This window comes from Epinephelus fuscoguttatus, linkage group LG23 (genome assembly GCF_011397635.1).
Source record: "Epinephelus fuscoguttatus linkage group LG23, E.fuscoguttatus.final_Chr_v1".
Classification (NCBI taxonomy): domain Eukaryota; kingdom Metazoa; phylum Chordata; class Actinopteri; order Perciformes; family Serranidae; genus Epinephelus; species Epinephelus fuscoguttatus.
The window spans coordinates 15,525,691-15,812,278 of NC_064774.1; the positions used below are offsets into that span (position 1 = coordinate 15,525,691).

The 286,588-nt window shown below is 40.9% G+C and overlaps 18 protein-coding genes, 1 long non-coding RNA gene and 1 pseudogene across 41 annotated transcripts in view; 17 read left to right on the plus strand and 3 right to left on the minus strand.

The window, feature by feature from the left end:
* Positions 1 to 1,311: 1,311 nt before the first annotated feature.
* On the minus strand, positions 1,312 to 41,619 carry arhgef11 (Rho guanine nucleotide exchange factor (GEF) 11). 5 transcript variants are annotated; one of them, XM_049567953.1, is made up of 41 exons: positions 39,896 to 41,619; positions 33,905 to 33,996; positions 33,687 to 33,791; positions 32,375 to 32,424; positions 32,210 to 32,267; positions 31,897 to 32,096; positions 31,662 to 31,733; positions 30,633 to 30,740; positions 29,294 to 29,342; positions 28,455 to 28,492; positions 28,227 to 28,319; positions 27,570 to 27,638; positions 26,572 to 26,676; positions 26,197 to 26,295; positions 25,938 to 25,980; positions 24,314 to 24,410; positions 24,078 to 24,200; positions 23,553 to 23,576; positions 23,238 to 23,364; positions 20,572 to 20,665; positions 20,053 to 20,082; positions 19,728 to 19,857; positions 18,720 to 18,926; positions 18,433 to 18,480; positions 18,033 to 18,181; positions 17,154 to 17,294; positions 16,442 to 16,518; positions 16,200 to 16,325; positions 14,589 to 14,706; positions 14,352 to 14,500; positions 14,167 to 14,242; positions 13,909 to 14,082; positions 13,748 to 13,829; positions 13,579 to 13,659; positions 12,152 to 12,207; positions 11,888 to 12,040; positions 10,249 to 10,482; positions 9,739 to 9,849; positions 9,264 to 9,571; positions 6,814 to 6,946; positions 1,312 to 6,703 (listed from the first exon to the last, which is right to left on the minus strand). In XM_049567953.1, the coding sequence occupies exons 1-41, from the start codon at positions 39,928 to 39,930 to the stop codon at positions 6,654 to 6,656; spliced, it is 4,314 nt and encodes a 1,437-aa protein (XP_049423910.1). In that variant the 5' UTR covers positions 39,931 to 41,619; the 3' UTR covers positions 1,312 to 6,653. The 5 variants fall into 5 exon arrangements, with proteins under 5 accessions (XP_049423910.1, XP_049423909.1, XP_049423911.1 ...); XM_049567952.1 differs by having other exon boundaries at positions 12,152 to 12,210; XM_049567954.1 differs by lacking the exon at positions 20,053 to 20,082 and having other exon boundaries at positions 12,152 to 12,210.
* Positions 36,789 to 52,655, plus strand: myadma (myeloid associated differentiation marker a). 3 transcript variants are annotated; one of them, XM_049567993.1, is made up of 2 exons: positions 36,789 to 36,884; positions 50,121 to 52,655. In XM_049567993.1, exon 2 carries the CDS (start codon positions 50,237 to 50,239, stop codon positions 51,080 to 51,082), a length of 846 nt encoding a protein of 281 aa, XP_049423950.1. In that variant the 5' UTR covers positions 36,789 to 36,884; positions 50,121 to 50,236; the 3' UTR covers positions 51,083 to 52,655. The 3 variants fall into 3 exon arrangements, with proteins under 3 accessions (XP_049423950.1, XP_049423947.1, XP_049423949.1); XM_049567990.1 differs by lacking the exon at positions 36,789 to 36,884 and adding an exon at positions 44,662 to 44,800; XM_049567992.1 differs by lacking the exon at positions 36,789 to 36,884 and adding an exon at positions 44,817 to 44,994.
* Positions 52,656 to 56,638: 3,983 nt separating this feature from the next.
* LOC125884321 (uncharacterized) lies at positions 56,639 to 83,148 on the plus strand. Its single transcript, XM_049569219.1, has 4 exons — positions 56,639 to 56,758; positions 62,118 to 63,521; positions 74,308 to 75,045; positions 81,476 to 83,148. The coding sequence occupies exons 1-4, from the start codon at positions 56,752 to 56,754 to the stop codon at positions 82,654 to 82,656; spliced, it is 3,330 nt and encodes a 1,109-aa protein (XP_049425176.1). The 5' UTR covers positions 56,639 to 56,751; the 3' UTR covers positions 82,657 to 83,148.
* Positions 83,149 to 84,262: 1,114 nt separating this feature from the next.
* On the plus strand, positions 84,263 to 88,496 carry LOC125884322 (uncharacterized; annotated as a pseudogene).
* Positions 88,497 to 88,818: 322 nt separating this feature from the next.
* On the plus strand, positions 88,819 to 101,177 carry LOC125883579 (GTPase IMAP family member 7-like). 3 transcript variants are annotated; one of them, XM_049567979.1, is made up of 2 exons: positions 88,819 to 88,889; positions 99,879 to 101,177. In XM_049567979.1, the coding sequence occupies exons 1-2, from the start codon at positions 88,886 to 88,888 to the stop codon at positions 101,048 to 101,050; spliced, it is 1,176 nt and encodes a 391-aa protein (XP_049423936.1). In that variant the 5' UTR covers positions 88,819 to 88,885; the 3' UTR covers positions 101,051 to 101,177. The 3 variants fall into 3 exon arrangements, with proteins under 3 accessions (XP_049423936.1, XP_049423937.1, XP_049423935.1); XM_049567980.1 differs by lacking the exon at positions 88,819 to 88,889 and adding an exon at positions 96,806 to 96,880; XM_049567978.1 differs by lacking the exon at positions 88,819 to 88,889 and adding an exon at positions 97,522 to 97,593.
* Positions 101,178 to 103,377: 2,200 nt separating this feature from the next.
* LOC125883585 (GTPase IMAP family member 7-like) lies at positions 103,378 to 105,785 on the plus strand. Its single transcript, XM_049567989.1, has 2 exons — positions 103,378 to 103,516; positions 104,316 to 105,785. Exons 1-2 carry the CDS (start codon positions 103,510 to 103,512, stop codon positions 105,161 to 105,163), a joined length of 855 nt encoding a protein of 284 aa, XP_049423946.1. The 5' UTR covers positions 103,378 to 103,509; the 3' UTR covers positions 105,164 to 105,785.
* A 4,381-nt stretch (positions 105,786 to 110,166) lies between these two features.
* On the plus strand, positions 110,167 to 113,934 carry LOC125883582 (GTPase IMAP family member 7-like). Its single transcript, XM_049567986.1, has 2 exons — positions 110,167 to 110,251; positions 112,254 to 113,934. The coding sequence occupies exons 1-2, from the start codon at positions 110,245 to 110,247 to the stop codon at positions 113,243 to 113,245; spliced, it is 999 nt and encodes a 332-aa protein (XP_049423943.1). The 5' UTR covers positions 110,167 to 110,244; the 3' UTR covers positions 113,246 to 113,934.
* A 4,949-nt stretch (positions 113,935 to 118,883) lies between these two features.
* Positions 118,884 to 124,114, plus strand: LOC125884323 (GTPase IMAP family member 7-like). Its single transcript, XM_049569221.1, has 3 exons — positions 118,884 to 119,016; positions 120,511 to 120,582; positions 121,491 to 124,114. The coding sequence occupies exons 1-3, from the start codon at positions 119,010 to 119,012 to the stop codon at positions 122,729 to 122,731; spliced, it is 1,320 nt and encodes a 439-aa protein (XP_049425178.1). The 5' UTR covers positions 118,884 to 119,009; the 3' UTR covers positions 122,732 to 124,114.
* A 397-nt stretch (positions 124,115 to 124,511) lies between these two features.
* Positions 124,512 to 135,736, plus strand: LOC125883573 (uncharacterized). 2 transcript variants are annotated; one of them, XM_049567962.1, is made up of 4 exons: positions 124,512 to 124,631; positions 130,148 to 130,411; positions 131,386 to 131,442; positions 131,798 to 135,736. In XM_049567962.1, the coding sequence occupies exons 1-4, from the start codon at positions 124,625 to 124,627 to the stop codon at positions 133,585 to 133,587; spliced, it is 2,118 nt and encodes a 705-aa protein (XP_049423919.1). In that variant the 5' UTR covers positions 124,512 to 124,624; the 3' UTR covers positions 133,588 to 135,736. The 2 variants fall into 2 exon arrangements, with proteins under 2 accessions (XP_049423919.1, XP_049423920.1); XM_049567963.1 differs by lacking the exon at positions 124,512 to 124,631 and adding an exon at positions 128,178 to 128,239.
* Positions 135,737 to 138,638: 2,902 nt separating this feature from the next.
* LOC125883583 (GTPase IMAP family member 7-like) lies at positions 138,639 to 143,365 on the plus strand. Its single transcript, XM_049567987.1, has 2 exons — positions 138,639 to 138,767; positions 141,576 to 143,365. Exons 1-2 carry the CDS (start codon positions 138,761 to 138,763, stop codon positions 142,436 to 142,438), a joined length of 870 nt encoding a protein of 289 aa, XP_049423944.1. The 5' UTR covers positions 138,639 to 138,760; the 3' UTR covers positions 142,439 to 143,365.
* Positions 143,366 to 144,103: 738 nt separating this feature from the next.
* On the plus strand, positions 144,104 to 160,779 carry LOC125883576 (GTPase IMAP family member 7-like). 3 transcript variants are annotated; one of them, XM_049567967.1, is made up of 3 exons: positions 144,251 to 144,336; positions 155,971 to 156,154; positions 159,142 to 160,779. In XM_049567967.1, the coding sequence occupies exons 2-3, from the start codon at positions 156,148 to 156,150 to the stop codon at positions 160,131 to 160,133; spliced, it is 999 nt and encodes a 332-aa protein (XP_049423924.1). In that variant the 5' UTR covers positions 144,251 to 144,336; positions 155,971 to 156,147; the 3' UTR covers positions 160,134 to 160,779. The 3 variants fall into 3 exon arrangements, with proteins under 3 accessions (XP_049423925.1, XP_049423924.1, XP_049423923.1); XM_049567966.1 differs by lacking the exon at positions 144,251 to 144,336 and adding an exon at positions 155,662 to 155,767; XM_049567968.1 differs by lacking the exons at positions 155,971 to 156,154; positions 159,142 to 160,779 and adding an exon at positions 150,181 to 152,653 and having other exon boundaries at positions 144,104 to 144,336.
* Positions 160,780 to 168,449: 7,670 nt separating this feature from the next.
* LOC125883575 (E3 ubiquitin-protein ligase TRIM47-like) lies at positions 168,450 to 177,555 on the plus strand. The gene is made up of 7 exons (XM_049567965.1): positions 168,450 to 168,707; positions 169,830 to 170,198; positions 170,394 to 170,489; positions 172,171 to 172,404; positions 175,368 to 175,533; positions 175,617 to 175,670; positions 176,136 to 177,555. Exons 1-7 carry the CDS (start codon positions 168,471 to 168,473, stop codon positions 176,666 to 176,668), a joined length of 1,689 nt encoding a protein of 562 aa, XP_049423922.1. The 5' UTR covers positions 168,450 to 168,470; the 3' UTR covers positions 176,669 to 177,555.
* LOC125883592 (uncharacterized) lies at positions 172,236 to 180,168 on the minus strand. Its single transcript, XR_007448575.1, has 4 exons — positions 180,032 to 180,168; positions 177,845 to 177,930; positions 175,345 to 175,537; positions 172,236 to 172,338 (listed from the first exon to the last, which is right to left on the minus strand). It is a non-coding gene; the product is annotated as an uncharacterized LOC125883592 (long non-coding RNA).
* An 89-nt stretch (positions 180,169 to 180,257) lies between these two features.
* Positions 180,258 to 187,047, plus strand: LOC125883574 (E3 ubiquitin/ISG15 ligase TRIM25-like). Its single transcript, XM_049567964.1, has 7 exons — positions 180,258 to 180,603; positions 181,808 to 182,182; positions 182,382 to 182,477; positions 182,680 to 182,913; positions 184,610 to 184,772; positions 184,857 to 184,916; positions 185,026 to 187,047. The coding sequence occupies exons 1-7, from the start codon at positions 180,349 to 180,351 to the stop codon at positions 185,547 to 185,549; spliced, it is 1,707 nt and encodes a 568-aa protein (XP_049423921.1). The 5' UTR covers positions 180,258 to 180,348; the 3' UTR covers positions 185,550 to 187,047.
* A 4,410-nt stretch (positions 187,048 to 191,457) lies between these two features.
* On the plus strand, positions 191,458 to 206,031 carry LOC125883570 (protein mono-ADP-ribosyltransferase PARP14-like). 2 transcript variants are annotated; one of them, XM_049567958.1, is made up of 8 exons: positions 191,458 to 191,720; positions 194,321 to 194,439; positions 194,680 to 196,746; positions 197,413 to 197,649; positions 197,980 to 198,204; positions 201,524 to 201,593; positions 201,749 to 202,374; positions 203,750 to 206,031. In XM_049567958.1, the coding sequence occupies exons 1-8, from the start codon at positions 191,546 to 191,548 to the stop codon at positions 203,765 to 203,767; spliced, it is 3,537 nt and encodes a 1,178-aa protein (XP_049423915.1). In that variant the 5' UTR covers positions 191,458 to 191,545; the 3' UTR covers positions 203,768 to 206,031. The 2 variants fall into 2 exon arrangements, with proteins under 2 accessions (XP_049423915.1, XP_049423914.1); XM_049567957.1 differs by having other exon boundaries at positions 201,749 to 206,031.
* An 8,308-nt stretch (positions 206,032 to 214,339) lies between these two features.
* On the plus strand, positions 214,340 to 226,670 carry LOC125883581 (leukotriene B4 receptor 1-like). Of its 3 annotated transcripts, XM_049567984.1 has the most exons (6): positions 214,340 to 214,399; positions 214,718 to 214,765; positions 220,612 to 221,175; positions 221,935 to 222,135; positions 222,608 to 222,648; positions 224,684 to 226,670. In XM_049567984.1, the coding sequence occupies exons 2-6, from the start codon at positions 214,757 to 214,759 to the stop codon at positions 224,985 to 224,987; spliced, it is 1,119 nt and encodes a 372-aa protein (XP_049423941.1). In that variant the 5' UTR covers positions 214,340 to 214,399; positions 214,718 to 214,756; the 3' UTR covers positions 224,988 to 226,670. The 3 variants fall into 3 exon arrangements, with proteins under 3 accessions (XP_049423941.1, XP_049423940.1, XP_049423942.1); XM_049567983.1 differs by lacking the exon at positions 214,340 to 214,399 and having other exon boundaries at positions 214,626 to 214,765; XM_049567985.1 differs by lacking the exons at positions 214,340 to 214,399; positions 222,608 to 222,648 and having other exon boundaries at positions 214,626 to 214,765.
* A 2,428-nt stretch (positions 226,671 to 229,098) lies between these two features.
* On the plus strand, positions 229,099 to 236,978 carry ltb4r (leukotriene B4 receptor). Its single transcript, XM_049567981.1, has 4 exons — positions 229,099 to 229,376; positions 230,370 to 230,910; positions 233,523 to 233,799; positions 235,229 to 236,978. The coding sequence occupies exons 2-4, from the start codon at positions 230,429 to 230,431 to the stop codon at positions 235,637 to 235,639; spliced, it is 1,170 nt and encodes a 389-aa protein (XP_049423938.1). The 5' UTR covers positions 229,099 to 229,376; positions 230,370 to 230,428; the 3' UTR covers positions 235,640 to 236,978.
* A 4,131-nt stretch (positions 236,979 to 241,109) lies between these two features.
* Positions 241,110 to 253,949, minus strand: LOC125883572 (kelch-like protein 33). Its single transcript, XM_049567961.1, has 6 exons — positions 253,234 to 253,949; positions 248,887 to 249,329; positions 246,611 to 246,853; positions 246,242 to 246,492; positions 243,275 to 243,445; positions 241,110 to 241,632 (listed from the first exon to the last, which is right to left on the minus strand). The coding sequence occupies exons 1-6, from the start codon at positions 253,865 to 253,867 to the stop codon at positions 241,113 to 241,115; spliced, it is 2,262 nt and encodes a 753-aa protein (XP_049423918.1). The 5' UTR covers positions 253,868 to 253,949; the 3' UTR covers positions 241,110 to 241,112.
* Positions 253,950 to 257,600: 3,651 nt separating this feature from the next.
* On the plus strand, positions 257,601 to 278,955 carry slc12a10.1 (solute carrier family 12 member 10, tandem duplicate 1). Its single transcript, XM_049567959.1, has 28 exons — positions 257,601 to 257,645; positions 260,246 to 260,434; positions 261,089 to 261,245; positions 262,267 to 262,395; positions 262,550 to 262,625; positions 262,942 to 263,037; positions 263,139 to 263,278; positions 264,740 to 264,850; positions 264,986 to 265,097; positions 265,237 to 265,367; positions 265,463 to 265,547; positions 266,766 to 266,923; positions 268,449 to 268,556; positions 269,116 to 269,239; positions 269,434 to 269,535; positions 270,349 to 270,504; positions 270,600 to 270,699; positions 270,851 to 270,962; positions 271,152 to 271,286; positions 272,559 to 272,665; positions 272,749 to 272,831; positions 272,945 to 273,013; positions 273,384 to 273,488; positions 273,701 to 273,812; positions 274,659 to 274,745; positions 275,728 to 275,863; positions 276,002 to 276,069; positions 278,451 to 278,955. The coding sequence occupies exons 2-28, from the start codon at positions 260,265 to 260,267 to the stop codon at positions 278,587 to 278,589; spliced, it is 3,108 nt and encodes a 1,035-aa protein (XP_049423916.1). The 5' UTR covers positions 257,601 to 257,645; positions 260,246 to 260,264; the 3' UTR covers positions 278,590 to 278,955.
* Positions 278,956 to 285,656: 6,701 nt separating this feature from the next.
* The window catches only part of LOC125883578 (C-type mannose receptor 2-like), a 92,207-nt gene continuing 91,275 nt past the window's right edge, over positions 285,657 to 286,588 (plus strand). For all 9 annotated transcript variants that reach the window (XR_007448572.1, XM_049567969.1, XM_049567977.1 and 6 more), the window contains exon 1: positions 285,657 to 285,698. The gene's annotated coding sequence lies outside the window, so the exon portion shown is untranslated. The remainder of the gene's footprint in view (positions 285,699 to 286,588) is intronic.

The following is a 286,588-nucleotide window of genomic DNA, read 5'->3' on the forward strand; positions in this document are numbered from 1 at the left end:
GTATAAGACAGTTGTTTTGTCAGTGAACCCTGTGAGCTGTAATGGAGCTGAATTTTGTAACGTTACCTTTGTTAAATGTTGCTGTTGTCCCTGCATATGAGTAGAGGAAAAGTTCACTAGCTGCTAGGCTACTTAATACAATGTAAAATGCCATAGGCTTGTGCTAAAAACATTAGCATGTTGTATTTGTGGGGAAAATGTGTCCAGATAAAGACAAGTGTTTGTCTGTGAATGCTGCGAGTTATAGTGAAGCTGATTTGTGTACTTGTGTTTGAAATTGTCTCTATTAAGCCATGTTTAATGTTTTAGTGTGTTTAATGTGTGTTTAGAATCAACTAAACTTTACAGCACTTCAGATATCTCTACTGCCAACTAGTGCTGTGGAGGTGTAACTGCAGAGTGACACAGACACACCACCGCACAATTATAAATGCTCAAAACGGTGTAGGCCACGCCTGTGGGCTACGACATAGGCTCTGCATAGATTTTCTTTAATGTCTAAATAAATACATTGATGGAAACCCTATATTATTTTGGTGGCATTTTCTGTCTATGTTGCCTGTAAGAAGATGCACTTCTGAATTTTTGACAAACATTAAATGCTGACATTAATTCATTTCCATAACCACTTACCCTGTTAGGGGTCGCAGGGTTGCTGGAGTCTATCCCCGCTGACATTGGGCGAGAGGCAGGGTTCACCCTGGACAGGTCACCAGACTGTCACAGGGCTGACACATAGAGACAGACAACCATTCACACTCACATTCACACCTACGGACAATTTAGAGTCACCAGTTAACCTGCATGTCTTTGGACTCTGGGAGGAAGCTGGAGCACCTGGAGAAAACCCACGCTGACACGGGGAGAACATACAAAACCAGAAACCATCTAGATGTGAGGCAACAGCAAGAGGGCGCCAACCACTGCATCACCGTGCTGCCCTAGATTTATGACAATTTCCTAAATTCAAAGATCAAAAACTCACAAACGACATTTTCATTTCCTTTATCCAGTTTCTTTTTAATCTCACAAAACACATGAATCTGAGACATGAGCTCTCTTTTCCTTCTGTGCAGCTAAACAATCTCACCAATTTTAAAAACAAGGGAGAAGAAAATAATTTATACATCCTTTTTTTTAATCATATCTACAAAAATAAAATCAAATACGAGGACTAAGGCTTTACAGAAAAAAATTAACATATATAAAACAAGTGGGTCTGATCTCTCTATATTACATGAGTGAACAAGATTTGTTTTTCCTTAAAAAAAAGACACAAAATAAAAAGACAATGAGATGATAGTTAAAGACGTGTGTATGCATACAGTAGTTTGCACCGTGCAGGGAAGTTTGTTTGTGCAACATTTTATTTTAAAAAAAGAAAGGAATCAGTTATAGCTTTTTTTTTTTTTTTTTAAATTATACAGCTGGTTAGGGCCACAACGCTGATGTCAATGTACAAGATAATGTATGAAAAGAGGAAATTATGGAAGAAAGAAACTGAAGTGTAGAGGTAGAAATTGGAGATGAAAAATGCTGTAGTTAGAGATGGGAGGAAAGAAGAGGAAAGAGATGTCGAGGAGAGGAGGAGATCCTGATTCAACCAGCTCAGACCGGCATTTTTCTGTGCCAAATTCTGGACAGCACATATGTTATGTATGTGATGACTGCATGTCCATAGCTTGGCACGGAAAAGCATTAAAATGACAAAACGTCTGGTCTGAGGTGCTTGAAAATCAGCAACCGAAATGTGGAGGAAAAAACAAGCTTCCCTTCAAAACCTCTGAGGAGATATTTCACTTTGGTAGAACATTTTTACATTTTAGCACAAATTTCTCAAGTTCATACGGAGTCAGCTGCTTGTAACAGCCACCCTGGCAATCAGTAGCTCTCATTTTACGTTGCATCTCATTATTTTGTTCGTATGTGACGGCCAAATACACTTCCCATCGACGACTCCTTCGATGTGTGCCGGCTAAAGAGTGAAAACCTTCCACCAGGCAGTGAAATATCCTTTTAATGGTAATATCAGCGGCTGGTAGTGTGTAAATATACTTGGCTCCTGGTTTGGTAGAGTATTGTCAGTTTTGCTGGCTAACTCACTAAAGCGCTCCTCAGTTAGTATTTGAAACCAGCTCAAATAAAATCCAGTCCCGTGTGATTCTGCCCAGCTTTATAGGAGAAAGAAAGAACAAATGTTTAAACTGGTACAGACATAAAACTTCTCCAGAAGAAGTTCTCTCCTTTTAACAGTTCTGTCTAGCATGTATTAGAGTAAGCTCAAAAAGCACTTGGCTTTAGTGTCAGTCTTTGCTGGTTACTCATGCCTCAACGAAGGTGTACAAAAACCAATCTGCACTTCAAGGACTTAAAATAAGTCCTACACAGGATCCAAAAATAGTTGAAGGAATAGTTTGACATTTTGGGAAATACTCATTCACTTTTTTGCTGAGTTTTAGATAAAAGACTGATACCACTCCACATGTCAGGTGCGGAGCTGTAGCTAGTGATGGCCAAATGAAGCCTCATGAACCACTGTCTTTATTTTCTGACCCCACCAGATGGCGTTCTTGGTTTAAAGATAAAGGCTGAAGGACTGGCAATGAAGTGTGCTTTCAAACCTTTGTTGAACACACAGCACCATCTAGTGGCTTCAGAAAATAAAGACAGTGGTGCATGAGGCCTCATTTGGCCATCACTAGCTGTAGCCAGCAGCTGGCTAGCTTAGCTTGGTGTATTGACTGGAAACAAGGGGGAAACAGCTAGCTTGGCTCTGTCTAAAGATTATAAAATCCACCTGTCACACACATTTAAAGCTCACTACTTAACACCTTATATCTCATTTGTTTAATACTTACAAATACTCACAATTTAGTGTTACAGTGGAGTTATGTGCCAGACGCAGTAACCTTCTTAAGTCCTTTCATCACTGAGCAAGGCAACCCCCAGAGACTCCAAGAGCAAATGAGGTGTAGCGTGTTCATTAGTGAGCTTTACAGGTGCTGGGAGGTGAAGGTTGTAATTGTTGGACAGAGCCAAGCTAGCTGTTTCCCCTGTTTTCATTATTTTCTCTAAGCTAAGACAAGCTAAGCTAAGCAGCCACTGGCGTTAACTTCACATTTCAGGGTTCCCACAATTTTTACCAATTAAACTTTTTCATAATATTCTACCCCATTTCCATGACTTCGTTTAAGTAGTTTAAAACAAGTAGATCTATTAAACATGCACACTTGAGGCATTTGTGGACAAGCAAGGTCCTAGCGTAGGGCTGGGCGATATGCCAACTATGTATGATATATCGTTTTTCGAGCGAGATAGATATTTAAAACCCTGAGCTGTAATGGAGCCGAATTTTGTTAAGTTACCTTTGTTAAATGTTGCTGTTGTCCCTGGCTTCATATGAGTAGACGAGAAGTCCGCTAGCTGCTAGGCTACTTTATACAATGTAAAATGCCATAGGCTTGTGCTAACAACATTAGCATGTTGTATTTGAGGGGAAAATATGTCCAGATTAAAACAAGTGTTTGTCTGTGAATGCTGGGAGTTATAGTGAAGCTGATTTGTGTAATTGTGTTTGAAAGTGTTGCTATTAAGCCATGTTTAATGTGCGTTCTGAATCAACTAAACTTTGCAGAAACCCCACCACTGACTAGTGTTTTGGAGGTGTAACTGTTGTGCAGCTGCATATTTATATTAAAGTGCTTGTGACATCTGAAATGTGGCTTTGACTTGAAACTGACAACATGTAGCCCATTTCGTACAAAATATCGTGTATCGCCGCTCAGCTTGTAAATACCAAGATATGAATTTTTGTCCATATCGCCCAGCTCTATCCTAGCACTTGCTAACTTTACTAGCTCGTTAGATATTTCTCCTTCCAACCACCTGCATATGCCAACAGATCAGATCAGCACATACAGGTAGTGATGGCCAAATGAAGCCTCATAAACCAATCTGTTTATTTTCTCACCCCACCAGATGGCACTCTTGGTTTAAAGATAAAGGCTGAAAGACTTGCAATGAAATGTGTTTTCAAACCTTTGTTGAACAGACAGTGCCATCTAGTGGCTACGGAAAACAAAGACAGTGGTTCATAAGGCCTCATTTGGCCATCACTACACACAGGTACAAAGCAAGCGCCCCTTTTTTATGGATATAAAACCAAAGATCATATGGATGTGAATGCAATTTGATATGTGTGGATTATAATTTTGACAATTTAGTTTGTGACCTTGCCTAAATCTGAGCGTACATGATACCTTAATTAATTAAGGCTGACGGCCATCATATCCCTTCAGTTTTCCCCCGTCCAAGTGGATCAGTGATCCAACACACTGGCTGGAATTTGCTTATCTGGACATCTATACATATATCTGTTTGATTGAATCATGAAGAATCGTTAGTCTATGTGTTGTGTGTAAATAACCAACCTGTTAACAGCCAACTGTTTGATCGACAGCTGAGATTTAGTTGGGGACCACAGTCGGATGCGGCTATACTGTATGACTGTACTGCAGCAGCCTCCCGCTCAAGCTAACATTAGCTATCCGTCAGTAGTGACTGTCACCAGCATCATTTACAGATTTACCACACTGGCAGTGAATATTCAGCTACCTTATGCGGCTCAAATCTCAGTGTGAACGCTTTGGTTAACCCGGTAAAGAAAAGCTTTTCAGCATCTTCCTGTTTCCCTCCTGATGTGACAGTGTGTTTCCATTCCCCAATGTTGGGCACCACCACAGCAATGACATGATGCCGATGCGATCTATGTGTATCACGTGACACTTGACCTTTTAAGGATCACGCAGTGCAGCACTAGATTTTAAATAAGTATTGAAAGGAGCATAATGTTATACGTTTTGGGATTTTTATGAACATATGTTAAACAATAGCTAAAAAAAATGTATATTCAAAATTTTTCAAAAAAGTTTTTCTAATTTTATAACTTTTCCAGAAATTTAATGAACATGGGAACTCTGACATTTACCAAACAGATATAAAAGTGGTTTCCAAAAATGTCAAACTCTTCCTTTAAATTAATATTTCCTTAATCTAGTTGCATATACAGTACTGTTTTTTGTTTTTTGTCTTGGACCATGTGCTTGAGTTTGTAAAGTGTAATTTTACAAAGCTTTTTATTCCTCCCAATAAATACAAGTTGTTCTCTGTGGTGGATCTCTCACTGTAAAGCTACTTGGTGAAGAGCGCAGTCCTTTCATGGCTTTGGATGTGGGCTACATATGAACACTATGTGTGGTATAACTGCTGGAAGGGAGAAGTTGCTGGTTCACAGTATTCACCGCGATACTAACACACACACTATATACTGGAGAGAAAGCTAGAGAGTCGTATCTTGAAGTGTCGACAGGCAATGTCAGCGGCGATATTTGGCAGCAGTTTCATTGAGTGACAAACAGGTTTGCAGTGAAAGTTCAAGTTTCTCAGTTTGAATCTGTATTTGTCCTCTTTCCTCACACTCGTCGTCAACATTGCCTGTCTTGAACCTCGCCCCCAAAATATCCTAAATCTCCCAAACTTAAACCTAAACAACTTTACATGATACGAACAGCTGTGTGAATCCACTGAGCTTTGTTTTTTTTTTTTTTTTTTTTTTTAAATCGCTGAGATCCCTGTATGCCTCTGAAGCAGCGCTGAAAATAAAACCTGCCAGCATTTCAGTAGTAAACAGCGCAGTAGTGTTTCCAGAACGTAAAAATGAACAATCAATATGAACCATGTAATGATCAGTAAGTCGCACTAATGGTTCCAAACAGCCGCTTAAAGGAGAACTTAAGGATATGTCAGTGTGGCTGCAACTGTTCCCAATGACAATAGTGTTTCTCCCGGTTTGAAAGGGATATGAAGGTCTGAGATGAATGATGCAGTTAAATGGTGTGTGTGTGATATTGGTTTCCTTACCCAGTGCAAATAACCTGAATTATATAGACACAGTCCTTCGGCCGTGGTGGCAGGTGAACTCAGTGTAAAGCAACCAGTGGAGGTGGGGCGGGGACCCCCGGAGGCCATCTTGGCTCATAACGTCGGCCCCTAAATAAAGCCAGTGGCATCTCCAGTCCCTGATCTGTCCACAGCAGAGTGGACGTACACGACAGAGGGATGCATTGTGGGTAAAGTGCAGGGGTGATGGGTCCCTCGGATTATTCCTTAAATTAACATTTCAACACTTTTCTGCTCCGTCTTTTCAACCAGCTCTTTAAAGCAACTCGACGTACGACTCCTTTTCCTTCACAAATATCCAACTTGGTGATTTTCTTTCCAACTTTCAGTTCTTCCATCTTTTTCCTTTTCTCTTCGTCAGCCAACTTGTCTTCTGCCTTTTTCTTCCTTCATAGTTTTTCCTCACTCTGTCCTGGACTCCCTCGTACTCTGGTAGAAGTCAGAAGTTGCTCTGACCTCAGAAATCCTGGTGAATCCAGCCAGCTTACTGGTATCCCAGGGCAACAGGAAGCAAACAAACAAAAAAAAAAAAAAACAGCTACGGTCCGTCCTGGGTTCTGTTCTACTGGCCAGTGCATGCAGGGACGAGGGGCGACGGGAGGCAGGGCTGAGGTGCCCGAGTCTGACTGTGGGTACATATATGTGCGTCCGTAAGCCAACAATCAAGATTGAGTGACTGCGAGTAAATCCAGAGGTCAGAATCCAGTCGACTGAATCTTGGGTTCTGCTGGACTTCCCTCTTTGCCTGGTTGGGTTCAAGAAAAAAGGGAGATATTATTTGGTGTAAAAAGCAACTCAAACTGATCGTCAGCCATTGTTTTAAGGTTTGAGATGCAATTTCAGGGTCCCCCTCACCGTCTCCTGAGCCACGATCCAAAGATGGTGTTCTAGAGACGGTTGCCGAGTGACACTGTTGGTCCTCTGACTCCTGATTGACAAAAGGCTCTCTGAGGGTTTTCAAAAGCTTGTGATGGGACTTTTCTATTTCCTGTAAAGGGGTGAAGATGCAGAAAATTACACAGGTAGAACAATGAGTGTAATTATACTAAAAGGTGAGAGGAGAAAGGGGGACTTTAAACTTAGACTAGTCGGAACTAGTCGAAAAATTAAAAATAAAAGACGCTAAAATAGTCGAAATTGAGCACAATTGTGACAAAATGTGACACTTTCTAATGTCACAATGGAGGGACAACTACGCAGGTTGATAACAGCGCTGCTCATCGTGGACTATATTGCTGTCATTGTTCATTTTAGTCAAACCATACAGTTTGAAAACGAGGCGCGGCTCCAACTAGAGAACAATGTTTTGATGCATTGGATGTGCTGAAGCCCCTCTCTCGTTTAACCTAGTAAGAAAACATGGAGTGGGCGTGAGCGTGTGTGAGGCTCAGACATACTTCCTGGAACAATGTCCGTTTGTACCAGTCACTCACACGCGGTTCCATATATTGATTCAGAGAGCCGCATGTGAGTTTGTGCATGTGTGTAAAAGAGAAAGAGACTGCCAGGGAGAGCAGCTGATGATCAGAACCGCCGGTTAGTTTTGCATACTGAGCCAATCTCACCCGTTTCCCTCTTGATATCTTAATAATAAGCTTACCAACTAGTAATTCTGTTAACGACTAGCGAGGGTGGAAACGTTTAATCAACTAATCAAGTAATCACGCACATCCCTCGTCCTCTTCCTGTTGTAAACGTAGTGGGTTAAATACGATAATATCCTGCTGCTTAGAAATGTTTGAGCCAGTCTGTTGCTTGTTGTCGTTGTTGTTGTTTTAATAGAATGGACAAAACCTCTTCACCATGAAGGCATTAGTGGTGTCACAACAGAAAAAAAGACATATACCCTGTAGTATAATCCATTTGAAAAAAAAAGTAACATTCAAGTGTTATTCTACACTCACACTCATTTATTTATGACTCGATGATAAATGCTGCATTAGTTACAGTCCACTCTAAGGCTGCAGTGTTAGCTTCCCTTCCATGAAAGCTGATCCTAGTGATGGCTGAATGAGGCCTCATGAACCACTGTCTTTATTTTCTGAAGCCACCAGATGGCGCTGTCTGCTCAACAAAGGTTTGAAAGCACACTTCATTGCCAGTCCTTCAGCCTTTATCTTTAAACCAAGAGCACCATCTGGTGGGGTCAGAAAATAAAGAAAGTCGTTCATGAAGCTTCATTTGGCCATCACTACTGATCCCTGCTGTTAGCTTCATTTTTTAAAAATTTAACACATACAGCGCAGAAGGAAGGGTACTGCTAGCTGATCTAGCACTACTGAACTAGCTTAAGTAACAGCTCATCAGATAAGGACGCCATTTATGTTTTTGTGTGCTGACAGGAGCACGAGTATCTTGGTTTCTGAGCAGTATCACAGTTTTGGTAGAAAGTAGACCTGTGCTGGTTTGGAAATTTTCCAACGGGTTTGATTTAAAGCCAAATATCTAACCGAACCGATATATCAAATTATATTCCTAATTTTACCACTAGGGGTCGCATTTGAACTACTTTTCCCAATAAAAGCCCATTATAGGTGTAACACGCTTCCAATCCACTAGGTGGCAGTAATGCTGTATTAACCGCCAATACACACAAGGTTACACAAGAAGAAGACGACGCAGAAGGACACCAAGGAACTTTCCTCCGACTCCGCTCTCTCAGTGGAGACACGGCGGTTGAGAGGGCCGAGTGAGAGGACGTTCCTGTCGTAGTTCCAGCCCCCCAAATAGTACCAGGAACTTCTTCAGTGGAAATGGGTTACTATGGCAACAAACTGAATGACTGCTGACTCCCTCGCACTTTCCCCCGCCCCCAGTGAAATTTGATCTCTTGCAGCAGCAGCAGACAGCTGAGCGGAGCAGAGCTGTGGAGTCCCTCCGAAGCCTCTGAGACAAACTAAACAAAACACTTGTAGGCTCCTCCACTTCATTTATAAACAAACTTAAACCTTATTAAGTTGTCATAATGCATGTTACAATGCAAGATAAGTTGAATATAGTCCCTTGACACGCCGCCGATGTGAAAAGCTTTTTTTTTCCTCCTCCGGTTTATCCGGTTGGCACAAGCCTATTAGAAAGAAAATAGTTCCGACATGAAACTGCTCACAACAAGGTCTGCGGACTATCTTGAGTAACAGGGTCCTGATTTCAACATTGGAGAGAAGTCAGACATCTCTGCGGCCGATGTCTCTAACATTCGGCAACTCACACCAAAACAATCTAGCTTGATAAAAAGCACTACAGGCAAGTGGACAAACATGCATTTTTGATTTTGGGGTGAACTTGTCCCTTTAACACAAACTCACCTTCAGCTGCCGCAACTTGCTCGTTAACCCCTCAATCGTGAGGAAAATCTCATCTACATTTTTGATCACGTGGCTCTGGTGCCCAGCCTGTGACTGGCCGGTTTCCTCTTCCTGTTCCGGTTGCATAGCCTCTGATTGACTGGATTCTGGACCACAGGTGGGCGTTTCCTCCTCTGGCTGCGTCTGTGGTGATATCACTTCCTCCAGAGGTTGTGGGAAGTGGCTGGCGGTGGGGGTAGGAGGGTCATTGAGGTCATCAGTGGTGGTCTCTCCCTGCTCTGTAGGCATTACCAAGTAGAAAGTGTTCCCTAGAGTGCAGAAAGTGTGGGGGTGAGTCATTTCAGGGCAAAATCAACACTAGCTCTAAGATTGCAGATTATGTTCTTTATCTATTACCTTGATGAATATTATACATGGAAAAATACACATGTAGATGAAAGGATGCACAGCACTTCACCAGTTTATTCATCATTACCCTGCGTAGTGGCCTCGCCTCTCGGCTTGGACGACTGGTCGGAGGGGAGGGTGACATCAGCAGTGATGTCGTCAGGGACAGAGGAAGAAGAAGAAGGACCCGCAACCACAGCTATAGCACAGAGGATAGACGTGTGGAGGTGTTTGTGTGTGAAGGAAAGAAGAGTGAAAAGGAGTGAGGATAGATGTCGATGTAGGAGCCAAGTGTAAGATCAGTGTGTTGTGAAAAGCAGGCAGACAAAAAGAAAATGAGAAGATAAAGTGTGTGAGAAACAAAATAATGAATCACAGAGTGCAGAGAAAACATGCAGAGGAAGGCTGCCACCAAGATTTTATCCAAACAACAGACGGAAAGCAGTCAGCTGAATTCACTTTTGGTTCAGTCAACGCCAAATTAGGTCTTTTAATTTGTAATTATCTGAGAATTGAATGAACTCAGAGTGCTCAGCCAGCACTGCCGAAGAATTTAAGATGATCATCTCAGAAAAGTTTCCTTCCTCTGATCCGTTACCTTTCCGTACGACCTGAATGCTGGGTTGCTCTGCTTCTGGGGGCGGGACCTCTTCAGGGTCTGCCTCCCATTCGTTGGTGCTGAAGTTGAGGACGGTCTCCAGAGACTCTGGCCGCTGTCTCTCAGTGAACGAGCTCCTTTCGTTTGCCGTCTCGTTGGTGGGCGTGTCGTCTGAGTCGTGGCTCCAACCGTCCTCTTCCAAATCTCGTAGTATGAGCTGCCTTAGTGTTTCAACTGTAGAGGCAAGAAAACAACAACAAAAATAAATAAACAAAAAAAGGACAAACTACAATTATCGCCTTGTGGTTGTATGCCTCCGCGCACCAGTCAAGCTGCACTTGCAGTTACATTCATGTCTGTAAAAACATGGATGCTTCACACACAGAAGACACAAAGAAGATCAATACACAGTTTAAATGTGGACACCCAAGATTAGTGTCAACAATCCAGTATCTGATCAACTGTCCCTGAGATATGACGTTGAGTAATGGGCAGAAAAGTGTTTTTGCAGTTCATGACGTCACAGTAAAGATGACCTTTCACTTTTTGGATATATAAAATGTCATTACTTGATATTTTCGTGGTATAAGACACATTTGTCATAATAATGTATGAATTCTTGAGATTTTTAAACAAAACAAGAATTCATACACTAATTACAACATTTCCAAACAATGGCCAAAACATATTTTTTTAGTGGTCACAGTGACCTTGACATTTGGCCACCAAATTCTAACCAGTTCCTCGTTTCGTCCGAATGGACATTTGTGCCAAAGTCGAAAAAATTCTCTCAAGGCGTTCATGAGATATCGTGTTCACAAGAATGGTATGGACAGAGATATGTACGAACGGACAACTAGGGCTGCCCCGACAGTTGACCAAATGTTAGTCGACCAGAAAGGTCATTAGTCAGCGAGATTTCATTGGTTGCTTAGTCGCAGAAAAAAAGACAAAAATGTGAAATTCTATTAGGAGCTGCGCCTTGTCAAAATTGATCAAAACCTGCGGTTATTCCACAGGCTAGTTAATAACACGTCAGGCAGGAAATCCAAAGTGTGGGATCATTTTGAGAAGGTGAAGGACGAACCCAAGGTGATATGTAAACTCATCTTCATTGGTCGACTACAAACATGACGTATCATCTGAAACATGGAAGTAGCTACATGCCCATTAGCCCACAGCGTCATTAACAGGCGGCTCGCTCAGTGTGTGACGTGCACTTGTAGATAAAATATAGGCCTATATTAATGAAGGTTCATTAGTACGGTTTTGTATTTCTCTGTAATGTAGCACAGTGTTAACAGTGTTACTGATACTATTCTTTCTCACACCTTCAACTCAAACCATTGTGTTGCCCCGCCCAAAATATATGATCTAATAATATGGTAAACATGCAGGCGCCTAGTCGACTAATGACTCTAAATGACGACTAGTGGTCGACTAGAAAAATTCTTAAGTAAGGGGCAGCCCTATGGGCAACCCAAAAAAAATATGGATTAAATTACACCTGTTACACTACAGGTTATTAACCCATGAAGACCAATATGACATTTACATGTTAACCATCAAATTCAAAACACTAAATAAGTTTAACCTCCAACACTTTGCAGAAGTGACACAAATGTGTTTGATATCTCACCGTCTTGTAAAGCGGCCTCTGCCACACCAACTGGTTTTCTGTCCCCACAGAGGAAAGCTCCTGATTGGTCCGTAGGTGTGTTTGCTGAGAGCTCTATGTCGTCGTTGGAAGAATGAGGCTCCATGGAATCTGACTGCTCCGTCATGGAGTTGTCTGGAATCAGAGGTTTTGTTTAATGACTTAGCCAAAAAGATCTATTTTGTATCAGAAATATTGGCAGACAGTTTACATATTAAGAGCTGATGTTTATAATGTGGTTATTACCTGCATAGACATTGCTGCCAGTTGACACTGGGGATGCACTGCGCAGACTGGGGGAACTACTGAAAAAATACGCACGGTGGTGAGAATAAATGCATAGAGAGAAGTACATGAGAAAATGAAAACATCTAATTAAGGCTCGGGTATATTTTAAAAAATTAAAATACCAGTACCCTAAAAGTTACCCATAATGTTAATGGACTGTAGTAAAGCCATACTTTAGAACGTTTTAGTGGCATCTCAGCACGCTTAAGTGCTCACTCTGTCAACTACTCCGCACTCGACTTCACCACAACACCGATTATATGGGTTATAACTGCTGCTGCGGGAGTGTAAGCTCTTTGCCAGGGACAGTTAAGAGTCCACTGTAACTATAAAATGAAAGGATGTTTTGCTGCCTCTCACAGCAGCTGTAGTCTGAGAAAAAATAACTTGATTCCTTGGGCCGACTGCCGGCGACTTTTAAGGTGGAATGTTTACTTGTAAAGTTACTCAGTGCATGAGTTAAAGGCGTGAATCCATCAGCACACCTGAAATTTCACTGTGACAAGTTTGACCATCACTTTAGTTTTTATATGACATACACTTTTAGTAATGAGTGGATCTTCAAGCATTTAAAAATATGTATTAATTTCGATGGGATTATATCCCAATCCTCACTTGGAGGAAAAAAAAAGCATTGTGGAGCGTCGTTCCTGTGGGCTCCGGCAACACTAAAACCCTGAGCTTGCCTGAGAAGGACTAAATGCACAAACCTGCTATTTTTAAATATCCTATGGAGAGAGACTCTCACTGCAGCCTGTTTTATTTTGTTCTGAAAATGTCACCGTGCAGCCTCATTCTGTGGACGATAAATGAGGTGTAGACTGATAAAGGAGGAAATACAGTGAGTGCTGGACGGAGCAGTGAGTGACAACAACCCCACCCACATTTAAGGGTACTGTTTGTGGTGGAAACCCTAGGGTCTAGGTACCATGTCTGAAGGGTTACTTCTGGTTCCAAAGGTACCATACTGAAAGTGTTTGGAAGCAGGGCTAAAGTGAGAAGGCTGACTGTTAGCATCACACAGCTAACATCACCTAATGGTTATTAACAGGTTTGATGTTAGCCACTGCTGCTATGTAAGCTTGTGCTAACTGACTGATCACTGAGAGGAGAGCAGCTCTTGGGACAGCAGCAACAGAAATTTTGCTGATCCAGCAAAGAGTCGGGATGGTCCCAGATAAAGCCCTGGCGCAAAGAGGATGTAATGCAGGTATTGTTTGACTGGAGACATTTTGATACTACTTGGGTTATTGTGGTGAATACCTTACAGGATTCCAGAGCCAATAACCAACCCTACATCCACAAGTGTCTTAACAGTAACCTTCTGCCAAAGGATTCCTAACATGTCGCTGTGTTTATTATTCATAGACACAAGATTTACTCACGATAAAGGCATGGATCCATGATTGATCAGGGGTGACGAACCACCAGCCGATGAGATGGTCTTTTCAAGTGAATCTTTCCAGCTGAAAAACAAAAACACAAGTTTCTGGAGGCTGAAGAAGAGCATGGATGTTGGGTGAGTCTTCCTACCAGTTACAGAAAAGACCTTACGTGTTTTTCTCTGATGACGTCCCAGCCACCAGCTCATAGATCTGCCTCTCTGTGGTGCTGATGATGTAGAGGGCTCTGTTGTCTGGAGAGAAATCACAACATTAGATGCACATTTGATCACCAGACAAGCAGGAGAGAAATTAAGTGCTGCACAGTCCTACCTGTAGCCACCGAGCGGACCAGCAGAGAGTCCAGCTTCACAAGAGGGCTGAAGGAGGTCTTGCTGTCTCCGCTGCCTCCACCCAGCCAGCGGGATGGATACTTAAGCTGTAGCCGGTCGTCTGGGCCCCTCTGTAGAAGGACCAGGCAGTCTGACAGCAGCAGCGCTTGAATCTCTGATGGAGGGATACGGAGACATGCGATTAAGAGGTATGAAACCAAACCGATGAGACTGTATGTATTTACACAAAGGTACTGACCGATCTGCTTGTCTTTGCTGACTTTCCACGTAAGAGGACCTTCATGAATCATTCTCTTGGTGGTGAGGTCCAGACTCTGTGAGAGACAAAAGTAAGCATACAAATTTTGGTCATCGCAATATGAACAATCTAAACCAGAAGAAAAGGACACAAAAAAGCTTAGCCAGCATAAACGATTCAACTACCTTGAATACAGGGGCAGCGTCCAGCCTGCGTTGGTATTGGCTGAGGCGTTGCCGTTGTTCTGTTTCACCGACAACCTCGTTAACGACCTGCAGTATCCCTCGGCAACAAGCCTGGGCGCGCTGAAGTGAGGGGAGGTCCGACGAACCAGCTAAACGAAAAAACAAGAATATTAAAAATCGCACTTTCTTGGCATTTGGTTTTCCTGTTCTTTTACAACACGTCTCTTGATTTCTCACCCTCTGTGTGTTTAATGATGTTGTCCAGCAGCAGGGGGTACTTAGTAAGTCTCTGCATCTCTGACACCAGCAGGTCTTTGAGCTGCAGCCTCCGACAGTGAGGACTCGCTTCGCACTCCTGGACAAATGTCAAACACGCATTAGAGCACGTGTGTGAATTCTGCAGATCCTTCATTGTCTTTTAATCTACATGGTGAATCATAGACACGGTGACATAAAAACCAATACCAACTACAGTCTAAAAAGTCACTCTTACATATTTATGAAACAATCTTTTTTTAAAAATTATTTTTTGGGTTTTAATGACAGGACAGTTCACACAGCGTCAAGGGGGAAGAGAGGGGGGATGACATGCAGCAAAGAGCCACAAGCTGGAATTGAACTTGCAGCCTCTGTGCATGGGGCACCCGCTCTCAGAGTATTTTAATCTCCTATGACACCGCTTGCAAATCACATGTGTTATATCCAAGTCCTTCTTTTCTTTCCTTCTATATTAAAAAAAAATCCCAAATAAGTCCAGACGTTTGATTCAAACACAGATGGCACATTTCTGATTTCTTTCTCCGGTGCCTCCATGTTTGTTTTGATAAACTTCCTGTCAAATGCTGCTGACTGGGTCCTCTGCTGACCTCACCAGGTATAACAAAAACATCAGCACCATCTAGTGGACTGAAAAAGCAACTGATTTTATTATTGTAGTACCAAAAGTTACATCAAAATACGTATTTGCAAAAATGACTTACGTTAAAAACATTGATACTTGTCGTCCATGTATTGATACAGTAACATGATACTATGCTGTACTGATTTTGCCCCCATGAATTTAAGTTTTCACATAAAAAAACAAACATCTTTAAAAAAAACCACCACATCTAAAGCCATTCACAACACATGTATAATTCCCTCTCCAATACCTATTGTACATTGCTGGGAAGACATCAACAAACTTCTCCTTCAACCAGCTGCATTTATTCAAGTTTATCTCCAAAATTACATTTGAACACACCATTAGGACATTATAATATACCTTCAACCCAATAGTCATATTTGAAGAATAGAGCTTGAACGCATCATGATATAACTCAATGCAACTCTGTTAGCTATTAGTTTCGGCCACTGGCTGCTACCTGCTAACGTTAACTAGCTCTCCTCAAGCCAATTCCAACCAAGTGGCAACCTCCTGGGCTGGAAAATGAAGCGAACACGTAAGTACGGAAAACTGTATTTCTTTGAATGGCCACTTGGCCATTGCGTCGTTTTATCCTGAATGTGTCCTGGGGAAGATATATGTTCATCCCAAGCAAAACTGTTGTGACATTGGAAAGACATCGACCACTGCCATCGGTGGATGTCATCCATTTGTCGATAGCCTGATATCAGTCGATACCGATGTTCAGCCAATGAATCAGTGCATCCCTAATTCAAGCAAGAAACTTGCGTATGCCTGCTGTGATGATGACAAAAATAGACCTATAATAACTACTTACATAAAACTATAAAGTCCTCACTCCTACGCTGACTACAGAAATTACTGGTGTAAGCGATGTCTCCTGGAGCACGCTTGTGTTGAGCAGACGTTTGTGTGTTAGGAACAGAAGTGTGTGCGCATACCTGGATAATGTGAGCGAAGCGAGGGTCTTTACGCTTTTTGTTCTTAATCAGCTCCACGGCCTGAGACTGCTGGCTGCACAGCTGCGACGCGTGTTCCTGAAACTCGTCTCCGGCTGCACCTTCGAACTGCAAACACACACACCGCTGTTAACATACCAAATATACACGTATGCACATGAACACCTCATTCCTCTTGTAATGTGAAAGAACATGGAAGTGATGGCAGTGATTAGTTCACTCACCCTGGCCAGCATAACGTCCCCGATGTCCTGAACGATGGGAGTTTCTCTTCGCTTCTTCATCGCTTCGCACAGACTTGCTGCAAAGGAGTGACATAAACGCAACATTAAGACTGACATTAAAAGAACCTCAACATCTGTGGTCATCAGTTACATTATTTCAAATAGTACCAGTAAAAAAAAATCATACCTTAAAGACATAAAAACACAAAAAATTGTCCTAGTCTAGTAAAGCAATAATAACATACCATATATTCTCATGTTGGCTCTTTATTAAAGCCCAGAATACATACTGACTCAGTAAAGCTGCAGGCTCATATTGCACATAACAGTCACGACCTTCTCTTAGTATTTGCTTCACTTATTATTATTTACCTAGCGACATACAGCCCTGAATACATGTTGACTCACATTACAACTCACTTTATTGTGCAAACAGAAAGAGCAGAAAGCAGTGACACTGTTACAAGAGGACAAAGTCACACACAGGAAAGGTCCCTAATTTCCAAAAAAAGCTCACTCTTTAAGTTCCTTTTGAAAATAACCTAAAATGGTCTTGACCATGGAAACAATTTCACATGAATCCACAGCCAAAAAAATTATACTTTTATCTGTAATTACAGCAAATACAAATACTGTATGTGCAGTCTAAAAGAGACCTGGAAATGATCATGATCACACACACACACACACACACACACACACACAGACTGACCGTGGAGTTCATAGACTTGGGGCAGGTTGGGGAAGATGCAGGCCAGCTCATCGGAGTTCAGCACAGACCTCATCTTCTGGAAAAATACCTGGTCTAGGACCCTCAAGGTCCGCAGGTGGGACACCTCAGTGGTGAATAGCTCTGATGATGAAGAGAAGAGAGGAGGAAACAGGGAGTGGTAATCAACACCAGTGTACTGCAAGCTGTCCTCTTAAAACATGTATGACACATATCAAAAGTGATGCCTAAATTTCTTGTTGTAGATTTCACATTAGTTGCCAGAGGACCAATAAAGGTTCAGGGCCAAAAGATAATTACTTCTGTCTAAATTTTAGCTGCAGAAATTTACAAGTCATCCATTTCTTAATAGCAGTGAAGCTCTCAATCAGAGTGCTCACACAGTTAACATTATCTGGCTGAAAGGACAGGTAGATTTGGGTGTCATCAGCGTAAAAGTGTAACGACACTCTCACTTGAAATGACTGATAAATAGTCATGCAGAAATGTTCATACACTTGGGCCTAGCAGGAATCATTAAGTCCATCACTCGTTTTTTCTTCAAAAACTGTAGAAATAACTAAACATAACTCGTCCCTCATTTTTTGCTCCGTGAAGCCGATCTATAGTTTCTCACTTGGCAGGTGGCTCAAGAAGATCATGACCTTTGGTGTCTAAAGTTATGAGTCTGAGCTTGGATAATGACACCTACTCAGGCATTGTGCTGTGTGGATTAGAGACACATGATTTCTAAAATAAAGTTGTCTTACTCCTCTTCGTCCTTCTTCTTCTCCCCCCAAGATGCCCAGCCCCAATTCACCACTGCTGAAGCTATATTTTCCGCTGTTTGCTGTTAACGCGTGTGCAGAATTTGACTCCTACCATATATGACGGCCTGTCTGTCCACCTCCCTCGGACTGAGTGTGGCAAGGAGCTGCGGGGAAACGGTGTCCTGCCAGTTCTGACCATCGCACACCTCTTCCTCCAGCGCCGCAGCATCGGGCAGCAGGGCCAGCGGTGAGTCCACACTCCTACAGAGTCACGCGCACACATTAACATGGGAGGTGGGCCAACATGTGTATGGACAGACAAAGAGGAAAACAAACACTTTTCTTAGTAACATGGCTGCTACAGAACAAATCTAACACTACAGGGAGACTTGAAACTAAAAGATGCTGAGAGTTTTGTATGTTGGAAAGAAGTCAGCCATCTTTATTTCTTATTCCCTGCCAGACAGTAACTTAAATCACTGATCATCTATGGGGATGACATTGAAACTCACCTGCGTCTAGACCGAGGGGTGTATGGGGGTGTAGGGTTCTCTAGAGACCTGAGTTTGAGAGAGAGTGGAGACAGAGATGCCATGAGGTGAAAAGCTGCACTTCCAGGAGTAGAGTCCCGGGTGTTTGAGATAAAGGGGTGACTTTTGATTCTCTGAAGCTTATGTGATTATTTTATCCCTGCCTAAAGTATCTCAGTATCATCTCTAAGAAATTCCAGACGACACCAAAAGTAATAAAAGCATCTGTGTGAGAACACCCAAAGGAGTCCGGATTTGTGAATCTTTACCGTGCAGAGCTGCTGGATGCAGATGATGACGTGCTGTGCTGCAGTGGCCTGAGGCCTGGCCCCTCCCTCTCCTCCCCACAGTCCTCCATGTCCACATCGCTACGAGAGCGAGGGACAGAATCCGTCCCTGAGACCACGCCCCGCCGGCGGCCTTCTCCCTGAGCCTTCAACGACTCGCTGCGTGCCAGACGCACGGAGATCGTGGGGCTGCAAGACAGAGCGTAGAGAAAACAGACTATCAAACACTTTCAATATGTTGCTGTGCTATAGGCTGATGCTGAATATTGCCGCAATATATTGCATAGGTCTCAATATTTTCCCATTTTCTCTACAATAACATGTTTGATTTAATTCTCTGACATAACAAAAATTCTCTACATAACAATACCAGTCTAATCACACCAGTAAACTTACCTGAATTTAGAGGTAACACAGCTCGTACATGACAATTTAGAAGGCTTTAATTTCTAACTCCCACATCAAAAAGTCCTGATATTATCTGAGAAACACTCGTCAGACTGGTCTTTGTAAATATATTCTTTATCATTACGTCTGACTAATTATTTACACATTTAAAATTCACATTTCCAGTAAAAGGTACTGGCAAATACTTAATGGGTATATTGCTGGCAGCAGGGAAAAGGGCCCTGACCAGAAAATGGATGATGCACGCTGGTCCTACAATAAATGACTGGACAGATGTGAAAATGGAGATTTGAATGATGGAAAATGGTCACACGTTTTCATACAACTTTGGGAATAACGGGTGCAATATGTTAAACCTTTGAGACCTGAATGTCGTGTAGTGTGAACCAGAATTAATGTGATGTCAATGACGTCAAATTGGTGGGTTACTTACTACTGGTTACTAAAATTTGCAAGGAGTATCTCAATATGACGATACAGTCATCTGCCATGCTGCATTTAAAATAAAATGTGAGTATATTTGTCACATTTGATACATTTCCCACCTCTACCACAGGTGATGATGTAGTTTAAGAGACCTACCTGTCCATGCTGTCTTCTCCCAGGCTGCTGGTGGAGAGCCTCTGGGGGTCGGCAGCATCCCCTCCCTCCTCTCCTGTCTCTGTGTGATTCTCAAACTGCTGAATGATGTTCCTCACACTGCCAGGGCGGACTGCACACACAGATATCGCACAGTGTGATAAAACAGTCCACATGACAGGGTCGAAGTGTATAAAATGAGGTGGAACATGAGAAATCTTTAAACTTAATACATTCTATAAAGAAAAAATAAACTCTACTGGGTATGTTTGTTAAAAAAGCAAAACTGAACCAAAGAATAAAAAGTGATATGACATAAAATATATACCTTCAGTGGGGGACAACGGGACATGGAATGCTACAAAACCAAAATGAACCAAAAAGAAATGATGAAATCACAACAGCATGACACAATGAAAATTCTATAAATCAATAAATAAACCTGCAGAAACAATAAAAGGACAAACAGAGGGCGGAACTAAATCAATATTGTCTGACAAATACAATGAGAGAGAGCATCACATGTTTGTGTTGGCGTGCCTCTAATGTGGTGTGCCAGTGTATCAATACTGTCAGCCGATAACAGGCTCATATTTGCATTGTAAATACTGATGATGTACTCATGACACCAGCGTGAAGATTACAGGAATAAACAATTCTTAAAAATCTCACATTCAATCAATCTGACAATGAATGTTTAGATGTGGGGTTACGATAATGATTTCCAGAGCTATAAGATTATCCTTTAATGAAGCCACTGGCTTGTGGTATCATTTACTTTTCATTTAATGTCCTTATTTCCTTTCCCAGTTCTGTGTATGTTATGTGTGAGTGTGTTTGTATTTACTGGACTGGGATGTGGTTCGGGGTTTGCCGATGTACTTCAGGATGGGATTTCTCTTTTTATCCTCTCCATCTTTCTCTTTCTTGGTACCACTCAGCTGCGGAGAGAGGAACAAGTCTATATAATCAATGTATATTAGGGCTGTAACGGTTTCTGTATTCGTGCCGAAATATCACGGTACAGGGGTCACGGTCCAATGCATGCAGCCTCACACAAAATATATGGTATGCAGACTGATGCATGCACTGTGAATCCAGAGGGATGGGCAGCGAACTCCAGAGAAGCCAAATAGAGTGTGCCAGTAAACCCGGAACTCCATTAGCGCTTTTAGCACTTCCGGTTCTCTCGTCTAAAAGTCAATACGTTTTTTGAATGGGATTTTGGTAAAATGCGTCAAATAAGGTCTGTGGTTAACAAAACCTTATGCGAGTTTCAGGTTTTGTTCTACAACATGAAACACGTCAGTAAATACCCTACTTGTGAATTTTGAAGCTTTTACGTGTCGTAAAAAAGGCAGTTGCTAACAAGCTGTTCAATACAACTACAAAACCTGTCGGGGACATTAAACGTCATCACCCCTGAACAGGCGAGAGTGCTGGCAGTCTGCCATTACAGCTTCTTGTTTAGCTTAAACAGTCCGATTTCCCCATTATACAATGTTTTAAAATAAAGCGGCCGAAATCAGTTGAAAGCTTAGTGGTGGTGACGTCAAGAGTCATGCGACCGTGGAGTAGTCATGTAGACGGACTACATGACTACTCCACGGTCGCATGACTCTTAAAGCCCAACGTTAATTTTTACTTCTGGCGATCGCATTTAAGCTTCAAATGCGGTATGAAAGGTGTTCATATGTGAAGATTATCTCGCTGAACAAATCCTGTAAGTATCATAAACTTGTGTTAGCCATAGAGCTTATTTTCTGACAAAACGCAATGCAAAAATCACATTCACTTTCTCTTTCGAGAACCAGTGCGATGCTAAACTTCCGGGTTTTGACGTCAGCCCTGGCACACTCTATACCGTTTATCTGCACACACCGCAATGGCACACAGCTGGTTGAATATCGTTAAGTCTCCGTGTTTCCTTTCCTTGTTCCTGTAAAGCAGGGCTGGTCTTTATTTAGTGTTCTAATTATTAAAAAGCAAAAGTAGCATGTGGATACATTCAGTAAGCTATACTTTCAGAAGCTAGCTAACTACTGGTGAGCTATACTTAGGGTAGCTAGCCAGTAGCTAGCTAGCTAACTACTGGCTAACTACTGAAAATGAAGCTTACTGAATGTATGCACATGCTGTTTTTGCCAGTAGCTAGCTAGCTATCTAGCTACTGAAAGTATAGCTTACTGAATGTACGCACATGCTGCTCTCGCCAGTAGTTAGCTGGCTAGCTACTGGCTAGTTGGTCTTTCCAACCTCTCCAGGTAACGAGTATCACTATTACATGTGCTCCAGACACAACGTTTAGCTCAAAATTTACAAACCAGTTGTAAAATGAAGAAAATCTGAAATCACTGCATCAGTGTCTATGGAGCACGACCATGTAGTTGTCAGACCCTTGTCGAAGCTGGCGAATGCCACACTATGGTTGGCCATTCTGCATTTGAGGGGTGAGACTTAGCTAAGGGTCAATTTCCGACAAAAAACATGAACTTGATGTGCAAAGGCCTTTGTACTGTTTCTTTTGCTTATAATGTAATTGACCCTTCGCTAAGTCCCACCCAAGGAGGCAGACTGTCCAATCATAATGCAGCACCGAGCCGGCTCAGACCAGGGCCCGACAACAACACAGCTGTGCTCCATTGACTCTTTGGAGCTAAATGTTGTGCCTGGGGCACGTCGTGTATTAATGATACTCGTTACCTGGAGAGGTTGGAAAAACATATACGTTTCTTCCCTGTTCCAAAACCAAAATCAAACCCTGAAAAGTGTAGGGTTAGCTAGCTAGCTACTGAAGATATAGCCTACTGAATGTATACACATGCTGCTTTTGGTTCTTAATGGACCGACCCTGCTGTAAGGAACCAGTGAAGGGAAGCAGGGAAACTCTGCTGATATTCAACCAGCTGTGTGTCATCGCAGTGTGTGCAGATGAACATTGTTTGACTTCCACCAGAGATCCCTGCCCATCCGGCGGCGGAGGTGCTGGTAGCAGCAAACACCGTTCATCTGCACAGTGATGTCACACAGCTGGTTGAATATCAGCAATATTCCCCTTTATATTCATTGTCTTCTGTGGCGATCAGCAGTGATGTGGTGGTTCACTTCAAACACACACTGTAGACCCCTCTGTCTGCTTCTCTCTGGAATCACTCTTTCATTTTTCCAAAAAAAAAATGATAATATTTCTCCAGCGAGTGCAGTTAGTTACAGTGAGGGCTCTACGCTTATTCCAGACCATCACAAGGGGGCGTGGCTTAGCGAAGGATCAATTACAGTACAGAGTTAAAACACAAATCATACTGCAGATTATGTTCTTGCAAATTTTAAAAAGAAAACAGATGTCATTGTTTACATGTGCAAGTACATTCACAACTTGCCTTGTACATTTACCACAACTTCATTTGTAGAAGTGTTGTTTCAGCATAACATGACAATATTTCTTAGATTATCACTTGCGACATCTTTCCCTTCCCTCCCATCCCTGCTTTGTTCCCCCTGGAGGGCACTTACCTTTTTCGTCTTTAGGAAAGCAAGCCACTTCTCCTTCTCTGTGCTCAGACCAGGGAAGACCTTGGAGTCCCTTAGCTTGATTCCAGAATGACGCAGGTATAGATGTACGGCTGACGCCAGAGGAGAACTGAGGGAGACGAGCAAGGGGGCGGAGAGAGACAGAGAAAGAGACAGGACAAACATGGAGGGGAGGGGGAAACGTGATGAGAATAGACCACAGGGGAACACAAAGAAAAGGTGTCAAGAAAGAGGCAAATCGCTCAGACAGACTGCTGTTAAATTACATTTCACTGACAGACAAGACACTTCTTTTACCTTCTGTCCTCTTCGTGCTTCGATCTGGAACGGGAACAGAAAGAGAGACATAAAAAGGCTGTTAACTCGCCACACAACAAATACGAGGCTTTCAAAGAGATATCCAGTTTAATTCCTCAGAGCTGAATTCAGTCCATTCAGGTGCAAACACAAGTGTAAGAAACAGACTGTAGTGCAGCAGTCATGTGACGGGAATTGGCCCGTGTGTGTATAAAGTCAAAAGCAGAACTGTCATGTGGTTTCCAGGTTTTGTGGCTGTGGTAATGACCTTTGTTATGATAGCCTGGGTGAGCTCCTTCTGTCGCTTTGTAATAACAATTTTATTGGGCCCCGAACATCTGACCCTGTTGCTAGGCAAACCTGATACAACAGTCTGAGTGTAGGTTAATATTCACTTCATGCCTACAGCCACATGTTGAAGTAAACCACTGTATAATTACAGAGTTTGAAGTAAAATCCTGAGATGAATTTTGTTTAAAACTGATTGATTTTTGTCAGATGACGCAACAGCAGTCACAGACTCACAGTATTTCCCAGAGGGCGGTGACCTGTCTGTCCACCACCTGTCTCTCTTTCACCGGGTCTCCATCCAACTGCTGTAGGTCTCCTTCTCCAAACAGAGAGCCCAGGCCCATCATCTGCTTGTTCCTATGAAACACAAGCTTAACAGGTTAATATGAGCTCTTGAAAATGGTATTTATGTCACAACTGGTCATTATTCTGCCTTAACAGACATCTTGAGTCAGTCTTGAGTAATGTACCTGTAGTCCTGTATCTGGTATTGGATGTCTGGCAACACTTGCTGCTGCAGCTCAGACAGAGGTCCTCTGATGTCCTCCTGGGCGTGAAGTCGACTTTCTGAAGGGATGATGGATACAACATCATGTCAGCTAGCGTACTTAATCACAAACTAATGTAATCATTAATTTTTATTTATATACTTTATTAATCCCCATGGAGGAAACTCAATCAGTTACAGCCTTTGCTTTGAGCATTTTTTTCTGTCTCATGTGAGACATTAAGATCTAGTCTGGGAACCAGACGAATCTGCAAGCTCAGTTTTGATTTGCTCTGGCAGATGCGTTTGGTCTGCTTCCAGTGCAAACAGATTTCCAGCCAAGCCAATAGTTTATCTGACTTGCGGAGCCGTCGCGCTTTCTGCAAAGTATGTGATGACGTCATTTTTGGCTCAAGCATCCAGGAGCCTGGTGTCACTCCCGATGTGCCACTTGGGCAGCGTCCCTGGCGTTCTTATAATGACACCAGAGGCAACCTTTAGAGTCTGTAACATACATACAGGACTTTCAACCAACTCTAATGGAAACCCATCTGCTTCATTATCAGACGCTGTATAAAGAGTAGTATAAAGAGTGCAAAAGTCCGCTTAGGGCAGGTGGGGGTGGAAGTGGATAGGTCAAACAGGCACAGGACTGTGATCCAGGAAACCAGTGTTTATGTGCCATGTGAAACTCATTGTCAACATTTAGTTATTTTGTCACATCAGTTGCTAATCACGCGAGTCAGACGTTGGTCACGTCAACCATGATCTTTCCCTAACCCTAACCAAGTAGTTTTGTTGCCTAAACCTAACTCCGAACTCTTCTTTGTCATGTGAGTCGACTTAGGAGACTCACTGCCGGCCCCTTCTGCATCAAGATACAACGCAAAAGGCTGCCACTGATGCCTAGTGATGGCCAAATGAAGCCTTATGAAACACTTTATTTATTTTCTGACCACACCAGATGGCGCTCTTGGTTTAAATATAAAGGCTGAAGAACTTGCAATGAAGTGTGTTTTCAAACCTTTGTTGAACAGACAGCGCCATCTGGTGGCTTCAGAAAATAAAGACAGTGGTTCATGAGGCCTCATTTTGCCATCACTGCTGACGCCTTTAAAGTGACGCCAGAGGCTTCTGCCCAAGCGTCAAAACATGACGAGTAGGGATGAGATCACGATGCACATGGAGACACAACGGTGAGTATTAACCTAGCTTAGCAAAGAGGAATGCCACTGAGACATTTCCAAGAACGACCGAGGCGGCAGCAGCTTAAGTGGGACTTTATGTAGAAGCACTATTTTCAAATTCTTATGGCAAAAACAGCAATACTCGTTAAAAAAAATATTGATGCAACACCATCGCAGCTCACAGCTGTCCGTTGCTCAACACTGCGTCATGCGTTGTTGCTCTGATTGGGATTGTAGGTTGATCCAGTTGCATCCAGAGACATTTTGGTCTACGGCCACTGATAACAGCCTCTTGGAAATCGATGGTTAACTGAGTGGAATTTGCAATTTGGCCTACCAATGTCAGGCTAAGAAAAGTTCTGTAAAAATGCAAAACAAATTGAGTAAGCCAACAACTCAGCTAGCTTTTACTTTTCTTACCTATATCTGTGAGATACTCCTCTCGTACTTTGATTTTCAGGGGCTACAGACAAAAGACAAAAAAGAAACTTTATTTTCAAGACGAGCTGATGCAGGACTCATAAAGGCTTCATTTTTTTGTACATATTTAATATGATGTATGATAAAAGTGGTTATCTGCATCAACATCAGTGTCAACAAAGTGCACATTTGCAGCCAATGCTGGGATATAACAGATACAATAAAATGTATACAATCATTAACACTCGTTGATACATACAGCATCTGGGTCCAGGTAATGGGAGCAGATCTGAGGTGCAAGTGCGCGGGCGTCTTTAGGGCTGGAGCCCAGGTAGGCCTCCACTGACAGGTAAAACAGCTGTAGACACACATACCCATAGATGTAAGCAAGAAAACCCAGATGTACACATAGCAATGCCAAAAATAAGAGCTGGGCAATATGAAGACAATCAAATATTACTATATGTTTGACCAAATACCTCGTTACTAACGATGTGGCAATGACATTGTGGGGTTGACTACTAATGCTACTAATGTCTAATATCACAATATTGACATAACATCGATATGTCTCCCAGCCCTCCTTTGTTCCATGAAATTTGTTCAAATTTAACAAAGTCTTATGTAGACTGACCAGAGGGTTGGGGTCCAGAAGCTGGGTGAAGACATATCTCATGAAGACCGCCATGTGTGCCGGTCGGGTCTTCAGCAACTCAATGTCCTGAAATGGACCGTCCATCTGAAAGAAAGATGGATAAAAATATGAGTGATTGTGTAAATGAAGGAAACAGCAAGGGAAAAGCACGAAAATGTAGGTGTGGTAAAAGAAAAACTGTAAATCACATCCACAAAGATCAACTAAAGCAGGGATCACCAACTTTTGTGAGACCGCCTGAAGAGTAGAGAGTAATGTGGGGGGCCAGATGTTTGATTTCATCTTCCCAATAATTCAAATTTGCTCTGGTTACCATTAAATAATGAAGGTTCTGTATTTTAAAGGCTACATATATTAGGGAACGGTTGTCTGTGTTCATCGATTACTGTTAGAAATTCCTCATGATCATCATTATCAATGTTTAAATAAGTATTCATAGTTAACAACTCATATTTAAATGCGCATGTTCAAGATTTCTCTGTTCATCTCAATAATTCGTTTGTTTCAACATTTGAAAGTCAGACGATATCACATTTGTCACATTTTTGTTCTATATTACATAAGGTTGGAATACACAAGAATCTGATGTTAAAGTCTCTAAACTCCTTTCTTGATGTTTTAAACGGAAACATCTGGAAGCTCCTGATTGGTTTTTACAGATGTCAATCATCCAGAAATGTATGGGATTTCGAATTTGGAACGCCCAGGGTCTCCCACCCTGGTGGGGTGGGAGTTCATGGACCCATGAAAAACCTCGCTAGCGCTACCCTAAGCTCCATCTGTGATCAGTGCCACTAGAATGCATGAAGTATAAATGTCAGTACATGGGTGCACGATAGCATCAGCTGATGTGCGAGTGACTGCTGGCGTGACCACAGTTAGTTTTACAACGTGCCCTGTGGGCGCCTCATTGGCTCCCTGCTGGCGCACCACGTTGGCAACCCCTGGATTAGAGTCACACCAAATATCCTCCTCACCTCATTAAATGCATAGCCGTCATCTTCTTCATCTTCTTCCTCGGGGCCAATGATCTGGGCCTTTCCGCCCTTTGAACACAGACGCACACACGCAGATTTCAAGAAATGGAAAGCACTCAGTCACACACTGGAGGACAATGACAGCGGTATCAAGCACACTATTTCATTGATAGACTGTGCATGCGGTGCTCAGTGCAAAAAGAGTCGGATGATGTGAAATGTGAACTGAAGGTTGAGGTGATCATTTATCCTCTCAGTCTCGCCACTCGTCTCATACATTTTTAACAGCTACGTAAGTCACAGTGACAGAAATGGAGAGGAGCAGGTGAAAAGGAAAGAACAGAGCCACGTCTCAAAGTAGGAGATTAATCTTTGTCCTGGAGGTTCAGAAAGGCACCGTGAAGGGTGCAACACAAATATGCAGCTGGTGATGCAGGCTGTGTCTCACAATGGACTTTAAAATGAAGGCAACATGTGGACAGTTGTCACATCCGCAGTTACTGACTCCGCAGCACAACAACATCTAGGAAGTACTTTGTGTATTTTATGTGTATAACCCTAACAGAAGGGAGCTTGTGCTGCATGTCAGGATCTTGAAGTGTTGACGTCTCAGAGTGAATGCAGGTGTGTGTGCGTGTGTGTGTGTGTCCATCTCACCGAATCAGACAGGGTGTGTGTGTCGGAGTTCTGCCGTCGGTGGTGTGGTGTCCTGAAGGAGGATGAGGGGGAGGAGTGGGGACTTTCAAAGGCCTGGTGAGGAGGAGGAGGAGGAGGAGGAAGAGGAGGAGGAGGAGGAGGACGAGGGGGACGGGATGAGTGGGACCATCACATACACAAACGCACACGTACAATCTCACCATTTGATGAAAAGACTGAGCGGCCTACCTCATTGTCTCCTTCGCTTGAATCCATTGATAGTCGACCTGTCAAAGCACAGAGCAGTTTGAAACCACTTAGGAAACCACTTAGGCCCTGTGTACACCTGGTATTAACATGTGTCTTTGGTAATCCGATCGCAGATGGACGGCTCTAAAGCCCTGTTTCCACCAAACACTTTCCGTATGGTACCTTTGGAACCAGAAGTAACCCTTCAGACATGGTACCTAGACCCTAGTGTTCCACCTGCCAACAGCATTGAGTCTCTCCTCATCTATCAGGGCAGGCAGGACGAGAGGAGACGTTGCATTTAAATGTTTGTAGAGTTTTTTGTATCGAATGTAATTCAACAAAGTTGTAAAATGCTTCCAAATGCATGAACAATGATATAACCAATATGCAAATAAGCACATGACATCATTTGGCGACTTCTGGAGCTAGTATTAGCTACTTTCATTGGATAAGTGGCGTCACGGTGATGCAGTGGTTAGCATTGTTGCCTCACAGCAAGAGGGTTTCTGGTTTGAACCCAGGGTGTGGGAGCCCTTCTGCGGAGCTCACATGCTCTCCCCATTTTAGCGTGGGTTTTCTCCGGGTACTCCAGCTTCCTCCCACAGTCCAAAGACATGCAGGTTAATTGGTGACTCTAAATTGTCCGTAGGTGTGAATGTGAGTGTGAATGGTTGTCTGTCTCTATGTGTCAGCCCTGTGATAGTCTGGTGACCTGTCCAGGGTGCACCCCGCCTCTCACCCAGTGTCAGCTGGGATAGGCTCCAGAACCCATTTCCAATCTGGCAACGCTGACCAAGATATTTAATTAAATGGGTAACAGATAAAGAGATACAAACCTTCTCCTGCTATGACGTAGCTCGTGGCACATTCTGATCGTGTTCCCTCCTGGAAAAGCACAACCAAGCATAATTTCATTGATTCATGTTAAATTAAGCTGTTGTGGATTATTTAAATGGGCCAATCAGGGGCTGCAGAACAGGCAGTAAACACAACACTGACATATAGATTCCATTTTAAAACCCTCTGGCAACATCTACACTCAAATTTGACATTGGTTGCAGTTACAGTGAACAAATACATCGAAGGAGCTATGTGCGACATTCGGTGCCCTGCATGTTAGTGCATGTGTGTATCCCACCAGCTAGCTCATCGCTGCCGCTTTTCATTGCGCTCAAATGGCTGTTACCACTGATATCGGGACAGCACCATCACAGAGGCATAGTGCCCATCCTCCAGTTCTCGCCGGTTAACACCATTAGCTCTGTCAGCACTGTTACTGTTGTTTAGCGCTGTTTCTGGAGTTAGTACAGTTGCTTGCTGCCTGCTAGTGATGGCCAAATGAGGCCTCATGAACCAGTCTTTATTTTCTGGAGCCAGCAGATGGCGCTGTCTGTTCAACAAAGGTTTGAAAGCACACTTCATTGCAAGGTTCAGAAGAAGAAGGTTCATCTATGCTCAATGCAGAGATGCAGAGATGGAAACAGTCGGGGCCCCTGTCCGTACTCTGCATTCATTTCATCTGTATTTGTGCACGTTTTCTGAAAGCTTACAGATACAGACGAATTGGAGCAATAAAACCAGAGATCATGAAACCAGTGTAGCGTAGTTCAAGTGAGATTCGACTGTAGGAGACGACAAAGACATGTAAATAATGTCAGAACAGAGCGAATCTGTAATAACAGTGAAACGAATTCTTCGTCCACATGTCTGGATGTATTTAATGACCTCAGAGACCACTACGGTCTACAACGCTGCCTCCACTGTTGCCTTGTTTGTTGTTGTCTGAAACTTTTGAGAGGACACTTTTGTGCTTTCTAGCTCCATCTATTGGCTGTATCTATGCCATCACGAAGGCCAAGGAAGTATAAGGGCAGTGACATTTACAATGTTTGGAACGGACGTATCTACTTTCGTACGAATTTCGTACATTTCTATCAATGAGCCTTAACACCACGTTGTCTTAAATTTAACGTGCTTTTTATGGTGACATGATTTGACCAGTGAATTTGAATGTGCTTTTTTTGTAAGTATTTCATCATCAAGTGGCCAGGTACGTAATTCTCTAAAACATTTCTGTAAATCAAAATTCCTATGCCAGTATGAGAAAAGGTTAACTATGTAACAGTGAATATAGAGAGACCGTTAAAAAAGGATAGAGGAATGACGTCTCCTCACCAGATCTTGCTGAATCTTGACTCTGACTTGGTGAGCTCTCCTCTTGGCACTTTCTATCCGTTCCCCCAGTGACGACGACGGGTTCCTCAACTGCTCCTCCATCAACTCCTGTAAATTGATTATCAACAGCAGGTCGTCATTCAGGGTTCGCACAGACAGGACCAAGTCAAATTCAAGGACTTTGAAGTACTTTTTCAAGCACTTCACTTTCAAGGATGAAACTGTTTTTTCCTCAGCTGCCGATCTCACTGTCAAATAGCAGAGAAATATCTTTATTTCAGCCTGAATTCTTTCTAAACCTGCAACATTAGTCTGGAGGTTTAAACTCACGTCCTCTCACCTCCTCTTCCAGCCCCGTCAGAGGAAACTCAGCTGAGTTAAGACTGTTTACTTACATCACAGCTACCTTCACAGATAACTGAGCCTCGAACCTGCCTGTCAAACAGCAGACAAATCCTAAACCTTCTCTAGACAGTCAAGATCTGGATGGAGTCCTGCAGGGACAGCTGTTAGGTCTGCTGCACAACTCGTGCTATCGGCTAATTCTGCTCCAGTGGCAATGTCTTGCAGGCTTGCAAAACATCCTAGCGCTGACTGTTTACTGATGTTTACCAGCTCGTTGGTGCTCCAATCTCACGCCACAGCATCAGAAAATAACTGCAAGCACGTACATTCTCAGCTTCTTAGTTTAAAACATTTTTCTAATAGATTTCATAAAATAATTAATGTGTTCTCTTAATTTTATTCACTTACTTTTTTCAAGGACCAAGCTAATAAATTAATGATTTAAATACTCAGTACTTAAACTTTTGAGCCAAATTCAAGTACTTCAAGCACCTTGTAAAAACCCTTGTGTTTGTATCTGATTGTGCACATAGCACGATGCAACAAGGGGTTACAAAGAACACTCCAGTATAAAATAATGTGAGACATTATTGATCATGGAAATTCTCTACTTTATTTGCATTTACAGGAGGGTGTAGTCAGGGATCAGAACTGAAACGGGACAGCTTATTTGTCTGTGTGTACCTGCAGTTCCGCCTCTTCCTGCTCCAGCATTTTCCTGAGTATCTGAGTGGCATGTTTCTGCACTTCTGGGTCCTAAAAATCACATTAACAGCAGAATTTGTAAATCATTTTGATGACATATATCAGTATTTCTTTGCTACATACTGTAAATGTTAAAGCTTGACATTTGTTTGATTTAGCAGATGCAAGATGATAGCAGCTAGGAAACGTCATCCACCCTTAATATGTCGTTCACCTGTAGTGGTTTGGGTCCAGTGATTCTTTGGGATGGGGTGCTGCTCAGTCCAGAGGGCAGGGGTGGAGGTGGAGGGGGTGGGGCCTCTCCACCCAGCGACGTTCTTTGATTGGGTGTGAGGTCAGTGGGGAGGGGCTCTAGGGGCAGGGAGGCGGCTGAAGGAGGCGGCCCTTGTAGTGTCAGAGCTACATATGTTCCAGCTGTGGCGCAGTAAATAAATAAATCAGATCCACACAAACAAAAGAACAGAAACATACCAACACACATTTTTCGCAGCACACGTGCATGACAATTACACTTATTCTAAACTCACATTTGATAAGCTTTACCACCTCCTGATGGGACATGGAGGACACCAGCGAGCCGTTCACCTGAGAGAAGGAGACAGACGGGAAATGAGGAAAATCAGCAACACTAAAACCAAAAAGAAACCATTAACTGTCAGATCTAGCGTACTGTGGTGGAAAGTAGTAAAAACCTTTATGATTCGGTCCCCTTCTTGGACCCCGGCCTTGACTGCTGCACCACCTGTAAAGATGAGTCCAGGCATACAGTTAAGCTCACGTAGAAGCTCATGCTACTACAAATAACAAATTCATCACCGTCCTTGTCATCTAGGTCATATTACATTTTCAAAAATACTCTCTGTGGACTGCTGTATATTACTCTTCTACCCTGGCCTGCAGCCGCAACATTCAGGAAAGTTTTTCAATGGTTGTCGCTGTAGTGTGCATGTTCAGCAGCATTATGGCTGCCATGGCTGTTAGTTTAGGAAGCACTTGATTCAATAGGCAGCAGTATTTTCTATGAGCGGAGTACCATTTTTAAACGTCAACACTGTAGTTGATCATGTTCATTTAGCTGTGGGAAGCTGAAATTGTGATTGAGAATGAGGGTGTGCCATATCATCTTGTTCACGGTAATACCGGTATAACTTTTTATATCATGTGAAAACTTCATATTGTGATACTCACGATATTTCGACTTGTTGACATTGATGTCATACCGTTACCCACAGCAACAACAAGCATAGCTGAAAGCTAAATTATTACAAAAAGAGGAGCAGCTTCAGTAGTGTGGCATAACCTGCGGCGTCCTAAATGTTTTATGAACAGCCCCGGACTTCTCAGACTCTTTTAGTGAGTTACCGCTCAGAGGGAACTCATTCAGCGGCTCCTCTGGCAGCAGCACAGTCTCTCTCCCTCTCCTCTCTTGCCATGCGCACACGGGATTTGGTGTCGTCAAGTGATTTTGTTATAAACCTTTGGTTACGTAAACCTACGTGACGCTCACAGCTCGACAAAAAACTACATATATGTGAATGTGCGATAGTTCTGGTCTCATAACAGCCTGTCACTAGTAATGGCCAACTATATTGTATACAGAATCTGAATCTCACAGAGTTACTGTTGTTGTTCACAAACTAAATAAACAAGAGATCATTTTTGTTTAGTTTTTATTGAATATCTGAAGGCACTGTAAAACGTTTTTGTTGCAATTGTATGTTCTGAAATGAATAACTTTTTTTTTACTAATTTGTGACATCATCAAGAATATCATTATCACAAACATACCCTGAAGTACCCTGAATATCATTTTAGGGCCATATCGCCCACCCTTTATTGAGATTAACATTTTAATAATTGTGCAGCCCCAGTTTCAGTACATGATCTCATAAAAGGAAAGGAGGAAAAACATCCTTTTATGGCAGCTGGCTGGAGCATCCATGTGTCAAATAACAGAAGAGACACTGTAATAACATAAACACATACACTGTGCACGCGTCTTACCTGGTCGGACATTCTGCACTAGCTTGACTCTCTCTCCACATACTGTGAAGCCGAAGCCGAGCTGGTCCTTCTGCACGACCACACATCTCTGGACAAGACCAGTGCCTTGAGGAGGATGACAGAGCGATGTTAAGGGTGTCTGGCAGACATGAACTTCAGTGAATTTCTAAACTGATCCCGAAACTAAAGCATAAATCAGCGTGGGAAATTGTAATTACCCGTACTCTCAGCAGGGAAGTCGACTGTTGGCTCCCTCTGCTGGGTAGCAGAGGATTTGCGCTCCGAGTCCCCGATGGTCAGACTGCTGAGCCTGGGTTTGGTGAGAGATGAGAGAAAAAGACGCTTAGCGTGAAACAATACCAAACAGGGTGATTTAGAAAATGCTCTGGTGGGGCTGGTTGGACTGGGAGAGGGGAGAGGGATAAATGACGAGAGAAAGAATCCAGATGAACAAGAAGTGACGAACCAAACCAAAGAGAAAGACAGGAGCACAGAGCAACGAGAGGGGAGAGGATTCAAGGGATGCGCATGGTCAGATATATGGGGTAAAGAGGGCGAGAATATGAATAGCATTAGAGGCAACAAGAGAGCGGTCGAAGGGAAAACTCACCAAGCAGCAAAAGGGCTGAAAGCGAAGCATGACAGAAAAGAAGGAAACGACAGATAGAGGGGAAAAGAGACAGAGAAAAGAGAAATTCAACATGAAGACCAATCCTGAAGTAAACGGACACAGAGAAACTGACCAAGAGTTCAAATCATCCCAACGCCCTTTATACTCTTACAGATTGTAAATACTGAGAGCAGCCTCGACTTCCAGGAATATATTTATTTAAGGGTGTATGATGCAAGGACACGCCGAGCGTCAACACTGAAGTGATGTGGTGTGATTTACTAAGGTCTAGAGGTACTGAGCCAACAAATGCTTGCCTAACCTCTGATGTCAATGGTCAAACGCTCACTGCTTCTAGCTTCTCGAATGTGAGGAGTTATACTTCTTTTGGGGTGTGGACTTTATGGACAGGAAAACAGGTAATATGAAAGACTTTGCCCCAGATTCTGGGAAACTAAGATTAAAGGGCAACACCAAATAAATTAAGAATTCCAATATGTCAGTTCATGGCCTGGTAAAGTTCAGTCAATATTTGTGAACATGAGCTACACTCTCTCAAAGCCAGACGTGAAGGCATATTCATAGTTTCCACACAAATTTCATTATTGGGGTTGCAGCAGTATACTGTGGTATGAAAACTGGCGGTTATCATACTGTGTGCATTTGCTTATCTACGGTATTGGGCAAAAGATGCAACCAGGTGAGGAACCCCACCTTTATAGTTATTTTCTTTATATTTACTTTATACAAGTTATTAAAAAATAGTTTAAAAATTCAATTATAGTAATAAAATGCTTGTTTAACCAAAACAGCTTCTGTTAGTGTCAATATCGTGAAATACTCTCCAAGATGTTTATCGTACTCCTACTGTTTCAACTCTAGTCATCATCAGTTCATGTCCGTAAGGGCCCGCACAGACCCCTATGCTTATGTCTGCATGCAGCCAATTCTTTGTGACTGCGTGAACTGCAAGCGCTCCAATCTCTCTAAGTCAAGTCCAAAATACTACGTTCAAGCCAGCTGAAGCTGCCGCACCATAATGAATTTAGTTTTAGGTTGGATATTTGACAAATGCTCCCTCCAGACCCAGGGGTGTCTTCTTAGCTTCAGCTTCACCCGATTTTGGCCGGAGGAGGACGGTAAGCGCACCTCCATGGCCCCTGGGGACTAACGCAGACCCTCACTTAAACTCCAGCCCCTTTTACACTGCCAGTTTTTCCGCGAATGTTGGGCCGTTTTGCCGGCAAGCTGCAAGCGTTTAGACACACAGAGCTGGATTGGCGAGTTGATCCGAGGTGCCCAATTTTACGCCTCGTAGGGTAGACATATTGGCGGAACCCTTTTAATTTAAAAAGACCGAGGCGCCCTTCCACCATGGGAGGGGGCGTTGATGACTTGTGGGAGGGGCTGTTGATGACGCGGCACGTGCGAGCCACTGGCGGTGGATAAACAGGAAACAGCTGATAGCAGGAATTAGCGAGCAGCTAGTAGCAAGAAGGAAACGCAAACCTGACAGACACTGTAAAGATGAGCAACTGAGGAGACAAGGAACTGAGCGCTCTCCTTGTCCTCACAAACGAAGAGGCCATTAACCATCAGATGACGGGGACGGTGAAGAACGGGCCGACTTACGAGAGAATTGCCGAAGGACTGACCAGCTGCAGCTTCCCTCCCACGTCACTGTTTACGTCACACGCTAGTTCAATACGCACTACATTAAAAAGGACACGGCGCTGCCTATCAGAGTCAGACGTACTTGGTCAGCAATTTGATCATCTCTTCTGCATGTATACTCAGACAAGACAATAAGTTCGACTTGACTGATGAGCCGAGCTATGAGCTTAGCTCGACTACTGTGTGCATGTAAACGCACTGAGTGTCATCTAGCACATCGATCCCTCTCCATCGTCTGTAGAGCAGCTCCAGATTTTGTACCTTGTGACATCACAAATTTGAATTTTGGCACTCTAGTTTTTGGATATGGGAGAAAGTTGTTTGTGTTTAGTAATATTTTTGGACAGTCTTAGACCATGGGAATAACATGTATGAATTCTGAAAATGGGCTTAGATCCCCTTTAATCTACATATTAATGTAGGTATTATTGATCATGAAAAGGATCATTAGATGTAGCCAGTTATCAAATCTCAATACATCAAACCAACAATTGCCAAAAACTGCAACAACAATCATTGAACTATGATACATTTTAAATGCATGACATGCCTTGTATACATATATTTTCTTCCTTCTGTAAGTACCTGTTGCCTACATTGCTACGTCAAGCCCAAGAGCCCTGAAATAACAAGCCACTGAGAAATCTGCTGCCACAGTTGTACAATCTGTAGGTGTCACTGACCCCAAACCCTGACATGAGCTCTCACTGGACAGCTGTCCTACCTGAAAGGGTGGGCGTTTTTCTTATTGGCTGCCCTGCTGTCACGTGACACACACAGACACAGTGGTGGGCACGTGCACAAGAACACACACAGGGAAGAGAAGTCGACAGCAGGAGAGACAGGAAAGACACATGATCAAGACAAAGATGCATCTACCGGACGATCATAGCAACACAGTGCGAGGCTACATGGTGAGTGGTGATGACTGACTGTAACAAACAGGATGAAGTTACACAGAGGTAGAAAAAAAATGCTCCGAACCTTCAAGCACCCATGCTCTACTTTCAGAGCAGTTAAAACAAAATCAACACGTGCACTGGCACAACGAGCGATGATTGAAAACCCAGGAAGATGTCAACTGCTCCATCCCCAAAATGCAGCGCATTTAAAAGTAGCTTCAAGATTCATGACCCTACATGTTCAATCCCACCGTCACAACATTTTGTTTCATGCCCAGCATTATTCAAACATATCAGATTCAAACTCTATTCTAATGTGATTCCAACTAGCTGGCTACGCAGAGGAATAGACGGCGCCGGGGGGAAAATAAGTAAACATACGTGATGGTGAGCAAAACTTTACACCCTGACGCATTTTAGAGCTACGTTACGTCGACGGCTACAGAAAATAAATGCTGCTTTTCCATGACTGTGAATTGCAATGTGAAACATAACTCTGAGTTAAGCTAACTAGTAGGGCTGCACTTGTCAATTATTTTCACTGTCCATTGTTTTCTTGATTAGCTCAGTGATTATTCTGTCAATTATTTTCTCAATCATCAATCAGCTGTTTGATCTATAAAATGTCAGAAAATGCCAATCAGTGTTTCCTAAAGCCCAAGACGACGTCCTCAAATGTCTTGTTTTGTCCACAACACAAAGATTTTCTGTTCATTGTCATAGAGAAGTAGAGAAACCAAGGAAAATATAAAAGAAGGAAAGGTCAGTGACAGTGTTTGAGGAGCTGCACACAATAGGTGATGTTAACTGATGTTTTTTAACTAACCACGTACATTATTTTTCCTTATTATTGTCTCCAAACAGGTCATGTCTCTGTCCCGCAGCTGCATCTCAATCGCTGTTTGCTCAAACATAGCAAACATTACATCATAATACATAAACAAACAGGTCCAACCTGTTATTGCTGACCAGACTGCAATTATAACCAGATCAACTTATTAATGGCTCTGATTATTATTCCGGCTGGATTTAATGATATGATCTGTCAGCTAAGTAAATATTTGCCAAACTAGAACTTGTGATGAGTGATTTACATTTGTATATATAATATTAGCCATCTAACGTTAATTAGCTAGCACACATATAAGTCATTATAACAGTTAAGTTTGAGAGGCTGTAACATTTGCTATCACTCACTAACACTGCGGCTCCCTGTCTGTTAATTTCACACCTTGACCAGGATTATGGCTTACGATCATTTATGGTCCAGATAAGTGTAGGGTGACTCAATAGAGACGTTGCTGCTGGCTAACGTTAGCTAAACAAAGTGCAAATGCAGCTTTATTTCAGTGATAAACAAGAAAGATTAGCTTCACCTCCTGACAGTAATGGGAAACATCATCTGACGTTAGCTTTCCTTAATATTATGAACTATCATTAACAGTTTGAAGTTTGGTTAGTTATTGATAATCAAATGCATTAGGGCTGCCACGATTAGTCGACTAATCGACTATTAAAATAATCGGTGACTATTTTAGTAGTCGACTAATCTGTTTGAGTCATTTTTCATAGAAAAGTACTATGAAAGTGCCTCAAAATACTCTCATTGCAGCTTGTTAGCTTACACACTCTCCCATGACGGTGAACTAACACTTTGGCGTGAGTACAAAACAAGAAATTAGATATCATCATTTTGGGGTTTGGGAGAGACAGACCGACATTTTTCAACATTGTGACACATTTTTTGATAAAATGATTAGTCGACTAATTGAAGAAATAACCGACAGATTAGCCGACAATGAAAATAATCGTTAGTTGCAGCCCTACAATACATATAGCTGACAGTACTACCCGCTAACAGCAGGTAGGCTAGCGATCTTGGACCCAACAGGGGCTCGAATTGAGTTATATGCAGCTGATGGACAGTTTGGAGACCAATAACAAGAGACACAAATGCACATATTTCGATACAAAATGTCAACTGACTTCATGTAATGTGTGAATTTTAATCTGGTGGAAGGATTTTTCAGTCAAAGGTGAAACAGTACAGATATGACGGGTTACAGTGTGATTTGCAGCGCCCGCTTCATTGGCTTCGATAGACGTGACACCAAAGTCTGGCACTGTGAATGCTGTCACTGTCGTCATGACCTTTCTTTCTTTTACATTTTCTTTGAAAGAAACCAGGAAATACTCACATTTAAGAAGCTGGGCTCAGAGAATATTTTGTTGTTTCATTTTGAATGACTTCAAATGATTAATCGATTATCAAATTAGCTGGCGGTTAATGGTTGACAACAAACTGATTGATCTTTGCAGCTCGACTAACTGGTCGTGATGAAGGTCACTTTCTGACCTGACAGGAAAATAGTGACAGAAAAAAAAGTGTGAGCATGCAACTTATTTAATTGGAAATATGTGAATTAATGAGGAAGGATGTTACAGTCATCTGTATCTGATTCACTGAATAAATGCTGTTGTTTCTATGTGCACTTTGAGTTTAGTAAAGCTAACAAACAAGCACATTTTCCTCGTTTGTGCCACGCAACATTATTAAGCTATAAAACCCCAAAAAACGCCTAAACTCTTGCTTTTCTTAGAGCTGAACTACAAGATAATTCAAGCGTGTGCGCGCTGTATGTCGTCCGGTCGCTGCACTGTGCTCTTGTTATTGAGTTCCGCTGTTATGGTTCCGTCAACAAACTCTATTAACAGCATACAAAAAAATAAAATGTTGGCATTTGCGAATTGATTCAGGATCTAATGCTGTTTGTTTTAGCATGAATTCCAAGGCTTCTACTATTGTCATGCATTCAGTAATTTCTTTGTTCCTAGGAGTAGTTTTATCACCTCCCCGCAAACAGCCTGTCCAACTAGTTTTTCCAGAGGCCAGACTGGACCTCAGTCACATAAAGACGTGTCAATAGGCTGATCTGGGAGCACTACATTTCTAAGCAAGGCGTTGAGATGCATCTTTAAACAGACAGAAACAGTCTGGGTGCAGCGGGTGTCATGTCTCGTACCTGTCCAGCGTTGAGGTGGGTTGGCGGAGACTCATGTCTGCAGCCTTTGAGACACTCCTCTGCTTCCTGGTGCGGGGAGATCAACGCTGTCACTGGGCCTCTTTTATCATCATCCCCATCATCGTCTCTTTCCTCTTCAGCTCTCAGTCCACACAATGGGGCTCTCTGTTGTGCTTTGATCAGACCTTCAAGCTACTGGGAAGCTGGTTCAGATCAGACAGGGAGCTCCTCATGTTCCCATCCACGCCAGTGAGACCTTAAACTGCTAAAACTAACACTAAAAAAAAAAATCCCTCCTCGCTGCTACATTAGTGGTTAAAAATAAATACTACGAGACAGGCTGTTAGTGGTTCGGTGCAGTGTTCAGCAGCAGTAGTGGAAAATGGATAAAGGACAGTCTGCTTCCTCAAAGGTCATCAATCATGAATGAATGGCTGATATGTCTCGCTATGCTCCAGGAGGTCAAAGACTCCCATGCCCTTTAGTGTCTGTGTGAAGATAATTGGTGGCACATATGTTCAAAGTAGCAGCTTTAAAACGCACAACTGACGTCCAGATAACAGCACATACTCTTGATTGACACGTAGCGACACCTTGCAATGAAATAACTAACCAAAACCGTGCACGCAGTCAGACTTGTTTACATGTGTGGCTGTGCCAACCTAAATAATCCCATCCAAGCTAACCTTTAATGTCGCGCATCTCTCAGTCATATGGTAGCCTGGATAATGCTAAAATCAAACATGAATGCCCACAGTGAATTTGACATTAGCTGTACTGACGTGTATATGGCTAGTTAATTCAAATTACTCCACACACACAACAAACGTACCTTAGTTTAATAAGCGGGAATAAAGTTAATTACCGCACCAGCACCACTCCAACTTAGCTTCCAAGCTAACTGTAGCTTGTAATTTGCATGCTAGCACACTGTAAACAACAACTAACCGATAAGCTACCGTTGGCTTTACATTGCTCGCTAACCAACTAGCTAGCTAATTAGCAGATTACCCGGCATTAGCTACGTGTGCCGCTGGGCGTATAAAAAATGAAAGCACCGTGCAGAATGAAAGGTAAAGGTGCTTCAAGAGTCTGAGTTTTGACTTATCTAATTAGCCGACTTGGGAATGATAACGACCATCTGAAGCGGCCTGCTGTACCCAGCTAGCGTTAGCTTCCTGAAGTTAGCTCTAGGGATGGGCCGGTTTCAACCCGCGGCATGGCGTTGGTCCTCAAGCCGACCAAAAGCGCCGTGGGTTCGGCTTGCAGCTGCGCCAACGAGTCGGTCCTTTGGAGGTAGCTAGCTAACCGGCTATGTCTGTAGGGTGAAACGCCAGCATGACTTTAACTGCATGCGAGTAATTGGATGTTAAAGTGGTCGAGATAGTGGCAGTCCACGCAAATTCCAGCTCGATATATCCCAGAGTCTTGTTTTCGTGCAAATTCAAACACTAAAGCTGCATGTTAGCCAGCTGGCTAACGTTAGAAGGCAATGCGATTCCAGTGCAGCTCCACCTCAGGTCTTTTTTCTTCTTCTCCAAAACAAGTCACAGTGGTAAAATCCGGATCTCTCTCTCGTGGTATGCCTGAGAACTCAGGAGTTGTCGTTGCAGATATGTATTGCCTTCAAAAAAGATCCCAGTTGTTGAAATAGAGATCTCTGCTGTGTTGTTATCCTGCTGCCTTGACTGGCTGCTGATCCACCACCATGTCCTCAAAGATCATACGTGCAAACAGAGTGCAGCAGCGCCCCCGTGTGGATGGCCCGTGGTACTGCAGGCAGGTTACTCCACCGCAATCTCGGTTTTGGTGACGTGCTCGGATCCATGGAGGCTACATCAACCTCCTGAAACCCAAACTTTTCTTTAGTATGCATTTTTAATTTCTTCTAGCTATATGGGATCAGTAGGACCTGATAAGTATATAAAAAAAATGTCACCGACAATAAAGGGCCGATGTCTTCAAACGAGACAATAATAAAGTCTCAGTATCCCCACATGAGATCAGAAGTCCCGGTGTCCTCAAACGAGATGAGAATAAAGTTATAATGTCCCCAAATGAGATGATAATAAGGTCTCAGTGTCCTCAAACAAGATGATAATAAAGTCCTAATGTCCTCAGACGATAGTAAAGTCCCAGTGTCCTCAAATGAGATGATAATAATGTCCTAATGTCCTCAGACGATAGTAAAGTCCCAGTGTCCTCAAATGAGATGATAATAATGTCCTAATGTCCTCAGACGATAGTAAAGTCCCAGTGTCCTAAAACAAGATGATAATAAAGTCTCAGCGTCCTAAAACAAGATGATAATAAAGTCCAAATGCCCTGAAAATAGACAATAGTAAAGTCTTTATGTCTTCAAATGAGATGGTAATTAAGTCCCAGTGTCGTCAAACGAGAACATAATAAAGTCCCAATTTCCTCAAAAGAGACAACAAAGTCTCAATGTCCTCATATGAGATGATAATAAAGTCCAAATGCCCTGAAATGAGACAATAGTAAAGTCTCTATGTCTTCGAACAAGAAGATAATAAAGTCTCAATGTCCTAAAGTGAGACGATAATTAAGTCCCAGTTACCCCAAACCAGACAAAAATAAAGTCTCATTGTCCTAGAACAAGATGATAATAGAGTCCCCATGTCCTCAAACCAAATGATAAAACAGTCTCAGTGTACTCAAACAAGACAATAATAAAGCCACAATGTCCTCAGACAATAGTAAAGTCCCAGTGTCCTCAAGTGAGATGATAATTAAGTCCAAACGTCCTGAAATGAGATGATAGTTAAGTCTCAGTGTCTTCAAATGAGATGATAATAATGTCTCAGTGTCCCCAAACGAGAAGATAAAAAAGTCCCAATTACCTGAAAAGAGACAATAATAAAGTCTCAATGTTCTCAAACGAGATGACAATAAAGTCTCAGTGTCCTAAAGTGAGACGATAATTAAGTCCCAGTTACCTCAAACGAGACAATAAAAAAGTCTTACTGTCCTAGAACGAGATGGTAATAGAGTCCCCATGTCCTCAAACCAGACGATTAAAAAAAAATGTCTCAGTGTACTCAAACAAGACAATAATAAAGCCTCAATGTCCTCAGGCGATAGTAAAGACCCAGTGTCCTCAAATGAGATAATAAAGTCCCAATATCCCCAAATTGACAAGGTCCAAAACCTGATCACATTTTATGGTTCAAAATTGTTTATTCATGATCAATAATGTTTGTAGATGATACAACAACAAATTTGACCAATTTTAGCAACAGTAACAAGCTAAGACGATGTTAATTAGAAAATACTTGTTTAAAGACTTTTGGAATACATCATCAGCTTGTAGAAAGACATCAAGACTTTATTACTGTCTGTTTGAGGACACTGAGACTTTTTTATCGTCTTGTTTTAGGACACTAAGCCATTATTATCGTCTCATTTGAGGACATTGGGACTTTGTTATCATCTCATTTATGTGTCGGGATCAGCTGCAGACTGACTTGGCAGAGATGGTTGCCATCTTGTTTTTACATGGATTAGTGTATTGTGCTCTTACTACCACTAGATGGCACAAAAAAGCGTCCACGATCGAGGACAACAGGTCTAAATTAAGCAGAATGAAGTAGAAGGTCCAGAAAACCCCAAATGTTAAGTCCTTATATGAGGACACAGGGTCTCAGGAGGATAAACTGGCATAGGGAGGAGAATATCTTATAACTACATGCAATATACAAAGTAAACACATCTGTCTTGTAAAATTATTTTAAGAAAGGCTGCATGCTGTATGAAGAGGAAAGGAAAACATTCAACTTTATTTTATTTGTGTTTTTAAATGTTACCAGATATGGCAATAATGTCCAATATATAAACTATATGAAGGCTAACTACTAGTGATGGCCAAATGAAGCCTCATGAACCACTGTCTTTATTTTCTGAAACCACCAGATGGCGCTGTCTGTTCAACAAAGGTTTGAAAGCACACTTCACTGCAAGTCCCTCAGCCTTTATCTGTAAACCAAGAGCGCCATGTGGTGGGGTCAGAAAATAAAAAAACTGGCTCATGATGCTTCATTTGGCCATCACTAGCAATGAGGCGTGCTTTCAAACCTTTGTTGAACAGACAGTGCCATCTGGTGGCTTCAGAAAATAAAGACAATGGTTCACGAGGCCTCATTTGGCCATCACTGGTTATTCCTATGATCTAAGACAGTCCAAAAATATTTTAGTGACATGAGCAACTCTCTCTTAAAAACCAAAAACTGAAGTGCTAAAACTCAAATTTGTGACGTCATAGTGTATAAAATCTGGCCCTCCATTGACAGTCAACTGGAAAAAGGTGTTCTAGATGACACTGAGAGCACCCAGGGGAGTGTTCTGAGTATATGGGTGCATTTTCTGTTACAGCACTGAGGACATCACAATAAAATAAAACTCAAACAGGGTCAGGGTGCAAAAGAAAAAACAGTTAGTATCCATGGCTACAACCTTGTCCTAAGAAAAAAGATGTGAGATTTTTACTGCAATTATTAACACATCTTGTGAACTCATTTAGTAACTGAGGCACACGCACAAGCAGATGTGTGGGGACGCCAAATCACAGATCTTTCAATGATACAGTTTGTATTCGTGCGTCCAGAGTGATGGGAGTTTGACAGTCTCAAGGGTATATGTAGCTGTATATATATGCTACCCAATCCAAAACACTTGGGAAGAGGAATTGCGATGACCTTATTGAGGCTTGCAGAGGGTTTCAACACTTTACCAAATATGGCCAGCGCGGGGCGTGGGATACACTGTGCTGTGAGGCATTGGTGGATGAGAGCAGGGGATGCGTCTCCAAGTACGCACGCTGTAACAGGAACTTTAAGCTTAAGACAAAAAAACAACAACAAAAACATGAAACTCCGAGCCAAGAAATCGGTAAGATCCATTTCAGACTTGTGTTTTTCCTTTTGTCAGAGTTTGTATAGAAGTTAGCAGCGTTTTTTTTGTTATCGTGGTCTATTTTTGGAACAGTGAGAAAGAGCGGATTGCAATGGCACAGCGCTGGGCGCGGTATGTCCGCTATTTGGGACGGAAAACCTCCTCATCACTCACTTAATGTCTCAGTTAAAGTAAGCCGATTTTACCCTTAAAACTAAGTGTATCTCATCTGGTTTTACTGTAAGGCTGCTGTGTCTGCTTGGAGCATGGATTCTCCTTAAAGACGATATGACAATGCATTTCAGTGTTAGTGTTAAGAAGCTGGTCACATCCCTTTATCTCAAAGCAGTGGTAATTATTAACGAACATTTAATCTCTACAGTGATATACAGTAGCTCTCAGGATGGTTGAGGCTATGTGGAGAACTCAAGCATGCATGATACTATTTTACTAAAAAAGCAAACCAAGGTCTGGTTTCCTGTCAGCAGCGGGGCATGAGGCCACACACACCACACACAGTAACCACGTTTCTCAGAATGTTATGTTTCTCGTTTAGCCCAGTTAATAACCAACATCTTTCTCAGTAATGAAACTAGGTAACCAAGTACGTTTGAACTCACAGTTCTCATTAGATATGGATTGAAGCTTGTGTTAAAGAGGAGCTTTTTTTGCATTAACAACTGAGATCTGAAAGAGCTGTATGTCTAACTCTAACTCCAGGCTGGATTGCTAAAGAGATTAAATGCTCATTTGGCTTGTGTTGCCTGTGTGGGTTCCTGCAGACGTGCTATTAGCTCATCAGAGCTGCTTCCTTTGTATGAGAGTCATTACACAAAACAGGAAGTGCGGCTCTGGAGTTAATGGCTTAAAGACAGTATTTAAGGTTTGCATTAGCAGAATGACGAAGCATGCTTTCCTCCATAACCTGTAGAGTGGCACGTGTGGCTTTTCGAGGCTGTGTTAAAAGTTGAATGATCTGTAGTCATAGCATTTGCATCGAAAGCACACCAGAGTATTATCAGTTTGTCAAGCACCAGACATGCTCTTCATAATTCTGCATGTTTGGACAACATCTGGCATTGCTGTGCAGCCTCTGTGACAAAACATGCATTGCCTCCTTTCAATATATTCTGTGAATGCAAACATAATTGGTGCCATGTGTAAGAATACATGGAGGTCAAAAGCTGCCAAAGTAAATAAATACATAAACATGTGTATTTAAAAATGAATTAAAAAAAATTAGACAAATAAATTTGAAAATGAATACACATAAACTAATAAAATGGAAAACTAAATAGGAAAGTAAATAAATTAATGCAAAGGTAAATAAATAAAGCAAATTAAATTATGTTTTATGTCACATTTGATCAATTAATTGATACCTACATTCATTTTTAAAATTATTTTTGCTATATTTAATGGCATAGTAGCCTTTTAAAAACAGATGTCCCATGCTGGAGCCTGGTCTCACTCTGAAGTCGCCAAAATCCGGCGTTTGGGTTTTACAACACCTAGTGGTAGTGATGGCCAGATGAAGCCTCATGAAACAGTTTCTTTATTTTCTGACCCCACCAGATGGCGCTCTTGGTTTAAAGATAAAGGCTGAAGGACCTGCAATGAAGTGTGCTTTCAAACCTTTGTTGAACGGACAGCACCATCTGGTGGTTTCAGAAAATAAAGACAGTGGTTCATGAGGCCTCATTTGGCCATCACTACCTGGCGGCGTCAGAAGGAGACGTGGTGGGACAAGGACGAAAGTTAAGGCTGACTAGGGCGGACAAACACTGACTTTCACCTGACAGAGCGGTGTTCGTGTCCTGTAAGATTCTAAAGCCAATCCCTCTTCTTATTTCCAAAATCTAACCACGTGTTTTTGTTGCCTAAATCCAACCACGTTTGTTTGTTGTTGAAGGTGTGTTTATTTTGAAAGAGACTGTATTTAAGTGTTACATTTCCTGTGAAAACGAAAGTGTATTTCGAAAGAAGACAATGCATGTGACAGGCAGAACTTGACACTGTGTCCGAAAACGTCAACAACCAACGCACCCAGGGTACCTTTCATGTCGTATCTGGACGTGGACAGTCCATGACCAAACGTCGATGTGTGACGAGGTCAGAGTGACAATGTGTTGCGTGGACAGCTGGGGGACATAGCTGTTTGCATGACACTTTAATTCAATCTAAATTAAGAGCCATAATAGATAGAGCATTCATTCATTTTGCATTAGAAAGCTCAGGCTTCTGTCTTTCCCATCATCATGCCATTACCTTACCTTACCTTACCTTAAATGTGGTGCAAACGTGGTACATTCCAGTAATTCTGCTGGTATTTCCCTGTAATGGCCACAGGAGATTCTTGTTTGCATAATCCTGTATATATTAATCCAAAATAAGAACCATAATGGCCAAAATATGTATTGTTTTTGCAGCAGAAAGCTAAGGCCTCTTTCTTCCATTTCACCATCTTGAACGCCCTTGATGACATCATTACGCTACTTGTGGGTGGTGCAAAACCGTGAGAAAATGTGCGGTGGCGCCAGAGGAATAAATGATTAATCTATTACAACAACCCTTTGGAATCTGCTCATGAAAATGAGCGTATCTCAAAAACACTTCAAACATCAATTAAAAGTCTAGTCCCAATTTAACGCCCAGTCCCTTTTACTAGCCTGGTGTGGCTACACATTTTGACGAATACAGGCCTGTCTCAATTGGAGGCCGGGTCTGGTTGCCAAGCAGTTCATTTTTATTTCTTTGGACATATAAAACCAGGTTGTTGGCTACCTCAAGTTATGTTTCCATACCTTGATTACCCTGTGAGTTATTCATATTCCTTAGTCCGTAAGGGTCCTCAGATGAAATAATCAAAAGGGTTTTTCATAAAAATTAATCCAAGTTGTGAGTGTTGTTTTAACAGGATAGAGTGGTGTTGTGTCAACATGCCGGCAGCCATAATCCTCAGGTGCCGTAACTCGCTCTATCTGTCTGTCAGAGCTAGATCAAGGTTGTGCAGATTTTAGAGGCAGTTCAAGATACTCCAGGACATGACATCAGAATAAGCAAAAAATACCAGTGTATGCACTGATAAACAATTTCTGTTGAAGAGTTGAAAGGGTTAATTTATTTATTTTTGATTCTGGCAGCTTCCTGGCTCCATAAGAAAAAAACGGTTCCTCCTCCTCCCAAAGTTAAGCGCATTAAACTCTGGAAATGGAGGAAGGACTCCTCCCTTGTTGCTCCTCGTGAGGTTTCAACACTTTTTTTTTTTTTTTTTTTTTTTTACCCAGGCAAAGTTTTTCCTTATCTCACCTTATCTTATAAATACTTGGGAATTCATGTTTAAGTAACACGTGGAGCAACTGGCACAGAAACTAAAGACAGAAATGGGTTTCTTATGTCGGAACAAATCATGTTTCCATTGTGACGATGGGAAAATAATTACACAGTCAACCATCATGTCTGTGCATGACTATGATGACATTCTTTATCCTCATGCTGCTCACTCTACCTTTCACTCTACCTTAAAGCAACCTGATGCAGTTTATTGGTGCAGGAGAATATCATCCTCATCACTGTGCATTATATGAAAAAGCCAACTGGTCCTTATTGGAAACAAAAAGAGAACTGAATTCTGTACTGTCTCCTGCTAAGGCTGCTACAGCATATGGATCCTTGAATTTTAAGCCACTGCTCAGCAAAAACAGAACATGGGTCTTCTTAAATCTAACACTGAACTTGGGAAGACTGCCTTCTATTACTTTGCATCTACAAATAGCATGAATTACAGATCACTTTAAAAATATCTCATCTCTTGTTACATCCGGTACATCATTTATTTTGTGCATCCTTTTCTAATTGGCTGTTATTTTCTAAAGCTGATGTTCTCTCCTGCAAAAGAGATCTTGATTGCATTGATTAAATTATATCTGTTCCAGGGATGTAGATGGGGTTGCACTAGAGGACACTAGAGGGCACCAACATCACACTTTTTAGTGTGCACTTCCGTTTTGGACTGAGGGACTTTCCAACTCCTTCACGTTTAAGCACACAAACTTCCGCTTCCTGCCCTGCACAGGTCACAGCTTGAGCAGGTTCCTCAAACATTAGTCAGTCTTTTACACAACTTAAGTGTGAGCCTGGACACGTCAGTCAGGGATGATCAGGTTATTGCTAATGAAATTAGCAGCTCAGATGTTGCAGTTTCTCACCATTTGACATCATTATTTTTTATAGTCATTAAGAAACCACTTCCCCAATACATTAGGCTCTGATTAGCCAAAAGACAAACGTGCCTGTTGCTTGTGGTGGCTAATGAGGCCTCATAAACCACTGTCTTTATTTTCTGAAGCCACCAGATGGCGCTGTCTGTTCAACAAAGGTTTGAAAGCACACTTCATTGCAAGTCCTTCAGCCTTTATCTTTAAACCAACCAATCTGGTGGGGTCATAAAATAAAGACAGTGGTTCATGAGGCTTCATTTGGCCATCATTATCTGTTGCTAACATTAAAGGGACAGTTCACCTCAAAATCAAAAACATATTTTTCCTCTTATCTGTAGTGCTATTTATCGATCAAGATTGTTTTGGTGTGAGTTGCCAAGTGTTGACAATATCGTGACAATATATGTCTGCCTTCTCTCCAGAATAATGGAACTAGATGGCACTCAGCTTGTGGTGCTCGACACATTAAAAATATACATTTGAAAAACTCAACATCAGTGTCCAGAAATTATGACCCGGTTACTCAAAATAATCCAAAGACCTTGTTGTAAGGCAGTTTCATGTAGAACTGTCTTCTTCCTATCGAACTATACCCGCCAACCGTATCAATGCACAGAAAGAATCTGCTACTCACCGAGCACCACTGAGCTTTCTAACGTTTCAGCTCAGCCAAGCAGGACTCCACTAACTATTGCTCACAACAAGGTTTTTGGATTATCTTGAGTAACTGGGTCATGATTTCTGTAAAGAGACATTGCTGTTGAGTTTTTACGTTGTATTTTTTTGGGCGCTTTGAGCACCACAAACAGAGTTCCATCTAGTTCCATTATATTTGAGAGAAGGCGGACATCCCCAAGGCAGACTTCTCAAACACTCTGCACCTCACACCAAAACAGTCTAGATTAATAAGTACCAATAGATGTAAGAGGCAAAAGTATGTATTTTTAATTTGGGGGTGAACTGTCCCTTTAAGCAAAATATGTGATACCAATAAAGAATGTTTTTTTCTACATCTACATTTTTCAAAATCACATCATCTTTTCACCAAACTTTTGCTTTAATTTATTCTGATTACTCTCTTTTTTATTGTCTTTCAGAATATGTGAAAAACATCGACAGAGTGTGTGACAAGCAGCCAATACAACATCTCACATTTACCCTCACTGGACTACAGAGGCCACTTTCAACACCTGAGTGATTGTGATATCCCATCATGCCACTGATTGTGTTTCCCACCTCCCAGCTTCTATGGGTGCGTGTAGCCGCCCTGGTGTTCACCTGCGTGGCGTTCAGTGTCGCAGCACATGGAGCCTCTAATGGAGGTATGGCTGACTGGTGCATCTTCTGCTGGGCGTTCAGCTTCGCCTGCACCCTGCTGGTCCTGCTGGTGGAGCAGTGTGGCCTCCAGGCCCGAGCCCCAGTGTCTTGGTCCAATTTCCCCATCACAGTTGCCTGCTACGCTGCCCTGCTCTGCCTCTCTGCCTCTGTCATCTTCCCACTTTTTTTCCTTAAGGACCAGCAGCGGATCTCCAGGGATGCTCGCGACTATAACATCGCCGCCACTGTCTTCTCCTGCCTGGCAGCGGTGACCTACATGGTGGAGGTGAGCCTGACAAAAGCGAGGCCAGGAGAAGTGGCGGGTTACATGGCTACAGCTCCAGGCCTGATGAAGGTGTGCCAGACCTTTGTGGCCTGTATTATCTTCATCCTGGTCAGCAACCCTGTGTCGTATGATCACCATCCAGCTCTGAAGTGGTGCATGGCCGTGTACTGCATCTGCTTCATCCTCTCCATGGCTGTGGTAGTGCTGTGTGTGGGCGAGTGCACCGGCTATCTCCCCATCCCCTTCTCCAAGTTCCTGTCAGCTTACGGGCTCCTGGCGGTTATCATGTACCTTACAGCTACCATCATCTGGCCCATATTCCAGTTTGACAGAAAGTACCAGTATGGAGGCGATCAGTCAAAACTGATCGCTGTGGCAGTGCTCACTGCCCTCAACTTCCTGCTTTACCTCGCTGACCTGGCCTACACTGCCAGACTGGTGTTTGTCAGTGCCTGAGAGGAACAGAGAAGAAGGAGGGAGACACACTGAGTGACAAAGGACAGAAATAAAGATGCTAAGAGCTTGAGTAGCTTTGCAGTAAATTGTAGCTGCTGTTGAATTTCTGACAAAAAATACACATCTCTTCCCTTTTTTGTGTTTAATTGTAAAATGTTATGTTGATACAAGGAAAAAAATCCCAAACTCACTAAGAGTGTGTCTATATGTACACGTTTGCAGCAGTGGCGCCTCCACTCATCACAAAAACATTTGGAGGCCTCTGCGTGGTATTTTTAAACTTCAGAAGGTTTGTTACATGTCAATATTTTGTTCTTTACAATCAATGGACTCCTTTGAATTAAAGCTGTGTATTTTTTTCTTTTAAAAGAAAAGACAACCAGCCTCTTTGAAGAAACACCTATTGCTCAGGCCACACTGCCCGCGTGAGCAGTGATGACAGCTACCTTGCTTGTAGTGTTTACACAGACAGCGTTGCTGCTGCGGGGCAGTACTTAATTTTCACAATTAAAAGCCAGTATTCCACAAATTTATAGAGCTGTGGAAGCTACTGCTTTGTCAACAACACAGCCCTGCAAATGTTTCACAGTAAAAAGATTTGGATTCTGTCCACAGACACATTGTCAGAGGGCTTTTATTTTGAAACGGTAAGAGGAAAGGTTTAGTTAAAAAAAAATAAAGCAATTTTTCATGATTATGACTGATATATAAACTGAAACTGTAGTGAAGGGTGGCTATCTGTTTTTGCTAAAAACCGCGCACGTCATGCAGAAAAAAGTAGGGAAAACTCCAAATCTCTAAGTGTTCCACAGCAGACCAGCACTGCTCATGCGGGCAGTGTGGCCCAGACACGTTAAAACAGAATGGTTACAGAACTCAAAATGTTTACTGTGTCAGTATTAGTCTGTGCACATCAGATAACAGTAATATTAACTGTAAAATGAGAAAGCAAAGTATTTGTAAGCGATTCTTTAACTCACCACATTGACAGATCTTTCAACAAGCCCTTAAACTTCACCAGTATAACCGAATTCCTTAAATTCAGTCATGGATTTGGGTTTTGGTGTGCCACCCAAAGATTTTCAGTGGCCCCATCTGGCCACCCCTGTGAAATATTTCTGGGGGCACCACTGGTTTGCAGATATCTGCAATGAAAGTATTTTACCTCTAATGTGAATGGGCCTGTGTTAAATGTGCAACACAAGTATTACATTAACAAAAGTGGGGTTTTTCACAATGATACGACAAAACCTAAGTCGGCTGTTAATGCTGTTAAAATCCAAACAAGTCAACACACTGGAACAGCAGAAGGGAGAAGAAATGTATTTACTGTATCTGAGACACACCGGCACTTTGGCTACTGATGAGGAAGAATCTTGTGCAAGAAAATGGGCACTCTCACCACAACCTGTCAAAGATTTGTTCCGTATCTGTCTCATAATCTTTTGTTAATGTGGGTTTGAAAAAGCTATCATTTTGTCCTGATAACAAAGCATCAGTATTGAAACATCAAAGAATGTAACTTGAGCAAATACAGTTTTTGTGAAACCAATAAATATTGTATTTTAAAGCATGTGATGGCATGCAGTATGTGCTGTGATTATTATCATTTTACTACCTGTTGTGCCTAGCTTTGACCCTTTATACATAATTTTTGGTATACCATTTTTGGTCCCCCCTCTGTTGGGGTACCTAGCACACAGATCTGGTACTAAAAGGTGGAGCTGTGAACACTGCAGTCTGATTGGTCAATAGAGGACGGTCACTCTGCTCAGGACTGAGCTGTGGCTGGTTTTGAGGCTCATGTAACCACTGTTCATACTGTGGAGAGTTTTATTAGTAAACTGTAACTATAAAATCAAAGGATGTTTTGCTTGTAGCAGCTGGAGTCGGAGAAAAAAATAACTTAATTCACTGGGCCGACTGCTGATGACTTTTAAGGTGGAACATGTAATGTTACTCAATGTATGAGCTGACGATGTGAATCAATCAGCACACCTTGAATTTCACTGTGACAACTTTGATCATCACTTTAGTTTTTATATGACATATACTTCTAGTAGGGCGGCACGGTGGTGTGGTGGTTAGCACTCTCGCCTCACAGCAAGAGGGTTGCCGGTTCGATCCCGGGCGTGGGAGCCCTTCTGTGCGGAGTTTGCATGTTCTCCCCGTGTCAGCGTGGGTTCTCTCCGGGCACTCCGGCTTCCTCCCACAGTCCAAAGACATGGAGATTTGGGGACTAGGTTAATTGGAGACTCTAAATTGTCCGTAGGTGTGAATGTGAGTGTGAATGGTTGTTTGTCTCTATGTGTCAGCCCTGCGATAGTCTGGCGACCTGTCCAGGGTGTACCCTGCCTCTCACCCGATGTAGCTGCCCCCCCGCGTGTGTCTCTGTTCCACGTTTTTCTCCTCACTGACTTGGTCAATCCATGTGAAATTTGGCACAGTAACACAGGAAGTTTGACCAATCTGCATGAAACTCGGTGAACACAATCTAGGGACCAATATCTAAAGTTCCCTCTTGGAAAAAGTTGGAAAACTTACTAAAACTGAGCTTCTATAAGGCAATGAATATTGCGGAGGGCGTGGCTCATCACATAAACGTGTCTAACATCTCAAGGGTTTCACCAATCACCACGCAACTTTGTAGGCACATGACCACACATAATCTGAGGGGACCCCTCCATTATTGACCCCATCAAACAAAATGGGGGCACTCAAGCGCTAATTTCTTATCTAGGTCTAACTGCCATATCAATTTTTACTAAACTTGGTAGATATGTAGAACAGGACGCCTCAAGGTGACTGGAGAAATTTAACTCTAATTGGCAACTGGGTGGCGCTATAACAACAGAAAAATGCTTAAAAATGGCTAAAATGTGACCGATCGCTGTGACTCCCCCTGTGGCCCAATGTTGTTGTTTTCTAATTTTTGGTATGACTAAGTCATGGTATGGTATGCTGTACATAATCACGGAAACTGTCAGTGTGTCATTCTGTCAGTGTGTCATTCTGTCAGTCCCATGTTTTTCTACTCACTGACGTGGTCAATCTGTGAAACTGCACATAGGCATTGAGGACTGGCATCTATAGGTAGAAGGTGACAAAGCTACCAATGGGTATGGACTAGTGTATATTAATTTTCTAACAAGTTATGTGAACTGCATATATTCTAATCCTCACTAACCCCCAGAAAAAGAATTGTGGAGTGTTGTTCCTGTGGGTAGTAATGGCTAATGAGGCCTCATGAACCACTGTCTTTATTTTCTGAAGCCACCAGATGGCACTGTCTGTTCAACAAAGGTTGAAAGCACACTTGATTGCAAGTCCTTCAGCCTTTATCTTTAAACCAAGAGCGCCATGTGGTGGGGTCAGAAAATAAAGAAAGTGGTTCATGAGGTCTCAATTGGCCATAATTACCTGTGGGCTCCAGCAACACTAAACCCCTGAGCTTGCCTTGGAAGGACTAAATGTTACAAACCCACTATTTCTAAATATCCCATGGAGAGAGACTCTCACTGCAGCCTGTTTAATTTTGTTCTGAAAATGTTGGCATGCAGCCTCGTTCTGTGGACAATAAATGAGGTGCAGACTCATAAAGGAGGAAATACAGTGAGTACTGGACGGAGCAGTGAGTGACAACAACCCCACCCACATTTTAGAGTGCTGTTTGTTGTGGAAAGGCTAAGTGGGCATAGAGTCTAGGTACCATGTCTGGAGGGTTATTTTGGGTTCAAAAGGTATCGTACCAAAAGTGTTTGGTGGAAACGGGGCTATAGCGGCACTGGAATCATCAAGCCAGCAAAAGCTTAAGAGGTTCTGCAGAGTGTATCTGATTTCGTTCCTGAATTTCCTTCTGTACTTTTTACCCCCCTACATCTGCCCCCTTTTGCTAAGACCACATCCATCTTAAACCTCATCCTTTATTTTGATCTCAACTACACACTTGTAAAGTTTCTGAGCTGCATTTTGCACAATTGTGACACTATCGCACTGACAAAATCTGTCAACAGACAGAGAGGTATGTGAGTATTTTTTTTTAGCAGCCTAGGGTGCGGTTGGTATGCTAACATGCACTCCTGGTTTCTTTGATGCAGACAGATATGGGACACAGACAGACAGATACAATTGTTCGGAAAATTTCTCAGAAATGTGCTTGAACTACTGATGAAGCCACCAAGATTAAACACTTATCATGGTAAAAAATGAACAAGTACATGAGTCTGTCACATTAGAAAGCAGCAGACAAACAGTTGGTGAATTATTTATTCAACCTGTAGATATGTTCACAAGATGTTTCCCTTCTTTCATTTTCACCCTGCTCCTCATTATGTTTCATTACGGATGATGTTCATGAAGAAATGCTCTGTACTAGGAAGGCAAATGTGATTGTGAAAATTTCCGTCAGTAGTAATATACTTGGGAATAATGCTATTTGACCAAATTAACCAATTAGATCATATAAATAATCAAAAAATCCAGGTAATGACAGGCACTGCATACAAGGGGGTAGATAAAGCCAGGAATATAGACCACATGGGACAAACAGGGCAACACAAAAACAAACAAACAAACAAACAAAATATAGTCAGGTATAACAGTACTCTTGATGTTATGATATGTAGTGATGGTGAAATGAAGCCTCATGAACCAGTTTCTTTATTTTCTGACCCCACCAGATGGTGCTCTTGGTTTAAAGATAAAGGCTGAAGGACTTGCAATGAAGTGTGCTTTCAAACCTTTGTTGAACAGACAGCGCCATCTGGTGGCTTCAGAAAATAAAGACAGTGGTTCATGTGGCCTCATTTGGCCATCACTAATGATAAGCAAACTGGTTGTTTTTACTATACCATAGGTGGTTACTACGGGCACTAGTGTGCATGTCTGTGGCTGATAAATAACAAAGAGAAGAAGGACTGAGCAAATTACACTAGGAGGAAATAAATAATATAAAAATGAAAAGTGTAATGTATAATTCTACATAAACACAATAATGGATATAATAATATTACAAAAAATAAAAATCACATTAAAAAATGAAGAGAGAAAGAAAAAGACAGTGAAGTTGGCACCTCCAGTCACGTTCCAAGGTCTTGAGGGGATACTTGCGCTCAGGTGGAGATCAGTTGTGCGGGGCTTGGTAGTAGTAGCAATAGAAGTAGTAATGGTAGTAGAAGTAGTGGTAGCAGTAGAATTAGTCGTGGTGGTATGGAAAGGGCTTTCCATATGGGAGAAGAAGAAGAAGTAGAAGTAGCAATAGAGGTAGTAGTGGTAGAAATACTAGTAGTACTAGAAGTAATAGTAGTAGTCAAAGTAGTAGTAGTATTTTATTATATTTATTACCTCCCTTTGAGAGTGACAGAGGCCCACACATTGATGGATTTTAAGCTTCATAACAAGGTCTGCAAATTCATTTAGTGAAAAGCAGTCCAACAAGTTTCTCTGTGTTTTCACAATGACACAATCATTTAATCTAAAACGTGACTAAATGCCGCACATGCGTGAAAACATGTTCAGTATGCTTTTTATTGGACTCTATTGTGAAACACGTCAGAGGGGGGAACTAGTAGCAGAGAAGTCAGAGAAGATACAACAAACATATTCACAAACGCTCTTGCAGTCGTGTGACCCTGACTTATTGTTGCACCTGTTATTTCATCATTGACAACATGGGTGGTAAGTTAATATCTTTCAATTATTTCTGTCAGGACTCAAAACTGCACACTGAAATATGAATAATAGCTATTTGTTTTAAATATATTTTACAGTGCACAGGTACTATTAGTAGATGGCTTCTATAGATCTGTTTTTTTCTTTCTTTTTCTCATACTGTTGAACAGTGACAGATTTTCTTCAGAATCAGAATCACTTCATGCTCCAAATGTACCATGTACAGAGACATTTGACTTAAAGTGTCGTGACACAAGGAGTTAAAGAGGTCACACTAATGTAGAGGATGATGATGACAGTTATTGAATAGAAGACAATATTCAGATCCTTCACTAAAACTAAAATTCCTTTCAGAAATGAGTCACAAATGGAAGTTTAGTGCCTAGTTGACCTTACAACACAGCCTGGAGATGCCACAGAGAAGCATTTAGGAGGAGTTCAGAACCCACACCTTAATTTTACCCACACACTGTAGGTAGTAGTTTAATTAACCTTTCGCTCATAAAGACTTTTGATCTTGTGATTTGTCTTTGTATAAATGTCCGCTCACTGTACACCAGGAAAAAGAACTTTGTAGCAGCCTTCAGTTTATGACACAACATTAATTAATAAGGCAATTGGCTATCGACCTGTTCATCTTGATGGGTGGTGCTCCAAGGTTAAATTCTGTCATTTAATGGAGTGATAAAAATGCTGCATAATGATACATTAGCACATATTGCACAGTCCATGGTCGGGGTTATACTGTCTTACACAGTGTGTGTGTGATTGTGTCAGTCAATGAGGATTTTTATTGTAACTGAGCTCATCTGTCTCTTCTTACACCTGCAGACAGCTTAAAGACAAATGTAAACTGTTACTGATGAATATTATGTAATCCTCATCTAACAACATGGATGTTGAGTTATTGTGAGTTCTTATGGTTATCATCATTGATCACTGTTCATTACTCAATCACAGATGGCATTCTGGGACATCATATTTTGGCTAAATTATCCTTCAAATGATCACATTAAATACTGAAATCAAATCAGTACTGTCTGCTGTAAAATGTAGCAGCCAGGTGTGTAGAGGGCGAGTCGCATGCATCAACACTGGCCAATAACATCTCAGCAGAATATCCTGTGTCATCTGTATCTGAGGAAGACTTGCTGAGAGTTTTGACTGTTTCACCCACGTTACCTCTCTGGTAAATACTGAGCTGTAGACTGAAGATCATCTTCCACTGCCTTGCACCTTATAAAGTCTTACTGAGGATTTAAAACTGAATGTCTCATCCATTTGAGATAGTATCTCATTATTTTGAGTTATTAGATCTTATTTTTTTTCCCATCAAGTGGCGGACATGGGCTTCCATACTATTTGGCCATGATTCTTTTTTCTTTCTGCTTTTCTTTCTTGTTACAGAGATCTTGACGCTAGAGGGCACCAAGTCAGACTGTTTACATATATTTCTTTAATTCTTCCATGGGAAGTTCTGACAAATGTTTCAGAATAAAAGCCTATTTAGAAAATGGAGGGATTCTCTCAGCCGAGGTTATAAGGGGCTTTTAATTTGAAACAAGTGTTGAGTTTGAAATGACGGTGTGATATGTTAACTTTACAAAGACAACGGAGCGGATAAAAAGTAAATATATAAACACACAGAGGGATTAATAAATAACGGACCGTCTATAATGTAGTCTGTTTCAAATGAAGCTGGGAGCCTCTGCAGTTGTGGTGAGTAAAAGCCCCGCCGCTATTTGTTAATGTTATTACTTTATGTCCGACCGTGAGGATGTGCCATTGTTTGCTAGCTTGATGCTAATGACAGTAGCGTTAACTCAGCAGGTTGACAAAGTGCCTCTGCTGTTTCACACCATCATTTCCCCCTTTTACTCTGTGTGGTAACATCCCTAGAGGAAACATTAAAAATGCTGGGGTGTTGTTGTCATACAGTTGTCTATGGCAGCAGATCGTTCTGTGTTTCTACTGGTCAAAGTGATGGCTGTGATGGGAGAATTGGATCTCACTGAAGGGCAAGTGGTCCATAACTTTAATTTTGGAGACAAAAAATGTAGGCTTAGTGTCCTGTGGTCTATTGCCCAATAGGAAATGTAGAATACTCAAGAGTACTTTAAAAGTCCTTGAGTTACTTTTCTCAGGGAGTAACGTTAGAAGTACTTTTAAAGTAACTGAGTTACTTTACTCAGGGAGTAACGCAGTAAAGTAACTGGTTACTTTTTAAAAAAGTAATGCAGTAAAGTAAATGGTTACTTTTTAAAAAAGTAACGCAGTAACGTACTTTGATTACTCTTAAAGTAACCCTTACCCAACACTGGTTGACAGACAATAAATATAAAATATTAGGATAAAGCAAGCCAATTATTAAATTGAAGATTTTGCTCAGATTAATATTATTTATTGTTTTCAGTTTAGATAAAAAAAAATCATTGTTTAAAACCGTGCCATCTCATTATCTTGTTCTGTTTCTGCAACTTTCCTTCTTGTAAATAGGGTAGGCAAAAATAAGCTGTTGCTTCAGCCTATGCCTTTTCGCCCATCCTTAACATAGAAATCCTAATTGTATGTATGTATATACCATGTTCTGTTGAATGGACGAATAAATTACTACGACTGCTACTAATGGATTTTAACGTAAAATAACTTGAAATGTAAAGTATTAAGCAATGGCTTTTTTTCTGACAAAACAAACAAAATAAAAACAAAACAACAGAAAAACAATTTGCATCACAGAGGACTAAAATGCACAACGGTTTATTACAGCAATATGTACAGTGGTGTGAAAAAAGTGTTTGCCCCCTTCCTGATTTCTTACTTTTTTGCATGTTTTCCACACTTAAATGTTTCAGATCATCAAACAAATTTAAACATTAGTCAAAGATAACACAAGTAAACACAAAATGCAGTTTTTAAATGAAGGGTATTATTAATGAGAAAGAAAAAAATCCAAAGCTACATGGCCCTGTGTGAAGAAGTGTTTGCCCCCCAGCTCCTGTTAAAACATAACTGTGGTTGATCACACCTGAGTTCAATTTCTGTAGCCACACCCAGGCCTGATTACTGCACACCTGTTCCCAATCTAGAAATCATTTAAATAGGACCTACCTGACAAAGTGAAGTAGATCAAAAGATCCTCAAAAGCTACAGACATCATGCCGAGATCCAAAGAAATTCAGGAACAAATGAGAAAAAAAGTAATTGAAATCTATCAGTCTGGAAAAGGTTATAAAGCCATTTCTAAAGCTTTGGGACTCGAACCACAGTGAGAGCCATTATCCACAAATGGTGAAAACACGGAACAGTGGTGAACTTTCCTGGGAGTGGCCAGCCGACCAAAATTACCCCAAGAGCGCAGCGACGACTCATCCAAGAGGTGACAAAAGACCCCACAACAACATCTAAAGAACTGCAGGCATCACTTGCCTCAGTTAAGGTCAGTGTTCATAACTCCACCATAAGAAAGAGACTGGGCAAAAATAGCCTGCATGGCAGAGTTCCAAGACGAAAACCACTGCTAAGCAAAAAGAACATTAAGGTTCGTCTCATTTTTGCCAGAAAACATCTTGATGATCCCCAAGACTTTTGGGAAAATATTCTGTGGACTGACGAGACAAAAGCTGAACTTTTTGGAAGGTCTGTGTCCCGTTACATCTGGCGTCATACCAACAGTAAAATATGGTGGTGGCAGTGTGATGGTCTGGGGCTGTTTTGCTGCTTCAGGACCTGGAAGACTTGCTGTGATAAATGGAAACATGAATTCTGTTGTCTACCAAAAAATCCTGAAGGAGAATGTCCGGCCATCTGTTCGTGACCTCAAGCTGAAGCGAACTTGGGTTCTACAGCAGGACAATGATCCAGAACACACCAGCAAGTCCACCTCTGAATGGCTGAAGAAAAACAAAATGAAGACTTCGGAGTGGCCTAGTCAAAGTCCTGACCTGAATCCTATTGAGATGCTGTGGCATGACCTTAAAAAGGCGGTTCATGCTCGAAAACCCTCCAATGTGGCTGAATTACAACAATTCTGCAAAGATGAGTGGGCCAAAATTCCTCCACAGCGTTGTAAAAGACTCATTGCAAGTTATCGCAAACGCTTGATCGCAGTAGTTGCTGCTAAGGGTGGCCCAACCAGTTATTAGGTTTAGGGGGCAAACACTTCTTCACACAGGGCCATGTAGCTTTGGATTTTTTTCTTCCTCATTAATAAAACCCTTCATTTAAAAACTGCATTTTGTGTTTACTTGTGTTATCTTTGACTAATGTTTAAATTTGTTTGATGATCTGAAACATTTAAGTGCGGAAAACATGCAAAAAAAGGAAGAAATCAGGAAGGGGGCACTTTTTCACACCACTGTATTTAAGGTCAAAACATTAGAATGAATAAAACAATAGGTCTGAAAATAAATGGTTAAAACCAATTTTTACTTTACATTTTCAAAATCAACCAAATGTTGCTTACCTTACTAGTTGAAGAACTACATACCGTTTCATTTATTTCCAGACCACCACCCAACTATGATAAATGCACCGTGCTACAAAGTGGAACTCAAATAACTCCAATGGAAACCTATCTGCAGTGATGACACAGTATAAAGAGCAAGAAAGTGCATGCAGGGAGGGAGGGGTGGTGGATGGGTCAAACAAACAAGAGACTTTGACTCAGGAGACCAGTGTTCATGTCCCATGTAAAATGTCAAGATTTTTTAGCTTGGTTACGTAGTGAATATCACATGACGAACATCACAACAAAGTCGCTAACTAACTTAAGAAACACAACAAAGGCTCTTATTTTAAGCCACACCATGATTTTTTTTTCCAAACATAACCAACTAGTTTTGTGGCCTGTGTACACAGACGTTTATTTTGAAAAGACTGTAATGAGCAGAAATTGGCACGCTGTCCCTTAGCTTTAAAAACTGATGCTAGAGGGGTGCTCCGAGTGTCATAGGTTAAAGCACAGGGCCGCTGACTAAGCTGCCATATTTAATGAGTGTGACAATTTGAGTTAAGATAAAGGCTGGAATTAGAAATAACATAAGTGATTGAGTAGTCTACAGCTGTCATTTTATCTGTCTGTCTTTCATCTGTGCCAAATAAACATTAACGTTTGGGTAAATGTAAGTATGAGTCTGGAGTCTGTGCCAGATACCCAATATTAAAGGACTCTGATTGGGGTCATGTTGGTTTCTTTTTATGTATTGACACCACTCTTAATTCTTTTATAATGATAATTCCGTTGTTTTGTGACTAACTTATTTTTGACCAATGACAATTTTAGATAAGTTAATGTGTATCTTCTTATTTATGTGAAACAACCAAAATATAAATGTACAATGTATTGATGGACATTATTCTCTTTCAGTGTCAAACAGCAGAGTTGTCATTCTGGGGAAAACTGGAGCTGGGAAAAGCAGCCTAGCTAACACCATACTTGGAAAGAAACTGTTCAAAGTTGACCACAGTCTCAACTCTGAAACAAGGAAATGTCAAGCAGAAACCAGATCTGTCAATGGAAGAAACATCACTTTGGTCGACACTCCTGGTTTCTTCGACACAGAGAGATCTGAAGAGGAGCTGAAGCCTGAGATAGTGAGGTGTATCATAGAGTGCGCTCCTGGGCCTCATGCTTTTCTCATTGTGCTTAAAGTGGAGAAATTCACAAGGCAGGAGCAGGCTGTCATCAACAAAATACACCAATACTTCTCTGAAGAAGTCTTCAAATATGCCACAGTTGTCTTCACTCATGGTGACCAGCTCAAGGGACAGACAATTGAGGAAACTGTCCGTAGGAATAAATCATTGAGTGATCTGGTGAAGAAGTGCGGAGGCCGCTGCCATGTCATTGACAATGAATACTGGACAGACAACCAACAGGATGAATACAGGAGCAACAAGTACCAGGTGGAGAAAATACAAAACACAATAGTTGAGATAACAAAAGCAAACAAAGGAAGGTGTTACACCAATGAGATGCTCCAAGTAGCACAGGAAATAATTGAACAAAAGAAGATGCACATTAGAGAGTCATCAGAAAACATGTCAGAAGAAGAGATCACACAGCAGGCTAAAGACAGGGCATATAAGGAGATCTGGATCAGACTGGCAGGTGTTGGAACAGGTGTATTGTTAGGAGCTTTGTTTGGTGTAGTAGCGATGGTTGGAGTAGCTGTCTTCACTTTAAAGAAACTAGTGCCTGCGGCCAAAACAGTCACAGCAGGAGCAGCAGCAGGAGCAGCTGGTGCAGGAGGAACAACAGCAGCAGGAGCAGCAGCCACAGGAGCAGCAGCAGGAGCAATTGGTGCAGGAGGAACAACAGCAGCAGGAGCAGCAGCAGCAGGAGCAGCAGCTGCGGGAGGAACAGCAGCAGGAGCAGCAGCAGCAGCAGGAGGAGCAGCAGCAGCAGGAGGAGCAGCAGCAGGAGTAGCAGGTGCAGCAGCAGCAGGAGGAGCAGCAGCAGCAGGAGTAGCAGGTGCAGCAGCAGGAGGAGGAGGAGCAGCAGCAGGAGCAACAGCAGGAGGAGTAGCAGTAGCAGGTGGAGTAGGAGTAACTGGAACAACATTAATCGCAGCTGCAGGGGTATCTGCTGCAGTAGGAGCAGTAGTGGGAGGTTATGCAGGATATCATGCAGCTGAGGGAGCAGACACGCCATGGGAAGCAGCAAAGATGGCAGCAGCTGCTGTCACGGAGGGAGCCCAGTCTATCATAGATGGAGTGAGCGATTGTTTGATTGTTTCAAGCAAACCAACATATTCAAAGTTAAAAGAGAGTTAAAACCTACAATGAGCTGTGACTCCTGAAGACAGGGAGGAGAATATATCAATAAAGTCATGTCTGCCTGTAGATCACATGAAAATCTTTTTAACCCATCGTTAACCTTTGAGCTGAAGTATGTTTATTCATATGTGATATGTCACAGGTTTTATCTTGTCTGAGCTTCAAGTACTTCTTTGTGCCTCCACACCAGTGAAAGGAATTATGATTTCAGGTTGTCTGTCCTTCCATCCATCCGTCTGTCCGTCCCTCCCATTCTTGCTAATGTGGTATCTCAAAAGAATGCCAAATTTGGCACGAATGTCCACTTGGACACAACCATGACCTGATTAAATTTTTGTGGTCATTGGTCAAAGGCCAAGGTCAATGTAACGGCCTCAATCTCATGAACACGACTCCTCTCGAACGCCTGGATGGAATGTTTTTGAATTTGGCAAAAATATCCTCTTAGACAGGAATTTGGTGGTTGAAGTTCAAAGGTCAAGGTCAGTGTGACCTCACAAAACACATTTTGGTTATAACTCAAGAATTCCTACACTAACTATATGACACAAATGTCTAATAGGATAAAATGATGAATTGAAGACACTGTATATACAAAAGGTCAAAGGTCAGCTTCACTGTGACATCATAATGTTCTGCATAAAACAGTGTGTTGCCCGGGGGAAGATGTTTGTGAAGCACCGGTGTTTTCACAGATGTGGATGTGATCCAAACTGCATTGTAAATATTTGGATTTGCAACTTATTTTTATTGTATATGATATTTTTTCAGTGTTTCTTACTTTGTATTGTAACTGCTGCACAGCAAGTTGCAATTTTATCTTAACCACAGACTCTGTGTTTGATGTGTTGTTAAGTGCATATACTATAAACCAGTGGTACTCAACTCATGGCCCATGGGCCACATTTGGCCCACGACACGGTGCCAGGTGGTCGACCAACCTCTTACTAGTTCACAATGGAAAAAAAAAACAGATACAAATTGGATTTTTTTGTGCTTTGAATCTAAATTAGCTGCCAGAGTGCAAAAAAAAGCATCAAAATATAGCTTGCTTTCTGAGGTCAGGGCTATGCCCCCAATGTCCTCAAGTCCTAAAAACACCCCCACGTACAGCAAACGTCAGGGGGTTGAAAACAGGCAACTCATTTATTATATTTACTGATAAATATTTTAATGTTTCTTTATTAACTGGTTGTCATTTTGCAAAAGCTGCCCCTGACCATGGCAAGTTGAGCATCCCTGCTGTAAACTGAAGCTACAAACCACAAATATAAAATCGTTTTAACATATTTTATGTCTGAGATCTTTCAGAAATGTTGTAATCAAATCAATGTACTCACTGTTCACTGTTCTCTGTTGCAAAAGCTAACCAGCAAATATCATTTAATCTATGTACAACATCATTTTGTTCGCATAGCTGTGATTGTTAGTGGATTAAAATGTATGACCAAGATAAATATGAACAATCAATAAACTCAAATTTGTGGAAAAAAAAAATTGATTTGAGCAAAAAGTTTTTACTTAGTAAACTTAGTTAGTTGTGGTGGAAGAAGAAGAAGTAGAAGTCACAATTGAAGTAGTAGTGGTCATAGTAGTACTAGTAGTAATAGTAGTAGTCAAAGTAGTATTTTATTATATTTATTACCTCTCTTTGAGTGTGACAGAGGCCCACACGTTGATGGATTTTAAGCTTCATAACAAGGTCTGCAAATTAATTTAGAGAAAAGCAGCCCAACAAGTTTCTCTGTGTTTTCACAATGACACAATCATGTATTCTAAAACGTGACTAAATGTTGTGAAAACACGTTCAGTATGCTTTTTTTTTGGACTCTGTTGTGAAACACGTCAGAGAGGCAAACTAGTGACAGAGAAGTCGGAGAAGATACAACCAGAGCTGAGTAAGGGTTATTTTAAAAGTAATCAAAGTACTTTACTGTGTTACTTTTTTAAAAAGTAACCAGTTACTTTACTGCGTTACTCACTGAGTAAAGTAACTCAAGTACTTTTAAAGTAATTCCAACGTTACTCCCTGAGAAAAGTAACTCAAGGACTTTTAAAGTACTCTTGAGTATTCTACATTTCCTATTGGGCAATAGACCACAGGGCGCTAAGCCTACATTTTTTTGTCTCCAAAATTAAAGTTATGGACCACTTGCCCTTCAGTGAGATCCAATTCTCCCATCACAGCCATCACTTTGACCAGTAGAAACACAGAACGATCTGCTGCCGTAGACAACTGTATGACAACAACACCCCAGCATTTTTAATATTTCCTCTAGGGATGTTACCACACAGAGTAAAAGGGGGAAATGATGGTGTGAAACAGCAGAGGCACTTTGTCAACCTGCTGAGTTAACGCTACTGTCATTAGCATCAAGCTAGCAAACAATGGTACATCCTCACAGTCGGACATAAAGTAATAACATTAACAAATAGCAGCGGGGCTTTTACTCACCACAACTGCAGAGGCTCCCAGCTTCATTTGAAACAGACTACATTATAGACGGTCCGTTATTTATTAATCCCTCTGTCTTTATATTTTTACACTGAACAAAAATATAAACGCACCACTTTTGTTTTTGCTCCCATTTTTCATGAGCTGAACTATAAGATCTAAAACATTTTCTATCCACACTAAAGACTATTTCCTCACAAATATTGTTCACAAATCTGTCTAAATCTGTGTTAGTGAGCACTTCTCCTTTGCCGAGATAATCCATCCCACCTCACAGGTGTGGCATATCAAGATGCTGATTAGACAGCATGAATATTGCACAGGTGTGCCTTAGGCTGGCTACAACAAAAGGTCACTCTGAAATGTGCAGTTTTGCTTTATTGGGGGGGGGGGTCAGAAAACCAGTCAGTATCTGGTGTGACCACCATTTGCCTCACGCAGTGAGGTGCATCTCCTTCTGTGCATTCAAAATGCCATCAATAAAATGCACCTGTGTTCGTTGTCCATAACATACGCCTGCCCATACCATAACCCCACCGCCACCATGGGCCACTCGATCCACAGCGTTGACATCAGCAAACCGCCCCCCCACACGACGCCACACATGCTGTCTGCCATCTGCCCTGAACAGTGAAAGCTGGGATTCATCCATGAAGAGAACACCTCTCCAACGTGCCAGACGCCATCGAATGTGAGCATTTGCCCACTCAAGTTGGTTACGACAACGAAGGTAGAGACCCCGATGAGGACGACGAGCATGCAGATGAGCTTCCCTGAGACGGTTTCTGACAATTTGTGCAGAAATTCTTTGGTTATGCAAACCGATTGTTGCAGCAGCTGTCCGGGTGGCTGGTCTCACCTCGATCTTGGAGGTGAACATGCTGGATGTGGAGGTCCTGGGCTGTTGTGGTTACACGTGGTCTGTGGTTGTGAGGCCGGTTGGATGTACTGCCAAACTGTCTGAAACGCCTTTGGAGACGGCTTATGGTAGAGAAATGAACATTCAATTCACAGGCAACAGCTCTGGTGGACATTCCTGCAGTCAGCATGCCAATTGCACGCTCCCTCAAAACTTGCGACATCTGTGGCATTGTGCGGTGTGATAAAACTGCACATTTCAGAGTGGCCTTTTATTGTGGCCAGCCTAAGGCACACCTGTGCAATATTCATGCTGTCTAATCAGCATCTTGATATGCCACACCTGTGAGGTGGGATGGATTATCTCGGCAAAGGAGAAGTGCTCACTAACACAGATTTAGACAGATTTGTGAACAACATTTGTGAGGAAATGGTCTTTAGTGTGGATAGAAAATGTTTTAGATCTTTGAGTTCAGCTCATGAAAAATGGGAGCAAAAACAAAAGTGGTGCGTTTATATTTTTGTTCAGTGTACTTTTTATCCGCACCCGTTGTCTTTATAAAGGTAACACAGCACTCCGACATTTCAAACTCAACACTTGTTTCAAATTAAAAGCCCCTTATAACCTCGGCTAGAGAATCCCTCCATTTTCTAAATAGGCTTTTATTCTGAAACATTTGAAGGAACTTGGTTGTGGAGGATACAGTAGCTTTTATGTTTACGTACGGTGCTTCAAATGTAGCTCCTGCCATCTGCTGGCGCTTTTAGGTGACTACAACAACATTTCGGCTGGCACATGAACAGACACACTGACTCAAATTACAATAAAAGTAATAAAAACAGGACAAGAATAACCCGATGACATCACACACGTTGTGAAAGACGACCGGGGATAACTGGTGAGTACCATCATGTAGTGTGTCATGTCTGTCGGCCAAGTCACGGCACGATTTTATGACTCCACAATCGTATAATGTGACATAGTGACTTTCAGAACGGGCAGAAAAGTCATGTAGTGTGTACCAGGCATAATGCAAGTCCTGAGTCTGACCTGTCTCTCAGCGAGTCCTCCTCCACCCTTTTTTTGTAACGCGTTATACCCAACTCTGGATACAACAAACATATTCACAAACGCTCTTGCAGTCGTGTGACCCTGACTTATTGTTGCACCTCAGTTATTTCATTATTGACAACATGGGTGGTAAGTTAATTTCTTTCAATTATTTCTGCCAGGACTCAAAACTGCACACTGAAATATGAATAATAGCTAGTCATAACTTCTGCCCCTTGCTCAGACCACATCTATCTTAAACCTTGTCCTTCATTTTGATCTTAACTACACACATAAAGTTTCTGAGGTGTATCGGCATTGTGACACTATCGCACTGACAAAATCTGTCGACAGACAGAGAGGCATGTGGGTATTTTTTTTAGCAGCCTAGGGTGCGGTTGGTATGCTAACATGCACTCCTGGTTTCTCTGATGCAGACAGATATGAGACACAGACAGACAGATACAAGTGTTTGTAAAATTTCTCAGAAATGTGCTTGAACTACTGATGAAGCAATCAAGATTAAACAGACTTATCATGGTAAAAAATGAACAAGTACATGAGTCTGTCACATTAGAAAGCAGCAGACAAACAGTTGGTGAATTATTTATTCAACCTGTAGATATGTTCACAAGATGTTTCCCTTCTTTCATTTTCACCCCGCTGCTCATTATGTTTCATTACAGATGATGTTCATGAAGAAATACTCTGTACTAGGAAGGCAAATGTGGTGTAAATTAAAATTTCCGTCAGTAGTGATATGCTTGGGAATAATGCTATTTGACCAAATTAACCAATTAGATAATCTAAATAATCAAAAAATCCAGGTAATGACAGGCACTGCATACAAGGAGGTAGATAAAGCCAGGAATATAGACCACATGGGACAAAACAGGGCAACACAAAAACAAACAAACAAAAGATAATCAGGTATAATCAGGTATAACTATTCTTGATGTCACCGATAAGCAAACTGGTTGTTTTTACTATAACAAAAGTGGTTACAACGGGCACTAGTGTGCATGTCTGTGTTTGGTAAATAACAAAGAGAAGAAAGGCTAAGCAAATTACACTAGGAGGAAATAAATAATATAAAAAATGAAAACAGTAATGTATAATCCTACATAAACACAATAATGGATATAATCATAAGACAAAAAATAAAAATCACATAAAAAAATAAAGAGAGAAAGAAAAAGACAGTGAAGTTGGCACCTCCAGTCACGTTCCAAGGTCTTGAGGGGATACTTGTGCTCAGGTGGAGATCAGTTGTGTGGGGCTTGCAAATAGTAGCAATAGAAGTAGTCATGGTAGTAGTAGTAGTAGTAGTAGAAATAGTTGTGGTAGAAGAAGTAGAAGTAGCAATAGAAGTAGTAGTGGTAGTAGTAGTAGTAGTAGTAGAAATAGTTGTGGTAGAAGAAGTAGAAGTAGCAATAGAAGTAGTAGTGGTAGTAGTAGTAGTAGTAGTAGTAGTAGTAGTAGAAATAGTTGTGGTAGAAGAAGTAGAAGTAGCAATAGAAGTAGTAGTGGTAGTAGTAGTAGTAGAAATAGTTGTGGTAGAAGAAGTAGAAGTAGTAGTGGTAGTAGTAGTAGTAGTAGTAGAAATAGTTGTGGTAGAAGAAATAGAAGTAGCAATAGAAGTAGTAGTGGTAGTAGTAGTAGTAGAAATAGTTGTGGTAGAAGAAGTAGAAGTAGCAATAGAAGTAGTAGTAGTAGTAGTAGAAATAGTTGTGGTAGAAGAGTAGAGTGGCAATGGGAGTAGTGAGTAGTAGTGGTAGTAGTAGAAATGGTTGTGGTGGAAGAGTAGAAGTAGCAATGGAGTAGTGGTGGTAGTAGTGGTAGTAGTGGTAGTGGTAGTGAAATGGTTGTGGTGGAAGAGTGGAGTGGCAATGGAGTAGTAGTGGTGGTGGTAGTGAGTAGTGGTAGTAGTGGAAGAAATGGTTGTGGTGGAAGAGTAGAGTAGCAATGAGTGGTAGTGGTGGTAGTAGTGGTAGTAGTGGTAGAATGGTTGTGGTGGAAGAGTGGGAGTAGCAATGGAGTAGTAGTGGTGGTGGTAGTGGTAGTAGTGGAGAAGAAATGGTTGTGGTGGAAGAGTGGAGTAGCAATGAGTAGTAGTGGTGGTAGTGAGTGGAATGGTTGTGGTGGAAGAGTAGAAGTAGCAATGAGTAGTGGTGGTGGTAGTAGTGGTAGTGGTAGTAGTAGTGGTGGTAGTGGAAGAATGGTTGTGGTGGAAGAGTAGAGTAGCAATGGAGTGGTAGTGGTGGTAGTAGTAGTAGTAGTGGTAGAAATGGTTGTGGTGGAAGAGTAGAAGTAGCAATGGGAGTAGTAGTAGTGGTGGTAGTAGTGGTAGTAGTAGAAATGGTTGTGGTGGAAGAGTAGAGTAGCAATGGAGTGGTGGTGGTGGTAGTAGTAGTAGTAGAAATGGTTGTGGTGGAAGAGTGGAAGTAGCAATGAAGTGGTGGTGGTAGTAGTAGTAGTGGTAGTAGAAATGGTTGTGGTGAAGAGAGTAGAGTAGCAATAGAGTGGTAGTGGTGGTAGTAGTAGTAGTGAAAATGGTTGTGGTGGAAGAGTGAAGTAGCAATAGAAGTAGTAGTAGTAGTAGTAGTGGTAGTAGAAATGGTTGTGGTGGAAGAGTGAGTAGCAATGAGTAGTGGTGGTAGTAGTAGTAGTAGTAGCAGTGAAATGGTTGTGGTGGAAGAAGTAGAGTAGCAATGGGAGTAGTGGTGGAGTAGTAGTGAGTAGTAGTGAAATGGTTGTGGTGGAAGAAGTAGAGTAGCAATGAAGTAGTAGTGGTGGTAGTGGTAGTAGTAGAAATGGTTGTGGTGGAAGAGTAGAGTAGCAATGGGAGTAGTGGTGGTGAGTAGTGGTAGTAGTAGTAGTGGTAGTGAGAAATGGTTGTGGTGGTGAAGAGTGGGAGTGGCAATGGGAGTAGTGGTGGTGGTAGTGGTGAGTAGTGGTGGTAGTGGGAATGGTTGTGGTGGAAGAGAAGTGGCAAGTAGCAGTGGTGGTGGTGGTAGTGGTAGTGGTGGTAGTGGTAGAATGGTTGTGGTGGAAGAGTGGGAGTAGCAATGAGTAGTGGTGGTGGTAGTGGTAGTAGTGGTAGTGGTAGTGGTAGAATGGTTGTGGTGGAAGAGTGGAGTAGTGGCAGTAGAGTAGTAGTAGTGGTGGTGGTGGTGTAGTGGTGGTAGTGGTGGTGGTAGTAGTGGTTGTGGTGGTAGAAGAAGTAGAAGTAGCAATAGAAGTAGTAGTGGTAGTAGTAGTAGTAGTAGTAGTAGTAGAAATAGTTGTGGTAGAAGAAGTAGAAGTAGCAATAGAAGTAGTAGTGGTAGTAGTAGTAGTAGTAGTAGTAGAAATAGTTGTGGTAGAAGAAGTAGAAGTAGCAATAGAAGTAGTAGTGGTAGTAGTAGTAGTATTTTATTATATTTATTACCTCCCTTTGAGAGTGACAGAGGCCCACACATTGATGGATTTTAAGCTTCATAACAAGGTCTGCAAAGTCATTTAGTGAAAAGCAGTCCAACATGTTTCTCTGTCACAATGACACAGTCATTTAATCTAAAACGTGACTAAATGTCGCACGTGTGTGAAAACATGTTCAGTATGCTATTTTTCTCTATTGTGAAACACGTCAGAGGGGGGAACTAGTGACAGAGAAGTCAGAGAAGATACAACAAACATATTCACAAACACTCTGGCAGTCGTGTGACCCTGACTTATTGTTGCACCTGTTATTTCATCATTGACAACATGGGTGGTAAGTTAATTTCTTTCAATTATTTCTGTCAGGACTCAAAACTGCACACTGAAATATGAATAATAGCTATTTGTTTTAAATATATTTTACAGTGCACAGGTGCTATTAGTAGATGGCTTCTATAGATCTGTTTTTCTTCCTTCTTTTTCTCATACTGTTGAACAGTGAGAGATTTTCTTCAGAATCAGAATCACTTCATGCTCCAAATGTACTATGTACAGAGACATTTGACTTAAAGTGTCGTGAAACAAGGAGTTAAAAGAGGTCACACTAATGTAGTGGATGATGATGACAGTTATTGAATAGAAGACAATATTCAGATCCTTCACTAAAACTGAAATTCCTTTCAGAAATGAGTCACAAATGGCACAACTAGTGCCCAACATGGCCTGGAGACGCCACAGAGAAGGATTTAGGAGGAGTTCAGGACCCACAGTGACACTTTATAGTTAGGACTCTTTTGGGGCAAGGCCCTGAAAACTAAACTTCTTTCAAAGACTCAATGAAAAGCCAGAAACCAGAGGAGGATTGGCAATTTATGATCAGAGCAGTTATGAAACTCCCAACATGCTGCGTTTTTCAGAACCCACACCTTAATTTTACCCACACACTGTAGTTAGTAGCTGAATTCACCTTTCAGTTATAAACAGGGCCGGCTCTTGGCATAAGCCATATAGGCGGTCGCCTAGGGTGCCACATGCTGGCGGGGGCGCAGCTGCAAGCCCTCAAAAAAATAAAATAAAACAGAATAAATAAAATAAAATAAAATAAAATAAATACTAGCAATAATTTGCAGCCCCAACTGGTGCCCTTTCCTCATGCTCTGTCTTGAAAAAAAGAACAAATAAAGAAAAAGTAAACAACAACAACTCCCCTGTTGTTTGTCATTATTTGACCTGACCCTGAACCTGTCCTGCACCGTGCTCAGTCACTTCACTGTGGAAGAGAGGGACAGGACGAGTTATCTGTGCACATCTCAGGTAGGTAGGTTGTGACTGACAGACAACAAGAGGTCATAATTTGTCAAATTATTGGGTTAACATCATGAAAAGACCTCCAACCCCTCAGGTACGACATACAGAAAGCTGAGGAAAGAGGAGGCGGAGGTCCCAGTATTGAAGTATATCGTCTTTTATAACATTAAAAAATGCTGTTTGACTTTTCATTTGTACGAGCTAGCAGCTTGCGAAGCTGAAATAAAGCAAAGTTGCCTAATAATTCTACTGTAGATAATGATGTGATTGATGCCAAGGATTGGGTTAAGATGCTGAGCTGGTTTATTGCTGTTTTTATCTGGTGAACTACTGGCTGCTTAGTGCTCCTCCCTTAGCACATTAGATATTGTGCTGAAATTTGATAAGAAATAGGGACAACTGTAAACCTAATGTGTGACCATATAATTGTAGTGCTACCTCTTTTATTTTAGTAATGCACAATCACAACTAGATAATAATTCATGTTATGTTGAACACATCACTGGTGCAAGTAGTAGTCTGTCTGCTGCAGCTACATGTTTTGCTTGTACTGTACAGTAATAGGTAGTAAATCTACTCTACATCTGTCCAGATGCACTGAGAAAATATTTGAACGGGAAAACCCAAGAAGCTGCTGCAGAGGGGCCTTCTCTGACGTCTCCTCCACTCAATGATGAATGTAAGTTTAGCCAATTATTTGTGGTCTCTGATACACTGCTATGTTGTCATTTTTATCATTATTTTTGTTGTTGTTATTAAAATTATTATTATAATGTTATTATTATTACTGTTGAATGTTCCAATTTAACCTTGTTACTAATTACAGTAAATGTAGGTCAAATAAAATAAAGTCTATTTGTACAGTGCCTACTTTATATGAAGCAGAATGACACAACAGACTTCAAGAAGTGGTGTAACAGTATGGATGTACTGTATGTTTGAATACAGCTACAAGTCACGCAACAAGCAGCAGCACGGCTGGATTCAGCACACCACCTCACTACCTCACGACGTCCAGTGAGACACAGCCTGAATCAGTCTATTTTTACAATGTCAACAAGCTGGCCAAGCCTTTAAACATTTATAAACCTCCATAGTGATGGAACCCCAATCCTGCCTAGGGCACCAAAGTGGCTAGAGCCGGCTCTGCTTATAGACTTTTGATCTTGTGATTTGTGTTTGTATAAATGTCCGCTCACTGTACACCAGGAAAAGGAACTTTGTAGCAGCCTTCAGTTTATGAGACTACATTAATTAATTAGGCAGTTGGCTATCGACCTGTTCATCTTGATGGGTGGTGCTCCAAGGTTAAATTCTGTCATTTAATGGAGTAATAAAAATGCTGCATAATGATATATTAGCACATATTGCACAGTCCATGGTCGGGGTTATACTGTCCTATACAGTGTGCGTGTGTGTGTGTTTGTGTCAGTAGGTGTATGTGTGTGCATGCATGCAGGAGGAAGACAGGGGGAGCGGTCATTAATATGCCTGGGGGCCTCTCTCTGTGTATTGACAGCATTCTTCATTCCCGTATGCCGCTAACTGATTTCCCTTTTCATTGTGACTTTTGACCAAAGAGGATTTTTATTGTAACTGAGCTCATGTGTATCTTCTTACACCTGCAGACAGCTAAAGGACAAATGTAAACTATTACTGACAGACATTATTCTCTTTCAATGTCAGACAGGAGAGTTGTCATTCTGGGAAAAACTGGAGTTGGGAAAAGCAGCCTGGCTAACACCATATTTGGAGAGAAACAGTTTAACGTCGATGATACTTCCAACTCTGGAACGAGAGACTGTCGAGCAGAAACCAGATCTGTCAGTGGGAGACTCACCACTTTGATCGACACTCCTGGTTTCTTCGACACAGATAGACCAGAGGAGGAGCTGAAGCGTGAGATAGTGGGGTGCATCACAGAGTGCACTCCTGGGCTTCATGCTTTTCTCATTGTGCTTAAAGTGGAGAAATTCACAAAGCAGGAGCAGGCTGTCATCAACAAAATCAATGAATACTTCTCTGAAGAAGTCTTCAAATATGCAACAGTTCTCTTTACTCATGGAGACCAGCTCAAGGAAGGACAGACAATTGAGGAATTTGTCTGTCAGAATAAGGCATTGAGTGATCTGGTGAAGAAGTGCGGAGACCGCTGCCACGTCATTGATAATAAATACTGGAACAACCAACAGGATGAATACAGGAGCAACCAGTTCCAGGTGAAGAAGCTACTTGACACACTAGACAAGATAACTGAGGCAAACAAAGGAGGCTGCTACACCAATGATATCTTACAAGCAGTGGAGAAAGAAATACAGAAAGAGAAGGAGCTCATTAGACAGTCATCAGGAAACATGTCAGAGGAAGAGATCACAAAGCAGGCGAAAGACAGCGTATGGAAGAAGCTTTGGATCAAACTGGCAGGTTTTGAATTAGGTGTATTGTTGGGTGCTTTGTCTGGTGTGGGAGCGAGTCTTGTATTCATATTGCTGAAGATGAGGTAGGACCATCACTTAAAAGAATGGCAGGAAGAACAAAAGAAGCAAGAGAAAGAGCGGCACTAACAGTAGCAATAACAGGACTAGATGCAGCTGAAGGAGCAGACACACCATGGAGTGTAGTGAAGATGGTTGAAGGATGAAGCACTATCTGCCTTTGATAAAAACATGACGCAGCACATGATGATTGCCTTAAAATCTTGTTCTTTACAACCTTTGATCGTTGATCTGATGATGTTTATTCATGTGTGATATTAACCATACATACACACTTGCACTTACCTAATACTCAGATGTAATATTTTACGTACATGTCTACATGCATTCCACCTGGACTGATTCTCACCATTTGCCTCTTTATATCTGATGATCTATACTGGTAACCTGTTTTGGCATTGTACGTATTTTGTATATGTTTTGAATCTGTGCCTTATTGTTATTTTATATGTTTACTCTTTCCTACATTGTATTGAAACTGTTGACAGCAATTTCCTGAGGACTAAAGTTTCATCTCATATTAAGCCCAGAGTGTCTTTTAGATGTGTTGTTAAGTGCATCTGCTGTAAACTGTAGCCACAAACCACTCACATAAAATGGTTTTAACCTCTGTTATTAATAAGATCTTTAAAATAAATTAAAATTAAATTAAATTAACACTGTTGGCTGTGGTTCTGTCTTGGCGAGATTAATCTCCTTTCCCATCACACACACACACACATGGTTATCATTACTGATTACTGTTCATGACTCTATAACATATGGCATTCTGGGAAATCTTACTTTGGCTAAATTGTCCTTCAAATGATCACATTAAATACTGAAATCAAATCAGTGCTGTCTGCTGTAAAATGTAGCAGCCAGGTATGTAGCCTCCTGTGTGAGAGGGCGAGTCACATGCATCAACACTGGCCAATAGCATCTCAGCAGAATATCCTGTGTCATCTGTATCTGAGGAAGACTTGCTGAGAGTTTTGACTGTTTCACCCACGTTACCTCTCTGGTAAATACTGAGCTGTAGACTGAAGATCATCTTCCACTGCCTTGCACCTTATAAATTCAAAGACTTACAGAGGATTTAAAACTGAATGTCTCATCCTACTGGCTGCTCTTTAAAGATTAACTTTGAATTTATATAAACTTGTCTGTGATTGTCTCTGATGCCATGTGCTCTTGTTATGTCTGGTGTGTTATATTTTTAGTGTTTGTATTTGTCCTTTTCTATTTGGCCATGACTTTTTCTTTCTGCTGTTCTTTCTTGTTAAAGAGATCTTGACACTAGAGGGCACCAAGTCAGACATGCAAAGCTCATACTTTCGTTTTAGACTGTGGGACTTTCCATCTCCTTTGAGTTTAAACAAACGAACATCCTCTTCCTGTGCACGTCCCTCACACATTCCTCAGTCTTTATATAACTTTAGTTTGAGATAGAGCTGGCATAGTGTGAGATTTTCATTACACGGTCTGAAAATAATAATAATAGTTTTAAAGCCATCAGTCAAATTCATTTTTAATTTTGTGCATTTTGTTTCTTTTTTCAGTAAATTAATTCAGCTAAGAATATGAGTGTCTGGAGGTGGAGAGGGAGACAAAGTGAGAACTGACTGACATTAATGCAATTTAAGAGGTGCTGGATTATTTACACAATAATATCATATGTGTATTATTAACATGTTTACTTTTTAAATATCATGGTTATTGTCGATACTCATTTATCACAGCATGCCTAGTTTGCAGTAAACATGCCAGTCTTGCTGATCATGAAATTAGCAGCTCTGATGTTGCACTTGCTCACCATTTCATATTAATTATAGGTATATCTAAATAATCGAGAGAATATTCGAGGACTCTAAGTGATTTTTATCCTTCCTCCACTTTTGAGGGGCTTAACATGCTCAAAAGCTACAAAGCCAAAAAATGACTCAAATTTTGACGAAACAGCCCCGAAGCAACTTGTAGCATGTGCGGAAATTGGTAGATACCTGTAAACTCCTAAGACATACAAAAAAGTCTCTTAGACCCATGATCTGAACCCAGCAGGAAGTCGGCCATTTTGAATTTACTGTGCCATTTCTAGGGGTCGTACCTTGACAAGCTCCCATTTTGCCAAAACACAACAATTGGCATTAACTTCAGTCTACTTGGTTCAATAAGCCTGAAACTTCACACACTCCTTAATAGTGCAGGCCAGGATGCATGATACGAGTTTAATCGATGGGCATGGCAAAATGGCTTGGCCACGCCCTTTAACGAGCACCCCCTGCAGCATGTTTCACCAACATGCACAAAAATTGGTACACATATATCATGCCCTGGCACACAAAAAAAGCCTTTTGCACCCATATATAGGCCAAACCCAACAGGAAGTCAATAGTATTGTGTCAGAAGAGGTAAAATGCCAACTTTCTTTGTTCATATGAATCATGTGTTTGGCAGGATGGTCATTTATTTATTTGTTTGTGTTGTTTTGCTTTGTTTCATTTTGTTTGGTTGCTCATTTAGTATTGTTTCATGGTTGATACAGTTGCTTTATTCTTACTTTAGTTCAGTATCATTTTGTCTTTTGTTATATTAGGTGGGTTTTTTTTATCTTAGCCCTTCGGACATTTTATTGCTTTCTCCCAAGAAATTTGACATACATTATTGCAGCAGTTCTGTGTGTGTTTAACACATTCTTTGTCGGTCTTTTTCTTTGCATGAGTGCTGCAGGACTGGTGATAGCGTGGCCGCCTGGACGGTGAAGGGAGTGGTGTTCAGAGTTCTTCAACCAAGCTTCACACCACCTTAAACGTGTATCTTGCATGTCATTCACACTTTATAGTTTTCCCATATAGTTTGGTTATTTTGCTGTGTGTGTGTGCATGTGTTGGGCACGGAGCGTGGTGAGTACTCTGTCACCATTTAAATTTTTCCTTCCCCGGCGACGGCTACGTCCAGCTGTTCTGTAGTGCTCCTGCCTGTATTTTAAATCAGTTAGGTTAATTAAAGTTTGGTCTTTTTTTCTTTTTTTTAAATGTGCTGCTGATTGTAATAAAGTTTGTAATCTTGGGGGAAGCCCTTTGTCCTTGACCATTATTTGACCGTCATCTGTATCACTTTGAGGGATCTGTGGCCTTCTAGATGGTTTAAGTGGGTCTTATAAATTGGAGTAATTTAAAGTAATCAAAAACTAATCAGAGCCCTGCCACAGAGCAGGCCACATGTGACGTGCATTATATCGAGTAGCAAAACAAAATGAAGGTGTGTGGTGATTATACTGTGTCGCAAAACAAAACGGATGCATGTAAAAACACCTACAGTCACTTTTTTTGGGTACGCTATGTAGTCAGGAAGTGAGAGTGGCGGCCAAACTCAGAGAGAATACAGGAAACCTATTCACACTCAGGCAGTCTTGTCACTCTGACTAATTGTCGCCTCACTGTAACTTCATTTTTGACAACATGGACGGTAAGTTTATTTCTTTCAGTTATTTCTGTCAGGACTGAACACTGTATATTGCGTTGTGAGATGCAGAGCTTTTCATAATAGCTTTGTTCATTTTAAATCGTCATTTCCAGCATGCAGTTGCTACATTTAGATGAGGTACTAATAAAATATTTACCAGTTCCCACTAGTACTTAACTATAGGTACAGTGGAAGATAAGACTTTGGGGAACAAGGGAGTAATTACCATTTTAGAGGAAAGGAGAAAGAAATTATTTTTGCAAATAGTGGCTAAATCTGTGGTGTAGTGGAAGCTGATGAGGAGGGTGTACTACTAAGTAGATGGGTGGGTTTCCAAGGAAGTGGGTATAGAGTGTGCTAGTAAACCCGGAACTCCGTTAGCGCTTTTAGCACTTCCGGTTCTCTCGTCTAAAAGTCAATACGTTTTTTGAATGGGATTTTGGTAAAATGCCTCAAATAAGGTCTGTGGTTAACAAAAGCTTAAGCAAGTTTCAGGTTTTGTTCTACGACATAAAACACATCAGTAAATACCCTACTTGTGAATTTTGAAGCTTTTACGTGTCGTAAAAAAGGCAGTTGCTAACAAATTGCTCAATACGACTACAAACCCTGTCGTCAAACGTCATCACCCCCGAACAGGCGAGAGTGCTGGCAGTCCACCATTACAGCTTCTTATTTAGCTTAAACAGTCCGATTTCCCCATTATACAATGTTTTAAAATAAAGCGGCCAAAATCAGTTGAAAGCTTAGTGGCCGTGACGTCAAGAGTCATGTGACTGTGGAGTAGTCATGTAGTCCGTTAAAGCCTAACGTTAGCTTTTTACTTCTGGTGATCGCATTTAAGCTTCAAATGCGGTATGAAAGGTGTTCATATGTGAAGATTATCTCGCTGAACAAAACCTGTAAGTATCATAAACTTGTGTTAGCCACAGAGCTTATTTTCTGACATAATCCAAAACACAATGCAAAAATCACATTCACTTTCTCTTCCGAGAACCAGTGCGATGCTAAATTTCCGGGTTTTGACGTCAGCCCTGGCACACTCTACACTCTCCTATATATTCCCATGACTTTTTGGCTACCAGAACTAAAATGTACAGAGGCGATGCCTCACTGCAGCAGTCGCAGGTTCAACTCCAGCTTGCAACTATCTCTGCATGTTGTCAACCCCCCCACCGCACTCTCCCCCTCACCCCGCCTCTCTCTGTCCTGTACATTAAAGGCAAAAAGCCTGAAAAAATAATCTTAAAAAGAATACACACAATCACACAAAAAAACAACAACACATAAATACAAAATAACATCTAACCAAACAACAAAATCCATGCCGATGGCACACCTGCAGACTTTTATCAGACTTTTTATGAATCTGTTAAAACTCTGTTGCTTAATGCCTTCAGTTATTCATATGGGGAAAGAAAACTCACAGAAACTCAACAGGAAGGTTTGATATCACTGTAGTTAAACAAGATTCATGTGGAAGGTATAAGGACCTACCTGTATTAATATAAATAATTATATTACAGTGTAAATGTGTTAGCCAAATGTCTTGCAAATAGATTGAAAAGGTATTATCAAATATAATTCATCCAAATCCACAAGGTAGTCACATCAGTGATAATATCAGACATGTATTTATTTCATTCTTTTAGCTGATTAAAAAAAAACAACAAAAAAACCTTTTGATAAAGTATGCTTGGATTTTATTTATACATTTTCAGAATATTTTCATTTTGGAGACTTAATTATTAGTTTGTTGATAGTAATGTATTTTAATGTAAAATAACTTGAAATGTAAAATATTAAGCAATGGCTTTTTTTCAGACAAAAACAAACAAAACAATAAAAAACAATTTGCATCATAGAGGACTAAAATACACAACTTTTTATTACAGCAATATTTAAGGTCAAAACATTAGAATGAATAATACAATAGGTCTGAAAATAAATGGTTAAAACAAATTTTTACTCTATGTGGATGATTTAAATTTTCAAATTCAACCAAATGTTGCTTATCTTACTGGTTGAAGAACTACATACCTTTTCATTTATTTCCAGACCACCTCCCAACTATGATAAATGTGCTGTGCTACCAAGTGGAACTCAAATAACTCCAGTGGAAACCTATCTGCAGTGATGACACAGTATAAAGAGGAAGAAAGTGCATACAGGGAGGGAGGGGTGGTGGATGGGTCAAACAAACAAGAGGCTTTGACTCAGGAGACCAGTGTTCATGTCTCATGTAAAATGTCAAGATTTTTTAGCTTGGTTATGTAGTGAATGTCACGTGACGAACATCACGACATAATTGCAAACTAACTTAAGAAACACAACAAAGGCCACACCATGATTTTTTTCCAAACATAACCAACTAGTTTTGTGGCCTGTGTCCTGTGAACACTGACGTTTATTTTGAAAAGACTGTAATGAGTGGAAATTGGCTAAGGGACAGCGTGTCCCTTAGCTTTAAAAACAGATGCTAGATGGGTACCCCGAGTGTCATAGGTTATAGCACAGGGCCGCTGACTAAGCTGCCATATTTAATTTGTGGGACAAAGTCAAGATAAAGGCTGGAATTAGAAATAACATAGATGATTGAGTAGTCTACAGCTGTCATTTTATCTGTCTGTCTTTCATCTGTGCCAAATAAACATTAAGGTTTGGGTAAATGTAAGTATGAGTCTGGAGTCTGTGCCAGATACCCAATATTAAAGGACTCTGATCGGGGTCATGTTGGTTTCTTTTGCTGTATTGACTCCACTCTTAATTCTCTTATAATAATAATTCCGTTGTTTTGTGAGTAACTTATTTTTGACCAATGACAATTTTAGATAAGTTAATGTGTATCTTCTTATATATGTGAAACAACCAAAAGATAAATGTACAATGTATTGATGGACATTATTCTCTTTCAGTGTCAGACAGGAGAATTGTCATTCTGGGGAAAACTGGAGTTGGGAAAAGCAGCCTGGCTAACACCATACATGGAGAGGAACCATTTAAGGTTGATGATACTTCCAACTCTGGAACAAGAGAATGTCAAGCAGAAACCAGATCTGTCAATGGAAGAAGCATCACTTTGATCGACACTCCTGGTTTTTTTGACACAGAGAAATCTGAGGAGGAGCTGAAGCGTGAGATAGTGAGGTGTATCACAGAGTGCACTCCTGGGCCTCATGCTTTTCTCATTGTACTTAAAGTGGAGAAATTCACAGAGCAGGAGCAGGCTGTCATCAACAAAATACACCAATACTTCTCTGAAGAAGTCTTCAAATATGCCACAGTTGTCTTCACTCATGGTGAGCAGCTCAAGGGACGGAAAATTGAGGAATTTGTCCGTCAGAATAAGTCATTGAGTGATCTGGTGGAGAAGTGCGGAGGCCGCTGCCATGTCACTGATAATGAATACTGGAAGAACAGCCAACAGGATGAATACAGGAGCAACCAGTTCCAGGTGAAGGAGCTGCTCAAGACAATAGATGAATTAACTGAAGGAAATAATGGAGGCTGCTACACCAATGAGATGCTCCAAGTAGTACAGGAAATAATTGAACAAAAGAAGACGCACATTAGAGAGTCATCAGGAAACATGTCAGAGGAAGAGATCACACGGCAGGCTAAAGACAGAGCATTTAAGGAGATCTGGATCAGACTGGCAGGTGTTGGAACAGGTGTATTATTAGGAGCTTTGTTTGGTGTAGTAGTGATGGTTGGAGCTGTTGTCTACGCTTTAAAAAAAATAGTGCCTGTGGCCAAAACAGTCTTAGCTGGTGCAGTAGGAACAACAGCAGGAGCAACAGGAGGAGCAGCAGGAGCAGGAGGAGTAGGAGTAACTGGAACAACATTAATCGTAGCTGCAGTGGTATCTGCTGCAGTGGTATCTGCTGCAGTGGTATCTGCTGCAGTGGGAGCAGCACTGGGAGGTTATAAAGGATATCATGCAGCTGAGGGAGCAGACACGCCATGGGAAGCAGCAAAGATGGCAGCAGCTGCTGTCAACGAGGGAGTCCAGTCTATCAGAGATGGAGTGAGAGATTGTTTGAATGTTTCAAACAAACCAACATATTCAAAGTTAAAAGAGAGTGAAGAGCTGTGACTCCTGAAGACAGGGAGGAGAATATATCATTAAAGTCATGTCTCCCTGTAGATCACATGAAAATCTCTTTAACCCATCGTTAACCTTTGAGCTGAAGTATGTTTACTTATGTCACAGGTTTTATCTTGTCTGAGCTTCAAGCACCTTTTCCTGTTTCACAAGGTATTTTCATGCCTCCACGATAGGTGGCCAGAGGCATTATGTTTTCAGGTTGTCTGTCCTTCCATCCATCCTTCTGTCTGTCCCTCCCATTCTTGCTAACGTGGTATCTCAAAAGAATGCCAAATTTGGCACCAGTGTCCACTTGGACACAACCATGACCTGATTAAATGTTTGTGGTCATTGGTCAAAGGCCAAGGTCAGTGTAACCTTGCATCGGCCTCAATCTCATGAGTACGACTCCTCTCAAACGCCTGGATGGAATTTTTTGAATTCGGCAAAATATGCTCTTAGACTGAGGAATATGGTGGTTGAAGGTCAAAGGTCAAGGTCAGTTAGCTGCCAGAGTGCAAAAAAGCATCAAAATATAGCTTGTTTTCTGAGGTCAGGGCTACGTCCCCAATGTCCTCAAGTCCTAAAAAACACCCCCGCGTACAGCAAACGTCAGGGGGTTGAAAACAGGCAACTCATTTATTATATTTATTGATAAATATTTTAATGTTTCTTTATTAACTGGTTGTCATTTTGCAAAAGTTGACCCTGAGCACGGCAAGTTGAGCATCCCTGCTGTAAACTGAAGCTACAAACCACAAATATAAAATTGTTTTAACATATTTTATGTCTGAGATCTTTTAAAAATGTTGTAATCAAATCAATGTACTCATTGTTCACTGTTCTCTGTTGCAAAAGCTAACCAGCAAATATCATTTAATCTATGTACAACATCATTTTGTTCCAATAGCTGTGATTGTTAGTGGATTAAAATGTATGACCAAGATAAATATGAACAATCAATAAACTCAAACTTGTGAAAAAATTTGATTTGAACAAAAACTTTTTACTTGGTAAAGTTAGTTAGTCGTGGGGGAAGAAGAAGAAGTAGAAGTCACAATAGAAGTAGAAGTGGTAGTAGTGTACTAGTAGTAGTATTTTATTATATTTATTTTTTCCTTCCCCCTTGAGACCTCCCTTTGAGAGTGACATAGGCCCACACGTTGATGGATTTTGAGCTTTCACAATGACACAATCATTTAATCTAAAACGTAATTAAATGTCGCATGTGCATGAAATCATGTTCAGTATGCTTTTTTTTTTCTCTATTGTGAAACACGTCAGTTTAGTGCCTAGTTGACCTTACAACACGGCCTGGAGACGCCACAGAGAAGGACTTAGGAGGAGTTCAGGACCCACAGTGACAGTTTACTAAAGTTACGACTCTTTTGGGGCAAGGCCCTGAAAACTAAACTTCTTTCAAAGACTCAATGAAAAGCCAGGAACCAGAGGAGGATTGGCAATTTATGATCAGAGCAGTTATGAAATGCACACACCTTAATTTTACCCACACACTGTAGCTAGTAGTTCAATTAACCTTTCACTTATAAAGACTTTTGATCTTGTGATTTGTGTTTGTATAAATGTCTGCTCACTGTACACCAGGAAAAGGAACATGGCCAATAACATCTCAGCAGAATATCCTGTGTCATCTGTGTCTGAGGAAGACTTGCTGAGAGTTTTGACTGTTTCACCCACGTTACCTCTCTGGTAAATACTGAGCTGTAGACTGAAGATCATCTTCCACTGCCTTGCACCTTATAAATTCAAAGTCTTACAGAGGATTTAAAACTGAATGTCTCATCCTACTGGCTGCTCTTTAAAGATTAACCTTCAATTTATATAAACATGTCTATGATTGTCTCTGATGCCATGTGCTCTTGTTATGTGCTGCTGTTCTTTCTTGTTAAAGAGATCTTGACACTAGAGGGCACAAACATCAAACTGTTCACATATATTTCTTTAATTCTTTTAGCTGATTTAAAAAAACATTTGATAAAGTATGCTTTGATTTTATTTATACATTTTTAGAATATTTTAATTTTAGAGACTTAATTATTAGTTTGCTGACAGTAATGGATTATAACGTAAAATAACTCAAAATGTAAATGGCTTTTTTTCTGACAAAAACAGACAAAATAAAAACAAAACAACAAAAAACTATTTGCATTATAGAGGACTAAAATGCACAACTATTTATTACAGCAATATGTATTTAAGGTCAAAACATTAGAATGAATAATAAAATAGGTCTGAAAATAAATGGTTCAAACAAATTTTACTGTATGTGGATGATTTAAATTTTCAAATTCAACCAAATGTTGCTTACCTTACTGGTTGAAGAATTACATACCCTTTCATTGATTTCCAGACCACCACCCAACTATGATAAATGCACTGTGCTACAAAGTGGAACTCAAATAACCCCAATGGAAACCTATCTGCAGTGATGACATAGTATAAAGAGCAAGAAAGTGCATGCAGGGAGGGAGGGTGGTGGATTTAGCTTGGTTACGTAGTGAATGTGACATGACGAACATCACGACATAATTGCTAACTAACTTAAGAAACACAACAAAGGCCACACCGTGATTTTTTTCTAAACATAACCAACTAGTTTTGTGGCCTGTGGCCTGTGAACACAGACGTTTATTTTGAAAAGACTGTAATGAGTGGAAATTGGCACGCTGTCCCTTAGCTTTAAAAACAGATGCTAGAGGGGTACCCCGAGTGTCATAGGTTATAGCACAGGGCTGCTGACTAAGCTGCCATATTTAATGGTTGGGACAATTTGAGTCAAGATAAAGGCTGGAATTAGAAATAACATAGATGACTGAGTAGTCTACAGCTGTCACTTTCACAAAGCAGGAGCAGGCTGTCATCAACAAAATACACCAGAACTTCTCTGAAGAGGTCTTCAAATATGCAACAATCGTCTTCACTGTTGGTGAGCAGCTCAAGGACAGACAATTGAGGAATTTGTCATTAGGAATAAGTCATTAGCCATTTCTCAGTACTCAAGTTCAGCAGTTCGGACTTGTGGACTTGGCAAGTTTGGACTTGGCAACTTCACGCGAGAGTCCGGACTTCCCAAGAACGGGAGGACAGTCATTTCTGCTTTTGGAACAGCAGCGAACTTGATGATGTCACCACCTCTGCTCGCCTCGGCTGTTGTACTGTGTTGTATACATGTATTTAGAATAAAACAATATAAACACAGCCCAGCCCTGCGTCTTTTCATTGTCCTTGTAAGAAATTAATGTGTATACAGTATGTTTTTAACGTTTCAACATATATTACTGACATACAAAAATACATAAATAGCCAAAATATTTTCATGAAATGTCTTATAAAACCATTTCCCAGCTGGCTTTTGATCATATTCAATCTATAGGCTATCAATTCCTCAGCATCTGGCTTCTGATTAACGTGTAATCAAAGTCAGGTGTAGAGAAAAGTTTGTGGAGAGTTGGTGGTTATTGTAAGCATAAGTATTGGCGAATTAAATCAATAATTGACATGGATCGGAGAAGGCGTCTTTGTGCAGTTATTGCAGCAGGATTGCTGTACCTGCAGGCTGAGGAGGAGGCTGCCCAGCTGAGGAGGCAGATCCGAGAAAGACAGCAGAGAATGAGGCGGAGGCGGAGGATGAGGATGAGGCGTGCAATGCTTGCATGTCTCTATTATTTGGTATTTGTCCAGTTGTCCAGTACCCAGGAAAAATAGTAATATCACAACAAAGAACAAAAACTCAGTCACAAGTAAAAGTGCTGCAAATCTGACTTGAGTAAAAGTATCTGGGTATTGTCAGCAAAATGTAGGCCTACTTAAAATGAAAAGTTAAAAGTACTCATTATGCAGAGTGACCCAATTTCAAGTGTTGCAATCATACATGAATATGTATTGAGTATTAATTGATCAATTTACACGTAGGCTACATGTAAGCAGCATTTAAATGTTGTCATGGTAGAACTAATTTCAACATCTTTCACTAGTATACTAGTCTAATCTATAACAACACACAGCAACTTGCAAATATGAAACTTACAACATATAAAACAAACTGTCTGAAAAGTATCTATAGCTATCAAATAAATGTAGCTTGAGTAGAATGTACAGTATTTCCCAGTAAATACCCAAAGTACAAGAACATCAAATTTTAAGTACAGTAGCTACTTGTAAATATACTTAGTTACTGTCCATCACTGCATTTGTCTCATCATTATGCTTTCTGTCTACATTTTTATGTAGACTTGACTGTTAACTTGGCACACCTAGAAAAAACAATTAATCTTTAAATACAATAAATAAATTACAATAAATTCTTAAATTAAAATCATTATTGAATGGTAAAAACACATAAATAAGCAAAAGAATACAAAGAACAACAATTAAATGAACAATATTACAACATTTAATAATATAATAATATATCTTATATACTGAGACTGAATATTGCCCATTAGACATTCCCCAAATGAATTACATTTCATATTTAACCACTACAGAGATATCAGCGGAATTTAAAAGGACTACCGAGAGAGGCTGCTCTCTGGGGCAGCCTGAGTGCTCATACACACATGTTTATTATCTATGAGCGCTGACACTGCTGTCATCTAGCGGGACCTCAGTCACATTCAAGTGGGCTCTATATTAATACATCGACCACGGGTTTGAAGTTTAAACTATGCATGAAAACACTGCGTTCCGTGACAAAACAACAGTCACATATCAGTAATTACGACTTACAATTGTGCGCCTTTCCCTCACTCGCCATTTCTAATGATTGTTGCAAAATGCATGCTGGGATACCTGGCTGTCTGAAGTCCATACAAGTCTGCGCACATTGAGAAACGGCTACTGAGTGATCTTGCGAAAAAGTGCGGAGGCCGCTGCCATGTCACTGATAATGAATACTGGAAGAACAGCCAACAGGATGAATACAGGAGCAACGAGTACCAGGTGGAGAAGCTGCTCAAGACAAGAGATAAGATAACTGAAGCAAAAAAGGAGGCTGCTACATCAATGAGATGTTCCAACTAGTACAGGAAATAATTGAACAAAAGAAGATGCACATTAGAAAGTCATCAGGAAACACGTCAGAAGAAGAGATCACATGGCAGGCTAAACATAGTGTATTTAAGGAGATCTGGATCAGACTGGCAGGTGTTGGAACAGGTGTATTATTAGGAGCTTTGTTTGGTGCAGTAGCAATGATTATAGCTGCTGTCTACACATTAAAGGTACTAGTGCCTGCAGCCAAAACAGTTGTACTAGCAGCAAAAGGAGCAGCTGGTGTAGGAGGAACAGCAACAGCAGCAGCAGCAGCAGCAGCAGCAGCAGGAGCAGCAGCTGCGGGAGGAACAGCACCAGGAGGAACAGCAGTTGCATGGGTATCTGCTGCAGTGGGAGCAGTAGTGGGAGGTTATGCAGGATATCATGCAGCTGAGGGAGCACAAAGGCCATGGGACGCAGCAAAGATGGCAGCAGCTGCTGTCATGGAGGGAGCCCAGTCTATCATAGATGAAGTGAGCGATTGTTTGAATGTTTTCAGCAAACCACTAGATTCAAAGTTGTGTCCATGTAGGATCCCATCTCTCATAGCAACAACAGTAGTGCAAGTGACCTGACCTGACCGTGACCAAATTTGTGTATGTGTAAGCAAAAAGAAAGAGAATGTTTACATTTTATAAAAAGCAAATCTGCTATCTACAGTCTGATTTGGCTCCTACAACAGATAGAAAACAATTGGGTGTCTGGGTCGAGATAATCTTGGCTAAATAACAACAACTAGCAGTTTATGTAATGGAAACCCTTTTTTGAATGTCTATGTACAGAAAGGCTTGTAGGGGTGACACATATTTAACCCTCAAATGTGCAAACCTGTGTTCTGAGTTTCATTTATTCTAATTTATTCCACAACACAAGCTGCTTGAGTACAGTTAGGTACTTTGTTTGGGCTATGGTGATTTCTTTCATCATGGATATTAAGCTGTCTACCAAGGCCTGCAAATGCATTTCAAAAATGACTCACATGTTTTTCTGTGTTTCCACAATCACATAATGCCCTCAGGTGAGGCATACAAAATGGATGTGCTTGGAAACGCCTATACAGGTATTTTATTTGTCTGCCACGAATCAGGAAGTAAAACTAACAGCAAATGTCTCTCTCACACTCTGGCAGCCTTCACGCTCAGAGCGATTGTCACTAAACAGTAACTTTACTTTTGACAACATAATGGGTAAGTTTATTTCTTTCAGTTATTTCTGTCAGGACTGAACACTGTATATTGCGTTGTGAGATGCAGAGCTTTTCATAATAGCTTTGTTCAATTTAAATCATCATTTCCAGCATGCAGTTGCTACATTTAGATGGCTGCCATAGATCACAGCCTGTGCTTTACAGTGTTATTTTGTTGTATGAATGAGGTACTAATAACTGTAGGTACAGTGGAAGATAAGACTTTGGGAACAAGGGAGTAATTACCATTTTAGAGGAAAGAAGAAATAAATTATTTTTGCAAATACTGGCTAAATCTGTGGTGAAGTGGAAGCTGATGAGGAGGGTGTACTACTAAGTAGATGGGTAGGTTTCCAAGGTGGAAGTGGGTATACTCTCCAATATATTGCCATGGCTTTTTGGCTACCAGAGCTAAAAGCAGTGGTAGGGCAGAATGCCGCTGCTAAGGACAGTGGTCTGGAGGAGCAAGAAACACCAGCTCAGGGGAAAAAGGAAGCAATGTGCGTTGTTTATTGTTGAGCTCAAAAATGAAGTGAGACTCTACATAGATTAAGTGTGCGGAAATCTTTTTCTACCAATTTCTTTCTGACCCCACCACATGGCGCTCTTGGTTTAAATATAAAGGCTGAAGGACTTGCAATGAAGTGTGCTTTCATACCTTTGTTGAACAGACAGCGCCATCTGGTGGCTTCAGAAAATAAAGACAGTGGTTCATGAGGCCTCATTTAGCCATCACTAGTTTTAAGCACCGTGCCAAGACTGAGCTGGGTCTTGTGGTAGTTATTCTACATTACCTTTTTATCAGAATAAAAATATCTTGTGTTTGTTTTGTGTTCCAGGGCGTCAGCTGTCTCACATAAATACACACATTTACAAAAACACAAAACAACACATAAATACAAAATAACATCTAACCAAACAACAAAATCCATGCCGATGGCACACCTGCAGACTTTTATCAGACTTTTTATGAATCTGTTAAAACTCTGTCGCTTAATGCCTTCAGTTATTCATATGGGGAAAGAAAACTCACAGAAACTCAACAGGAAGGTTTGATATCACTGTAGTTAAACAAGATTCATGTGGAAGGTATAAGGACCTACCTGTATTAATATAAATAATTATATTACAGTGTAAATGTGTTAGCCAAATGTCTTGCAAATAGATTGAAAAGGTATTATCAAATATAATTCATCCAAATCCACAGGGTAGTCACATCAGTGATAATATCAGACATATATATATTTCATTCTTTTAGCTGATTTTAAATAAAGCATTTGATAAAGTATGCTTGGGTTTTATTTATACAGTTTTAGAATATAAGTATCATTTTTATAATATATTAGAATATTTAAATTTTCAAATTCAACCACATGTTGCTTATCTTACTGGCTGAAGAACTACATACCTTTTCATTTATTTCCAGACCACCTCCCAACTATGATAAATGTACTGTGCTACAAAGTGGAACTCAAATAACTCCAATGGAAACCTATCTGCAGTGATGACACAGTATAAAGAGCAAGAAAGTGCATGCAGGGAGGGAGGGGTGGTGGATGGGTCAAACAAACAAGAGACTTTGACTCAGGAGAACAGTGTTCATGTCTCATGTAAAATGTTGAGATTTTTTTTAGCTTGGTTACATAGTGAATGTCACGTGACGAACATCACGACATAATTGCAAACTAACTTAAGAAACACAACAAAGGCCACACCATGATTTTTTTCCAAACATAACCAACTAGTTTTGTGGCCTGTGTCCTGTGAACACTGACGTTTATTTTGAAAAGACTGTAATGAGTGGAAATTGGCTAAGGGACAGCGTGTCCCTTAGCTTTAAAAACAGATGCTAGATGGGTACCCCGAGTGTCATAGGTTATAGCACAGGGCCGCTGACTAAGCTGCCATATTTAATTTGTGGGACAATTTGAGTCAAGATAAAGGCTGGAATTAGAAATAACATAGATGATTGAGTAGTCTACAGCTGTCATTTTATCTGTCTGTCTTTCATCTGTGCCAAATAAACATTAAGGTTTGGGTAAATGTAAGTATGAGTCTGGAGTCTGTGCCAGATACCCAATATTAAAGGACTCTGATCGGGGTCCTGTTGGTTTCTTTTTATGTACTGACACCACTCTTAATTCTCTTACAATGATAATTCCGTTGTTTTGTGAGTAACTTATTTTTGACCAATGACAATTTTAGATAAGTTAATGTGTATCTTCCTATATATGTGAAACAACCAAAATATAAATGTACAATGTATTGATGGACATTATTCTCTTTCTGTGTCAGACAGGAGAGTTGTCATTCTGGGGAAAACTGGAGTTGGGAAAAGCAGCCTGGCTAACACCATACATGGAGAGGAACCATTTAAGGTTGATGATACTTCCAACTCTGGAACAAGAGAATGTCAAGCAGAAACCAGATCTGTCAATGGAAGAAGCATCACTTTGATCGACACTCCTGGTTTTTTTGACACAGATAAATCTGAGGAGGAGCTGAAGCGTGAGATAGTGAGGTATATCACAGAGTGCGCTCCTGGGCCTCATGCTTTTCTCATTGTGCTTAAAGTGGAGAAATTCACAGTGCAGGAGCAGGCTGTCATCAACGAAATACACCAATACTTCTCTGAAGAAGCTTTCAAATATGCAACGATCATCTTCACTCATGGTGACCAACTCAAGGGACAGACAATTGAGGAATTTGTCCATCAGAATAAGTCATTGAGTGATCTGGTGGAGAAGTGCGGAGGCCGCTGCCATGTCACTGATAATGAATACTGGAAGAACAGCCAACAGGATGAATACAGGAGCAACAAGTACCAAGTGGAGGAGCTGTTCAAGACAATAGAAGAGATAACTGAAGCAAACAATGGAGGCTGCTACACCAATGAGATGCTACAACTAGTACAGGAAATAATTGAACAAAAGAAGACGCACATTAGAGAGTCATCAGGAAACATGTCAGAAGAAGAGATCACACGGCAGGCTAAAGACAGAGCATATAAGGAGATCTGGATCAGACTGGCAGGTGTTGGAACAGGTGCATTGTTAGGAGCTTTATTTGGTGTAGTATTGATGGTTGTAGCTGTTGTCTACGCTTTAAAAAAAATAGTGCCTGTGGCCAAAACAGTCTTAGCTGGTGCAGTAGGAACAACAGCAGGAGCAACAGGAGGAGCAGCAGGAGCAGGGGGAGTAGGAGTAACTGGAACAACATTAATCGTAGCTGCAGTGGTATCTGCTGCAGTGGTATCTGCTGCAGTGGGAGCAGCACTGGGAGGTTATAAAGGATATCATGCAGCTGAGGGAGCAGACACGGCAAAGGAAGCAGCAAAGATGGCAGCAGCTGCTGTCAACGAGGGAGTCCAGTCTATCATAGATGAAGTGAGAGATTGTTTGAATGTTTCAAGCAAACCAACATATTCAAAGTTAAAAGAGAGTGAAGAGCTGTGACTCCTGAAGACAGGGAGGAGAATATATCATTAAAGTCATGTCTCCCTGTAGATCACATGAAAATCTCTTTAACCCATCGTTAACCTTTGAGCTGAAGTATGTTTACTTATGTCACAGGTTTTATCTTGTCTGAGCTTCAAGCACCTTTTCCTGTTTCACAAGGTATTTTCATGCCTCCACGATAGGCGGCCAGAGGCATTATGTTTTCAGGTTGTCTGTCCTTCCATCCATCCTTCTGTCTGTCCCTCCCATTCTTGCTAATGTAGTATCTCAAAAGAATGCCAAATTTGGCACCAGTGTCCACTTGGACACAACCATGACCTGATTAAATGTTTGTGGTCACTGGTCAAAGGCCAAGGTCAGTGTAACCTTGCATCAGCCTCAATCTCATGAGCACGACTCCTCTCGAACGCCTGGATGGAATTTTTTTGAATTTGGCAAAAAATATCCTCTTAGACTGAGGAATTAGGTGGTCGAAGGTCAAAGGTCAAAGTCAGTTAGCTGCCAGAGTGCAAAAAAGCATCAAAATATAGCTTGTTTTCTGAGGTCAGGGCTACGTCCCCAATGTCCTCAAGTCCTAAAATACACCCCTGCGTACAGCAAACGTCAGGGGGTTGAAAACAGGCAACTCATTTATTATATTTATTGATAAATATTTTAATGTTTCTTTATTAACTGGTTGTCATTTTGCAAAAGTTGCCCCTGGGCACGGCAAGTTGAGCATCCCTGCTGTAAACTGAAGCTACAAACCACAAATATAAAATTGTTTTAACATATTTTATGTCTGAGATCTTTTAAAAATCATTTAAAAATGCTCTTTAAAGATTAACTTTGAATTTATATAAACATGTCTATGATTGTCTCTGATGCCATGTGCTCTTGTTATGTGCTGCTGTTCTTTCTTGTTAAAGAGATCTTGACACTAGAGGGCACAAACATCAAACTGTTCACATATATTTCTTTCATTCTTTTAGCTGATTTAAAAAAACATTTGATAAAGTATGCTTTGATTTTATTTATACATTTTTAGAATATTTTAATTTTAGAGACTTAATTATTAGTTTGCTGACAGTAATGGATTATAACGTAAAATAACTCAAAATGTAAATGGCTTTTTTTCTGACAAAAACAGACAAAATAAAAACAAAACAACAAAAAACTATTTGCATTATAGAGGACTAAAATGCACAACTATTTATTACAGCAATATGTATTTAAGGTCAAAACATTAGAATGAATAATACAATAGGTCTGAAAATAAATGGTTCAAACAAATTTTTACTGTATGTGGATGATTTAAATTTTCAAATTCAACCAAATGTTGCTTACCTTACTGGTTGAAGAATTACATACCCTTTCATTGATTTCCAGACCACCACCCAACTATGATAAATGCACTGTGCTACAAAGTGGAACTCAAATAACCCCAATGGAAACCTATCTGCAGTGATGACATAGTATAAAGAGCAAGAAAGTGCATGCAGGGAGGGAGGGGTGGTGGATTTAGCTTGGTTACGTAGTGAATGTGACATGACGAACATCACGACATAATTGCTAACTAACTTAAGAAACACAACAAAGGCCACACCGTGATTTTTTTCTAAACATAACCAACTAGTTTTGTGGCCTGTGGCCTGTGAACACAGACGTTTATTTTGAAAAGACTGTAATGAGTGGAAATTGGCAAGCTGTCCCTTAGCTTTAAAAACAGATGCTAGAGGGGTACCGCGAGTGTCATAGGTTAAAGCACAGGGCCGCTGACTAAGCTGCCATATTTAATGGGTGGGACAATTTGAGTCAAGATAAAGGCTGGGATTAGAAATAACACAGATGATTGAGTAGTCTACAGCTGTCACTTTCACAAAGCAGGAGCAGGCTGTCATCAACAAAATACACCAGTACTTCTCTGAAGAGGTCTTCAAATATGCAACAATCGTCTTCACTGTTGGTGAGCAGCTCAAGGGACAGACAATTGAGGAATTTGTCATTAGGAATAAGTCATTAGCCATTTCTCAGTACTCAAGTTCAGCAGTTCGGACTTGTGGACTTGGCAAGTTTGGACTTGGCAACTTCACGCGAGAGTCCGGACTTCCCAAGAACGGGAGGACAGTCATTTCTGCTTTTGGAACAGCAGCGAACTTGATGATGTCACCACCTCTGCTCGCCTCGGCTGTTGTACTGTGTTGTATACATGTATTTAGAATAAAACAATATAAACACAGCCCAGCCCTGCGTCTTTTCATTGTCCTTGTAAGAAATTAATGTGTATACAGTATGTTTTTAACGTTTCAACATATATTACTGACATACAAAAATACATAAATAGCCAAAATATTTTCATGAAATGTCTTATAAAACCATTTCCCCGCAGCTGGCTTTTGATCATATTCAATCTATAGGCTATCCAATTCCCGCATCTGGCTTCTGATTAACGTGTAATCAAAAGTCAGGTGTGGGGGGAAAGTTTGTGGAGAGTTGGTGGTTATTGTAAGCATAAGTATTGGCGAATTAAATCAATAATTGACATGGATCGGAGAAGGCGTCTTTGTGCAGTTATTGCAGCAGGATTGCTGTACCTGCAGGCTGAGGAGGAGGCTGCCCAGCTGAGGAGGCAGATCCGAGAAAGACAGCAGAGAATGAGGCGGAGGCGGAGGATGAGGATGAGACGTGCAATGCTTGCATGTCTCTATTATTTGGTATTTGTCCAGTTGTCCAGTACCCAGGAAAAATAGTAATATCACAACAAAGAACAAAAACTCAGTCACAAGTAAAAGTGCTGCAAATCTGACTTGAGTAAAAGTATCTGGGTATTGTCAGCAAAATGTAGGCCTACTTAAAATGAAAAGTTAAAAGTACTCATTATGCAGAGTGACCCAATTTCAAGTGTTGCAATCATACATGAATATGTATTGAGTATTAATTGATCAATTTACACGTAGGCTACATGTAAGCAGCATTTAAATGTTGTCATGGTAGAACTAATTTCAACATCTTTCACTAGTATACTAGTCTAATCTATAACAACACACAGCAACTTGCAAATATGGAACTTACAACATATAAAACAAACTGTCTGAAAAGTATCTATAGCTATCAAATAAATGTAGCTTGAGTAGAATGTACAGTATTTCCCAGTAAATACCCAAAGTACAAGAACATCAAATTTTAAGTACAGTAGCTACTTGTAAATATACTTAGTTACTGTCCATCACTGCATTTGTCTCATCATTATGCTTTCTGTCTACATTTTTATGTAGACTTGACTGTTAACTTGGCACACCTAGAAAAAAACAATTAATCTTTAAATACAATAAATAAATTACAATAAATTCTTAAATTAAAATCATTATTGAATGGTAAAAACACATAAATAAGCAAAAGAATACAAAGAACAACAATTAAATGAACAATATTACAACATTTAATAATATAATAATATATCTTATATACTGAGACTGAATATTGCCCATTAGACATTCCCCAAATGAATTACATTTCATATTTAACCACTACAGAGATATCAGCGACGAATTTAAAAGGACTACCCGAGAGAGGCTGCTCTCTGGGGCAGCCTGAGTGCTCATACACACATGTTTATTATCTATGAGCGCTGACACTGCTGTCATCTAGCGGGACCTCAGTCACATTCAAGTGGGCTCTATATTAATACATCGACCACGGGTTTGAAGTTTAAACTATGCATGAAAACACTGCGTTCCGTGACAAAACAACAGTCACATATCAGTAATTACGACTTACAATTGTGCGCCTTTCCCTCACTCGCCATTTCTAATGATTGTTGCAAAATGCATGCTGGGATACCTGGCTGTCTGAAGTCCATACAAGTCTGCGCACATTGAGAAACGGCTACTGAGTGATCTTGTGAAAAAGTGCGGAGGCCGCTGCCATGTCACTGATAATGAATACTGGAAGAACAGCCAACAGGATGAATACAGGAGCAATGAGTACCAGGTGGAGAAGCTGTTCAAGACAAGAGATAAGATAACTGAAGCAAAAAAGGAGGCTGCTACACCAATGAGATGTTCCAACTAGTACAGGAAATAATTGAACGAAAGAAGATGCACATTAGAAAGTCATCAGGAAACACGTCAGAAGAAGAGATCACATGGCAGGCTAAACATAGTGTATTTAAGGAGATCTGGATCAGACTGGCAGGTGTTGGAACAGGTGTATTATTAGGAGCTTTGTTTGGTGCAGTAGCAATGGTTATAGCTGCTGTCTACACTTTAAAGGTACTAGTGCCTGCAGCCAAAACAGTTGTACTAGCAGCAAAAGGAGCAGCTGGTGTAGGAGGAACAGCAACAGCAGCAGCAGCAGCAGCAGCAGCAGCAGGAGCAGCAGCTGCGGGAGGAACAGCACCAGGAGGAACAGCAGTTGCATGGGTATCTGCTGCAGTGGGAGCAGTAGTGGAGGTTATGCAGGATATCATGCAGCTGAGGGAGCACAAAGGCCATGGGACGCAGCAAAGATGGCAGCAGCTGCTGTCATGGAGGGAGCCCAGTCTATCATAGATGAAGTGAGCGATTGTTTGAATGTTTTCAGCAAACCACTAGATTCAAAGTTGTGTCCATGTAGGATCCCATCTCTCATAGCAACAACAGTAGTGCAAGTGACCTGACCTGACCGTGACCAAATTTGTGTATGTGTAAGCAAAAAGAAAGAGAATGTTTACATTTTATAAAAGCAAATCTGCTATCTACAGTCTGATTTGGCTCCTACAACAGATAGAAAACAATTGGGTGTCTGGGTCGAGATAATCTTGGCTAAATAACAACAACTAGCAGTTTATGTAATGGAAACCCTTTTTTGAATGTCTATGTACAGAAAGGCTTGTAGGGGTGACACATATTTAACCCTCAAATGTGCAAACCTGTGTTCTGAGTTTCATTTATTCTAATTTATTCCACAACACAAGCTGCTTGAGTACAGTTAGGTACTTTGTTTGGGCTATGGTGATTTCTTTCATTATGGATATTAAGCTGTCTACCAAGGCCTGCAAATGCATTTCAAAAATGACTCACATGTTTTTCTGTGTTTCCACAATCACATAATGCCCTCAGGTGAGGCATACAAAATGGATGTGCTTGGAAACGCCTATACAGGTATTTTATTTGTCTGCCACGAATCAGGAAGTAAAACTAACAGCAAATGTCTCTCTCACACTCTGGCAGCCTTCACGCTCAGAGCGATTGTCACTAAACAGTAACTTTACTTTTGACAACATAATGGGTAAGTTTATTTCTTTCAGTTATTTCTGTCAGGACTGAACACTGTATATTGCATTGTGAGATGCAGAGCTTTTCATAATAGCTTTGTTCAATTTAAATCATCATTTCCAGCATGCAGTTGCTACATTTAGATGGCTGCCATAGATCACAGCCTGTGCTTTACAGTGTTATTTTGTTGTATGAATGAGGTACTAATAACTGTAGGTACAGTGGAAGATAAGACTTTGGGGAACAAGGGAGTAATTACCATTTTAGAGGAAAGAAGAAATAAATTATTTTTGCAAATACTGGCTAAATCTGTGGTGAAGTGGAAGCTGATGAGGAGGGTGTACTACTAAGTAGATGGGTAGGTTTCCAAGGTGGAAGTGGGTATACTCTCCAATATATTGCCATGGCTTTTTGGCTACCAGAGCTAAAAGCAGTGGTAGGGCAGAATGCCGCTGCTAAGGACAGTGGTCTGGAGGAGCAAGAAACACCAGCTCAGGGGAAAAAGGAAGCAATGTGCGTTGTTTATTGTTGAGCTCAAAAATGAAGTGAGACTCTACATAGATTAAGTGTGCGGAAATCTTTTTCTACCAATTTCTTTCTGACCCCACCACATGGCGCTCTTGGTTTAAATATAAAGGCTGAAGGACTTGCAATGAAGTGTGCTTTCATACCTTTGTTGAACAGACAGCGCCATCTGGTGGCTTCAGAAAATAAAGACAGTGGTTCATGAGGCCTCATTTAGCCATCACTAGTTTTAAGCACCGTGCCAAGACTGAGCTGGGTCTTGTGGTAGTTATTCTACATTACCTTTTTATCAGAATAAAAACATCTTGTGTTTGTTTTGTGTTCCAGGGCGTCAGCTGTCTCACATAAATACACACATTTACAAAAACACAAAACAACACATAAATACAAAATAACATCTAACCAAACAACAAAATCCATGCCGATGGCACACCTGCAGACTTTTATCAGACTTTTTATGAATCTGTTAAAACTCTGTTGCTTAAAGCCTTCAGTTATTCATATGGGGAAAGAAAACTCACAGAAACTCAACAGGAAGGTTTGATATCACTGTAGTTAAACAAGATTCATGTGGAAGGTATAAGGACCTACCTGTATTAATATAACTAATTATATTACAGTGTAAATGTGTTAGCCAAATGTCTTGCAAATAGATTGAAAAGGTATTATCAAATATAATTCATCCAAATCCACAAGGTAGTCACATCAGTGATAATATCAGACATGTATTTATTTCATTCTTTTAGCTGATTAAAAAAAAAACCAAAAAAACCTTTTGATAAAGTATGCTTGGATTTTATTTATACATTTTCAGAATATAAGTATCATTTTTATAATGTATTAGAATATTTAAATTTTCAAATTCAACCACATGTTGCTTATCTTACTGGCTGAAGAACTACATACCTTTTCATTTATTTCCAGACCACCTCCCAACTATGATAAATGTACTGTGCTACAAAGTGGAACTCAAATAACTCCAATGGAAACCTATCTGCAGTGATGACACAGTATAAAGAGCAAGAAAGTGCATGCAGGGAGGGAGGGGTGGTGGATGGGTCAAACAAACAAGAGACTTTGACTCAGGAGACCAGTGTTCATGTCCCATGTAAAATGTCGAGATTTTTTTAGCTTGGTTACGTAGTGAATGTCACGTGACGAACTAACTAACTTAAGATACACAGCAAAGGCTCTTATTTTAAGCCACACCATGATTTTTTTTCTAAACATAACCAACTAGTTTTGTGGCCTGTGAACACAGACGTTTATTTTGAAAACACTGCCTGTAATGAGCAGAAATTGGCACGCTGTCCCTTAGCTTTAAAAACTGATGCTAGAGGGGTACCCCAAGTGTCATAGGTTATAGCACAGGGCCGCTGACTGAGCTGCCATATTTAATGAGTGGGACAATTTGAGTCAAGATAAAGGCTGGAATTAGAAATAACATAGATGACTGAGTAGTCTACAGCTGTCATTTTATCTGTCTGTCTTTCATCTGTGCCAAATAAACATTAAGGTTTGGGTAAATGTAAGCATGAGTCTGGAGTCTGTGCAAGATACCCAATATTAAAGGACTCTGATCGGGGTCATGTTGGTTTCTTTTTATGTACTGACACCACTCTTAATTCTCTTATAATAATAATTCTGTTGTTTTGTGAGTAACTTATTTTTGACCAATGACAATTTTAGATAAGTTAATGTGTATCTTCTTATATATGTGAAACAACCAAAATATAAATGTACAATGTATTGATGGACATTATTCTCTTTCAGTGTCAGACAGGAGAATTGTCATTCTGGGGAAAACTGGAGTTGGGAAAAGCAGCCTGGCTAACACCATATTTGGAGAGAAACCATTCAAGATTGATGATACTGCTAACTCTGGAACAACTGCATGTCAAGTAGAAACCAGATCTGTCAATGAAAGAAGCATCACTTTGGTCGACACTCCTGGTTTCTTCGACACAGATAGACCAGAGGAGGAGCTGAAGCGTGAGATAGTGAGGTGTATCACAGAGTGCGCTCCTGGGCCTCATGCTTTTCTCATTGTACTTAAAGTGGAGAAATTCACAGAGCAGGAGCAGGCTGTCATCAACGAAATACACCAATACTTCTCTGAAGAAGTCTTCAAATATGCAACAGTTGTCTTCACTTATGGTGAGCAGCTCAAGGGACGGAAAATTGAGGAATTTGTCCGTCAAAATAAGTCATTGAGTGATCTAGTGAATAAGTGTGGAGGCCGCTGCCACGTCATTGACAATGAATACTGGAAAGACAACCCAAAGGATGAATACAGGAGCAACAAGTACCAGGTGGAGAAACTACTTAACACAATAGATGAGATAACAAAAGCAAACAATGGAGGCTGCTACACCAATGAGATGCTCCAAGTAGTACAGGAAATAATTGAAGAAAAGAAAAAGCACATTAGAGAGTCATCAGGAAACATGTCAGAGGAAGAAAACACACGGCAGGCTAAAGACAGGGCATTTAAGGAGATCTGGATCAGACTGGCAGGTGTTGCAACAGGTGCAGTGTTAGGAGCTATATTTGGTGTAGTAGTGATGGGTGGAGTAGTTGTCTTAGCTTTAAAAAAAATATTGCCTGTGGCCAAAACTTTACAAGCAGCAAAAGAAGCAGCAGCAGCTGCTGGTGCAGGAGAAACAGCAGCAGGACCAGTAGCAGCAGCAACAAGGGCAGCAGTAGAAGGGGGACAAAGAGCAACTAGAAAAACATTGATCTCAATTGCAGGGCTATTTGCTGCAATGGGAGCAGTAGTGGGAGGTTATACGGGATATCATGCAGCTGAGGGAGCAGACACGCCATGGGAAGCAGTAAAGATGACAACAGCTGCTGTCAAGAAGAGAGCCTGGTCTATCGTATCGACCATAGATGGAGTGGTAGCTTATTTTAATGTTTTCAGCAAACCACCAGATTCAAAGTAAAAAGGGAGTTAAAACCTATAATGAGCTGTGACTCCTGAAGACAGGGAGGAGAATTTATCAATAAAGTCGTGCCTGTGGATATTCTCATTTATCCAGGTCATAGTTTTCTCAAGGCAATTGAATCGAACGCAACTGGACTTAGTTTTGTCTTAGAAGTCGTTTCACCTCTTATCCAGGAGGCTTCATCAGTTCATGCTGATGAAGCCTCCTGGATAAGAAACGACTTCTAAGACAAAACTAAGTCCAGTTGCGTTCGATTCAATTGCCTTGAGATATCAATAAAGTCCGGTCTCCCTGTTGATCACGTGAAAATCTTGTTTTAACCCATCGTTAACCTTTGAGCTGAAGTATGTTTACTTATGTCACAGGTTTTATCTCGTCTGAGCTTCAAGCACCTTTTCCTGTTTCACAATCTATCTTAATGCCTCCACACCAGTGATAGGCGGCCAGAGGCATTATGTTTTCAGGTTGTCTGTCCTTCCATCCATCCTTCTGTCTGTCCCTCCCATTCTTGCTTATGTGGTATCTCAAAAGAATGCCAAATTTGGCACCAGTGTCCACTTGGACACAACCATGACCTGATTAAATGTTTGTGGTCACTGGTCAAAGGCCAAGGTCAGTGTAACCTTGCATCAGCCTCAATCTCATGAGCACGACTCCTCTCGAACGCCTGGATGGAATTTTTTTGAATTTGGCAAAAATATCCACTTAGACTGAGGAATTAGGTGGTCTAAGGTCAAAGGTCAAAGTCAGTTAGCTGCCAGAGTGCAAAAAAGCATCAAAATAGAGCTTGTTTTCTAAGGTCAGGGCTACGTCCCCAATGTCCTCAAGTCCTAAAAAACACCCCCGCGTACAGCAAACGTCAGGGGGTTGAAAACAGGCAACACATTTATTTTATTTATTGATGAATATTTTAATGTTTCTTTATTAACTGGTTGTCATTTTGCAAAAGTTGCCCCTGAGCACGGCAAATTGAGCATCCCTGCTGTAAACTGAAGCTACAAACCACAAATATAAAATTGTTTTAACATATTTTATGTCTGAGATCTTTTAAAAATGTTGTAATCAAATCAATGTACTCATTGTTCACTGTTCTCTGTTGCAAAAGCTAACCAGCAAATATCATTTAATCTATGTACAACATCACTTTGTTAGAATAGCTGTGATTGTTAGTGGATTAAAATGTATGACCAAGATAAATATGAACAATCAATAAACTCAAACTTGTGAAAAAATTTGATTTGATTTACTTGGTAAAGTAACCCACACACTCTCACACAGCTCACTAGATGTCCCTCGATCACAAAATATCTCCTTCTGGTGTCCAAGAGCCAAAGACTTCTGTTTAATCTTAATCAGTGCAAATCATCTGTTCACCTGTACACTCATATTCTGTATTAATTATTATCTTTACTTCATCCTTCAGTCTCTCCTGATTGAAATACAACTGTGAAAGGAGGCTTTTGGCATCGGCACTTGACAAATCCCTGACTGAATACTTGACAAAGCAGCAGTATTTGACGATTTAGGAATGGGAACGTTTTGACGAGTCACATGTTTGGTTGTTGTTACACACAGACAATTGTGTTAATCATCTAGCCAATAAAATCTGAGCAGAGTATGCCATGTCATCTTTATCTGAGGAAGATTTGCTGGGAGTTTTGTCACATGCTATAAAGCATTTATGAAGAGAAACAGCCAGAAAACACCAAGCTGTGTCACACTGCAGTGTAGTCCAGTAACCTCTAGATAGCAGCACATAACAGTATTAGTTGAAGAAGAGATTTTGGCCACTGACAAGTTCAAGTTCAATGTTCTGTCTCCTTCACCAACTGATGAGCAAAGCACCGTGGTGGAAGATAAATACATTAACTCAAGCACTGTACTTAAATACAATTCTGACAAACTTGTACTGGACTTTTGTACAATTTTGATTTTATCTTCCTTTATACTTACTTACTAATCTACCCAGTAGTATAAAAAGTATCACGATCAATCACCCTCAACTCTGAAATAAAAATAATATCAAGCAGAAACCAAATTTGTTAATGGAAGAAGCATTAATTTGATCAACACTCCCGCTTTCTTCAATGCAGATAGATCTAAGGAGGAGCTGCAGCAGAGTAGTTTGCTTGCTTTACAGCTTGTTATATCAGTATCAGAGTGCGCTCCTGGGCCTCATGTTTTTCTTGCCAACAGTTGCAACATGCCTTTGCTGTTCCCTCTATCACTTTAAATACAATTAGAATGAAATGGGTGGCAAAAATTAAAGGTGTGTCGCAGAAAACAGGAAACATACAGAAAAGAGGAATGTGGTAGCGCTACTGCCAAAACCGTCAAGGTGTAGCAGGGTTGTCAAGGTATAAGAAACCAAACTGGTAGATTCAGCAAACACTTTCACACACACTCTAACCATCTGTGATATATCGTCGCTCCTGAGTTAATTCACTTGTGACAACATGGACGGTAAGTTATTGTCTTTCAGTTTTTTTCTGTTAGGACTGAACACTACACACTGAAATTTAGATAAAAGATATTATGTATGAAATCATTTTCACAGTGCACAAGTGCTACACGTAGATGACTGTCTTTTTCCTTCTCTTTCCATATTGTTGAAGAGTTGTTACTGTTAGAAGAGATAAACTACGTATGATGTTCTTGCTTATTAATCTGCTTGTTGGCCTCTTTTTATGTACTGATACCATTCTTCATTTCCTTATTATGGTAATGAAGCTAATGCTGTCCCTGACCTCATATGAATAGAGGAAAAAAGTCTGCTAGCCACTAGGCTAATTTATACAATGTAAAATGCCATAGGCTTGTGCTAAAAACATTAGCTTGTAGTTGTATTTGTGGGGAAAATGTTTGTCTGTGAATGCTGCGAGTTATAGTGAAGCTGATTTGTGTACTTGTGTTTGAAATTGTCTCTATTAAGTCATGTTTAATGTGTGTTTTGGATGTGTTTTGAATCAATTAAACAAGTAAAAATCCCCCTTAAAACCGTCAAAATATAAACCAAAAATGTTGCACTGCTCTTAATCTGTCAAGCTGCACTTTTGAAAAGTGTTTTGGCCAAGCATAAATCTGGCTCCAGAAGAGATTAGAATTGTTTGTGGTTATCAATCGGCTTGTTGGCCTCTTTTTATGTATTGACACCATTCCTTCAATTCCTTAGGTGCTAACTGCTTTCTGACCAGGTCTTAAACATGAAAACAATCTAAAGTATAAATGTACACTGTGACTGATGGACATTATTATCTTTCAGTGTCAGACAGGAGAATTGTCATCTTGGGAAAAACTGGAGTCGGGAAAAGCAGCCTGGCTAACACCATATTTGGAGAGACACCGTTCAAGGTCGACCACAGTCTCAGCTCTGGAACGCAAGAATGTCAAGCACAAACCAGATTGGTCAATGGAAGAAACATCACTTTGATCGACACTCCTGGTTTCTTCGACACAAATAGACCCGAGGAGGAGCTGAAGCGTGAGATAGTGAGGTGCATCACAGAGTGCGCTCCTGGGCCTCATGCTTTTCTCATTGTGCTTACATGGGGTAGTTTCACAGAGCAGGAGCAGGCTGTCATCAACAAAATAAAAGAATACTTCTCTGAAGAAGTCTTCAAATATACAATAATCATCTTCACTCACGGTGACCAGCTCCCTGAAGGAAAGAAAATTAATGATTTGCTTCACGGCAATAAGTCTGTGAGTGATCTGGTGAAGAAGTGCGGAAACCGCTGCCACGTCACTGATAATAAATACTGGCAGAACAACCAACGGGATGAATACAGGAACAACCAGTTCCAGGTGAAGGAGCTACTGAAGACAATAGACAATGTAACTGGGGCAAACAAAGGAGGCTGCTACACCAATGAGATGCTACAAGCAGTGGAGGAAAAAATACAACAAGAGGAGGAGAGCATTAGACAGTCACCAGGAAACATGTCAAAGGAAGAGGTCAGGAAGCAGGCTAAGGGCACTGTATTTAACAGGCTTTGGATCAAACTGGCAGGTTTTGGAACAGGTGCATTGTTAGGAGCTTTATGGGGTTTGACATTAGGAAATGTAACCAAAATGGCAGCAGCTTTAGGGTTAGCAGCAGGAGGAAAATGAGAGAAGGCATTAACCACACTTGCAGTGGCAACTGCTGCTGTAGTGGGAGCAGTGAAAGGAGGGTTAAAAGGATATGAGGCAGTTGAGGGAGCAGGCACACCCTGGGAAGCAGCTAAAAGGGCAGCAGGTGTCATAAAGGATGAAGGTTTGGGGGAAAGCCAATCACAGCCAGCTTTGAAACAGAGTCGGAATCTGAAGTGAATGAAAATGAGCTGTGACTCTACAAGACGACGGACAGTTTAAAAAGTCAGCTATTGAGTTGATTATGTTTATTCATATGTAATAAGTAAGAGGTTGTTCTTAGCTGACCTTAACCACTGAGTGTCTGTTTGATGTGTTAAGTGCTTTAATTGTAAACTGTAGCCACAAACCACAAATATAAATTGTTTTAACATCTTTTACACATTAAATCTTTCAAAATGTCAAACCAGTGTACACTGTTGGCTGCATTTCTATCTTTAGTTGATATATCGACGATTGTTCCCAGTTGAGAAAGCTAACCAGAAAATATCTCTTAATGCAAGTATGTACGATATCATGTTGTCAGACAAGTCTTCTGATGCTTCTGCAAAAATAGTTGTGTTTCTTTGTGGGTTGCACTGTATCACCAAGGCAAATATGAACAAGCAATAAAGTGAAATTTATGGAAAAATGTGATTTGAGTGATTAAAGTTTTTACTTGGTAAGGTAAAGCTGCCTCATCTCCACCATACACACACACACTTGGTAAACTAGAATAAAAGCAGAGTGAGCGCACAGGAGAAAAGACACACCCCTCACTTATTCCTCTTTCGACAACACAGACGGTGAGTTAAAGTTACGTCTTTCAGTTATTTATTTGTTAACACTTATCGCTACACTGCTGTACACTACTCTTTTACATATGACTTTCTGGAAAGTCATATTTTGGCTAAATTATCCTTCAAATGATTAACTGTTGTTATCCCATGTCATCAATGTCTGAGGACGCTCCACAATAGCAGTGGGCCCCCCGGCAGGACAACACACCATGCCACACCACAGAACTGTTAACGAAAGTCCGGGGAACGTGGCATCAGTTTTAGCCGAGCCAGTGGCTTTAATATTTTGACTGATCGGTGTAAATTGGTGTATGTGCTCTTGTTATGTCTGGTATGTCACATGTTTGGTGTACGTATGTGTCCTTTTCTAGTTGGCCATGATTGGTTGTTGTTGCATTTATCTTCTGTTCACTTTTGCAAAAGACATCTTGATCTAAATGATTTGATTAAATTAAAGTTTAGATATACACTGATCAGCCAAAAAATTAAAACCACTGGCAGGTGAAGTGAATAACATTGATCATCTTGTTACAATGCAGTGTTCTGCTGGGAAACTTTTGGCTCCTGGCATTCATGTGGATACCACTTGACACACAGCACCCACCCAAACACCGCTGTGGACCTAGTATACCCCCCAGTGGCAACATTGCCTCACTGCAAAAACTGGTCAGGAGTGGCCTGAAGTACGTGACAGAGAGCTCAACACATCGACCTGGCCTCCAAATTCCCCAGATCCCAATCTGATTGAGTATTCGTGGGGCGTGCCGATACCCCAGACGTACCCCAATTGACAGTGGGGTTTTCTTGGATTGGACTTAGCTCTGACATGTCAAGGCATGGACACGGGACCTCTGGGGGGGGCGGGGGGGTCTGGTACTTGGGCGTTGGCGGTGGATCCTTTGAGATCTGACGGTTGTGAGGTGGGGTTCTGGCACGTTCCACATATGCTTGATCAGATTGAGATCTGGGGAATTGGAGGCCCGGTTGATGCCTTGCACTCTTTGTCATGTTCCTCAGGCAATTTCTGAGGGAGTTGGTCCGCAGCAGTCAAGTGGCATCCACATGAATGCCAGGACCAAAGGCTTCCCAGTAGAGCATGGCATTGTAACGAGATGGTCAGTATTGTTCATGTCATCTGTCAGTGGTTTTAATGTTTTGGCAGCACAAGAACAGGCACTTAGTACAAGATCAATAGAAGCAGGGGTCTACCACGCCAGACAGGACCCCAGGTGCAGGCTGTGCAAAGTTGCTCCTGAGACAGTTCAGCACATAACAGCAGGCAGGGAGAGCGTACACGGAACGCCATAACCAAGTGGCTGGCATAGTATACAGGAACATCTGCACTGAGTATGGGCTGAAAGTCCCAAGGTCAGAATGACAGACACCTCCTAATATGGTTGAGAATCACCGAGCCAAGATCCTGTGGGACTTCCAGATCTAGACTGACAAACTGGTGAAACCAACTGGACATTGTGTTGATCGACAAACAACAGAGGAAGGCATTAGTGATAGATGTAGCAATCCCAAGTGACAGCAACATCGGAAAGAAGGAACACAAGAAGCTTGAAAAATACATGTACAGCTGTTTGAGGAAAAAACACCAAACACTAAAACTACCCACTAAAACTGTCTACAGTTTGAACACTAGGGGGCACCAGCATCAAACTGTTTAGTACATCCTTGAGTTAGACATGCACAACTCATACTTCACTTCAAGACCGAGGGACTCTTCAACTCCTTCAAGTCGAACAGACAAACTTCTACTTCCTGTATACATACCCTGCACAGGCGCCAGCTCAAACAGGTTCCTCACACATTCCTCAGTCTTTACATAACTTGAGTGTGAGATAGAGCTGGGACAATATCAGAGGCCTACACGGTTGATCCCTTCACAGTTATCATGGCCCAAAGAATCATGAGAGCAATATTATCGCGATAACGATAGAACATATTTTGTAAATGAAATACACTAAAAATATGAGTGCAGGGAGGTGGAGAGGGAGACAAAGCTGGGATGAAAAGAAACTGGATTATTTACAGGACACTATCATATGTGTACTATTAACACAAAATCAATACTTCATTTTTAAATATCACAGTTATCATCAGTAGTTATCTATAACAACACCCCTAGTTTGTGGTAAACATGTCGTTCAGGGATAAACAACTTAGCGCGAATGAAATGAGCAGCTCTGATGTTGCAGTTCTCACCATTTCACATATTAGTTTTGTTTGTCCTGCAGAAAACTACTCATGATTCAGAGGACCATTTCCTCTTATATCCCGTCGTTTCGCACCTTTCAGCTTCTATGCGTGCCGTGCTGTTTACCTTCATGGGGTTCAGTGTTGCAGTACACGGGGCCTCGCTGCGCTACGGAGGCATGGCTGGCCGGTGCATCTTCTGCTGGCCATTTAGCTTCATCTGCACCCTGCTGGTCCTGCTCTCAACTTCCTGCTTACCTCGCTGACCAGGCCTACACTGCCAGACTGGTGTTTGTCAGTGCCTGAGAGGACAAGAGATGAAGGAAGGAGACACACTGAGTGACAGAGGACAGAAATATAGATGCTAAGAGCTTGAGTGGCTTAGCAGAAAAATGTAGCTGAACTTCTGACAAAAAATTAACGACTCTTCCCTACTGGTGTTTCATTGTAAAATACTGACATAACAAAAACCATAAAATCCAAACAAGTCAACACACTGGAACAACAACCGCATGGATGGATCACTGAATGAGTCTACCAGGCACAGGTCCAGGTGGCCCTGCAAAATGTTACTCAAATTAACACGTACTGATGATGAAGGGACACAAAATGGCCTCAAAATGACACAAGACAACCCCAAAAAAGACACAAAATAAACTCAAAGTTACACAGAATAACTACAAAGAGACGCAAAGCTAGAACAAAGAGACAAAACCACCACAAAGTGTTTGTATTTTACTCCTATGTAGGAGAAGTGTTTGGGCCTTTTGCATGGGCATGCCCAGGGGCCTTTTGTCTTATAATACACCCATGAGCACAAGAGATTTATTCATTTAAGAGAGAAGAAATGTATTACTACATCCGAGACACACCAGCTCTCTCGCTGCTGATGGGAAAGCCTCTTATGCAATCAAAGGGCACTCTCATCACAACCTAACAAGGTGTTCAGTAGCCTGTGGGTCTTATTTTATTTATTTATTCATTTTTGCCACTAAGGCTTTGAAAAACAATACTTAAGCTGTCATTTTGTCCTTATAACAAAGTTTAGTATCAAAATGTGTGAGAGCAAATAAATGTTTTTGTAAAACTGATTAACATTGAATTTTAAAGCATGTGTTGGGGAGTAGTGTGTGCTGTGATTGCGATTGAATATGTTGTGGCTTTCATAATGTAGTAAACAGCTGCAACATGCCTTTGTTGTTCCTGTTGTCACTTTGTATTCAGCGAAGAAATCAAACGAGCAATAAATGAGTAGTTATATTTTTTAACACAGAACTGATATCTAAATTATCAAATGATATGTTCACTTCAAGTACAGGTAAAAAAAAAAAACCTGTTGTTGTTAATGTGAATGTTATCAGGAAATTGTTATTAAGTGGGAGCTTTGCTTGGTTTGGGAAAGAGAGGTGGATTTATTTGACTTTTACTTAAATGAAAAGAATAGAAGCAGCAGCTGGTTTGTTATTAGGAACAGTGAGGTATGTCTGCTGCAGCCCCTGAGTGAGCTGAGCGCAAAGGCACATGACATCACATTTGTCCATTGAAGCCCTGCCCACAGTTTTGTACACAGGAACCCGTCAATCATAGCAACAAGCTGCTGGAGACAATATGTTTAAAGTACTCTTTCTTTGTAGTCAACATGTATTTCACCAGGTAAACCTGAAGTCACTCCACATGTGCTCCTAAAGTTCCCTTCTCATCAGCTCGACTGCCCCTCAGGTCTGAGCAGGTGGGCTACTTTTAATAAGTTCCTCTTGACTTACAGCTGAACTGCTTATTGTTTGACAGAGTGGAATACTTGTTTATATTCACTGTTTGAATTTACAGTTTCTGTTGTAAAGTTAACAAGACCAAGAAAACTGGAAGTCAGGTCTTTGTACCATTTGAAGAGAGAGAAGCACATCATGGTCTGGGAGGACGCCAGAATTATTTGTGACGTCTCTGAGGAATGTGGTAGAGCTACTGCCGAAAGTGTCAAGGTGTGACAGAGTTGTCAAGGTACAAAAAAACCCCAACACACACTCTTGCAGCATTCACACTGACTAATTGTTGCTCCAGAGTTACTTTGCTATTGACAACATGGCCGGTAAGTTATTTTCTGTCAGTTTTTTTCCTGTCAGAACTGAACACTGCACACTGAAATTTAAATATTAGCTATTTTGTTTTTACTTCTTTTTACAGGTGCTTCACTTAGATGGCTGTCTACTTCCTTGTCTTTTTCATATTGTCGAACAGTCACTGGTACCGTTAAAAATGATTTATGCTTGGGCACACAACACTTTTGATGAGTGTCGACAGAAATGAGAGAATTTCAACAGCAAAAAGAGTCGTGTGAAACTCTCCTTTCATGTCATGCACCTGGAGAATTTTAAGTCACGAACGAACATATTTTGTCGTGCAATGTGATTGGTAGGTTTCTATTGTCTTTATGGAGATAGTAATTTTTAATCCACACTGACTCTGATCTGCATTCAGTGTCTCTGTCCATAGATACAGGTTTCTGTCAGAAGCAGCTCCTTTACAGCTAAGAGGACAGAGGCTGGCCATTTATCATCTCTAGGCTGACCAAACTGCCCTCACCAGGCTGACTGACAACAGACATTCACTGAATCAGAATATTTTTCATGTCATCGCCATAAGAAGAAATTGAGTGTTTATATTTATTGATTCAACGATTTTATTTCCCTGCCCACTGCAGTGAGTGAGGGGGATCTGCTGCTCACAGAAACATTGAGGGCTGATCAATGTAGATACAGTTAATAAGTTAGAAACACATATTTGTGGGATTGTAAAAAGCTGTTTTAGGCTTTATTAATAAACATGACAGAAATAGGGTTGTAGCATTAAAAAAAACTAAGGGTGCCTGTGGTTACTCTGGAGAATACTAATGCAGGATTTATACCTCTGCATCGGATCAACAACGTACCTACGACATAGGCTCTGCCACATGAAGTGTACGCTGTACCATACGCTGTAGTCTGATGTGCACCTCCCCAGAAATTTAATTACACATTGCGGCGACGCAGACCTGTCTATTTCTGTAAGCTGAAACCATTTCCCTCAGTGGAAATGAAGCTTTTATTTGTTTTAATTTCACAGATAAGAAACAATAAATTGTGAAGACAATAAAGCCTCCACAAAATAACATTTTAAGTCTTGTGTGTGATTTATCCTGGCTTCATATGAGCAGAGGAAATCTCAGCTTAGCGCTTGGCTAATTTATACAGTGTAAAATACCATAGGCTTGTGCTAATAACGTTAGCATGTTGTTGTTTGTTTGGAAAACATGTTTAGTGTAAGACAGTTGTTTTGTCAGTGAACCTTGTGAGTTGTAATGGAGCCAAATTTTGTAACATTACCTTTGTTAAATGTTGCTGTTGTCCCTGGCGAAAAGTCTGCTAGCTGCTAGGCTAATTTATACAATGTAAAATGCCATAAGCTTGTGCTAAAAACGTTAGCATGTTGTATTTGTGGGGAAAATGTGTCCAGATAAAGACAAGTGTTTGTCTGTGAATGCTGCGAGTTATAGTGAAGCTGATTTGTGTGCTTGTGTTTGAAATTGTCTCTATTAAGCCATGTTTAATGTGTGTTTAATGTGTGTTTTGAGTCAACTAAACTTCACAGCACTTTACAGAAACCCCAATGCCCACTAGTGTTTTGGAGGTGTAACTGCAGAGTAACAGACACACCACCACACAAGTATAAATGCTCACAACGGCATAGGCTACAACGTAGGGTCTGCCACACAAGTATAAATCCCCCTTAAAACAGTCAGAGCATAAACTAAAAGTGTGGCACTGTTATTAAAATAGGTCTATCTGTCAAGTGGCCCTTTTGAAAAGTGTTTCGCCCAAGCATAACTCAGGCTATAGAAGAGATTAGAATTGTTTGTGGTCTGCTTGTTGGCCTCTTTTTATGTATTGACACCATTCTTCACTTTCCTTATTATGCTAATTGAGCTATAAATGCTAACTGCTTTCTCACCAGTGATGACTTTATTACAATTTAGTTCATGTCTGTTCTCTTATACATGAAAACAACCCAATCACAATAGTTCAGTATTACTGATGGACATTATTCTCTTTCAGTGTCAGACAGGAGAATTGTCATCTTGGGAAAAACAGGAGTTGGGAAAAGCAGCCTGGCTAACACCATATTTGGAGAGAAACTGTTCAATGTTGACCACAGTCTCAACTCCGGAACAAGAAAATGTCAAGCAGAAACCAGATCGGTCAATGGAAGACGCATCACTGTGATCGACACTCCTGGTTTCTTCGACACAAATAGACCCGAGGAGGAGCTGAAGCGTGAGATAGTGAGGTGTATCACAGAGTGCGCTCCTGGGCCTCATGCTTTTCTCATTGTGCTTGGAGTAGAGAGATACACAGAGCATGAGCAGACTGTCATCAATAAAATACACCAATACTTCTCTGAGGAAGCTTTGAAATATGCAACAATCGTCTTCACTCATGGTGACCAGCTCGATGAAGAACAGACAATTGAAGATTTTGTCTGCAAGAATCAGTTTGTGACCGATCTGGTGAAGAAGTGCGGAGGTCGCTGTCACGTCATTGATAATAAATACTGGCAGAACAGCCAACAGGATGAATACAGGAACAACCACTTCCAGGTGAAGGAGCTACTTAAGACAATAGACAATGTAACTGGGGAAAACAAAGGAGGCTACTATACCAATGAGATGCTAAAAGCAGTGGAGGAACTAATACAACAAAAGAAGGAGCACATAAGAAAGTCACCACAAAAACTCTCAGAGGAAGAGATCAGAGAGCAGGCTAAGGGTAGAGTGTCAGGGAAGATTTTAATCAAACTGGCAGGTACTGCAACAGGAGCACTGTTAGGTGCTTTATTTGGTTTTAATATCACAGCAGCTGTAGGAGCAGCAGTAACTGAAGCTGCAGTGGTAAAAGCTGCCAGGACAGGAGGTTTTGCAGGATATCATGCAGCTGAGGCAGCAGACACAGCAATGGAAGCAGCCAAGATGGCAGCAGTGTCTGTCTTAAAAAGAGCACATGATGGTTTGGACGAACTATCACAGCCAAAGTTAAAGCAGAGCAAATAACCTCCAAAATGAGCCGTGGCTCTAAAGTGGTGACGAAACAGTACAGAATAGAACGGTTCTATTGGCATCATCCACCACTTTTGACAGCAGAGACATAAAATAGATAATGTGTATGAAACTGAACTGAAGTGAACTCGACTGCTGGGTGGAAAAGAGGCATTACAGAAAGGGGAGATAATGTTTTGATTTATCGCAAAAGAGTCATGCCTCCCTGTAGATTGCATGAAAATCTTTATAAACTATCGTCAACCACTGAGTTGGTTATGTTGATATGTTCATATGTAATAATTAATAGGTTGTACTTTTTGTCTGAGCTTCAAACTTATTCCTGTTTTACGGGCTAACAACGAAATAGTGGTTTGATGTGTTGTCCAGTGCATGTAGCCTGCAAAAAAATACATATATATATATATATATATCATTTGTATCCTTTAATAGATAAGATTTTATTACTATTATCATCATTTTATCAATCCAGTGTACCCTGTAAGCTGTATTTCTGACTTCCCTTAAAACATTGCACACTGTTTGTTGTTGCAAAAGCTAAATAGAAAATATCATTTACTGTATGTACAGCATCATTTTTGGGGAGATTTTAATATATAACCAAGGTAAATGTGAAGAATTAATTCACTGAAACATGTGAATTTCTTGTACTTGAGTAAATAAAGTTTAATTTGATCAAGTAATCAGTTTCTGAATGGTGCATGGTGATAGCAGAAGAATCCAAAAATGTTTATCATGGCTGGCTGGCTGGCTAGATAGCTAGATAGATAGATAGATAGCTAGATAGTCATTGAAACACGGCCAGACAACAACGTAAGCTAAAAAGTTGAAAAGTGGAGGACTTTGACCCAGGAGGCTGGTGTTTGCTTCCTGTAGGAATGTAAAGTCAAACCATGATGTTTTTTTCTCAACCTAACCACGTACATGTGTTGGCTAAACGTTACCACATGCTTTTGTTGTCAAAGGAAGAAAATGTCAATCTTTGTGCCAACATACCTTAATTATTAAAAAGACTGTGTGCATCAGACACAATGCATGTAACCAGCTCAAGCTGGAATGGCATCCCAGAGCCTCAACAACAGATGCACCCAGGCTACCTTGCACGTCATATGCAGGCGTTGAAAGTCCACGACCAAGTGGCAAAATGTGACAAGGTCGGAATGACAATGTGTTGTGCTTTATTGAACAGGGGGGGAAAAAATCACCACTTTGTTTGATCTGTTGTAATCTTAACAAATGAAAAAAATACCATCAGTTAATGTTTAATCATAGATATTTCATCAACTATTTCAATGTGCGGACGACTGTAGTACAGTCCCTATGGGTCTTCGTCAAGAGTATTTCTACACTTAGTGTAGAAGGTGACATTTCCAACTAAAGGTGGGATGCCCATTTATTTGGGGAAACTTCTGAGATCGCCACAGTTCAAGGAAATGCATTGAGGTCAAGGTAAAACTGACCAAGAAAAAATAAGCAATCGATTGAAATTTGCAAATGAACATCCAGTGGTGCCACTGTAGCAAATTCAGTTGCATAATTTTATTATATTTTGTTTACCAACTGTGATAATTATTTAATTGGTGCAATCCTGAATAAGTGCTATATACATTTTTTTTAAATATGTTTTTGTCATAAATATTGCTGTAATGCAGGAAAGGAAACCTGTGTTTGTTTTGTAAAATAGTGAACACATATTAAAAAACACACAAGAACTCATAGAGGAAAGATGCGTAAAATGTCATACAATATAAATGTTATCAAAATAGATGAGGAAAAAGAAAACAAAGTTAAATTAAATATGGTGATGTGAACCCTCTCACTGCCTCAGTTGCAAAACAAAGATGAAAACAGGCATTGTAAAAGTCTGACATTATTCTCCCGTTGCAGTGTAAAAACTAAAATAATAATAGTAATAATTATAATAATAGTACAAACCCCTCATGATCACTGAAATATGACGGTAACACTACTGAATCTATATTAAATTATGTTGTTTTCACACACACGGTCAATTAATGTGCCTGTTCCTGGGTAGTTTGTTTGACAACTGCACATACCCTTTGTCTGCATATTGTTTCAAAAATGTCATCATTAGTGAATTCTCCCGTGACAGCAATTGCGTCACATATTGGATCTAGCCAATCAAATAACTTGCCGAAATGTTCTTCAAACAAAAACATGGCTCAGGATGATGGTCTGTCAATCACTGCTATTACTGTGTTTTAAGTCACGCACTCGCAGACTAAACTTCAATGACATCTGCTGTTGTAAGAATGCTGTATGTCAAGTCTCTCCACTATACATGCCAATGGGCTTGCAAAGCAACCGATGTAGTGTTGCTGCCGCTCTATGATGAACTTCGAGCACAACTATCAAATGTATCGCTACTGATGTTTACAGGCCCAATGAGTGGGCAGCAGCCATTTTCTTTAACAGGAAAACAGTTAAGCTGCAAATGTTGTGTATATGGTCGAATCTGCAGCGTGTCATGTCATATTTTGCGTGCAGTTCGTGTTCTGTCCTATTGTCACAGAGAAAACCTGGCATGCACTGAATTGCTTTTGAATGTCATGGGTGGCTTCGTCTTCAAAGTCTCAGTCATTCTGCTAAACTTGTTACACGGGTTCATGCCACACATGCCTGTCCTGCAGCAAGTAGTTTCTTATGTGACACCACAGTAATTCCTTGTACTTTATGTAATGTACAAACCCAAGCCAGTTTAAAGGAAAATTGCAAAACAATCCACCTTTACGAGTGATCCTATCCTCTTGTGTCTTCACCAGTTTCACGCCTCTTCAACAAATCCACGTCACTTGCTTACAGTGGCGTTCCTTTTAAATGTGTCCTCATTGTATTAAGAAACTCTGCGAAGACAGCATCTTTCTGTCTAACAACAGTCCTTAACTGGACAACTATAAGTACGCTGTACCACAGGTTCACACCTACATTGTCAACATGCATATAAATTGGTTGAGAGAGCGAACTTTGAATAAAAAAAATCAAGTGAAGGCTGTCTGAGGCCACTCGCACCCCCAACACACAATACATTCCTGTTTTCACAGGAAATGTACAGTTTCTGCTCGTTACATGCAGACAGCCATTTTCAAGATAAACGTAGGATTCCCTTAAGTTAGGCAACAAAAGTCCCTGGTTACGTAAGGCTAGGGTTAGGGTAAGGGTTAATAAAAAATGTACGTGATTAGGTTGAGAAAAAAAACATGGTTTGGCTTAAAGTAAGTATAAATGTCATGTCACGTGACACAATCCACCTTTACTAGAGAGCCTTTCTGGAACAGTAGGTGTAGAGGTCACTAAATGGCCTGAGGCGTACTCTGTATGGTCCTTTGGGTGTCAACTTGATGATCATCAAATTGAACGGACATTGTTTGAGGAAAAGTATCAGCAGCTCAGAGCACAGACTTCATTAATAAGTCCATCGATCACATTCATATTTTTAGTCAACATGATACGTGTATTTCCCCCCAGAACCAGCTTCTCAGCTAAACATGTATTATACACTTTAGTATGATGTGCATGCATTAACTCAAGTTTCCCTGTTTTCTTGTTATATCCAAAATCCTGAGCATCTATTTCTACCTATTTCATACTTCCTCAACAAATCTATGACACTTGCTTACAGTGGCGTTCCTTTTGAATGTGTCTACGTTGCAGTTAATAGCCTTGTAAACACAGCGTCTTTCTGCTAAACAAAAGTTTTTAATTGGACAACTTTAAATACACTCACAATGTCAACATTCGGTGGCTTCCCATTTACTGGAGGCAACTGGAAAAAAATCTCCAATAGCAACCACGCTTACATTACAACCCTGTCTCATTCTGAAGTCGTCCTGTAATGCCGCTTGGTCAGTGATTTCAGCATCAGACACAGACAAAGAAAGTTGTCCTTTCACGGTGGTGTGCTATGCGGCCAGGTGGCGTCAGTGTGAAATGGCGCCTGATGGTGTCAGTGTGAAACAAGGCCGGACGACAACGTAAGCTAAAAAGGTGAAAAGTGGAGGACTTCGACCCAGGAGGCTGGTGTTTGCTTCCTGTATGAATGTAAAGTCAAACCATGATGTTTTTTTCTCAACCTCACCACGTACATGTGTTGGCTAAACGTTACCACATGCTTTTGTTGTCAAAGGAAGAAAACGTCAGTCTATAGTGCTGTGCCAACATACCTTAATTATTAAAAAGACTGTGTGCATCAGACACAATGCACGTAACCAGCTCAAGCTGGAATGGCATCCCAGAGCCTCAACAACAGACGCACCCAGGCTACCTTGCACGTCATATGTAGGCGTTGAAAGTCCACGACCAAGTGGCAAAATGTGACAAGGTCGGAATGAGAATGTGTTGTGCTTTATTGAACAGGGGGGGAAAAAAATCACCACTTTGTTTGATCTGTTGTAATCTTAACAAATGAAAAAAGTGCCATCAGTTAATGTTTAATCATAGATATTTCATCAACTATTTCAATGTGCGGACGACTGTAGTACTGCTAACTATTTATCTGTTCCGCACCCAAGGGCATGTAAGGCTTATTCATGTCTGTGCCACTGCCAAATGTCTTGTGAATAGTTGAAGCATGTAAATTGCATGCAGCAATGCCGGTCAGAGCAGTTAACAAAAGACAAACATCCTCAGGGTGACGACACACTGTCAGCAGTAATCTTGACGCCTCAAACTGTAGCGCTCTAATGAAATGGCTCTTTCCTGTCCCTCTCTGTATACATATATATGTACATATATATATCCGCTAAGGTGTTCAGTGGTGTTTTTTCTAAAAATGTCTTCAACTGAAAAAGTTGCTAATGATAAGTGTACTATACACATGCAATGCAATGTATACAACATAATGTGAACTTTTTGTTGCAATAAAAAAAAAATCTATTACACTGTTGGTGCTTCTCACATTATGGTGGGTGCTCCCAAAATTTTGCTGGTGCTCCTAACTTTTTGAAGTTCGGAGCACCAGTGCTACCATGTAAAAAAGTTAATTTCAAGTCCTGAGTAAGGAAATGAAGCGGGCGATTATAATAAGATGAGGTGTTGGAGACAACAGGAAACATACTCCCAGTCAGGTTTAGTAGCAGATTCAGGCAACTTTTCTCTTTGACAGAAGTCACTGCAGTAGCTGTTGTTGTAAGCTACTGTCATTACCGTCTGTCCTGCATCTCTCTCTGTCTCTCTCTCTTTTTTTCTCATTGTGTCATGCGGATTACTGTTAATGTATTATGTTGATCTGTTCTGTACGACATCTATTGCACGTCTGTCCGTCCTGGAAGAGGGATCCCTCCTCAGTTGCTCTTCCTGAGGTTTCTTCTGTTTTTTCCCCGTTAAAGGGTTTTTTGGGGAGTTTTTCCTTATCCGCTGTGTGCTGAGGGATGTTGTATGCTGTAAAGCCCTGTGAGGCAAATTGTGATTTGTGATATTGGGCTTTATAAATAAAATTGATTTATTGATGGACTGCAGCAGCAGCAGTCAGGTGTGTCTGCTGCACCCACTGAATGGGTTTGATCAGATTTGATTTTCAGTGGCAACGTGAGCAAACAGTCCCATTGTCATCACCAGAATTGTTTGTGATGTTTGAGGAATGTGGTAGAGCTACTGCTGAAGCGTCAAGGCTAGACAGGGTTGTCAAGGTATAGAAAGAAAAAAACAAAAGTGGCAGATACAGCAAACACATTCACACATGCTTTGGCAGTCGTGTCACTGGGAGTAATTGTCACTCCAAAGTAACTTCGCTTTAGACAACATGGACGGTAAGTTATGTCTTTCAGTTATTTCTGTCCGGACTGGACCCTGTACATTTAGTTGCAACACACAGAAATTTTGATAATAGCTGTTTTGTTTAAAATCATTTTTTACAGTACACAGGTGCTACATGTAGATCGCTGTCTTTTTTTCCTCTCTTTTTTAAGTGTTGAACTTTTTGATTGGTACTGTTGGAAGAGATAATTTACGCAAGATGTTCTTGGTTATTAATCTGCTCGTTGGCTTCTTTGTTTGAATCGACACCATTCTTCATTCATTTCTTGCTAATGAAGCTATAAGCAGGGGTGTGGCAGAAAGAGTTGTGACTGATTACCTTAGACCCAAAGGGGAGGGGCGGGGCGGCTAAAAAACTTGGAATGAAAAGTTTAGTTTTGTTTGCAATTTTTTATTTCAAAGTAATAAATGCACTAACTAAATCCAACTCGGCTGAATAAATCAGTTGAGAGAGTGAACTCTGTATAATGAGGAGTGGAGAGTCTCTGAGGCTCCTCGCACTCCCTGCAAAAAGTGCAAAATGGTTTACTCTCTAAAGCAGACCACCAGAAACGCTAAGCTTTGCAGCTAATTCTTCCCAGTGGCCACTCGCAGTATTGCAGCAAAAAATTCCCCATAGACTACCATTATAAAATAGATGTCGGTAAAACTAGTCACAGGACACGTTGAACTTGAGCATGCTAATACCAGCAGTTGCTTAGACTGAAGACATTCAGCTTGAAGCATATGTACATAAACATAAATTAATCCAACCACTTGTCATTCTGACTCATCAAATACTGCCGCTTCGTCTGTGTCCTAAATGTCAACATATGACTCACTAGGTAGCCTCCTGCGGTGGTTTTCAGCATTCACGGACGGTGTCTCAATTGATGCTTGTGACATGCATTGTGTCTTTTCAAAATACATTTCTTACGTTACGTTTATGTTTTTACAATGCATTTGCAATTTCTGCCCATTACCTGCATACAGCCTTTTCAAAATAAACTTACTACATAGGTAATAAGCTTCACTGTTATGTTTAGTTTTTTTAAAAAAATACATGGTTTGCATCAAAATGGGTACAGCAGACTCCCAGGTTAAAGTTTGGTGTTTGTTGGATCCCTTTACCTTCACCCCCACCCACCCTATACAGACTTTCTCGCTCTTTATATTACAGTAATAGTCAGTTCCGTCACAAATAGGCGCTGGCTGGTGCTACAAAGAGTGTCTCTGTGCATTGGTATCTGGTGCCAACATCCAACAAAGTTCAGTTGGTGGCGGTGGCGTCAGAAATAGCCGTTGCCCGGTGTGTATCATTCCCCTGCAAAAGGTACATTGGTATCTGACAAGGTTATTGACAAAGTGGCGGTACTTGATGCATGTGGAGTGAGAATGGGCCGATTAGAACTATAAATTAGCATCAATACTACAATGTTGTGTGGTATTTTATCTATTAGCAGTCAACTAGCAAAGCTTAATCATGACCATATGACCCTCTGTTTTAGAAACAGCCACAACGAGTGGAGGAACAACAGCAGGTCCCTCATCATCCACTGTTACTGAGGACAAGACACAAGGTGAGCTCATGAAGAAGCTACTACAAGTGAAGCAATCATTTGACATCGAGGTTTGGCAGATCTTGCGCAAAAAACAGTTCAACTTTAGAGCAATATTTAGCCCCATTCCCAGTAATCCAGCATGGCATGTTTGGTATCACTGTATTCACTCTGATCTAAAGATTCATATGATACCACTGGCTTTGGGCTCAGCTTAAAAACCTCCATGCCTTTACAAATACAGTAATGTTAATGCTAGATGATCCACCATACTTTTCAGATAATTAAAAGTAAAACACTGTCATGTGACATTATCTATCAATATTACCCAGCAAAGCTTCACATCATGAACCATATATGAGCCTCTGTTTCAGAGCCAACCACAAAGAAAGGAACAACAGCAGGTCCCTCATCATCCACTGTTACTGAGGACAAGACACAAGGTGAGCTCATATTGTGAAATCTAAAAACTTTGAAACAGTCATTTGTAGCAGATTCAAGTGAAAGGAGATTAGTGAGACTATCATCAAGTAGCCTGTTTTACTGTATGTTAGAGACTACTTATGCATAGGGCCCAGAATTTAGTGCAACACCCCCACCTATAAGTAGTGATGGCCAAATGAAGCCTCATGAACCACTGTCTTTATTTTCTGAAGCCACTAGATGGCGCTGTCTGCTCAACAAAGGCTTGAAAGCACACTTCATTGCAAGTCCTTCAGCCTTTATCTTTAAACCAGGAGCGCCATCTGGTGGGGTCAGAAAATAAAGACAGTGGTTCATGAGGCGTCATTTGGCCATCACTACCTATAAGTGCTAACTAACTGCTTTCAGACCAATGAGAATTTTTATTGTAATTTAGTTGATGTGTATCTTGAAAACAACCCAACGATAAATGTACAGTGCTACTCATGACCATTATTCTGTTTCAGTCACAAACACGAAGAGAATAGTCATCTTGGGTAAAACAGGAGCTGGGAAAAGCAGCCTGGTTAACACCATATTTGGAGAGAAACTGTTCAAGATCGATCATACTTTCAGTGCAGGAACAAAAGAATGTCGAGCAGAAACCAGATCTGTCAATGGAAGAAACATCACTTTGATCGACACTCCTGGTTTCTTCGACACAAATAGACCTGAGGAGGAGCTGAAGCGTGCGATAGTGAGGAGTATCGTAGAGTGTGCTCCTGGGCCTCATGCTTTTCTCATTGTGCTTAAAGTGGAGAAATTCACAAAGCACGAGGAGTCTGTCATAAGCAAAATTTCTGATGGTGACCAGAATGGAAGAAACATCACTTTGATCGACACTCCTGGTTTCTTCGACACAAATAGACCTGAGGAGGAGCTGAAGCGTGCGATAGTGAGGAGTATCGTAGAGTGTGCTCCTGGGCCTCATGCTTTTCTCATTGTGCTTAAAGTGGAGAAATTCACAAAGCACGAGGAGTCTGTCATAAGCAAAATAAAAAACAGCTTTTCTGATGATGTCTTCAAATATGCAACAGTTGTATTCACTCATGGTGACCAGCTCGATGAAGAACAGACAATTGAGGATTTGGTGTGCCAGAATCAGCTTGTGAGTGATCTGGTGGAGAAGTGTGGAGGTCGCTGTCACGTCATTGATAATAAATACTGGAATGGAAAGCCAGAGGATGAATACAGATGCAACCAGTTCCACGTGGAGGAGCTACTGAAGACAATAGACAACATAACTGAGGCACACCAAGGAGGCTGCTACACAAATGAGAATCTAAAAGCAGTGGAGAGGGAAAAACAACAAGAGGAGGAGCACATTCGACAGTCATCGGGAAACATTTCAGAGGGAGAGATCAGAGAGCAGGCTAAGGGCAGCGTGTTTAAAAAGCTTTTGAAAAAACTGGCACATATTGCAACAGGTGCGTTGTTAGGAGCTTTTTATGGGGTACTAGGGAGCACAATTTTAACTCAAGGAACATCTTTCCAAGCAGCTGGAACTGGATTAGGCACATTTGCTGCAGGGGGAGTGGGAGCAATGTTCGGAGGTATTGCAGCCTATGATGCAACTGACGAAGAAGACACACTACAGGGAGGTACAGAAAGGGCAACACAGACTGTCACAGATGGAGCCCTATTTCTCTTAGATAAAGTACAGGAGGTAGTGGACAAAGTATCAAAGATAAAAAAGAGTCAAAAATGAGCCATGACTCTTGAAAGGGAAGATAATTTAGCAGTTAAAATTCATGTCTCCCTGTTAGATTACTTGAAATCTTGTTCTAGACCATCCTTAACAACTGAGCTGAAGTGCATTTCTTAACTTCAAACTTAAGTTGCTTGTTTCACAAGTGTGTGGGCAGCTGTGGATCAGGAGGTAGAGCAGCTTATCCACTGATCAGAAGATCGACTGTTTGATCCCTGGCTTCTCCAGTCCACATGTTGGACTAAATCCCATATTGCTGTGTGAGTGTGTGAATGTCTAAACTAAGTAGTGGGTGGCACCTTGTACAGTAGCCTCAGCCAGGAGTGTTTGTGAATGGGTGAATGTGACCCTGTATTGTAACAGTGGATCTACACAGAGCCTACGCACTTGGCCTACACATTTGTAAGTTTGTCAAACACACATTAAACATGACTTAATATCAACCATAAATACACCAACTGGCTTCACTGTAACTTGCAAGGCTGAAAGACAAAAGACTTGTCTTTTGCTGGACACATTTTCACCACAAATAAAACATGCTAACATTATTAGCACAAGCATATGATATATTACATGCAGAAATTAATTAATAAATTAACATGGCGGCTAGCGGACTTTCCTCTACTCACATGAAGCAAGGAACAACAGCAGCATTTCACAAAGTTAACATAAAAAAATATGGTTCCATTGTAACTTGCACAGTTTACCGGCAAAACAATATTTTTTTACTTGACATGTTTTGCCCACATAAACATGCTAACATTATTAGCATAAGGCTATGACATTTTACATTACATAAATTAGCCTAGTGGCCAGCAGACTTTCTTCTGCACATAAGAAGTCAAGATTATTCACACACAGGACATAAAATGCTGTTATGTGGGGGTTTGTGGTCTTCACAATTTATTGCTTCTTATATGTGAAATTAAAGTAAATTAAAGTTTTGTTTCCACTGAGAGAAATGGTTCTCAGATCATGCAAATAAACAGAAGGTCTGCATCGCGACAACGTGCAGTTACATTTTTGGGGAGGTGAATAGCAAGCTACGGCACAGGTCCGCTGAGTCTACACTGTAGGTACGGTGTACCTGCTTTATGGTGCTTTGAGTTGTGGTGCTATACAAGTGCAAATCCATTTACAAACCAATTTGTTTTTTGTTTTTTAAATACTAAACTTTAAATTTCATATTGTACATACATGTCCAGTCCTTTCTGTTAACCTGTTTACATCTTATGATCCATACTGGTGATTTGTTTCAGCATTGTATATATTTTGGATTAGATTTTATATATTTTATATTTACATTCTTTCTAACGTTGTATTGCAGCTGCTGCACAGCAATTTCCTTGGGGATAAATAAAGTCCTGTCTTATCATAATTGCAGACCGTCTGTTTGATGTGTTGTTTAATGTAAACTGTAGCCTAAAAACCACAAATATGAAACAGTTCTAGCAGCTTTCATATATAAGCTCTTTAAAATATATTGTCATTAAATCAGTGTACACTGATGGCGGTATTTCTGTTGTCTGCTGAAACTGTACTCACTGTTTCCTGTTGCATAAGCTAATCAGGAAATTTTACTAAATGCATGTGCAACATTTTGTTAGACAATAGTTGTGGTTCTTTGCAGATTACAGTGTATCTCCAAGACAAATATGAACAATAAAAAGCTGAAACCTTTAAAAACAAGGTTATTTGAGCAAATAAAGCTTTTACTTGATGAAAACCCCTCCTCCCACCACACACACACACACACACACACACACACTTCAACCAGTGAGTGAAAGTGAAAGTAGAAAAAGCAGAGTGGGAGCGCAGGGAGAAAAGACTCACAGGACGGGGGTCTGCTAGATCAAAGTGATTTTATTCTTCACTTAATTCTCTTCTAACAACATGGAAGGTGAGTTAAAGCCACTTATTTCACATTTTAGACTTTGTTGACACTGATCACTCTATTATTCTTGAACATATGCCTTTCCTCGGAAAATGAAGAAATGACCCGCCCTTCTCTTCCTATGATTGGCTAGTACTCATTGCCTTCATTGGTTGGATTGGTTAGATTTCAGCAAGAGCAGTAGGATTGGTTAGGGCTATGGAAAATATGTCAGGGTAAGCCAATCAGAGGCTGAGTAAGGCAGGCCATTTCTTAGCTAGAATTAAGGCTTTTGAAACATGCTGATGGCAAACTACTGTAATCAAATCAATATGCAGCATGCATGCAGCCTCCTGTCCAAGAGGATGAGTCACATGTTTGGTACGCGCTGACCGTGTCCCGGAAATAGTGATGGCTAACTGAGGCCTCATGAACCACTGTCTTTATTTTCTGAAGCCACCAGATGGCGCTGTCTGTTCAACAAAGGTTTGAAAGCACACTTCATTGCAAGTCCTTCAGCCTTTATCTTTAAACCAAGAGTGCCATCTGGAGGGGTCAGAAAATAAAGACAGTGGTTCATGAGGCCTCAATTGGCCATCATTACCCAGAAACACTAAGCTGTGAGGCAATGCAGTGCACAGACATACAGTATATACATGTCTCTGTAGCTGTGTTGCAGTGTATGTCTGCAATCCTTAGATGGCAGCATAGAGCAACATTAGGTGGAGCAGAAATTTGGGCCAACTGCCAAGTCCATTATTCTCTCTTTGACCAACTGATGAGAGTAGAAAGAAGGAAATGCGGCTGCAGTGCCTGAAAGAGGGAAAATCTATGACGAGAGGTTCAGCAGATCCTCATCCAATAATATCAGTGTTTTAATTTCACCCAGACTCACTACTCCCTCATGCAAAGACTTTTATTCAGTGCAGAGATGAAACAAACACAAAGGGACTGTTTTGTATTTATCAGAGGAGGGGCGCGACTTTATTATTGTTGCTGTTGTATTTTTGACCCTCCCTAAATATTTCTTTCTTGAGTCTCCCTGTGTGACAGGTGAAAAATGCATAACCCTCCCTCCACCATAAATTAGTTATTCGATTTCAAAAAATGTACCCTTTGATATCTTAAATTTAAAAGTTAAAAGTTGAAGACAAAATCTTGGAGTTGAAAAAAGCCTTGTTTTTTTTACTCTTGTTGTGCATGCTGGTTAGTTCATGCAAACAGTTTATTAGTGGACAAATTTTAAATGAGACATAAAATAAAGAGATTTTGATGAAATATTAATATTTTAAGCTCAGATTTGTTGATGATGTGTTTAGGGACTGTCAGAAACGTATTTTGTCTTAATAATGCTATAAAGTCTACAGCCATGCTAGCAACTCCTTCAGACTGTACTGAAGCTCAGTGGTGCCTAAGCTAATTGCTAAAATCAGCACGCTAACAAGCTCACAATGGCTCGGCAAATATGTTGATGTTTTTTGGTAAATAATGTTTACCTAGTTCACCATCTTACTTTTGCAGTTCAGCATGTTTGTGTCACCAGAAGGTGTCGCTAGATGAAAAGTCAAAGAGTTACCAAAGTTATTGCCACTGATCCTGAAGGAAACATACTGGTAGATGCAGGTACCTAGTTTCATGGTAGTCCATTCAATGGTTGTCAATATTTCACTCGAAACCACATATATAAACCTCAGGGTGGAGCAAGATAAAAAGCTAGGTGATTACCAAAGTGGACCTGGCGAAGGCTTACAACCACATCCCTCAGGGGGTCTCGTGAGTGGAGTGAGTGAGTTTTTAGTCTCACACTGTCAGATTTTACAGAGACTGCAAGATTCCTTTCCCTTTAAAAAATGTGACTACCAATTTCTCATGTGTCCACGAAAACACATAACTCTAAAGACAAGATAAAAGGTGTCACAACAGTATGCTTGTCAATCCAGCATCTGCATAATCCATAAATATAAATAGCTGTATTTGTGTACAAACTTATCATTTTGCATTTTTTTTATATCTCAATTCGCCATCAGCCTCTGTTGGTTAGCTGCACTATTTTAATGGGAGGAGACTCTGAACCATTTCAAAAATTAAGACTCCACACTAATAAAAGAGCCAGCTAGTGGATCACACACATACTGAATTTAACACTGACTCTGGTTCACTCCACAACTTCACCAGCCTGGTAGCCACTTTTAAAAGTAATTGTTGAGCCCTTGATGCCCATGTATGAATTAAAGACACCTTGTTCTTGTTGATTTAAGTATTAGCTTTGTTTTTGTTAGTGTTCTTGCTATTATCAAAGGCTTACAACCACCCAGTGTCTGTAAATGGCAGAGTATCAGCAATTACTCTGGTAGTGAAACAAAACAAATTGGTTGGCTTAAAAAGGGGTGCTGTAACATCAATTTTTATGTAGCCAAAGGCATCATGTTTTTAGGTTGACCATATGTACGTACATTCATCCATCTGTTGCATTCTCATGAACGCCATATCTGAAAACTCCTCAAATAATTTTTTTCAAATATATTTTGGTGGTCAAAGGTCAAGGTCACTGTGACCTCATCTGTCTAATTTTGTAAACGCGATTTCTCAGGATTATCTTGAGAGAATGTCTTCAAATTTGGCACAAACGTCCTCTTTGGACTCAGCAATGAACTAACTAGATTTTGAGGGTCAAAGGTCAAGGTCACCTCGTCTGTCTAATTTTTGGTAACGAGATATCTCAGGGTCATCATAAGAGAATTTCTTAAAATTTGGCACCGACGTCCACTTGGACGAAAGAATAAACTGATTAGAATTTGGTGGTCAGAGGTCAAAGGTTAAAGTGAGTGTGACCTCACAAGGAAAAAATGGATAGATAGGATAAAATGACATGAAGTGACATTTTATATCCAAAAGGTCAAAGGTCAGCTTCATTGTGACATCATAATGTGCAAAAACCCTTTTCTGGCATTACTCAACATCATATCCCAGGAACAGAAGGGGAGACATTTGGTCAGACACTAAATTGGTGACATTAATCTTGAGTGTCCACTTTGAAACTGTACTGACTGTATAGGTCTTCTGTGCTGCTGGGTTCAAAATGTGTTCAGAGCATCCATATTTTAAGACATGGATGTAAACTGTAAGAGAAACTTAACTGGTGTGTGGAGGCATACAAACGCCAGGTGGTATTTCTAGTTTTAATTTTATTTCTATTAAGTGTGAGACTTACTACAAATTTATTACTTATCCTATTATTAATACAAACATTTATATTTTTTAAAAAGTACACTGTATTTTCGGGGAGTATAACATACACTGTAAACTGTAACACAGACCAGAGATCAAATGATTATTATGTCTATTATAGGCAAGATATTCAATAAATGTAAATCAGCAAGCGTGTGCTATGTCTGTCTGCCTTTTAAAAATCAGTCACTGTATCCTTTTGAAAAAGCTCCACCCATCCCCCAACTCCACAAACACACACACACACACACACACACACACACACACACACACAAACACTCAAAAAGCAAAAGTGAAACTGGAATAAAGCTGCGTGAGAGCACAGGAGAAAAGACACACACAACAGTCATCTTGCAGATTCAACTGACTTTTACTCTTCACTGATTCCTCTTTTAACAACATGGACGGTAAGTTAAGTTTACTTCCTTTGGTTATTATCATTAAGGGTTCGAGAAAGCTTCAAGCAGCAATACCACAGGCCAACCAATTAGCGTTGTTGTTCTGAACAGGCAGGTTTTGAACAGGTACTGCACACGAAACCTGCAAATGTGCATGTATAAAAAAAAAACAATATATTTATAAATACGCAGGAAATTTGAGAAATAAATCTAACTAAAATGGAAGGAGTCTCTGTCTGTAGGATTTTTTTCAGCCGGGGGGCAGTGAGAGACATCCCTCAATTGGGACCCACGGTACAATACCAGTGAAAGTATCACGGTTCTGAGTAGTATCACGATACCACAGCGAAAATGAGGCAGATGTGCCTTTTGTCATTAAAAAGATAAATCACTTTTCTATAATACATCAATGATATTTCAATGGAATAAATTACTTATTGACTTATTCATACTTTAAAAACAGCATCAATAAGTGATTAACATAGGGGGGATCAAAATAAAATAAATAAATGAAATAAAAATCAACCAGCCACCCTCCTCCCCTGACAAGTAACGAACAGTCCCTAAAGTTTCTCCTCTGATACGCCACATACTGTGTGCCGCCATGGCTCGGCTGTTCAGGTACTTTTGGGCAGTCATGACAACAAGTTATTCACCTGGAGCCGGAGTTCTTCGCCGGTAAGCCGTTATAATGCGCCGCCGTATTTGACAGGAATACGTATTCCTGTCCGTGTCTGTGACCCCCGTTCAACCCACAACCGGCGGGATTCGCCGTTACTGTTTATCGCCACACTGCCGACATTTTACTCTGTCCGTCACCGCACGCTGTTTGATTGCGTTATCAAAACACGCCCCTATTATTCGGCCTTGCTTTTCACTTATTCCACCGAATACCGAATGTGTGTTTTTTTTTGCAATATTCGGCCGAATATATTCGGTGCATCCCTAAATAGGAGCCTTCCCCCACTCCCCACTCCCCTCACTATACTGCCTGCTGCACTATGCAAGTGCACAGATGTCTCAGAGGGGTGGTGCATTTGGAAAAATGTTCTGAAGGAGCAGCAGCGGTGGCAATAATTTAGCAGCAGCGACACCTTTGTTGAACAGACAATGCTATCTGGTGGCCTCAGAAAATAAAGACAGTGGTTCATGAGGCCTCATTTAGCCATCACTAGCATATACTCACAAGGACGCGCAGTGTGGAGTGTGCAGTTGTTTGCATGAGTGGGTCTTGAGAAAGCTGCAGGCAGCGATACCAGAGGCAGAGCAATCAGCCCATTCTGAACATGCACATTTTTAAACAAGCACTGCACTAGTGCCAGTAAACTTTTGATAAAGCACTGCTTTGATTTGCTGTGTCAAGCAAACCACTGACACTTTAAAGACACTCATTACATTAGTGGCTGCAATCTGTATGCAGTAAGTCTGCACGAAATCACAGTTTCCAGTGAAAAGCTGCTGTTAAGTAAACACCTTAGGCACATATAGCAAGCAGCAGCAGTGACCCATCATCCAACAGCGGCACACCGTTAGGATGGAAACAGAGGGCTCTGCGGGGATGGAGCACCTGCAGCAGCAAGCAAACACGCCATCTGTGGTTACTTTGACTTAACCAGCGGACTTCAAGACAAGGAAAATGTCTGCTGAAACAGGCGACCAGCCTTAGGTTCTAAAACAAGCCGCTGGTGATTTGACCAGCTGAGTTGCAGGTGAAACCATCAGCCTGCTTGAGTCGAGCTCAGACAGCCAGTTCACACGACTGCAACTTTTCTCTGCACCATTCTATGATGGTTTTGTCTCATTGTGAATCATTGGCCTGAACTGAGCTTTAGTTCTCTTAACTTTCTCAAACAAATAGAAGAATGTCCAGACACAAATGTACGATATTAGTTACACATTGCCATTTGTCTTCTATAGTGCGGACAACAGGGAGCCAATCAGCAGGAAGCATGCCAAAGGAAGAGACCAGCAACACGTGGATCAAACTGAAAGGCCCTGCTGCAGAATCATTGTCAAAAGCTTTCTTTGGGCCAGCTGTTGTAGTTTTGCAGGAAAACAAGGGAGCGAGAAGAGTAGCAGAAGCAGCAGAAGAAGACACAGCAATAGTGCCAACAGCACCAGTACGAGAGGCTGAAGGAGGAGGTGCAGTCACAACTGGAAGAGGAGGAACAACAGTGTCAGGTAAAAGGTGCTCATTGTTAGAGCAAAAAGAATAATGGGAGCATTTTTGTGACATTTTGCCCACAAGTCAAGCTAATTCTGAAATCTAAAAATCTAGCCACATGCTTATGTTGACGTCTTGTCCCAGAATGTCAACATCAGACGTCGAAGGATACCTAGCACGTAATATGTAGATGCGAACAATAAGTTGTCTAAACGATAAAACGTCCGCCCCCTCAGTAGGCCACACCAGAAATATTAGTTGGTTAAACCAACTAGTGCTTTATTCATATACAAGGCCGCTTTACTGTCATGCAACTGCCCGCCACTGTTGGGGGCTACAGAGCTGTCAGACAGCAGTCCCCCTCCCTGCGGTGATGTCTGGCAAGATAGCGCAGCCCATCACGACAATGACCTCACAAGATATGCTTCCACTTACCTTTTTTGAAGGTGAAGGCTTCAGGAACTTAATGCAATATTTTGAGCCTGAATGTTAATGATTACATTCATACCACACGGCGCAAAGTGTCCTGTACTTCAGCGGCATTTAAAATCTGACATGGTTGTTAAGGATTGTGATTAAAGGCTTCAAAGGGGTCTTAATGCACACAATATTATTTGGGACAATGTTTCAAATACTTAACAATAAATTGTGCTAAATGTTGACTGTTTTCTGAGTGTTTTCCTTATTTAGACTAGTCGACCAGTCTTAATTAAAATTTTCGTTCAGTTAACAGGGAAATTAGCCACCAGGAATATCCCTAGTGACTACTCTAAATGAGAACATGTTGGATTAAGTGATGTTCATGAAAACCATTTCTTGAATTGGCTGACCAGTGGAGCTGCCCTTGCATTGTGCAGGGATTTTCAGTGACAACATAAATGAAAGGTCCAAATACTTCAAAAACTAACAGGACAGTGTAATAGAAGATGCAAATAAGCCAAAAGCAAATACACTGTTCCCTATTAGTTACTCTCTATTTTGTTTCCTTTAGTGTCCCCAGCGAGGATTGTCATTGCAGGAACATCTGGAGCTGGGAAAAGTATCAAAGGTAAAAACAGTCCAAACCGTCTTTGATTAACACACCAGAATTCTTTGACAAAAGAAGACAGAGCCTGACATACTGAGGAGTGCCACTCTCCTGGGGCCCATACCTTTCTCATTGTCAATAAAATGGAGAAAATCAGTGAGCTGGGACTTGATGCATGAAACTGTGTAGATTTACAACTTAAGCTGTGTGTGCACAAGACAAGAATATATATTTTTTTTCTGTGACATTTATAAAGCTGTGCATACGCATGCCAGTTTTTTAAACTGAGAAACATCCCCAGGCTCCTAGTGGCAAAGTAATAAAACCAACACCACCAAATGCACAGTATTAATATTACGTCATTATTCTTCTCTAGTGCTAAAAACATACAGGATTGTCCTGCTGGGAAGAACTGGAGCAGGGAAAAGCAGCCTAGCAAACACCATATTTGGAGAGGATGTGTTCAAGATTAAGCATTCCTCCACCTGTGGAACAAGAGAATGTCAAGCAGAATCCAAATCTGTTCATGGACGAAGAATTACCCTGGTTGACACTCCTGATTTCTTTCATACAGACAGACCTGAGGAGGAGCTGAAGCGTGAGATAGTGAGGTGTATCACAGAGTGCACTCCTGGGCCTCATGCTTTTTTCATTGTACTTAAAGTGGGAACATTCACCAAGTATGACGAAGCTGTCGTCACAAAAATGTTTCATTATTTTTCTGAGGAAGCTTTGAAGTATGTGACTGTTGTCTTCACTCATGGTGACCTGCTCCCAGAGGGAGTCAAAATTGAGGAGTTTGTTAATCAGATTAAATGTCTCAGCGACCTGGTGAAGAAGTGCGGTGGCCGATGCCATGTCGTTGATAATAAACACTGGAAAAACAACCAACGGGATGAATACAGGAGCAACTGGTTCCAGGTGGCAGAGCTGCTCAACACAACAGACAAGATACTGATGAAAAACAAAGGAGGCTGCTACACCAATGAGATGCTAAAAGCAGTGAGCAGAGTAATACAGGAAAAGAGCAACAGAACAGCCTTAGGAAACATGCCACAAGGACACACCAGCAGTAAGGCTGACAGTAGTGTCTCCAAAAATGTGTGGATCAAATTAACAGGCCCTGCAGCAGAATCCTTGGTGAAGACCTTTCTCCACACGCCTGTCATAGATTTGAGGGGAACTGCGGGAGAAAATGGAGAAGTAAAGGAGGAAGTAGAAGAGGCAACAGAAACAGAAGAAGAGGCAACAGAAACAGAAGATGAGGCAGAGGAAGCAGCAACAGAAACAGAAGACGAAGCAGAGGAGGTAGCAACAGGAACAGGAATCGAAGCAGAGGAAGCAGCAACAGGAACAGCAGACGAAGCAGAGGAGGCAGCAACAGAAACAGAAGATGAAGCAGAGGAAGAAGCAACAGAAAAGGAAGACGAAGCAGAGGAAGCAGCAACAGGAACAGGAGACGAAGCAGAGGAGGCAGCAACAGAAGACAAAGCAGAAGAAGCAGAAAAAGAAGAAGTTGCAACAGAACCAGAAGCAGCTACAGAAAAGGATGCAGGAGAAGTAACAGAAAGAAAGACAGCAAAACAAGGACAACAAGCAGGAGGTGGCGGATTTCTAGGTAGTCTATTTGGGTCATTTTTTGGGATTGTAGCTGCAGCAGGGGGTGTAGCAGTGGCAATGGTCGGAGCAGCAGCAGCAGGAGTAGGAATAGGAGCAGCAGCAGCAGCAGGGGGTGTAGCCACAGCAGTAGGAGGAGCAGCAGCAGGAGGGGGAGGGGCAGCAGCAGGAGGAGGAGCAGCAGCAGCAGAAGGAGGAGCAGCAGCAGCAGGAGGGGGAGGGGCAGCAGGAGGAGGAGGAGCAGCAGCTGCAGGAGAAGCAGCAGCAGGAGGAGGAGCAGCAGCGGCAGGAGGTGGAGCAGCAGCTGCAGGAGTAAGAATAGGAGCAGCAGCAGTAGTAGGAGGCATAATAGCATGGGTAACATCAAAACTTTACTCAATTTATTTATTTGTTAAAGGCTTTCTAAAGGACCTGCAACAACATAGCGGAATCATATTGCTGGTGGCTGTCTTCTACTTAATGCTGCTACTGTCATTCTGGGAGCAAGTACGAATGTTTGGGGTAATATTACTGTGTTTGTTGTTAGTGTTACTATTACTGCTTAGCTAGTACTATCACAGAAATATCTAACCATCAGGTATACAACAACCCAACTTCTGTGAATGGTAAAATATAGCAATTACTTTGGAAGGAAAACAAACAAAATCCTTTGGCTTGATAATGGTGCTGTAACCAGTGATGACCAAATGAAGCCTCGTGAACCACTGTCTTTATTTTCTGACCCCACCAGATGGCGCTCTTGGTTTAAATATAAAGGCTGAGGGACTTGCAATGAAGTGTGCTTTCAAGTCTCAGAGAATACAGGGAGGAAAAAAAGTGAAATACAGTAGTATGGATATCAATTTTTTTTCTATATTGAAGCAACCCCTAAAACAGCTCATATGGAAATAATTTTATTAGGAATGATTTGAAATAATATTAATAAAGTCATAAAGTCTGAATAAATGTACCAGCCCTACATATATGTGACTGATCCAGGGGTACTAAAGATGTTATAAATCCAGTTGTCGGCTTATTATCAGTGGTAAAGATGTGAGCTCACGGAAAAATATTAAATTATCAAAAGTGACAAAGCAGCGCCCTGAATAAGATGTTAACAACTTGCAGAAACATTGCGTATAGTAGACCTAGTTCACTTTCTACCAATTTAATTTAGTTGACAAATACTATGACGAAAATTATTCGTCAACAAAGTCTTTTCCATTAGAAAAATGAGATGATGAGCTAAAAATAGATCATGACAATAAAAACTAAGACGAAGTCTATTTTCCCTTTTCGTTGATGAGACGTGCTTGCAATGCCATATAAGCAACAGGTAAAATAGTAGTAAATAGTCTGCACCAGGATGTTTTGCTAGACAACAAAAACACTCACATCGGTGCAGCCTCAGCCATCAACGAGAGTTGTGAGCTAATTCAATAGTAAATAATCAGCCGTGTGTGTCTGACTGTGAAGCTGTTGAATGGATTTGTGGAGTTTGTTTGTTGCAATGCTGGCTGTCAGCAGCTCCGCTTGTTAGACACTAAATGGCAGCAGAGCAAGCAGCCACATGTGGCTGGTCTTTACATCTGATCCCCGCAGGACTCCACTCAGTCCAGACTGTCTTGGGAAGGTTCATGGTTTGATGCTGTTTGACAGGCAGGTAGGAGGCTCAGTTATCTGTGAGCGTAGCTGTGCTATAAGTCTACAGTCTGAAGTAAACAGTTTGGTTCTAATTTGTAATACATGATTTACATGAAGTAATGACTAAAAGTTGACAAAAATGTCTTGAATTTTTGTCAACTACAACTAGACTAAAGCTATGAAGGATTAAAAATGATCACAATGTGACTAAAACTGAGACTAAATCTAATAGCTGCCAAAATTAACACTGCGGCACTCAGTCTGTGATGTCTTTGTGTCTCTGTCCTCACTCTTGATTTGTGCTACTATAATCATAATAATGAATATAATGCGGCTCTGGTTGGGTTCAGGTGGTTGATTAACCCATAGTTTGCTGTTTGCTAGCTCTTACTGAACTTTTTCTTTCACATTATCTTATTTACCATTTTATTTTTTAATCATTAACATAAGAGATTTAATCAATTCATTGTTGTATCACTTTGCCACACCTCTTTCTATGTTCATTAAATAATCACGTATATTATTTTCTGTTTTATATTCTCTACTTTATAATTTAAAAAAGTGAGTTGTGGAGAAAATGTGTTTATTTCTTGATTTTTTTTTTTATCTGAATATGTTATACATTTATCCAAGCATTCGAAGAAACTGAAGAAAACAGTGACATTTTTCTTGTAGCTGATGTGCAGCTTTTTAAAATGCAACAGAGCTTGTGCCTTTTTATGAATGCAAAACATTTGCATAACAAAAGACGTACACTGAGTTTTTAGAGTACTGTTTGCTTTTAACAGGGTCAGTGTTGCTACAGTTTGTCAAAATACTATTTTATAGTGGAATTTTAACTGATGTAAATGGATTAAAGTGCAGAATAACAGGATTAATGGAAGGGAGAGAGGGATAGTGGTGTACAACAAAAGAACTGTTGAATGAAATGATACTCTGAAACTGATGGATGAAGACTTCGTGACACATCAGAGAATGATTTTCCATTTTATTCTCATAATCCTTTGTATTCTAAAAACTTTCTGATCAAATGTAAAAACCACATCAAACAATAAAACAATGGATTAGACTCAAATCCGGTCTGGTAGTTTATTCCCCCTTCTCCACTGACACTCACTGTAAGACTGAAAACTCTTGCTTATCAGCTATAGTTAAGTCATAGACCAACACAAATAAACTATTTGATTATTAAAGGTCTCATAAAGGATTATGACTGAAGTGACTTTCTAAAGGAGATATTACATAAATTAGGCCCAAACAAGAAACTATCTGAGGGCACTTTAAATGCTGCAGTTGCATCACCTGCCCACCAGAGAGCAGCTTGATATCATGATTCAGTAAGTTAAACCTGGGGTCTGTTTCACAAAGCAGGTTCAACAAACTCTGAGTCTAATCCTGAACTCTGAGTTGATCTACTCTGAGATAGAAAACTCTGAGTTTCCGGTTCCAGAACAGCTGATTTGAATCAGTTTAATCAACTCGGAGTAGTTTCACCTGGAGTTAAGCGCGTGCACCACAATTATAAAAAGCCAGCATCAATGGAGCCCCGATTCGACGAGTCACCATGGCAACAGGGAAGAGTAGGGCTGCGTTTTTCACCCCACTAGAATTAGAAATCTTAATGCGCTCATACAGCGAGTTTGCACACGTTTTCAAAAGAAGTGCAACACCGCTGCAGCTGCAAAAGAGAGGGAGACGGTGTGGGAGAACATTGCTGCTCTGGTAAATGCGCAAGTTTAAATGTAGTACTTTGCAATCACAATAATATTACAGGGGAAACTGCTTGAATAGTAGCCTATTAATTTATTTAATTTAGGTGCGATCCCGCAGGGGAGAAGCGCACTAGGCAGCAGTTTAGGATGAAATATAAAAATATTGTTCAAACAGACCTCGGCATAATCTCATGGGGGTACTTCATTTTGATCATGTTTTACATTGTAAAGGAAATATTAAGTGGCTGTTTGACTGTGCAGTTGTTTTACCTCCAACATAATGCTGTTTTCACACACATAAATGTGTTCTCATCTATATCATGTTCTGTTAAATAATTAAGCCTATTTAAACTAACACAGACTTCTACTCAGCCAACAGAAAGAAGGCAGATGCCGTAAAACGAGCACACTTTTCTGACCGCCCTGCATACAGTTGCCTTACTCAAGTGCTCAGCATCTCCAACATTGTACAAAAAACTTCCATTTGCAAAGAAACGCAGCACATTTTTATACAGTCTATGAGCGCAACACACAATATCTGCTGGGGTGTGAGAGCATGACTACGACTGGTAATGTTGCAAATGTAAGGACGGATTAGGTTGTGTATGTAGATGATGGACTGTGACTTGAAACAGTACCGCTCAAAAAGATAATTGTGTGGAAATGCTAGAACATCTATCCGCGGTCTAATAACCATCTCCCGACGAATATTTAATTCTCTGCGCAGTAATGCTGCACCTTCATCCACGGGATCGTTATCAAAAGGCCATGCCATGTTAGTGAAAAAAGTCGCCACCCACTGTGCCTGATGGACACTAACATACTGACTCTGATTTTTTAAATGATTTTTTAAATGACAGATGGCAGAACTAGGCTACGCCAAAACTCGCCTGCTGACTGAATGAATGAGGAAATCAAATGGAGTGTGTGGCTCTGAAAGAGGGCGGAGACAGAGAGAAACTCGAGGTTCATTGAGAAAAACCTGGTCCCGACCAGGTTAGGTTCATAGAGTCTGTTACTACGGTAACTGACCGAGAGCTTAAGTTACCTCTCTCTCTGAAACAGGCTAGAGTTACCCCTCTTTCTCTGGTTTGAGTTACCTCCCTTTTTGAAACGGAAAACTCAGAGTTTCCCTCATTTCAGGGTTAACAGACTCTGAGTTTCCACTAAACCTGCTTTGTGAAACGGACCCCTGAAGTCAAAAAGCAAATGTAACAGAATGCCAAACATCACTGCACAACGAAATGTCATTTATATATTGTATCTAAATAGTTCCACCCTGAATTGAGTTATTTGATAACCACAGTGCAGCCATATATTCACCCCAAATTCATGTGAGGTTTCTAAAATCATGTGGTTTCACTGTGTACTATTCAACAGACTAATCTGACTGGCCACATTTACATTTATGGTGAAACACAGCTAATTGATTGACTTTAGCTGAGAAAGCAAAAGTTGCTCCAGTCTGTTTTGAATTATAATAATAAGGACGAAGAATTTCATTTGTGATACTGGTATTTGATTGGGTTGTCCCTTTTAGCATAACAAATCCATTACAGTGTCAGTCTGATTTGGCAAAAGTAGGACGATTGTATTGTTTACATGACTGCACAAGAATCAAGGTATCTTATTAAACTGTCTCAATATTATATTATTATTATATCATAAATGTCTTATCTTACAACTTATTTAACTAAATCCAAAATACCAACCCATTCTCACTCCGAAGTCATCAAACATCTGACTTTTACCCAGGAGCTCGATGTGTTTTTCCTGTTTGAGTGCTGAGCCAAACCATTATGTTTTTTTCTAAAACCTAACCATATGCTTTTGTTGCACAAGGAAATAAATGTAAATACATGGTGTTTTACCGACTTGAGTTTATTTTGAAAAAAGACTGTATGCATCTAACAAGCAGATGTTAGATGCTTTTTTTTTTTTAATGACACAGTGATGTAACAGGCGTAAATTGATTCTGCGTCCAGGAACATCAACAACAGACACCCCCAGGATACCTTGCACGTCATATGTAGACGTGAAACTGACCAAGCTGTGATATGTGATGAGTTGGGAGTGAGAAGGTGTCGAAAATACATATTTTTCATCTTATCTGTCGTGCTATTTATCACTCTAGATTGCAATTGATGAGTGCTGGAGATATCTTATGTAAATAAATTGTTGAGAATAAGTTGCATGCAACAGAGCTGATGCTCATTATTGTGTAAAAATAGAAGTGCACTATGACATATGCTCATCCCATTAGCCTGCTGCCAAGAAACAAGTCAGACGGGTTGCAAAACAAAGTGAAAGGCAAAAGAAAAGACACACAGTCACAACATCCTCAAGATCCGAGTACTTTTTTTAACTGATTTCTATTTTTTGAAAGCATGATGGGTAAGTAGAAGTTACTTATTCTGATTTATTCTGTGCAGACAGAATTCAGTGTTTTCACTGGTTTGCGTACACTTTTTTAATTCTCACGATACTTGAATGAAAGTGAGGTGTTTCTTCTTATGTTTTCACTGATTGGTATTGATACTGTTTTAAATAAGAGTTCACAAGAGTCATCTCAGGTTTGTATATAAGTGAAAACAAATGGTCCATTTTACCCACTGCACTAAATTAAAATGAGTTACTATAAAGATCAGTTTTATTTTGAAGAGTACCTGCATCTGATATAATCAAGACTGCAAGTATGAGTATGAGTAACAGAGCAATTTTCATTACAACAATGACAAATGCACTAAGGTTGGCTGCTAATTATCATGGATGGATTACTGAATAGGCCTACCAGAAACCCCAATTTAGTAACCTCGAACCAACCACATGCATTACAGTGTAACTTGTGAAGAACAGTAACACCAACAGTTTCCAGTGATTTGATTTAAAATGGATGAGTTCAAATATTTTCAACCCCTTGCTCAAGTTAGAATTTACACAAATAGGACCTGTTTGGCTCAGGATTTTTACTTATTTCTTACATAATTTTGTGTAAAATCCAAACACAGAAATCAGATAACAATAGCTGATCACATTTGAAACATTGTCAGTTCGCCAATCACAGCACAGGAATGAACAGGTGTTGATAAATGTAGCAGCTGAAAACAACAGTCATTTAGATCCTGCCCCAGTATATTCTCAGTTCAAAGGCCTTGCCCCCAGAATTTACACTATGGAGGGGCTTAGTATTGTCAGGAAGAGAGATTTCTTTGAGCTAGAAATAGAGACACTGACGTCTTAGCGTCAATTTAACCAACTGGTTCTGGCAGCCAGAAAAGTGGCATCAAAGGAAGTCAGAAAAATGCCATACGGAAATCAAGTGTTGCAGTGGAAAATGGACCATTTAATGTGCATCTATGATATGCACAGATCTATAGCCTACATACATTAATAATATTAGCCTATATAATACTGATATTGTTATAATATTTAGCCTACATAAACGCTTATAATCGATCAAGACAAAAACAAAGACATTTATGGTTAAATGCAATAAGACAAAAGGACTGGACGGAGGCAATCATCAAAAATGCTCACACTTCATATCAGGTTAGGGAAAAAGTATTTCCTGTTGTAGGGATGAATGACATTATGTGCATCAAGGGCTATCATGTTTGCCTAATCAGAACCTGGGGAGGTATTAAGAGGAATGTTGGAATTTCTCTGTAACACTAATTATTTAGCACATTAGCTGACGTTAGCTTCAATAGCAAAACGAACTGGAAGAAACCGTTCAAGTGTCGTCCTCCTTTGTAAGATTGGCACAGTAATCAACCACAAAGCTTCCTGTGACATCATCCATCCACTGAGTGAGAGTGTACGGGTCGGCCAGTCTGGTATTGGTCAGTGTTTTCTTTTTCAAGTAACACTCGTCGTCCTGGAGAGTGAGTGACCTGACATGGTGCGTTCGTAAATTCAGTCTGACACTCTACACAAATGACAGAGCATTATATTTATACGAAATAACAAACAGTTAAGTTAATCACACATTCACTCTGCTCGGTGCTCTGCTGCTCCGTCTCCTCAGACAGACTGCCGAGAGTGCAGTGCTCTCGATAACCTAACCGTATATTCAGACAGTGCTCTGAATTGATGAACGGTCCAGTTTGTGCCAGAGTGTTCTCCAGCACTCAGAATGAGTATTTCTGAATGCACCACTCGCATCATCTTCCTCCATTTTCTAAAACAAGCCAACAGAACTCGCTAGCTAGTGCTAGCTAATATCTGTGGAGAATTGTTTTGCCTCCAGCTAAGCCCCACCCACCAAAAAAGGTCATAATGTTTACTAACAGTAAAAGGGTCTATTACGATTCTCCACCTTAGCCAGATTTAGTATGTGGCACCGCATGTCCACACTGACTCAAACTTGTGTACACGAGTTGAGACCTGACGTTGACGTCTGATCATAGCCTCCACTCACGTCCACATTGATAAATGCAAAGCTTTGCATGGAAATGACCACATGCCTAGTTTTCTGTCGTACGTTCATTTCATAAATGAGGGCCATTGTGTATATTATTACTAGGAATAATCCTATCCATGAATTGCCCTGACTTTTATATGGAGGTTAAAAATAATTAACTAGTCTAAAAGTTAAGATTAATCTATGAGGTTAAACATTATCAGAAAAAAATACTGTCTATATTATATTATTTAGAAATTGTTAATCAAATTAAACCAAATCTTATTTAAAATGCCGCTGAATTTTATGACAGTTTGCATCATGAACATTGCACATTATCCTAAAAAACATGACAATTAACTAAATAAAAGTTAACAAATAACATTTACCGAAAACAATATTACTTAAGAAAAGCCCACTTTTTCAGTGGGCAACTGCAATCACATAAAATTAAAACTAGGGAGGGTAGAAATGTTTAATTAATTAGTCAGCTAATCACACACATTCCTGAGTATTAGTTTATTATATTACATAAATATCAGTAATTTATATATTACATATATTATATATATTTACAAAGGTACAACAGCAATCTATTTACCCCTACAATATCTATATCCAAAGATGTAGACATAGATGTAAGCCTAATCTAAACACTGACTGACTCTGAAGTTATCAAGCTAATTGTCAGCAAAGTTGACATACTTTTGAGTTACTTTTCTTACTGTAAATTTGCTGCAAATCCAGAGACAAACTAGAGTACTAAGTACCACTGACACAGAGTCATTATTGTCTTCTAGCACCATCGAGAAGGATTGTCGTCTTGGGAAAAACTGGAGCTGGGAAGAGCAGCCTCGCCAACACAGTATTTGGTGAGACTGTGTTCAAGATAGATGATGGACCCAATTCCGGAACAAGTAAATGTCAAGCAGAGACGAAATTGGTCAATGGAAGATGCATTACGTGGGTAGACACTCCTGGGTTTTTTGACACTGAGAAATCTGAGGAGACGCTGAAGCCTGAGATAGTGAAGTGCATCACAGAGTGCGCTCCTGGGCCTCATGCTTTTCTCATTGTTCTTCAAATGCAGAAATTCACAGAGCAAGAGAAGGACATCATCAACAAACTGCAGCAATATTTCTCTGAAGACACTCTAAAATATGCAACTGTTCTCTTTACTCATGGTGACCAGCTTCCTGAGGAAATGACGATCAGGCAGTGGGTCGATCAAAATGCAGGTCTGAGTGATCTTGTGAAGAAGTGCGGAGGCCGCTGCCATGTCATTGATAATAGACACTGGAAGAACAACCCGCAGGATGAATACAGGAGCAACAAGTACCAGGTGAAGGAGCTCCTCAGAACAATAGATAAGATGATTGCGGAAAATAATGGACACTACTACACCAATGAGATGCTACAAGAATGTGAGAGACAAATACAACAAGAGGGAGTAAAAATTAAAGATTCATTTCCCGAGATGTCACAGGAAGCAATCAGAGCGCAGGCTAAAAGCACAGTTCTGAAGCGTTGGGTCTTGGCAATAGTGGGTGTTACAACAGTAGCATTGTTGGGAATTTTCCTTGGTGGGAAAAAGATGAAAGAAGGACTTACAACTGCATTAGTACTAGTGATGGGAACAGAAGCTGGACGTGCAGTAAGTTAACATGCTACTGCAGCAATGACTTCTGGGGAATACCAGCAGCAGCAGGGGGTTTTATATGAAGTGATAGAGCTAACAAAGCTGACTCACAGCAGAGGTAGCTGAAATTGCAAGGCCGAAGCACACATCTGTAAGGTAAAAAGAGGTTTGGGACTAAATACCAGATTTCTAAGAATCACCTAAATGATTTCTATATCATGTCGTGTTATGGGGTTATTGTTTTATTAATGGTTAACTGGTCATTGCTCCAATAAGTTACGGTTAATTGCAAAAGGTGCTGTATTCACAGAATCACTACAATTAAGAACAACAATGAGAAGTGGGACTGAAATGCATTTTCTACTTTTCTTTACATCAGACTTCAGCACATGTTCACACTGCCCATTCACCAGTTGTGGCATGTTGGCATTGTACGTTTCTGCTAACTATTGATGCATTACATTTTATACCTATCAAATCAACGTGTCCACAGAGATGTAGTTATATGTATATGGGGCAGATCTGTCACTGTGAGGTGTAGGGGGAAAACAAAATACAGATGTTACGTATAGGGTTTGCATTAAGATTCAATGCCAACATTTATTCTGATGATTGGGTTTGTTTAAACACAAGACGTCTGCCATGAAAGTTTTTGTTGCAGGCTGACTGTTAAAATATGAACGCACTGTATATTGAATTTGTTGTATCTACTGTAGTTTGACAAATATTGATAGAGTACTATTCATTTGCTTTCTTTCTTTTTTGTATTAACATACTTCTGTGTGTGATTTAAGGAAAAGCCATTGCGTTATTATTCATTCTTCAGTATATCTCAGAGATAATGATGATAAATTGTCTGGGCCATAACTGTAAGGTTACTTTTGATTCTCTTTTTTGGTATGTTTTCTTTGTTACAGAGTTAACTATTAATCAATAAATCAGCAAATTCCACCTGTGTTTCCAAATGCCTTTATTAAACCATCTTCATTCATCCCTCAGCTAAGGCCACCCATTTTTATAAAAGGAGTTTAGTCCACATGAACTTTGTACAGTGACAGAAACTAGACTAATGAATGGATCAACCATTGCACACACCTGTTTGTTTGTTTTTGCTTTGAGTTACTATGGATACAAATCTGATTTAACACATGATACTGGGTTGCAGTTGGTTGCAGAGGCCGTGCCATGCTCATCTTCCTGCTTCACCCTTTACTTTAAACCTTGCCTATGCTGCCAGACTGGTATGAGTCAGTGTTTTGTTTCACTGTTTCATGAAATGGAGGAAAGAGTCAGACAAACATGAAATGAATGAATAACAAACTGAAGGCTGGAATATCCTGACTTCAATGTGAAAATTACAGCCAACATTAATTAATCAGTATCAACACTTAAATAAACTTTTTCACTCTTTCAACTCTTTTTCAAAATGTTAAAGCCATATATTCACAGGTGTGTTTACAAGGTTCTGTATGTATTTAAGAAAGCCTATGCATGTTCAAAAGTTAAATTACACTTGTGCAAAGGATGATCATCATGGACACCGTTTTCAGGGTGACATTATTGCTTTCCTTGACAAAAACACTCAAACATTTGGTCAAATTTTCAACAACTGCTGAACATTTCTGTCCCATATTGTGACAACGTTTTTTTTTTTTATGTAGCCATTTATGGGGGACCATTCCTATTTCTGGTGCTAAAGCTGCATTAAATCGATGCCTACATGACTTACTTCAATGAAAAACAGGTGCAATGTGTGTTAATCATCCTATCAGCCTGAAGCCAAGAAACAAGTCAGACAGGTCGGAAAAAAACAAAGCAAGAGGCAAGTCAGAGCGAGTAACAAGAGAAAAGACTCACAGTAGAGACGTCTCGTGGATCTGGGTCATTTTTTGCACTGATTTCCACCATTTACAGCATGGACAGTAAGTTAAGCTTATTTTTTCTGCTATTGTGTTGACAGTGAGCACCAAATACTTTCTCATACATTCTCAAACTAATCCTAACTAACTAATCCTGAATCTATAGAGGCAGTCATTTTATATTTTAGCTCGAAAAGATAAAATATATTTCCTGTTTGTTTTGTTTGTTTAATATCATTTCTGTCACATCTGTCTCTACATTATTTGGAACTGTATGCCCACTGGCAAACAACCTTTTATCTGCCTGCAGCCCTGGAGCTTTCAAACTAATATTTATTGACAATTGTTGATACCCACAACAGTCCGTAGGGTTGGATAGACCATTTTATTGTCTATTTTGCACACATCGTGTGAGCACTCAGGTTTTGGATTGATGATGGGCCTGCACAGTATGAGCACACAAATCATGAGCTTTGGTTATACATCACCAATGATTTACATTTGACATTTAAAACGGGCCCAAATAGGACAGAATTTTCAAAAATATGAAATAGAGACCAAGTCAGGTAGCCACCATCTTGGAAATATGCAAATTAGAGGTTGTGGCGCATCCAATCATAAAAATAAGCATTCCAACGTCTTTCTTATGGTTAAAACCCATAAAATAGACACCAAGCATGCATTTGTATCTCATCTAATTCAAAAGTTATAGCTGAATCGGGGTGGTTAGGAGAAACCAACCCGGTCTCACTCCGAAGTTGTCGAAACCTGTCACGTGGTCAGTGTCTTTTGGTGTCGAAAAAAAAAAAAAAAAAGCTGTCCTTTCACGTCAGCATAATATGCAGCTGGTATCGGTTATTGTTTCATGGTGCCTGGCAGCATCTGGGGAAAAAGCAGCAGGACAACAATGGAAGTGGAGGGGGCGGAAGTCCGAGTAGGGCGAGGGCAAGGGCGAGGGCGAGGGGTGGTGAATGGGTCCAACAACCACTGACTTTCACCTAGGAGAGGGATGTTTGCTTCCCGTAAGATTATAAAGCCAAACCTTGTTCTTTTTTCCTAAACCCAACCACATGCTTTTGTTGCCTAAACCCAACCACATGCTTTTGTTGCCTAAACACAACCACATGCTTTTGTTGCCTAAACACAACCACATGTGTGTGTTGGCAAAACGTAACCACTTGCATTTTTTGTTTAAGGAAAAAAACATCAATTTGAGGTGTTGTAATGATGTAGTGAGTTTATTTTGTAGGAGACTGTATGTAAATGGTACATTTCCTGTGAGAACATAAGTATGTTTTGAAATCAGACAATGCATGTAACAGGCTGAAGTTAACATGGCGTCTAAGAACGTCCACAACCAATGCAGCCAGGTTACCTTTCACATCGTATGTGGACGTGGAAAGTCCATGACCAAACGTCAATATGTGACGAGGTTGGTGTGAGAATGTGTTGGAGAAACAGATCAGAATTTAGTCATCTTCAAATAGGAAGACGATAAGATGATAGGACAAAGAAAACACTGTGGGGAGCAGCCAGTTTTCCTCTGAGGAGACAGGAGGACAGCCATTTCTCAGGAGCTGAATTTAAGAAAGTACTGCCTGCCTACCGGCTTCTTACCTTCTTGGTCCACCTGTGAAGCCCTGCTGAGTTTACGCTGTTGTCATGCTGGAAATCCCTACCAGCATGTCTGCTTGGTTGACGAAGTGTCTCGACTGCTCAGGCTGCTGCATCTCGGTCTCCTACGCGAACTGGGGCTGAGTGAGTCGTGGCTGTGGTGCAGTGCTGTTGCTGGTGCTTCTGACATTGTCGTGGTACTGGACGCAGATACCGGCTCCAGGGTGTCCATCTGTTGCTGCTCGCTCCTGTCTTCCTCTTGGATCCTTCAGCTGTGTCCACTCTCCGCTGGATGCCGAAGCTAAAGCCGTTGATTGGCCTGTTAGCTGCCGGGTCCTGTAGCTACACCGGGATCCGTCTTCCAACACCCCGGATTGCTGGCTGTTAGCTGGTGAGTTAGCCGCTAGCGGTTGCCCGGAGAGTTGGCATCTGGTGGCTGGCTGGTAAGCTAGCTGCTTACTGTCAGCCGCTGATAGCCCGCGTCGTGGGAGAGCACAGCGGTCCTGCTGCAGACCACTCTACTCAGCGTACCCATGCAGGTGATTCCACAGGTGGCTCTGCATCTCTCCTCTCTGCCTTCCACTCCTAACACTACTAGCATCTTTAACTGCATGACTATCTCGTCTAGAGACATTAACAATGAAATTATTATTTGCACTGTCCCTATTTCTCGTTCTCTGGTCCCATGGAACTGTAATCCATCGTAATGTACCCGCTAAGGGGCCCCGCCCACCTCTGTGCCTTCCTAAGGCAATGACTATTACCTGGTCCTCTGCTCCTGCTGAGCTGAATGAATATTTGTCAGTGTCCTCTTGTGGGCCAGTTTTAAATGATCTTAAATTGCTTCGTTCAATGTGTAATCTTGTCTTGAAAAACTATTTTTTTCTCACAGAAGCATCATTTATTGACTTTGTCATGTGAAATAAGGGTGACTCTGCATCATTTCGTGATCTTAAGAGAAAATGTTTCATTCTGCTTTTGCTACTTCTGTCTGGCAATGTTCAGCCTAACCCAGGCCCCACTCTGAATTGTATTGCTACCCCTGATGACTTCAGTGCCAGATGTGGCCTTGGCATTCTCCATCTAAACATACGAAGTTTGCTTCCAAAATTAGACTTGGTAAAAATTTGGATTCAGTCAACTGACACTGACATTCTTGTCCTGTCTGAAACCTGGCTGACAAAATCAATTTCAGACAATGACATTTTAATAAAAGGCTATCGTGTCTTCCGCTGTGATCGTCCCAGGAAAGGCGGGGGTATAGCCATCTATGTTAAAAATAGGTACCACGTGTCTATCCTATCCTCTGTGTCCTTGAGCAAGCAATTTGAGCTTCTTGCCCTAAAACTTGATTTTGCACAGGATCAGTCTATAACAGTTATGGGTTGCTATAGACCACCCTCAGCATGTAATGAAGCCCTTCCGTCACTGTCAGATATTATTTCCAGGTTTAACATGAGTGAACTTGTTTTGGTTGGAGATCTAAATCTTGATTGGCTGACATCCGCATCAAATAGCTTGAAATCTGTTTGTGACTCATTTAATCTTGCCCAGCTAATTCATAGTCCAACCCGCCCTAATGCAAAACAGCCTACCAGATCATCATTAATTGACTTAATCATAACTAATGTTCCCCACAAGTACACTGGAGTAGGTATTTTTGCGAATGATTTAAGTGACCACTGTGCTATTGCTACTGTGAGAAATGCCAAGCTCCCAAAAACTAAGCCACAGCTTCTGCTGAAAAGAGATTTTAAACACTTTTATGAGCAAGCTTTTTACCATGATTTGTCAGTTTTTGATTGGAGCAGAGTTTCGCTCTTTGATGACGTTGAACTTGCTTGGAAATACTTCTATGATGAATTTCTGAGATTAATTGATAAACATGCACCCCTACGCAAATTTCGTGTTAAGGGACGAAATAACCCCTGGTTCTGTCCAGAAATTGGTCATTTGCTTAAGACAAGAGATACTGCCTGGGCCAAGGCAAGAAAAACTAAAAATGAGGCCGACTGGATCTCCTTCAGGCAGCTTCGCAATAAATGTACATCCTTTATTAAGAAGGCCAAGTCAGAGTTTTACCTCTCTGAAACAACCAAAAACCTAAACGACCCCAAGAAATTTTGGAAAGTTGTGAAGAGTTCTGGTCTTGGATCAACAACTGAACTCCCAAATTTTTTGATGAAAGGTTCATGTACTCTGACTGAAAAATCTGACATGTTGAATTGGTTTAACGATCACTTTATTTCTGCTGGTTATTTATTTGACACTGTAAACCCCGAACTCGTTAAGCCTGTCTCAATTATGGATGCTCAGGTTGCAAATAGTAGTGCAAATTGTTTTTATTTTACTCCTGTGTCTGCCTCTGATGTGCAGAGAGTTTTGTCCAAACTGGACGCTAAAAAAGCAGCGGGTCCTGACAAACTGGACCCATTCTTTCTCAAATTGTCTGCAAATTTCATTGCTGAGCCTCTTTCGCACATTTTTAATTTGAGCTTTACCACTAGTAAAATTCCAAAAATCTGGAAGTCAGCTTTTGTTCTTCCCCTGTTAAAAGGGGGGGAACCTTCGGATGTAAATAATTACCGTCCGATATCCAAACTTTGTGTGCTCTCCAAAGTGTTGAGACTGGTCAGTGATCAGCTCAAAGATTTTCTTGAAGCAAATAATATTTTATCAACTTTCCAATCTGGTTTCAGAAAGCAACACAGCACAGTCACAGCCACTCTTAAGGTTCTGAATGACTTTAACTATGCTTTGGACTGCAAGAAATACTGTGTTGCACTTTTCATTGACTTGTCAAAGGCATTTGACACAGTAGATCACGGTTTACTGATAAACATGCTATATCAGATTGGCCTGTCTAAAAATACAGCCTTGTGGTTTGCCAATTATTTGTCTGATAGAACACAGTGTGTTCAGATGGCTGGTTCCACCTCATCATTTTCTGAGGTCTTTAAAGGTGTGCCCCAAGGTTCAGTCTTGGGGCCTATTTTATTTTCTATTTATATGAACAAAATATGTGATAACCTGTCAAATGCCTCTTACCATTTTTATGCAGATGACACTGTCATCTATTGTTGGTCACCCTCAATTGTGCAGGCTCTTGAGTTTTTACAATCTGCTTTTAATGTTGTTCAATCTCGACTGCAAAATCTTAAATTAGTTTTAAATGCACAAAAAACCAAACTGATGGTGTTTTCTAGATCTGGTGAATTACCAGGGAACATCCCCTCAATCTTAACCTCACGAGGTGTTCCCATTGAACTTGTCTCAAATTACAAGTACTTTGGTTTTCTTATTGATCATGAGCTTTCATTCAAAGTGCATATTGTCAGCTTGGTCACCAAGCTCAGGATTAAAATTGGTTTCTATTATAGAAACAAATCCTGCTTCTCTCTCCGAGCTCGCAAATATCTTGTTTCTGCAACTTTTTTAACCTCTGCTTGATTATGGTGATGTTCTGTACATGACAGCTTCAGCTAAATGTCTACAGTCCTTGAACACCGTCTATCACTGTGCGCTGAGATTTGTCACTGGCTGTAGCAGACTCACCCATCACTGTGAACTCTATGCCAAGTCTGGATGGCCATCTCTGAGTGTCCGCCGGTACATACACTGGTTGACTCTCATTTATAAAGCTCTTCTTGGCCTAGTTCCAATGTACTTGTGTACACTTCTGCAAAGAACTAAAAGCCGCTACGCCTTACGCTCTGGTGATATCATTCACCTGACTGTCCCCCGTGTCAGGACTGAACAGGGGAAAAGAGCTTTCAGATTTGCTGCCCCATCAGCGTGGAATACCCTCCAGTCTGATTTAAAAATGTCGGAGCTTATTCCATTGGAGAACTTTCGCTCTCTCTTGACTGACAGACATTGCGAGACCTTGGAACAGTGCTTATGTTTTTAAAATTGTTATTGTGACTTCCACTGCTGCACTTTAAATGTCAACCGTTGACCTTAGTTATTGGCTGCTCTATCATATTGTTTATTGCCTGTCTGTTATTTATTGTGATGTGGGCTGCTGACCTCTTGGCCAGGTCCCCCTTGTAAAAGAGATCTTGATCTCAATGGGTCTTTTACCTGGTTAAATAAAGGTTAAATAAAAAAATAAAAAAGAAGTATGAGAAAATGGTCAAAATCTCATATTGATAACAAATTGAGCTCAGTTATTTCTAGGAGAAATAGGTTGGATTTTGAGTTTTCCTTTCCTCTGGGTATTTTAAATAAATAAATGAAATGGAGAAAAACACACAACCAAGGGTACTATATTAATTTATTATTCTCTTCTAGTGCCAAACACAAGGAGGATTGTCCTACTGGGAAAAACTGGAGTTGGAAAGAGCAGCCTGGCTAACACCATACTGGGAGAGGCTAAATTCAAAATAAACAATTTGAATGATTTGGAAACACAATGTTCTCCTGCCGAGACCAAAACTATCAATGGAAGAAGCATCGCTGTGATTGACACTCCTGGTTTCTTTGACATAGAGAGATCTGAGAAACATGAGATAGTGAGGTGCATCACAGAGTGCGCTCCTGGGCCTCATGCTTTTCTCATTGTGCTTAAAGTGGAGAAATTCACAGAGCAGGAGAAGGCTGTCATCACGCAAATGTGTGAATATTTCCCTGAAGATGCTCTAAACTATGCTGTAATTGTCTTCACTCATGGTGACCAGCTCCCTGAAGGAATGAAAATGGATGAGTATGTCAAGCAAAGTGAGGGTTTGAGTGATCTGGTGAAGAAGTGTGGAGGCCGATGCCACGTCGTTGATAATAAATACTGGAAGACCAACAAAGAGGACGAGTACAGAAGCAACCAGTTCCAGGTGGAAGAGCTGCTCAAGACCATAGACAAGATGGTGATGAAAAACAACGGAAGATACTACACGGATGAAAAGCTCCAAGAAGTGGAGAGCAAAATACAGAAAGAGGAGGAGCGCATTAGAAAGTCATCAGAAAACTTGTCAGCGGAAGAGATCAGGAAGCAGGCCAGAAGCAACATCTTTAAGAAGCAGGTGAACAATGGAGCCTGGGCATGGATTAGAAGTTTAGTGGGTTTTGCAGTTGTAGCTGGATTACTTGCAACTGTCTCAGCTATGTTGACCAATTCAACATTTTTTAGGGTATTAAAGGAAGCACCACTATTAAATGAAGAATTAACAGCATCAGCACTGGCAGATGTGGTGGAAGAACAAGCTGAGGCAGCATTACAGTAGGACAGGTATTTGAGTTTTTGGACAAACTTCACAATTGTTTGAAAGAACGTACAGTCCTAAAAATCCATTTTAATGAATCAAATAAAACAGCAGGTGTCTTAAAAGAGGTTCAAAATGACATATGACATGACATGTTGCAATCCTAAACAGCTCATTTAAAGTACTATCATTTTTGCTGAACATGTAAACCAATGGTTCTCAACCAGCGGTCTGAGGACGCCCACTGGTCCTTGAAGGAGTCCCATGGGTCCCCAGAAAAATGGTAAATATATTATTTCAGCCTGTTCCCATTCTGAAGTCATCACATACTGCTGCTTTGTCAGTGATTTAGGCATATGACACTTGAAGCCAAACACCACCTTTTGTAGCGGTATAATGCTCCACCAGGCAACATCAGTTTCACATGCGGCCAGTTGGAACCTTTCCCAGTGTTGTGATACGCAACTGGTAAGCTGGACAGCATCTTTTGCAGCAGGATGATACATTGACATGTGGCGTCAGTTCATAACGCAGCTGGATGCAACTGTAGCGGTGGTTTGATACCCTGCTGTACCGCGAGTGGTGGTGGATGTGTCCAACAAACCCCGGACTTTCACCCTGGAGCCTGGTGTACACTTCCTGAATGGATGTAGAGCTAAAACATTTTTCTAAACCTGACCACATGCTTTTGTTGCCTAAACCTAACTCTGTGCTGTTGTTGGTGTCCCACTGTTGGTTGCAGCGTCCCGGAAAGTCAACAGCAGACAAAGGAGGATACCTAGCTCATAATACGTAGACGTGAAAGGCCACTGACAAAGCTGCAATATGTGATGACTTGAGATGAGAACATGTTGTTTATTTTCATTGTTTAATTCACTCTAAAAGTGAGCTCAATGTGAGAAAGAGTCATAAGAGTAACTGTTGTGATCATAGGTTTCACTTCCTCCATGGTTATAATCAACTGAAAAGAGAGCCCCTTTGAAGCACTGAGTGAATAAGCAGTAAATTGGGTAGCAAAAAATGTTCAGACAATGTATTAGAAATGTAAATATATATGTCTGGCACATTCAGTTAGATCACAACTCTAAAATAATTGCTGGGTCATGGTGTTTGAAAGGGGCATGTCAATAACTGTACACTTGTGATTAAGTTTACTCGTCTTATGGAGCACTACTCAGACTGTAAAAACTGTTGTACAATGTCTGCTGTATATAGAAGAGCTTTCGAAAAGTGTGAAAAATAATTGTTTTTGCTTGATACTTAAAATGCTCGCATTACAAACTGGAGGTGTGGGGTTTAAAGATGTGGACATTTAGAGGGCAATGAGTGCCTTTATTGAAAGACTCATGACTCATACTGCAGACAAGAAGTCTGATGATCTCTGTCTCTGCTTTGATTTTTTTTAAATCGGTCTCTTGTAAGTCCTCAAAACTTTATAGAAGTGCAATACTAAATCATGGGTGTACCCTTTAATGGTTATTATTTTCTGTTTTCTCAATATATTTTGTGTTAATATGTGTCACTTTGTCATAAATGATTTATGTAACAATAAAACCTCTGACTGGTCATAGGCTTTTGTTTTCTTTTTTCATAGAATCCTCCACATGTGCTGTCAAAAGATAAGGCTGATGATACTCATACTTTCTTATAGTCAAGAAATTCCATTTAAAGACCAAAACCAACAATAAATTGCTTTTGCTAAAAAGACTATGTAGCCAAAACCTGATATAGCCTACAGAGCTCCTTTGCTGGCCAAAAACAATGGGAAACCGTTGCGGTGGGTGAACTGTTCCTTTATCATCCCGAACATGGGCACTGTACTTTATTTTGAGTCAACCCCACATACTGTAAAACTTCAATTAGTTTAAATCGCTGAACTGAACTGGCCTTTTATTTGGGACAGGCCTTTAATTCCTCTCACACAATTAATGAAGGCATGGAAACATAATCTGAGGTAGTCGACAACCCAGATTTAATACATCTGAAGAACTTCTATAAAAACATGACCTGTTTGGCAGACCAAATATCTAATGGAGACGTGTTTATTTGTCAAAATGTGTAGCCGCACTGGGCTAGTGAAAGGGACTGGGCATCTAATTGGGACTAGGCTTTTAAATTAAGTTTTATGGTACATCATTCTGCTGCTGTAAATACTTACATGAGCACCAAATGGGTATTATATTATTCTGAAAATACCCCAACAAATGAACTATTTGCTCTTGTTTGAGAACCTTTTGATATAAACTCTATTGCCAAGCTATGAATTAATGAGCCTTTTGTACAAATGAAACTTCGTTGTTTTTTTTTTTTTTACCTTATTTTAAGAAATCTGCATCTTCAGGAGGAACAAGGTAGTAGGGTAGGGAAGTTGTAAAGTAGAGACCAACTGAAATGTTGTTGGGTTTGGTCTTCTATTTGTCTTTGCTAACAGCATGCCAGCTAAAATTGCGGTGCCAAATAGCTTTTTAGTCAGACAACATAGTCACTTGCAATGTAAACGCAATCTGAATTCCTGAGGTTGCCCAAAAAACAGTCAACAACTATAATTTTTATTTTGTGATATTCTTACAAACCAGAATAAATTAAACCCCTTTCGTCATTTAACAAGAAAGAAGTCATGTGGCTACATGCCACACTTTAAACACAAAGGCCTTGTTGTTTTCAGTCTGTTTCCTTGTACAGTTGATTCCCTGCAGGTGGGTGCTGCCAAAAAAAAAAAATCAGATAAAAATTCCTTTCAACTGTCTCACTCACAGATGAAAACACTCCACCCTAATCAGGTATGAAAAGGGTGCAGCTGCCATCCTCTTTTTTTTTATACAAGAAATGTAATAGACTGAGTGATCCATTTATTATATATGATATTCTTGATGCCTTGAACAAGACACCTAATGCTGCAGGATATTTAAATGTAAAATGGCCTCATGACACTTAGTAGTTGTTTTTTTTCCACTCACAATATTTTTATGCAAAATTTTAAAAGCAATAAAAGGAGCAACAAAAAATTGCTGTGTTTACTTTTTAAGCACCCATCGCTTCTTTTCTTAGTGGCTTTTAAGGCACTAAATGTAGATGTTTGGTATGAAAAGTGGTTGTTTTTTGGCAAGACATTTCCTGCATTGCTTTGTTGCCGGCCGTTTTCTTCAGTGTGTTAAACACACTTTAGAAAGTTTTTAGATAGTCCCCAGATTATCAGAAGGCGGAGATCTCTGATTGTCTGGTGGCAAGACTACAAATTATGCGATTACATCCCAGTCAAAATCTGTCTGCTGCCTTGCAGAGTCAGGCCGCTTCAGTTAATGCCATGTTATTCTCGTTACACACCCTGTTTATGCTGGCCAGCTGAATACAACTGCCAACAACTTGCCATTAATTAACCAATTCAAATAACATTCTTTTCCACCTGTACTTTCCCAACCACAGTCACTACCGTAAGCAGCTGACAGCAAAGTCAGGCTGGCCTCTGCATCACATGAGGTTCCACTTAAACCTGCTTATCTGGAAACTGTCATTCATGCGCTCATTACCTTGTTCTATTTATGTAATGCCCTGTTTACTGGAATCAGTGAAACACTTCTTCCGTGTCTGAGGCTTGTTCAAAATAGCGTAGAATGAATTATAACTGCGACGGAAAAACAACTACATTTACGAAACCCTGCACCCTGACACCGGCTTCCAATTTGCCTTTAGAAGTGATTTTAAAGGGGACCTGGTATGCTTTTCTGTATTTGGTGTTTTATGTACGGTATCTCACAAAAGTGAGTACACCCCTCACATTTCAGCAACCATTTTATTACATCTTCTCAAGGGACAATGCTATAGCAATGAAACTTGGATATACTGTAGAGTAGTCAGTGTACAGCTTGTAGTATAGATAGCATATATAGCAGTATAGATTCCCTTTCCACCGAAAATGACTCAACACACAGCCATTACTGTCTAAATAGCTGGCAACACAAGTGAGTACACCCCTAGTTATACCCCCAATATGCCAGTATAAAATAACTTATTTGGCCAATAGCTGATACTGATATCGATATATCCACTATTTACCCTACCTAATTTTAAGTGATCATCAAGTCTCTTTTGTAGTGGAATTAACATCATATTATGGATGCATACTCTTCTTATGATGGCCCACTAGCAGATGGAGACATGAAACAGAACGCTTTCTTAACGTATATAATATTCACTCATTGTGGGAACCAAGAAAAAACATGTTGGCTGATTCATTTTAAAGCCGGTATCAGTCGAGACCGATGACGTGCCAATATTATCATGTATCCCTCTAAAACATATATTATAATACATAAAATATAATTCATTTTATACAGTAGAAATTCAGGTTTTTAATTGGCCTCTGGCTCAAACTGCAGCCATGGGTCGAGCTTGGACAGAAACTGTGAAGGCTCATGTAGGGTCAGGGCTTACTTTTTAGGCACAGTCAGAACTCTCGCTGCAATGATGGTGCAGAGACGCTGGGGTATGGAAGACCTGGAAATGCTGACCAATCACAGCAGACTTGGCTTTCTAGGGAATGGGGATTAAAGAGACAGGCGCTGACAGAGCCCTCTCAGACATAGAGAGAATACAGGTGTGCCAGCACAGACAACATGAGGAAAATAAAGTGTTTTTTGAACATCAAAGACTGTAAATGCATTCTATTAAAATTTAAAATACAGGTATGGCACTGAAAATGAACATAATAGGTCTCCCTCTTCTTTAAAGCTCTAACTGGTTGCACTGCTGAGCATTCTTCCCCCTATATCACCTTTCCAACCCTGCAATCTGCAAATATTTCACTCATGGTTAATTCTTTCCTATTTTCCTTTTTTATTATATTTATTATATGTATATATGCTTTGACATATTTTGTATCATCAAGGTCTGCATCAGGTGCTTCATATGTAACACGCTCCACTGCTCGGGTACGGCTGATCGACAAGTCAAACCAGTAGGAAATAATAGTACAGTCAAGCTACAGCAAGAGAGCAGGAGGAGAACCATCCAGCCAGGACATTCAGCACTCCGAGGGACTACAGTGATTTCTGTTTTTGGCAACATGGACGGTGAGTTGAGCTCGCTTCCTATCGTATCAGTGCAGCTGAAAGTATGAGTATTCAGATTCTTTACTGTATGTAGTAAAAGAAGCAACATCACAATGTAAAAATACTTAAATACAAGTCTTGTGTTGAAATCCCTTTATCAGTTAATCGTTACTGGGAATGAATGAATGTGTAAGCAGCATTTTACCGTTGTGGCTGGTCGAGGTGGAGCTGCCATTAATTACTGTGTGTAACGTTGGGTAACAGTGCATCATAATTTCATAGTGTTTTGTTAGGTCAGATGCATGTGGTGGAGTAAAAAGCACACTATTCATCGACTTAACTACATTTCAGCGGGAAATAAAGTAGAATGAAATGAAATAAAAATGTAACTAAAACTGTACTTATGAAAAGTGCTGAAGTAGATGAACTTAGTTTCATTTATAACATGTTATCAGTGTCAACACTGAGTGACCTCCTGTACAAGATTCTGCCACATATTCAGAGAAAGAAACAGATACTTCAGTTAAAGATGTTTAGTTTCAGATATTTGAGCAGGGAATTGTAATCACTTTGATGTTCCCTTAACTTTTCATCTGGCGCCATCATCAGGCCAAAATCTAACTTGTTCAGTCATGTGGTTTATGACATTCCCATCAACCTCAGCTGTACTCTGGATGATTTCAAACACCTAAACAAAAACGAAGAAGTGAACATATGAGACATATTGTTATGTGCATTTCCTTTGTACGATATATAAAGCTAAATAATTGTCTTTTACCTATGTTTTTCATGTATATATAACAGAGTAAATGCATGCATACAGAGGAAAAACCTGTAACCATGAGCAATGTATTTTACTGTATTTATGTTAGATTTCTGTTCATTTAAATTCTCTCTCATACTTAAATGACAGAATGGGTCAATTTCCATTTTGAAAACAATAAATATCACAGTTCTAACTGTCACAGTTTCCAACACATACTTAACGTCATAAAACAGTTGCAGTCCTGCCAAACTACCTGATTAGGTTTAGGCAACAGAACTATTCAGTTAGGTTTAGGAAACACATCATGGTTTGGCATTTAAAGTACCTTGTTTCGCTAATGCAACATGATGTATGTCATGTGACAGACATTCCATAAGACATGTCACTTGCAAGGAATGCTCCTGGTGACAAATTTCCCTGTCGACTAAACGAAACTTTTAATTAAGACTAGTCGACTAGTCTTAAAAACAGGAAAACACTCATTTTATGGTGAATGTGCTCCAGCCTGTAGGTTATCATTTTGGGTCCCGGCACAGTGCATTCAGGCTCAATATATTGCATTAACTTCCTGAAGCTTTTACCTTCAACAAAGTTAAGTGGAAGCATATCTTGCGAGGTCATTGTCATGATGAGCTGTGTTATCTTCTAAGACATCACCATCTGAGTGTGGCAAGCACCGCTAGCAGCAGCCGTCATTCTGTGCAGGTTAACATCCAAATGCTTGAGTTGAATGTGTTTGCACATTGCTCCAGTCGAGTGATTATATGCCAGTTTTTTCTGACACAGCCTACATGCTACCTTGTTTTCATTTTCTAGATCAAAGCACTGCCAAACCGCACTGGTTTGGCTAGAGGACATCTCTCCAGTTTCCCACCATGCTGTTTTAAAACTCCAGTCTACTCAAGCGTTACTGTGGGGAGGGGGACTGCTGTCTGACGGCTCTGTAGCACCCACTAGTGGCGCGCGGCTGCATGACAGCTAAGTGGCCGTGTACATGAATAAAACACTAATTGGTTGAATCCACTAATATTTCTGGTGCCATCTAGCGAGGGGGCGGACGTTTAATCATTTAGACATCTAATCGCATGCATCCCTCGTCACCTGCGTAGCATGTTAGACATACTAGCATACCAGGCTACATTGTTATTTACAAAAGACAACAACGAGTTCAGGGTGCGGACACTGGTTTCCCGGGTGAAAGTCCCAAGTCTGACTGACCTATCTACCACCCTCGCACAGCTAAAATGGACTGTTTCTTCTTTGTAAAACATTATGCAGGCTTTGTTGCTTTTAATGCTTTTTACAGTTTGAACGGGTTAACGGCGCTAACAACAGTTCGCAAATGTCCAACAACATATTTTGCCAACACTAGATATCAAACAAAAGCCAGAGACTGTGTCATATTTAGTTGGTGTGCACTGGAAATTCACCTCCTCTAAGCAGAAAAGATAAAGTTACCTAGGGAGCCTCACCATGTAAAGTTTCTCTTCCTCCGAGCTACTGCATCACGTCCTGAGCTGTCTGTATCAAAGAGTGTCATGAATGTCAAGAGCACTCACTTCGCAGCAAGATCTGGGGACCAAAACGTTCCCAAAAGTACACTGCACAGCGAAAAGAGAAAAAAAAAACCTGCTAAAATTGAAGCGATCTCACTCGACTGAGGGGTCTTCAACTGATGATATGAATCTCCAACATGCTAGGTCATGTCACCTTCTCTTCTGCTCCTGTAAAAATTACTGCAGCCACTAGAGTATGCATCCTTAAATTAAAAAGTATGGGGCGTAATAAGCTGCTTGCACAAGGTTTGTCAACCTATATGGTCTTCTTTTTTTTTTTTTTGGTGAGAGCGGGCTAGTTAATTTTCTTACATACTGTACTTTGTGTTTAGTACTAACACATTAAAGTAAGATGTCACCATGATAATCACTGTGACCTGCTAAACATCAGCATGATGACTTTGTCACTGTAAACATTTTGGCATGCTGATGGTAGCTTTTGGCTTGAATCACTGCTTGGCATTTATATCTGTTTTCTGAGTTTGCAGACAAATAATCAGTTACATGAGAAAAATAATCAGAAGGTTCATCAGTACTAAAATATAAGTGTCTGTTGCAGCCCAATACACACACACACACACACACACACACACACACACAAACTTTTAGAACCAAAAGGACAAGTTAAACGAACAATTACAAGTAAAATTTACTTTGCTTAATAATGAGTTATTATTCTCTTCTAGTGCTAACTTCAAGGAGGATTGTCCTACTGGGGAAAACTGGAGTTGGGAAAAGCAGCCTGGCTAACACCATACTGGGAGAGGATGTGTTCAGGATAAGCCACTCTCCCATCTCTGAGAAAAGTCTTTCTCATGCAGAGACCAAATCTGTCAATGGGAGAAGCATCACTTTGATCGACACTCACAGTTTCTTTGACACATGTGGGTCGGAGACAATGCTCAAGGCTGAGATAGTGAGGTGCATCACAGAGTGTGCTCCTGGGCCTCATGCTTTTCTCATTGTGCTTAAAGTGGAGAAATTCACAGAGCAGGAGAAGGAAGTCATCAAAAAAATATGCCAATATTTCTCTGAAGATGCCTTAAAATATGCTGTGGTTGTCTTCACTCATGGTGACCAGCTCCCGGAAGGGATGAAAATTGAGGCGTTTGTTGGTCAGAATATAGATCTCAGTGACCTGGTGAGGAAGTGCAGAGGCCGGTGCCATGTCGTTGATAATAAATACTGGGAGAACGGCAAAGAGGACGACTACAGAGGCAACCAGTTCCAGGTGGCAGAGCTTCTCAACACAATAGACAGGGTGATTGAGACAAACAATGGAAGCTGCTACACCAATGAGATGCTAAAAGCATGTGAGAGACAAATACAACAAGAGGAAGAACACATTAGACAGTCATTCGGAAACATGTCACAGGTAGAGAGGAGAAATAAGGCTAGAATAAGTGTTTTTGACAAGTTATTGATCAGATTAGCCGGTACTGCAACTGGCATATTGATAGGAGCTTTGCTTGGTATGGCGGAGATGGTCACAGCAGCTCTTGGAAATTTTCAGGATCTTTCAGATTTGTCGGCACTAGCTTCAACAGCAAGAGAAAGGGCTGCATCGGCTGCTCTAAGGGGGGCAGTAAAGGGTGCTCAGAGGGGATATGATGCAGCTAAAGGAGCAAAAAGTCCAGGGGAAGCCATAGAAAAGACAGTAAAGGACGTCTGGAAGTAATCTGGGGTTGCAGCAGATCAAAAAAAAAATTAAAAAATAGTAGTTGTAGCTGTACTTAATTCCTGTCAATTACTAATATCACTGTGATGACTTTTCTACCAGTATGAGGTATAATAAGTATACATCTGAGAAATAATTGGTAAGACATGTTATTCAATTTTGGATAATTCCTTATCAAAATGTTATTGTTAGCGAGAGTTCAAAAATATTTACTATGAAACAGGATGTAAATAGACTGCCATGGGATGACTTGTGATTAAGATATTAAGATGAAAGTCATTAATATTCTGAAATTATCTGTAAGTATTTGCCATGACTTTGGGATACTGAAAATTCTTTATTAACGTCTTTTTTTTGCATTTTGTTTGTGTGATTCAAGATTACTGCAATAAGTTTACTGGCCATAAATGATAAGACTTACTAACACTAACACTTAAATAATTCCTAAGGTCAATGAAACTTAATTCTATCTGGGAAAGATGAAGGACATTTTCTATCCCAAATGACTTTACTTTTTATTTTATACTTTCCACGACTTTTGGATGCTGAGAAATGCTATTTTCTTTTTTCCCCAATGTTTATTTTTGTTGATAAAGTTAATGCTTGCTACAAGTTATATAACAATTAAACATCTGTGTGCTTATAACTGTTTTTTAGTCTGTGTTTTGTTGTGCTGCAATAAAACTAAACTACAATAAAATAAATAGCATTTTATATTTTGGAAAAAAAAAAACAAGAGTTCCAATGACTAGATTGAGTTTCAACCAGACGTTCTTTCAAATATTGCAACCTGTTCTTCAATATTCTGAGAAAACACTGTGAAGTCAACCACACAGGCCAGAAATAGGCTCCATGGAGAACCAAGCCACCTCTATTAATGTCCTGAATAAAACCGCTGCCAGTCATAAACAAATATAAAAATAACAACATACACAATTACTCACCACCCTACACAGCTTTGAAAAGGTGCAGCCACCATCCTCCTGACGCATTCTTCTATCCAAATCCCAGACAGAGCTTCCATCAGAATCTGAAGGATTACAAGAAAACAAAACAGCTGTAATTGAAGGTGGGTACAGCTTTTTACTTTGTATTGGTGTGATCAAATGTTTCTTCCCATCTCTCTTGGCAGAACAAAGTGCAATCAAAAATGTGCAAAACAATGCATTGCCAAGCATTCCTTTAAATACCCATTCCATTCCCACCCCCTCCTATAACTCCTACCCTGGGACCAGCAGGACTACAGACAAACACTACTAACAAAGGTTCAACAGGTACATAAAAATATGAGAGATTCAACAGTACACGTTATACAGTAATTCAATTACAGTCTGATACACAAGGATCTTCACTGCCTCTGCTGCTGTTAGCCACCAGCTGATAAGATCACATCTCACTGTACTTGTATTCGTACAATTCCATGTAACAAATAAATGACTGAATTGAAAATTGAACTGAAATAATTTCTAGTTTAAGCCAGGTACACCTAGCTTAAGTTTGGACTCCACGCTAAAGCTAGCCATAAATGAATTAGATACACCTTAAGGCTGTTACGTTAGCTGTAATGTTAGGAACTAGAATGAGCCATTTTAATTTGATTTCTAATTTCTATTTAGGCACTAATTTTAACTTATTTTACTTATGTCTTTTTTAATATCACTGTGTCGTTGTTGTTGTTGTTGTTGTTGTCGTTGTTGTTGATGAGGGGAAGTGTGGTTCCTGTTGTTTTTTATAAGCTGCTGGACAACTGAATTTCCCATTGGGATGAATAAAGATCTTTCTATTCTATTCTATTCTATTTCTTATCTAAGTACATCTAGTGTTAGCTTGAAATAGCCATGAACTGCCAACTCAGTACTACATTAAGTTACACTAGTTTGTTCTAGGTAAAGTCAGCTCTTTATTATTGCTTTTTATCATAATTAATTTCTAGTTTTTGCAAAGTACACTGAGCTAAAGCTTCAGACTCCTAGCTAAAACTAGCTATAAACTAACTAGGTACACCTTAGCTAAGTATGACTAATGTTAGTTTAATAGAGGCATGAACTGGCAACTAAGTACTAAGTTACACTAGTTTGTGCTAGGTAAACTCAGTTCTTTATTATTGCTTTTTCTGTATTAATGCTTTTTATCATAATTCATTTCTAGTTTTAGCTAGGTACACCTGGCGAAAGCTTCAATTAGCCATGAATTGGCAACTACGTACTAGGTGCAGTTAACATTTCCTCTAGTTTGCTCTTGGTAAAGCCAACTCTTTATTATTGCTTTTTATCATAATTTATTGCTAGTTTTAGCTAGATACACCAGACTCAAGCTTCAGACTCCAAGCTAAAGCCAACCATAAACTAACTAGCTACACCTTAGCTTAGTACACCTAGCGTTAGCTTAAGATAGCCACAAACTGGCAACTAAGTACTAGGAAAAATTACCCTAGTTTGTTCTTGGTGAAGTCAACTCTTTATTATTGCTGTTTTCTTTATTATTGCTTTTTATCATAATTAATTTTAGTTTTGGCTAGGTACAGCTGGCTAAAGCTTCAGACTCCTAGCTCAAACTAGCTGTGAACTAACTAGGTACACCTTAGCTAAGCTTAAGCTTACACCTAGCATTAGCTTAAATAGCCATGAACTGGCAAATAAGTACAAAGTAACGTTACTATAGTTTGCCCTTGGTTAAGTCAAGTATTGTTTGTTTTTTTAAATGTATTATTGCTTTTATCATACTTAATTTCTAGTTTTAGCAAGGTAACATTACACCTGGCGAAAGCTTCAGACGTCTATCTTAAATCAGCTAAGCTAAGTACACCCAGCTTAAAATAGCCATAAACTGGCAGCTGACTGCTGGGAACACTGGTTTATTCTGGGTGAAGTAGTCCAATGCATTCTAACAACATCTCTGCAATGAATGTTCTGTTTCAACTAAAACTACCCATATACCAGTAACTAAGTGAAGTTCAGCAAGATACATAAGTTTATTTGTTTAATGTTACCTTCACTATGTTGGAGGTTTGCTGTTCTCCTAAGCCCCGCCTCAGTGGGAAGACACTGGCATAAAAAAAAAGTAAAAGAAATAAATTAATTAAAATAAACACATTATCAGCACAGACACACAGCTTGAAAATGAAGGAAAAATCTGAAAGGATTACATTAGAGTTAATGGAGCACAGCTGCGTTGTCCTTGGCCCAATGCTACGTTATGATTGGCCAGTCTGTCTCCGGGGGGCGGGACTTAGTGAAGGGTCAATTAAGCCAGAGATATTGGATGAAGGGGGATACCCAACTGTAGGCTTATCCAATGTTAAGAAAACAGTTACTCTTCCTGTCTCCTAAGTGGGCGTGGTTAGCTCTCCCTCCAGCCTGTTCTCCCTCAACCCCCCCCCCCCCACCACCACCACCACCACCGTGTTGAACAGAGGCTCTGTGGATGTCTGTGTATGCGGATCGAGAAGCAGGTGGAATGAAAATACATTCTTCCTATTATTGCAGCCTATTGTTGCACAACGCTTGGGCATTTTTTATTTATTACTAGCGGTAAATAACTGTTTCTAAGCTAACTGTGATTTTACCGCTTGTTTATCAAGATCACGAGATCTCGCGAGAACTTGTTTTCTGAGACGGACAGGGCTCAAACAAAGTTAACTTTCTCTTGATCTGTGCGGATGAAAAATGCAGCTTTAGTGTCAGAATATTGGGAAGATGTGTGGATTGTGGAAAATGAACCCAATATTTACTTTAGTGACTACAGGGCGAAAGAATTGACCATAAATTGTGATCACGTTCATTTTCCTCATTGACGACAACACATTCAGAGCTGCCGCATGTCTCCTACGGGTCGTGGCGTGACGTCACTGAATCAGGAAGTGAGCTGAGTGGGGTATCTTGCTTCATCCAATATCTCTGATAAAGCTTAGTCTATTAAAAGTGCCTGTTTAAATAAACATGTGCCACATTAAAGAACCGTTCAGCCCTTTGAAACTAAAACAAAAGAAAAAATTAATGGGATTTGCACTCCTAAAATGATTTTCCCATCGTCAATACATCTTTTTAAATGTGAGATCTGCGTTTTTCTCCATCTGTTGTTATTCAGTGCAGTTGCTATTTACATATATATTTACTTCATTACAAAAGAAAGCTGAAGTGTTAAGGATTTGATCTGTAAAAAGCACTGATATAAAATTACAATCTCATTATTCTCTATAATCCAATGTAGTCATTTACATCCGGGGAAACAATAAAAGAGAATACAGGTGCTGAAGACAGGAGTGCTGAAGACAGGAGTGCTGAAGACAGGAGCTCTGCCTTCAGCACCCATGATGACAGCATGTCTATTGTCTCTGTTCAGTGTCTGTTTTTAAACTAGTAATTTTATTGGATTTTTAGCTATATTTTCCACTGAGTTTTATGTTGTTGTTTTTATAAACTATAAACTGTTTTAAGTACTGGCTCTACTCTGCCAATCTGAGACTTATTCCACCTGCTCTGAGACCTCTGCACTGAAACCTGAGGCCTACTCCACATGTGTCAGGCTTAGATTATAACATTAGGCTAATACCACCAGGCCAAGCCTAGGCCCTAGCAGCTGGCCAGCATCACCAGGCCAGCCTAGGCCCTAGCAGCTAGCCAGCATCGCCAGGCCAGCCTAGGTTCCAGCAGCAGGCCAGCTCCACCAGGCCAAGCCCAGGCTCCAGCAGCAGGCCAGCCATCACCAGGCCAGCCCAGGCTCCAGCAGCAAGCCAGCATCACCAGGCCAGCCCAGGCTCCAGCAGCAGGCCAACACCACCAGGCCGGGCCCAGGCATCACCAGTCTAAGCCCAGACTCTGTCAGCTGAATATTAACTGGCCTACAACAACAACAGGCTAACACCACCAAGCCAGGCCCAAGCTGAGGCCTACTTCACCTTTTCTTCAAGCTGTGCTATTCCAACTACTCCTGTTACCAGCCTAAGCAGCAGCAGCAGATCTGCCAGTAGCTTAACATTAAAACAATGAAGTTTCTACTTGCAATATACTGTTTCATTGTACTATGTTGTGAACAGAGCTGGGTGAGTAACTCAAATTTCTATCAGGTGCACTCACCACAGATAGCATCCTCTATAACTGCTGTGGACACAGTGCCCTATCACAATCATGTACTGAGTACTATTTTACCAACAAACAACTCTGGAATCAAACACTATCTATATAGTGTCCTTCTTTTGAAAGACTACTTTGTTTTATCAGAAAACGCTGTGTCAGATTTTGTCAGCAGAATCAATGTAAAAAATGAGTTGTCTGAAGTTACTAAACTGAGATCCTTGATTGTTTTACTTTTGCTGATATCTGGAAATGTGAAATTAAATCCTGGCCCAGATATAGGCCTTAGGTGTTTAGATACTCCACTAGATCTGAAAAATGCACCTGGTCTGGGTATAATACATTTTAATGTTCACAGTTTACTTCCAAAAATTGATTCAATAAGGATCTGGTCTGAGTCAACCGATGCAGATTTAATTGTAATATCTGAAACCTGGCTGAAAAAGTCTGTTTCGGATAGTGATATTTACATAAATGGATATAATGTGTTTTGCACTGATAGGCCCAAAAAAGGAGGAGGGGTTGCTATTTATGCAAAAACTAAGTTTAATATAAGTGTGTTACTCTCATAATCACTGTGCAGACAGCATGAAATACTTGCTGTAAAAGTATAAGTGTCGAAAGAAGTCTTCCTTACATTGGTCAGTTGTTACAGACCTCCATCTGCTCTGAGTGACATTCTGGCTTCTTTCTCAAATTGCTTGTCTAAACTTGATTATAATGAAGTTGTCATAGTTGGGGACCTAAACTGGGACTGGTTAAAGCCAAGCTCTGATGATCTCAAAACTTACTGTGATGCTGTAAATTTGACACAATTAATAAATGGCCCAACCTGTCCGAATTTGAAATTTCCAGAAAAATCAACCCTCATTTTCTTAACTAATGTTCCCCATAAATACATAGCCACAGGTATTTTTTCTAATGATGTGAGTGACCACTGTGCAATTGCAGCTGTACGCAACACTAAGGTCCCTAAGACCAAGCCCTGCTTTATAAACAAATGGTGTTTTAAGCATTTCTCAGAGCAAGGTTTTTTATATGATATGTATTATTATGACTGGAGTAGGATCAGACTTATTCCTGATGTTGAATTGGCTTGGACCTTTTTTAGAGATAATTTCTTAAACATTACAAACAAGCATGTTCCCATAAGAAGTTAAAGGATTAAGGGTAGGGTTTTCTGAAGAGCTGGCTGAACAAATATATGAGAGGAACCTAGCCTGGGCCAAAGCTAGAAAAAATGGTTCAGTTTCTAACTGGACTAGATTTAGGATTTTAAGAAATAGGTGTACATACCTAATTAGGAAACAAAAATCAGATTACTATTTATCAAACATATCTAAAAATTTGAACAATCCACAAAAATTTGGCTCTGGCTCTCTGTTCAAGGCTACATCAGATGATCAAGGATTTATAGATATAAAGCAAAAAACAGGACAAAGTTTTTGTTTTACTCCCGTTTCTGTATTTGTGGTACATAAAGCTCTTAAAGGTATAGATGCTAATAAAGCAATTGGTCCAGATGGTTTGGACCCTTATCTCTTGAAACTGTCAGCCGATATTATGGCTGAGCCCATGTCTTATTTACTAAATCTTAGCTTTGAATTAAATGTAATCCCCAGGGCATGGAAGTCAGCTTTTGTTGTTTCCCTGTTGAAGGGTGGCGACCCTTCAATTATGAACAACTACAGGCCTATTTCTAAGCTTTCAACTCTTACTAAGATTCTAGAAACCTTGGTGTGTGATCAGATTAAATACTTTTTAAAAGAAAATGACATATTAGTCCAGTACCAGTCAGGCTTTAGAAAACAACATGGCACCACAACAGCAGCAATGAAAGTTCTTAATGATGTCATCAGTGCTCTGAATGATAAACAGCATTGTCCCTCTTTATTGACCTGTCGAAGGCCTTTGACACAGTTGACCATGACATTATGAAACAAAGATTAGTCAACATAGGTTTATCTGACATGGCAGTGGGCTGGTTCAGTAACTACCTCTCAGATAGAACACAATGTATGCAAATTGAGGGTATGACATCTGATAAGCTGAGTATCCATAAGGGGGTGCCACAGGGCTCAGTTCTTGGACCTCTCTTCTTTGCTATTTATATAAATAACATTGGTTAAGGTGTAGAAAATGCTAAATTTCATATTTATGCAGATGACACAATAATGTACGCTTGTGCATCAACATTAGAAAAGGCTTTTGAAAATCTTCAAAGTGCTTTTACTAGTTTACAAGTGCAGCTGTGTCAGCTAAGACTTGTCTTGAATGCAGACAAGACCAAGCTGATGGTATTTACCAGGTCAAAGAAATAGCCCCAATCTTTACCTCAGATTACAACAATGCAGGACAAATCAATAGAAAGAGTATCATTTTATAAGTACTTGGGCTTTTTAATAGATGATGGTCTTAATTTTGATTTTCATACTGAGTCCCTGGTAAAAAAAGCTCAGACTTAAATTAGGCTTTTATTTTCAAAATAAGTCATGTTTTTCTTTTGAGGTGAGAGAACGACTTGTGTCATTTTTCTTCCTATGGTGGATTATGGAGACATTCTGTACATGCATGCATCTGTGGCTTCGTTGCGTCTGCTAGACTCTGTATATCATGGTGCCCTGAGGTTTGTGACAAACTGCAAATCGCTAACTCACCACTGTATTCTTCATCAGAAAGTGGGATGGCCATCCCTTACTTTACGCAGGCTGAGTCACTGGTTTGTTTTTATTTATAAGGCAATACTGAAACAGCTTCCAAGCTATTTATGTACATACATTGTCCAGCAGACAAACACAAGTTACTGTCTACGCTCACAAAAGTTGTTTTTACTGAATGTAAAAAAGACTTGTACTGAGTTTGGTAAAAAGGCGTTTCAGTTCGCAGCCCCTATGACGTGGAATGAGCTCCAGAAGGACTTGAAATTACAGGAGCTCATCTCGTTAAGTGCTTTTAAAACAATAGTTAAAGGTAGAGCAGGTGCTGAAATATGCAACTGCTTCTCCTCATAGCCTAGCACAAATAATTTGTTGTTTTTTTTGTATTGTTTATATATTTTATACAGTACACTTGCCTGTAAAATGCTGTAACTGTGTGCATCTGTAATGATTTAACGCAGTAGCGTCAGAGTGGCCCACTTGATGTAGTATCTGGATAAATAAAGGTTAAAAAAAAAAGAGGAATAACACACACACCCACTCACCCACCCTCTTAAGAGAAAGCGGAACTTAAAAAGCGCGCCTTTCTTTACGTGCAGTTCATCACTATGGCGGAGCAGCAGCCGGAGCGAGGTGTTGACTTGGACCAGAGTCAGTTCTGCTGTTCAGTATGTTTAGACCTGCTAAAAGAGCCTGTCACCGTTCCCTGTGGACACAGTTACTGCAAAAGCTGTATCGAGTGCTGCTGGGATGAGGTAAAGAAGAAGGGGAAGTACAGCTGCCCTCAGTGCAGGGAGACCTTCAGTCCGAGGCCTGTTCTGAGGAGGAACAACATGCTGGCTGAGGTGATTATGTTGTAAAGTACAAGTGCGGTAGAAACAATGACTGGAGAGTTAACTTCCGGCCACAATACATTATGTTACAGTATGTCTGGAGTGAAATTCATATTTAGATCTCAAGATTATTTTTTATTACGACACCATGTGGCCATTTTGGCTCATAGTGCCTGAAATGTGTAAAAGCAGGTTCTTTCATATCATATGCCATCAGCAGAAACCACGCTTATTTCTACAAACTTTTGCCTATTTAATCTTTATCAATATAAACGTTATTTACATGTCATTTAGCTTGCCTGTTATTGGTGGCTGGATTGCAGAACATTTTTCAACACTGCTGTTGTTAACCTTAAATGCCTTGTGCAACTGCATGCAAAATCAGAGTCGGCATGCAAAATCTCAGGGTATTTCACCTGTGGGCAATGATGGAAAAAGTAATCAGATCCTTTCCTTAAGTAAAAGTAGGAATACCACAGCACAGAAATACTCTTTTAGTTAGAACTAAAAGTCGTGAATTAAAATGTTACTTTAGCAACATACAAAAGTATCATATCCAACTGTATACAAAAGTCTTATATCCAAGACGTACTAATAATTGTTGATTACATTTTGTGTTAACAGTTGAATTTGCAAGTAATGTTCAATGCAAATGTGGTGGAATAAAAAGTGCAGTATTTGCTTGTGACATGTAGTGGAGTGAAGTATAAAGTAGCACAAATGGAATCAAGTACTACTAGAAAATTGTGAAGTAGTGACTTGAGTAAATGTACTTAGTTACTTTCGACCGCTGCCTATGATGAATGATGTATGTAAGTTGTCATGACTCTGACTCACTTGACACTTGAACAAATATCCTTGTGCAGAGTTTTTAATATCATGCCATCAGCCAATCACAATCATTGTCCGTGAACATGTGCATTATGATGATGCTACAGATCCAGCTGAAGACTTTTTTTCTTTTTTTCAACTTTCACATTTTTTGGAGTATGAATAATCGATTTAGAGGATTTTGAAACCTTGGTAGACGTATACAGTATACTCTCTTCAGTGAGTAATTTTGTTCTCGTTCTACTTTTGTCTGGTAACAGATGGTACAATATTTATCAGCACCTTTATTTCCATCATCCCCAGGTTGTAGAGATGATAAAGAGGACCGGCACCCAGCTGGCTTCTCCTGCTGCAGCCTGTGCTGGACCAGCAGACGTCGCCTGTGACTTCTGCCGCGGGACCAGCAAAAACAAAGCCACAATGTCTTGTCTGACGTGCTTGGCATCTTACTGTCCAGTTCACCTCAAGCCTCACCACAGTGTTCCTGTGCTGAAGAAGCACCAGCTGGTGTCAGCCACAATCCCACTGCAGGAAAAGATGTGTACAAAGCACAACAAGCTGATGGAGGTTTACTGTCGGACAGACAAGAAGTGTATCTGCTATCTGTGCGTTTTAGATGAGCATAAAGGCCATGGTACAGTGTCAGCTGCAGCAGAGAGGGCTGAGGAACAGGTAGAAACAACAACACAGCAGACATAGTGAACATTAAACTGCAGACTGTAAAAAACTGAGAAAAATACAGATCTGTAGTCAAACACATTGATATGTTTGTTACTTTAAGACATGTAAATATTGAGAACACAGTAATTGTATTAATAAAACCTTTCACAATGAGACATTTACTGTTGCACTGACAATGTCTTTCAGAAACAGCTGATTGTGAGTCAAAAGAAAGTCCAGGAGAGATTCCAGAAGAGAGAGAAGGAGCTGAATGAGCTGCTCCAAGCTGTGAAGGATTTGAAGGTGTGGAAATGATATTTTAGTATTTGATTCTGTGTCTGTATTGACTGTCTCTTTGTCTGGCTTCTGTGTAAGGTGAGCTCATAAAGTGGTTTGATCACTTGTGCTATTGTGTTTACAAACATTACTGATTTCTGTCCACACGTGCAGTGTTAGAAAAAAAGTCTATGTGCAAATGAAAAGTGCAAAACACAATTGAGAAAAGTACGGGTGCACCTGTGTACATTAACAGTCCCTTTATTCCAAAAGTTCAAAAGAAAGCAAGGGAAGAACATTTATAAAGCCCTGGAGTGCAGGAGTGGATGAACCCGACTAAAGAGTACCCGCCCAGACAGGATGCTCTAAAACTAAAGCGAGCGCGCCCGCAAGGAGGCAGGGACCATTTCATTGGTCAACAATAAACCTGGCATTCTATGGGTTACGGGATTTTGACAGGGTTGTTACACAAAAAATCCAAGAGCAGGGCGGAAAAAATCTGAGAGCAGAAATTCCACAAGCGCACAGAAGCACCTTGAGCGCGAGGAGAAGAGCTGAAGCTGGAGCAGGAAGTCAGTGTGAGCACACAATTCGAGCAGAAACAGAGTAGATCTAAGTGCAAGCAGAGGCTATTTGAGTGCGAGGGCAGGGTTTTGAGGGACAATATTACAAAATCTGAATGTGAAATCAATAAATAATGCTCTCAAATTGATATATCACTCTCTTGAATAAAGATAGGAAAAAAGCTCCATAGTCAACAAGGTCAGAACCAGTCTGCCATTGCACGAAATGTTGTCTCATTTGTGATGCCTAACGAACAGTGCACACTCTGACATCTCAAGCCAAGAACGTAGTATTATGCAGGGCTGGACAGTTAATCGAATTTTTGATCATGATTTCAATTTTGGCTTCTCACGATCATAAAAACATTATAATCGAAGAAAAACGATTAATGCGCCACACGGTGCGCCGTGTATGTAAGTTCCTGTGCTGGAAAAGCACTGTGAGTGCACCTGTGTTACGTGCAGCAGCAGCAAGCGTGTGACGTGTGTGGATCAATAATATGTGGAGCGAGTGATTGAGAACATGGCAGAAAGGCAGCCTTTGGTTGAGAAGAAGGGTAGGACAACTTCAGTCATCTGGACAGTTTGGCTTCAAGTTGACGGACGTCGAGCAAAAAGAAATTGTTTGCAAAGTTTGTCACACTGTGGTGTCTGCCCCCCAAGGCAACACGACCAGCTTATAATCATGTTTAATAATCGTGATTTCAATATCAGTCAAAATAATTGTGATTACTATTTTTGCCATAATCGTCCAGCCCTAGTATTATGTGTCTACATGTCAGCACTTAAAGGCTAAACGACACAGAAAAGGCTACATTTTAAAATATACCCTTGCACATGTGGACAAGAACTGAGTACTTATTAATTAATATTACTCCCTGTATTAAGACCAGTCAATCAGCTTGAAAGTGACAGCAGGCTCCTAACATGTGTTTTCAATTTGGGTACTGAGGCTACCTTCTCTGTGTATGAACTGTGCCTTTAATTTTCTGAAGTCATTGTCTGAATAACAACAGATCCACATGCTTACTTGCTGATTTGTTTTATTGTGGTATGTACTAAAGAACCACTTCTTTAAATTTAACTTTATGACAGAGAACACATTTAAAAAAGAAAAATCTTTGCCTTTGTTTTTCTTTGAACAGAATTGTACCCAGCCTGCAGTGAAGAGCTGCGATAAGATCTTTGATGAGCTGATTTCCTCCTTAAAGAAAAGACGCACTTTGGTGAAGCAGCTGATCAAAGCCCAGGAGCAGACTGCAGTCGCTCAGGCTGATGAGCTGCAGCTGCAGCTGGAGGAGGAGATCACCAACCTGAAGAAGAACGACACCGAACTGGAGCAGCTTTCTCAGACAGACGACCACATCCATTTCATTCAGGTAGCAGACACTTTTTTTGTGTGTGATGAGGAGCAATTTTATCTGTTTTCAGTATTTCTATCTGTTTTATGTCATTTCAAGAATAATCAGTGCTGTACGGCCAAACCACACACCACCTGTCATTTTAGAAGCTTTAATCTTAGCACAGTTCATTTTTCTTAAGGATGGAACATTGCTGAATGAATTGTCCAAAAGTGACATCTGCTGGCCACTTGTGACAATGCCACACATAATACTATTAAAGGGCCAGTGTGTAAAATGGGTTGAAAACAGTGACATGTAGCGTTTAGATTCTAGATTGCAGCGCTCACTCACTCGCCTGTGCTCACTCCTCCCGTCGGCAAAGTTACGGTGGCCTCCAAGGACCAAAACACTTTGGAAAAATGGCGTTGTCCGCAACAGAGAGCAGCGTCTCTGCCGGTAACATATCCGAAGCAACGAGCAATGAGGTGAAGCTCTAAACCATATTACGATATGTTATAGGTTATCAGTGAGAGGTTAGGAGTGTTTTATTCCTGATTGTTTTGGTAACACGAGCAAACATTAGCGCAGTAATGCTAAATAAAGTCATGGTACAGTGCAGCAAATAATCATTAGGTTTGTAGGATAACCGTTAGCGTTACATATTATAATATCCATTTGCAAAGTGATTTTCCACGGGAGACAGGGAGAGGAGGGAGAGGGAGAGGAGGAAGACAAGGGAGAGGAAGAGGTGCAGGAAGGGCCAGGCGACATGCCTCAGCCACGGAGAGGGAAGAGGAGGAGGGGAGGATATTATGCCTGTTATGCCTTCATGAACCCCCTCCATCGCTGAAAAACATCACCGATGTTTATTCTCTGCCGCCGCTTGTACCGTTTTCTTTGCTCCTCTTTGCGTCTTCTTTTCCTCGCAGATGACGGTTTGGGTTCATTCTCTCCTGTGGTGTGTTAAGTGTGGTCTATTCGCAAACTTTATAACTAAAAAAACTTTTCACTACTCTCTATCGACAAACTACTAACACTCTGCTGTTTCCTCCTCCTTCTTCCTTACTTCCACTGTCTTCTTCGTTGGTTTATTTATACGCGCGAAACACATTCTCTGGCTGGCTGGATTGTCCACTCGGACTGCCTTACATACAGTACAGGCCAAAAGTTTGGACACACCTTCTCATTCAATGCGTTTTCTTTATTTTCATGACTATTTACATTGTAGATTCTCACTGAAGGCATCAAAACTATGAATGAACACATGTGGAGTTATGTACTTAAAAAAAGGTGAAATAACTGAAAACATGTTTTATATTCTAGTTTCTTCAAAATAGCCACCCTTTGCTCTGATTACTGCTTTGCACACTCTTGGCATTCTCTCCATGAGCTTCAAGAGGTAGTCACCTGAAATGGTTTCCAACAGTCTTGAAGGAGTTCCCAGAGGTGTTTAGCACTTGTTGGCCCCTTTGCCTTCACTCTGCGGTCCAGCTCACCCCAAACCATCTCGATTGGGTTCAGGTCCGGTGACTGTGGAGGCCAGGTCATCTGCCGCAGCACTCCATCACTCTCCTTCTTGGTCAAATAGCCCTTACACAGCCTGGAGGTGTGTTTGGGGTCATTGTCCTGTTGAAAAATAAATGATCGTCCAACTAAACGCAAACCGGATGGGATGGCATGTCGCTGCAGGATGCTGTGGTAGCCATGCTGGTTCAGAGTGCCTTCAATTTTGAATAAATCCCCAACAGTGTCACCAGCAAAACACCCCCACACCATCACACCTCCTCCTCCATGCTTCACAGTGGGAACCAGGCATGTGGAATCCATCCGTTCACCTTTTCTGCGTCTCACAAAGACACGGCGGTTGGAACCAAAGATCTCAAATTTGGACTCATCAGACCAAAGCACAGATTTCCACTGGTCTAATGTCCATTCCTTGTGTTTCTTGGCCCAAACAAATCTCTTCTGCTTGTTGCCTCTCCTTAGCAGTGGTTTCCTAGCAGCTATTTGACCATGAAGGCCTGATTCGCGCAGTCTCCTCTTAACAGTTGTTCTAGAGATGGGTCTGCTGCTAGAACTCTGTGTGGCATTCATCTGGTCTCTGATCTGAGCTGCTGTTAACTTGCGATTTCTGAGGCTGGTGACTCGGATGGACTTATCCTCAGAAGCAGAGGTGACTCTTGGTCTTCCTTTCCTGGGTCAGTCCTCATGTGTGCCAGTTTCGTTGTAGCGCTTGATGGTTTTTGCGACTCCACTTGGGGACACATTTAAAGTTTTTGCAATTTTCTGGACTGACTGACCTTGATTTCTTAAAGTAATGATGTCCACTCGTTTTTCTTTAGTTAGCTGATTGGTTCTTGCCATAATATGAATTTTAACAGTTGTCCAATAGGGCTGTCGGCTGTGTATTAACCTGACTTCTGCACAACACAACTGATGGTCCCAACCCCACTGATAAAGCAAGAAATTCCACTAATTAACCCTGATAAGGCACACCTGTGAAGTGGAAACCATTTCAGGTGACTACCTCTTGAAGCTCATGGAGAGAATGCCAAGAGTGTGCAAAGCAGTAATCAGAGCAAAGGGTGGCTATTTTGAAGAAACTAGAATATAAAACATGTTTTCAGTTATTTAACCTTTTTTTCTTAAGTACATAACTCCACATGTGTTCATTCATAGTTTTGATGCCTTCAGTGAGAATCTACAATGTAAATAGTCATGAAAATAAAGAAAACGCATTGAATGAGAAGGTGTGTCCAAACTTTTGGCCTGTACTGTATATAAAGCATAATTATAAGGCTACGAAAATCAAACTTTATTTTATAGCGATTATACACTTGTATAAACATATTAATGGGTAGAATATTCAGATTCAGATTTGACAATAAACCATGCCAAATATTACACCCTGGCCCTTTAATGATAATATTGGACAATGTTTTCAGTAAATTATTCAGTTTGTCGTCTGGTTTCTACCTTATTGAATTCCACTCCTCTAGACTTTCAAGTCCCTCTCCACCTCCTGTGAAACTCCAGACCGGCCACCTGGTCCTGTTGTTTATCCTCAACGTCCGACATTCAAACCTGTGACTGACTGCATGTCTGCGCTGAGAGGCGACATAGAGAGCCTCCTGAAGGACAAATGGCCCATGATCTCTGCCACAGGTACCTGACAGAAATTAGAAATCTAGAGTTACACAGTGGATTTATTCGGGTCCAGCTGTATTTAGGATGTGTTTGTGTCTTAGTGTCCACTATAGTGGTGCCACCTGTGCCAAAGACCAGAGAGGAGTTTTTACGCTGTGAGTAAAACATTTAATTTCATGTTGTTTCCCAATATACCAGTGCATTAAAGGTGGAGTCAGCAATTCTGGAAGAAGATCACTGACATTTGAACTGAACGCCTAAACAAATATTATTTAAGACCAAAATCCCTCAAGCTCCCACGGACTTTTTTTCTTTGTACATCCACGGCCTTTCCCCTGTCCTGTGCACGAGCACAAATGCCCCCTGTTGCTGATCGGCTGGAATAATGTTGTGGTCTGAGCCACTCTGTTAGTTTCCCATTCAGAGAGACAGGGCTTACACCAGATGTTGTTTTTTGCAAACACACTCAAACGACAGTAGTAGACTGTTAGGGGACATTGACTGAATTTGACAAAAAAGTCTGTTGGGTTAGAATCACTGACTGCACCTTTAATAATAGATGAATGGTAAAAGGTTGATGTTAATATTGCACTTTTTTTCCTGCTTTGTTCTTCTTTCAGACTGCCGTCCTCTAACCCTGGATCAGAACTCGGTCTCCCAGTATTTTTCCATTTCAGAACAATGCAGACTGGTGACAAGTAATTATTGTTATAGCAGCTATAGCTACTCATGCACGTCGTCGCAGATCATCATGCAGGTTCTGTGCAAAGAGGGTTTGTCAGGGCGATGTTACTGGGAGGTCAGTTTGAATGGTAATCCTTGGTCTGTGGCAGTGTCCTACAAAGACAGCAGCAGTACAAATGCCTCCGAATTTGGAAATGACAACAAGTCATGGAGTTTAAACTGCTCCACTTACACTTTCCGACACAACTCACTTAACAAGACTGTGCCAGGCCCTAAATCCTCAAAGATCGGGGTGTACCTGGATTATAAGGCAGGTACTCTGTCCTTTTATAGCATCTCTGGCACGATGACTCTGCTCCACAAAGAACACACCACGTTCACTCAGCCTCTTTATCCTGGCCTTGGGCTGAAGCATGATCGATCTCAGACAAGCAGTGGATATTATGCTGAACTGATCAAGTTGTGGTAAAAATATATATTGTGGTGGTTAATGTGTGCCACTACTGATCTGGCTGTAATTCACCCTCCAATATAACTGGATACCATAGGATAGATGACTGAGTGATTTTACAAGAGTGAAGCATTTTAAAATGAGCACTGAATCGCCCAAATTCTAAGGTCCTAAGTCAGGTATTGCAGCAGGTAAAAACAACAAAGATTAACAAAAAAAAGAGAGTGGAGCAGGAGGTTAATGTTTGTCTATATTAAACATATAAACCATGTTAAAACCAACTAGGAAGCAATGAGCTGCTCATTTTTTGGATGTGTGCGACATTTCAATCATTAGTTGGAAACCAGGATGTAGCAGTCAAGTTGTAGTTACTTCCTGATTCCTGTCAAGTTGTGTGTGATTAGTGTTCTTCCAGTACAGGGTAAATGATTATTATACTGTCATGAGAGGGTTGATGACAACATGTTACTAAACTGTAAATATATCCTAAGGGAAAATAAAATGCAATTGTATAAAAGTAAGTTTGAAAACATTCATTATGAATCTGACAGATGAAAGTGATTAATATCTTGAAATTATCTAGTTATATATGTTTTTTGTGTTTTGTTTGAATGGTTCAAAAAGCAAATAGGCATGTGTTAAGTTTTTTTCCTCAAGTCTCCAACAAATTCACTGACCATGAATGATATAATGTTATAAGTGTTTTAACAATTCCTTAGAATAAAAAAAAAGAATCCAACTTTTTTCATTATGTTTTTTTCTTTTTGAAGAATTGACTCTTTATTTTACACTTTTCATGACTTTTGGATGCTGAGAAATGCTATTCTTTTCTTTTTTCCCTTCATGTTCATTTTTGTCATTAAAGTTAATGCTTGTTACAAGTTATATAACAATAAAAGTAAACATCTGTGTGCTTATAAATGTTTTCCTGTCTGTGTTTTGTTGTGCTACGATAAATAAAATAGCATTTTATATTTTTTAAAAATTCCAGTGACCAGATCCAGTTTCAATCGGACATTGTAAGGTCTCCAAATACTGCAACCTGTTATACAATATTCTGAGAAAACACTGTAAAGTCAACCACGTGGGCCAGAAGTAGGCTCCATGGTAAACCACTACTACTGGCCACCTGCCCTCAATACAACTGTTGCCATTAATACACCAATTAAAATAGCATCCTGTAAAGTCACTCACCACCCTACACAGCTATGAAAACGTGCAGCCACCATCCTCCTGACGCATTCTTCTATCCAAATCCCAGACAGAGCTTCCATCAGAATCTGAAGGATTACAAGAAAACAAAACAGCTGTAATTGAAGGTGGGTACAGCTTTTTACTTTGTATTGGTGTGATCAAATGTTTCTTCCCATCTCTCTTGGCAGAACAAAGTGCAATCAAAAAATGTGCAAAACAATGCATTGCCAAGCATTCCTTTAAATACCCATTCCATTCCCACCCCCTCCTATAACTCCTACCCTGGGACCAGCAGGACTACAGACAAACACTACTAACAAAGGTTCAACAGGTACATAAAAATATGAGAGATTCAACAGTACACGTTATACAGTAATTCAATTACAGTCTGATACACAAGGATCATCACTGCCTCTGCTGCTGTTAGCCACCAGCTGATAAGATCACATCTCACTGTACTTGTATTCGTACAATTCCATGTAACAAATAAATGACTGAATTGAAAATTGAACTGAAATAATTTCTAGTTTCAGCCATGTACACCTAGCTTAAGTTTGGACTCCACGCTAAAGCTAGCCATAAACAAACTAAGTACACCTTAAGGCTGTTACGTTAGCTGTAATGTTAGGAACTAGAATGAGCCATTTTAATTTGATTTCTAATTTCTATTTAGGCACTAATTTTATTTTATGTCTTTTTTTTAATATCACTGTGTTGTTGTTGATGAGGGGAAGTGTGGTTGCTGTTGTTTTTTATAAGCTATTCTAGCTATAAACTAACTAGGTACACCTTAGCTAAGTATGCCTAATGTTAGCTTAATAGAGGCATGAACTGGCAACTAAGTACTAAGTAAAGTTACACTAGTTTGTGCTAGGTAAACTCAGCTCTTTATTATTGCGTTTTCTGTATTAATGTTTTTATCATAATTAATTTCTAGTTTTAGCTAGGTACACCTGGCGAAAGCTTCGGACTCCTCGCTAAAACTAGCTATAAACAACTGGATACATCTTAGCTAAGTACACCTAATGTTAGCTTAAAATCCATGAACTGGCAATAAGTACTAATAAAGTTACACTAGTTTGTTCTTTGTAAAGTTTACTCTTTATTGTTGCTTTTTCTGTGTTATTGCTTTTTATTATAATTCATTTCTAGTTTTGGGTACACCTGGCTAAAGCTTTGGACTCCAAGCTAAAACTAACTATAAACTAACTGGATACATCCTAGCTAAGTACACCTAGCGTTAGCTTAAATTAGCCATGAACTGGCAGTTAAGTACTAGATGAAGTTACTCAAGTTTGTTCTCAGTAAAGTCAATTCTTTATTATTGCTTTTTATCCTAATTATTTTGTAGTTTTAGCTAGGTACACCTAGCTCAAGTTTAGTACTCCTGGCTAAAGATAGTTATAAACTATCTAGATACACCTTAGCTTGGTACACCTAGCGTTAGCTTAAAATAACCATGAATTGACAACTAAGTACTAGGTGCAGTTAACATTTACTCTAGTTTGCTCTTGGTAAAGCCAACTCTTTATTATTGCTTTTTATCATAATTTATTTCTAGTTTTAGCTAGATACACCAGACTCAAGCTTCAGACTCCTAGCTAAAGCTAACCATAAAATAACTAGATACACCTTAGCTTTGGTACACCTAGCGTTAGCTGAAAATAGCCACAAACTGGCAACTAAGTACTAGGAAAATGACACTAGTTCTTGGTAAAGTAAACTCTTTATTATTGCTTTTTTTCTTTATTATTGCATTTTATCATAATTTTAGTTTTGGCTAGGTAACAGTTACACTTAGCTAAAGCCTCAGACTCCTAGCTCGAACTAGCTGTAAACTAAGTTAACGTTAACCAGATACATCTTAGCTAAGTACACCTAGCATTAGCTTAAATAGCCATGAACTGGCAACTAAGTGCAAAGTAACGTTACTGTAGTTTGCCTTTGGTTAAGACACTATTGTTTTTTTGTTTTGTTTTCAATGTATTATTGATTTTTATCTTAATTAATTTCTAGTTTCAGCAAGGTACACATGGCTAAAGCTTCAAACCAGCCAACCTAAGTACACCTAGCTTAAAATAGCCATAAACTGGCAGCTGAGTGCTGGGTACACTGGTTTATTCTGGCATTAGTAGTCCAATGCATTCAAATACAACATCAGTAAGGTATATAAGTTTATTTGTTTACCTTCACTATGTTGGAGGTTTGCTGTTCTCCTAAGCTCCGCCTCAGTGGGAAGACACTGGCATAAAAAAAAGTTAAATAAATAAATTAATGAATGAATTAAAATAAACACATTATCAGCACAGGCACAACATTTAGGTCGAAATCCACAAAACCAGCTTCAAAGTGGAAATCTGAAACAATTAGAGTTAATGGAGCACAGCTGCGTTGTGCTACGTTATGATTGGCCAGTCTGCCTCCGGGGGGCGGGACTTAGTGAAGGCTCAATTAACCCAAGTCTATTAAAATGAGGCGAAACTGAAGCGAGAGTTTTTCTGCACATGCAACTCATCAAAATGGCCGAGCGACAGCAGCCGGAGCGCGGTGTTGATTTGGACCAGAGTCAGTTCCGCTGTGCAGTATGTTTGGACCTGCTGAAAGAGCCTGTTACCATTCACTGTGGACACAGTTACTGCAAAATGTGTATTGAGTGCTGCTGGAACGAGCAAGAGAGGAGGGGACGGTACAGCTGCCCTCAGTGCAGGGAGACCTTCAATCCCAGGCCTGTTCTGAGGAGGAACAACATGCTGGCTGAGGTGATTACTTAATAAAAATACAAGTGGGTGAACAAACAGCATACTGGTCAGGGTAATATTGGATACTTGAAGTTATGATGTCATGTATTTGCTTGGTTGCTGTGACACAAGTGCAGACACTGGAGCAGCTGATTGCTGTAGCAACTCCACCATGCATATTAATGACTGTACGATCCATCCAATAAATGTATGTGTGCAGAAAGGTCGTGTGCATGCACACCCTCTGTCACCTGGAAACACGTGGTCAATGTAAAGCACCTCATAAATGTTGATGCATAGAAATGAGTCTGATGATTAGAGCTGTTGAGTTATGATCATGATCACCAGTGAAAAACATTTGCTAGAGAAATATATTAAAATGTGAGAAGTTGCATGACTTTAAGGGTCATTAAAATGGGTACATCACTTATTGCATTTTCATCAGGGTAACTTGTAATTTGTAACATTACACGTCTAATGTTACCTTCCCAACACTGATATTGTAATTGAATGTAGTGACTGGTAACTATGGATTACATGTATGTGTCAGTATGTGTTTATATAGATTAGAGTCTGGGTCTTCAACAGGGGGTCCTCAGCCCTGAGAAGGTCCCCAGAGTTACTGCAGGATATATATCTATTATATAGCCTAATCATAAAACAACCGTATTTAATTTACAGCGCGCACAGTTAACAATAGGCTGACTGTTACCCATGAATCATTGCTTAATCTTGTGAATTAGCAAACGCTAAATCTCTCGGTGCTTCTCAAAGTCAAGAAACGGCTGAATTTCAAGGAGGCTATGTCATCGAATCCCGCTGAAGGACTGTTCCAGTATCAAGGATCCTTCCTTCGGTGTATTTTTAAGGATGCATGTGTGTATCCTCAGCGGGCATGAAGTACCCACAATTCTTTGCGCATCTCTTCAGTGACGCACACCCGGGCACTCGCTAGCCTGTTCCAGTGTGTATTCACCGAATGCTAGGAAGTAGTCTTGCCTAGCTTCTGTAGGAACTGACTTGGGAATATCCGTCCTACCAAGGAAGCATCCTTGGCTTTAAGAAGCATCAACTGTGCGGGACGTATCCATAATCGCGAGCAGATGTTGCAGACCCCTGGGTTAGAGTGAACTGAACCCTATTTAATTGATTACAACTGTCAAATACAATATGTCACAATATGTTGGTTAGTGTTATCTCTCTGAGTGTCATTTATCATCCCCAGGTTGTAGAGATGATAAAGAGGACAGGCACCCAGCTGGCTTCTCCCCCTCCTGCTGCAGCCTGTGCCGGCCCATCAGACGTTGCCTGCGATTTCTGCCGCGGGACCAGCAAAAACAAAGCCACGATGTCGTGCCTGGCGTGCTTGGCATCTTACTGTCCAGTTCACCTCGAGCCTCACCACAGTGTTCCTGTGCTGAAGAAGCACCAGCTGGTGTCAGCCACAATCCCACTGCAGGAAAAGATGTGTACAAAGCACAACAAGCTGATGGAGGTTTACTGTCGGACAGACAAGAAGTGTATCTGCTATCTGTGCGTTTTAGATGAGCATAAAGGCCATGGTACGGTGTCAGCTGCAGCAGAGAGGGCTGAGGAACAGGTAGAAACAACAACACAGCAGACATAGTGAGCATGAAACTGTAGACTGTTATGTGATGTGATGTAGACTGATATGTTTGCTTTTAGGATTTTAGTCCTATTTCTATTATCAGTAGTACTTGGATGTGATTGAACATCCAACTCTATTAGTAGTCCATTCACAATGAGATATTTGCTTTTGCACTGACACTGTCTTTCAGAAACAGCTGATTGTGAGTCAAAAGAAAGTCCAGGAGAGATTCCAGAAGAGAGAGAAGGAGCTGAATGAGCTGCTCCAAGCTGTGAAGGATTTGAAGGTGTGGAAATGATATTTTAGTATTTGACTAATCCTGTGTTTTTGATGTCTTTTTACTTGTCTGAAGTCATTATCCAAATAACCATAACCGATGCATGCATTTACTCGCTGACTCCGTTTGTCATTACAATGTGTCATGTAATCTAGCTTTGCCAGAGAAGACTTATTTTAAAGAGAAAAATCTTTTGTCTTTGTTTGAACAGAGTTGTAGCCGGCCTGCAGTGAAGAGCTGCGATAAGATCTTTGATGAGCTGATCTCCTCCATAAAGAGACAATGCATTGTAGCCAAGCAGCTGATCAAAGCCCAGGAGCAGACTGCAGTCGCTCAGGCTGAGGAGCTGCAGCAGCAGCTGGAGGAGGAGATCGCCAGCCTGAAGAGGAGAGACATCGAACTGGATCGGCTTTCTCAGACAGACGACCACATCCATTTCATTCAGGTAGCAGACACTTCTCAGTTTGATGTGGAGCAGCGGCGTCGTAGTGGGTGGGGGGAAGTGGGACAGATAACCCATCCTAGTGGGAGGGGGAGGTCCTCAAAAGTCCTGAATGGGGAAAGTTCGGTTTTGTTTGCAGTTTTTCATTTCAGTGCTATAACTAAATTAAAATTGGCTGAATAAATTGGTTGAAAGACTGAACTTTGTACAGGAAAAAAAGCTCTATGAGGCCGCTCTCGCCCCGTAAAGGTGCAAAATTTAGTCACCCTTACTATAGGATTCGTCTTTAAAGTCCCATTTCCACCATACACTTTTGGTATGGTAACTTTGGAACCAAAATAACCCTTCAGACATGATACCTAGACCCTTGATCCCTTAAGTGTTTCCATAGCAAAGAGTACTCTTAAATGTGGGCGGGGTTGTTGTCACTCACTGCTTATGCAAAGGGTCCAGATTTGGTGCTACGCCCTCGAATAGATCCGTCTGTTTCGATGTCATTTCCACATGACTGAATAATCAGTGCTGTGCAGCCAAAGCACTCAGCTCAGTTAATTTTCCTTGAGGACAAATCACTGTGAATCCATTGCCCCAAAAGTGACATCTGCTGGCCAAATTTGACAGTGCAACATGTAATGTCATCAAGGCTGATGTTGGAATAATATACTCAACAATGCATGAGGGTTATTTCAGCATGGTTACAAACTGTATAATTCAGCCACCTGTCAGATATAGTATTTACATTTGAAATTGTTTTGGCGCCAAAAGAATAATAATTAAGAGTCAACATTTTTGGTGAAACTTTTGAGTTTGTTTTCCAGTCCAGAAAAGCATAAATGACCTTCGGCCATTGCTGAACCACAACAGTAGTGATGGCCAAATGAGGCCTCATGAACCACTGTCTTTATTTTCTGAATCCACCAGATGGCACTTATCTTTAAACCAAGACCACCATCTGGTGGGGTCAGAAAATAAAGACAGTGGTTCATGAGGCTTCAATGCATGCATTCTTTTAAAAGATGTGATTGGTTGTCACAGACACATCCTTTTCTGAGCCTGTAAGGTGTGGACACCCAGTGGAAACTGCTGATGGGAGGTTGAGACAGACTCAAGTCATCCCTGCTGCATTTTTGTGATCATTTTATTTCTAGCGTTAGGTGAGGGGAAACATGCATACCCTTAATGAGATCCACCATACATATTATCCCTGCACGATCTAATCTGTAGCATTTCATTGACTCACTGTCATGCATTGTTTGGAGAATACTTCTCTGACCTCTTTGTGTTTCCACCATTTTCTCCTCTGCTTAAGAAAATCCAAAGCCTCTTAAAAGTCCTCCTCCCTGCTCTTAGCTGTTTTTCACCTTAGGAGTAGTGATGGCTAAATGAGGCCTCATGAACCACTGTCTTTATTTTCTGAAGCCACCAGATGGCGCTGTCTGTTCAACAAAGGTTTGAACATTGCAAGTGCTTCAGCCTTTATCTTTAAACCAAGAGCGCCATCTGGTGGGGTTAAAAAAAAAGAAACTGGTTCATGAGGCTTCATTTGGCCATCACTGCTTAGGTGCTCTTTTAAGGTTGTGAATAACTTATCTTTACAAGGACCTAGTCTTAACTTTAAGGAGAAATTCTAAGAAAACGTCACAATTCTACAAATTTTTTTATTTCTTTCTTCTGGTCTGTCTTATTGAATTCCCTGCAGACTTTCCAGTCCCTCTCAAACTCCTGTGAGTCTCCAGACTTGCCTCCTGGTTTTGTCGCTCGTCCCAAACGTTCGACCAAAGCTGTGACTAAGTGCGTGTCCAAGATGAGGGACGACATAGAGAGCCTTCTGAAGGACACACTGCCCATGATCTCTGCCACAGGTACCTGATAGAAATCTATAACCCCAGAGTTATGCAGTGGATTTATTCAGGTCCAGCTGTATTTAGGATGTGTTTGTGTCTTAGTGTCCACTATAGATGTCGTGCTGTCACTTGTGCCAAAGACCAGAGAGGAGTTTTTATGCTGTGAGTAAAACATTTAATCCACAATATATCACCACATTGATAATGAACCGAGTATTAAAAGGTTGATGTTAATATAGACCTGTTTTTTCCTGCTTTGTTTGTCTGCCAGATTGCCATCCTCTAACCCTGGACGTGAACTCGGTCTCCCAAAATTTGTCCCTTTCACAAGGATACCGGTGGGTGGAGAATAAAGCCAGTGACAGACCTGCACACTCGGAGAGGTTCACAAGTTTCAGGCAGGTTCTGTGCAGAGAGGGTTTGTCTGAGCGATGTTACTGGGAGGTCAGTTTGAATGGCACTTGGTCCGTGGCAGTGTCCTACAAAGACATCAACCGATCATCAGAGTTTGGGCAGAATAACAAGTCGTGGAGTTTAGAGTGCTCCATACATGGCTACACTTTCCGACACAACAAAAGGAGCACGGAAGTGTCAGGCCCTCAGTCGTCCAGGATCGGAGTGTACCTGGATTATGAGGCGGGTACACTGTCCTTTTATAGCATCTCTGGCACGATGACTCTGCTCCACAAAGAACACACCACGTTCACTCAGCCTCTCTACCCTGGCCTCGGGCTGAAGGATGGTGATTCTTGGATGAGCAGGGGACATTGTGCAGAGCTGATCAAGATATGGTGATAACATTTATATTGGGGTGGTCAATGTGTGCCTCTGTTGGCCCTCCAATTTAACTGTATACCATATGATAGATGAGAGGATGTGATTTAACAGGATTGACAAATTGTAAAATAAACACTGAACCTTGCCTCTTGTAAGGTCCTGCCAAGCCTTTTATGTTTTGATGCAGGTTTTTGGCTAGTTTTCTCTGCTGAAGCATCAGCACTAACCAGAAATGCTTTAAAAGTGCTGGCTACTATTTGGATGAGAAATTGTCATTTTTATGACGCGTAGTTTCAAATATATTGCATTTCTGCAGCTTTAAACTAGCACTTTAAGTAACAGAAGCCCTTATACATACATTCCTAATTGCAATACAGTTAAAACAGTTGAGGTAAAAGGGAAGCGTCGCGTCCATATTTTAAATCGTTGTTTTTCCCCTCCCACTTTGGCTTCCCCTTGCCTTCTCTGGGTTTTCAGATTTGAATTTAAAACAAGACTTTTAAAAATGTTCTTTATGTTGCAGAGTGTTTTGGCCGATGTACTGCACCTAATGTGATGTTTAATGATTTTTTTTTTTTTCTTTCACTTGTTTTATATAAAATGCCAATTAAATGGCTGCTCAGAAATTGTGACACTCAAAAACATCTGGACCTGGTGTTAACGTGCATTTTGGGCGATCCGATCACAAGTGGACAGCGCTAAATAAAAGTGTAAACGACAACAGACATCCAATGTCTCAAACCACTGGCCGAGACAGTCTGTGACACATTTGACCACATATCTTTTGGATAAACACCAGTGCCTTGCCAAGCACTGGTGTTTATCCTGTTTAACTAACTTTTCTTATGTCAGGTTGGACGAAGTGTACCATCCATGGTTTTGCTCCATGGAATGAGACATGCTAAATTCTGACAGCGATATCTCCAGCTGTACTGACACAACCACTAACGTGACTAGTAAGCATGGTACAGAGCAGCTAGCAAAAGTTTGGACGTAATGGAGAGTGCAGGACATCACAAAATCGGCGTATGAGGCGTATGAGAGATGCAGGTGTGAATGGCAATGTGTCTATGCTGCCACTTGTGATCGGATCACCCAAATCACTAGTGATGGCCAAATGAAGCCACATGAACCACTTTCTTTATTTTCTCACCCCACCAGATGGCGCTCTTGGTTTAAAGATAAAGGCCGAAGGACTGGCAATGAAGTCTGCTTTCAAACTATGGTTGAACAGACAGCGCCATCTGGTGGCTTCAGAAAATAAAGACAGTGGTTCATGAGGCCTCATTTGGCCATCACTACAAATCACATGTGAACACCAGGTCTAAGTGAGGCCTTTGTCATCAGTTACTTTCAGCTATATTAGCGTTGCTACTGTTGTATTTATTTTAGTGTATTTAGAGTTCACTGTTATACTTTATACTACAACTGGTTATGAAGAGTGAACATGTAACATGTGTTTTATGTTGTTTACATACATTTTTACAAGAAATAAATGAATAAATAAAAGCCTATTCACAACTCATTGTTCCCGACTTTCATTTGTCTCTTGGTGGAACATTTATTGAATGAATTACAACCCAGACTCCCAAAAAGTTGGGACACTGTGTAAAATGTAAATGAAAACTGAATGCAAAAATCTGCATATTCTATTTGACATGCAGTGGAGAAAAATGCCTTAAACACCACAATTTTTTTTTTTTTTGATTACCCATTTTCACATTGCAGCTATCCACAAAAAATTAAAGCTACACTGACACAAGAAATCACAAGATTTCAAACCATATAAATTGTGTACAATAAAGCGGAATAACACAGGGGGAAAAGTACTGAACACACCAAGTGAAATGTATTTAATATTTGGAGAAGTCCATGTTCGCACTGCACGCTTCAAGGTGCTTACGTGTATGAAGAAACTAATGTCTTAGTGTTCAGATGGGATTTTTGGCCTGTTCTTCCACACAGACGGTCTTTAAACCTCGGCGCCTGATTGTGAATCTTGAAAGAAATGTAGCTTAAAACTTCACCAGTGAGTGTCCTCAATTCCCAAATGCTTACTGAGTGTAGTCAAAGAGAAGGCGATGTATCTCAGTGGTAAAAACATGCTCCTGTCCCAGCTCTGCTGGAGAGTGTTGCAGGAAGTTTATCACTTTGAACATTAAATGTCTTGTCTGTCTACTGTATTGATTTGAAAACAGGTCAAAAAGGATCTGCAAATTGTTTTTTGTCTTACACAGTCTTTGGAATCAAGTTGTATTAGTCATCAAATTTAATAAATACGACAGCTTTTGTAGTTTAGTTCATCAGTGTTTTGAGGTCTGGAGATAATTTATGTGCCTAAAATCTTGAATCCTGGAGCGACGTCACTTTTCTTGTGCTGCTTTCAGACACCTTTTGCAAGTACTTTAACCTTTGAACCTATTTATAATTGCCTGTGGATATTCTCATTTATCCAGGTCATAGTTATCTCAAGGCAATTAAATCAAACACAACTGAGAAAACTAAGTCCAGTTGCGTTCGATTCAGTTGCCTTGAGATATATTTATAATTATTAATATTGGTCCAGAAATATTAAAAATGTTAAATACTTTTTCCAGGTCATTTCCTTGTTTTTTTTTTATTTTTAACTTTCTTTTTTCTTTTCTTTCTTTTTAACTTTTTTGTTTTCAATATATTTTGTGAAGAGTGGACATGTAATACATGTTTATTCTCAGTTATTTGTGTTGTCCACCGCAGTAGAGTGTTTTAGTGTTTTCACAAGAAATAAATCAACAAATAAATGTGTATTTACAACCCATCGTTCTTGGTTTTCATTTGTCTCTTGGTGAAAATTTATTGGCAGATTAACCTGAGTACATTATTAGCAAGTCAAATTTAATAAGTTCAATATCTTTAGGCTTAGTGTCATCGTCAGTATAACATTTTTGATGTCTGGAGATACTTGCTCTGTCTGAAATCATTAAATGATTCACACTATGTCTGGAAATGATGTCTCAAATGGCAAATGGCCCTACTCACATTACTGATACTGTGTTGTATTGTGAGATGATATGAGTCCAGGAAATAGCATCTGATAATTTTTGTAAGTTACTCAGGTAACAGTACAAACTGGAGGATACAAAGGTAGTGAATGGTTTAAGACACAGCTATTGTCTTTGTCCTCTCCCCAGAGAGGCCAGGGGTCAAAGTCATCTGCAGCCCAGCACTTGTGTAGCTAATAGGAAAATGTATACTCTATTACTGCATAAAGGAGAGCAAACAGGGTGGATGATTGCCAACACAGAGGCATGAACTCTGCTCTGTCTCTCTCAGGTGACTCACCCTCCTTGTATTGAGATAAACTCAGCTGCCGGTTTATGCCCAGCTAAAATGAACACAGTCTAATACACCAGTCCTGTAAGAAATGCTGCCTTCAAGTCGGGAATAATGCTTTTGAGTCTTTTTAGAGTTTCGTGGTGCTACTGAACTGCACCGTGTGATACTGAGAGGTGTTTCTAAATATGTAGATTTTAAATTACCTGAAGAGTTACTGCCTCAAGTGAGGGAGTTCAAGTATCTCGGGGTCTTGTTCACAAGTGATGGTAGAATGGAGCATGAGATGGATCGGCAGTTTGGTGCAGCTTCTGCAGTGATGCAGGCGCTGCGCCGGTCCATTGTGGTGAAGAGGGAGCTGAGCCGGAAGGCGAAGCTTTCGATTTACTGGTTCATCTATGTCCCAACCCTCACCTATGGCCATGAGCTCTGGGTAGTGACTGAAAGAATGAGATCACAGATACAAGCAACAGAAATAAGTTTCCTTAGAACAGTGACTGGGCTCAGCCTTAGAGATAGGGTGAGGAGCTCGGACATCCTGAGGGAGCTCGGGGTAGGGCCGCTGCTCCTTCGTGTCGAAAGGGGTCAGTTGAGGTGGCTCGGGCAACTGATCAGGATCCTCCTGGGCGCCTTCCTTTAGAGAACACGTTCGAGGGATTACAAATCTCATCTGACTTTGGGTCCCCCAGGAGGAGCTGGAAAGTGTTGCTGGGGAGAGGGACGTCTAGGGTGCTTTGCTTGGCCTGCTGCCCCAGCAACCTGGCTTCGGAAAAGCGGATAAAAATGAATGGATGGATAGATGAAGAATATGTTTGACAGAACTCTAACACGGACCCCTTATCCCTCTATATTTCCACCGTTTCTCTAACTGAGAATGTTGGTAGGCTGTTGGCAGCTGTAGAGGAGGAATTTAAAAACCTTTTTCTTATGTAAAACTATTAATAGCACACAGCAAATGTTAAAGTCGAAGTCCTGCATTCAAGAGAGGGATTATAATAGCACAAAGTATTTGGATTTGCCTACGCCTGTTCAAGGTGGAGCTTCTTATTCTTATATAATGCTGGATAGGTTAATAAGTCATCATATTTTAATTGGTATAGTGGTACAATGTTTTCCTCTGAATATACAGTTGCTCTTTTAAAGGGAGCTTTGGGGCCTTATGTAAGTTATTTTAGGGTACAATGAGGTACAACAGTAACATGATTCAGTATAATAGATCTATAACTGGACTCTTTTAGTTGTTTGAGGCTGATAAAACCGGAGAGGTGGCATACCTGAAACCACGTGACTTCTCTGCAGAATGGGTGTCAGCAATGTAGGCTGAAGCTCACGTAAGACTAAAGAGCTGACTAGCTGCTCTGTAACAGGACTTTGCCACTCTCAGTCCATCAGCCAGATCAAGGCAGAGATAACTTTAGGTAGAACCTTTCTTAGATAGTAAACTTCGATTTTGTGTTTATTTTGTTTATGCTTTCAAGAAATGTATGCAACTAATCCAGCTCCTAAAATGAATTAACTCTTAATGTTCTGTTTAGGTCCCTGGACACATTTTATAACAGTTGCTTTTAAACATAATTTTGAACTCATTACAAGTCACTGTAGAAACTGTAGCGTGACCTATAGGGTTCACAGAGATTCCCTGTTTCAGAGCCCCTAAAGTCCCCAAAGATCTGGAGAATGGCCAGACTGGTTCAAGGTGATAGAAAGGCAACAGTAACTCAAATAACCACTGGTTACAACCAAGGTCTGCAGAAGCCCATCTCTGAACCAACAACGCGTCCAACCTTGAAGCAGATGGGCTACAGCAGCAGAAGACCACACCAGGTGCCACTCCTGTCAGCTAACAACAGGAAACTGAGGCTACAGTTCACACAGGCTCACCAAAACTGGACAATAGAAGATTGGAAACACGTTGCCTGGTCTGATGAGTCTGGATTTCTGCTGCGACATTCAGATGGTAGGGTCAGAATTTGGTGTAAACAACATGAAAGCATGGATCCATCCTGCCTTGTATCAACGGTTCAGGCTGGTGGTGGTGGTGTAATGGTGTGGGGGATATTTTCTTGGCACACTTTGGGCCCCTTAGTACCAACTGAGCATGGTTTAAACACCACAGCCTGCCTGAGTATTGTTGCTGACCGTGTCCATCCCTTTATGACCACAGTGTACCCATCTTCTGATGGCTACTTCCAGCAGGATAACGCACCATGTCACAAAGCTCAAATCATCTCAAACTGGTTTCTTGAACATGACAATGAGTTCACTGTACTCCAATGGCCTCCACAGTCACCAGATCTCAGTCCAATAGAGCACCTTTGGGATGTGGTGGAACGGGAGATTCACATCATGGATGTGCAGCCGAGAAATCTGCAGCAACTGTGTGATGCTATTATGTCAGTATGGACCAACATCTCTGAGGAATGTTTCCAGCACCTTGTTGAATCTATGACACCAAGAACTTAAAAGGGGGTCCAACCCGGTACTGGCAAGGTGTACCTAAAAAAGACACCAATGAGTATACTGTAGTTGTTTTCTATTATAGGGTTAACTAATGAAATACAGCATGTGCCTCCTCCTATCCTATCAGCACAAGAGGCGGAGTTTCTCCATCAGACTGGAAACATGTAAACACATCGCCGCTGCTCACACCGGCCGCTGCAGTACATGCTTGGCCTTATTGATCTGTTCTCAAGAGGTAAACTATGGATAATATTTACAGGTTCCCCGTTTTCTTTGAGTGCCACAGCCTGACAGAGGAGCAGGTGAAGCGGGTGCAAACATATTTGCGTATTCGCCGCAAATCTGACGGAGGAGAGAGCGGCAGTCTGAGCAGGGTGGATGATAAAACCTACAGCATTGCTTTCAGATATCAGAAGGGTAAGTCATTAAACACAACACGTTAATGATTAACTCATGTTTACAATTGTGTCGCGAGCGGTCGCGAGCTGTGTATTAATGTGGGTGGTCAAAGGAGCACCCATTTGAACTATAAAGTAAATGCATCAACTATAGCCTATTAATTAAATTTATTCGCCTGTAGAATGAAATGTGAACTGTATGTGTAGGCAGCTATTGTAATAGCCTAATGTGTTAAACTGTCTATGACCCCACTGATTCGACAGGAAATCTGCGGGACTGGGTCCTAGACAGCAAAGGCATTTTAAGTTTCACTTTCCCGAGAAGGTGAAACTTAAAGGGTAACTCCGCACATTTTAAAAATTCATACACGACACTCCTACGGTCTGAATAAGTCCAAAAAAATATCAGTAAACAGAAACAAATCTCCCACTAATTCCAAAACATAGAGTAGTAAAACTTAAATTTGTGATGTCGTCAAATATGCAACCAGTGGATAGTGTTGTGTGGTGGCAAAACAACTTCGTCACACTGCGGTCACAGTAGGGGCAACACATATCACTAGGTGAGAAGTTCAGTTTCATCAAAACAAGTAACCTTAGAACACGGGTATACAAAACATGCAGAACACATTATTGGTTGAATACCAAAATTTTCCATTACAGTTGTCTGCTTTGTGTTAAAATGAAAAGGCCCAAATTGTGGCCATCTTTGGAGGCGATCTCTGTTTAGTCCTGGCAGCAAGAGGTAAAAAAAAAAAAAAAAAAATCCTTTGTCAAATCCCACTCGAGCCCCTCTCCCATAGAGTACAACAGCAAAAGGGGCGGCCATTTTACATTCAATTCAGTGCAGAACACAGAAAATATACCTGACAGCGAGAGGTGAAAACAAAACCCTTGGTCAAATACGACCATATAAACTTGAGCCCCTCTCCCATGGAGTACAACAGCAAAAGGGACGGCCATTTTAGATTCAGTTCACTACAATAAAACACAGAAAATATACCTGACAGCAAGAGGCAAGAACAAACACGACCTTATAGACTCGTGGGCCTACACAAATTAAGTGACACAGGAAAATGTTATATTTAAATTAAAGTATGAACACAGCGCTAAAACATGGATATTGCTATGAGAGCAATTTTACTTATCTCTCCAATGGAGTACAACAACAAAAGGGGAGAGTAGTGATGACCAAATGAGGCCTCATGAACCACTGTCTTTATTTTCTGAAGCCACCAGATGGCGCTGTCTGTTCAGCAAAGGTTTGAAAGCACACTTAATTGCAAGTCCTTCAGCCTTTATCTTTAAACCAAGAGTGCCATCTGGTGGGGTGAGAAAATAAAGAAACTGGTTCATGAGGCTTCATTTGGCCATCACTAGGGAGAGGTAAGCCGTGGGGTACCCCCAAAGGTGAACATAGGGGTACAGAATCTGAGTCAAACGTTCCACATATTGACTGCGGAGGCCTAAGCGTTTCAGGTAATAACAACTGAAACAAATTTTGTGTACATTTTGTGTACAGTAATGTACATTTGACTTTGTTACACATATTACTGCTGTATAACTGACCCTGTTACATAAAGACTGAAGCTGCTCCACAGACAATGAATTGGGAAAGATGTTACAGAATAGATTACACTGAGATAGGGATGCACAATATTGGATTTTTTATCTGATATGCCGATCTATAACAATTTATTTGGCTAATATAATATTTGACATCCCAATTTTGACTTATCAAGTTTGTTGGCTTTGAAAGAAAGTAGCTCATGTCCACAAATATTCAGTAGACTTTATAGACCGAATCGCCAGCCGAAATCCTATAGAAGTTTTGTGGATATGACTTTACACAGCACAAATATGAAAAGACATGTTTGTGCATAGTGAAATATTTGTTGAACATGGTACACATTTGCAGATTGTCATTGGTCGGTCACAAATAAGAAAATCCAATACAAGCTTTCCAATGATTATACTTCACATTTGTGGATTGTTTTTTTTTTTATTTTATTTTATTTTTTTTCCAGATCTGCTGTGGTAGAAATTGGACAAAATTACGCTAACAAATACAAAGGAAGTCACAAATGTCCCACAAACTTACACACAAACTGACCGGAAGTGATCCAAAAATGTGCAAAACCAGTTCACATTTGTAAAACCTGTAACGTTTTAAGCAAAATTAAAGTACCTGGTTACAGAGTAAGTTATGCACATCAATCTATATTTTCATGGACATGACTTTACACAAGACAAATGTAAAAATAAACATGTTTGTAGATAGTTTGTAGATTGTCTTGTGTGGGTTACAAATAATAAAGTCCAATAAAAACTTCCATAGATATCCCTCAGTACTCCCTAAACAGGCCACTTCATAATGTCTTCGCCATTTTGTAGTGCTGTTCAAATGTATAGTGGGAATTTTTATACCCTATATAGTGGACTCAAAGTATCCCACAATGCATTGTGAAAAGTAGTGTACAGCTGATGGTCACTAACCAATCGAGAGACAAAGTCAGAGACAAAGAATCTCATCAAGTTTGAAGCCTGTGTTTTTCTGAAATAAACAGCAATGCCCTTATTTAAAACTCACAATAACTAATGTCACATGTTCTGTCTTAGATCAGCAGAGGGTCCTGCGGAGATCTGAGCATGTTGTGGATGGTCTGGTGTTCACTGTCCGAGGCAGCCTGGAACCTCTCGCTTCCTCTCCAAGTCAGGATTTTATCGCTCCAGAACAGGTCAGCACAACATTTCTGTCATTCAGTGAAGGTTGTTTACGCACAAAATCAATTTTTATTTACAAGTTCCCTATTTAATGCCATCATGTAACACTGAAGAGGTTTTATACCGCATCATAAACTCTGTACATTCATGTATATGTTCATAAACCAATAGTAAGCTCTTACAATCCAACTGTTTCTATGCAACCAGGACCAGTGAACTGTTGTTATCATTATCTGGATATCTCCTTTCAACAGAGCCCACAGTCCATGCCTGCCTCAACACCTCCACCAAGTGGTGAAGAATACAAACTACAATTTGATGCTTACCTCCTTCGTTACCTTAAGGAATGTCCCAAGGCTGTGAGAAAACTACAGACAGAACTCGCCTCTGTTTCCTGCTCTGCTCAGCTTTACCCAGAGGAGGAGAAAGTTTTAGTTTTCCGTTTAGCTCAACCTGGTGCTGCAGATGATGTTAGCAACTGGAAAGCAGAGGTAGACAAACTCTTTGATGGCTACCTGTGCCACTATGAGTTAGACCCTCACAAGGTCAAAGCTTTGCTTCAGTCCTGCAGCTCTCCTCAGACCACAGATGAAGTAAAGGTGTACAGCGAGGTTGGGATGGCTGTTGTTGTTGGGGAATGTTCCCAGGTGAATGCCAGGTTGGCGGAAGTAGAGGACAGGGCAGGTTTTAGTATGAAGCAAACCAGCATTTGTCGAGTGGGAGAGTCCAAGCTTAGTCTCCTCTGGAAAGAGATTGAGCACAGTTTGGGACGAGATTTTCCAGGCCTGAAGGTCACGCAGGGAGCTGCAGGTCAGTTAGTTTTGGAAGGTTCTGCAGAGGAGATTCTTAAGGCTGGTGAATGGATCTCTGATCAGGAGAGTTTGGTGTTAGAAAGGACAGTTCCTGACATGAGCCCACATTTTTTGGCCTTCTTGAGAAAGGCATACGGAGGTCCAGGGGTGCTAGGTGACTTTTTAGGGGTTGGTGACAAGGTGGAAATAGAATTATCAGACACAGAGCTGCGGTTCTTCTCCCTCTCTGCTGATAAACTGGATGACACAGAAAAAAAACTGCATGAAGTATTCAGGGAAGTCAAGATTGACGTTCCTAACTGCTCTGCTGTGCCATCTGAGCTTCGGGAAAAACTTAAATCCAAGACAAAAGAGATAAACCAAGGCCAATACAGGGCTCAGGTCGTGTTTGGCTCAGACAGCACAGTGTGCTTATTGGGCCACACAGAAGAGGTTGAAGAGCTGAGTGAAGCCGTTGCACAGTTTATTTTGGACCAGTCTAGTGTGCAAAGCATAGTCCATGTGCCTTTCTCAGAGTTAGCACAAGAGTTGCCACAACTACTGGAGCTGCATGGTTTTGATTATTCAGGGGTCACCTTAAATCCTTTAATGTCTTCCTCTGGGCCCACAGTGGTGCTTGAGGGTGAATCCAGCAAAGTGACGGAGGTCAGAGACAGGCTGTATGAATTTCTGGACTTAATTCTTCAGGATAGAGTAACCATTGACTCGTTAGGTACCGTAAGATCTACCCAAAGCCCCACTGGGAAAGATGAACTTCTTAGTTTTGCACATAATTTTTCATCTCTGAGTTTAAGTGAAGAAAACACAATGGTTGCTAGCTACAGCCTTTGTGACGGGCTCCAGGTGTTGGTGTGTCAGGGTGACATCACCAAACTGGAGGCTGATGCTCTGGTGAATGCTGCCAATGAAGATCTGGACCACGGTGGAGGTGTTGCTGCTGCACTGAGTAAAGCAGGTGGCCCTGATGTACAGAGTGAGAGCAATGCTTTAGTTAAGTATATTGGAAAAATTCCTACAGGTGATGTGGTAGTGACCACAGGGGGGAACCTAAACTGCAAGAGACTGCTGCATGCTGTTGGGCCTGTAGGTGGAAAATCAGGTGGCAAAGAAAGGATGTTGTTGGAGAAAACCATCCAGTCAGCTCTGAATTTATCAGAACTCTTGGAGTTCCAGTCCATAGCCATGCCCTGCATCAGCTCAGGGACGTTGGGTGTTCCTGTCACTGTGTGCTCTGAGGCTATTGTAACTGCTGTTAAGAAGTTTGGCAGTCAGGGAGGGAGAAGTCTGAGAAAAATCATCCTGATTGATAATAGAGGTGAGGTGGTGAAGGCCATAAAGGAAGCATGTGACCGGCTTCTTCAAGGGATGAGTACTGGAAACAGTGCACCAAGCAATCTGGGGTTCCTGTTGGGTGCTGCTGCAGAAGACACTGCAAGAGGAGCCACTGCTGAAGCTTCTGGAAATGGTGTCTGTGTAGAGATCATTCAGGGAACCATCGAGACCCAGCAGGTGAGAAACTTGTCTGAGAATTTAAGAAAGTGAATCAGGCCTGTTCAGATGAGAAATGGATTTGCTTATCTCGATGATGTCTTTATGAAGTCTTTCACCGCTGGAAAGACGGCCTTTTCATCAAACTAGGTTGTCCATGCAGCAGAAAGATGCAAATACTTTTGAAATCGGTGCCACGTTGGCTGTCACATTTGCTTCTGCGCAAGAGGCAGAAAACCTACAACTACCAGAATGCACTGCGCAAAATGCTACCTTGTCTGTTTTGACACAGGAAACAATATTGTCAACATTTTCGGCAAGAAGTAGGCCACAGAGTGACAGAATCTTGGTTTATATTTGATCAGCACTGCTTAGTCTTACAGAAGTTTTTCCAGGCTCTATTTTTACGGTACAGAAAACAGAATGGCGTCCACTTCCTGTTCACAAGAAGTGAGCGAGTGGCCAAAACAGTTACTGCAGATTCAAGGAGAAAAACTGTGTTTCGGGTCTTTCTAACTGTCTGTGTCTGGTACTGTAGACTACCCAATTTGGAAATCTATATAAATATGACTAGAAGTTCCTGTTAACAAGGACAACCACTAGAAATAATCTGAAGGAATGAGAAACTTAGATAATTTACATAAACTGGTGTGTTAAGCCCCACCACATCTCTTGCTCTCCGTCTAGGTGGATGCTGTGGTGTCACCCATGGTTGGTCATGATCCTCTCTCTACCCGTGTTGGAAACACTTTATTCAGTATGGTTAAATCCCACCTGACTGCAAGGTTCAGGGAAGAACGAGGAGAAGAATCAGAGCCTGGTGACGCAGTCCTGGTGGAGGGCTTACCTGAACTTCCATCTAGTGCAGTGTTCTTCCTCAACCTCGTCCCCTGGGATGATGACCCATATGGAACTGCAGTACAGGTGAAATAGTGGAGGACTCTTTTCAGCTGTGTCTTAACTAGTGATGGCCAAATGAAGCCTCATAAACCACTGTCTTTATTTTCTGAAGCCACTAGATGGCGCTGTCAGTTCAACAAAGGCTTGAAAGCACACCTCATTGCAAGTCCTTCAGCCTTTATCTTTAAACCAAGAGCGCTATCTGGTGGGGTCAGAAAATAAAGAAAGTTTATCATGAGGCTTCATTTGGCCATCACTAGTCTTAACTTCTTGTTTTAGGATCAGTTTTCTGCATCATATTATAGTATTTCTTGTGTCTAGCCTTAAAAATCGTTGAATTCTGACCTATTCCAGGTCCTGAGATTGGCCATCATCAACATCCTAACTTCCTGTGAGAGGAGAGGGTTTGAATCTGTCGCCTTCCCTGTGCTCGGTGCTGGGATGGCCCTGCGTTTTCCTGACAGCGTGGTAGCCAGGGTTGTACTGGAGGAGGTTCGTGAGTTTGAATGGAACCGAGCCAGTGGAAAACCATTCCTGGTCCGTATTGTCATCCACCCGACTGACAACGAATCCAGTGAGGTAATGGAAAAGCATTGTACCATAAACATATTTCAGTGCTTGAAATATCACTTGCATATGCACAATAGTGGATGTAAAATTTGAGCTGTGCACATAATTCTCAGCTCTGTACATCGGAGCTGTCATTAAGGTATGTCAGGGTTTTTCAGTTATAGTTATGAATGCAGCAAAAAATAGCAATGCTTATACAGAAACAGAAAAAAAGAGCTATCAATGCTATTAATGCACAGAATCATAACACGTGTTATAACGTCATGCTTGCCATATGGAACCTCATGACATTTTTCTTGGGGGTCAAGTATTTAGAAAAATACATTGGACATGGCAATGGCAATCATTTTTACAACAGTAAAGTCAATAAAATAGCATATATATATTATAACAAAATAGGCCTGATGGGCCTGATATACATGATAATACATGGATTTTCTTAAGTGCGGCATGGTGGTACAGAGGTTAGCATTGGCGCCTCCAGGGGCGGATCTAAAAAAATATTTATGGGGTGGCAAGAGGGGGGCAGGAATTTTTGAGGGGTGGCAACATATGGCAGATGTATTTAAATCACAGTTATCACAGTTTGATGAGAAATAGTATGTTCACACTACATAAGGGCAAGGGCTGCCATTTACAAACTCATACAGACAAACTTAATCTCATGCAATCAATGTCTTGCATTTGAGGTTTCATGTGAAACAGTTCATATTAGGAATAAGTGTTGAAGGAGGTTCAACAAACTCTGAGTCTAACCCTGAACTCTGAGTTGATTTACCCTGAGATAGGAAACTCTGAGTTAGCGGTTCCAGAACAGCTGATCTGAGTTAGTTTAGTCAACTCTGAGTATGTTCACTCACAAATAAAAGACAGCGCCTCCAGTGGATGTAGAGATATTAGTGCATGTGTAGCAGACGGTGCACATTTATCTTTAAAAGAAGAGCCTGAGTCAGAGCGAGGAAAGTGTAAATAAGTTAACCATAAAGTTAATAAAAAAGTTTATTCATCATTTATCAGACTTACATTTCCTTAATGAAGCTAAAGTGGTGGAATCTGACTGTGTATCAGGCTGTAGATGCATTACATTATATTAATAATATATAATAATATATTTGTTCAGATATAATCTGATGGGGAAAAACACAGGAGGCAGAAGATTTAAAACATATAGGCTAGGCTATAGATCAAAGACATAAAGACATGACTGTAAACTCACAGTCTGACCCAGTAATAATATGTTTGGTGATTTGCACTTGAAAAGACGTTGAGGTTAAAATACAGTAGATTTGAAAATGTTGCATATCTATTTGTATCTTGACTCAACAGCATTCAGTGACTTTATTTCAGCTACAAATGTAGTAAACTTAAAGACACTGAAATGCTGCACCATTGCTCACTCAGAAATATTAACACATAATCCCCAATATTAGGCTATAGGAATTATGTTCCATCAGTCCAACCAATGACGTCAGTGATAGAGATCATTAGTCATTGATACTACGTGTCTAAACCTTCATACCGATTTTTAAAATTTAAATAATTAGACCTACACATTATGAGCAATAAACATTTGGGAGCTGCTCTAACAGACTGACAGTCTGATCCTTGTGCACAGTGTTATAAAAAATAATAAATATAAAAAGGACAGAGGTTTGATTCTGAGTTGAGGGTGAATTCTCGCTGTGTAATATTTGAATGGAAAGACAAAAACTGATGTCCAAAGAAGTGATTGATGTGCATAAATTCAGTAACTTAACACAGTCCTGAGAAACAAACTAATATCCAGCAGGATTTAGACTGTGACAGACAGTTAAATCTCCGCTAATTAACACGCTTCGATACAAGCTTTGACACGGACTGAATGAATGAGGAAATGAAACAGCGTGTAAGAGGGAGGAGACAGAGAAAAACCTAACCTGCTCACAGACTCAGTTGCCATGGTGATTGACTCAGAGTTTGATTTACCTCTCTTTCTGGAACTGAAACCCCAGAGTTTCCCTCATTTCAGGGTTAACATACTCAGAGTTTTCACTAAACCCGCTTTCTGCAATAGGCTGCCCCTCTGGCTCTGCTCAGTTTTCCAAACAAAGCAGTCTCTTGCCGCTCTGGTGTTATCTCGTGCTGCAGTCGGACATTGGAGATTCGCGCTCGTAAAAAGGCAAATTGGCCATAACTTTTCATTGAAATCATTGCTGCCAACTGGGGTGGCAGCAGGGGTGGCATGGCTTTCTTTTAGGGCGGCAGTTGCCACCCTGTGCCACCCCGGTAGACCCGCCCATGGGCGTCTCACAGCAAGAGGGTCCCTCGTTTGAACCCAGGGTTGGGGACTCGGATCACATGGTGGGGAAGCTCTTCTGTGCAGAGTTTGCATGTTCTTCGCGTGTCAGCGTGGGTTTACTCCAGGTTCCTCCCACAGTCCAAACAAAAGCAGGTTAGAGGTTCAAATAACTAATCTTACTCTTAAAAACAAGTTGCCTCCCTAAATGCAGCACAAAGCGTTACAGATCGCCCTTTGTCCCGTCTGCTATTGCTTATCTTAACCAGCAGTGACTATTAATGTCCATGATTTACCCCTGACAGTGTGTGATTCTGGATACTGTGTGTTCTGTTTTGTAAAGTCTTGTTGTACTCATGACTGCTGTCTGTATCTCAAATTGCCCCTCTGCGACATTTAAGTTTACCACAACTCACCTCACCATACCATACCATACCATACCATACCTGACAGGGCCTCACCTCACCTCACCTCACCTCACCTCACCTCACCTCACCTCACCATACCATACCATACCTGAACTGACCTGAGCTGACCTACGCTCACCTCACCTCACCTCACCTCACCTCACCATACCATACCATACCATACCATACCATACCTGAACTGACCTGAACTGACCTGAACTGACCTGAGCTGACCTCACCTCACCTCACCTCACCTCACCATACCATACCTAAACTGACCTGACCTTACCTTATCTCACCTCACCTCACCTTACCATACCATACCATACCATACCATACCATACCATACCATACCATACCATACTATACCATACCATACAAGACCTGACCTGACCTGACCTTTATACCTTGGGTAATGCTATTGTGTGCAATTAATTTTGTGTCAACAATACTTTTATGAAAGCCACATCTATTTTTACAAAATGATTACGTGTAATTCTCACAGTTGATTGTTGTTGAAGTAATTAATCTGTATAAACACTTGTATTCTCAAAGTGTTTAGCAATAAACATCAGCTAACATTTTTCCTGTATCATGAGTATGTACTGAAATTGGCATAAATCCATGTACTTTGTTGTCTCTGCAGGTCTTCAGGTCTGTCCAGGAAGATTTACAACTCAAAGGATTCACAAAAGATGTTCACCAACCAGACAAAGGTGGGTATAGATACTATATGACAGCAAAGAATTGTAATTCGGCCCTGAATTACTGTTACTGTTGATTAAAAAAAAGCACAAGAAAGCTACTCCTGAAAGCTACAGAACCTTAACCAGCAACATATATACCTAACAGAGACATTATTTTCTTCTAGTGTCAACTACAAGGAGGATCATCCTGTTGGGGAAAACTGGATCTGGGAAAAGCAACCTAGCTAACACCATATGTGGAGAGAAATTGTTCACCACAAACCATACCCCCAACTCTGGAACGCAAGAATGTCAAGCAGAAACCAAATCCGTCAACGGAAGAAGCATCACAGTGATCGACACTCCTGGTTTCTTTGATGCAGTCCGGTCTGAGGAGGAGCTGAAGCCTGAGATAGTGAGGTGCATCACAGAGTGCGCTCCTGGGCCTCATGCTTTTCTCATTGTGCTTAAAGTGGAGAAATTCACAGAGCACGAGCAGGCTGTAATCACTAAAATATGCCAGTATTTCTCTGAAGATGCTTTAAAATACGCTGTGATTGTCTTCACTCATGGTGACCAGCTCCCTAAAGGAACGAAGATTGAGGAGTTTGTCAGTCAGAATGAGAATCTGAGTGATCTGGTGAAGAAGTGCGGCGGCCGATGCCATGTCATAGACAACAAATACTGGAAGAACAAACCGCAGAACAACTACAGGAGCAACCAGATCCAGGTGGAGGAGCTGCTCAACACAATAGACAAGATGGTGATGGAAAACAATGGAGGCTACTACACCAACAAGATGTTTCAAGAGGTGGAGAAAGAAATACAGATTGAGGAAGAGCACATAAAACAGTCATCAGAAAACATGCCACCGGAGGAGATCAGAAAAAAAGCTCAAACTATAGTGTACAATAAAGTTTTGATCAAAGTGGCAGGTACTACAACAGGAGCATTGTTAGGAGCGTTTTTTGGCATAGCAGCGATGGTTGGATTAGTTATCACAGTTTTGAATAACTGCACATTAATGAAACTTGTGAAGAAAGTTCCAGCATTAGGAGGGGCAGCAGCAGTAGGAGGAGGAACAACAGGACTGGCAGTTGCTGGAGGGGTGTTGGGTGTGGCTACCACAGGCATGGCTTTAACAGGAGGAGTAATAGGTGGTAATATTGGACTTGAGGCAGCTGAGAGAGCAAAAACTCCATGGGAGGCAGTAGAGCTGGCAGCTAATGATGTCATAAACAAAGCAGAAGCTACTCTCAAGCTCAAATAAGAAGCAGTGTGTAGAATTTAGTGTAAGTTTTTGGCCGGGAGCCAAACTATCTGCAGCCCGTCACGAAGGGTCGGCTTATTACCAGGGTTCTGAATTAACTTTTTTGATCACCAGCCAATGTGGCTGGTAACTCCAGCACCAGCAACACCAGCCAATCAGAATTTCCACTAGCCAAATTTTTTCCGGTGAAAATAAGAGAGATAATGAGTGCCACTGAATGCATTTGATCATTTTATTAACATTGTTGGCATGAAAAACGCACAGAAAATACAATACATACAACAAAATATACACAGAAAGTGCAGACATTTCATTTCTGAATCAAATGTCTTCAGAGCTCTCTGAACTAATTTCTTCAGAGCCCCCATCTGAATCTGAGCCACCCTCAGTTCCTTTTGTTCGGTGTTTGTGCACAAACTCAGGCCTGCGTGAGCGCAAACTGTCAGCATGCCAGATGTCAGTGGCTTTGCTTGGATCAAAGTCTTTGATGTCAGGTGAGCACAACTGAGTTTTAAGGAGGTCAGGGAGGGTCTCACCTTTCAGGCGTGAGCGCCTGTCACTCTTTACCTGCTTCATAACACTGAACCCTCTTTCACAGTCAGCTGTAGTTGCAGGGATGGTGAGGAGAACATCAAAAAGATTAAGGACGTCAGGACACCGATGGCGCAGCATTGTGTTCACAGTAGGCCAGGTCTTCTCAAAGGTTCCTGTAGCAGGGTCAGACAGACAATATGCATTATGCACTTGCAAAACAAATTATACATTTTCAAATGCAACTTTCCTGGCTTAACATTTTTCCTTATTCCGTCTGAAAAGGCGAGCTCGAGCTTATGGGCCATGCAGTGGATCCCCAGCACATATGGTCTGTCTGCACACAGTTTTGTAACTACACCATTGTTTACTCCTGTCATTACAGATGCTCCATCTGTGGTGAGGGCCACCAGCTTGTTCTTCCAATCAGTGCTGACTTCACTGTCCATTATACTGCACACAGCTTCAGCTATATTTGTAGCATCTGGCTTTGAGACAGCTTTTACCCCGACAAAATCAGCTTTGACCTTCCGTCACTGGCACTCCTGACGTAGACCATCTCTTCTTCCATCACTGCACTGTCCAGGGATCCATCTGACATGACCGAGATGAACTTGCCGTCTGATAATCTTGCCCTCATCTTTCTTCTCTCATCCTCCGCTATGTAGTGTATGAACTCTTGCCTGGTGGTCATTTGTGTATGTCTCTCCTATCTTCAAGCCCTTCTTCCTGTCCACACTGAAATTAATTTTCGGGTAAATGAAGCCACTGTTATCACCTACAACACAGTACATTTCGGTGAGATTTTTTTCTTTTTGAATCCCACAAACTTAAAGTTCCAACTGCATCTATGGAAGCATGTACTTCATTCTGTATCGCATTAAATGCACTGATTCTGAAACATGAATAGTAACGTTAATTCACTTACTCACACATCCATGTGAAGTCGGTGAAAGGCCTGCCCTTTTTTCCGATGGCGTGGGCATTTCGAAAAAGTAGCTGCATCTTCTCCAACTCAGACTTCTTCAATAAAGCAAGGCTTCTCCCAGCAAGGCTCTCTTCGATACGACCTGTCTTGGCGGTTTTAATCCTTTGGCTCTCCTGATGACTTTGGGCACTCTCATGGTCCTTTACTGCCTCGACTTTAAAATTATTAGTTCCCACCACGAAATTGTTTGTTTTGTTTTTTTTCCCTTCACATACATGCGGCAGTCCTGACAAAACATGACGTTACTTTCTTGATCAAACACAAGCCATTCACGACCCGTCAGCCATTTGGCGTTAAACTTTCTTTTTTTTGTTTCGCACACTCTGTCGCCGATATCCTCATCTCCTGCATTCTTCCTCTTCTCGCCCACAGAAGTCTGTCCCAACCACCGCCGCATTTAGTTTAACTTTACTTTAGCTTTAACTTTAGCTCCACTGTTTTTAGCTAACTCCCTGCTCTCGCTCCGCTCATTTCTCGCGCTGGTTGCACTGCAGAGTGTAGCGTGAAATACCATGCGCACAGCCAATGGGCCCATGAAACGTCATCACGTAGCATTACGGCACAGTGTTCATGGTAAATGTAGGAAGTGCTGCCAGGGGGACAAATGACAGAGAACAGAACCTATTGCCTCATGGATCACCGGCCAAACTGGCTAGTAAGTTTTTATTAACACCCACCAAAATGAATTTTAACCCGCATTTGGTGGGTTGGCGGGTATTAATTTAGAACCCTGCTTATTACAGTGCCTTACGTGAGAATGCTAATGGCACTGCCTGGATGCGGTCTTAATTTTGTCCATTTTGGGCTACTGTAGAAACATGGCAGACTCCATGGACGAGGACCCGCTCCTTATGTAGATATAAACAGCTCATTCTTAGGTAACAGAAACACATCTCTTTTATTTCTTTTTTTTTTTGTTGCATTTTTGAGGATTATTTAACATACATGGAGAAAATGTGGAAAAAAGACAGTACATAAATACATACATAAAACATAAACAGAAAAGTTGGCAATATCAGCAAATAAACGACAATGATATAATGATAATAAATTAAGAAATTTAAAAAAGAAAAAAAAATCAAATTACTTATTAGCTGCTAAATGCTCCACTGTGTTCACTAGCAGGAAGGTAGAAGCTAAGTTAATAAGAGTGTGTGAACCATAAAACCCAAACAAGCTTAAAGGCTCCATAGAGCTGAGGGGAACTGCTGGGTTGGGAGATAACTCTTTGTAGGTTTGACACTTTGAGTGACGACTTTCACGTCATGAGAAGTCACTTGATCCATTGCACAAACTGAATAGTGCAGCTTTAACTAAAGGGAAGAATGTTTGGAGCTGAGAACCAATTAAATTGAGACAAGCAGTGACTCTGAAAGGTGTGGCGGGAAATGTTCATGTTGTTCATAAATGTTGTCATTTATAGATGATATAAAAATCATTATAATATGTATATGTATATTGTAATGTCTAAAATAAATGAAAATGATAAGGATTAAAGCATCTGATAATGTTAAATTATCTAACCGTGGTGGTTTGATTGTGGGCTTTCCAGAACTTTAAGGTGATGGATGATTTCCTTTTTACCCCCTGACCTGTTTCTCTATATTATACCATTATTTTATGCCATTATTTGTTTGTTATAATTCTGTTGACAACAATAAAAGCACTTATTGTTTACACGCTTTCTTAATGTGTGTATTTTGTTTTATTTCCGGGCTGTATGTCTGATTAGTTTACCCTACACCTGCAAGCTGTGACCAGTAGGGGGCTCTCTAAAGCAAGACAAATGCTTTGTTTAATCAGGTGCCACTGAGACATGTTACGTTACATACTTAAAGACAAGGCACATCAAGTGCATCAGCAATGTTGGCATTAATGAAACCTCATTGTGATTATCATACAGTGGATGCAGTAACAGGAGATTTTGTAATGTTAAACCTCTGCTTCCACAAGGAGTTCAGAGGTCACGTTTGTGGTGATAGGTACAGTTTCTCTGTTAAAGCTGCATCTGAGAAGTATTTGGTGACACAGGATATTCAGATGTGCAGTGGTGAAATGTAACTAAGTGTATTTACCTAAGTACTGTAATTAATTAATTTTTTTTTTTTTTACTCCACTACATTTCAGAGGGACACATTGTACTTTTTACTTCACTACAATTATCTGATAGTTTTTACAAATTAAGATTTTTGCCAAAAAACATAAAAAGGATTTATAAGGATTTATAAAATCTGATGAATTAATATACCCAATAGTACATAAACGTACAGCTGAAAAAAATGAGTCAATTAATTATGTAGTTGATTAACAGAACATTAATTGTTAATAATTGATAATTATTTTGTATGGTCTGGGAGCCTGGAAGTGTGATTTTGTCAGTGATTTTTGTTTTGCCTTGCCCTGCCAACTTTTAGTTTTTGTATTTATTCCTTTATATATGTATACATGCACTCACTGTCAATTTTAATGTCTTTATTTATTCAAATTGTATTTTATTATTTTGACTGTTCTTTGGTGGAGTGAGACTGGTACTATACTCCCTCTTATACTTTTGTTAGTCAAGACTGAATGTCTCATTTGACATCTATATCCGTCACGTACCACCCTCATGAAACCAATAAAAATTTGAATTATAAATTAAAAAAAAGAAAATTAATTGGCAACTATTATGATAAATATTTAAGTCATCTTTATTGATTTTTGAATCATTTTTGATTATTATTAGATTTTTGAGAATTATCTTTGTAATTCTCTTTTAATTGGTTTACAAAAGCAATATAAACATATATAAACAAAATCCACAACCAGTTGAACATAAAGACCTTGAGCAAAACAAAACAAAAAAAAGTATTAATTCATATAAAAAGTTTTACGAGTATTAACATGAATAAAAATCATACTATAAAGAGAACAAATAACAAATAAATACATTGTTGAATTAAGACATACACATAGAGACAGTGGAGGGCTACTGATCACACCACAATGTGTTTCTAGTACTTATTCAGACACAATCAGGTCTAATGCTTGAGACATACGCTAACCATTTTGTCCAGTTCTCAATAAAAATTTTATTTAAGCGAAGGATCTGAATACTTCCTCTGCCACTGCAGATGTGTCTATATACCATACCTGAATTACACAGTTATTTAATTCAGCTGTCCCCAGCTTCTTTTTCACAGTTACAGAGATGGGACCAAGTCACACATGTGCAAGTGTCAGCCTTTAAGAAGTCAAAGGTCAGGACCAGCTTGTCATAGGTTCATAGGTTAAATTTTTTTTTAAATTAACCTGATGTGTGCTTACAGAGTTGTGCCCAGACTGCGCTGCAGGATTGTGACAAGATCTTCGCCGAGCTGATCTCCTCCATGCAGAGAAGATGTAGAGAGGTGAAGGAGCTGATCGGAGACCAAGAGAAAACTGCTGTGGCTCAGGCTGAGAAGCAGCAGCTGCAGCTGGAGGAGGAGATCAGCAAGCTGAGGAGGAGAGACGCCGAGCTTGAACAGCTGTCACACGCAGACGATCTCGTCCATATGATTCAGGTATCAGACTCTTTGTCGTGTTATCTTTGACTTTTTGGAATCGGTGTTTTGTAGATGAGCATCTCTGAGCAAGGAAGGGACAGAAACTTTAACCTCAGTGAGGAGGTGTGGTTGACCCTTTTGCTAGGTATGATGCATTTTTTAATAGATGTGATTGGTTGCCCTTTTGTGAGCCTGCAAGGTATTGACACTCAGTGGAAATGAACTGGATCACAATATGAGACTGAAAGTGTTGTCATTGTTTGTGTGATCGCTCTGCTGATGGAAGGTTGAGAAAGCCTCAGGTCATCACTCCTGCACTGTTGCATTTTACCAGTAATCCAAATACCTTAATGTTGTGACGATGTTTGTTTCTGGTGTTATTGTGTTGAGTGGGAAATGTGTGTGTATCCCTACTGAGATTGACCACAAACATTATCTGTGCATGATCTGATCTGTAGCATTTCATTAACTAACTGTCATACAGCATTTGGAGAATACTTCCTGTTTGTGTTTACACCATTTTCTCCTCTGCTGAAGAAACTCTTTAGCCTCGTAAAAGTCTTCCTCCCTACTCCTGCTAGAATTTAATCTGAGAAGCTCGTAAGGGCTAAGAAGCTTTGAGAATGACTTACCATGACCTAGTCTCAACTTTAAAGTGAAATTCTTGAGCCCAGCTCAGACCAAAGATTCGCGACGAGACAAAACCTTTTTAGAATGTTGCAGAGAAAAGTTGCAGTGGTGCGAGCTGGCCATGTGAGCTTGACTCAACTTGGCTGGCTAATTCGCCAACGGCTGGTTTTAGAACGTAAAGCACATCACCAGTATCTCACTATCACTATCCTCATTCAGATCTTAAAAAGCTACAAATTATATTCATCTGCAAAATAAATATGAAAAGCTGGAAATCAGAACAGGAGTATGGAGAGTTGTTACACAGAGGTGATATACCATCTCATCTAGTTGCATTAGTGTTAAGTGGCAGGTTTTTAGAACATCGCAGAAAGGCACACTGCGAGTAGTCGCCTGTTTCAACTCTGCTCGTCTTTAGTCTAATCTAATCTTTAGTCTGAACTGGGCTTTAGGAAACATCATAATTCTAGGAATTTTCTCAGAATTTTGTCACTAGGAATGACTCTTTGTGCTAAACAGCTTTGTGAATACCAACCCAGGTCTTTAACTGAAGCCTAAAAGACAAAGTTGGCCACGTTGAGACGACTGAAAACAGCCCCATCTCCTGGCCAAAGGAAGCATTGCATCAGATGTAGTAAACTTGTAAGAGCTCACAGTTAGATTTTCAATAGAATAAGACAAAGATGGAATACAAACAGGACAATTTATTTTAAAAGACCTTTATTTTTATTAACAGGAGACAATGAGGAACTACAATAAAGTCCTTTTTGTACAACAGTTGATTGGTGACAGCTGAAACTAGTCTACAAAACAAACTTGAGCTCCTGGCAACCCGGGAATACACAAAAGTTACGTTTTTACCCTACGTTCTAAGTTTATTTTGAAAGGAGACTGTGTGCATTTAATGGGTTGAAACTGAACATTTACTGTGAAAGTGGAAGTTTGAAAAGACAAAGTGCTGAGCGTAAATTGAAGTGCTGTCCCTAAGTGTCCAAAACTGATGCTGGAGGGTACCTAGAGCGTTGTTGTTTGACATGTAGGGCTACCGAACAAGCGCCAATATTTGACAAGTTGGGAGTGAGAATGTGTTGCTCCTGGACAAAGACAGGAATTAAGTATTCTAATTAAAAATCATTAATTACCCCTAATGAAGTGCAAGATGTTGGCTTTTCTGACTCTAACTCGATTTGCCAATATTTTCTAATATATTGTTTTTCTGTCTTCGCCTCTGTCTTGTTCCTCCACAGACTCTCCCGTCTCTCTCCGCTTCCTGTGACTCTCCAGACTTTTCGCCAGGTGCTGGTCCTGTGCGCTCCTTCAGAGATGTGACTGACTGCGTGTCTGAGCTGAGAGATAAATTAGAGAGAGTCATAAAGGACACATGGCCCAGGATCTCTGCCACAGGTAATTAATGTGAATTCTGACTCCATACAATGGCTGTGTTCATGTCCAGCTGTGTTTAAAAATGTTTCTTTCTTACAGTCTCTTACATTGACTTCTCCCTGCTGCCAGTACCTAAAACCAGGGATGAGTTTTTAGACTGTAAGAATTTCTCTTAACCTTCATTTTAATGAAATAGTCATTACCATTTTGCAGTGTTAACACTTTGTTTTCCTGACAGATTGCTGTCCCCTCACACTGGATGGGAACTCAAACTACCCGTATCTCCACCTGATAGAAGACAACCGCAGGGTGAGGCCTTCACCCTCCACGTATTCTGCTCATCCAGACAGGTTCAATAAGTTTCCACAGGTGCTGTGCAGAGAGGGTCTGACAGAGCGAAGTTACTGGGAGGTGGAGTGGCATGCTTGGACTCTGTCTGCAGCAGTGGCATACAAAAACATCCACCGCACATCAGACGAGTCACGTTTTGGGAACGATGACAAGTCCTGGTGTTTGGAGTGCACAGAAAATGTCTGCTTGTTCCGTCACAATAACGTAGTAACGAGGGTGTCAGGCCCTCGATCTGAAAGGATTGGAGTGTATCTGGACTATAAATCAGGCACTCTGTGCTTTTATCATGTCCCCTACCCGACGATCCTGCTCCACAAAGTCCAGGCCACATTCACCAAGCCTCTGTGTGCTGGGCTTGGGCTGGAATATGAATGGTATGATATTGGAGTGTTTGCACAGTTGGCCAAGTTATGGAAGCAAAAATGTGTATCACAGCAATCTCAAGGTTTTGGTTTTTGTCTGCGTGTGCTGCAACAACAATTTCATTGGGAAAAGTTATTTTTGACAGTCCGAAAAACAAAAAACAGTAAAGATTACTGCATCAATTTGCAGCCCAGTCAGTAGATGAAAATGTTGGCAGTGTTTGATTCTGTAAACCGGATACTGTATGTGATATTTGTACGTTTCATACGTATCATATAAACATTTCTGAAACGCAGTTGTTCGACTTTTGAGTTTCAGCAGACCACTGACTGAGACCAGCCGTCTCTTTCAATGACTCATTGTAACATTTCCAGCTGTGTTTGTGGCGACAGCAGCGGGGCATTCTTAAGGCGGGATTTAGACCTTTGCATCAAATCAATATCGTACCTATGGCGTAGGCTATACATAGTCACATACTCTACGACGTCGCCTGATTTGCACCTCCCTAGAAATTTAACCACATGGTGCGTCGACGCAGACCTTCAGTTTATTTTTGTAAGCTGAAACCATTTCCCTCTGTAGGAATGAAGCTTTTATTTACTTTGATTTCACAGATAGGAAACACCAAATTGTAAAGACAATATAACTTCCACAAAAAAGGCATTTTAAGTCCTATGTGTGATTTATCCTGGCTTCATATGAGCAGAGGAAAACTAATTTACACATTGGAAAATGCCAGTGGCTTGTGCTAATAATGTTAGCGTGTTGTATTTGTGGGGAAAATGTGTCCAGCAAAAGTACCTGCAGAGCAACACAGACACACCACTGCGCAAGTATAAATGCTCACAATAGCATAGACTCTGCATAGAGCCAACACATAACAATAAATCCACCTAGTGTGACGTCAGCACATTTCCAGCATCAGTTATAGTGACAATACTGGGTGTTTTAAGCCAAACATAACCTTCCTCTGGGTGCCTCTGCATGCTCACTGGGTACGGTGTGTACCATCAAGGCTGAGTCCTTACCGCAGTGGCCAGGGTTTTAGTCTGGTCCGGGCCCTTTGCTTTAGGTCAATCCTCTCTCTCTGTCTCACAATCGGAGTAAAGCAAAAAAAAAAAAAAAAAAAAAAAAGCCACAAAATATGATCTTTTCCTAACCAAAGCGTGATCATAACATAAATTGAAACATAACATATCCTTGGCTGCAGAATACAATGCCAACATTTATCCTGGTGATTGGGTTGCCATGTACCACATAGCTCCAGAGGAGAAACATGGCAAATGCTCTGCACACACACACCTCTGTTACACTGTGTTGTATCCCTTCCAGGGCTTTGTAGGTATCACCTTGTTTTGGCAGACCAGATGTTATCAAGGAGGGAAAGTAACAGAGCGTAAAACCTGCAATGAACCCTGCCTTACGCCGGCTGCAATAAAGCCACACTATTCTATGTGTTTCTTTTATTGAGACGAGGCGGTTGAGCAGGACATAGTCTACAGTAAAGACTTATTAAGAGAGGTTTTCATCCGGGAAGAAGCAGCAACTTGCAAGTTGTTGCAAGTGCTGACTTTCTACAGAGGTTTGGAATATGTTGAAATTACTTGGAAATAAGTCAAACCCACAGAAGTACGAATGCTCAGATATTTGCAGTGTAATACAATTCTGTTACCTGCTGACCTGGGGTGGCACCATGATTACACTGTAAAATGTCTTGATAATTGTAAAATGTAGTATCTTTATGGATTATGCTTTAAAACGTACATTAAATTGTTTACATGGAAGGTGTTATCTGATTTGTTTTTATAGCAGTGTGGGGTTTAGAAGTCTTTCCCATATCTGCATGGGTTTTCTGCTTCCCTCCCACAGTTCAAACACATGAAGGTGTGAACGTGAGTCTAAACATTTGTCTCCTTATACATTATGTGTTAGCCTTGTAATACACCAGCAACTTACCCAGTATAGACGGCTGGATTTTTATGCACTGCTGCTAAAACGTTAAACATTAAAATAGGAAAACAAACACTACTTAAGTAAAAACAATAATCTAAAATTTGATATGCATCCATTAGGGAAAAAAAAGTTTCACCAAAAAATAGCTTTTGATTTGTGTGTTGATATTAAAATGTTTAAGGGTTAATTCACCCAAATCACAAGAACTATTGAACTATAGCCATGAAGATACACTTCATTGCTGTGGCTTCTTTCCATTGATTTATTTCCTCTCCCTTTCCCTTTGAGTCAAGGTAAGACTGACAAGTCTCAAGTCTAGTCTTAATGAATGAATGTTGTTTTAAAATTTGTATTTGTTGAAACAAGTGTGTTTAAAAAGTTACGTAGATATAAAGCAGTGATGGCCAAATGAAGCCTCATGAACCACTGTCTTTATTTTCTGACCCCACCAGATGGCTGAAGGACTGGCAATGAAGTGTGCTTTCAAACCTTTGTTGAACAGACAGCGCCATCTGGTGGCTTCAGAAAATAAAGACAGTGGTTCATGAGGCCTCATTTGGCCATCACTGCTATTAAGCTGACATTAGCTAATGCGAGATTTATACTTCTGAGGCCAGAGCCCACGACGTAGCCTGATGTGCACCTCCCCAGAAATGTAACTACATGTCGCAGCGATGCAGACCTCTTGTCTGTTTTTGTAAGCTGAAACCATTTCCCTCAGTGGAAACAAAGCTTTTATTTACTTTAATTTTACAGATAAGATACATACGTATGCTATGATCATGCATATTTTATCTACAAGTACACATCACACACTGAGCGAGCCACCTGTTAATGACGCTGTCGGCAAAGCAGTAATGATTGTGCTAAGTGGCTAATGGGCAGTGATGGCCAAATGAGGCCTCATGAACCACTGTCTTTATTTTATGAAGCCACCAGATGGCGCTGTCTGTTCAACAAAGGTTTGAAAGCACACTTCATTGCAAGTCCTTCAGCCTTTATCTTTAAACCAAGAGCGCCATCTGGTGGGGTCAGAAAATAAAGAAAGTGGTTCATGAGGCTTCATTTGGCCATCACCACTAATGGGCATGTAGCTACTTCCATGTTTCAGATGATACGTCATGTTTGTAGGCGACCAACGAAGATGAGTTTACATATCACCTTGGGTTCGTCCTTCACCTTCTCAAAATGATCCCACACTTTGGATTTCCTGCCCGACATGTTATTAACTAGCCTGTGGAATAACCGCAGGTACCAGCCCTGGAAATTCGGGGCCATACCTATGCTGCTGCTGTAACCACCTGGAAAATGCGAGGTCAGGCGCTGGGTGCTACTCTTGTGCCTTTTTTGTGCCAGCTTTTAAGAGTGTGGCGGCAGTTTGCGTCTGAGGTTGCTAAGCAACCTTAACAAGCATCGTACAGCCTATTTACTTTACATCATCCTGAGGGCAGAGCTGATCTTCTTCCAGGCGCTGTTTATAAGTGTGTAGGCCTATCGTCTGTGGGACAGATGTAAAGCTCTGGGTGGCTAAGCATAATTCAGAGCATGATCACTGTGAGTGAGTCAGATCCACCTCTTGCTCCATCACAGCTGTAGCCTGTCATCCAAATATGGTCACTTTGCCTCCAAAAAAACAAAATAGTGATGCCCAAACTGTCGGCTTCAGAATTTGAGTCTACATGCTCGTGGGTGAGATTATGACAATACAGTGCTTTACACAGTCATGGTGTGGAGATAACGAGTGTCCACATATTTTGGCCATGTAGGGTAGTTGGATTTTCATGTGCCATGGTTTTGAGATAACCTCTGCTAAAATATTAGCAACCACTTTGATACAATTGGGGTGAGTAGAATTTTGTTTGTGGACGCACAAAGCAGTTATCTGCATGGTTTCCATAACACTACGGAAAAATAAACCAAAACTTTACAAAGACACACAGAAGGAATTCCTCGGTCGACATGTGAGGATGTTGACAGAGTGCCAGGGCAGAGGCAGGCCAGATAATGGGAACACACCTTTCCTTCTCACTACAAGTTACAGCAAGCATGACAAATCAGTCACAGAGAGACCGAAAGAGTGGGTGGGGGGAAAACGTGGGGAGAGGACAGGGTAAGAAGAAAAAGAAGAAAACACAACATTAAGAACGGATTTCTCTTCCAGCTCTTAGTGTCCTCTGTCTTCTGTTGGGACTAACAGCTGATGACTGAGGTGAGTGCGTCTCATTTGTCCGTCTCCCATTCATGAGTCTGTGTTGGTTTCTGTCAGCAACAACACTGCGGTTACAACTGCCAACAAATCACTGCAATCAGCTGCAGTTACTGCTACTGTTGGAGGAGAAACTCTGAACTTTTTTTTTCTTTTGGAGGAGTTAGAGTTTTTTTCTGCTATTTATTACCGTGTATTTTTGAGTTTTAAGAACATGGTCTTGTGATGTTAATGTCAGGTTCATTTGGCAGCTGTGATTTGTTCAAATATGAGCAACATGGCAATCTGTGCAACTAAATGTTTGCGGTTCAGTTTCTATATGTATGTTTTTTCTTTGTAGGCAGGCGTGTTTTAGTAGGTATGTGCGTGAGTCACACAATACACACAAACACACCTTTTGAGTCAGTCAGGTTTTATAGTCTGTGATGTGGTCACTACAGGGAGCTCTGGTTGTAAAAAAGGTCATAAAAGCTTAAAAAAAAGAGGGGATGAATCAATCTTTTAATGTTTGTATCGTAAGAAACCAAAAGAGTAAAAGGACCTACGGAAACAGAAAAAAAATGACAATGACACCAGTTATAGCTGGTGCCGTGTCTCATTTCGAGACTATTGCACAATATGACGTAGTTTTACTAGCTGCTGCTGCTCTGATGCCACTGTCAATGTGGTTTGACCGGCTTTCTGTAAACACTGCCATGTGGTTACAGCTCTTTGTCTCTCTTCTTCTGAAACCTGGGGAAAATGCTTTCATACAACGTCACGTTAGCCTCTTTGAAAGCAAGCGGTAGAAGAAAGGTTATCTATCACATCATCAGCATAAAAGTAATATATCTGTAAGAAGAATATTCATCTTTACTTATGAATTGCTGCTTTTATTCTAAAAAAAACCCCATTAAAATTTCATTAACAAATTGCATTTTATTTGATGTCTTTCTAAAGCAACCTTATGCTGTTTTTAAATGTTCTCCAGTGTGTAGGATTTAGGGGGATATATTGGCAGAATTGAAATATAATAAGTATAAGCAGTTTTCTTCAGCGTATAATCACCTGAAAATAAGAGTCACTGTGTTTTAGTTACTGTAGAATGAGCCGTTTGTATCTGGTAGGCAACTGGCCTAACACTAAACACTAGCACTTGTTTTCTCATTGTCTCGTCGGCCACCATAGTTAACAGACCATCTGCAACAAGATAAAACTGCTTTATTCAGTGTTTGTTTTTGTTTTTTTGCCACTGATTGGTGGGATGATGCAGTGGGTGTTGGGGGGAGAGGTGGGGGGATGGCATGCAGCAAGGACATTGCCTAAACGTCCTGACTATCTGGATCTGGAAACATCTGGAAAAAAGATGGGCATAAGCAGGTGCTGGGCTAGCAGCCCATCCGCAAAAAAAACCACAATCAGAAACACTGATTTATAACGTGAAACAGCTTTAATCAGCGTCTGTACCAGTTGTAATCAGCGTCTGTTTTGGAGAGAGAGAGCTCTGCTGATAATTTGGGTCTAGGTATAACCTTTCTTAACATAGATTTTATGGATCATATGGATCATCTCCAACATACCAAACTTCATAGGAGAAACACTAATTTATGACATGAAATTACTTTACTCTGTGTTTAAATCACCAGGTCAATTTACTTTAGAGATTAGGAGACCTCTGCAGATAATTTGGCTCCCGCAAAAAAACCTACTGAACTTCTGGACCTGAAAAAAAAGATGAACACACATTAGCAGCAGCCCATCTGCGATGTGCCGAATGTCATCAGAGAAACATTGATTTGCAATGCAAAAAATGCTTTACTCAGCTGTTTTAATCACCTGGTCTGTTTGTTTTTGGAGTGGAAGACACCTGTTCTGATAATTTGGCTCCAAGTAAAACCCTGAACACCGGGATCTTAAGTTATCAGAGACAAAAGATAAGCACAGACTAGCAGGTGCTGGCCTAGCAGTATGTCTCCGACATGCCAAACAGCATTGGAGAAACTCTGATTTGTAACATGAAACTGCTTTATTCAGTGTTTTTACCAGCTTAAATCACCGGGTCCATTTGTTTTGTAGAGGAGTAGACCTTTGCGGAGAATTCGGCTCATGGTAAAAACCTCCTGAACATCCAGATCAGATAAAAAAGATGAGCACACATGAGCAGGTGCTGGACTCACAGCCAAACAGCATAGGAGAAACACAGATATGTAATGTGAAACTGCTTTGTTCAGCGTTTTTACTAGTTTTAATCACGTGGTCTGTTTGTTTTGGAGAGGAAGAGACTTCTGCAGATATTTGGCAGCCAGTAAAAACCTCCTGAACAAAGAAAGAGTCCTAACCGGGATAAGTTTTGGCTGGATGAAATCTGTAGTCCTCACCATTTGATGCCAATAACTCCCCTTAAATCTTACACACTGAATAATTTTTTATTCAGTGTAAAACCAACCAAACAAAAATGCTAAACTAAACAGACTAGGAACCAAAAACGTAAAAGAATTAATAATTAACTTACCTTTTTTGTTTTCTTAAAAAACACCATTTAAACTAAGGACAGTCCGTTCCTAAAGTCACACCCCCTTAAATGTGATGCAAATATACGCTACAGGAGCAGCACTTAAAGAAAATGTCTCAACAAATATCTAGTTCTCAGGACACAATCATTCCACATCATTTCCACCGCAGCCGACTGCATACTGTTTTACATCATGGTAATCCGTAATTACTGCACAGGTTGCTAAGATGCATCAAACAGGTCTGGTTAGCAGGTGTGGGTGTGAATATTTGACTGTATACACAGCACCACTCACACTGCATAGTTTCAGTGTCAGCCTAAAGGGCGTGTTTTTGAACTAATAGGCAAGATATGTCGAACAAGTGATGACATGTCACTCCTGGAAACATTTTTAGCAGGGACATGAAGTAGCTATGGTACATATATTACCTGGAAGGAGCCTATAGGAGTACATGAGCAGTGTCTGTTGTATGAAGTGTGAAGTGTGACTGCTGATATCTGAACTAAGCACATTAATCCTCTTCCTAAAGCTTTCTATTGGCTTAACATATTTAAATCTCTTAAAAAATAAGGCTGGTACTTTACATTTTTGTTATTGGTAGAAACAAATCCCATAAAAAGACCACAACCAACAGTGTCAATGTTTGCATGCACAGAATATTAAGGTTTTATGGTTGAAAAAAAAAAATCCTACCAAGCTGTTGACATGGTCACTAGCCAGCCATGCAAACTATCCCATGTGTTAATCAGAAAATGCTCCATCTTACTATATAATGACGAAAACTCCATGTGAAATTTGGCACAGTGGTAGAGGGTCATGGGAGGATGCGAATGAAGCAATATTACATCAACTGGCCAAAGGGGGGCGCTATAGCAACCGATTGAAATTGCAAACTTTGAATGGGCATATCTCATGCCCCGTATGTCGTAGAGACATGAAACTTTGCACAGAGATGCCTCTCCTCATGAGGAACAAATGTGCCTCAAGAACCCATAACTTCCGGTTCTAGAGATTTTCCGCCATTTTGAATTTTGTGAAAAACACTTAAAACCGATCTCTTCCTAGGAAGTTTGAGCAATCTGCATGAAACTGGGTGAACATAATCTAGGGACCAATATCTAAAGTTCCCTCTTGGCAAAAGTTGGAAAACTTACTAAAACTGAGCTTCTATAAGGCAATGAATATTGCAGAGGGCGTGGCTCATCACATAAAGGTGTATAACATCTCAAGGGTTTCACCGATCACCACGCAACTTTGTAGGCATATGACCACACATAATCTGAGGGGACCCCTCCATTATTGACCCCATCAAACAAAATGGGGGCGCTAGAGAGCTGATTTCTTATCTAGGTCTAACCGCCATATCGATTTTTACTAAACTTGGTAGATATGGGAAAATGGGATCACTTGCAAATGAACCGAGACCCCCAGTTTCAAGTGGACCAGGGTTTGTTTAAAGTGGACCAAATAGCGCCAGTGTGAATGCATCCTAAATCACTTTGAATATATTCTGTGTCTGATATGCTTCAAAAATTTTAATCTGGTAGGTTTCTTTAGATCAGTGGTTCCCAGCTGGTCCAGATTTCGCCTTAGCAATTAGTTCAAGGTCCACTCAGTTAAATATATTCAGCATCACACTTGCTTTTGGCCATGTCATCAAGCTAGTTTGCTGTCGCTGTGAAGTAGGTGTTCATTATTTGCTCACTCTACAGCAGGAAACGACACTTAAAAATAAAAGCTCTGTGTCACAAATTCTGACAAAGGGTCCGATGTGGCGCGCCAGATAACTCAACAAAAAGGTGCCGGGTCTCAGGACCAAGTTCCACAATGTGTTGCCTACTTCATGTAAAATTCTGCTTCAGTGGCTTTTCCGCCCTGACCAGAATACAGCTCTCTGAAATACTTATTGTGACCATGTTTACAGATATTGGACATGACAAGTGGCAGCTTCAATTCAAAGAATCTATATCTCACCTGTATCAGGACATGTATGGATAAATGCACATGTAATGTCAGTAAAAAGTAGACTGATTGAATGTGGAAAAACTGAGACATACTGTTGAATTTGCACTTATTTTTCTTTTGACATGTCAGGCTGTTCACCTGTTTTGTAAAAGGAGGAACATCTATAGAATGTACTTGTAATTCTTTACACACAAAAAAAGGGAAAATATTGGAGCTAATGATACTTATAGGTTATTGTATGTGGCCCATGAACTAACATGAGTTTGACGCTCCTATTGTAGTTGGTCTCTCAACCAGGGGTCCTTTCAGTTTCAGGGGAGTCCCAGAATAACGGGGAATTGTTTGATTTCACAATTCAAATCACTGAAGAAGTGAGCCCAATGTGAGTAAGCGCCATATGGCTCTGATCATAGGTTTCACTTCCTCCACAGTTATCTCCTCAGCTGCAGCTGATAACCAAATTGTAGTCCAAATCATGCCTAACCACATTAATATTTGCAGATGGAGGTTCCTGAAGCGGAATTAGTGTGTGTGACCTAATATGTATCAATTTAGAGGTTCTTCATAAGAAAAAGGGGGAGCTAATTTGATCTATTTTATATAGTGTTAGCCAGTAATTTATACCAATGCATCATATTTTTTAAAGTGATCATGTTTTGTAATAAATGTAATTGAGTAACGTTAACAATCAATGGAAATACGACATAAAAGCACTTCCGAAATTTACTGAAGTGGAGTGAGTAAATGTGATTAATTTTTCAAAGGGGTGCCTACACACTTCTGACCATATTTCTTGTCTAATATTTTGTATTTTATTTCATATCATTTCCCCTAAATTTACAGATTTTATTTCTCTTGATTGTATTTATACATATTAAATGTAATTTTTATTTAAAGCACTTTTAATTGCTTTTGTGTTTGGATGGTACCAGATATAAACTTGCCTCATCAGGCCTAAAGAGAAATAGAAAAAATATGAAACTCAGACGAATCATTGCTGAAACGCTGACACCAGCTGAGTGACTGCTGCTCTCCATTCGTGTCTGGTCTCGTTGTTCAGGAATTAAGAATCCCCGTTAAAACCTGTTACAGTTGCGCCACACTCCCACACTTTCCTGCAGTGATACATACTTGTATTGTCAAACTGAGGCCTGTGCCAGATAAAATATGGGGTAGGAATCAGAAGTGAGGCTATTGGTTAAGTTACTTTGTAATGTTGCAGCTTGGTGCCAGGTAAGATATGATTCCATATTTTGAGGTCTGCTGTGCTAATAGTGACACGGCAGGTACATTTCCTTTTTAAAAAAGAGGAAAAACTGTATAATTTTGTTGCTTTTTGTGTAAATCTATTGAGCTACACTTTGTGAAATACCAATATTCTCTCTTTGGCAGGTAACCAAAATGGCCGATAGCAACACTTCTCTCTACCAAAACAACTCCAGTTCGCCAGATGAGAGCATCGTACAAGACAAAACTGCCACCACTGTGGGCGCCCTCATCCTGACTCTCGTCTTTCTCTTGGGCTTCCCTGGAAACCTCTTCATTATCTGGAGCATCCTGGCAAAGGCCCGAAAACATTCTGTCACCACCCTCCTCATCCTCAACCTAGCCTTTGCCGATGGCTCTCTGATGGCTCTCACACCGTTCTTCATTGTCTACCTAGTTTTGAAGAACTGGGTGTTTGGGGAGGTGATGTGTAAGGTGCTCTTCTACCTGTGTCTGGCCAACATGTACGCCTCCATCCAGCTCATCATGCTCATGAGCATCTACAGGCTGGTGGCGGTGTTGTGGCCGCGTCGTGTCAGTATTGTCACCAGCCGTAAGATTGTATTGCGGCTGCTGGCGGTGGTGTGGGTGTTTGTGATGATCGCCTCCATTCCTGCAATGATCTTCAGGACAGTGACACATCGGGAACGTGTTTCTGTGTGTGAACCGCTCCATATAATTGACAGTCATGTGAGTAAGCAAAAACCTGATTACATTCATAAAAGCACTTTCCTCCCAGGATGCAGAAAACAATCCTCTGCATTTTTGAATAATAGAAAGATGGACACATGGAGATACCGACACCGTCCGAACAGGGTCAGTTTTAATATCTGTTAACAGTAGTATGTAACGTTAGCCTTTAGGGCTAGAACTTTTACTGTTGCTTGGCAACGCCATCAGCTGCTCTGTACTGATGTAATCATAATCATCAAACATGTTTAAAAGTAATCGGGGCAATGAGCCCAATCTAGGTCGAACACTTGAACTGACCAAGGCCTTAGACCGGATTTGTCCTCCAATTGTCAGAAGGGCAGAATCAGAGATAACTCTACCTGCAAGAGAAGGAGAAAGCATTCAAACTCTTTTAACTGATAACAGAAGCAAATTTGCCATAACTACCACCTCGTACGTGCATGCATCCCCCCATTGGCATGCCCCCTTTTAGCTAGTTGGCATGAACACTCACCTTCACACAAACACACTTGACCCCCTTGCCAAATTTCAGCCTCATAAGGCAAACACTCTTGTGGACTGACCAACCAACCGACCAGCCGACAGAGCTGAATCAAACTCCCTGAATCAATTTAGCTTGTCTTTTAAGGCAGAGATTTGAACTCGACAACATTAAAAGAAATCCATCCCGCAGGCATCTCTGGGTTTTTAAACACTTCCCTATTCGCTGCAGAATGCTAAAATATTAAATTCTATTTTCTCATCTTCCATTCACAGGTGGTCCTCCAGTACATGATGGAGCTGGTGTTGGGGTTTGTGATTCCCTACGGGGTCATTGTAGTCAGCTACATCTGCATCTTACGGCGAATCCGAAAGACCAAGTTCCGCCGTCGCGTTCGTAGTGAGAAGCTCATCCTGGCCATCGTCTTGACCTTCTGCCTCTTTTGGTTGCCCTACCATATCATCAACGTGGTGCAAGTATGTCATTCATCCTCTCTTTACAAGTAAAAACCTATTCCAAAAATTATGGATACAGAGTTAGTGTATTTATCAGGGCCTGTACACATGCTGCGTCTTTATACGCCTGGAAAACACTGGAGCGTGCCCACTCTGCAAACTTTCAAGAGCGCGGAGACAGGTTGTGTCTGAGGTTACTAAGCAACTATAACCAGCACTGTATCATAGCCTTTTTACCAGAAATCCTGAGTGCAGAGTTGATCTTTCAGGTGATGTTTTGTAGTGTGTATTAAGCCTAAAATATTGTCCGTGGGATAGATTTAGAGCTCTGGGTGGCCTTGCACTACTGAGTTCACCTACTGCGCATCTACTTTAAAACAATGGATTTACGGGCGCAAGAAACGCAGCATGTGTACAGCCCCTCATACGCCCAGGTTTAAAGTGTAAAAAGATGCTAACCACTAACTATTAACTTTGTTTTTATTGTCCTCAGGTTACATGGGCTTTGTGTCCAGATAGTCGGGCAAAAGAAGTGTAAGTGATATGACAGTTCTTACTTTGCAAAGCTAATATTAAAATTCAAACACAAACCAATCATCGTTATCATCCCTTACATGATGTACAGTTGGGAGTTGATTTAGAGTCCGATTAGGCAATTTAACGTGTCACTTATTTAACTTTTTTTATATATATATATGTATATATTTTTGGGGCATTTTTAGCCTTTAATGGATAGGACAGACAAGCGTGAAGGGGGGAGAGAGAGAGAGGGAATGACATGCAGCAAAGGGCCACAGGCTGCAGTCGAAACCCGGGCCGCTGCAGCAACAGCCTTGTACATGGGGCGCCTGCTCTTTCCACTAAGCCACCGATGCCCCTACTTATTAAACATTTTAACAAGGCATTTTTTACCTTACCTGTGAAGCTCCACCTGCCAGCTGCTGTCAAACACAGATATGTCTCTACTGTACAGCTTTATTCATCTTTGCATCTCAATGTCCATCAAATTTCCTCTTCTTTTTCCATGACCCTCCATAAAAATGCTGTCGCAGATGCTAAATGACGAGCTACACATAGCAAGACAGCGGGATAATGCTAATAATGTATCCTAATTACGCATGCTGCTTGGCAATAGCCATACTTGCTGGGCATTCTCGTGAACTCACATCGCTAAGACCGGGCGTAGTTAAGACTAGGTATAAGGCGGTGTTGGGCAAGCTACTTGAAAAATGTAGTGAGCTAAGCTACTAGTTACTTTACATCAAAATGAAGTTTCACTACACAGGAATGTAGCGAGCTAAGGTACGAGAAAATGGCAAAAGTAGCTTGTTACTTGCAAAGCTTTTATTCATTTATTTTGCTCTGGCTCTGTTCTTGACCCTTGTTGTGTCTATTTCTCCAGTGCCCACTGCAAAGCCACTAAATATACACAGTCTATGGGCAAGACGCATGAAAGACGCGTCAAGAAATGCAATGTAGCCAATGAGAGGCAGAGTAGGGTGGGTCTTGCCAAGAAAAGCCAATAGCAAAGCAGCATGCAGAATAAACTGAAGGATTAGTGAGTGATGTCAAGTGTTCCCCTCTTCTACATGCCTCAGTGTAGCACTGGCATCAGTCACATTACATAACCCTTAGTTTTATTGTCCTTACTTTTATCCAGACCTCTGGGGAAAAACCACGCTACTATGCTACGTTTCCAATTAATAGGCTTTGCTAAAAGCTAATTGATTTAGAAAGTAGCTATGTTACCGCCATTCATAACGTCGCTACTTGTAGTAACGCTACTGTCCAAGACTGGTAAAAGTTTGGTTGGTGCAACCGACGTAAAGTATGTTCTAAAGCTGATCAAACATTAACCAAAATACTGTCACTGTATTGCCTATTCTTCACCTAAAATGCCTTCAGAAATTTTACTTCACTGTTTAACTGTAATGAATTTGTGAACAGGAAGTTGGCGGCATACTGTTTCTTCTATTGTAAAACTGAAAAAGCTAAGATTGAATGATAAAACTAAGCAGTGCTTATCAAATATAAACCACAATTCTTCTCTGCTGTCTAGTTCTTTTCTCAAATATTTTCAGAAACATATTTTCTCTTACCGTTTAACTGTAATTTGAGGTTGTTTGTTAGGAATTGGTCAGGAATTGGTCTGGTGTGGCGCAATGCATTCTGATAGTTGTAGGTAGTGATGGCCAAATGATGCCTCATGAACCACTTTCTTTATTTTCTGACCCCACCAGATGGCGCTCTTGGTTTAAAGATAAAGGCTGAAGGACTTGCAATGAAGTGTGCTTTCAAACCTTTGTTGAACAGACAGCGCCATCTGGTGGCTTCAGAAAATAAAGACAATGGTTCATGAGGCCTCATTTAGCCATCACTGGTTGTAGGTTTTTCTGCTATTTGCAACTCTCTCCTGCAGAGACAAGGTATTTCTATAAAATACTTTTTTAAGTAAAGTATCTGACTGCTTCTTTCACCAAAGGAACTACGCACAGTCTGTGACTCTACATTCTCATAAAATTCTGAGTCGGTCCTTGGTCTCTAACAAAATGCTCTCCTCACCCTCTAGGCTGAATATAATATGGCACAAGAGCCGAGCTGTTACCTCTTCCATAGCCTTCATCAGCAGCTGTGCCAACCCAGTGCTCTACACCTTCGCAGGAAAGTCCTACATCCGACGAGAAGGACTGGCGTTCATGGCCCGCTTGTTCGAGGGCACGGGGCTGGACTCGGCCACCAGGAAGAGCCGACAGAACAGCCAGAACAGTCGCGACAAAGACAAAGACGCAGATGCCGTCATGCTAAAGGACAAAGATCCGGACTCCAACACCCACTCGAACTGTAACACCAAACCAGTGAAGAATGGGAAATAGAGGACACAAGCTTCAGCAGGCTTGAAGCGGGTGTTGTTCCTCTGTAGGGGAAACCACTCAGGCCTTTAAAGCTTCATCAGGGTTCATCGTACACAGCTGATTTGCGCCAATCAAGAAAGACTCAGCAGCAGTCCAGTTGGTGCATAACGTGAATCCCTCTTCTGAGTGAGACTGTTACAAAGATTGAAAGGGATTTCACTGGGCATACTGATCCTGGAACAGCTTGCAGCCTGGTGCATTCTTAAGTGTCATTGTTGTGCTGAGCTATTTCATAAGGAAAGAAGAACTGTGGAGCATTATCCAGGACCCAGGTGTTGCCTTGGTTTTACTGTACATTTTTACTGTAATGTCAAAATGATTTTTTTTTTATTATTATTATTTTCTTGTTTATTTTTTGTCAAAATGCCTGGGGGGAGCATCAAAATGTCAAAATGAACTGAAACAGTGCATGGTGAGCACAGATTGAAGCACTTGACTTTGTTTTTTTTATAATATTCGCACCAATGTCTTTGCTTTGCGTGCTTCGCTCTAACAGTTTTTCAAATGTTTTAAAGCTTAACTGATAGATTTTTTGGCCACTTGGGGGTGGTGGAACAAAGTAGCAACCTCCAGGCTTGAAATATGAGGCCAATGTGGAAGCAGTGATGGCCAAATGAGGCCTCATGAAGCACTGTCTTTATTTTTTGAAGCCACCAGATGGCACTGTCTGTTTAACAAAGGCTTGAAAGCACACTTCATTGCAAGTCTTTCAGTCTTTATATTTAAACCAAGAGCGCCATCTGGTGGGGTCAGAAAATAAAAGAAAGTGGTCCATGGGACTTCATTTGGCCATCACTATGTGGAAGTGCCAGAAACTGCAGTTCCTCTAATGGCCACTTGGGCTGGCTCCAGAGGTGAGTCAATCCCCATTGACCCTCATGTTACAATACCCAACTTAACAGCAGAAATAAACATGTTTACAGCCTGGTACAAAAAATGGTTTTGGTCTCCATTTACCCATTCCTGACACCTGCATGATGGGAGGTTACTTAAGACATATTTCACCCGTTTACATTTTATTAAGGCTTAAAATTATGCGTAATAAAGGGTGTGGCCTCTGAGTGACAGGTTCTCTGTGCAGCTTTGCTACGGTCTATGAGTCAGATCCACTCCTCGCTCCTCAACAGCTCCACCCTCTCGTGAAAATATGGTCACTTCTGGTTGCAGAAAACCAAAATGGCCATGGTCGAACACATTCTCACTCGGACCTCGTCACATATCAACATTCGGTTATGAACTTTGCACGTCCAGATACGACGTGAACGGTATCCTGGGTGCGTTGGTTGTTGACGTTCTGGGACGCCGTGTCAAGTTCTGCCTGTTACGTGCATTGTCTGTGCTGATTGTCTTAGTAAGCAGTTGTCAACTCACATGTCCAGAGGACACAGAGCATTATTAGCAATCATTTGGAGTCTTGGTTCTCCGTTTAGCTCTGTTCTTTGGTCTCAGACAACTTTCGAGGGAAATATTTGGCTTTTCAGTTGCTAAATGCTTCGCTTTATTTTAATAGCTAGTTGCTAGCTAGATCTCTCTGCAGTTTGGTGATGGGCCGGTTGTGTACAGTATGTTTATCAGAGCTTTATGGGCTAAAAACAGCTGCCTTGTGTGGCTGAGAACAGCGAGAGTGAATCAAAACAGTGAAGTTGTGGGCCGTAAAATGAAAACAACGATCTGAAAGACACTCAAACACCCCATTATTCAAATGTATGAATTATAGGTAGTGTTAATATGTAAGCTGTTTTTCTTACTCTTAGTTTTAGTTGTCTTGTCTTATAAAAGATACGAGAATATGTGACATTTTAAAATAATAATGAAATATACAAATTAACTTTCTTATTGACCCAGGGATGCATTTTGAAATTCTGGACTGATACTGATGCAGTGTTTAAAATAAGAATTGACCTTCTTCTAAGCCCCGCCCCTTTGTGATGGTCCGACAAGTTGTCAGAGTAAGCATGGAGCCCACACTGTAACTAACTGCACTCCCTGAAGAAATATGATCATATTTTTGGAGAAATGAACCAGTGATTCCAGAGAGAAGCAGACAGAAGGGTCTACAGTGTGTGTTTGAAGGATATATCCAGGATGTCAAACTGACTCAGCAGCAACAACAGGTTAAAAAGACAAAGATAGTTAGAAGCTAAAGCCGAACTATAGGCTACAGATCACAGTGTAAAAGTGAACCACCACATCACTGCTGATCGCCACACAAGACAATGAATATAAAGGGAAGCTTTGCTGATATTGAACCAGCTGTGTGGCATCGCAGTGTGTGCAGATGAACGGTATCCGTCTGGTGATGACACACAGCTGGTTGAATATGAGCAAAGTTTCCCTGCTTCCCTTCACTGGTTCCTGTACAGCAGGGTCAGTCTTTGTTTCACTGTTATAATCATTAAAAGCAAAAGCAGCATGTGTATACATTCAGTAGGCTATATCTTCAGTAGCTAGCTAGCTAACCCTACACTTTTCAGGGTCTGATTTTGGATTTGGAACAGGGAAGAAACGTATATTTTTCCAACCTCTCCAGGTAACGAGTATCATTAATACACGACGTGCCCAATGCACAACGTGGGACCCTGGTCTGAGCTGGCCAGATGCTACATTATGATTGGCCAGTCTGCGTCCAGGGGCGGGACTTTGCAAAGGTTCAGTTGAACTAGAGATGCACAGATTTTGAAATTCTTGGCTGATACCAGCGTTTAAAATATTTGTGTCTTTCTTTTTTTTTTTCTTTTTTTTTTGTTGGTGTAGTTATATATTCTATTTTTGTGCCAGGGAAAACAGTAACTGAACAGTTATAAAGTCATTTAGTCCTTCATTACACTACCTCTCCCATTGCTCTGACTCCACTTGAAAGGCTTAAAGGGACATGGTGTGAAAAAAACAACAACTTTGGTTTCATCTCAGTGTTTGATAAAGTCGATACCATCTTGTCATCGTATTGTCTTGGAAAAAAGGATGCTGAAGAACCTGTTCAGTCATAGTTTTGTTATCAACACCCTTAACTTTTGACTGACTCACGCTGACAAGGCTGAGCTGGCGGATGTTAGTCCGTTCCAGCAACAAACTCTGCCTGCTGCATCAAACTGCAGAGCAAATCATTACTCATCTTTCTTCTGAAAGAATTAGGTGAGGGGTTTTCCCCTCATCTTCTTTCTTTTTCTTTCTTGTATCCCTCTTGTCTTTTGGAAACCAGATTTCCTCCCCTGAAAACACATGGCTTATCAGACAGCTTCATCAGGACCAGGACGGCACTTGAGGACAGGGGGGGACATCGAATCACCTGCAAGACTAAATTTTTCAAAGTTCAGTCTCTCGGCCTGTTTATACAACCATTAAAATTTGGAGAACGTCCTGTTTGATTGGGTGTGATCATGATTTTAAAATAGTATTTCAAGCACTTTTCACAGATCTCTCTGCAACTTTTGACCCTGTACATTCGTACCCTTTGTCTGCTCAGTCCTCCACCCCTGCACAGTCATCTATAGTAATATGAATGTATTAATGAAGCTTTAAGGCGAAAACCCTACACCGGAAAGTTTTAATATTTCACTGTCAGTATAAAATGAAGCAGAAAAATACAAAATGAAGTAAAGCACCTTTCCCACTCGTTACAACTTTGTTATGCAAGTAGGGTTATGTGGAAAGGGGCATATGCGGTAAATCTGTGAAGATGTCTGGTGCAAGATGATTTAACACTCTTGTATCAACAAGATCTTGACAGTTTACTGGAAATATTACCCCCCCCCCCCCCCCCCCCAACCCCCCACCACACACACACACACACACACACACACACACACACACACACACACAAACACACACACACACCTATTCACCCTCATGACTACCTCTTGTGCTGTTCATTCTTGCTCTTCCTTGAAAATGATGCCATCAGTTTCACAACATGTTTTGGCTCTCCACGATATCCACTCTACTCTTTTCTTCAGTGATGACGCGCTGCATTTCTCTGCCAGTGACCTAGCTGCTGTCCCCCGCACAGGACACCATTGCAGTATGAACATTTTTCACCACAAAGCTGCTCTGTGCACCAGTATCATGTCATACCTGCAGCATCAGTCTGTAATAGTAGAATAAAATGTGTGGGAGGAACAGCCGAGATATCGCAATCCAGTGAGCTCAAGCGGACTTCCTGTGGTCTTGGGTTTCCTCTCACATGAACCTTACCCAATATATGTACTTTTTCGTTATTCTCTCTACACACAGTCTCCAAAGCAAAGAGGGAAGCCTGGGAGTTCAGAGTAGCTCAGGCAAGGTGTAAAACAGGTGGAGATCGGTAAACGTTTGCAGTGGATATACTGTTACAGAAGAGGTCAACCGCTGAAGGTCAGTGAGTCTTATATTTTTCAACTTATTGAAGTATTTTAAGGGTAAAACTGTCCTAATTTTCCAAATAGATTTTCCTCTGAAGAGTTTGACAAAAAAAATGAATTTCTTCACACAAGTATAAGAGAAGGAGCAGAAATCTCAGCAGCAGTTTTTTTTAAAAACAAAAAAAGAAGCAAAATGAAAAGTCTGAAAAAGTTCTTGATTTGATATTTAAATTACAGAGTTTGCTAAGAAATTTTATTTGGAAGAAATTTAAAAGTTATTAATCATGATGTGGTGTAAAACAGGACTGTTACATTAGTGGGCGGCATGGTGGGGTGCGAAATGTCGCCTCACAGCCATGGGGAACCCTGTGTGGAGGTTGCATGTTCTTCCCATGTCAGCATGGGTTTTCACTGGGTACTCCGGCTTCCTCCCACAGTCCAAACACATGCAGGTTAATTGGTGACTCTAAATTGTCTGTAGGTGTGAATGTGAGTGTGAATGGTTGTCTGTCTCTATGTGTCAGCCCTGTGATAGTCTGGCGACCTGTCCAGGGTGCACCCTGCCTCTCACCCAGTGTCAGCGACAAGATAAGCAACATAAAATGAATTTTTTTTCGCAGGTTTAGGAAAAGAATGGGATCTTTTTATTTCAACATTTCAACAAATTTCTATTTCCCAAACACTGATTTTTAGAACTTAAAATGCATCAGATTTTAAAGCTCTCCCCTTTGTCTTGGACTTATCAGGCCTTAGCAAACTTATCAAACCCTACCATATCCACAAAGGCAACTCATGACCTGCAACTTCTCTTATGCTTATCTAACAACAGGCAGCTCTTCTGTCCACCATGAGAACTAATATGGCACAGAAATATGTAGTGTAGACAGAGATACAGTAACATGATAAGAAACAAAAAATAGTGCAGTGTTACTCAGCATTTATACACCTCCACGTCTCACAAACCTTCATACAACATATCCTGTTTCCTGTTTTTTTCTGTTGAAAGGTCGTGTCAGTTTCAGAGCTGTGTCGAAGCCAAACTCAGATTCTTCAGAGGCTTTCCTGATGGCATCCAATATCACCACCACCGCTGCCGCCGCCGCTGCCTCCTCTCTGTCCATCAGCCACCTGGTCGGCATTATTATCCTGACCCTGGCGTTCGTACTGGGTTTCCCCGGCAACCTGTTTGTGGTTTGGTCCGTGGCCTGCCAGGTGAAAAAGCGCTCAGTGACCTGTTTGTTGATAGTGAATTTGGCTATTGCGGATGCTTTCGTGCTGCTCAGTGCCCCTTTTTTCCTGCGCTACCTGGCTGGAGGTCGGGGCTGGGAGTTTGGATCGGCAGCCTGCAAACTGGTGCATTACCTGTCAAATGTGAACATGTATGTGTCCATCTACCTCATCTGCCTGATGAGCATGGACCGCTGGCTGGCCGTAACCAGGCCTTTTCTGTCCCAGAGAATGAGAACCAAGCGCTCCCTGTTGGTTCTCCTGCTGGTGGTCTGGGTGATGGCATTCATCCTGTCGCTGCCGATGCCTTTCTACCGCAGGTGAGACTAAAATTTCCTTGTACATATGGGTCTATTATGTTTCTAAACTTGCAAAGCTACATTTTTAATGGCTGCTGCCACAGTGAAAGTAGCTGAAGTCAAGCAAACTGATATCTGTGTTTGTCAGTGTGGAAGTAAGAAAAGTTTTTTCCATAAAATCTTTTAGATAATCTTTAAAAAAAAAAAACTATGCGTGTGGTCAATAAGTCAGCACTGGTACAGATCGCTGTTGTAGGGCTTTATAACCCACTTCCACTCCCCACTAGTTTGTTTGGGATGGCACTCAATGTGGCTGACCCTCCCTGTGAACGCAGAAACAGACAGGAAGTGGGTAGGGAGGGAGTTGAGGGAGTGGCTTAGGAAAGGCCCATAGTCACAATTCAGAACTTTTTAGATCATAGATTATAAGGATGTAATTTTGTAGCTCTTCTGGCGAATATCAACAAGTGAGAGGATAAAAAGATTTTAGAAGTATGCCATTTTAGTTTCATAACAAAATGAACTGTTATCGGAAATATGATGCGTCACATGTTTTGGATTTTAGTTTGTCATTGTTTTCAAAGACAGCCTGATGCAGTTTATCAGGCAGATACATGGATGGATTACTGAATGGGCCTACCGGGCAGAGGCCTACGGTCCCAAAATGTCAGTGGGCTGTATCTACAAAATGTCACTCAAATTAATACACACTGACCAAGAAGAGAATCAAAATTGACTCTCCCTGGACCCAGACTGGCCAGTCATAATGTAGCATCAGGTCGACATCAACACAGCTGTGCTCCATTGACTCTAATGCAGTCGTTTCAGATTTCCTTCATTTTCAGGCTGGTTTTGTGGATTTGGAGCTAAATGTTGTGTCTGGGGCACGTCGTGTATTAATGATACTCGTTACCTGGAGAGGCTGGAAAAAGATATACGTTTCTTCCCTGTTCCAAAACCAAAATCAGACCCTGAAAAGTGTAGGGTTAGCTAGCTAGCTACTGAAGATATAGAGTGCCGAAGTCACGCCCCTTCCAGTGAAGCTCATGGGACCTTAGATCGGAAAAAATATGAATGGCGGTGAATGGGGAGAGCAATATTACCTTTTGTTCCCGTTTGAGTTGCGACATGAAATCTAAATATGTTGTTAATGTATTTAAAACATAAATTTTAAGGTCAAGAAAGTCACACTATGTGGTAAAACTGTTGAGATATAAGCGTTTTAATTAGAAAGACTCAAGTACACAGGAGGAGGTCGCGTATGTGACGTCATAGCTTTCGCTCGCTTCCTGCAGCTTGGCCTCCCCGCTGAAATTCCACTGTTTTATGATTAATCGATTTATGATTGAAGATGTCTGTGTGTTTTGTGCCAGGTTACAGTCACTCCAAGCTGCAGGAAGCGAGCGAGAGCTATGACGTCACATACGCGACCGCCTCCTGTGTAGTTTTACATTTTTTTCAAAAGCTTATATCTCAGCAGTTTTACCACAAAGTATGACTTTCTTGACCTTAAAATTTATGTTTTAAATTAATTAACGACATATTTGGATTTCATGTCACAACTCAAACGGGACCAAAAGATAATATTTCTCTCCTCATTCACTGCCATTTATATTTTTTCCGATCTAAGGTCCCATGAGCTTCACCGGAAGGGGCGTGACTTCAGCACTCTATAGACTACTGAATGTATACACATGCTGCTTTTGCTTTTTAATGGTTATAACAGTGAAACAAAGACCGACCCTGCTGTACAGGAACCAGTGAAGGGAAGCAGCGAAACTTTGCTGATATTCAACTAGCTGGGTGCCATCGCAGTGTGCGCAGATGAACATTGTTTGGCTTCCCCTGTAGAGCCTTGCCTGTCCAGCAGCGGAGGTCTGGGTGCTGGCAGCGGCACGAGGTTGAAGCCAAACACCGTTCATCTGCACACACTGCGATGCCACACAGCTGGTTCAATATCAGCAAAGTTTCCCTTTATATTCACTATAATCACTATATATTTTTCCAAAAATATAATATTTCCTCAGGGAGTGCAGTTAGTTACACTGTGGGCTCCATGCTTACTCCGACAGCTTGTCGGACCAAATGACCACGAAGAAACACCAAACGATCAAGAAAGACAAAATTTCCTCAAAGAAACTACAGAAAGATCCATAATGACTACAAAGAGACACAAACTCTCCACAAAGTCTGTGTATCTTGCTCTTTTGTAGGAGAGACAGTAGGACCTTTTGTATATCAGTACCTAGGGGCCACTGTCTCATAATCTGCTCGTGGTCAGACAGCATGAAAAGGGAACTCTATGAACAACAAACTATTGGGTGAGGCGTCCTGATGGCCTCGGGCTTAAGGTGCTTACCATAAATGATTTTAAAGACATGCTTGCTGTTGCGGGCTCAGGGCTTCAGTAACACTTTGCCTTATAGCTTTGTCACTAATAACCTTCCATACTTACAGTTGAACTAATCGTAGGAGTAATTTTGAATCCCTCTCTCTCAATTGTCACAGATTTTACTAAACATCTTGTTACAGACTTGAGTTAAAACAGCCTTTAGCTATGTCTCTGGCTGATATATCTAGTGCCACATTAACTTTCTGTTTGTGTATTTTTTCCTCTTCTTCTTCTCTGACAGTAATCTGGGGAAACTAGGATCAAACAATGTCACTTTGTACTATTGTATTCCGTACCACTGGAGGAGCGTGGGTCACGAAGTCTTCCAGTACGTGTTTGAGACCGTCATGGGCTGCCTGGTGCCTTTTTCCCTCCTCACCACCTGTTACTCCTCCATCATCTGCCGTCTGAAAAGCGCCAAGTTCCATCGCAGAAGACAAGGCAGCCGCCTCATCCTGCTGATCATGTGTGCTTTTGCAGTATTCTGGCTGCCCTATCACATTGTCAACATCATACAGGTTTGTTTGACCAGCATGGGCTAGAAACTGCTTCTGATTCCATTAGATGCCAATGGGCAAGTATTCAAGTATGCGGCGTTTCTTCTGGGAAATTGTCCTTGGACCATTTGCCTTTAAAATCATCGTTGTTATCAAAATTCTTTCAGGGTTAGCAGTACTGTAATGCATGTTGACTTACAGGAGTTATAACAGGTAAAGTTAGAGACACAGTACTGTCTTTAAAAAATCCAGTGTGTAGGATTTAGGGGGTATATTGGCAGAAATGGAATATAATATATTAGGTGTGTTTACTTTAGTGTATAATCACCTGAAAACAAGAATTGTGTTTTCATTACCTTAGAATGAGTTGGTTCTTATCTATGGAGACCACCATGTTTCTACACTTGCACATACATTCCTGTTTTCACATTTTGAGTTGGCCACTGTAATCGGCAGCCCCACCGTGACGGTTGAAAACCTCATGAGCAATGAACACTGAAAGAATTCTGACCAGGAGTTTCAGCGGGTTATTGCAATTTAGAGAATGTGTCTGTTTGGTACAGTTTTTCTACCAAATTGTTGGTAGACACACAAACTAACACTCCCTGCACAGATATTCCACATTAAAAGTCTTCAAGCATCTCAAAGCCAGGGCCAACTGGCAACCAATCCAAGACCACCCCTGCTTTCCTCATCGCTTTAAATGTGAAAGTGCTGCAGAAAATGGTGACTTTCATGGACAGTAGCTAAACACCAACTGAAAAATGGGAAACGTAGAACTGAGCGTGATTAAGTAGAAGAAGAGAACAGTGTTTCTACTTAAAGAAAAACCTATCAGACACAGTGTGGTGAGTCAAGTTCTGCCTCTTACATGCATTGTCTTCTTTCAGAATACACTTCCATTTTCACAGGAAATTTAACGTTTACGTACAGTCTCTTTCAAAATTAATGAACTATATCAGTTCAACATCACAAATTAACTTGTTTTTTCATTAAACAAGAAACATGTGTTTGGGTTTAGGATAAAAGAAAAGGGTTTGGCTTTAGAATTTTAAAGGATGCAAACACCACTCTCTCTCAAATCTGTTTGTTGGACCCATCCCTACCTCAGTCGGACTTTTTCCCGCCTTAACTTTTGCTCATGTCTCGCCTCTGGGCGTCATTATACCATTATGGCACATAGCCGACGTTAAAGGACGCCTTTTGTCGCTGGTTTCTGATGCCGTAAGTCACTGCCCAGGTGCTGGATTTTGATGACTTCAGAGTAAGACTAGGCTCTGGGATTAGTGTTGTGGAAATGTACATCATGCTGAATTTATTTGAGCCCTTATAGAAGAGGTAATTCCAATGATTTTGACCAGGCCTGTTTTTTGGGGACCTTCATTTTTTGGGCTGTTTTTTCTGTTTCCCTCCCTTTCTCTAACATCTCTTCACCCTCTCCATTCTCCAGGTTGTCGGTCAGTTGCTGGGCAGTGCTTCAGTGATGGCCGCTGCCAAAACAGCCCGACCAAATGTCACAGCCTTTGCTTACTTCAGCAGCGCTGTCAACCCCATACTCTACGTGTTTGCCGGCAGCTCCCACATCCGCCAGGCTGGCCTAGGCTTCATGGGTAAGCTCTTCGAGGCCACAAACTCAGAGAGCAGGACCACGTCTACTTTCACCCGCGGTGGCCGCACGAGCAGCTCTTCACCAGATGATGGCTCTGTCCTGCACACGCTATCAACAAAACTGGGAAGGCCTTTCAAAGGCAAGAACAAGGACAGGAGCAGCAGCATGGCGGGAAAAGAGGTCGACGAGTCTGAGCTCAAGACTATGGCCAGTGTTGACCAGATAGAGTACAGCACTCAGGGCTGCCCCTGACCAAATTGGGGCCCTAAGCGAAATTTTATCTGTGGGTTGGCCCCATCACCAGATGCAAAGTTTCCTCCACCATTTTAGTGGTGAACAAAACAAAAATTGAAGCATTTGAATACTGGTTTGGACACTGATTACTATGGCAATGACTGAAGCTTTGAATCCTTGAAGCATTTGGGTCAGCCCTATCCCCAGAGGATGAATCCTAATGACTTTGCCACCAGAGGGTCAAAGTTTTCTTTCAAATGAATGACTGTGGTCATCCCCTCAAATTTCCCGTGGGGCCACCAGATTAGCATTTGTTTGGTGTTGAATTCCTTGCTAATTATGCAATGTTAGCATGCTAACACGCTAAGCTAAGATGGTGAACATTAACTCTGCAGACGTATAGCTTTACGGAGCCGCTACCATGCTTGTTTTAAATAAAAGCATTGTCGGCCCAGAAACGCACAAAATTATAATCATTTGCTTGTATATTTTATATGATTTTGAGCCATTTTTTTTATACGCCTAAAAGAATGTTCGACTTGTATGGCACTGACTTTAATGTTATGTATGTATACTTTGCTATGTAAATTATTACATTTTTTCACATGCTTTTTGTTGTAATTTGTATGGTCATTTGTCATTAAATACGAAAGACCGTGTTTGTTAACGTAACCCCTTGAAACCTGAGCAAATTGGCTTGATTTCTTTAAAAAAGAAGGGAAGAGGGCAATGAGCGAATGAAAGAAAAAGAAAAAAAATGACCCAATAAATTAGCAAGAAACTGGTAAAAAGAGAAAAAATAAGAAAATTAGTAATAAAAAAACAAACAAGGAAATTGCCTGAAAGGAGTGCTTAAAAATTATAATAATTCTGTAACAGTTTTTTAATTTAATAATAATAATTATTATTATTAATTCATTTTTTCTATAGCGCTTTACTTTTTTCCCTAGTTTTAAAAAAAAGAAAAAAAAGATAAAATCATTATTTATGATATTATTATTATTATTATTATTATTATTATTATTATTTGCTCAGCTTTGCTCAGGGTTCAAAAATTGTTTAAATACTTGTGAAAGGCATCTGAAAGCAGCACAAGAAAAGTGATGTTGCTCCAGGTTTTTTTTTAAAGGATTAATAAAGCTTTTATAATATTAAATTTCTGCTGCTGTGTATTTGTCAAAAAGGTCCAAAAGAGTACATAGAGTTCTTGTTTGCAAAATTAACTGACTTTTCATTTTGCAATGTTCAGCTGCGAGAACAAATCATTGCATATTGTAAGACGCATTTCATCAATGCGTGCTTTCTTTCACTCTTTCCTGCATCACCTCTGTCCACTATTACATAACAACCTACTGAAACAGCCACGTTACAGGATTTTATGTGCTTAATCTCCTTAAAGGCTCATAGCTCACCACTCATTTCCTTTGATGTAACTGAGCAAAAGACAAAGAGGGGAAATATTTTACAGGAAGCGTGAGTCATACTTAAAAATGCTGAATGGACATCAAGAGATCTTGGCATGAGAGCATTTATGAGACACAATTGTAATACAGGATGATTACAAAATGCTGGTGGTATTGTAACAGTGTAAACTTCCTGCTTTGTAGCAACCAAGAGGCCTATTGCCACAGAGGTTCAGTAACAATGTCAAAACCCTTCATCTAAAGAGGTCAACACACTCTATCTTCATATAGTTGTCACAAGCCAAGAGTGCCCAAACCTTTTCACTTGGAGGGCCAAAACTGAAACTTAATGGTGGGCTGTGGGCCTAAAGCAAAAACTTACTGTACTGTGTTAAAATGATACTACGATCCCCTTTCCCTTAATTAAAATGCCTTTTGCCCATGTGCCAGTGTCCCTGCTTGTCCATTTTGTCCTTACGCCACTTGCAGCAAACTAACTTTCTGGGCAAAGTGTTACTCTAATAATAATTAGGAATCCTACCCATTTAAAGAACAGAAAAAACAGCAATATAAATTATGTTTTAAAATCGAGCAGCCCTCTTAAGAGCTTTCAAAGACTGTGATGAATCTTAAACTTAAAGGTGCATTCATGACCTTGAAAACAGTCGTCTGACAACAAATTCTTTGGACACTTTAGACCTTGTGGTGTTACGGATGCTTCTGCCAGACAAAGGGGTTTACGGTCTCCCCACATGTACAACTAGTTGTAATCACAAGTTCAGACTTCATACTTGGGTCATATGATGAAACCGAATAAACCATTTAGCAACTGAGCAAATTCGTCTGCTGAGGAAAGCGATGAGATGTGGCTTAAAGGGATAGATCACGCCATAATTAAAAATACATATTTTTCCTCTTACCTGTATGTGTTGCTTCTATATACTGTATGTTTTACTTGATGAAATATATTTTGAAGTGAAACTGATTATGCGGATTGTGCTGCCAATCTTGACCATGATTTCCTGGAAATCTAAATAGGCTCTACTGGCTAAATAAAGGATACAAAAATTAGGAAGAGTTGCTGTTGGTAAAGTTGTATACTCAGGTTTGACTTGCAAAACTTTACCAGATCGAAGCTCAGTGGAGTCCCAATAAGATGATTTAACCTCTGCTGATCCAGACACAAAAGCGGACAAGGTCCATAACCTGATCACATTTTATGGTTAGAACTTCTTTATTTGTGATTAATCATGTTTGTAGTTTGATATGGCAACAAATTTTACCAATTTCACCAACAGTAACAAGTTAAGACACTATTAATTGGGAAGTACTCATTTGAGGACATTGGGACTTAATTATCATTGAGAACATACCTTTTTTATACTAATCATGTCCTACTGATCCCATATAGCTGGGAGAAATGAAAGAAACATACCAAACAAAAGTTCGGGTCTCAGAAGCATAAAAGCAGCTCTGTTGTTTGAACAAGAAAACTCTTATCTCATCTTTTTGTCATGATACTGCACTGACTTTCCTTATTTGTTCTGAGTATCTGCAGAAGTACCAAAACATAAAGTTTGCTCATAAAAAAAGAAGCAGCTTGTCTGGGAACTCTTATCGACAATCACTGACTAGTTTCCATTACATCGAAGCATGATTAGATCAGTGAAAAAGCCGAAGAGGACTTATATGTTCTGAGCTACAGTATCAGTTTGCGTCATTCCCTTTCTATTTTGTCATTGGTTAATCTTCCTCTTTTTCTCTCATTACTCAGCTAATGACCTTACATGACTCAGGAAATTGAACACTTTTGGTCATGCAACAGCTCAAGTAACATATATTTTTTGTTTTTCTTCTTTTGCGACATTTGCAGATTTGGATTAGCCTCAGTCCCAAAAACACAAGACTTTGAGATTGGAAAGTAAAACTGTAAGCCAAGGATATTAGATGTCTATAGAAAGGGAAATACAAGAAGGTAAAGAATAACTACAGGCGTTCATTTTATTACCCTCACACCCACCCATCCAGCACACACACAGTTCTGACTGTAGTTGACTTCACTGTCAACAGGAAGCTGTTTTTGAACAGATAAATAGGACAAAACTGTTGCTAAAAGCACCAGATTTGTTGTGGTTGTGACCTCATTTAGCGTCACTTTGGACTGAAGTGGTCGACTGAAGTTTTAAATGGTTTTAAAGATTCACGCATTTGGAATTTACACAAGTTTTATTTGACGTCAGTTGCTGATTAGGTGCGTGAAGCATAGCCCCTGGATTACCGGGTAACATTTAGATAGCTTTGACCTAATTTAACATTCGACTGGTACAGTAAGATTGAACTCAACAGGACGCATAATTATCGCAATGAAGAGTATACAAATTCAGCTCTGCCCAATTCTTTTTCAAAGGGGTAGTCTTGCTGTAGCCGTACATGGAAAATCATTGTCAATATTGAAGCAACAGAGGCTTATATATCCTGACTTTTAGCTCCTAGTATAAAAAGAGTGTTTAAGTCCCACCACCACTGGAGGGGGAAACAACTCATTGCTCTTATTGACTTTGTATGGTGTAAAGCTGCTTCCTTTTCATTTACATCTGTTAGCAAACAACACCAAAATGCCTAAAAGCTGCTTTGTGGTAGGATGCACGACTGACATAAAAAAACTGAACTTTTAAGCGATAAAGCAAGGTTTATGCCTAGGCATCAAATCAACCGCGTAGCTTGACGTACACCTCCCCAGAAATACAACTACACGTTGCAGTGACTCAGACCTCCTGTCTGTTTCTGTAAGCTGAAACCATTTCCCTCAGTGGAAACAAAGCTTTATATTTATTTTAATTTCACAGATAAGAAACAATAAATTGTGAAGACAATAAAGCCTCCACAAAAATAGCATTTTAAGTCTTGTGTGTGATTTATCCTGGCTTCATTTGAGCAGAGGAAAACTCCGCTCATTGCTAGGCTAATTTATACAATATAAAATGCCATAGGCTTGTGCTAATAATGTTAGCATGTTGTATTTGTTGTGTAAGCTGTTTACATGGCTGATTAAAATGAAATCTACTAATATTCCTGTTTACATGTAGCTGTGTGTACCCCGATTAACATACCCTAACATGTCATTTATTATGTCAAAATATGGAAAAGCACAACAGCTGAAGCTGCTTGTCATTTTGCTCATTGTGTCAGCGTGGGTTTTCTCCAGGTACTCCAGCTTCCTCCCACAGTCCAAAGACATGCAGGTTAATTGGTGACTCTAAATTGTCCGTAGGTGTGAATGTGAGTGTGAATGGTTGTCTGTCTCTATGTGTCAGCCCTGCGATAGTCTGGTGACCTGTCCAGGGTGCACCCTGCCTCTCACCCAGTGTCAGCTGGGATAGGCTCCAGCACCCCCGCGACCTCTAAAAGTATAAGCTATTACAGAAAATGAATGAATGAATTAATAAAACATGTTGATATCCTTTCATAAAGTTTTAAAGAAAGCATTTTTCTTCTTATGACCAGAGATGTGGGCTTTTCTTTTTGGCGTGCATCTCTACCCCACAGCCTTGCAAACTGTTGATGAGTTAGTTTGTGTACAACGTATCCATAGACAGATGAGAGGCCGTGTGTCACAAACTGTGGTAAAACACCCAATTGAGTTGCGTATTCTGAATTAGCTGTATACATGCCCAAATAATTAAACCCTGAATAATACCAGCATATCCAATATCCTAGCCACATGCTACATTCGGAAAAAGGCCTAGTTGTTTACAAGGCCTGCATCAAGTTCTTAATATTGGTGTGAATGTAACCGTAGCCACTGACGAAAGACTGTTCTATAATATATGACAAATAAAGACTTGAAACAGTTGGAAATAAAAGATCTGGATCCACTCCAAAATGTAATGTTCTCTTCCTTGGCCCATGCTTCACCCTTCCACCAAGTTTCATGAAAATCAGGCTAGGGGGTTTTCAGTTATCTTGCTGACAAACAGACAAACAAACAAACCAAACCTAGGACATTACCTCATTAGCAGAGGTAATGATTGCTCCTTGCGATTTCTTAAGCCAGACAAAAAAATAAACCAGCGCTCAAAAGAAAAACTTCAAAAGACTTGAGGAAGTGGCAGGGAGCAAGCTGCCAGATCGGTGTATGGGTGTGGCATGGCCCCCAGGTTTTCCCAGCACCTCTCCATGGGGTCATAGCGATGCACCCACTTGGTATCTCTTGCTGTGTTTGCTGAAGACCCCCCCACCATGTATAACCGTCCATCAAGTACAGTTGCCCCTGGTGACAGATGAGGTCGAGGCAGGGCAGGGATGGAGGACCAGGAGTCATACATGGGGTTGTAGAGCTCACAGAGGAGTTGGTCTCCAAAGCCCATCCAGAGCGGCTGCAGCCCTCCAGCTACCACCAACCCCCTCCCCAAGGCTAACATGATATGACCTGCACGTCCCGCTCCGACAGTCATGGGCGCTCTTGGGGAACAGCCACGGGAAGGATGGTAGTGCCACATGGAGGGAAGGCAGCGCTGATAGGGGTCGCAGCCTCCAGAGACGTAGATCTGGCTGTCCAGCACAGCTGCAGCGTGGCCGCACACAGCTGTGTCCAGAGGGTGAGCCGGCCTGCAGAGATCAAAGGTTATAAACATCTCTTTCCCCCAAAGTTCTTCCAAGGGGCTGTACACATGCCGCGCCTTTAATCACCTGGAAAATGCAAGGTCAGGCATTGGGTGCTACTATTGTGCCTTTTCTGTGAGAGTCTTCAAGAGTGCAGTTTATCTCATGGTGCAGCCATCACACCTAGTTCATGAGGCCTCATGAACCACTGTCTTTATTTTCTGAAGCCACCAGATGGCGCTGTCTGTTCAACAAAGGTTTGAAACCACACTTCATTGCCAGTCCTTCAGCCTTTATCTTTAAACCAAGATTGCCATCTGGTGGGGTCAGAAAACAAAGAAAGTGGTTCATGAAGTTTCATTTGGCCATCACTAGTCACTCCCTGAAAAGTAGGCGCTCAGGAACGTGTGCATGCTGTATATGAGTTGCTTTGGGGTTTGAGCATGTCTGCCACGTGTCTACATTAAAAACAATAAATTTGAAGGCGCAAAAAAAAAAAAAAAACGCGGCATGTGTGCGGCCCCTTAAGTAGCTTTAAAGGTAGGATCTGGAGGATTTTCAAACAAAACAAAATATAGACATATACAAATGAAATCCTGCTTAATCATCACCTATGGGCTTCTACTCATGTGTGGTGGTGACTCTGTTTGCAGAGCTCCTGCCCTTTAACTGTATTTTGATGTTTTTGTGAGCTCGGACCACTTCTGGGCAGAGATTTCCCCAGCCAATGAGAGAGCGCAGGTGCCGTGCCCGAGCGTGCACCAGCGCGAGCCTTGCCTGAATCTCTTCTGTGAAGACTTCTTCTGTACCTCTGGGCTCCGTACACCCGGGAGAGTTGAGCCTGATAGGAGGGGCCAAATTTGAATGTGTGTTTACAAACAGCAACTGGAAAATCCTCCAGACCCTACCTTTAAAAATGAAGTAGAACTTCTTTCTGCATTGTTTTAAACATGTTCTTCTTCTGAGATCTTTTGAGGATGATGTGTTTTCACATATAATTTAACATGTTTACTGTATGTCAATTAGGGTAAAATAAAAGTTGTGTTCAGGAATGTCAGTTCTGGTCTCCAAGTTCAAATAAAGTATTGTGTGTCTGATCGTCAAGTTAACTTTTGAAATACGCTTTTTTTGTGATGCTAAAAGCTTCCACTTGGCCTGTCACAATGCTGTTTGTGTCACTAGTTTCCCTGTGTTTTTCCTTGTCCTCTGTTTCCCCTCCCCCCCTCAACCCTGCAGTATAAAACACTGGATCTCCTCCAGAACGTTGTGTCCACCACTGTGGTACAGTCTTGTTTCAGGCTGCTGTTGAAGTTTGAATTCAACTTGTGTTATATTTTATTGCTCTGTAAAGCACTTTGCCCTTGTAATATGCTATAGCTACAACTAAAACTGCCTTTACTTGCCACAAGCCGAGTGCCATCTAGTTCCATTATATCGGAGAGAAGGCAGACGCCTCTATGGCCGATATCTCCAATACTCAGCAACTCACACCAAAACAATCTAGACTGATAAACAGCACTACAGGTAAGAAGAAGAATATGTGTTTATGACTTTGTGGTGGACTGTCCCTTTAAGTGCTAAAATACAACTCAGACATGCTCGCCTCTTCAGGTTGTGTTAGTACAGCTCCTTCAGTGTTATACTGTACCTCCAGGTGTTCTCCTCAGGCGTGTAGTACTCCACAGAGTCCAGGTATTGGCTGTCGTCACGGTTACCCCCCAGAGCGAAGACCTTACCGTCCAGACACACAGCAGAAAAGTAGTCCCTTTGACACAGCATGTCAGGTAGTCGTTCCCATTTACACTGAGACAGGTCAAACCTGCAGAGAGGCAGAGCAGGACTCTGATAGAAGATAAAACTTTATTGCAACAAAAACTTAACAACTGTTTTATTGTAAGTGTGTATAGTGCGTAATCTGGGGGTGACAGTGACTGATGTTGATTAATTTCCTACTTCTTTATAGCGCTCGCCAAAGTTCAAGTTTTAAATTGTGACCTTTTGAAACATCAAGCTGGGTGTTGCACGCGTTTTTGGAAATGTCAGACACTGAAACTTTAAGTTAGTCTTTTAGTGAGTTAGGTTAGAGTGTGTTTGTAGCAAAAGATTGGAGGCTCATCCCTGACACCACACACCAGAGGATGGTTCTGACTCATAATTAGCAGGTGATGGAAAACACCTGGGCCATGTCAGGGTCCACAGAGGAGACACAGAATTGTTCCACAGCAAGATGAAGAGAATGTGTGCAAAATTTTGACCTTTTACCCATGTAAACAAAAAACCTGGACTGCCCACATCAAAAGAAAAGTTTCTGCTGAGCGGAGTATCAGCAGCTCTGCAGGAGGATGTTGCATCACAACCCTGCAGCTGTGGGTGAATCAAACCCACAACCTCCCATGTCCCCAGGCGAGGGAAACAAAACACACACACAAAAAACAGGAAATCTGCGACTGACAGGGCCAGGCTCTGAAGCTGCAGGCATGTTGGGAAGAAGGTGGACCAAATCTCCTGCTGTATCCTAATATCTTTTCACAGTGTACCAGCATCTTTAAAGCTTTCCCTGTAACTGAGAAGATGTTGCGGTGTGTCCTGTCCAAACAGTCTGCTAAACCCTTAAATTATGCTCTTAGTGTTTGTGTCTGTGAAGAGTAAAGCTGACATGTTAGTCACAGGGTGCCAAAAATTCACTGGATCCAGTTTCTCAAATGTTGGGCGACTGTGGTTACTGAGTAGCAGGTGTCACTGTGTATGGTAATCTCAGCCACCCTTGTGTGAATGGGTGAATGTGTCATGTTGTGTAAAAGCGCTTTGATTGGTCAGAAGACTAGAAAAGCGCTAGACAAATGCAATCCATTTTCAATATATGCTGGTTTCTTAGTCTCTCATCATAATGAACTGAATATCTTTGAGCTTTTGGTTGTTGGTTTGACAAAAACAGGCTATTTGAAGATGTCATTTTGGGCTCTAATAAACTGTGACTTTTTTCACTAAAATTTTTCACTATTTTCTTACGTTTTAGAGAAGTGTATTGCTGCCACACCAGAAAAAAAGAATGGGTCAGTATTACGTTGTAATGTGAAAAGCTGTTCTAACAAGAAGTATTTTCGTATTTTCACGTTATAACAACAACTTTTCAAGTTAAAATTTAAATGTGAGCAGCACTCAGCGTGGCTCCTCTGTTTTCTTCCGGCAACAAGCAAAGTTCTCGCGAGATGACGTTACGTAGCCCAGAGGTAAGGGAAACGCTTAGTATGCTGTTTACAGAGATAGCACTGGCGATCTGAACGGGTCAGTGGTGAAAAAAAGCACTTTTAACGCGCAAACTTATATGGGACGCATTTGCCCCAGTTACCGTTTTAGCTCGTTTCGTGGCTGCCTGCTGCATCCGCCTCCCTCAATACTGAACCAATTTTAAAACAAGTTGTACCTATGAATCATACGCACACATACACGTGTGGAAATAGAGCCCAGGTTGAAAAACACCAAAGTTATCCTTTAAGGCAAAGAGATGAATTCTGAAAAACTAAGTTCTTTATACTTCACCTTAACTCAACTCTAATTTCCACACATCCAGACATCACTGACTGTAAACGATTTAACTCATGGTGCAAAATGTCGTTATACCACAACATTAACCGTAACCCATTGGAACCATTGTGAAATACCTAAACATTAATCACTGCGTAATGGATAACATGAGTTATATAGAACACAATTAAACACAGTTTTCTTCAGTTTATGGCCTTACACACATTGTCTCATGGCATGCTGGGAAACTTGACTCATTTAGTCCCAACATGCCACAATATGTTGAGTGCACAACCAGAGTGTTGTTTATTTAGGCAAGATAAGTTTGATAAATGTTAGTCACTTTAACTTAAAAAAATTATGTCAAGCTCACAAGGGATGAGTTTTTGTGTCAAGTGAATATAAAGTTTTTATGTCATTTTGACAATCTGGGGCATTTGTGTCAATTTCATATTAGAATTTTGTGTCATGGATGGATTGGGGTTTACAGTGTAGACCCCCATGTTAAAATGCCCAACTTTACAGCAGAAATAAACCAGCCTGGTACAAAAAACGCTTTTGGTCTCTATAGCTAATTTAAACATTCATGACAACAGTGCAAGGGTGAATTTTTATATAACTCACCCCTGTACATTTGATTAAGGCTTAAAGTTATGCATAATTAATGGTGGACTGCTTTGAGTGACAGACTGTCTGCCGATTGTGTCCTCAGCTTCTCAGTCAGATCCAGCCCTCGCTCCTCCACAGCTGCACCCTCTCAACCAAATATGGTCACTTGTGGCTTCAAAAAACCAAGACGGGGACGGCTGAAATGCCAAACTCGAGGTTTCAAAACGTCAGTCCACAAACCAATGGTTGACATCATGGTATTGCGTCCATTATTTTTCCAGTGTATAGGAAGCCCCTGTCAAGAACTTCAGGGTCCCCCATGTGTCACTGCCATTTTAGAGACTTGACCCTGACAAAAACTTTTTTTTGCACAAAAAACTGAAATATTTAAAATTTTTTAAATCAAATTTGAAGATATTGAGAGTTTGGCACAAAATTCTGAACTGCCAGCAGCTCTACTTGCTACCCACACACACCCTACCTCAAGGCAGACTTGAGGATATCCAGCGCTCCGTAGTACTTGCGTCCTCCCAGGATGTACAGTTTGTTGTTGACGAGACAGACACAGTGCCTGAACCGGGGCGGTTCAGGGAGCTTGGCGAATGGCCTCCACTCTATGCTTCTGATCAGACCGTGTCCACGATGGAACCGCTCGGCGAACCACAAGGTCTGGCTGGGAACCCTCTTCATGAATTCATCATCGACAGTGTCCCCACCAACCAGGACCAGGACCTAAAACAAGGTGTGAGGTATCTCTAAAGCGTAAGTAATAGATTATTTAATTTTTTTAACAATCTCCACATCTAGAGAAAAACAGTCAAGTGTTAAAAGTGCAAGGTATGATAAGTACTTGGTTTGGGGTGCGAGGTTGGCACTCAGGCCCTCTGTAATCCCCCTCCAGGAGGCTTCGGAGGGCCTGCAGCGTTCCTCTGGCCCCAGGGCTCCTGCAGAGGAGGCTGCAGCTCAGGGCCTCCTGGAGCTCAGAGTAGCTGAGGAGGGGGAGGCGAACATGGTGGAGCAGGCTTGGCAATACTGCCAGTCTCTCTTTAAGGTTGTCCTCCACCCAGCTCACTACTGCCCTGAACACCACCATCTGAGTGGGAAGAAGTGAAATTGGTGTTATCAGAGTTTCCCTGTTCTCCCTTTTGAAATTCAAGGTTTAAGAATTAGCATGTCACAATAAATTATAGAAGACATCATGGTTTCCTTAGGTATTGGTTGCAACATTTCTGAGGAAACCACAAAATCCTGCTTCTCAGATTCACAAACTTATAGGGATTTCCAGGAGCCGGATATAACTGTTTTTAATGATGTGTAAATTTGGAAAAAATCAACTCATCAGTTTTAAAAACTGTTAATATAATATAGTAAGAAGTCCAGCATTTTGTCTCAAAAACAGTTAAAAGTCCTCAAATTATAGCATTTATGTTATGAAATTAAAAGAGATCCTCTCATGCTACACATTCATGCTTTGACTTAGTCTCTTAAATTTCCTCGTCAGTCATGACAGTGATCTTAAAGGCTGGATTCAGGTGTGATCAAAAAACACTCATTTTCAAAGTCTGAAAAACATAAAAGTTCTCATTATCTCAAGAAATTAGCCTTTTGTTTTCTTGAGAATCGACATTAATGAAGCGCCCTTACACACCTTGCTAATGTTCAGCTGTTGGTCAATGTCGGGCCATTGATGAGGGTCTACTGCCCTGGTTTTTGCAGTGTGTCCCACACTGTTGGCTCTCATCGGCAGCTTTTTTTGGGCCAATTTAGCCTTTTAGAATTGAATCAGTTTGCCGCTGCCTGTAGTGTTTGCTGTGTGCTCAGATACAAATTTCTGGTCGAGACAAAGGCAACATGAGCCGACACAACAGTTGTCCTTCATTGCCACTAGTTCTTTGATGTCAGTTAGTCAGTGTGTCTGCCAAGCCTATTCTCATTCTGAAGTCATCAAATACCGCTGCTTTGTCAGTGATTTTGGCGTCAGACACCTAATGCCACCCAATGCCACTTTTTGTAGTGGTATGATACACCCCTGGACAGTGTCAGTTTGTAACATGCCCAGATGTAACCTTTCACGGTGTTATGATGTGCCACTGGTCGGCCAGATGGCATCTGTCATGGCAGTATGATACACGGACAAACAGCATCAATTCATAACGCTGCCAGATGGCACCTGTCGCAGCTGTTACGTCGCTGAATGGCGTCAGGTTGAAATGCTGCCACTAACAACATAATTTCAGGAGCTGGAAAGTCCCTGTAGGGTGGGCAGGAGGGGTGGTGGACAGGGAGGGCCAAATGAGGCCTCATGAACCACTGTCCTTCAGCCTTTATCTTTAAACCAAGAGTGCGATCTGGTGGGGTCAGAAAATAAAGAAAGTGGTTCACGAGGCTTCATTTGGCCATCACTAGGGTGGATGGGGCCAACAAACCCGCACTTTCACCCAGGAAGCCGATGTTAGCTTCTTGAATGAATGTAGAGCCAATCCGTGATGTTTCTTTCTTAACCTAACCACATTCTTTTGGTGACATCTCAGCATTGGTAGTGGCGTCTTTGAACATCAACAGCAGACACAGGATGACACCCTTAAGGCTACTATAAAACAAGCTTTGTTATCTCAAGATAAAGTGATCTCAATAATGGTGCTACAAAAATATTTGGAAACATGGCCTCTCTTGGCTTCTGTACACTTCAGAAGCTGGAGCCAGCATTTGTTGCCTGCCACAGGTCATTCTTGTATAACCCAGCAGATGGAGCCAAAGTGGCAGATTCTCAAATACTTTGCAGAGTCACTAGCAGGAATGATGTGCCATGACCAACAATATAAAGCTGTACCAACTCACTACTGTGAACATTAGTTATATATTGGAGATCTTTTATGAACTATTGTTTAGAGCAAATACCTGCTTTCCATAACTTAAAAAATATATTTAAATACAGTAGTCAACTATTATTAAGTACATAAACAATATTTAAGTCAATTAAGTCCACACAGAAACACAAATGTTTGTGCTTCCAACCTAGTTTCTAAGCACATTTTGTATGATTCACATTCAAATTGAGGTTAATCTGCCAAACTACAGGTATTGAGACTCAAGAGGAAGAGTCACAGACAGCGATAAAATTATTACCTCACTCTCTACACACAGTGAGTCCTTCTCAAGCAACCTGTCCAGGAAGGAATAGGGGACATCCTTGAACTTCTCCTCAGCAGAGATGCACTGGAAGTGGGCTAAGATGTACTCCCCTGCAGCCTGCCCCAGCTGGACCAGTCCATAGGTCTCAGCCAGGACCAGCACATCCAGACAGGTGCTTTCATCCATTCTGTCCCGCAGGAAGTCAATGCACAGCGAGAGCGCCCCCTGCAGCTGGAACTGAAGCAGTGCATCTGTGAGCTCCCAAATCTGGCTCCAGCCCAATCTGAGCTGACCCGAGTAGATGAAGCCAAGTATGGATTCGATGACCTGGGGTGCTACGCCTCTCAGGCACACAACATCCTCACTGGACTCACGTAAACCGCCGCAGAACAGCGCCCGGAAATAGTCCCCACCTGCTGCTAACACCACACGGTGTGCTGGGAGATAAAGGGAGGATGAAGACAAAGGGAATGACAAGAGACAAAGATGATAAGATATTAAAAATTATGGAGAAACAGCTAGAAGGCCTTATCATCAAAACTACTATGAAATGTCAGTGGATGACTGTCTCTTTCTGCAGGGCTGGACCAAGCCGCAAACGGTGACGCAACCCAGTGACATCCCTCTTAAACATTTACAACACCAGCATGAGCAGTTGTTAAATAAGTGGTCGTTTTATTTGATCTTACAACAGGACATGTTGAGTCAGCGTGTGTCACAGAGATATAACATCAGCTATGGTAAAGAAGTCACTCACTGTTATGACGGGCTAAACTTTCAGGCTCTTGTTGCTGTCACTGACACTACTTCCTCCCCCAACCTGCAAAACCCAACACTTGATTGTGACAAGTTGATGAGCTGTTAAGGCAAAGGGTTTCTGGGAAAATCTGCAAATGATGTGGCAGTACATGGGAATTTGAGCAGGCTTTGATGTACAGTACAGGCCAAAAGTTTGGACACACCTTCTCATTCAATGCGTTTTCTTTATTTTCATGACCATTTACATTGTAGATTCTCACTGAAGGCATCAAAACTATGAATGAACACATGTGGAGTTATGTACTTAACAAAAAAAAGGTGAAATAACTGAAAACATGTTTTATATTCTAGTTTCTTCAAAATAGCCACCCTTTGCTCTGATTACTGCTTTGCACACTCTTGGCATTCTCTCCATGAGCTTCAAGAGGTAGTCACCTGAAATGGTTTCCAACAGTCTTGAAGGAGTTCCCAGAGGTGTTTAGCACTTGTTGGCCCCTTTGCCTTCACTCTGCGGTCCAGCTCACCCCAAACCATCTCGACTGGGTTCAGGTCCGGTGACTGTGGAGGCCAGGTCATCTGCCGCAGCACTCCATCACTCTCCTTCTTGGTCAAATAGCCCTTACACAGCCTGGAGGTGTGTTTGGGGTCATTGTCCTGTTGAAAAATAAATGATCGTCCAACTAAACGCAAACCGGATGGGATGGCATGTCGCTGCAGGATGCTGTGGTAGCCATGCTGGTTCAGTGTGCCTTCAATTTTGAATAAATCCCCAACAGCAAAACACCCCCACACCATCACACCTCCTCCTCCATGCTTCACAGTGGGAACCAGGCATGTGGAATCCATCCGTTCACCTTTTCTGCGTCTCACAAAGACACGGCGGTTGGAACCAAAGATCTCAAATTTGGACTCATCAGACCAAAGCACAGATTTCCACTGGTCTAATGTCCATTCCTTGTGTTTCTTGGCCCAAACAAATCTCTTCTGCTTGTTGCCTCTCCTTAGCAGTGGTTTCCTAGCAGCTATTTGACCATGAAGGCCTGATTGGCGCAGTCTCCTCTTAACAGTTGTTCTAGAGATGGGTCTGCTGCTAGAACCTGTGCGGCATTCATCTGGTCTCTGATCTGAGCTGCTGTTAACTTGCCATTTCTGAGGCTGGTGACTGGATGAACTTATCTCAGAAGCAGAGGTGACTCTTGGTCTCTCCTTTCCTGGTCGGTCCTCATGTGTGCCAGTTGTAGCGCTTGATGGTTTTTATGACTCCACTTGGGGACACATTTAAAGTTTTGCAATTTTTCCGACTGACTGACCTTCATTTCAAAGTAATGATGGCCACTGCTTTTCTTTAGTTAGCTGATTGGTTCTTGCCATAATATGAATTTTAACAGTTGTCCAATAGGGCTGTCGGCTGTGTATTAACCTGACTTCTGCACAACACAACTGATGGTCCCAACCCCATTGATAAAGCAAGAAATTCCACTAATTAACTCTGATAAGGCACACCTGTGAAGTGGAAACCATTTCAGGTGACTACCTCTTGAAGCTCATGGAGAGAATGCCAAGAGTGTGCAAAGCAGTAATCAGAGCAAAGGGTGGCTATTTTGAAGAAACTAAAATATAAAACATGTTTTCAGTTATTTCACCTTTTTTTGTTAAGTACATAACTCCACGTGTTCATTCATAGTTTTGATGCCTTCAGTGAGAATCTACAATGTAAATAGTCATGAAAATAAAGAAAATGCATTGAATGAGAAGGTGTGTCCAAACTTTTGGCCTGTACTGTACCAGGAGTAAAACAATGTCGACCTTCTGAAAAGTATGTTCATCTATGCACCCAATACTTGATTGGGGCGCCTATTGCAGGAATTACTGCATTAGGTGTTATGGAAGCCCAGGTTGCTTTGATAGCGGCCTTCAGCCATAGATTCTCTGTGGGGTTCAGGCAGAGACTGTAAAAATAATGGACATAGCCACTGTGATGTCACTCACTGGTTTGTAGACTGCCAAGGTTTGGCATTGCGACCATCGCCATCATGGTTAGTCTATTGCCTCGCATGGTCTCCATCTTTATTTCAGCTCCTTCAGCAGACAGGTCCCCAGCCTCTCAGAGCAGAGAATACCCTGTTTTGAGACCTAACCTAACCTTGGGAGCCAAAACGCACACTAAAGTGCCCTATAGGCAGCCAAAATGCCCTCCTGGGAGCCAAAACACGCGCTAAAGTGCCCTCTTTGGAGCCAAAAAACACACTAAAGTGCCCTCTTGGCTGGTTAAAAGATGATAAACTGCCCTCTTGGGTGATAAAAACATTACTGTTGCAATGACTTTTATGTTGGGCCCTTTTTTGATCTATACTGAGCCAGAACTATATCTCACAGAACCAGTTTGGATTATCTGGTGCTAATATGGTGTTTAAATGCACTAGAATACAGGAAATGGCATCTACTTGATTGAAAATGTTCTGGAGGAGGACCCCAGACCCCCCCCCAGGGATTTATTTCTTTCATACATCCATGTCTCTGTGTGTTCTTCACAGTCCAACGTTGAATCTACACAGTTCTCGTGGATGCTGATCCTAACTACAAACTAGCTTGAGTAGTCTGTCTAGTTAGTCTGTTTTAAGGCTATATAATGTGCCATTTGTATAACATATAAACATGTCTAAAGTGCCCTCGAAAACATGCAGGACTTGGTGCCCTCTTCAGTGGCAAGAACGCGCTGTATGTGCCCTTCTTTTTCTTTTCGCCCCTGCCCTTCAAAAAGTCTGCACACGCCACTGTACAAGGTTCGATTGCAACCCACAGCCCTTTGTTGCATGTCATCCCCACTCTCTCCCCCTTTCAAACTAAGTCTGTACTGTCAAATAACGGCAAAAAAGCCAAAAACATATCTTTAAAAAAAACTGTGAGGTTTCCTGTAGTGACGGCCAAATGAGGCCTCATGAACCACTGTCTTTATTTTCTGAAGCCACCAGATGGCGCTGTCTGTTCAACAAAGGTTTGAAAGCTCACTTCATTGCAAGTCTTTCGGCCATTATCTTTAAACCAAGAGCGCCATCTGGTGGGGTCAGAAAATAAAGAAAGTGGTTCATGAGGCTTCATTTGGCCATCACTAGTTTCCTGGAGTTAGTTGCTACTTGGTTAAAATTAGGCAAAGATCATCGCATTAGATACAGAGACAGTGTTGACTGCTGGTAGCAAAGAGGGTGCAATAAGCATTCTTCCATGCCAAAGCTGTGCATCAGAGTTAAACTCTCAACCATTCACCCCAAACTCCTCTCTTAAGGCTATTTCATGGTGGACATAATGACACACATTTTGTCATCTCCCCAAGTTCTTGAAGGTCTACACAGGCTATTCACACAGCACGTCTAGTCTTAGTGGTACCTGTACCACCACACTTTTTTGTGTAACATCACACTACTTGGGGTTTTGTTTCTGCCAGATAACAATCATTACTCATACAGCTATGGTGTTTTGTCAGGAACATGTAAACATCAGCCATTTTAGCCGTTTGAACAAACAGCCAGTGCTGTTATTTTCCTGTTGAGGACAGTCAAGAGGACTTCTTTGGCAGCCTCTTACCTGAATATCTCTCTCCACTCTCTGCTTGTATTGTGACGTCACACCCTACTCCTTTCTCCCACATGTCCCTGATGGTCGCCAAGCTCTTCTCTCTCTCTGTGGCTGCAGAGGTCGCGACCTTTGACAGGCTCCTTTGCCTCAGCCTCTCCATCTCTAGACACCTGCAAGCATCCAGCACCTCATCCATTACCCCTTCCTTACTCAAGTCCATGGTGACATCTCCACCGTATGCAAAGTCCAGAACAGCCCTCAACCCAACTGGGGTCAATCGACATTCTCTTATTGTCTCCACTCCAAGCCTAAATTTTTGTTTTGAGCCAAAAAATACATCTGGGGCTTGACTGGCAGCTGCCAACACAAGTCTATGAGCTTGGACGGAGTTGTCTTGAAGGAGAAATGCGCAGTCAAGGAGTAGTTCTTCCTCCTGAAGGTTACGTAGGCAAGCAAAGAGGGTGTCTGAGTATGAGGGAAGGATGTAAGAGATGAGATCTGTGTCCTTGAGGAGAGATGAAGGGGGGTGGTGAAGAGGGTGACAGGCTTTAGAGTCCGGCATGTGAGTTGATTGTTTATCTGCATCATGTTTTTGGTTTTGGTGGCGAGTTCTTGGTTTTCCTTTTGGCCCAACATCATCCATATCTGTTCTTCTTTCTCTATCCCTCCCTCCTCAGAGTGCAAAAAGGGAGAGCCGGGGACAGCAGGGAGGAACAGTGTGAACACTGCATTCCTGGAAATGTCACACAGTCACTGCACTTACTAATTTTGAAATGAGTTTAATGTCACACAAATGGTTTTTATGTTTTTTAATCATAACCTCTCCTACAAAATGATCTGCAAACACTGTCACTATGACTGACGCTCCCAAGTTCACATAAGGTCATGAGCGTGTCAGTCACTCTCTTTAGCAATGCTGCAAGAGAATGTCTCAATACACAGTCTGTTGCACAATCCTAATTATCTGAATGTCCTCATACGCCATATGTGTCAACATATGAAGAGTTATATCTAATTTTGAAACATTTTAAAAGCCTTTCAGTATATCTACAGTTTTCCAGCTTAAAGACAAGATAAACCAGGAGCACACAGTCTGACTACTGCAAGTGGAGACTTCACTTTTTACAAGTGGTTAAAATCCCATTTTGGAACAAGACTCATAGACACCTACCTTAGCGATTCCTCTACCAGTGTGGGTGTAACAAGTGACTTTGACCAGGGCACAATGGCATTGTGAGCATGTAGAGTGCAGGTTTAATAATAGCTGGGTACTGGCACTATGACTAATACACTGCAAGAAGTTTCCTACCTTTAATGAGTCAGTCAGTATGCAGACTTAAAGCCTGTTTTCCTTAGACCAAAGAGAAAACACCTTTTTTCAATGCAAATTTAATTAAAGAGACTGCATGCTATGATTTAAGGAGTAATCAGCAAGATTCCAATATATTATATTTTAAGTGTCTTACAGATTTTACCTTCACAACACGATACTTCATTTGTTTATCCACCTTATTCCTAGCCCCCATGATACCTTGCATGAATTATGTATGCAACTTCCGGCGAACCGAAGTTGAACCGAAACCGGCGATTTCCAATGGTAACAGTTTGTTTACAGTACTCTATTCTTTTTTCCAAGAGCAAATAAAATGTGCAACACACCACCTGTTATAGCTCAAACAGGATTATGTGATCATACCTCTGCCATCTTTTCCTTTTCAACCAAGCACGCTAGGAATTAGCTTGCCTTGCTCCGTTAAAATATTGTTAACTTTAACATGGCCCGGGCTAGCTTAAGGTAAACATCTGATTTCTGATGACTTACTAAGAGATACTAACACATTCGGCAAACATTTAACATAATTCAGTGTTAACTGTAGCCCCGTGTAAAGTGAATAAATGTGATGTTTCCCAGCTAATCGTTAGTCGTTACAGTGCAACAGGTACCAGAGGTCCGCAAAGACATTTTTGAAAATACTAAGTTAACATTAGATAAATATTTGTTAAGAAATAAATCAGTATTTGCTAAACTGAAGGCAAATTCCTTTAGAAAGGAACCAACATTGGTGGTTAGCCACCAAGAGTAGCCACTGAAACTAACCACAGACAGTCTATGGGACTAACTAGCTTACTGCTACTTCCGCTATCTCACAGGAAGTTGCACCTGTAATCATTTCTACAGCGGTGCCCTCAGGAATAAGATGGATAGACAATTAGTTTGAATTGTAAGGCATAAAACTGATACTTTTTTTCTGCAGTGTATGTGTCATCAACAACAGAAACTTTCCACTGTCTGCCACTGCTGTTGATTCTGTTAGTAGACTATTTATCATTTGGAATTCTGTAGTATATTTGGCCCTAATGTACAATTTTCTGCAAACTCTGTCGCCTAGAATTTACGTTTGTATGCTACAAAACTGCTTTCTTGATTAAGCTGTTAATGTGTAATGGATTATGTTCAGAGATCTTTCTTTTAGGTAACAAAACACTACATTCATATCCTGCATAGGCTTTGCAGCAAAGTGCTTGGGGTGGATGGCAGGTGTACAAAGTGCAGGACTTTGACACCAGACCTCAGGTTTGCTCCCAGACTCTCATTGTAGGTGTAGCCAACAAATGCACCTTGGTTAAGGTTAGGGGAACACTGTGATTTTAGTTAAATGTTGATTAAAAACAAAGGGAATAAAAACCCATTGCTGTAGTCATTATGAGTGGATACTGTATTGCCAGATCCCCTATTTTGCTGATTTCAACAATTCTGGTGAAAAAACCCCCCCAACTCTCTTGTTGAATCACCATACAAACACATGAGTCATAGACTGGATAAAGTGATGGATGTAGCAACCATGACACCACCCATTGGTTAGTGGACTGTTTAGAAGCCTCAAGTCTGGCAATTCAACCGTTACCATCTTGTTGTTTTGGAGCTGGAAGTGACTATTTTTGAAAGAAAGGGCAGAATTATGGAGGAGCTGGGATAGAATCTGACTCTTGACTGGTGCCTGTTGTTTAAGTGGCCTCGGCCTCAAATATGCTTAACTTCGAGCCTAATTAAACGTAATTAAATGTAAATAGGTGAGACATATTAAAATGAAAAATTAGCTATGGAGACCAAAACTGTTTTTTTGTACCAGGCTGTACACATGTTTATTTCTGCTCTAAAGTTGGCCATTTTAACATGGAGGTCTTTGGGGACTGACTCGCTTCTGGAGCCAACCTTAAGTGGCCATTAGAGGAACTGCAGTTTTTGGCACTACTGCAGTGGCTTCATTATTCAACCCCGATGGTTGCCACTTCGTATCAGCTCAGCTATCATCTCATCTCCAGGAAATCTAAAATATGCACTGCCCTTCATGTTTATTGATGTAATGAACATTTCAAATTTAAATAAAAAAATTCAATTTAAATTTAAAAAAATGAATAAAAAATTTTGTCTATACTAATTTTACAATAATGCTTTGAATGCCAGAGTAAGTGAAAACAGCATGTTTTAAACAGAAAGTCAAAAGTGTTGAATGGTTAAATATGGAGTTATTTTGAAAGAACAGGGAACAGCAGTGGGCCCAGTAATGAACCTTGCCGTTCACCGAAGTTAACAGTCATGTTGGTAAAATAAGTGAGTTACATTAATTGCTGATTGCACGACACTTTTAAAATCAGGGATTTGTCTTCACAATTTCGACCAGCAGGTCTGGTGTGATCACAGCTCTCAGCAGCTGAATAAAACTTCTGTTTTGATGTAAAGCTGCCATTTATGTTACATTTTTGCTGTGTGCTTCCAAGAAAATCAAAGAGTTTTGAGTACATAGTTTACAGTACATAGTACATATCTTTTACGTTTTAAAATCGGTTCAGCTGAAGTGACTTTTACTAACCAACCACTTGTTCTTTTGTTTACTCCAAACTTTGCCAATGCTGCTGCCAGAAACATGAAAAAAAACAAGAAACTAAATATGGAAAACATGAAATAAAACAGGTTACATTGGTAAAGGCTAGAAAAGATACTATCAGACACTGACACAAAAATTATCTTTATTCTACTATGTGTAAAATTATAACGTAAAGGTGAGTGTGTGGACCAGTTTCTTTAAAGGTTTGCTTCAAGACCACTAGAGTTTTCTTTTTAGTCACATGCTGAGTCATGTGCTTTATTTAAAACACCCTTTCTTTGATAAGCTTAAATGACATCAGAGAGAAGCTAAATTCATCTTTTATGAAATTATCTTACATTTCTTTGAGTGTACACAATGATAAGGTGTGTGTGTAAGGGAGAAGGGAGAAGAGATGGGAGGAAACTAAGAAAGATGGGAGGAGATGTCACCTACCTCACTGAAGGTATAAATATAAAGATTTGCCCTGTGATATGAAAGAAGGAACTTATTTCATCCATTGCAGCTTATTCATCTGGAATAAAACGGATCTTTGTGAGTACTTTGCTTCATTTTTTCTACTAAATAGTAGTCTAAATGTTTTCATATGACAGAATCAAAAGGCTTAATCAAATTCAAAATTTGTGTTATGATTGTATACATTTTAGATTATTGCTGTGTTTTAATAGTGTTAATAGTATGTATGACTTTTATTTTTGACTTTTATGTATGACCAGTTTATTAAGCTGAATACATTTGCAACAATTTAAATCAAGACAATGTTTAGATCCCACTTGAATCTTTGTCAAAATACTTAAAAAGCTGAAACACACCTTTATTCATACATAATGTACACCAATACGCTGACAAGCTCTATGATGGCAGGTGTGGTTAACCATCTAAATCACTTAGGGCGGTAAAATAATTGGCAATAAAAAGTTCTGTGAAATTAATATAAAAATGTACATAGGGCAAAACAGTAATACAACAGCTATACTACAAAATATCAAACATATACCTCAGTTTATAGAACATATCACAATCAGTCCCATATATCAGTCTACTTCACCTGTGTTCAAAAATGTACAAAGTTAGAGACAGAAGAAATTTTAAATACATGACTATGACTTGCACAATCGCGATTTCTTATGCAGTATTGTGAGTATTGTGCTCAGTATCTGGTAGAACAGAAGACTCCCACACACTGCCTTTGCATTCAGTACTTATATTATGTCAGTAATTAGTCACACGAATTCCTTTTAGCAGCATCAGTGAAATGAAATATTCACCAGCGTTAATGGATTCATAGTTACAGTGAAGAATAATTACGATGCATTTAAAACTGCGATGATCTTTTTTTTTCTTAAATTCACTTAAATGAAAGGGGAAACATCGATTTTACTAGGGCTGCCCCTGACTAAGAATTTTCCTAGTCGATCAATAGTTGTGATTTAGGGCCATTAATCGACTAGTTTATGATATTAATGCAATTATTAAATAATATATTTTAGGCGGGGCAACACAATGGCTTGAGTTGAAGGTGTGAGAAAGAATAGTATCAGTAACATTGTTAACACTGTGCTACATTACAGAGAAATACAAACCGTACTAAAGAACCTTCATTAATATAGGCCTATATTTTATCTACAAGTGCACGTCACACACTGAGCGAGCCGCCTGTTAATGACGCTGTGGGCTAATGGGCACGTAGCTACTTCCATGTTTCAGATGATACGTCATGTTTGTAGTCGACCAGTGAAGATGAGTTTACATATCACCTTGGGTTCGTCCTTCTCAAAATGATCCCACACTTTGGATTTCCTGCCCGACATGTTATTAACTAGCCTGTGGAATAACCGCAGGTACCAGCCCTGGAAATTAGGGGCTGTACACATGCTGCGTCTTTAACCACCTGGAAAACGCGAGGTCGGGCGCTGGGTGGTATTCTTGTGCCTTTTTTGTGCCAACTGTCAAGAGCGCGGTAGCCAGTTGCGTCTGAGATTACTATGTAACCTTAACAAGCATCATATAGCCTATTGACCTGAAATCCTGAGTGCAGAGCTGATCTTCTTCCAGGTGCTGTTTGTAAGTGTGTTGGCCTATCGTCTGTGGGACAGATGTAAAGCTCTGGGTAGCCCTGCACTAACATGATCAACTTTTCTGTATTTATCAGACTGAATATTTACAGAAAAAGGGAAAGATATCTGTCGGCTGTGATTGGTTTGTAGCAGGACTCCTATCTGTCTGCTGAGCGTGGCCTCTTCTTGTGTCTGTCCTTTCAAATTAAAATCCCGCATGGTCCAGTCATATAGGTTTTGATTTATTTTGACAAAGTGCAGCTCCTGATAGAGTTCCATGATTTTTTATACTGCGACGAAGCGACCAATGAAATCTTGCCAACGAATGACCTTTCAGGTTGACTAACATTTGGTCGACTGTTAGGGGGCAGCCCTAGATCTTACACATCAGAATCTGTTTATAGTTCTTGGAGTTCTGCATATTTGAAGTTCAGACCTCCGTAACCTGCTCCTCATCTCTGTTTTAGGCTAGCATCTTGAGGCTACATTAGCACCTACCAGCATAACAACCCAAATCTTTGACCGAACAGTTAGCGTTAAGTTGTTATTGGGTAATTTAAGTGCCAGGCTTTGACAAAGAAGAACAGTGTGTGGGAAAATAGACGATATCTCTGCTTCTGCTGAATTGATTTGGATCCTTTTGACAATGTAACAGAAGTGTAATACTAAATCAGTAAACTTTTAACAATGGCTCAAATGACTGCAGTATGCGTCATGTGAAAGGTGAGACCCATACAAAATTATGAACCAACATACAGCACAGCTTTAAGCATACACTTCCATTAACAACTTCATGTAAGGTGGAAATATCTCACGTTTTTTTTCAGCTTGTTCCACTGCCCCCTAATGGCCAAAAAAATCAACTCACAACTAAATTATATTGACCCTTTTTTTTAAAAAAAAATTCTAGGTAGTTGCCAAAAAACTGAAAACTTCTAAATTTTGAGTCCACTGACCCACCTAATCTTTTAAGACTGGTAATCACCATAGGTGTTTACAGATTGACAATATTTTCATAGAACATACTAACAATCAACCACCTTTTCTCAGCCCCTTTTCTCCCTTATTGTTACAAAGGAATCATTAAGACGTGCCGATGGGGCAGTTCATATCCAAACGTGACGGGTTGGTCCCGGGTGTTCACTATTCAGCCAATAAAGAAGGACCTCTCAGGTACTCTCCACACCACTTTGATGCCAGCAGCCAGCAACAAAATGGAAGCCTCCAAATTCCTCCAACCATTGTTGTCTCAGACGTGGATTCAAGGTTTGTGTTTATCCAAAGCAACTGGCATGTCTTTTATTCCATATTTCAGAATCAGTCATAAGTTCAACTTTACTTTAATTTAAGTAATTCCCGGTCATCTTACAACAGTGGTTCCCAACTGGTCCAGCCACAGGGTCCAGATTTCTCCTTAGCCATTGGTTCAAGGTCCACACAGTTTCATATAATCAGAGTCATACTTGCCTTCGGCCATGCCATTGAGCTGGTTTGCTGTCTCTATTAAGTAGCTGTCCATTAATCACTCACTCTACAGCAGGAAACGGCACTTCAAAGTAAAAGCTCTGTGTTGGAAATTCACTGTACTTCAAAAGTGTGTTCAGAATGGACCCACGACCCACTTTTGGACCACAACCCACCAGTTGGGAACCGCTGTCTTACACTACTTACTGATTAATGTCATTTTGTTGGTTTTTAAGTTAAAGTCATTGATGGCTGTTATATCTTTTGATGTTCTGCGAAAGTTAAAGTGGAGAGAGAGGAGATATTTTGTGAAATAGTGAACATTAACCTTCGAATTATGGAAAAACACAATTAGGAGCATCCAGTGACCATTAAGGGAACTGCAGCTCATGACAATACAAATTACCTTCTGCATTTACTGCAACATTTGCTGTTATTTTTCCCTGTTTTTCCCAGTGGCTTGGAGCACCGGGGCTCGAGGATGGAGCTACGGAGATCCTCCTTCTACAGCACGTTAGACCTGGTGCCACAGCTGGAGCATTATGCCAGCACGCTGCCAAATCAGCAGGCGAGGAGCCGACCATCTCTTGAGGCTCTCCGCAGGGCATGTGAGGTAAGTTTTCCACCTCTGGGGAATCCTATCTAACCGCAGATTCAGAACCAGTTGGCTATTATCTTTCTATCCAGCAGATATCCAAGCCAAGGCATTCTCTTCTGTGTGCCGCTCATTCTTCACAGTTTGATATATTGCTCCAATATTGCATTTCGGCCAATGCGTTCCTCCTCCATTGCTAGCAGCGCAGACTGTTCACATAGACTACAGCGATGCCTCACAGCGTGTATCTCAAGTGGCTTAACGTTTCATCAACCAAAATGTAATATGTCTACAGCCTTTTGCCTTTCCTTCTAAATTTTGCAGAATTTCACTAGCAGTGGTTAGCATGGAGTCTTTCTAGCAAGGCTAGCTCCACAAAGGAAAATTCTTGGAGGAAAATAGAGAATTTAATAATGTGTGGACAGATTCATTAGCTTTCAAAACAAAATGCTGCAAAGTTAACTTTCTAAATAAATAAAAGAAATTAGCCAACTGTAGAGCAGCCACCTTGTAGTAAATCATATTAATGAATGCTCATTTAGACCTGTTTGTAATGTTACTGGGCTGATTCAGATGTAATAGTCCGTTAACTTTTATTAAAATGTGATTTGTGGCTCCAGGCAGATTTTTTTGGCCAATAATGTTGCTTCTGAATAGGAAAGGTTGCCGACCCCTGGTCTAAGTTGATTGACTTGTCTCTGGAGCAACCTCAAGTGGCCATTCAAAGAACTGGTTTTTGGCACTCCCCCTTAGCTTCATTTTTCAGCCCTGGAGGTTGCCACTGGAGATATACAGATACACTGTACATTAAAACAGGATTGTTGTGGACCTCAAAATTTTATCTGCACCTGTACTGTATTGTACTACAAATGGAAACCAAACTGCTACCAATACCAAAATCATGTACCATTGTCTACAGATCCAGATGCAGATATCTGTTTGGAGAGTTTAATCCAAAAGTGAATAAATTCCAATTCCTGTTATTATCATCAGGGTATTTGATTTTTTGTTTTTGTTTGTATGAAATGCATTTAAGGAGGAGGAGGCGGGTATGCAGGTCACCACCATAGACCCAGGAGTTAGCCATCTGCCAGACAGTGGATATGAACAGTCACAAGCTCCACATGGGAAGGCTCCTGTTAGATTTGGCTGGGTGACTGGAGTCATGGTGAGCATAACTTATGTGTGTTTGAGAAAATACAGTATACAGTGTTTGAAACGTGGACAAAAGCTTTACATACTCCTTATTTCACTGATGTCAACACTTGATATATGAAATTATGAAATCTTGCTCAGCTGTTTTAATTGAACTTTTGTCACAGGTTCGTTGCATGCTGAATATCTGGGGAGTCATCCTGTTTCTCCGCCTATCTTGGATCACTTCTCAGGCAGGCATTTGTGAGTTAATTCATCCCTCTGTACTTCAGTCATTTTTATTCCCCTGTTCTGTGAGTAGAAAACTCCATTGTGTCACTCTCATCCTCTTATCTGTAATGGATTTACCTCTACACATTATGCTGCATGAGAATAGTATGTGCACATTGCTCATAGAGCTTAATCTCAGGTGCAGGGTAAAACCTGAATTTACAGAGGTACTTCACTGTTGGAAAGATGGCCATTCCATAAACCCAGGCAGTGAAAAGATGGAGCGAAGTGTCCCACAGTTGATTTAGTATCATAGTAATGATGAATACCTTCATTTGTCTCATCTCAGTGTTGACCTGGCTTATTATCCTGATGTCTGTGGTGGTGACCTCAGTAACTGCCCTCTCCATCTCTGCCATCGCCACCAATGGGAGGGTGACCTCAGGTCAGTCACTTCCTGTGTCTCAAAATCTTTGCTAAGTCATGCACTAAGGTTTTAAACATGATGTACACAGTATTGGATCTCTTGTTGAACATTGTTGTCAGGTGGGGCGTACTTCATGATCTCCCGCTCTCTGGGTCCTGAAATTGGTGGGCCAATTGGGATGGTGTTTTCCTTTGCCAACGCTTTGGGCTGTGCACTCAACACCGTTGGCTTTGCAGAGGTGGTCCGTGATCTAATGCAGGTACTTATTATGCTTCAGTGCGCTAAAAAATAATATATAGGCCTAATAGTTTGTTTGACATGGCCACTAAGAGTATATATTTGACAAGAACCCCCTGATAACACACCTTCATTGTTTTCTGCTAATTTAGGTGCCATGCCATTATTCTGACAGCCCAAAATTCTAAATTTCTTTGACAGCCCTTTATCCCAAAAAAACCACCCATTGCTCTGAAATCTTGTTTCTCCAAAAATACACACTCCCTACAAGTTAGTTTCAGTTTCCCAGCGGAGTTTGTGCCACTGAACCCAGGTGTTTTTCAGCAACCTATCCCTGCTTTTCCAGCTACTACAGGGAGTGAGTATTTTCAGAGATATGGGACTGTCGAGCATGGGTGTTTGTTTTTGTGATAAAGGGCTAGGATAAAGGTCAGCAAAATGGGCTTTTTGTCTAAAGGGACATTTTCGAACTAACAGTTTTGGAATTTTGGGCCGTTTTAGCCCTATCTTAGCTCTCCTCTGAACTTTTGGGCTTCACATAATAGATGTGCTCCTTTTCAACTGTCTAACAGAATTTTTACAACTTGAAATGAATAAATGAATTTGATTTTGAAGATATATATTAATAAGAATGTGAACTCAAAAACATTTTAACTGTTAAGCAAAGACCCCTCAGTGACTCCTGATTTGCTCTTTATACATACAACAAGTCCTCCAGCTCATACAACCAACACATACTCACTTCGACCTCGTCATGTATCAACGTTTAGTCATGGACTTTTCACGTCCAGATGCAATGTGAAAGGTACCCTGGGTGTGTTGGCTGTTGATGCTCTGGGACACCGTGTCAAGTTCTGCCTGTTACATGCATCTTCTTTCAAAATACACTTCTGTTACTATAACTCTGTTTTTGTTGGTGTCTGAAGCCGCAAGTCACTGCTCACGTGTTGGATTTCGATGACTAACGTTGTGAAATGGTTGCAGTTGTACCAAAACTACTTCTATATGTTTAATCAACAAAACTACTTCTATAGGTTTAGGCTAAAAAAACTACTTGGTTAGGTTTAAAAATAATCATGGTGTGAGTTAAAATAAGTATGTTTGGTACTAACGTAACATGACAAATGTTATGTGGCATACAACATATTTATCACAACATATTGCATACTCAAAACAACTCAATGTTAAAACTTGGTTTTAAACAGGACATGTACAGTGGTCTCCTGGATGAAAGCCCTGTGTTTGTTTGATCCCTTCCACTCTACAAAGACTTTATCAGTCTTTATACCATATTAGCATACTTCCTCCTTTGGTCCTGTCATAATTACTACAGCCACTAGAGGTCGCTGAAAAAGTCACAAAAAGTATGGGTTGTAAAAAGCTAACAAACATATGTGGTAGTATTTTGGTGGAGGACAGTGTCTTCATTTCATGTTTCTGTTTTTCTGAAGGATGTGCGAATAATTTGGTTGTATTACTGTAGGAGTTTGGTGTTGTCATGGTTGATGCAATCAATGATGTCCGTATCGTGGGCGTGATCACAGTGACTATTCTGCTGTTCATTTCATTGGCTGGAATGGAGTGGGAGTCCAAGGTGAGTACATGCTGACACACTTCACTTTATTTGCTGGATTTCTCAGATAAATCTACTTGTCTCTTAAAATGTTTTATTCAACATGATATCATTTTCCCTTTTTTTTCTTCTCTTTTGTTTGTCTCTGTCTTTCAGACCCAGATTCTGTTCTTTATAGTTCTCTTGGTCTCATTTGCCAACTACTTCGTGGGCACAGTCATACCACCCAGTCTGGAGAAAAATGCCCAGGGAATCTTTGGATACCGCAGTGAGTTCAGGCTTCTTGGGACAAACTACTCCCTTTAATTACAGCTTGTTATTGCCAGCTTTAGAATGTGTATATATTATATACTTTAGGTTTATCAGCAGATAGTAGAGCGTTGTTTTTTGTTGTTTCCTGTCATCAGGTGAAATCTTCATATCAAATCTGAAACCAGACTGGAGAGGAGTTGGACACAACTTTTTCAAGATGTTTGCCATTTTCTTCCCCTCCACCATCGGCATCCTGTCTGGAGCCAACATCTCCGGAGACCTCAAAGTAAGATGAAAAAGAAATCAGACGAATAGGTTTTACATCACAGCCACCAACAAGTCAAACATGAATGCTGACTTGTGTATTATTTCCTTTTGCAGGACCCTGCTACTGCTATCCCTAAAGGCACCCTCATGGCCATTTTCTGGACTACATTCAGCTATCTAGTAATAACTGCAACTATTGGTAAGCTAGTCATTCAAAGTGACTTTATTTTGTAATGATTTTACTTGTCATTTGATTGGTTTGATTATCTGGTTTGGTGGGGATTATTTAAGGTGCTGGTACTTTTAGAGAGGAGATTGGAAGCATGTGGCCTGAGGATTTGCCACCCATATTAAGGGCAGTGTCATCAGTGTACTGCATGAGCACAAGAAGGTTGATGTGCTCAAAATGGTAGAAAGAGGAGACAAATGACAGATATAATCAGCATGAGAAATTCATGACATCACAGAGGACCCTTCAAACCTAATCATAACTTAGCATGTCACCAACATAAAGCCCCTTTGGCCAGGACAAACACCTCCTAAAAAAACCAATATTTTCAGGTTTGTGTTGGAACCTCATGAAGTCATGAAGACCTTTAGTTTTTACTTGTTAGCCATTTCCATCTCCTTGTAAAAGACCATATGTGTATTCTGACACTGATTTGCTGCAGTGGCAATGAACTTTTTTTGGTGTATACAGAGTCCCCCAGATATGAGAGCTTTCTACAAAAAAGGGAATGCATTCCCCAACAACTATTACAGAAAATTAAACCTAGTGAAGACAACAAAGCAGTCATGTAGCTGTGTAAAGAGTCTTTATTCATACCCTGCTTGGTAGCAAGTTCATCTTGGACTCAGAGAGTTTTCAAAGATAAAACAATAATATCAAGTTGTTACTTTACATCATGACTATTCTTGAATTAGGACCACTTTAGTCAAAGAAAACTTTATTTCTATTTGTAGTATCATATTTAACAGTGTGGCTCTGTTCTGGGGCCTCTCTGCCTTTCCTTGGGCCTATGCAGAAAGCCGCTTTCCCGTGCCTACATGGAAAGCCTATGGCAGAGAGAGCACACCTCTTTGCCCTTCCATGTGCCTACATGGAAAGCCTAAAGCACGGAGAGCAGCAGAAAAGACCCCCCGGGAACAGAACAGAGCAGCATCAATGACAAACAGAAATGACATTGATAAGTCAGACATGGCATGGAAAGGAGGAGCTGGGGAGGAGGCAGCTTGCAAAGCAGCTTGCAGAGGTAGCAGCAAAAGTAGGTAGGGCAGAGCAGTTTAAATAGGGTGCCCTGAATGAGATTTGCCAATCGGTTGCATAGAAAAGAATCATGTGATCTGGGATGTGAGCTGAGCTTGACGTCATGTCCTGCCTGACCTAACGCTACGCTCAATTTTCATCTTCGTCCAGGGTCGTGTGTGGTGCGGGACGCCTCTGGTAATATAACTGACCTTCTGACTGGAAACATCACTGATGGCTGTGTGGGTCTGGCTTGCAACTTTGGCTGGAACTTCACAGAGTGCATCCAGTCACAGTCTTGTGATTATGGTCTGGCCAACAATAATAAGGTACTTTTCAATCCAGAAGACCTTCTGCCTATCATGGATTAAAAAATATAGCAAATATTTTCTCAGTCCAAAGCTCTTACACTGGGTTTGTAAAAAGAGCCGGTTTACCCTAAAGGTCCAGTGTGTAAGTTTATGGGGGATATACACCAATCAACCAAAACATTAAAACCACTGACAAGTGAAGTGAACAACACTGATCATCTTATTACAGTGCAATGTTCATTTGGGAAACCTTGGGCTCTGACATTTGTGTGGATGCCACCTGATGTGCTCCACCCACATAAACACCAGTGCAGACCAGGTACCCCCCCTCATGGTAACGGCACTCCCCAGTAGCATTGGTCCCCCAGCAGGACAGTGTGCCATGCCACACCACAAAAACTGCTCAGGAGGGCCCAAGGAACATGACAGAGACCTCAAGGTGTTGACCTGGCCTCCAAATTCCCCAAATCCCACTCTGATCAAACATCTGCAGGACATGCTATTACCCCACCTCACAACCCATAGGACTCAAAAGATCTGAAGCCAACGCGTTAGCGCCAGACACTATAGGACACCCCCCAGGGGTCCCATGTCTATGCCTTGACAGGTCAGAGCCAAGTCCGGTCCAAGGCGGACCCACTGTGGATCGGGGGTACCTCTGGAGTACCAGCACGTCCCTCAAATGTTCAGTCAGATTGGCATCTGGGGTATATGGAGGCCTTGAGCTCTTTGTCCCATTCCTGGGGTCATTCCTGAGCAGTTTTCGTGGTGTGACGTGGTGCATTGTCCTGCTGGGGGGGCCACTATCACTGACAAGCACCATTGCCATGAGGGGGTCTATTTTGTCTGCAATGGTGTTCGGGTGGGTGGAGTGTGTCAAGTAGCATCCACATAGATGCCGGGACCAAAGGTTTCCCAGCATGATGTTGCACTGTAACAAGATGATCAATGTTATTCACTTCACCCACCTGTTGTTTTAATGTTTTGGCTGATCAGTGTATTGGTAGAGTTGAGATATGATAACCATGTCTTCTTTAGTGTATAATCACCTGAAAATAGGCACTGGTTTTGTTACCTGAGAATGAGCTGTTTATATCTACATAAGGAGCAGGTCCTCATTTATGGAGATCACCTTGTTGCACCGCCATGTTTCTACAGTAGCCCAAAATGGACAAAACAAACACTGGCTCTAGATAGATTTTCAAATTGTCCACCGTAGTAAGCAGCCCCTTCACAAGAACTATCAGGAAAACACGTTTTGTTTTTTTTTTTTAACCTGAAACACCTTCATTTAGTTTTTCACCTGCTCCATTTATTTTGGTAAAAACTTCCTGAACGATGAACATTGAAGGAATTCTTACCGGGAGAAATTTCACCTACTTGCAGTCTGCAGTCCCTCACCACTAGATGTCACTAAATCCCCCTTAATCTTACATATTGTTCCTTTAAATGTTGATGTTTAGAATTTGTCTTCTCAAAGCTGTGCCTATAACCCCTGCAAAAAATATGATAATGCATCCTTAATGATGACTATTCCAACCAGGTACTGGGCCAAGTTTCAGGTTTCTATCACCTCATCACTGCTGGTGTCTTCGCAGCCAGCTTGTCGTCAGCACTCGGCTTCCTCGTCTCTGCCCCTAAAGTCTTTCAGGTGATTAATTGTGCTTTTATTACAGAACTCTGTTATCAACTTAAGTAATAAAATGAAAATTAATGAGTCATTAGCTTTAAATGGTTGTACTTTTTTAGTACATTGAAAGCTTGGTATAATCACACTGCATTTTTAAAGATGGTTAATGCATCCCTCTTTATTGTAGAGTATCTTCCAACTGGCACACTGTCTGGGTATGAAGATATAAAATGTAGATTTTCTTTGTTTTCACCTCTCCAGTGTTGGTTCATTAAAGAAAATGACCAGCATCACCTAACTAACACCTATATTACGGCAATTTTTGAGCATTAGACCCTTGTTATGAATTTAGATACAAGGTTTTCCAGGATTTGTTCCATTCTTGAACTGCTAGACCATGACCACATTGACAGAGACTTGTAAACTGTGAAAATTATCCCTCAGTAGGGAAACATGCTAGAACATTTACAAAATAAAAAGTCCTTGCTGTTTTGCTTCATATCTAATGTTCGTAGAAATGCAACAAAATCTAACATGATGCACTTATTTATGAGCTTATATGTTCTGCCCTATCTGCCAGTGTCTGTGCAGAGACAATATCTACCCGTACATTGGATTCTTTGCAAAGGGTTATGGGAAGAATGATGAGCCACTCCGAGCCTATTTACTCTGCTACGTCATTGCTGTGGCCTTCATTCTCATCGGTGGGTGTGATCGAATACTGCCGCTGTTTTGTTGAATTATTGATTCACATATTTGTTTTAAATGGTCATCTCTTCACAAAAGATGTTATGTTCTTAAGAAAACAGTTCAAGGAGTTTTCATAGCTTTGTGGTTTTCTTAATTTAGCTCTGGATTTGTAATGTGGTTTTGATTTATCTCTCCCTTATCATTACAGCTGACCTGAACAACATCGCAGCCTTGATCTCCAACTTCTTCCTGTGTTCCTACAGCCTCATCAACTTCAGCTGCTTTCACGCTTCAATCACCAACTCCCCCGGTGAGTTACCTGTGGTTTAAGGTTATGAAATCATTGCGATTGAGGTAGTTGGTGGTAGGAAACAGGAAGCAAACAGCAGTCTCCTGCTAACAATACACACTTTGCCTGCCTACCTATGCTCCTCCAGACTCCCTCCTAAGATGTTTTTTTCCCCTTTAATTTAGTGTAACCATGTGTCTCCCATTTTTGTCCCAGTCTAAGAGCCAGGTTAGTCACTTTTACTTAGGAGGGTTCCCAACTGGGCGAAATTACCTGGAAGTATCTCCGTGGCAGCCATGACAAAAGCTGGTCAAATTCTGTAAATGCTTAGGAAAGGTGTTTCAGTGCTTCCTGTCTCATCTCCTTCAGCATAGGGTATGCTGGACCATACTTTAGGAATAACAATGGAAGTTAAGGTGGCAGAATTTCGAGTTAGTTGGGTGGGAGGGATGGTGGATGGGCCCAACAACCATCGACCGGAAAGAGGGGTGACCATTTCTTGAATTGAATTGTATAGTTTGTACATCACGCCTGGCTGTAAAGGGTCCCAATCTATCTGGCACTGTATTGGTGGGGATGGTAAGGACACAAACAGCTCCTCACATTTATTCTTGACATCATGTTATTGCATCGTGATGATATATAGGACATAATTGTTTTGACTGTTTGACCACAGCTAGGCATTTGCCCTCTGGCTGCCATATTGGACAATGGTGTGGCCATCCAATTAATGTAAACTCTTGGAAGATTAGCCAATGAGCTAAAAGAGATCCAGACACAAATAAAAAATGTGCCACCTGCCGATCCTCTACTAACCGTTGTAACCCCATTAAGGTTGGAGGCCGTCATTTCACTACTACAGTAAATGGACAGCTTTGTTTGGAGCAGTGATCTCTGTGGTGCTGATGTTCCTGTTCACCTGGTGGGCTGCTCTCACAACCTTCTGCATCATCTTCTTCCTGTTTGGATACGTCAACTACAACAAGCCAAGTAAGTTCACCAAGTCAGAGCCGTATGATTTACAGAGGAAGAACCCTCTCTTACTTTTGTCTCTCATACTTGTGCGTGTGCTTTGGTATGCGCAGAGGTAAACTGGGGTTCATCAGTCCAGGCGGGTACATACAACATGGCCTTGTCATACTCTGTTTCGCTGTCTGGCGTTGAGGATCATGTCAAGAATTTTAGGTGAGTGACCAAAGACCGCAGTTATATCACGCATCGGTAATCCTCCAGCATACAGACGTCTCTCTATAGTATTTGTCTAGTCTATTTTTTAGCTTGAATTTGATCCCATACACATATCCCACGTGTTTACATCTAATCTGTTTTCTTTCAGACCGCAATGTCTTGTCTTGACTGGGCCACCAATTCAGCGACCAGCCCTAGTGGACTTTGTCGGTTCCTTCACCAAACACATAAGCCTCATGATCTGTGGAGACATAATCATGGTCAGTCATGCCATCTCAACAATGTTGCTCCTGAAAGGAAAATAGAGTGACGGTTCATATCCTTGTGTTTGAGAAATTATCCAGTTTTCAACATCCATACAGCTGCTTTTTGTCTGACATGTTTTACAGGTTATGTTCAATGTCTTTAGCTTGCTTTTAAAGCTGTCCTTATATCCCATTGCCCCCTAGGAGCAGGACAGGCAGACTCGGCCGCAGGATACCACAGATTGGTTGGTGAAGTGGATGAACAAGAGGAAGGTGCGCTCTTTTTATACTCCTTTCAACGCAGACAGCCTCAGAGTTGGAGCTCGACACTTGCTACAGGTAAAACATCTTTTATTTGAGAAGCTGCAAGTGTTCAATAGTATAAGGCACATTTACTGGGAATTTATCTGGCTTCAGATTCTGTTTTAAAAGAATAGCGTGTTAGGTTTATGGGGGCTTAGTGGCATCTGTATGTTTATTTCAATACCTAGAATGGTGGTTAGAAAACAATACTGCTCCACAGTGTCAAATGTCTCAGGAGTCTGGGTCTGAGTCTTCTCCAGACTCTTCCATGTACTCCTACCATCATAGTCACTAGAGTCTAAAGACATGCTCTAAAGAGCCATCCAGTCCCAGGTTTAAAGACAGGCATGGAGAGAATGCTGTGCAGAATGCTGTGATATGTGTGGAGTGCATTGTGTGCCACTCCAAACTCACTCATTTGCTGTGAATGCCAACCAACTGCAGCAGTTACCGGTAAACAATAAGTAACCTGTAAAGCCACATTTCTTGATTTACACGCACCCAGCAATATTTATTTTCACACTCACATAAAAAAAAGGTGTTGTGATGAGCAGAAAAGTTGGGCGAGGCCATTTTTCCACCAAGGAGTGGTTTTGGTGCAAAACAAGTACTTGCAATCAATCCAGAATCCTGAAAAAAAAAAACCTAGTTTGACTCATCACAATCTGCTAAGGTAGAGGTGAACGTTTTCAATTTTTCACTGATAAGGTTCTGGGTACCCCAACTTTCAGCAGCTGTCACAGATTTTCCTACAGGAGTTGAATTCAAATCTTTTTATATGTGTTATTAGACACCTTTATGAGCACATTGATGAGGAAAGTTTTTGTTAAGGAACTTACTCCCAGATTGGCCAAATGTCTGATAATATTCCCTGACTAGAATTTGGTTTGTCTGTTCTGGGCTACTGTAGAAACATGGCGGTGCAACATGGTGATCGCCATAGACAATGACCTGCTCCCCATTACAGAACGGCTCATTCTAAATAACAAAAACACAACAATTTTTATTTTCACGTGATTATACACTAAAGAAAACATACTTATTATATTCCATGTCTGCCAACATATCCCCCTAAATCCTACACACTGGGCCTTAAAGTTGACGAGAAGTGATACGATGTCATCCTTGCCATTTAGACTTTTTTATATTTATATTTCTTCCCATGTCTTTAGTACGCATCATCTCTTGGGTGCTAAATATCACTTTCAATAGAACATTAAATCATCCTGGGACTCTTTGGGGCTTTTTGTGTGTTTTTATTTGTATTTTCTTTAAAACCTTTTCTCTTAATTTGACATTTTTTTCAAGGCTTCTGGTCTTGGAAAGTTAAAGCCCAACACTCTGGTCCTGGGCTTCAAGGCAAACTGGAGGGACAGTACTGCTGAGAGCATTGAAGATTATATCAACACCATATAGTAAGTGTAGTTAAAGAAAAGGGGAAACATTTTGTCAACTGTCTCCCACCTTAATTAACTCCTATTCCCCTGTTGTTCTGCAGTGATACCTTCGACTCCAACTACTGTTTGTGTATCTTGCGGATGATGGATGGGCTGGATATCTCTGACCAGTTTGATTTTGAAGGTTGGAAATGAAGACTTCATAATCTCTTTGAATTTTCTCTACATGCTTTTGTACAACTTTGTGTATATATTAAACTAAAAAAAATGGTGAAGGATGTAATGTCTGCCTTTCAGAGAACCAGGGCTTCGAGTCTGATGAATCTATTGAAAATGATGACCAGCAGTCTCCTGAGAGGTTATCAGGTGAGCGCGCGTACAGATTAGATCAGTGGTTCCCAACTGGTCCAGCCACGGGTCCAGATTTCTCCTTAGTCATAAGTAGTGACGGCCAAATGAAGCCTCACGGACCACTTTCTTTATTTTCTGACTCCACCAGATGGCGCTCTTGGTTTAAAGATTAAGGCTGAAGGACTTGCAATGAAGTGTGCTTTCAAACCTTTGATGAACAGACAGCGCCATCTGGTGGCTTCAGAAAATAAAGACAGTGGTTCATGAGGCCTCATTTGGCCATCACTACACACGACTTGAGTCCAAGTCATGTGACTTGAGTCCACACCTCTAGTAAATAAAACTATTGCTCTGCACTTCATTCTTCCTCCTCTTGCCATTGCAGTTGATGACATCTCAGATAGAGGCGACAGTGATCAGATCAGGACAGTGTTTCAGAATGACCAGGGGAAGAAGACCATCGACGTCTACTGGATAGCTGATGACGGAGGTTAGATCTGAAAAAACAAGTACACTGGTTGTATGTTGACTCTATATGTGTGATAATCAATATATGACATTTTAGTCTTTGTTACTGTAGTTTAGTAGTATAATGGTCAGTGGACACAAGGAAGAGTGGATTGGACACTGAGGCATGATGTTAAAATGCACACTGAACATAGCTCCTCTTTCTGAACTGCAGTATTTCTCTTCTCTTTTAAGGTCTGACTCTGCTGGTGCCTTACCTGCTCACCAGGAGGAAATACTGGCACCACAGTAAGGTCAGGGTCTTCATCGTAGGAGATGAACAAAACATGGAGGAAGGCCGCAACGAGTAGGTTTTCTCAGTTTTACCTTTTGGGATACGTAAATGATAAATAATAGTGAATAATACAAGTTACTGGTGAGCACAAAATGGCTCCCTGTGGTGCTGGGTAGGTCTTGTCAATAAGTCCTGTACTTTGTCCATTTTTTCTAAACTACAAATTTAACTCACAATGCATCTATTTGAAATTAAACGTCAGTTAAGTAAACAGCAGTCAACACTGACTTTTGGTATCACACAGGACATTACAACAGTCTCACAGGTAAAAGTCTGGTGTTTGACCCATCCACCCTCCCTATGTGGACTTTCTTGCTGTTTAAACTTGTGATGGCCAAATGAGGCCTCATGAACCACTGTCTTTATTTTCTGAAGCCACCAGATGGCGCTGTCTGTTCAACAAAGGTTTGAAAGCACACTTCATTGCCAGTCCTTCAGCCTTTATCTTTAAACCAAGAGTGCCATCTGGTGGGGTCAAAAAGCAAAGAAACTGGTTCATGAGGCTTCATTTGGCCATCACTAGTTTATACTATCTATGGAGTCGTAACATTAACCACCACCCACTACATGGTTGTTGAACCAGGGAATTCATTAAGAGGTTGTAGTCATTTCAAACCTTTTCTGTGAGACCAGGTTATTGTTTTTTAATGTCAGATAGTAATATCTTAAATAACATGCATACATTTATCCATGCTGTTTAATTGAATGCTGGTAGATGTATGATGAAGTGTTTTCGGCAATACATAAATCTTTCAGAATATTTTCAGACTTACTCCAGTTTATGGATGCTTTTCTGTTGCTGTATATGACAGTCTGTGGAAACTGGTGTGCTGACACTTTGATCGTTGTTTCTTTTAGGATGATTGCTCTGCTGAAGAGATTTCGTTTGGATATTAACGACGTTATAGTCATGACGGACAGTGAGAGGCGTCCACACGCCAAGAAGTATGTACAAAAAATCGTGGAATTCACTTTCATAGGTCACAACACGCATTGGAATCTGATCAGATACAGATACAGGACGGTTTTAATCTCTATTAATAGGCTGTGTTTTTCATTGTTTTAGGTGTAGCTTTATTGTGAACAAACAAATGAAAAACCATTCAAGTTAGTATTTGAATTTTTTTGACTCTGGCTCCTCAAGTGGGGCTTTCCTAAAGGGCACCCTCATAGATTTTTCCACACACAAACAAATGATATAATCACATAAAAACTTACGGTTTAAAATAAGAAAAGTAAACCACTATGGACTTTTAAAGGGATAGTGCACCCAAAAATGAAAATTCAGCCATTATCTACTCACCCATATGCCGAGGGAGGCTCAGGTGAAGTTTTAGAGTCCTCACATCACTTGCGGAGATCCCAGGGGGGAGTGGGTAGCAGCAGAACTCCACCTAATGCAGGCTGACGGTGCCCCAGATTCAAACGTCCAAAAACTCATAACTGAAACCACAAAATATCTCCATGACCGTGAGCGCGGTGCACAGAGAGGCATTTAGAACTACAAGCTACTATGAAGCTAAAAACAGAGTTCAAATGATGTTTTTCCAAACAACTTTTTACGTCAGGTCTTCAGGACACTTGGATCGCTACGGACGAGTAGTATGGAGATATTTTGTGGTTTCAATTATGTGTTCTTGGACGTTTTAATCTGGGGCGCTGTCAGCCTGCATTAGGTGGAGTTGTGCTGCTACCCCCTCTCCCCTGGGATCTCCGCAAGTGTTTTGAGGACTCTAAAACTTCACCTGAGCCTCCATCGGCATATGGGTGAGTAGATAATGGCTGAATTTTCATTTTTGGGTGCACTATCCCTTTAACCTTAAGAGGTCTTCCAACCTTAAAAGACCAAGATTAGAGTTCTGTATTCTGTATTTGTGTCCTTCACCACATACTGACTTCTGTCCCTTTTGTTCTTGCTGTATCTTAGCCTGAGTAGGTTTGTGGACAGTGTTGCCCCCTTCAGGCTACATGATGAACAGCAGGAAGGCATCTCAGTGGAGGAACTGAGACAAAACGCCCCCTGGAAAATAACCGACAAAGAGTTTGAGGCCTTCAGACTTAAGGTGTGTGTGTGTGTGTGTGTGTGTGTGTGTGTGTGTGTGTACATGTCATTCATGTGTAACAACATGCTGTCCCTTCTGATGTCACCCACTGTGAATAAACTCTGTCAGATGTCTCTAATTAATTTCCTCCCCTCACAGTCTGAAAGAAAAGTGAGGCTGAACGAAATCATCCGAAGGAATTCCCAACATGCTGCTCTCGTGCTTGTGTGAGTACAGAGTTTACATCATCATTTCAGTTCAGGACATGACAGCTTAATGAAATTATCAAGGCTCATTAGATTTACTGCACATTGGGCAGATTTAATACACATGTTGCAGTTTTCCATTGAGATCCTGAAGCTCCTCATCAGGGGGATGCTCCCCTTCTTCGTTTTTAAGAGAAGTAATTAAAACTGAAGAGGATCATAATCTGGTAATGAATTAATCTGCACATGCTCCAGTTCAAAATGAGACCAAACGTTTCTATGGATGTCAATTTATAAGACAGGGTAAAAATGTGGCCGGCAACAGATGGTATGTTTCCAGAAAACTTATGGCCTCTTGTGGCAAGTTAAGGGGCGTGAGGAGTCTATAAGAGAGAGAGAGGAGAGAGGAGAGGAGAGTATAAAACGGTCAATAGAACAGTTTTTTTCAAAAGCTGTGAATTACCGCAACCACAAGAGGTCCTTGAACATACAGTCATACATGTGCACATTAAAAATAGTGGGCTGACTGATCAGGAAGTTTGTGAGACGGAAACATATCCACATACACACACAACCAAGCACACGGAGGGGTTAAAAGCATATAGCATTTGCATGGATGCATTACTGAATGGGCCTACCAGGCTGTGGGCACAGGTAGTGATGGCCAAATGAAGCCTCATGAACCACTGTCTTTATTTTCTGCAGCCACCAGATGGCGCTGTCTGTTCAACAAAGGTTTGAAAGCACACTTCATTGCAAGTCCTTCAGCCTTTATCTTTAAACCAAGAGCACCATCTGGTGGGGTCAGAAAATAAAGAAAATGGTTCATGAGGCTTCATTTGGCCATCACTAGGCACAGGCCCCGGGGCCCAAAGTTTCAGAAAGCTCAAAAAAACCACAAGGAGACAAACAGACCTAAATTAGGCACAGAATTACCTCAAAGAGACAATACAAGAGAGAAGATATGAATTTACCTCAAGGTGACACGATATAACCTTGAATAGAAACAAAATGATCTAAAAGAGACACAAAATGAATACAGACAAACACAACTTGACCAAAAACAGACATTAAATGACCTCAATAAGACACAAAACAACCACAAGGAGACCCAAACTGACTACAGAAAGACACAAACTGACCTCAATAAGGCAAAATATTCTCAAAATGACACAATATGACCTTTAATTGATAAAACAATCTCAAAGAGACGCAACGTGAATACAGAGAGACACAAACTGACTGACTGTTCTGGAGATTTCAAGAAAATTTCTGAAATGTGAATTATTAATAATATTATTTTTTACAGTGGGGAAGCTTAAAGAGTAACTAAACACTAAAACCATTTTTTTCAGCTGATAATCATTGTTTCTGGTTGTACAGTAGTGTTACTGACTGATCCTGCTCAAAATCTTGCCAGTTTAGTGCAAACTGTTGAAAATCTACATTTTATTTTAAAAATGTGGTATGGAGCGCCCTCTACAGCTTGAAACCTGGTTACTACATTTGAATTTACATTACATTACATTGGGGGCTAATGACTCTTTTTCGGGGTGAATGACGTTACTAACCGTCCACGCTAAAGCCTGCCCTCCTCCCTTTACTCCTCCCCTTACTATAAAACCATTCTGTCCCCAGTTATCAAACTGATAGCGAGTAGGCTGGATCAGAGCAGAGAGAGTAGTAGAGCAGAGAGAATAGCTAGTAATTTGTCAAATTGTATTGTTAGCATAGTGTATTTTAGTGTAGGTTTACAGTTAGTAGTGCGTTTATAGTATTTAGGTTAGTTGGTCAAGGAGAGGTGCCGAGGCTCGGGAGTATATGAGCGGGGCGGCGAGGGAGGGATGTGGAGGGCCGCTGTGCGGTGAGAGAGAGCCGAGCCTCGGGGGTGGATGGATGGATGGATCCGGTGGGCTGCTGCATGGTGAGCCCCTGCTCCCAGAGAGGGAGAAATAGAACCAAGTAGGATAAAATAAGTCAAAGTGTGGAGAAGGGGACCGGCTGAGCTCCGGCCGCCCTCCCTTCTGCCCGTGTGACACAGTTAGGGGGGGTTCCAAGTCACCATTGAGGCCGACCTCCGGGGAAGCCCTCTCCTCTCTCCCCGCAGCGAGGGACAATCTTCACTCCGCCCCCTTCCTCAGCCGCTCGCCTGACCCCCCTCCAGCTCCGCCTGCCTTCTCGGAATTTTTTTAAATCAAGCTGTGGGCGAAGTAATGCCCAGAGAGGGAGGTTTAGATGAAAATGATGTCCACAGGGATGCTAAACAATACACACATAAGGTCTCTTTGTATTCGCTACAAACCACAGCATGCACTCATTTGACTTTTTCCTCGTAAATCATGTAAGAGCAGTCTTTGTGCTTGTCATGCAGACTTGTCATGTACATGTAAATGTTTTTCCAGGAGCCTTCCTGTGCCACACAGTGACTGCCCCAGCGCTCTGTACATGGCCTGGCTAGACACTCTGACCTGTGGCCTCCACTGCCCTGCGGTGCTGATACGAGGAAACCAGCAGAATGTGCTCACTTTCTACTGCCAGTGAATCCTGGATCCTATTTTGAGACACTTCATAAAGCCACACAAACCTAATGAGTTAAAAAATGTTTGTGCAAGGACCCTGCTGACGAGACCTGGATGGATCTACAACCTGGAACAAAAAGTGATACAAGAGCACCCAGACCCAAAAAGAATAAGTAGTGAAGTACACAGACTGTGTTGTCCTGGGCTGTTCACAGGTTCCAGCCTTGCAACAGCCAGTATGTGTCCATCAGCAGCTGCAGGCACTGCAAATCTGACTGCACCTAAAACCAACATGAGGTGACTTCAGAAGGTGTTGACCCTCCGTGAGCCTCCAGGACAGCTTCCCAGTCCCCCTTAAATTGTCAGTTGAGTGGAGAAGGCCTTAGCATATTAGCCATAGCTTAATAACATCATTTAATACAGTTGTGTGGGAGTATCTGCATTTGTTATGCTTTTCTAGTCCTTTATTCAGGTTTTTATTTTTATCTTTCACCTGTCTATGTTTATATATATATATATATATATATATATATATATATATATATATATATGTACTGTAAATATACATGTGTATGCATTATAGTGCCATTAAGGAAAACTGAAAACTGACCATATGAAATGATCTAAGAAAATTAAAAGAAAATCAGAAATTAATGAAAGAAACGTAAAAATATAAAAGAAACACAAACACAGGATGTGTCTGCAACTACTCCCAGTTTACTAAATTGTGTGTATACATGTGATATTTTCCCAGAAATTCTCTCCTTGTCAGAACTAAATGAACAGTTCATTTAACGGATTTAATCACTATCTTTCCAGCCCATTCTCATCCGCAGGTTGTCAAATACCAACTCTTTGTCATGCCCTATGGCGTTTGATATCGGCACCAAATTTATTGTTTCTTATCTGTGAAATTAAAGTAAATAAAAGCTTTGTTTCCACTGAGGGAAATGGTTTCAGCTTACAAAAATAGACAGGAGGTCTGCGTCACCGCGACATGTAGTTACATTTCTCGGGAGGTGCATATGAGGCTATGGAGTAGGGTACGGCATAGGCTCTACATCAACAGAGCCTACGCCATAGGCACAGTGTTGATTCGACACAGAAGTATAAATCCTGCTTAAGAAGCTCCTGGGCATCATTGTTTTCCCACTTTGCGGACATTTTTGGCTGCTGTTATTCTTTGAGTTAGCTGCTAACTGCTGCTAGTTGCTTTTTAAAACTCCCAGTGGTTGGTTGCAGACATAACACATTGTCAAAACATCACACTCGTCCTGCCCATGGTCCCGTCCTGCCGGCTGTCCCTTTCACACAGACATCACTTCAGTGCTGTTACTACCTCCACTGTCAGCTTAAAGGCTTAACTTGGTCTCCCCTTTCCATGATTGTACCTTTTTTACACAATGGCAAGGCGGCGTACCAGCACAATATTCCCACCTTGAACAGGGAGTATAAAGTGGCTAATGTGTTTCAGCTGTGAGTCACATAGAGATCCTTAAAGGTACCCTGTGCATCATTATGAGGATGCCAAGGCATTGGTATCTGATGACCTGGGAATGAGAACAGGTTGATCTGTTTCTGGGAGAAGTCTGGCACTAATTCTAATAGTTACAAAGCAAGTGCTTTTAAAGGAGAAGTCCGGTATTTTGCACTTTGAGCCCTATTTTTGGGTTGTTTATGATGAAATAGAGTGGTTAAGACCAAAATTTTGACGATTGCTCCTTTTCAGAGAATTTGGCTTTCCCCTGCCATGTAGCCATGTGTGAACCTGTCCTAAAACCACCCTAAACGTTCGTTTTCAAAGCCATGAAACTCACCAAGTGGTCAGTGGTGTTCGTTGACGTTCTGGTTTCCGTGATGATTTATTTGACATTTTGTGTAACCCATTGGTTTTCTATAGAAGCCTCATTGTCCGTTGGTAGTAATCTGCCTCCGGAAATTGAAAGGCGGTTGTTTACGACAAGGTTGTAGTCATTGCAGTCTTTTAGCTCAGCGAAAGTGCCGGCTCAACAGTGCTGTGTGCGCTCCTGGAGGAAGAACGAGAACAAAAGAAAAAGTTTTTTAATAAGTTTAAACAACTGCACAATGCATTACTTGAGTGTAAACAACCTTCGCAGTATGATGCCTCTGAACACAACGCCAGCCTTCTTCTTCTGCTTCTTCTCTGTGTCCCATTACATTGCAATGGTTTCCTGCCGGTTGGCGACACCCACGTAAAGGAGCATTATCGCCATCAAGTGGGCTGGAATGTATAATGCTTCAGGGTCAAATGAACTATCAAGCGGAAGTTTACACACGGGTGTGAGGCAGCTGAAAAAATAGTTCCACAATCGAGATGAATAGCGAAAACACGGATGGAAACCACAGTTTGCTACGATCAACGAACACACTCGGTGAGTTTAATGGCTTTGAAAACGATCGTTTAGGGTGGTTTTAGGACAGATTTACACATGGCCGTAGACAGCATTATTAAGCCAGGCAGGGGAAAGCCAAATTCTCTGAAAAGGAGCAGTCGTCAAAATTTTGGTCTCAACCACTCTATTTCATCATAAACAACCCAGAAATGGGGCTCAAAGTGCAAAATACGGGACTTCTCCTTTTAAGGTTAGTTTAGGTGTCCCGCAGGGGTCTTGTCATGATCCTCTTTATTTTGTGAAACGCACATCTCAAAATGTGATTGTTTTTGTACAATTATTGTTATTTAATAGAACTGAGATGCTTATAAATGTAATTACTAAATAATATACGTTAATTAGTAATAAATGTCAGTCATGTTGTTTGAGTGTCCTAGTTATGAGTATGCCATTTATGCTATACATTGCTCTCAAAAGTTCACACAATAAAATGTTAAGTAGTATCCATAACATGCGCTGCTTTCTTCTAACAGTCCTACAATGCAACAACTCACATTTTATAGATGCATAAATGAACAGCTGTGCAACAAATCACATCATTATCAGTGATAATAGAAAAAAGATTATTAATAAGTGCCCCAAATCTGTGTCTACTATCCAGGAAGTAGTGAATGGGTGTGTGAAGGAGTGATTTCAGACATAGACCTAGTTTATCTCTTCGAAATATTAGTTTCATTCAATATTCCCTGTATGTGTAATCATTTTAAAAAGAAGATAATGTTCAGCATTTACTGCAAAAATGACTTGGAGAAATGTAACACAGAAGTGTAATGATAACTTGTACTTTAATGTAACGTTAGCAATGTAGTTACTGAGCCATTTTTACATGTGACATTGCACTTGATAATTGTTCCTGCTGGGTGCAAAGCCTAAACATGCAGGAATTTTGCTTTGATAGTAGTTAACTAATACAACCAATACATGGTTTTGTTTTGTTTTATAGTTGCATGACTGTTTCACTGCGAAATGTCGTGACTGTTCACATAGCCTGTGAGTTAGTTCTTTTTAATGTCGGTCATGAGATGTCTCAGCTGTGTCTGAAATTTGAATACTTATAAAATTAAATAAATAAGGGCAAATCATTGCTGACATGACAGTAGTCCTAATTAACAGTGTACAATTATCTTTGAGCCATTGAGTCACATGAAGGAAAATCAATATTTACCCTTAAGTGTCTCGATTTTCTTTTAAACTTCATTAATCTGCACCATTTGTACAGGCTGTATTTTGGATAATGTACATTTTACCTGCTTAAAGGTCCAGTGTGTATGATATAGAGGAATATAATGGCAGAAATAGAATATAAGTATGTTTTCTTTAGTGTATAGTCAGCTGAAAATAAGAGTCATTGTGAGAATGAGCTGTTTATATCTATATAGGGAGCAAGTGTTTGTTCATGGAGATGTTGCACCACTGTGTTGTTAAAGTAGCCCAGAACAGACACACTAAACACTGGCTCTAGATAGGGCCATTTGCATTGATACAGGAGGCCCTGTGGCGAACCTGGTCTCACTGTACAGAGTCGTCGAAATCCAGTGCTTGAGCAGTGACTTGCAGCATCAGAAACCAACAAAAAAAAATAAGCGTCCTTTCAAGCAACCCTTACCTTTCTTGCATTTCACAAAGCACTTAGAAAAAATTTGAACACCCACAACTCCCGCCTCCCTCCAAAGTCCCATCCCCCCTCCTCCATTATGTCCTCATTACATCTGTGATAGACGTAGGCGTTGGCAAGGTAACATTAGATACACGGAAGAGGAGAGCAAGTGTAACGTTACAACGAGGACAGTCAAACACAACCCTGGAGTTTTAAAACTAAACCGGAGTCAGTGATGACTGATGAGTTTTAGGGTAAAGGGTACAGTGCTAACATTAACGTTAACGTTATTAGTAAGTGGAAACACACAAGGAAGATAACGTTGATGTTTCAGAGGCTACGCTACAGTAGGCTAACGTTAGCCATTAGCGACTGGATGCTGTGTTGTTATATATAATGTTATGAACTGAACTTCTTCATTTGTCATTCTTATGAGCAGCATAGAAATGAAATGACATTTCGCATACCCCAAGCAAAAAGAAACAAAACATTTAAAAACAATTTGTGCAACATATCAGAAAGAACATAGTAAGATGAAAGAGGTCGACATTTCACAGTCAAAAACTCCTGAGAGCAGAACTGGAAGCTCCTCTTCACATCACACCATCACATCACAACACCATGAATTGTTTGTGTATACACCACGGAGCTTACCAGATGATGCAGCCTCCCTGTCTGCTCTGTGTAGTGTTAGCCCTGTTAGCTCAACACCGGAGTCTGATATCTTACCATTCATCCATGTCTCAGTGAACACAAGGACGCATCAGTCCCTCACTCCTCGGTGAGTGGATCTCCACAGTCGGATGTAATCCATTTTCGTGACCAGTGAGCGGACGTTAGCCAGAAGTCCACTGGGAACAGCTGGTTTGATGGGGTTAGCTCTTAGCCTAGGTTAGCTCTGAGCCTAGAGCTAACCCCTCCGCGCTTCCCCCGCTCCCGTGTCCTGTTACAGTGCTGCCGCCGTCTCCCCGTCAGGACAGCTCCAGACAAAACCAAGGTCATCTCAGGGCTAGCTTGACTTAGCAGGCTAAGCTTGCTACACATCCTGAGCTCTCTCAGTTGTACCGCTAGATCTCTGCAGTGATTTCTAATGTCTGTTAGAAACTTGGGGGAGATGTTACGCGAGTGGTTACGTCAGTTGGAGGCCTCGACATGGGGAAGACAGACAGGACAGGAAAAAACTCCAACCAATCATTGCATTAGGTCCGAATGCAATGATTGGTCGGAGTTTTCTTAAAACCATATGAGAATGGTATTCACTTACATTTTAGTGTGCCATCAGCGTATTGATAGCATTTTAACCTAAACAAAGAAAAGTAAGTGTTACTTTAGTGTTGGCATGATACACTGCAAGTTGCCATTATAGTTTAACGTCAGGGGTTAACGCGGCAGGACAAGGACGAAAGTTAAGGCGGCGAAACTCCGTGTGGGATGGGGGTGGTGGATGCGTCCAACAAACACCGACTTTCACCCAAGAGAGCGGTGTTGGTGTCCTGTAAGATTCTAAAGCCAAACCCTTTTCTTTTTTCCTAAACCTAACCACTTCTTTTTGTTGTCTAAACCCAACCATGTGTGTTTGTTATTGAAGGAAAAAAAACCCGTTAATTCGCAGTGTACTGACGTAGTGAGTTTATTATGAAAGAGACTGCATGTAGACATTAAAATAGAGTGTATCTTGAAAGAAGAGAACTTGACACGGTGTCCCAGAACGTCAACAACCAACACACCCAGGATACCTTGTACATCGTATGTGGACGTGGAAAGTCCATGACCAAAACGTCAATATGTGACGAGGTTGGCGTGAGAACATGTTGCTGTGGCAGGACGCTGAGAGGAGGATTGCTCCAGCCCAGTCTTCTTGCAGTCGTACACGGAGCAACTTCCTGCTCTTAAATTTAATCTATGCACTGTCAAGTGCTTCATGAGATTTATCATATTGCCGGTCTTCGCAGCAATTACCGACTCGTAATTACTGCATTGCGTGCTGTTGGTGAAATGTAGCCACACTTTCGATCTTTTCAACATCTTTTACACTTAACGTAGTTACACGATAGCCTCTAAAAATACAATGCATACACGTGGGCGTAACGTTTGCCATAACCTAGTCTTTTTCCTGGATACCTTGACACAGCCAATCACTAGCACTTGTAGATATTGGCACATCATGCATACTACATGCTTACTGGCTGACTGACGTTGATGAGATTGACCCCTTAGGTTTTGAAATTCGGTAGCCTACTGAACAACAAGACGTTTTTTGATACTCGATGGTATTAAGGCAGTTCAACTGGTGCCAAAATAGTATCAAACTTTAATACCCAACCCTAGTGTTTTCGCATTTTGGCGTTGGCCAACAAAGTTGCAGCCCTTCTGCTATGAGAGTGTCAGAAAAAGGCAGATTTTTTTTTAACTTGAGACTGCTTTATTTAATGTTTTTTTTTTTTTTTTTTACACTAAACAAAGCAGAAGAATACCTCTTGTCAGTCACCAGGTCCACCTGTTTTGGAGAGGAAGAGAATGATTCAGCTACCGGTAAAAACCTCCTGAACGTCTGGATCTTAAGTTATTCGAGAATAAAGGTGAGCACACATTAGCAGGTGCTGGGCTAGTGGCCCATCTCCGACATGCCAAACACTGTCGGAATAACACTGATTTGTGACGTGAAACAGCTTTATTCAGTCTTTTTACTGGTTTAGGTCACCGGGTCTGTTTGTTTTGGAGAGGAAGAGACCTCTGCGGATAATTCAGCTCACACTAAAAACCTCCTGAACAATGAACACTGGAGGAATCCTAACCGGTAGAAGCCACTGGTTGCACTCTGAAAGACGCCACTAAATCCACCTGAATCTTCAACACTGGATGTTTCTTATTATGATGTGTTTGATTTCCATAATATTAAAATTATCCTAAGGGATGACAGTGTACTCTTGTCAACGGTGGAAGGCGTACTGGGTATGATAAAGATCTGACATCTCGTTGTTTTGTTATTCAAATGTTGACATCAGTGTGCCATGAGAGCGAATGAACAGGATTAATATAGCACTGTGAGCAGTCCTCATCAGCACAGAGGGGACAGACATCGGAGCAGAGTGAAGCCAAGGAGAGCACGAATTGGAAGATGTAAGTTCAGACTTTGAGATTTAATGTGTGTGTATACAGAGATGGACAGCATATGTAGCTCTTATATTCAACTCCACTGCATGTAAAATGTAATTTATCTAAAGAAACTGTTTGCATCTTAAAATATTTTTGGATACTAACTTGACATTTGTTGTGACTGAGGAATGTTTTAACTTGCTGAACAGTTTTTTTTAAATTTGCGATAAAAATGAGCTCATTGCGTCTGGGCTGATATCTTTTAAATAGATCTTAAATCTGCTTTGTGTTTAAGCACTCTCACACTCAAGACTGCTGAATATCAGCGCGGCTGTGATGCAGTCATAGGCATGAGGCTGCCGGGCATGTGTTGAAGATTATCAAAGCCATGCTGATATTCAATACAACAGCACAACCAGGCCACCCAGAGGAAAGGAAAATTCAAAATACGATCTCTTCTTTGTCCGGCCTGTTTCTCCTAGACACCACCAAGCTCAAAATAACAGCACTGAGAGCTTTTGACCATTCTCTCATACTTTGTAAATTCAGCTTGATCCTACAAATGCTCTTTTTTCCATTCTCACAGCAGTAATCTGTATTTGTCTGAAATAATTAACTCTTGGGATAACACTAGGATACCCAAAGTACTTGACTGGCTTATAAATGAGCTGGCACAATTTCAGAAATGTGTCTCAGTGATCAAATTAGGTCTCAACTCTGCATTTTATCTGCTGATTTAGTCTTTTGTTCTTTATTTATGCTTTAGTTGGGGCTTTAGGAGAAACAGACCAGAATTTGGCCATCTCCAAAGAAAAAGCTTTTGGATGAGGTAAAGAAAAGAGTATTATGCGCACTTAAATTTCATTGCCTTGTCATTATTTCAAGGCAGTAATTGTAATATATATTAAGTGGTG

Coding starts and splice junctions, on each gene's coding strand:
- LOC125883581 (XM_049567984.1), top strand. Junction 221,176..221,934: donor TCCATATAATTGACAGTCAT/GTGAGTAAGCAA, acceptor TTCCATTCACAG/GTGGTCCTCCAGTACATGAT. Junction 222,649..224,683: donor GATAGTCGGGCAAAAGAAGT/GTAAGTGATATG, acceptor CTCACCCTCTAG/GCTGAATATAATATGGCACA.
- ltb4r (XM_049567981.1), top strand. CDS start 230,429: ATGGCATCCAATATCACCACCACCGCTGCCGCCGCCGCTGCCTCCTCT. Junction 230,911..233,522: donor CCGATGCCTTTCTACCGCAG/GTGAGACTAAAA, acceptor CTTCTCTGACAG/TAATCTGGGGAAACTAGGAT. Junction 233,800..235,228: donor ACATTGTCAACATCATACAG/GTTTGTTTGACC, acceptor TCCATTCTCCAG/GTTGTCGGTCAGTTGCTGGG.
- LOC125883576 (XM_049567966.1), top strand. CDS start 155,699: ATGAGGAAAATAAAGTGTTTTTTGAACATCAAAGACTGTAAATGCATT. Junction 155,768..155,970: donor TATTAAAATTTAAAATACAG/GTATGGCACTGA, acceptor TGTATCATCAAG/GTCTGCATCAGGTGCTTCAT. Junction 156,155..159,141: donor TGTTTTTGGCAACATGGACG/GTGAGTTGAGCT, acceptor ATTCTCTTCTAG/TGCTAACTTCAAGGAGGATT.
- LOC125883572 (XM_049567961.1), bottom strand. CDS start 253,867: ATGGATGATGTTGGGCCAAAAGGAAAACCAAGAACTCGCCACCAAAAC. Junction 249,330..253,233: donor GAGTGGAGAGAGATATTCAG/GTAAGAGGCTGC, acceptor TTTATCTCCCAG/CACACCGTGTGGTGTTAGCA. Junction 246,493..246,610: donor AACCTCGCACCCCAAACCAA/GTACTTATCATA, acceptor ACCTTGTTTTAG/GTCCTGGTCCTGGTTGGTGG.
- LOC125884323 (XM_049569221.1), top strand. Junction 120,583..121,490: donor TACTGAGGACAAGACACAAG/GTGAGCTCATGA, acceptor ATTCTGTTTCAG/TCACAAACACGAAGAGAATA.
- slc12a10.1 (XM_049567959.1), top strand. CDS start 260,265: ATGGGGCAGTTCATATCCAAACGTGACGGGTTGGTCCCGGGTGTTCAC. Junction 262,396..262,549: donor GCTGGGTGACTGGAGTCATG/GTGAGCATAACT, acceptor CTTTTGTCACAG/GTTCGTTGCATGCTGAATAT. Junction 263,279..264,739: donor TGGTCCGTGATCTAATGCAG/GTACTTATTATG, acceptor GTATTACTGTAG/GAGTTTGGTGTTGTCATGGT.
- LOC125883570 (XM_049567957.1), top strand. CDS start 191,546: ATGGATAATATTTACAGGTTCCCCGTTTTCTTTGAGTGCCACAGCCTG. Junction 197,650..197,979: donor CATATGGAACTGCAGTACAG/GTGAAATAGTGG, acceptor GACCTATTCCAG/GTCCTGAGATTGGCCATCAT. Junction 198,205..201,523: donor CTGACAACGAATCCAGTGAG/GTAATGGAAAAG, acceptor TTGTCTCTGCAG/GTCTTCAGGTCTGTCCAGGA.
- myadma (XM_049567993.1), top strand. CDS start 50,237: ATGCCACTGATTGTGTTTCCCACCTCCCAGCTTCTATGGGTGCGTGTA.
- arhgef11 (XM_049567952.1), bottom strand. CDS start 39,930: ATGAGTCTCCGCCAACCCACCTCAACGCTGGACAG. Junction 32,425..33,686: donor AGTGCAGAATGTCCGACCAG/GTAAGACGCGTG, acceptor TCATCTTTACAG/GTGGTGCAGCAGTCAAGGCC. Junction 12,211..13,578: donor CATGGATCCATGCCTTTATC/GTGAGTAAATCT, acceptor GTATTTTTTCAG/TAGTTCCCCCAGTCTGCGCA.
- LOC125883573 (XM_049567962.1), top strand. Junction 130,412..131,385: donor AGGAGGAACAACAGTGTCAG/GTAAAAGGTGCT, acceptor TGTTTCCTTTAG/TGTCCCCAGCGAGGATTGTC. Junction 131,443..131,797: donor AGCTGGGAAAAGTATCAAAG/GTAAAAACAGTC, acceptor ATTCTTCTCTAG/TGCTAAAAACATACAGGATT.
- LOC125883575 (XM_049567965.1), top strand. CDS start 168,471: ATGGCGGAGCAGCAGCCGGAGCGAGGTGTTGACTTGGACCAGAGTCAG. Junction 170,490..172,170: donor AAGCTGTGAAGGATTTGAAG/GTGTGGAAATGA, acceptor TTCTTTGAACAG/AATTGTACCCAGCCTGCAGT. Junction 172,405..175,367: donor ACCACATCCATTTCATTCAG/GTAGCAGACACT, acceptor CCACTCCTCTAG/ACTTTCAAGTCCCTCTCCAC.
- LOC125883574 (XM_049567964.1), top strand. CDS start 180,349: ATGCAACTCATCAAAATGGCCGAGCGACAGCAGCCGGAGCGCGGTGTT. Junction 180,604..181,807: donor GGAACAACATGCTGGCTGAG/GTGATTACTTAA, acceptor TATCATCCCCAG/GTTGTAGAGATGATAAAGAG. Junction 182,478..182,679: donor AAGCTGTGAAGGATTTGAAG/GTGTGGAAATGA, acceptor TTGTTTGAACAG/AGTTGTAGCCGGCCTGCAGT.
- LOC125884321 (XM_049569219.1), top strand. Junction 63,522..74,307: donor ATATTCAAAGTTAAAAGAGA/GTTAAAACCTAC, acceptor TTTCAATGTCAG/ACAGGAGAGTTGTCATTCTG. Junction 75,046..81,475: donor GCTTTGGATCAAACTGGCAG/GTTTTGAATTAG, acceptor ATTCTCTTTCAG/TGTCAGACAGGAGAATTGTC.